Below are 250,752 nucleotides of genomic sequence, written 5' to 3'. Positions count from 1 at the left end.
ACATCAGCAACATCCTGGTCACCCATTTAGGTATAAGACAACTAAATTACTAATAAAATGTCAAGGGCTTAGCTGCCCAATTTAATTAAGAACACACACAACCAAATATGCATTTATTATATGAAAAAATGTTAAAAAGTGAAATGCTTTATCGTATTTAATCATAGCAACTTTTGATTTTTAGGTTGATCAAACTTTCATGAATGCTTAGGCAACCCATGAATAGAATGTTAATGAGTGAATAAATATATGTAATATTTACGAATATTCCAGCAGTCATAAATATATATTTCTTAATAAAAGCATAAAAAACAACAAACAAAAAAACTAATGAGTTGAAAATACCTCGAATGAAGTATCATAATATACATAGTTACATTTAAATTCCGAAGAATTCCTTAACTGAATTGCTCCTTGAACCATCACATTATGGAACTCTTACTGATAAAAGATGTAGCGTTTGTTTGTACATATTTGACAGTGACAAACGTCAGTAATGGTACTAAAAATAATTTGAATATGAGAGGAACTTAAGTGTTAAGTAACCGTTTCTTTAAGTATAACTGATGGCATGGACATTTTGAATGACTGAAGTTTTATTCACTCAATATTTTTGGGAAATATTTGAAGAGTACCTATATTGTATCTCATTGATTTATCTTGATATCCATTTCAAGCATGACTGCATTAGAAAGGGTTTCCAATTTGTTTTACTTATTCACTATTATTAATATTATTACTATTATTATTGCAAACATGACTAGATATACACAATGTATGCAAAAATATAGCTGTGAATGTATATTAATAAGTAATTGATAAGATTTTTTATATCTTTTAATAGTCCAAAGATGTAGATAACATCTATATTATAGATCTATGTCTCTACTTAAACTTGTAAATTTATCTTTCTGCATACTGCTGATCGTTTACTTTAACCATGAAATGAAAATGAAAGGTGCATGGAACCTGTGGTCTGTGAGTTAAGTTAAAGGTACCGTACAGAATGGTTTAGCAAAATTGTAAGTTCATATTTTTTAGCAAATGTTCTGCTTGTCTTCTCAATAAACATAAGATGTACCCAAAACATAGATTAAAATGTTATACAGGACGAGACGTAATGGGGGCGAATCGTTCTGTTATTGCAGCATGAATATGAAAAAAAAACTAAAATAAAACAACAACAAAAAATCGTTCACACCTTTTTGCTTATCTTTTATAACGTTTACAGATACGGCCTTTAAATCTGCAGTTTATAATTTAAAAATTCAGCTACTTTCAGAGCATGTGAATAAAAAAAATTGCTGTGAACGTCCGGGAAATAAACAAAGTGGTGAAATGTACAATAGCCTACCATTGAATCGTAACCTTTGTACGTTTTTGCTTAAACAAAACCTTCTGCACCTTCTCCCGACGAAAATTTAATGATTTTCATTAAGTAAAATGTCCTCTTTGGGAAAATAAAAAGACACACTTACATGACAATCGTGATCCAAAATGGCGGCTTGTTGGTGAAAATATTAACCAATCAGGTGATTGCTGGTGAAAATATTAACCAATCAGGTGACTCCTAACATAGGTCATTGAAAAATAACGCGGTAAACGTTACTCTATCACAGATTGGGTAAAATTTTTACAACACTCATCACGTGGTAGTAGTAAATTGTGTATATGGTGCGTACGAAGTCCTATAAGACCTATCAAAACGAGGACTCCCAAATTTTTAAAGGAACAACAGAAATCGTGTTTTCGAAGCTAAATCGAAGAAAACAATCTGAGGACCCGTGTGTAAGTCCTCTAAATCGAAACCGTCCTCAGACGGTAGGTCGTTTTTCTCGCACAGGTCCTGTCATTGATATCTGAACAAACACACACACACACACACACACACACACACTTTTATGATATAAACCTTTTGCATGACTACATATACTCATCATCTATTATCACGGTACTTATTGGCAAGAATGCCAAAACAAATGCCTGTGTTTTTTAATATTTCATCATTTTGCATGTGATAAAGTGAAGAGCCTGCAAATTTTTATTGAGCAAACCAAACCCCAAAATGATTTTTCTTTTGAAACATTCTAGAAGAAAATATTGTCTGGTCCGTTATTAGTTTTATAAATTCTGTAAATGTCGTTCAGAATGTACCGGTAATGCTTAATTCTAAAAAAGAGCGGGCAGTCTTTTAATAATTTAGATTGGTTTGATATTATATTACACCAATTTTCCATTATCATTTTTTACAGTTAATAACTGTACGATTCAGGCAATTTCAATCGTAGGAATTTTGAAAAAAGATCTTACCTAATAGTTAAGTAAAATTTATGTTTCAAATAACTAAGTGTATTTTATTAAATGCTTTTAGCAGTCAGATAATCATTACTTATATAGACATCGTTGATCTGATTAAAGTGATATATGACTATGCAAAATATTTTCAGTGCTAGTGTCTGAAATGTGGAGATTATTTCAACGCAAACTTTACACTTTAATAAGTAATCTGTTAATCTCAACTTTTAATGTAGTCCATATGCCGTGTTCTATCAACACAACATAGGTCATATGGCACCGGAAAACGAAAATTTTAATATGATTTCGCAAACCTCGAGTGTTACCCCAGGGGATACACACAATGTATCATATAAATCAGGGTGGTATTTATATAAATTGGATGATGTAATTGTTTTCTTTATGTCATCAGGTAAGAAAAAGAAAAACATACAAAAGACGAAACAAGAAAAGCATTGATGCAAAGCATCAAAGGGCGTCCAAGCAAGAAATGCAGCAAGTGAAGATGAACTAGTAGACATATGATGACAATATATTCTTATAAACTACCAGAAATGTAGATCACTTCTGAATGAGCGGACGAAAAACATTGTTCATTATGAACTTTGATTGGCATGCTAGAGATAAGAATATTACTTGTTATTACTTTATGATCATGGTTATTAATAGCAACGAATATACATGTATACAATCAATTATAATCCATATGTGTAACGCATGACCAACACGTACAACACGTTTGTAATTGTCCCTTATTATGTTATCGCTATTAGCGAAGACCCCCTCTTAAGGTATCTGTTCATATGACACTGGTTATATTACCATGTTGATCATGTTGAGCATAATTGTTAATTATACAATAATTGTAATATCTATTAATTTTAATAAAAAAAAATACAAATTTTATGAATATTGTTTTCTTTTCTTTTTTGTGTTTTATGTGCTATTTTAATATTGAGTTTTTACTACTCTTTTTTTATTAAAATTGTAAAATAAATTTTAAGAATTCAATTGACATATTGACAGACGATTATAAGTCAAAACTTAACTGGAAAAAGTCAGTAAATTATGGTTTATCTTTTAATATATAATATTGTTTATTCTTAAACCATGTACATGTACATTTGCATTTTTCTTTTTAATTTTTTTAAATTATCAATCAAATGAATAATTCATAAATCTAATTTGTAACTTTGAATAATTCCTCGGCATCTTTACTAAACATGGATAACAAATTAAATAAAATGTTTTAAAGTTGATAATGTCATATTAATACCATAAAAATGTACCTTTTTCTCAATTATTGTACATATTTATTGTTAGATAAAATGAAACATGCTATTGTTGTTGTTTTTTGCTTTTTAATTGTAACGATATCAAACATCTAATCCAAAACCGGGAGAGACCGGACAATAAACGTGTGGTACTATTCGCCGGTCACTAGTAAATCCCGGTCAAAATAGACCGGGAGAGACCGAGAATTACCGACAGGAGTGATAAATAGATATATCTATAAATAGATTTTCTGACTATTGAGGTCATCAACTGACATGTACAACAATAACATACCATGATAACCCACTGTGCACTACAAAATGATAAATAAAAAACCCCGAAGAGCGCGATTTATTGACGGAAAAGCTTATTTAATTTGAAAATGTTTGCATTGCGAAATTCACCAGTTCGCTATTCATTGTAACATATCGCGACATTTCATTCTTAATTAATAATCAAGCACCCTAATACTGATCGGAATGATCAGCTTTTATTATGACCGACTAAAAGGCTCGAGAAGTTGCTGTCGCCCTTTCACAAAATCTGATTTCATTTCATAAGGGCGCCGCGCTTCGGCGCGGACGCCAACAATAAACTTTACTATGGAAATCATTTTTTCTTCTTGTAAGAAAAAAGAACTATGTTTGTTGAAAAGCTCCGAGACGTGATGATGATAAACTTCATCTAGAAGACCAAAGCATTCAGAATGTAAGAATCGCGCCAGTTTTATTTTATGGGCTGCCGCATTTGGATGTCAGAAAGTTTTATTTTGAGTTAAAAGGTAAACAAAGGACCTAGTAGCAGACGACTGAAAACAGTATATTTGTAATCATTCAACAAACCAAGAAAAAAATCCGTTTAAAAAAACAATGTGTTATTCTTTATCATACATTGTATGCATTGTACAACTAAAATGTAAATGTTTTAATAATTTCTTCAACGTCGTGCTGCCTCTATTAATCGGATAAACCCATGTTTTATGAGTCATTAAAGAATCGTATGGTCTTGTTCAAGGTTAAATTGTTCAGCCTGTTATTACATGTTTCAAAGTCAAAGTAAACATCGTAGCGTTGTTAATTGAGCGACCATGGGCTTTTCTGTCATTGTTAGAGAGCGACCATGGGCTTTTCTGTCATTGTTGTATAGTTTTGACAAAGCATTTTACTCGCATCTACAATCAATCTCTCGCAAGTCGGCATCGTGTTTTTACAGGTCTTTCAATTTATAATCTCTGAGGGATATTAGAAATAATGATGATTTGACATCAGCAACATGTATGCCTACGACTTTGTTTTTATTAACTCAACTAAGCTATTACCAATAATTTATTTCAAATATAAATCTGCTTTAACACTTCAAAAGGTATCAGGCGAGGTATAAAAAGTACCGGATGGACTCGCAAAATTTCTGCAAGGAGTCCAAAGTGAGGTTGACATTTTACTAGTTTTCATAAGAGAGTCATAAGTCAAGATTTTGTTGGTTTTCGCTACTTTTGTGTGATTTTCGAAATAACACCAACCATACAAAAGATGCAAATTGATATCGGTTCCACATGACCACCTGTTGCTCCGCGCACATGTTCATGTGGTCTGAAAAGACGAAACCTTTGTGCATTAATTATGGCTGATGCTGCCTAATGATTTTAAAGGTGTAATGGTCAGTTTGGAGGAATATAATGCATAAAAAATTGATACTTTCAGTTTTAACTTTTTGAATGGCTGAAGAAACTGTTCTTTAATATAGTGTTTTTTGCAGTCCTTTATAAATGTGTATAATTTTATTGTAAAATGTTACTACGGGCAACTGTTTTGTCTGAAGATTCTGCTTAGAGCGATCGCGTGTATTGCAAATGAAGATTTTTAGGTATGTTTGAAATATACTTATTATGGCTGGTCACCGTGATTTCATTCTTGTTGCCAGGAATTCACTATACTAGGTAAAAGTATATTTAACAAGTAATGTCTTGATAAACAACTATATATGATTTAGCTACATTTCGCACACTTTTCAAGTTTCAGAAACAGAGTAATAAATTTTACCTTTTGGCGGATCTTACATTATTTCGAGGGAAAGAAAAACACACGCTATTGATACATTAACAACATCAGATCAATGATTTATAGCATTTACAAAGAACATATTAAATAAATTGCTATTTCGAAATGTTTAAACTTTTGTTTATCGCTTTCACTCCAACAGTCGATATAAAATCCATTATGGCCCTGGCAGCTTTTAAGTCAGGTTAAAAACATGTACATTTCTAAAGTACCTCTTAAATTTGATCTTCCTTTAAAAATTTTCATGAGAAGGACGCATCAATCTGATTAAAATCAGCTCCAAATAACGTTCCGCTTTTAGATCTGACCGTGACCAAATACGAAATCATTTCTGTTTACCTTTCAGAGAGCTTTCATAACTTTGAAAGCGGTGTGATTCTTTTTTAACCCTGGGAAAACAATACTGAGTAAGTAATTTTCACGATTTCAAGCAAACATGGCGTGGCCTATATAGACGACAGGTACACTGGCGAAACAATCTTGCCCATTAAAACTTGACTCTATTATTTCAAGTTAAGTTGTTACAAACTACTTCAAACATTATTTTCTAACAAAAATCAACAAGTTGTTTAACTCCACGGATAACGGAATTTTGATACTTCGTATTGCATGGCTAAAAATTGCTTTCTCGGGAAATACGAATTATAAAGAAGGCGAAACACATACGGTCGTCATCAGATCTACATAAAAGAAATAAGTAGATCTAAACTTTAGTCAGATTGAAGGACGCATATACATGTTTAGCCGAGCAGCTCTGACAACTAGATTCATCTAAAGCACATACTCGCCCCAGTAGCTTAGAGAACATATTGGTCCCCATTTTTCGTTCGAAGAAATTTGATAATAATTTATTTTACACATTCTGAGAATACGTTTAAAACTATTATTTACCAGATCGTTAATAATATACAAAGATGAAAATACCACGCTTGTCTGAACATCTCAAAGAATATAGTGTACACTATTTACTGAAGCATACCGTTATAAAGATATCTAAATTTTAGAATATATCATACATTTATACAACGTCAGTTAATATTAAATATACATTTTTGTATGTATCTGATTTGTATTCGACTTTTGTTGTTGTTGTTGTTGTTGTTGCTGGTGGTGTTTTTTTAAATGATACATTTTGTTCAAAATATTTTATTGATCATTGACAGCTAACAAAACTAATTTCATAATATCAATTCAATTCAATTCAATCTTTATTTAGCAATCGGCATAAATATGCCTTTGGCCATTTACAAGTTAATAATTATAGAATATGGCCAAGACAAGATAACATATCAATGTACAATAATAATTCAAATGCATATGATTAATCAAACACATAACATATAAACATTACAATACAATGAAAATAAATTTACAATTAAGGACTGTTTGTCTGTAAAAATTCATATTAACATAAAAGAAAAATTCAAAATTGTCTGTATATTTTCACGTGTTCCAATTTTTAATAAGATATTGGTCATTTAGGTAAACTTTTGTTAAATTTTCATCCAATGAAGTTTTTGTCCACTCATGAATTCACTTAAAAGATATTAGCACAAATATCCATTGCACCAGTTGTTTAAAGTATGTTTGTAAGATCTTGTCTAAAAGCAAGATCTACCATTCCTCGGCCTGCCAAAACAGCAAACCTGGGAAGTAGGGTTGAACGCTGTTCTCCCACAACATGCCCAATTCAATCCTTTATAATTTAACATGCCATTGCAACAAATCGTGTTAATATGATTGTACGGAAATGCCCCACAACATGACGTATTTATTCCTCTAGTCCACTGCACGCCATTACAACAAATTATGAATAAAGGGTTGTAAGTTCTTCCGCCGCATACAGCTACATAAAAAACAAAAATTATGAAATGTACAGTCTTTTACATAAACCATCAATATAAGTAATTTCTTCAAATTTATGTAGAAAAATTAAATAAACTGTTAAAAGAATGAAACTCAGTCATCAAAATCCACCTTGTTTAATTAGGATCTGTTTTATTTAAAAAGTTGCAAATATTAATTACAAATGATTGGTTAAATTATATTAAATCTTTTATGTCTAGGACCTCATTTAGCATCGAGGCATATGGAAAAGGATACAAATGCTACCAATTTACTTTTTGTTAACATGCACACTATGTGCCAAATACAAATATCTCATTACTCAACAAGACAGCGTCTGAAATTCCACCCAGAATCCTTATCAACCCAAAATCCAGTTACAGTTACAAATATGTAAGCTATCGACATAACAACTGGCTTAACCCGTACATAAAGTAATGTATTACCTCCATCTGTAGTCCCAGAACAACAGAAAAGAAAGGCCAAAAATGCAAATAGCACTACTTTCATCTTGTATTCTTCTCGTCTTTGTTTTTGTTTTTATCTACAATAAATCGTGGTAATAAATAGAATATATGACGCCAGAAACATTTCGTATCTGAATAAACATGGAATTGATAAATAAAAATAATCCTACCAAAACTTATAGAAAATTGTTTGCTGATGGATGTCTATGATACTAGTAGTTAACTTTTACTATAAATACTTAAATAGTTATTATTTTTGGAGTGGATATGAGTTTTTATACAAAAATATTGGAATTCATTTTTTTATTATTGCAAATAATGATAATTATTATTAAAATTTTAATCATCAATTATAGTTGTAATCGTCGAATCATGGTGATGGATAATGCTTATTCTAGTAATGAGAATTATCAAATTTATAATTACAGTGATGATAATGCTTATTCTAGTAATGAGAATTATCAAATTTATAATTACAGTGATGATAATGCTTATTCTAGTAATGAGATTTATCAAATTTATAATTACAGTGATGATAATGTTTATTCTAGTAATGAGATTTATCAAATTTATAATTACAGTGATGATAATGCTCATTCTAGTAATGAGAATTATCAAATTTATAATAACAGTGAAGATAATTCTTATTCTTGTAATGAGAATTATCAAATTTATAATAACAGTGAAGATAATTCTTATTCTAGTAATGAGAATTATCAAATTCATAATTAAGTGATGATAATTCTTATTCTAGTAATGAGAATTATCAAATTTATAATAACAGTGAAGATAATGCTTATTCTAGAAATGAGAATTATCAAATTTATAATTACAGTGATGATAATTCTTATTCTAGTAATGAGAATTATTACTTTTATGATTAAAGTGATAATAATGCTTATTCTAGTAATGATCATTATCAAATGTATAATTACAGTGGCGATAATTCTTATTTTAGTGATGAGAATTATCAAATTTAATTACAGTGATGATAATTCTTATTCTAGCATTAATCAAATTTTCAAATTGATATTTAAAGTGATGATAGTTGTAATTCTAGTAGTAATCATGACAATCAAAATTATAATTATTGTATTGATAATTCTAATTTTTATTAACATCATTATTATCATAATCATTGTCTTTATGTTATTTATGTTGTTAATTATATCATCAAATTTATAACTGTAGTACATGTACTGCAGAAATAAAAATAATGCTTGTTTTGTTAATATTTCAACATCAAAATTAAAATGTTCGTCATATTTATGCATATTTTAATAATTCAAATCATATTAACGAAAGTAATGCAGTTTTTAATATATCAGCTAAGTTTAAAACATACATACCTAAACTCTCCTTGTAAGATATTGTTATTCAGGAGCTCAATACTTTGCTTAAATACTATCTGTATATCCTGAATTATACAAAAACTGTTACTCATAATTTTATGGAAGAAAAGCAACCGATGATGATGAACAAATTCATTATAAGTTTTTTATTGTTTATTTTGTGTCGCCAGCCAGTCTGAAGTTAATCGACATTTTGCTTTTTCAATAAGAAAATCCGGGTTGCGAATCAGAATCAGATATTTTAATGACAGGATAAATGCTTATTAGAGATAGAGATGTGAAGCATAACAATTTGAACGATTCCATGAAATGTTGGGGTTTTTTTTGTCGTTTTAAATATGATGTTTTCAATTTAAGATAAATGCATTACTCACTTACTAAATCAATTAAAGATAGATTTCAAATAAATATATGTTGCATATTGATATGCAAAAAAGAAAAGTTAAAACTGTTCTTATTGAAGTCTTATTTAATTTGCAAAACCAATTTCCCTTTTTCATCTTTGCTTTTCAAAGAATCTTCATTTACATTTGTCAATAAAAAAGATAATTAATAAAAAACAAGATTAAAGATGTAAAATTGTAAAACCAGTTTTAAGTTAAAGTGTATTTCAGGGATCGCAATTCTAGATTACATAATTCATAATTCTAAATACTTTATTTTCCCTTATTTTGCAATAGTTAAAAGCACAAAAAACATCAACCACTTTAAACCTTAACATATATTTGCTTTGAAGTCACTGTAGTTTACTCAGTGATTATACCGGAGGTGAATAAAACATGTTTGTTTGTTTTTTTGTTTTGTTTCTTGCAAAATGCCCCAATCGCAATCGGACTGTTTTGTTGTTGTTTTTTTGTTGTTGTTTTTTTTTTGTGTGTGTTTTAAACATCCCGTGGCATCGAATGTAAACTCTTTTTTTATTCTATAAAACCGTTAGAATATCAAAAATAATGTAGCACACCAAAGATTGGCTTTAGTTATTGATATGATTTAAAAGCATTTAAAGTTTTACTGCCTAGTTTAGTACTGAAAATGGGATAAAGTTTGTTTCCCCTAAGTGCTCTCACTCGGACTTCCAAACAAAATTTATCCCGTTTTCAGGCTTAAATCAGATTATAATACTTGACGGTTTTCTTTTTAAATTAAATCAAGTACTAAAGCCAATCTTTTGTGCACTACATTATTTTTTGACATTCTACTGATGTCTTAGAAAAAGAAAAATCTATCTTCGAGTCGACAGAAAGAAACTGCCCGATTGGGATCACATTGCAGGTGCGCAATGACCTAGTATCCTACCATCGATGTTAACATACTTTAAGTACTGTTATGTCATAAGTACACTTGTCCTGAAAAACACTGATAATATTACTTGTCAGGATAATGGTCTACTGCTAAGTTAGGATAATTTATAGAGTGAACGCCAGGTCGGGGTGTTTAAGGGCCTTGTATGAGGTCCACTATTTATCGGTGTTTGGTTAAGGCCAAGTTGTAGTGAAATTGAAACGTTCTAGGATGTACATTTTTCGCAAAATTGACATTAATTCTAATTTCATGCCTTTATTACATGATGAAGGATTTTATAGCATTTCTTCGTAATCCTGGTAATTTGTTTCGCTGTAAAATGTCAATTTATTTTAAATCATATCTAGCAAGTGTGTTCGACTATATAATTACTAAATGAAATACATATATGTACACACATTGCAGAAACTTTAAGATCAATTGGCAGTTTTGCATTGATGTACGCATGACAGTAATTCATTATTACCGGTTTACTTTTATTGACAATATAACAAACCTACTTATGTATAATAATAATAATAATAATAATAATAATAATAATAATAATAATAATAATAATAATAATAATAATAATAATAATAATAATAATAATAAAATCTTTATTTAAAGAATATAATTAACAAAGTTTACACAATAAGAAAACATGTATACTTATTTTCAGTACGGCCTTCTGATTTAACAACAACAAAGGACAAAACAAAACAAACAAAAATCAATAGATCAGTAGATCTATACAAAATTTGAAATCCTTTTGTTCAAACAAAGAAAAAACCAAACAAATATATTCTTTTATAAATTCATTCATTCATTCGACTGACGCACATTTTAATCATCGTAATTATAGATAAACTCATAATAATAAATAATGATTATATCAACAATTACAACAACTACAATTATAAAAATCTGGAAACAAAGTGATCACTCGGAAGCATAAATCACAACAAAATTACAAGAAAATTGCAGACTCGGTTTGATTGAGTCTGTACATGAGGGATAATGAATACTTGAAACATCCCTCACGCCCCTAGCACCGGCTTGAGTGGTACTCAATTCTCAACACTTAATAGTGCTGGCATCAATGATCCCGAAGGACCAGAAAAATTTAACAACACTGAAGTGAAGTACGGGGCAACTTTTTACAGCTGCCACACAGCACTTGACACCTGCTGTTGTGAAGTATAAAAATCTGGAAACAAAGTGATCCCTCGGAAGCATAAATCACAAGTTGTCAATTTTAATCATTTTCATCAAGCATCTAATTGTAAAATAAGAAAAAAAATACAGCTATTTTTGAAAGATTGAAAAGTCTAACATTGTTTGATACTAATAGGTAATTTGTTAGAAATTAGTAAGAAAAAAATCATTTAGATAATTAGTATGAGGTATAGTTTTTAGAACCGATTAAGAGAGAAAAATAAAAATTCACTCATATACAACGGTGCCAGATTATTAAAAAAATTATACACCATAATTGTTGTGTGGTATTTCAATATAAAACTAAGAACACAATATTTGAACCGAATAAATGGCACACACACACGCGCGCGCGCGCTCGCGCATACACACCAACACACACACGCACGCACGCACGCACACACACACACACACACACACACACACGCATAACAAACACTCTCATAATGACACACACACGCATGCACGTACACTAAACAACTAACTAACTAATAATCATAATCATACTTTAAATCAATTGATATGCTGTAAAATAAAGCATTTTATATGGCGGAAAAATAAAATTATTGAAGTGTAGATGGATTTCATTAGCATGAGGTCCATTAGAAAGTACCATTAATTAATGAACGGTTGACGACGTTACTCAATTTTTGAAGCCATTCAAACTTCAATACCCTGTATCTTTAAAAGAAAAGTATTTTGAAAGGTATTTTTAAAGGTATGATTTGGAATATCTAAAGACAAAATGTTGACATTTACGAATCGTATCTTAAAATGATTTATAATCATGAGAAAACGTAAGTTTTTGTGACTTAAAAATGCCGCATGTCATCGGAAATTGTTGTTATTTTCAATCATAATTCACACAAGAAAAGCATTGATGCATAGCATCAAAGGGCGTCCAAGCAAGAAGTGCAGCAAGTGAAGATGGACTAGTAGACATCTGATGACCAGATATTCTTATAAACTTTTCAATGGTTAATTGGTTTTTACCAGAATTGTATATCATTTATGAACTGGCAGACAAAAGACATTGTTCATCATGAACTTTGGTAGGCATGCTTGAGATTAGAATATTGAATGTTTTTCCTTGAACTTCTATCAATATTAACGATAATATCCAAAATATACAGGTCTATAATATCCAAAATATACCCTCCCTTTATGGTAAAAGTTTATTTATATTATAAAGAGGGTAATTTTGGATATTATCATTAATATTCGTTATTTGTTAGAATTTCAAGTTAAAGTGGTATTTTCTTTGGAACATAAAAAATAGTTGTCAAAATAGACAAAGTCTGTTAATTGATTTATTGGGAGGTCAATCTACTATTTTAATGAATTACTTCAAAAACCTCGTCTGACCCACCTGAGTGTTTACATTCCTGTCAATAAACCCATAACAACTCATGTTAAAATTACAGACGAAAGTTTCTGTTGTTAAAATGTCACAATATTCGGCAAATGAATTCATACTACCCTTCACAGTTGAACAGCGAATATGTTTTATAGTATACTACTGCCAAAATAAAAGCGACATTTAAAGTTATGAACTAGGTCTATTTAAATATTCACGGTGCAATCAGGGCCGTAAAAAAAGAAAACTGGAGAGACCTACGGTAAGACAATTTCTATGATACAACAATTCGTAAAAATGGCCTACTTAATTTTTTACTATAGATTTATAAAGAGTGCAATTAATTGTTTAAATCTGTTTCTGCAAAATTCTCCTGTCATAGTGCAACACGAATGACCGTTTCGTTAAACTAGAACTACTTCTTTAAATAGATTTTCGGACTTTAACAATGTCAAGGTCATCATTCTATTTATAGGTACAGCAGTAACACACATAATACCGGTAACCCACATGATTAATAAACACAAACCGAAGAGTGCGATTAATTGACGGATAAGATAATATCATTTGAATGTGTTTGCATTGCGAAATTCTCAAGTTTGCTTTTCATTATACATATCCCTACATCTCATTTTTCCTCATATCAATCGGAACGATCGGCTATTATGATAGACGAAAACGCCCGAGAAGTTGCAATTGCCCTTTCACAAAAAAAACTGATTTCATTCCATAAGGGGCGCCAATAAAGCTTGCACAAGGCCAGAAATTTGTTAGCAGGCTCCTTCAGATGTTAACTATGAATACATAACATTGATTTACTCAAACACATTCGGGATATGTTAAAAATAGATAAATACTTACCGTCCGCCATTGATGTATTTTATACCGACATGTATATGTATATGAGACTGTCGACGCGTTAAACGGTTGTCTACCCATTTGATACTATTTGAATCAAATACGCTCGTATGCGCGTCATTTTAGAGGCATAAATGTTTTGTTTGTTTGTTTGATTTGGGTTTAACGTCACACCGACACAGTATAGGTTATTTTGCGACGTTCAAGCTTTACTGGTGAAGGAAAACCTCAGGTGCCCCTCCGGGCAATTTTTTCAGGCACGAACGGGCACCTGAGTAGAACCAACGACGTTCCGTAGCAAGCTGGATAGCTTTATCACATGAAAGAATCCAAAGTCTTTGTCGGGATTCGAAAGCGGTGAGGGGAAAGCGGTTTGAAGTCAACGACCACAGGCATAAATGTAATAAATACAAATGTATTAATTAGATAAAAACGTATTGTCAAAACATTGAAAAGTTTGTTTACTGATCATGTTTATAAATATAAACTTTCGTCATTGTCCATGGTAACCCATTATCATTTTTATTATTAATGATAAATGCAAATCAAAATTGAAATTCATTTTGCTGTCCTATGCATAAATAAAGTGTTTTTTTAATTACTCAAATACTTATATCCCCATATTAAACTTAGATATCTATTAGTTCAAAACTCATAACCTGCCCTTTTGTAACTCCTCGCTTCAAAACTTAAACCTTCCCCTAAATTTTTGATTTACGAAATACCAACAAATAAACAAAAATCGATCATATATTGGATGTTTTAAACTCGCTTTTCGTGTAATTTTAGGTATGTATTTATAGAAAGCAGTTTTTGTCTATTCTAAGTATTAAGATTTAAATATTTCAATCTAAACATCTTGTAGTTTTTTGTACTTAGCCATATCCTGTTTTGTACTTTGTACCCTTAAGATAGTGATCATTCCTTTTAAATTAAAATGTGAAAATTGCTAAAACCGCATACTTTGTGAAAGTTACTGGAATAGGCTTAGGAAACGTTGTAAAAAATTAAACACTTTGAACAATCGCATGAATGCTCTCTTGAACACTATTAAAACACCTTATACATAACTGATATATTAATTACTACCCAAGTAGAACATTTAATACAGTAATGTAATGAGCGATATTAAAGAAAACTTACAGACGCAATAATTAGATTTTAACAAAACATGTTCGACTAAGCATTTTGAGATATGAGAGACCTGTAATCGTATGCGTTAAGTTTTACAAAAGTTTAAGAGAGTCACTTAAATAGATAAAAAGTACACGTAAAAACGAACACCTATAACTATTCTTAAAACACTTCGCTTGTATTTCTAGAATTAAAAGTAACTAGTGTGCATATAAGTGGGAAAAAATCTGAAATTTGAATTATTGGAAGCTAGAAGAATGCCTTTGGTACCAATTTGAAAGAGTTTACAATCTTACATGTATCTTTAGAACAGGTTATCTTATTCGCATCTTCTCGTTACTTTCCGTCAAACTTCGGATAAGAACCATGAACTCAGTAGTAAGAATAAACAGAATGGATACGTATTGCGGTCTTACCTACGCTAAGAAACTTAACATGTAAACAAATAGTAATTTAATTTATATCAATATATCGAGTAAAAGTCCACCTAAATTAAGTACTCTTACAAATATCACAGTAAACAGTGCATTATTTTATGGTTGTAGAAGCCAAAAGTACAGAATGTCACCCTGTTTTTTTTTGTTTGTTTTTTTTTTGGGGGGGGGGGGTTGTTATAATATTACATAAATGAACATTTTAAATTGATTATGATTGACACATGTTTAATCATAACTTTATTGAAATTGACTTTATTTTCCTTTGGCTTTCAAATATATACATTCGTTATGCATTATCAAAAATAACACCTATTCTGTTGAACTAATTTCAATTCTAATTAAGTCAGAGGTTAATATTGATAAAAGACGAGATATTCCGATTCTAGGTTTATGTAAACTTTGCGCACTGATAAATTATAGCCAACATTTTGATTGCAACACAAATGTCTTGCTCTTGCTTGATATTTTGGAGAGAGAGAAAAAACTTGTTAACAACTAACTATTTGTTTATATGTTAATATGTTTAGTTTCTTAGCGTAGACTGGACCGAAATACCGTATCCGTTCTGTGTATTCTTACTATTGTGTTCGAGGTCCTTATTCGAAGACTGACGGAAAGGGCCGAAAAGATTGTTATATGTCTATTAACGGAATAATTTTAATGAACACGAAATTAGTTAACACCTTTATGTGTATTGATAACGTGATGTTTAAGCCAATGAAAACACATCAATATTATTACAATCAGGCAGAGAAAATGTTTGCAAAGAGTAAATCGATAATCTTTATGTAGCAAAAAAACTAAGTATTTTTTCATATCTTTTCGGCAGGATAAACTGTCCGAGGAGGGCCAGGCATTTTCGTATCGTAAAATGGCTGCCATTTACAGTATCAAGTGATTATCTCAAGCACCACCGCGACTTAGCGCGGGAATTATAAATATAGCTAACCTCGGCGCGTTGCATAGGATGGAAAATACCTTTTTCATATTTTATTGTAATAAATATTTACAAACTGTGTCTTTCGGGTTTTTTTTTCAATATATAACCAATAATGATGTTAATATGAATAAATAATCATATCTCAAATCTGTGACTATGACTTACAATGAAATTCTACCTTTAGTGTATTAAAAAGGTTTTTAATTTCCTGTAATTTTATTCTGTGATTATGCTTCAAAGCAGTCAATTGACTGTGCATTTTCTTTTCATATTTTGATTTCCTTGAAATCATTTTTCTCATCTGAAGGCATGCAACTTAATATGATGATACATTAATTACATTCCATGAAAATGTTTAAAGATATAAAATATCTCATGACATGTTTGTTCATTTTACATTACACCTTTAATGCAGCAAATATAAAAAATCTTCACAAAAAGTAGTATGCAATCGTACCTATATTGCATACGAATGTATGTAATATTTATCTTGTAATATATATTTTCAATGCCCACTTGTTGCCGTGCATCATTTATCAGACAAGAAGAACTATTAATCCAATATCAAGTTCTAAATTTATTTATTTTAATTCTAACACAAAATCACAAGTTTAAAGAAAACCATTTTCGCGAACATCAGGCAAGGCATATTTGAGCCGCGTCACGACAAAACCAACATAATGGGTTTGCGACCATCATTGATCCAGACCAGCCTGCGCATCCGCGCAGTCTGATCAGGATCCATGCTGTTCGCTGACAAACCCTATAACAAGTAGAGAAACTGATAGCGAACAGTATGGATCCTGATCAGACTGCGCGAAAAAACATTGTCAAACTAAATCAATAAATCACCATGTTATAAAAAAATAACATTTTGGACTTGAAAAATTAAAAGTCATGTGAACACATGTGCTTAAACAGTTCATTGATGTTCATATTCACATATTCTTGAGAACGGGAAGATTCGACAATGTCAATGCAGAGGAAGTATATATGTGTAAGTCGAACTAAGTCATATCATTTTGTTAGTACACAGAAGAATTCCGAGCATCTCAAGAGGATATGTAACTGACACGGGAATCAGACATTGTTTTGACACAGACCAAATGAGATTACTAACGCTGTGATGGTTGATCAGCACAAAATTACATTTTCCAACAGGTCGCCGCAACCATTTTTTTATTTATTTATTTTTTTTTTTGTTGACTTTTCAGTTCAAACAAAACCGGTCGTCTTTTTAGAAAATGCCTGTATTTGTTAATATTTAAAAAAAAAATTGTAGTATGACATGTATAGATCTTGTTGGTTAGCTTGTTCATATATGAGCCGCGTCACGACAAAACCAACATAATGGGTTTGCGACCAGCATGGATCCAGACCAGCCTGCGCATCCACGAAGTCTGATCAGGATCCATGCTGTTCGCTATCAGTTTCTCTACTTGTTAGAGGGTTTGTAAGCGAACAGCATGGATCCTGATCAGACTGCGCGGATGCGCAGGCTGGTCTGGTTCCATGCTGGTCGCAAACCCATTATGTCGGTTTTGTCATGACGCGGCTCATATAATGAAGTAATAGGCATGTGACAATGCTTGTGACTAGTGACTGTTGAGTCCATTTTAGTCAACCTTTTCAAGTTTTCTTTACCAACCTGCACTTTGAATTTCGCTGTTTATTGCTTGGCGTATTATTTGTTGTCCTCTTTTAAAAAAATGGTTTCTCTGTAATATTACGGACCTTATTTTCTTGCGCCAGAATTAATTATGTTCGCAGAAATGTTTAAACAGTGCAACTTTAACGGCTACGAAAATTGATGAAAGCTATTGAATTTCAGCCATTGTGAATTAGATATTGTTGACAATTGAAGTTATATGCATGTTACGTTTTTTGTTTTCTTACTTTTTATTATATATTTTGCCATACGCTGTTTATACACCACAAAATGTGAATAAAACATTATCTCACGTTATTTAAAATTTGTTTACGCAACGTTGTGTACTGCTTACTTTGTATAAGGCTGAAAGTAGTCAATATTTTCTGTTTACAAGAAACCAATGCGTATCAAGTAGATTTGAAAACAACGCGGATAAATTAAAATCATTAATCCCTTATCCAACCCCATCATTACAAAATGAACACCTAGATTTTTTTTCAAACAATTTACATTTCCACACTAATTATATCAAAATTTTCTGATTCAAGTCATAACCGTAGTTCATAATAAAAAATAAAGAAAATAAACATAATCATTAAAAAATATTAAATCTGTTAATTAAAATTAAATAATATCGATGACAAAATCATGTAAAATTTAAAATTCAGAATTATATATAAATACTGCCTTTTTCTTCCAAGTATGTGTTGTGTTGTAGAGAAACTGACAGCGAACAGCATGGATCCTGATCAGACTGTTCGTATGCGCAGGCTGGTCTGGATCCATGCTGGTCGCAAACGCACTATGTTGGTTTTGTCATGGCGCGGCTCATTTCTATTGTTAAGGAAGCTCAAAAGAATGTTTAGATGAGGCAGATGGACAAATATTACAGTTTGAACATGCTGTGCTTAATATTGTTTCAGATGGAAAATACACAAAGGTATAATGATCTTACTTATGTACAGCCATTGTAGAGAATTTGTTGTATTTCCAATAAGATTATCCCCCTTAATTCACTGATGCAAACGATAGCGTTTCATTATTTCGCTGATATTTTTAGGTAAAAACAAAAAAGTATAAATATTAAAGTGCGTATGTCTGGGCGTGTGTGTGCGTGCGCGGATAAACAAATACTCTATTTGTCGTTAATTTGTTTTATTTTATTTAAAAACGATACACATGTATTCGATTTTTGTTGTTGTTGTTGCTGGTGGTGGTTTTTTTTAATGCACATTTTGCTAAATTTTTTTAAAATCATTGACAGCTGAAAAACAATTTAATTTTCAAATAAAAAAAAAAATCAAATTGTCTGTTATTTTACGTTTTCCCAATTTTAAATAGATTTTGGTCTTTAGGAAAAACTTTTTTTTAAAATTTTACCAATGAATTTTTTTGCCCATCTGATTTATTTAAAAAATATTGAAAAATACCCCTTGAACCGTTTTTTAAAAAGTTGTTGTGATTTGTCATTTGCATATCTACATACCTCAGCCTGCCAAAAAGGACCTGGGTTGTGGGTTTTAAAACGCTGTTTTTCCCACAACATTCCCATTCAATTCTTAAAGTATAATCGAAAAAAATCATGTTAGGGTTTGTAAGATTTTTCCCCGCCCCAACCTCCCCCTAAAAAAAAAAAAGTTAAGTGTACAGTCTTTTCACATATCTAAATATAAATTATTTATTTTTTTATGTGGAAAAAATAAATATAATTTTTAAAGAATAAAACTAGTCAAAAAATCCACCTTGTTTATTTGGGCCTTTTTTTTTAAAAGTTGCAATTTAATGTGAAGGGGTCCAAAACCTCAATTAGATCGAGACTATGGAAAAGGTTTAATCTTGTTGTTTTTTTGGGGGACTTTAAAATTAAAAATGTGTCGAGTGAAATCGTCACTTACTGAGAGTGCTTAACTGGGCGTTTGGTATTATTACCCCATCCGGTGCCATTAATTGGCTTTTTTTCTAGGTTTACTTTTTGTAAAAGTCGGATGGGAAAGCGTAAAAATATATATTCTTGTTATTTTTTCGGGGGTTCATTTGTGAAAAAAGGAGGTGTTTTTTTTGTGTGACTTGATTAAACGAGAAGAAGATCACATCGGCAATCTGTAAAACTGGGGGGTAGCCCCTTTACAACTCGATAAATCGTGTTTCGATTCTTTCTTTATTCATCCCTTGTGCTATTATTCATTCCCCCAACAAGAAGCGTCAAAATTAAACCCAAAACCCCTTCCAACCCTCCATTACGTTAAATTTAGCTTCAAAAATTAAAATTGGTTTAAACCATCAAAAAATAATGTTTACCCCCGTTGAGTCCATAAAAACAAAAAAAGGCAAAATGCAAAAAACACTATTTTCTCTTGTTTTTTGTCTTTTTTTTAAATTAAAAAAATCGGGAAATAATGAATATTGGCCAAAATTTTCTTTATCTTAAAAAACTGACATTGTAAAAAAATAACCCCGAAAAAATTTTTAAAAAATTGTTTGTGATGGTGTCTTGATACTGTATTTTAATTTTATTTTTAAATACTTAATGTTATTTTTTTTGGAGTGGTAGGGTTTTTTATAAAAAAATTTTGGAATTCTTTTTTTTATTGAAAATTTTAATTAATTTTGATTGCTTTAAATACAGACCCAAACGCGGGGGAAAGTAAAAAGGTCATAAAAAAACCCAAGTTTTGGGTTTGTCCGGGCCCAAAACGCCTCCGTTAAAAATGTATAAGTGTGCCCATTCTACGAGGGGTTATAGGGGCTTTAGGGGGTTTTTGGAGGTTTTAAAAGTGATCAATCCCGGGAAAAAGGGCAGGGGAATTTTTTCCCCCAAAGGGAAAGGAATCCAGAATGTCAACCTTTTCTGGACCCTTCTTTCTCAATGTTGAAGGGGTTCCGTTGTTCTTTGCAAAAAAGATAAATTTTTCCTCAACCCAAAGTACTCAACCCCCCACCCAGAATGGAGGAGTGCGGGTTTGGGTTGTGAAGACAAATCGCTTTTTCCAGTCTAAAAAGGGGAAAAGGCAGGAAAAGAAAAACCACAGTATTTTGGCTTGATCTATAATGCTATGGTTCCCCCCAACCCCAGCTGATTCACAGCCCCCCGACATACCATGCCCCTCATGTGCAAAAAAATACCCAAAGTATTGGAGGGCATAAAAATCCGGTTCTTTTTTGGTGCCAGCTGCGGGGAGAGGTTGGAGGGAATTGAAACCCGGATGTACGTTCCGTGGTCTTTCATCAGGGGGAATATCCCCTTAAAACCTGCTTTAAGAGACTATGGAAAAAGACGATTCGGTTTTACTTCCCACCGTCAGGGTTTCAGGGTGACCCCTTCCCCCAAAACCCAAAAAGTAAGGGGGAATGGTTTTAAACAGCCCTGAAGATCCCGCTTGGGTAAAATTTTAAATTCAAGCCACAAAGTCCATTATCTTCTTATCAGATGGCAAAACCCCAGTGGTTTTATTCTTCGAGTACGAAAAGGGAAAGCACTCAAACCTAAGATCAAAACAAGTCAAAAGGGAAAATGGGTTTGATGCGCCTGAAGGGTGGTGCTGTCAAGAAGCTAGAAAAAAAAAATGGAGGCGGTTATGAAAAAGACAAAAGCAATTCCGGAGTTCGAGCCTGGTTACCCATCTTACTTCCTTAATTGGCCCATGTGCTGTATGAGTTCCAAGTAAAAATTAACCTTAGAAATTTTCAAACCAAAACCCCCGCAAAATGGTTAGGTACACAGTTTCTTGGTGTAGGACTGTACGGAAAGAGCAAACGCCAACCCCATTTTCTTCATGGTGGGATTAAAAAAGCGGAAAAGTTGGTGCTCATCCTAAATTCCCCAGTGAGCAAAACGGAAACAGGGTTGTTACCCCACAGGAGGAAAAGGGACAGCATCAGAGACCCTTTACCCGGGGAAAGCTCCTGAAACTCAAGGAAATTGTGGGGTGATGCTGTGGGGAAGGGAAATTGGGGCTAAAAGAACCCGTGAACCCCGGAGCCCGGAAGGGGAACTGCCTGATTCAGTCAGTTCGGGGGGGCAGAGGGGTGCAATACAGGTAGGCGTAAAATGGGGAAGGGACATGGGCTACATGAAAACCCAAAAGGAAGGACTTGGGGGAAAAAAAATTAAATATAACCCTTGGTTATCCCTTTTTTCGGCCCGTTCATGATCTTTCCCCGCCCGCAAAACTCTACGGGGGTGGTTCAACGGTCCAGATGGAATGTGGTCTCCCCGGACTTGGGGTTCTTTCTTCCTGTTTTACTGCCGAAAGGGAAAATAAATAGCGTATGAAACTCCTCAGGGGGGTGATGGGTTTAAGGTGAACGGAAAAAAAAAGAAATTAACCTCGCTTTGTCCATCATTTGTGAAACCGGGGGAAAAAAGCCAAGGCAGTCGCCCCACCCAAACCCTAAAATTTAGGGGGAACGTTGGCATGGAGGTGGATCTTTGCAAAAAGCTTTTTTCCCGTTTGTCCGCCAACTTAAAAAGTATTGTAATGTATTGAAAAAGGAAAAAACTCGTCATGATTGAGTTAAAGTACCCTTGGGAGATAAATTGAGAGGCCTCGAGGGGCAGGTTTAACCAAAGTGAAGGGGTGGATACTGGCTGTTTCCCATTTAAAATGTGGCGGGGGTTTTGTTCGCATCTGTGGCGACTGATGACGCGATAGGAATCTAGAAGATAGGTAAGACTCCAAAATGGCCCAAGTCCCCGGGTGCGTTGTGGCTGTGATTTAGAGAAAAGGGGAAAGGGGGAAACAAACATCTCCCACCTAAAAAGGGGGGGGCCCCTGCGGGGTATACTGGATAAAGGTCAAAAATCAAAAGCGGCGAGACCCCTGATTTCTTTTGACCCGGTGATCAGCAAACAGAACGCCCAAAAAGGGGTTACAGAAAATCACTTTGGTGCGTTCCCGATTTTTATCTTATCATTAAAATTTAAAATTTAAATTTTAGTTGTAACGTGAAAATGGTGAGGATATCTTTTTCTAGTAAGGGTTATCAAAATTTTTAAAATTTCAGTATGTTGTTATTTTGCATTAATAAATTATAATTTTTTTAAAAGTGATGTTGTAATTTTTTAATAATATAAAAACAAAATTTTTAAATTTTGGTTTTCATTCTTTTTTTATAAAAGAACGCAAAGTAATAATAAGTTTTTTTATAATTTAAATTAAAAATTTATTTTTTTAATTTGATTATTTTTTAAAACCCAAAACATAGAACGTTTGTTTTTTATATCAATAAATTTAAAAAAATACACCCTAAACTCCCTTTTAAGTTTTTTGTAGGAGCTCAATCTTTTTCTTTTACTTCTGTATTCCTGAATTATAAAAAAACTGTTACTCATTTTTTACGGATGATAAAAAAAATTTTTTATACTTTTTTATTGTTTCGTCGCCGCCGTCTCGGGTTAAAACGCTTTTTTTCTTCAAAAGAAAATCGGGTTTAATCGAATGGAATTTTTTGTGAAAGGAAAAAAAATTTTAAAAAATCGAAAAAGAGGTATTGATTTTTTTTGAGGGGGGGGGTTCCCCAGTATTTTCAGATTGCCCAGTGTTTTTTATGTTCGATATTTTTTCAGATTTTCGAGTGTTTTGATGTACTTTTTTTTTTTATCGTAAAATAAAAAAACCCCTCCCTTTGTTCCAATATGAAAACCCCAGAAAAGTACCAAGAACGGGTTGAAAATTTAAAATTTTGTCGTTTCCCTTCTTAGTCACAAAAAGAACCCAAAAAAATTACCATCTTTTTTCCTTTTATAAAAATGTTTTTTTACTTATTGAAAATTTTTGCCCCTTTATTCGAGGAATTTTTTAGCTTTGTGTAATTGGGAAAATTTTTTTCGTTGCAATTTCAATTTATTTTGTTAGTTTGTGCGCTTATGATTACTAAAGTCTATAGACAACTTGCAGTAACTTTAAAATTTAAAATTTACATGAAACGTTTTGCATTAGTTTTTAAAAAATAAAACTTTTTAAAAATATAAAAAATGTATTTTATTTTCGTACGGGCCCTTTTGGGCTTAACAAAAAAGGACAAAAAAAAAACAAAAAACAAGACGTAGTCTATACAAATTTTAAAACCTTTTTTTTAAAAAAAAAAACCCAAAAATAATTTTTTATAAATTCTTATTCTTTGCTGCGCAATTTTATATCGTAAATTTAAAAAAATCTAAATTTAAAAATGATTTTCAACTTCCAAAACCAAAAGTAAGTTGTTTTTTCATCTTTTTTACAATTAAATTTTAAAATTAAAAAAAAAAAAAAACTTTTTGAAAAAATTTTAAAATAAAAAGTTTTTTGTCTGATAGGTTTTTTCGAAAAAACAAAAACTGAAGTAAAAAAAAGATCCTTAAAAAAAAAAATATGAGGGGTTGGTTTTTAAAAAAGACTTAGGGGGCGATTGAGCTAATTATGTAATTCATTGTGAGAGAAAGTAAAGATTTCACTCATATACAACGGTGCCAGATGGTTTAAAGTTTTATACACCATAATTGCTGTGTGGAATTTCAATATAAAAAGGTAGCACGATCTATAAAAATTTTCTCTGAAATATTTAATTGATTCTTTTAAATTCAGAGTAGGTAAACACAAAATTTGAAGGCATCCATCCAGTGAAATTCTAAATAATAGCATATAATGTACATGTCCCATGCAGTAAATGACTGTGTCACTTGATATAGCACCTATATGTAGCCATTGCTGTATCTTTCTCACCCTTGTAATGTGTCATAATTGTAGTAATTACCTTTATAATTATAATATCATTGAATGAAATAAAAATGAATTCAGTGACGATGCGACCATGCCTATGAAGTCAGGCCTGCACACGCACACACAAACACACGCGCGCGCACAACAAACACTGTCAAAAAGACACACGCACGCACGCACGCACGTACACTAAACAACTAACTAACTAATAATCATAGATTGATATGCTATAAATTAAATCATTTTATATGGCGGAAAGTTAAAAATTATTGAAGTGTAGATGGATTTCGTAAGCATGGGGTCTATTAGAAAGTACCATGAATTAATAAACGGTTGATGACGTTACTCTATTATTGTTGAAGACATTCAAACTTAAATACCCCGTATCTTTAAAAGAAAAGTATTTTGAAAGGTATTTTTTTAAAGGTGTGGTTTGGAATATCTTATGACAAAATGATGACATTTACGAATTGTATCTTAAAATGATTTATATTTATGAAAAACGTAGGTTTATGTGACTTAAACATGCCGCATCTCATCGGAAAGTGTAGTTATTTTCAATCAAAATTCACGTAAAGCTTGCACAAGGCCAGAAATTTGTTAATGTTAACTATGAATCCATAACATTGATTTACTCAAACACATTCGGGATATGTTAAAAATAGATAAATACTTACCGTCCGCCATTAATGTATTTTATACCGACATGTATATGTATATGAGACTGTCGACGCGTTAAACGGTTGTCTACCCATTTGATACTATATGAATCAAATATGCATATGTCGTAATATAATGAATACAAATGCTTAAATTAAATAAAAACGTATTGTCAAAACATTAATTAAAAGTTTGTCTGCTGATCATGTTTATAAATATAAACTGTCATCTATTTGCCATGATCAGCTTTTATCATTTTAATTATTAATGATAAATGCAAAACAAAATTAAAATTCATTTTGCTGTCCTGTGCATTGAATCAAGTCTTTTAAAATTACTTAAATACTTTTATCCCCATATTAAACTTAGATATTTATTAGTTCAAAATTCATAATCTGTCCTGTTGTAACTCCCCGCTTCAAAACATAAACCTTCCCCTATAATTTTAATTGACGAAATACCAGCCAATGAAAATATAAATCGATCGTTTATTGGATGCTTTTAACTCGCTTTTTGTGTAATTTTAGGTAGTAATTTTTGTCTATTCTAAGTATTCAGATTAAACTGTTTCAATAAAATCAAAACATCTTGTAGCTTTTTTTGTACTTAGCCAAAAGTGATCATTCCTTTTAAATTAAAATGTGAGAATTGCTTAAACCGGATCCTTAGTGAAAGTTACTGGAATAAAAAACTTGGGAAAAGTTGTAAACAAATGACACATTTAATTGAACCATCGCATGAATGCTTTCTTGTTGAATATATGAGAACAATATTAAAACACCTAATAAATAACTGATATATTAATAACTACCCAAGTAGAACATTTCATACAGTAATGTTACGATCGATATTAAAGAAAACTTACAGGCGCAATAATTCGATTTTTGTAAAACATGTTCGACTAAGTATTTTAGAAATGTTAGACCTGTAATCGTAAAACAAAAGTTTAAGAGAATCACTTAAATAAATAAAAAAAAAACACACGTAAAAATAAATCCGACTTAATGTCAACAGTTTGGCATTTTGAACTTTCGGTTTATACAACCATGGTAATAAGAATATAATGTACTGTCTATGAATTTACTTATTTTAGGTGGACTCTTACTTGATATATTGGTTTTAAAAAACTTGTCAACAACTCACAGCATTAAATTGCTATTTGTTTATATGTTTATATGGTAGGTTAGACCGAAATACCGTATCCGTTCTGTGCATTCTTTCTATTGTGTTCGAGGTCCTTATTCGAAGACTGACGGAAAGGGCTGAAAAGTTGCGATTGTCATCTAGCCATTAGTAAGTACATTACAGTAATTATCAAAATTTTCTGATTCAAGTCATAACCGTAATTTATAATGAAAAATAAACAAAATAAACAAAATCATTAATAAATATTAAATCTGTTAATTAAAATTAAATACTATCGATGACAAAATCATTTAAAATTTAAAATTTAGAATTATATATAAATACTGACATTTAATTCGGATGTATTGTGTTGTAGTGTTGTATTCTCCCAATATAAACTGGTGCTTTATCTTTTGGAAATATATTTAAATTTAAAATCACCTTAATCTCAAATTAATACTGTAGCAGTATGTCAAACATGGGACTTTTCTCTAAGTGACATTTTGGTGTTGAATTACCGTTACAAACCATTTTTATTAGACAATATGTTCAATGAAGTACATCATGAAAACAAAGTGTTTTAATTCATTGTTAACCTTTGATTACCAAACAGAATGGTTGAAATTTATGATATCAATATATCTTGAGAGAAAAAAATCAGAGATGACCGAACAAATTTCTGGAAAACTGGAACTACTTTTTGCTCATCTTTCTATTAACAATGTGAGAGACATAAAACCTTTACTAATGGATGCAATTGATGAGTACCAAAGTATGAGATCAAATCTAACGTATGATCAGAAACAAACGGTAAATTTAATAAAGTCACTACTTTACCATGCTGAAAGAGAGGAATGGCATCAGGCCAGAAATCAGCTAAATGGTGCACAGAAAGCATACCAGGAATATATGAATAACAGGACGAAATTACAAGGACATAGTCAGGTATGCATATGAATAAATCAATGAATAATAATGTATGTTTACTGCAATAATATTTTCATATATTTCTTATTTGCATTCAGAAAAAGCTATGATTCTTTGTTTGAAAGGAGGCACAAAAAACTGTGTAACGTCTTTTTTATATCTTGACAGAAATTAGGATATGCACAAATACATGGGAAACAAAAAGAAGTAATTGAAAGTAGTCAACTTGCGCTGCCATGGAGTGAAGGTTCTCCAGATAGGTACCTTTTTCAAGACCAGGATATCCAAGCAGGAAAAACAGAGACAGGCTCTTCAAAAGTATCAATATTGAAAGAGAACGTAATGTCAAACACTTTACAATCGCCCATTTCAATGCGACATGTGGGAAGGAGATCAGACACAACTGGTGACGACGAGCAAGGCCCGGACAAAAAGACAACTTTTCTCAATAAATCACTTACCAATCGGCATCCTAGTGCATATCCAGGCAGCTATTCAAGTCAGATTCATGAAAAACCTAAAACTCTACAGGAAGCTCTTGAATCAGCAACCGAACGGTAAAAACATAAGGTTGTTTTAACTTTTTATTTGCAAAACTTATAAGCGTATAATCTAACTCCTTTTCCCGGAGTATTTATACTATACATGCGTCCGATATTTAGATCGGAAATCTATCACATTATTATCACATATGAAAACGATATGTAGTATTCAAATATGTAGTACATGAGTATATGAGTAGGCATAATTTATACTTAACATTGAATTTTAAAGGCGGTTAAAAAAAGATTCTTAATCCAAATTGCAGTATATTTGTTAGATGCTCATTTTTATATTTTATATTGTCTAATTCTCTTTTTAGATTTATTTTCTTATTCAATTATTTTAAAGGAAATATGATAGTGATGAGAACAACGCTAATTCATACAGATTTGATCCGAATCGACCTTCACGAATTGTTGAGGCATATCAGTCTTTGTACGATAATGAATGGCAGCAAGCCTTAACGGCAATAAAACGTGCAGCTGTGATAGAAGAAACGGCTATTGAATGTTTACTTTACATTCTAGTGGTATAGTAATTTATAATAATTTCATTTCTCTTTTTTTTATTTTTATCATGCAGTTATATAAACATCGGTATCGCTATGTCTAATAATTTCATTTCTCTTTAATATTTTATGATACAGTTATATAAACATCGGTATCGTTATGTCTAATAATTTCATTTCTCTTTTTTATTTTTACCATACATTTATATAAACATCGTTATCGTTATGTCTAATAATTTCATTTCTCTTTAAATTTTCACCATATAGTTATATAAAAATCGGTATCGTTACGTCTAATAATTTCATTTCTCTTTAATATTTTATGATACAGTTATGTGGGTTTTGTCATGGCGTGGCTCATTTCTATTGTTTAGGAAGCCTATAAAGAATGTTTAGATGAGGCAGAAGGACAAATATTACAGTTTGAACATGCTGTGCTCAACATAGTTTCAGATGGGAAATACACAAAGGTTTAATTGACTTACTCATAATTTATACAGCCATTGTAGAATTTTTGCTGTCTTTCCAATTAGATTATCCCCCTTTATTCACTGAGGCAAACGATAGCAATTCTTTATTTCGTTGATATTTTAAGGTAGAACCAAAAAGGATAAATATTTAAGTGTGTATTTCTAGGCGAGCGTGTGCATGCGGATAAAAATCTTTGTCTTTTATTGTTTTTATTTTATTTAAAAACGATATACATGTAAATATTGTTTCATTGTTTTCTTAAAAGTAATGTATAAAAATTTTATACCGATATTAAAAAAAAAGATTAATGTCTTTCATTGATGAAAGTTACGAAAAATCATGATGATCATGATTATCATGTAGAAGATTATCCGTTAATAATTAATTTACAGTTTGATAAAGATGTTTTCAACAAAACTGGAAACAGAAAACACATGTTGCAGTATCGAAAAGAAATATCTGACCTGTCAGTAAAACGGTTACAAGATGTGAGTACTAAAATATCGTTATCAAACCACATATTTCAACCAACAACATTACAGACATCTATCAATCACTGTTCGCTATAACTCCATTTGGTAAAACAATATTGAAATGCGATAATAAAGTTGGTCCATGTTTAAAAGTTTCATGTAATAACTTATCATATTACAATCATTCATTGTGGTTTGTGTTTAAAATACATGAGAGATATAAAAGATTAAAAGCCTGTTTGTATGTGTGGTCATTTTATCTTTATCCTTTTTCAGACCTTCCTATTAAAGACGTTACCAGTGATACACAGGCGGTACGGCGTGAGAAAGGATGACAACGTAGACAACTACAGTCGCCAGTGTGTTGTTTTCACGTGGAGAATGGCGATACAAGATCCACCTTTACATTTTGACAATTTTGACCCTACCACTAATATTGACTTTGACCATAGTTTATATAAACCTTTCTCCAAATCTGGACGTTTCATTAGGTACTTAATATGGCCAGTGTTGAGACTTTACAAGGATGGACCTGTTTTATGCAAAGGAATCGCTCAAGGCGAATAAGGATATATGTCACGAGAATGTCGAGTGTATTATAACATTTAATGAAAATGTGATATTTTATTAATCGTATATTTTTGTAACTTAATTGAAAATGCTTAGTAACAGTCTGAAAAAGAATTTGTTTTATACTTTATGGAAAAATACATATATAATTTACCCATTCTATCTTGACAAATTGTACCTTTGTAACATTACGACTATTATTGCATGGCGAATATTTCTAAGTGTTCGTCACTAAGTACAATTGTGCAAAAAACGTCGATTTTCAAGACGCATATGTTATACCACTTTATCAATCTTTTCGTTCTAAACAAGCATTCTTCATAATTAATTTGTTGTATTTATACATGCGTAATCGAAATAAAAGTTATAGATATGTTCAGATCATCGGTATTTTCTGTACCTACATATCAGAAGTCAGTGTCATACATCATCTTCACACCTTTAAATGTTTGTAATAGGTAGATACTTAATTTACTCGATTAAAGTCAAAAGAAGCAATACTTAAAGTCTGTCATTGAGTTATTGTTAAGGCTGCCACAGTTGGGTCATTTCTAAGTTATCAAAAGGTGGCATAACCAGTGTTTGAGACACAGAGAAAGGCTGATAATTGGCAATGGAAAGAGAAAAAAATATATATAACCCGGCCCTGATTAACCCAAAACAAAATAGCACTTCAGCTGGTTATACAGTCACTTGGTGGTTTTATAAGAACACTGTATCCGACAGTGGCACAGTTTTATAAACAAGAAATCGACAGGGTCCATCTTATAAAAGAGAGAGTCACCTCTTTGAGTTCACGAGCACGAGTTGTAGAAAAGATACAATATATTCTTATACAATGTGCCTTAAACATCTTACCTGAGTCGATGTGACATTTGTTAAACGACGATGACCTTGGTTATATAGAGTTTCTTATTATAAATCAACTGTCTGAAAATCAATCAAATCTACTTTGACTTAACTTGACAAAACGAGTACGCATAATACTCGTATTTTTAAAAACGTAACTTGACTCCACTAAAGACTAGAATGCAGTCTAAGGCATTGTCTTTTAGCAATAACTGTGAAGTAAGTCTGTTATTAAACCATTTAAAAGGTCAGAGTATATCAAAATAAGCTATCTAATTACCTGATTAAATTGCAAGTAAGCAAAAAGTCTACATAACTTTAGTTGAATCAAACGCATGCAATCTAGGTCGTTTGGTAAAATCAAGAGTTCTTTATGAAATGTAGATTGAATAATAGATTTTTTCATAAAAAATTTAGACTGAAATTATTGCTGTAGTCATGGAGAATGAAACGTGCATGGAATATTTATTTCATAGTATAGAAAGCAATCATGCAAATAATATCAACCAAGATATATTATTCAATGCGTCAAATGAGTTTCGCAATGTATGGAATCTCGTAAAAAAGTTGCGGGATCTAGCACGTGTGGATGTAAAGAAAATTACGAATTTCCTAGATGCAGTTCAGGACGGTTTAGAAAATGGTACTTGGAGTGCGGCGATCAGAATCTGTTTGCAGGCTGATAATGAATACAGACACATTAGGCGCTATATCCGACCATCATTTCTTGATGACTTTAAAGTAAGTTATTAGCTATAAACTGTATACATCTAACCCATGTATAAAAATAACTAATGTTAGATGAAGGCATTTTGGATTTAAATGAGAAAATTCATTTGCTGAAAGAATATAAAATAGAAATGAAACTCAAAAACAAAATAATTCTCAGAGTAATATATAGATTGCAAATCTTGTAAAGAGGTAAAAAGTATCACATATAAATCATTTGCAGGTTTCACTATTCATAGAAGATGCACACCATGGCAAATGCTCGGCAACAAAACGAGAAAAAAAACATGCTACTGCTTCCACCACTAATGGTATTCGTAAACAAAACTTTCGAAACAAACAGATAAATAAACAAAATCCTTTGACTAATCATGCAGGAGGGCATGTTGAAAATGAGCACAGTGAAAAGAAAACGGCTTTAAAGAAAGAGAAGGCAGAAGAATTAAAGGATAAGCCAACCGCAAATAAAATTAAAAGCAATGAGACGGAATCGGCAAATATGAATTCAAAACCTGGCGATGGAAAAACTATCGAGGCTAAAAAAGACAAAGGGAACGTTAAAAATAACAAAAGTAAAAGAGATGATTCAGACGAAACTTCCAGTCGATGCGGACCTAAGTCTGTGAATCATAAATCAGACTCATCAGAAACAGATTGTCCTAAAAGTTTAGAAAATGATGATAACACTGAGCATAGTCAAGCAAAAGACAAAGAAAATATAGTTTTGAATAAATCAGATAGAAATATTTTTAACAGAGAAGATGGCGATGGTAGCGACAGTAAATTCCAAAAAGAAAATAAAAATAAAGGTGCGTCAGACAATAATGATATTTTTAAAGAGATAAATCAAGAAGATAAGACTGCAGATACAGCTAGTCATACTGACGAATCTGGCTTTAAATTGGCAGAACCAGACAAAGAAACAAATGAAAGTAAAGATACTAAAGGACAGAAAGATGAAAATGATTTCGTCGCGAACGAAATTTCAGAGAAACACAGTGGTAGTACCAATGCGCAAGAACTTAATGCATCAACAGGAGTGAAATTGGAAAATGATAGTAAAAGCAAAGAGAAAACTGACAATAGAGAAGACGACATGCCTTACACAATAGAATCTACAAAGATGTAAGTATCGTTCACATTTTCCATGACATTGTTAACTCGTCAATATTATTTCAGCAGCTTTTAGTTATAAACCTTTAATAGCTGTCAATCATATTTATGCATTTGAAGTTCTGATGAAACATGTAGGTCCTTATTCATTTTTCACATTTAGCTATGTACAACACGTAAGATCTTGTAATCCGCAGACACATGTTATCCAGAATTGATCAACATAACAGAATTTTGCGTAGAATTGAAATATAAAAATAAAATCTATTTCAGAGTAAGGGAGCAGATGACTCGTATAAGCTTCAAATGCAAACAAGATGAAATAATAACAGAGCTAAATCATGTATATGACACAGACTGGAATCATGCTTACACGGCACTGACTGGATGCAAACCTTCTAATGGCATTAAAAACACCATTGACTTCCTCGGTGAAATTCTGAAGGTAGACTTATTTATTAATAATATTGAGCATTAAAGTATGAATATAGATGGAAATGTTTATTACTCTGCACAATTCATGAAGATCATTAGTTTTACTTAGTATTCAATAATGATAAACTGGCAGAATTGTATCATTCTTCTAACATGTTATATCAAATAACTTTCTATAGAAAAGTTATATTAACAATAATTTCATTTACAAATTAAATTGCCAGTTTGTGATAAAAAAGACATATCTTCAATCAGTCGTCATCATGGTTGGTTTGTCTATAATACTTATCTCACTTTATTTCTCTAACACAGGCAGATGTATCATAATATATATCATAATTCGTTGTTTCTTGTATCTCTGAAATAGAAATGTTTAAAATAGTATGAATATTGTGATTAATGCTCTAAAAATAATTATGCCTATACATGTATGTAAAACAGATATCAGCAAGTGATGTGAGAAAAGCTATTGAGACGACGGTAGCTTTAACAGATGATACAGTATCAATTCAGGAGAAATTACAGAAATTAAAGACGGTAAAATATTATTATGATTTCTAGTACACGTTCCTGAAGAAAATCTTCACCCAAACTTAGTACTTTATGAATAATTTACACAACAGAAAAAGTGTTTTACTTTTTTCTTTTACAGTAAATTGATGTGAATGGCTCGTAAACTACTTCTATAGTGTTAATTTCTTGTTCTTCTATAGTGTTAATTTCTTGTTCTAACATGAAACTATATGCCATTATTTCTTTATACTCATTTTATACATATCGAACTTTGAAAAACAGAATCGTCTGGACCTTGACAAACGATTCTCATTTTAGAGTAATGATTATTTTCGAAACTGAATAAATGATAACAGAAAATTCATGTATGCTGTATATGTTTTAGGAATTTTTGTCACGACATCTAAAGGAGCTACAGAAGGAACACAGCATTGTGTACCATAATGGAATGGACGATGAAAATGTCGTCAATCTATACTCGGCCAAGTGTGTGGAACTGTCGTGGTTCATGCTCACGCGAAGTCCACCGATGGTGTTTGACTATGATTCAAGACCTATGTTGCTTGAAGATCTTTTAGAAATATTTAAGCCATACAAGAATGAAGGCCATTGTATACACTATATTGTGTGGCCTGCAATAAGGCGTTCTAAACATGATGCAGTTGTTGCACAGGGTATAGCCGAATTCAGATAGTGACCATAGAAGTAACTCTTATAATCACAGTTTTTACTAAATTGATAACAAATTTGAAGTAAGATAACAATTTATATATAGTTGATTCCAAGTGGAATTGACAAACATCAATATAACATTTTACTAAAATTGAACGGACAACCATCTATATAACATTTTACTGAAATAGAACAGATATAACATTTTTGAGAACGGCGGAGGAGAATGATATTTAAATATTTGTGCTTTTTGCTGATAGTGTATTCTGGTCGCTTGTTGTTGTTGTTGTTGTTGTTGTTGTTGTTGTTTTATATAACGTCTGCTTTTGTTTTCAGAAAGTTTTAATCTTATGTTCTTGTAGAACACTTTATGTAATGTTTCTGTTCTCGCCAGTGTGAGTTATAAACCATTGTTATAATACTAAAATATCTAAAAAGGCACATGACTATCTTATCACATTTTAAATTGTATTTTATAAGTCAAGAAGTGGAAATGGCTCCTGACATCACATATTAGTTGTATATTCATTAGATGACGTTATGCCCTTTCTGTGTTTCATGTCACCATTTGAATTGTCAAATTGCCGGAAATCATAGTTAACAAAATTTAATTGTTATGTCTAATAATAGTGTAATATGCAGTTATATCTTGAACGCTGTACAATGCTCTAAAGTGTGCAGGAGCGGAGAAAAATAGCGTCTCATATGTCATGTAAATAGATGTTTTAGCACTATTTCAACGTTATCGTTTATATTAAAGGAAATCATTTAGCTTATACAAATTGATGGTTAACTTTTAGACATACACAAAGACATGTTTAGCCACTAGTTATATTTGATTAAATCGGCATTTGAGTTATATAGAACGTTGAGCAAAGTAATAATCTACCATTTTTTCAAGTAACCTACACATCTATTATTACTGCTTTGATTCATATGAAATACGAGCGTTCTCACAGAAATTTGAAGACTGAATTCATACTTTTCTATGAACTATTCGTTTATATAGTCAACAAGTGCAATAACATCTTAATATAATTCAAAAATTAGAACATTAAAAGAGTAAACGGTTACAAAATCCTGCTCATTTTGCTATCACTACAAATCAACACATTCACTAGTGGCCTCCACGTCAGCATATAATTTAAACGAATTGCATAATAGCGACAAATTAATCAAGTATCTTCATGCCTTGTTACCAATTAGTGCATTATATCATACCAAATTTCACTCATTTTGTGATTATACGAGTACTGTTTGCCGCCTCTTAAAACTTTTAATCTCGTCATTCATGAGATTTTGCGGAACTTTCTAAGCGAAGACCTGATATACGAAACAAATTATTCAATTACATTATTGCATTTTTGAAACACTAAAACCAAATGTGTATTTTAGTAAGCAGTTTTTACTTATAAGATATAAGTTTACAAAAAGATCGTTTTATGCGGATGGTCTACTTTAATTTAAAAATATTGTCGTCTAAATAGTTTTGTTATAATTCTAATGTGACCATCAGTACTTTTCCTTCAGTTTCTCTCCCTTCTCCCCTTTTGCTTTGCTTTGTTTGGTTATTTTAGCGTTTCTGTTGATGATTTTTCTAAGGCATTACAAAACTTGATATTCACATGGTTTGTTCCCGTAAATGAAGTCCCGTTTGCGGGGGACATTCAACTCAGCAGTGTGGGGGGGGAGTTGATGTCGGAAACAAAGAAGATCGTGTCTACATTTGGTAAAGACTTTTATATTGAGACATGTAACAAATGAGTCGCACGCCACTTTAACAGAAAGTGTGTTCGCACTGGCCGATACTACGCATAGTAGGTGCGTAGGCGACGTCATTTATAAATGACGTAAGTTCAGTTTTTGTGCACCGGGTTTCAGACAGTGATGTTAGTACTTTGTATGCAGATCTATAAATGTTAAATGTATTTCTACGAAAATCAACGATAAGCCGTGTTAAACGTAGATATATGCACGTTTTTGTTTTTATTGTGAACGGGTTGGAAACGTGTTGCTATGATTATGTTAACGCTTATTTTCTGATAACCGGATCATATTGTATGACATTTATCACAATATTATCAAAACTAATTGATTATAAATATATCTTTAAAGAGATGATAGCAATTTCAAAAAGCAGACTCTCTCCGAAAATCTCGGACAAACCTCGTAATATTATGTAATATCATATTATATTATAATACATGTATGTCACAAAGCAAGCCTGCAAGTCCATTTAAATTAATTGACCATTTTCTGTACTGCTGCTAATCTGTAACAAGAGGCGTTTTAAAAATTAACAATTGTCAATAACCAGAACAATGACTTAAACATTATATCAATAAGAAAATGGTTGAGAAATATCTTAATACAATGTACAATGTTAAATGAGCCTTGTCGAAAGTATTTCTTTCGTTTGTATTAAGTGTATGTCGCCCGATCTATTTTCACTCTTATCAAGTCTTACATGTTAAAATTAAAGTAATGAACAAATCGATTGATTTTTAAAAATTGATTGATTTTACTTTTGTTTACTAATAATTGTCGTAAGTAAACGAGTAATTATTTTGATAAATTCAAAATGGCGGAAAAGACTGCGTTGGATATGGTATTTCTGTATGTTTTCACCGAGAGATACCATCTTATTACTGTGGATCTGGTTTATCTAGCTTCTGGTGAATGGCAGCATGTTTGGAAGTACGTTAAACCATTAAAACACGAAACATACGTTGATGAGAGTAAAATAACTAAGTTTTTAGAAGCAACTGCAGATTCTTTGCAATCTAAAAGTTGGTACTATACAAAGCGTGTCGGTATAGAAGCAGAGGCACAATACAACAAACTGAGAAAATTGGTTTCTATAGCAATTATCAAGCCTTTTTTGGTAAGCAATATTTCATCAAAATATGTTTTCATATTTTGTATTGGGTATTTTATGTTCTTATTAACGATTGTGTATGCATGTAGAAAATGGTAGATAAGATAATGTAGATTTATATATGTTGCTGATTTTCATTAGTTAGCGTACTACACATATATTGTTAGTCCTACAAAAATATATAGTTCATCATAGAAAGATGTAAATGCATTTTAAAAAAATGCCTTGGCTGGGAACATGGGCTTACAAACGATATAAAAGCGTTCTACACCTAGACCTCTGAGTAAATATCCCCGGACGCAGTGGACTCAGACATCACACCGTTAATAAAGAAGGTGGGTGTATACTCATCCGTTACACAACACCTCTTCAGATGATAGCATTACTTATTTCCAAGCGATAAACCATTCATTTCGGTTATAAATCAGAAACCATTTCATTTTATAAACAAATTCCAGAGCCAGACACCTCGGACTAGCCCCATATTACCAGATATAGACCTAAGAAAGATGCAGATGCATCCCGCATTGGCACAGATATGCTCCCAGTGGACAACATTAATTGTTGTCACATTTTTATTTTAGTTCAAGAATAATCAAGATACAAAACCAGAGACAAAGATTCCAAAACTAAATTTCCACCAGTCTCAGCAGCTTGGTGTGAAATTATTGGAGCCCCAGAAGTTTAAAGACGCTGGTCATAGTACGTCACGCAAACCAAATGACGTCAGAGGAACTTCGAAATATAGCAGTAGAACATCGATGGACAATATGTCAGCCTATACTGACCGGAACACTATGTTAGTATTGTAGAAATAAGATAAAAATAAATGCAATACTAAACAATAAACAATACGATTATTCTTATGTCATTTAGCGAAATATCCCACTTTCCTTGTAACGTTTTGCGAATTCGTTGATTCATTATTATTTCCATACGATGACATATCTTTTAATTTTAATTTCTAAAACTTGATTAACATGTTATCATAATGCCAAAACAATAAAATCACTTGGCATAAGTCAGCACTTTGTAGTAAAAATGGTAATTAAAATTTCAGATTAAACGAGAAAATGACAAGGCTTCGTGAGTTTTGCAGTCCAAAAGAGATTGTCGAAGAGTTAGCAAGTGTTTTTAAAACAGACTGGCGGGCAGCATTTGAGCATTGTCGAATTTCTAATGATAAAGGCGACACCATCAGCTTCCTCAGACGTATCTTACAAGTATGTGCAATCATGATTTCTATCTAATGAATTTGATTATCAATAAAAATTGTGTAGAAAATGATGTAACATGTAATGAGACTATTTATTCAATCAGTTTATTGTTATGTTGTCGTTAACATTTTTAATGCTGTAAAGCATATTTCATGTAAATCACGTGCATCTCAATATAAATATTATATTTCTGTTAGGACATTTGTCAATTAAATATTTTGTACATTTTAAGGTATCATATGAGCAGGTTTGCTGGCCAATTGCCGAGTCACAATTAGTTCTAATGCAACGAGAAGCTTTGAAGATTGTGAGTGGATCAAATGTAAGTATATAAATCATTATGTTGAGTGGATTAGATATAAGTGCACAAATCAATATTTCGAGTTGATCAAAAATAATGTAGGTGCATAAATCAATACATTGAGTGGCATAAATCGATCATTTGTTGGTATATGAATCATTATATTGACCGGACCAAATGTAAGTGCATAAATTAATACGTTTTCCATGATATTAACCTCAACCTGACACAATGACACAATTTCTGCATAACCTGACTGACCTACATGACATAATTAATGGGTTTACACGGTGTGTAAATCAATCGACCAATCAAATAACCTGATTAAAATATCTACAGACCGGGTCGCGCATTATTAAAATCCATGAGTATGACTAGAATGGACTGGTATCAATATCATTAATTACGGAATAGATTTTTTTTTCACTTTCGTATAAATTCCTTCAAGATCTTAAATAAAAGTTGTCCTCTGTGATTACGTGTATTATTAGAAATTGTTCTCATGTCTATGTATATTACATACTGAGATATATTTAATAAAACTTGAAACTTGAAACTTGAATACATTCTGTGTATCAAATATAGGTGCATGAATAAAAACATTGAGTGGATCAAATATAGGTGCAAAAATCAATACATTGATTGGATCATATGTAAGTGCATAAATCCATATTTCCAGTGGATCAAGCATACATAAATTTGTGGATCAATATATGAATTTTGCAGGAAAAAATGTATATCAAACTCGAAGAGAAGAATTAAACGTACATAAGCAACTTTATTTCTTGATGTAAACAAATGCAAATACTTTTACATTATGAGATTGACACAATACCTAAAGTTAGTATTTAAGATGTACTTAGTTTTATTGACAAATGAGCCGTGTCATGACAAAACCAACATAATGGGTTTGCGACCAGCATGGATCCAGACCAGCCTGCGCATGCGCGCAGTCTGATCAGGATCCATGCTGTTCGCTATCAGTTTCTCACTTGTTATAGGGTTTGTAAGCGAACAGCATGGATCCTGATCAGACTGCGCGGATGCGCAGGCTGGTCTGGATCCATGCTGGTCGCAAAACCATTATGTTGGTTTTGTCGTGACACGGCTCAAATGTATGTGCATATTTTTTATATTTCAGAAAGTAAACGCTGAGTTTCCAGACAGTGAAATTCTGCAAGAATTCAGAAGACAGTATGCAAGTATATCTCTTAAATATTTGAAACAGGTATAGTTTGTTTTGTTTTTATCATTTTTATTTTATTCTTTTGTATTATTGCTAACGTAATAATCCGAGTTAAATTATTTTGATAGGTTGTTTTTACTGTAAAACTTCCTTATATAAATGAAAAGATTAAGTGAAGTGCTGTAGAGCAATTAGGACGATTTCCTATTAGTGTTCAAAGTTATATACTACAAATACCTAGCCACGTTAGACAAAACTTAATCTTATTAGTTGCTCTATTTTTAATTTGGAACAATCCATTTTCATTTTAATGCATTTCAATATCAAAATACTAAATATGAACTGTCAACCGTATAGAGCCTAATCAGACTGTACAATTGTGTAGGATGGCCTGGTGAAAAGGTTAATAACCTCTGGTTCAATTTATTTTTTCTTATTTATACATGTATGACCTATTTATGTCCGATCTGTGGTAATCTTTGACCTTGCGGTCAGCGAACCTTTAATTAGTAAGTTAATCATTTGAACTACTTCAGGAATTCTTTTTTTTTTTCAGAATTTTTTCGAGAAACATATGAAGACCCTGTTGAAAAGACATAACATAATTTATAAAAATGTCCCAATCGATGAAGAAAATGTTGACGTTTATACCGCAAAGTGCATAGAGATCTCGTGGTTCATGTGTGTACAAAATCCACCAATGGTGTTCCAGTTTGAAGTGAATAACGAGGAAGAACTAAGATACCTCTTCCGGAACTTTCAGGAACACGGTCATCAGCACGAGTATATTGTTTGGCCCGCCGTTAGACTTTTTAAACATGGTAAAGTCTTGGAGAAAGGTTATGCTATGTTTTACTGAACAGTTATGGAACAAGGATTATAATTCTTTATTAAGTAAAACCCTCTAATTTGAATTATTTCGAAACTGTATGAGGAAAAAGTTAATCAACATGATTGTGTGATAAATACACGTGCTAAATGGGAATCGAACCAAGGTCATTCGGAAAAGAAACACACTTCTATGTTTTGGTTTTTTCCGATAAAATTTTGATAAGATTAGAAAAGGTCTTTTAAGAACTACTATATTATCATAATTTTTATTTGGGTCTCATCCATACATAACAACACACAAACTACCAAGTAAATATAAAAAAGAAAGTAGAACAACACGTCAAAACCCCGGAGTATGTTTAAAGATCCTGTAACACAATTTTTTATGGTTTTATATCATAAATACGATGCTCAAATTAAGATTTATCAATTTTGTAGGTTCCAAATAGCATTATTTATGAAGATATTACCGAATTTAACATTTCATGTAAAGAAATGGAGGTAACAAAAAAAATTGTTTTGTATTAAGTCCAAGTCAATTTTTTCCATAAGAAATGAATGCATATATCTTTAAATGATTACGTATAATATGTACAAATATTCGCAGTGCATATTTTACATATTATTCGATGTTTGAAAATTGATTATAAGCATAATTATATACATACATGTATAATATAAATTCACTAAAGTGTGGTATACAACCTCAATTAAAACATACAGGATCTTTAAGACACTTTATTTATCGACCGGTTTCTGTCAAACAATGGCCTTCATCAGGATAGTACAATTTCAATATAAAAATTCACCCTAAGGTATGAAATAATTCAATTACATAGATTTACAAAATAAAAGTTGTTTGTATACGGCCATTCTGAACTACAAAAGACAGTGGAAGGGAGGCAACTCCAAGTCCATAATGCAAGGATTTTCAATATGCAGTGCAGAGTAACCTCTCTTCCCATACCATAATTATTGACATATTACAATTAGATTAAGAAACTATTGCTAATTTTGTTTTGAAGAAACTTCTAGTAATATTGCTTTGTAATGGACACCTGACCAATATTCTCTAATTTTAAACAAGTATCATGAAAAATACTTGAATAGTAAAGCCACAGATTCTTCATCTGTAAAATCATTTACTAGATAAAATTATTATACATCACTGAAAAGAAAAAAAAGAAACTTGCGAATCGACACCAATAATGTGTTTATCAAAGAAAGGTTTCCATCCCATATCAATTACCATTACATTACACTCAATCTGCCTCTATTTTCTAATCCCATGAGGGAAAAAACACATTACTGTGAAATGTCATAAAATGCCTTCTTTTATACTACTAGTACAGAAAACATATAAAAACTTATATATGTTAATGCATGAGCAAATTTTTGCACAGTAAACTTTGTCAGCAGTCCCTGTCAGTTTATTAAGTTTCGCTAAATATTCGTATGTTGACATGTATTTTAAATCACAAAAAAACTCTTTGTTTAATTATTTAATTAGTATCTGATTTACTTAATTAATAAGAAGAAAAATGTTTATGTTTGTTATATCTATATTATTATTTCTATAAATAAATTTGTGTTAAATGTGCTCAACCAAATTCTTTCAATCCGGCACATGACGTTACAATGATACCAAAATATACTCAAATATTCAAATATATGACATTGCAACTTCTTGATATAAAACTTACATTGCCATAAAATGTAAAAAAAAACCTTCTGTCAAAATTTCGAAAAAAACAACACTAAAAACGAATGTTCAATTGTAAGTTTTAAACATGGCATGGTGAAAGTACTATGTGCTGTTGTTAGCCATTTATTTTGATCAATATTACACTTACTGTAATCAAATTTCACCCCTTAATTAATGAAAAGTGTATTATATTCTCAGACTCATTTTCTTTTTTATGATATATTAAGAAATCGAAAAAGCAAAAAAGTCGTTTGACGCTGCAGCAAACGAATCTCTTTTAATGCCATAGATTGATTGTAAGTTTCACTTTTCACTGATAATAAACCTTTCATGAATGTTTACAGTTTTTCTAGAAAAAAAATGAAAATAATCATGGGACAATTTTAATATAATAACTAAAGTGACACAACTGCAGAAGTGACTCTTATTTAGCATTTAAGTAGTTTCACTATTGATGCAATAATCAGTGTTTCTTATAATACGCCTTTACAAATTCTTATGTGCAAATATTTCTGAGAAATAGTAAAAATAAGAAATCGTGAATAAGAAAGATTAGTAGTTAGATGATTTATATTTGGCCTGCTCAACGCACACCTTTAGCATTATTGGTCAGATGTGCTACTTCCGGTGATAAAGCTTATAAAAAATCCAATGTAGGTTGTTCTATTTTCTGATAATTTAGATCATTAGATCATTTGATTATTAAATATTTTCAAAACTGAAAACCTTGCTACTAGAATACGTGTATGTTTTGATCCTTAACTCATTAGAACATATTTTGAGAGAGTAAGAATTCAAAATAATTCGCAATCCCTCGTTATTCAGAGAATCATTCTTTGTATCTGCTTATGTATATCTAATATAATAATCATGGACGGTAGGTTTTATTGGATGCCAGACATTTCGACACTTCGATCATGGATTATGTCATATGAATAATTTAAGTTTTAAGAAATTGTAAAACATGCATTCGATAAATATGATGTTTTAATTTGAAATCTATATCAGTCCTTTGTCAGCTGTATTTCCTGCGTCTTATCTGTTGGTAACCGTATAGGTGAATAAAAAATAAAACGCTCGTAAGTTATTTTCATAGACTCCTTTAGAATTAGGGATAGTATGAGCACATTAAATCAGCAGGAAAATTACGTTAAAATTGTTAGTACTTACATGTGCTTTATTACTTTATTGTACTATATATATATGGTTAAACGGAGTTTGTTATTTATTTACTAGATCATTTTAATAGGGAAGTAAAAAAAGTAATGGTTTTCTTTGGAACAAAAGATAAATTTACCAAAAATATTATTTTTCATTTTTTCCAAAAAGTAATATGGGTTTTTTACACACACAAACAATCTTACAAAACCGCCCCATTTGCAGCATCAGAAAAAAAAATTCTATTTCCCGTTATTTTATTTTTTTGACACTGATGTTTAATCTCAGCAAAAAAATTTGCTGGGGTGTGCTTTGGGAGCGGGTTTTTACAATTTAAGATAAAAAAGTTTTAAAACCCTCAATGAAACAAATAAGTTATTCCCCTTTTTTCCCCTTTTGGACGTTCTTTTGGGAGAAAAGATGGGCTTTAGCAGAAGATTTGAAGAAATTTGGGAGACGGCTAAAATAAAAGACCTAGGGGGGGCCCTTCTGATGCCCCGATTAACCCCGGGGAGAGGAAAGCTCTTTTTGTGCCTTCACGTTTTACGGGCGGATGGAACCCCATCATGCAATGTTTTAAAAAAAAACTGATTAGATTTTGGCAAAATTATTTTTTTTTTGCTAAAATTATATATGTCTTTTTTTATAAAAATTCCCGTGTTTGGTAATGTTAAATCCCTTTTCAGCCCCCTTAGAAAAAACTTTAAAGGAAAACATGGATACCCTTTAAAGGGCAATCGAGTTCAGAAAAATCAACTAAATAAAAAATTATTTTGTGCATTGGGTGGGACCCCCAAATTGAGGGTAGAAACTCTGGGGATGGATAAAGGTTTAGTTAATGCAAGAGATAATTATTGTAAAGATGGCATGTGCTACTGCTGCTGCTGATTATAATGATGGCGATGGAGCTGCTGCTGGTGGTGGTGGTTGTGGTTATGACGACAGTGATGATGATGATGATGATGATGATGCCAGTAGTGGTGGTTATGAAGACAGTGGTGGTGATGATGATGATGATGCCAGTAGTGGTGGTTATGAAGACAGTGGTGGTGGTGATGATGATGATGATGCCAGTAGTGGTGGTTTATGAAGACAGTGATGATGATGATGATTGATGCCAGTAGTGGTGGTTATTGAAGACAGTGGGTGATGATGATGATTGATGGTGATGATGATGATGATGATTGATGAAAGAAGAAGAAAGAAGGAAGAAGAGGGGGAAGATTAGGACGACGATATTAATGATGGAGGCGGCAGGGTGATGATGATGACTATTATGATGATGATGAATGGTGGTGATGGTGATTGATGATAATGATGATGATGCTAGGTGATGATGATGATAATGATGAATGTGGTGATGCTGGGGGTGGTTATGACGAAGTGATGATGATGATGATGATGATGATGTGTGATGTTGATGATGATATTGATGATGATAATAATAATGATGATATTGACCTATAATTGGGACGATTTGTGAATAATACGATTGACTATAATGGTGGGGGGGATTGGTTATATTACTGATTATATTGATATGTACTTATGTTGGGTTGTGATGCATAATACTGATGGTGACGGTTAATGATGATATTGATAATAATGGAAATGATTGTAATGGTGATAGGTAATGTTATCCCTTGTTGAATATAGTAATGTATTTATTGGTTAAGTGTAATGATGGTAGTAACTGTGATGAGTGTGGCAGTTACTGTGATGTGTATTGCAGATATTGTGACGGTAATTACTTTGGTGATTGTGGTAGTTATGTTGACGGTAGTCACTTTGGTAAGTGTGGTAGTTATGATGACGGAAGTTACTTTGGTAATTGTGGTAGTTATGATGACGGTAGTCACTTTGGTGAATGTGGCAGATATGATGACGGAAGTTACTTTGATGATTGTGGTAGTTATGATGATAAGAGTCACTTTGGTGAATGTGGTAGTTATCATGACGGTAGTCACTATTGTGATTAGGGCAGAAATGATGACGGAAGTCACTTTGGTCATTGTGGCAGTTATGATGACGGTAGTTACTTTGGTGATTGTGGCAGTTAAAATGACAGTAGTTACTTTGGTGATTGGGGCAGAAATGATGACGGAAGTCACTTTAGTAATTGTGGTAGTTATCATGACGGTAGTCACTTTGGTGAATGTGGAAGTTATCATGACGGTAGTCACTAAAGTGATTGGGGCAGAAATGATGACGGAAGTCACTTTGGTCATTGTGGCAGTTATGATGACTTAAGTCACTTTGGTGATTGTTGCAGTTATGATGAGTCACTTAGGTTGATTGTGGTAGTTATGATGACAGTAGTTACTTTGGTGATATGGCAGTTATCATGAAGGTAGTACTTTGGTGACTGGGGTAGTTTTGATGACGGTAGTTACTTTGTTGATTGTGCTAGTTATGATGACGGTAGTTACTTTGGTGATTGTGGTAGTTATGATGACGGTAGTTACTTTGGTGATTGTGGCAGTTATGATGACAGTAATTACTGTGGTGAATGTGGTAGTTATGATAACGGTAGTTACTTTTGTGATTGTAGCAGTTATAATGACGACTGTATTTACTTTGGTAATTGTTGTAGTTATGATAACGGTAGTTACTTTGGTGATTATGGTAGTTATGATGACGGTAGTTACTTTGGTAATTGAGGCAGAAATGATGACAGTAATTACTTTGGTAATTGCGAAAGTTATGATGACGGTTGTTATTTTGGTGAGTGTGGCAGTTATGAAGACAATCGTTACTTTGGTGATTGTGGCAGTTATGATGATAAGAGTCACTTAGGTTGATTGTGGTAGTTATGTTGACAGTAGTTACTTTGGTGATTATGGCAGTTATCATGACTGAAGTACTTTGGTGACTGGTGTAGTTATAATGACGAAAGTCACTTTGGTAATTGTTGTTATTATGATGACGGTAGTTACTTTGGTGAATGTGCCAGTGATAATGACGGTAGTCACTTTGGTGAATGTGGTAATTATGAAAACAATAGTTACTTTGATGATTGTGGCAGTTATGATGACGGTAGTCACTTTGATTGATTGTGGTAGTTATGATGACGGTAGTCACTTTGGTTGATTGTGGTAGTTATGATGACGGTAGTCACTTTGGTAATTGAGGCAGTAATCATGACGGTAGTCACTTTGGTGATTGCGGTAGTTATGATGACAGTAGTTACTCTGGTGATTGTGACAGTTATCATGAAAATAGTAGTTTGGTGACTGAGGTAGTTATGGTGACGGTAGTCACTTTGGTGAATTGTGGCAGTTATGATGACGGTAGTCACTTTGGTGATTGTACTAGTTATGAAGACGATAGTTACTTTGGTGATTGTGGCAGTTATCATGAAGGTAGTACTTTGGTGAATGGTGATGGTAGTTGCTTTGTAGAATGTGCAGAATTGATGACAGTAATTACTTTGGTAATTGCGAAAGTTATGATGACGGTAGTTACTTTGGTGATTATGGTAGTTATGATGACGGTAGCTACTTTGGTAATTGAGGCAGAAATGATGACAGTACAGTAATTACTTTGGTAATTGCGAAAGTTATGATGACGGTAGTTACTTTGATGATTGTGGTAGTAATGATGACAGCAATTACTTTGGTAATTGTGTAAGTTATGATGACGGCAGTTACTTTGGTGATTGTGGCAGTAATGATGACGGTAGTCACTTTGGTGAATAAGGCAGTAATGATTACGGAAGTTACGTTGGTGATTGTGGTAGTTATGATGACGGCAATCACTTTGGTGATTGTGGTAGAAATGATGACGGTAATTACCTTGGTGATTTTGGCAGTTATGATGACGGCAGTCACTTAGGTGATTTGGGCATAATCATGACGGTAGATACTTTGATGAATTTGGTAGTTATGATGACGGTGGTCACTTTGGTGAATGTGAAAGTTAAGAAAACAATAGTTACTTTGGACATTGTTGCAGTTTTGATGGCGGTAGTTACTTTGGTGATTGTGGTAGAAATGATGACTGTCATTACTTTGGTGATTATTGCAGTATGATGACGGTAGTTACTTTGATGATTGTGGTAGAAATGATGACGGTAGACACTTTGTTGATTTTGGCAGTTATGATGACGGTAGTCACTTTGGTGAATAAGGAAGTAATGATTACGGAAGTTTCTTTGGTGATTGTGGTAGAAATGATGACGGTAATTACTTTGGTGATTATTGCAGTATGATGACGGTAGTTACTTTGGTGATTGTGGTAGTTATGATGACGGTAGACACTTTGGTGAATAAGGCAGTAATGATTACGGAAGTTAATTTTGGTGATTGTGGTAGTAATGATGACGGTAATTACCTTGGTGATTTTGGCAGTTATGATGACGGCACTCACTTAGGTGATTTGGGCATTATCATGACGGTAGGTACTTTGGTAAATGTGGTAGTTATGATGACGGTAATTACTTTGTTGATTTTTGTAGTTATGATGTCGGTAGTCACTTTGGTTATTGTGGTAGTTATGATGACAGTAGTTATGATGACGGTAGTCACTTTGGTAAATGTGGTAGTTAAGAAAGCAATAGTAACTTTGGTAATTGTGACAGTTTTGATGGCGGTAGTTACTTTGGTGAATGTGGCAGTATGATGACGGTAGTCACTTTGTTGATTGTGGTAGTTATGATGACGGTAGTTACTTTGGTGAATGTGGCAGTTATGATAACGGTAGTCACTTTGGTGATTGCGGTAGTTTTGATGACGGTAGTTACTTTGGTGAATGTGGCAGTTATGATGACGGTAGTCACTTTGTTGATTGTGGTAGTTATGATGACGGTAGTCACTTTGGTGAATCGGGCAGTTATAATGACGTAGTCACTTTGTTGATTGTGCTTGTTATGACGACGGTAGTTACTTTGGTGAATGTGGCAGTTATGATGACAGTAATTACCTTTGGTAATTGCTAAAGTTATGATGACGGTAGTCACTTTGGTAATTGTGGTAGTTATGATGACGGTAGTTACTTATTTGATTGTGGTAGTTATCATGACGTTAGTATTTTTGATAGTGTGATAGTAATGATGACGGTAGTTACTTTGGTTATTGTGAATGTTATGATGACGGTAGTTACTTTGATGATTCTGGCAGTTATGATGACGGTAGTTACTTTGGTGATTGAGATGGTTATGATGACGGTAGTTACTTTTTTGATTGTGGTAGTAATGATGACAGTAATTACTTTGGTAATTGTGAAAGTCATGATGACGAAAGTTACTTTGGTGATTGTGATAGTTATGATGACGGTAGGTACTTTGATGATTCTGGCAGTTATGATGACGGTAGTTACTTTGGTGATTGTGGTAAAATTGATGACGGTAGTTATTTTGGTGATTTTGGCAGTTATGATGACGGCAGTCACTTTAGTGATTTTGGGCATTATCATAAGGTAGGTACTTTGGTGTATGAGGTACTTATGATGACGGTAGTCACTTTGGTGAATGTGGTAGTTATGATGACGGTAGTCACTTTGGTGAATGTGGTAGTTATGATGACGGTAGTCACTTTGGTGAATGTGGCAGTTAAGAAAACAATAGTTACTTTGGTAATTGTGGCAGTTTTGATGGCGGGAGTTACTTTTGTTATTGTGGTAGAAAAGATGACAGTAATTACTTTGGGGATTTTGGCAGTTATGATGACGGTAGTCACTTTGGTGAATGAGGTAGTTATGATGACGGTAGTCACTTTGGTGAATGTGGTAGTTATGATGACGGTAGTCACTTTGGTGAATGTGGCAGTTAAGAAAACAATAGTTACTTTGGTAATTGTGGCAGTTTTGATGGCGGGAGTTACTTTTGTTATTGTTGTAGAAAAGATGAAAGTAATTACTTTGGGGATTTTTGGCAGTTATGATGACGGTAGTCACTTTGGTGAATGTGGTAGTTATGATGACGGTAGTCACTTTGGTGATTGTGGCAGTTAAGAAAACAATAGTTACTTTGGTAATTGTGGCAGTTTTGATGGCGGGAGTTACTTTTGTTATTGTGGTAGAAAAGATGACAGTAATTACTTTGGGGATTGTGGCAGTTATGATGACGGTAGTTACTTTTGTGATTGTGTTAGTTATGATGACGGTTATAATTTAGTGAATGTGGTATTTATGATGACGGTAGTTTCTCTGGTGAATGTGGTTATTATGTAAACAATAGTTACTTTGGTGAATGTGGTAGTTATGATGACGGCAGTTATTTTGGTGAATGTGGTAGTTATGATGACGGCAGTTACTTTGGTGAATGTGGTAGTTATGATGAAGGTTGTTACTTGGGGGAATGTGGCAGTTATGATGACGGACTTTGGTGAATGTGGTAGTTAAGAAAATAATAGTTACTTTGGTAATTTTGGCGGTTATGATGACTGTAGTTACTTTGGTGAATGTGGTTATTATGTAAGCAATAGTTACTTTGGTGAATGTGGTAGTTATGATGACGGTAGTTACTTTGATGATTGTGCTAGTTATGATCGCGGTAGTCACTTTGGTGAATGCGATTATTATGAAAACAATAGTTCCTTTGGTGATTGTGGCAGTTATGATAACGGTAGTCACTTTGGTTGATTGTGGTAGTTATGATGACAGTAGTCACTTTGGTGAATGTCGCAGATATGATGACGGTTGTCACTTTGGTGAGTGCGGTAGTTATGATAACGGTAGTTACTTTATTGAATGTTGCAGTTATGATGACGGTAGTCACTTTGGTAATTGTGGCAGTAATCATGTCGGTAGTCACTTTGGTGATTGCGGTAGTTATGATGGCGGTAGTTACTTTGGTGAATGTGGCAGTTATGATGATGGTAGTCACTTTGGTGATTGCGGTAGTTATGATGACGGTAGTTACTTTGGTGAATGTGGCAGATATGATGACGGTAGTCACTTTGGCGATTGTGGTAGTTATGATGACGGTAGTTACTTTGGTGATTGTGGTAGTTATGATGACGGTAGTTACTTTGGTAATTGTGGTAGTTATGATGACGGTAATTGCTTTGGTGAATGTGGCGGTTATGATGACGGCAGTCACTTTGTTGATTGTGGCATTATAATGCCAGTAGTCACTTTGGTAATTGTTGCAGTAATCATGTCGGTAGTCACTTTGGTGATTGTGGTAGTTATGTCGACAGTAGTTACTTTGGTGATTGTGGCAGTTATAATGACGGAAGTCACTTTGGTAATTGTGGTGGTTATGATGACGGTAGTTACTTTGGTGAATGTGCCAGTGATGATGACGGTAGTCACTTTGGTGAATGTGGTAATTATGAGAACAATAGTTACTTTGATGATTGTGGCAGTTATGATGACGGTAGTCACTTTGGTTGATTGTGGTAGTTATGATGACGGTAGTCACTTTGGTAATTGTGGCAGTAATCATGACGGTAGTGACTTTGGTGATTGTGGTAGTTATGATGACGGTAGTTACTTTGGTGACTGTGGTAGAAATGATGACGGTAGTCACTTTGGTGAATGTGCCAGTTATGAAGACAATCGCTACTTTGGTGATTGTGGCAGTTATTATGACGATAGTTATTTTGGGTAATTGGGGCAGATTATGATGACCTTTGGTGAACTTTTCTTAGTTACTCGGGTGTTTTGGCATTTTATCAAAAAAATGTAGGGTCTTTTTTGATGACGGAGTCACTTTGTTGATTGGGGATTATGATGAGCTAATTTCTTTGGTGAGTATGGTAGTTATGATGACGGGTGGTTTTTTGGGGGTTGGGGCAGTTATCTGACGGTATCACCTTTGTTATTGTGGTAGTTATGATAGGTTATTACTCTGGTGTTTATGTAGTTATATGCTTTTATTATTTGGTTTTTGGTATTTGTACGGTAGTTTAATTAGTTACATAATACGAGAAACGGTACATTGTCCTATATTATTGATCAAATAATTAAAATGATTTGAGATACATTTATATAAATGATTTATATTAATAACATAACTTCATCTGCAATCTGTAACGCATCCCTAGCACCGTTTTAAACATTAGCAAAATTAAAGTAATTCGATCAAAATATAGACGGACACGTACGGGTAAAACGACATGTAATTCAGTAAACTGTTTGATACCGTAACATATGACTGTAATTAACAAATATAGAACAAGAATCCATTAATTAAATTGCTCTTGCATAATTATAATTTCTACATGAGTCGATCTGTGGTCCAATGGTTTTGCGCTGGCCTATCATAATTCAGCGCTCGCATGTTCGATCTCGGCTAATCCACCTATTAGCAATAGATGAAACTCTTTAAGGGAATTGTTTTTATTGTGAAGAGGCAAATGCCATTTTAACATTATTTGATAACGGTTTAATAATGTATTAAACAAATGAGATCGCTGCTTATATATCACGAACGTAATTAATATAAGTGATATACGGTGATTTTAAATTATCAGAAAAGATATAGAAAAATATAATGACAGTGGTATTTTGACTTCCATAAAAAAAATCGCTAGAACTATATTAGTTGCCAAACAGCAGAATCTTGGGGCATTGCATGTTGATAAAAGGAGAGAAAAAAACACATTTATATTGGGTTAGGCACATTTGGATCCCGATGTACAGTATACTTAGTCGTCTATAGATATGCCTATAACTTTAAAAAGTTTTCAGAAATAACAAGTTATCGTGTTTTAAATAGAATAAGGATACCAACTTCTATCAAGGGACTTTCCTGTTGTTGTGCGCGTACAAGAGTTCAGACTTAATAAAACCTATATGATAGTAAAAATATTGATATATATCACCGTTGTTGATTTCGATTTAACAGAGACAAAGAGTACACAAGAAAAATAACAACTGTTAAAACTCATTGATGTTTTCTGCCTAAATATATGTAAAATAGATAGAAATTCTCATGCGGCCAATTTGCGAAGTTTCGCGTAAAAAGTCGATTGACTTCCGCTTTACATCGATAATGTCCGTAAAACACCGTGAATCTGATTTTTGCGGCCATTCAACCAATAGAATATCTTTTTGGTGTCACATGGTATGACGTTTAACTGAATAATTAATTTCCGTTAAAAGTATTGCTATTCGGTAATTTCCGGACCTTTTTGTGACAAGCGTAAAAGTTTTCATCAACAGCCGCCATCTTGGAAGGATTTGGTCGTGAAATTCTAATTTTTAAAGCTGAAAATACGAATTAATTTGGAAGGGAGTTCATTTTTGAGGCACTCAGTGGTTCGATGAAACTTTAATCAACAGTATAATTTGAAGAAAGTCGATCTTGGACGGATATTTATCGAGATGTGAGGATAATTCCAACCGAGAACCCCGGCTTTGTATCGTGAAGAGGAGTGCGATTATTTTGGAAATCCCGAACTCACTTTTTTGGATATTATGTCGTTTGAAATCTTAAGATCGATTCAAAATGGTTAAACACTAAATTAAATCTGTGCATTTCTAAAGATGGATTGAATAAAGTGTTTTTAAAAAGGATTAAACCACCAAAAAAAAAAAAATCCGACCTGGAGATGGGCCTCCGAACAAGAAAAAAAACTCGCCCCCACCAAAAAGGGAAATGAATAGGTTTTTATGATCAATCTTCATAATTATATTTTTTTTGTATTTCGCAATAATTTTTTTGTTGTCGCTGGAGCGCAATTTATGGGGTTTTTTTTGATTTTTTTTAACCCTGCAGAAACAAACCTCATTTTCATTTTTTATCCCTTTATTTAGAATATTTGATACTTACATTAAAATTAAATTAGGGGCATTTAAAAGAAAATTTTTTTCAGTTTTTTTTTCATTTTTCAGCAAAAATATCAAGGGATATGCAATAAACATTATTTTATTCCAGTTTCACTTTTGACATAAATTATGTTTGATTTTTTTAATGTGTAAAATGTCAGTAATCATTTTGTCTATAGCAATTTTTTACAACTGTAAGAAGAAAGTCAAGGCATTGTTCATTTAAATGAATGTGATTTCTTTTAATGTGTAACCTCTTATTACTTAAAACGTGAACAGAAATTGTGGCACGTCAAAAAATCATTGGTTTTAACGGGATTCGGTTTAAATTTCTGCCCTTTCCCCTCTTTTTTCAATCAGCATTCAATAACCCTTTTGTTTTGAGAATCATTTTTTTATGTGTTACATGTTAAAAATTTGGTTTTTATCTCTCCCTCGATTTTTAAAGTTCTGGGAATTTTCTTGGGGAAAAAAATAAAACTTTTAAGGGACAGATAAAACAATCAGATAGGTGGTTTCATGTTGGTATGACATTGTGCTAAAATTGTACAAGAAAATATATTACAAAATTTGCATCATGTTAAGACCATGTAAATATGAATGGGACTTTTAAAATCTTACTGCTTGTTCACTCACATAACTTTGTTATTAACACCAATATTTATGGAAAAAATCTTTCACAACGGCTGACAAGACGCATGCATGTTTTTGGAAAAGAAATTAATGCGACACTAATCTCAATTTGCTTGAACCATTACTCTGTCCCATTGTGACTGGCGGCATATTGGTGGCATATTTTTTGTTTGTGATACTAATTTGTTTCTTCTCAATAATTTTGAGATTTGAATTGTGAATTTCAATGCGCTTTTTGTTTAGAACAAGACTATTTGCGATATGATATAATTAATATCATAACCTTTCTAAGTGATTGATAATGGTTTGATTGTTGCATGTAGTAATGTTCTTATGAGTGAATAGTCGGACACAGAAATCTGAGACATTGTCCAATCAATTTTATCTTGTCTGTAAGATTACAAAATCATCAGAAAGCATATAGGGAAGATTCATACACTTATAAAGATTCTAATTGTGCTTTAAGAGGAGCGGTGGCTTATGGGTTAAAGGCTCTTCCTCTCAACCCAGGGATCATTGGTTTGAGCCCTAATTGGGTCACGACCATGTTTATTCATACTGGTCAGTTCCAGGAAGCAGAATCGAAAGTGATTATTATAAGTTGCAAGAACTTGTTTCGCTCTCAAGCTTGAATAAATATGTTTAAATCTAAACTGAAACCTAATTTTGCTTATTTCTGTTGTGTGCAGGAGATGATTTTTCTCTTAGTATGAAGTAAAGTATAACCCAATTCACTGCCTCCATTAGTATAGCTAGGATACGACTTTAAACTGGACCAGTAAAGCTAGAATATCAGTGAAAGCTCCACAACAGAGCTTTTATTTTTATTAAAAATAGAACTGAAGCAAAATAATGATTTATAATTTTGTACTTTGTAGAATTTAACTTCCTGCTGGACATGGCTACTGACCTGCCAGATGAGCTGATGACAACCAGTGACAATTCATCTGCAGTTTCTACACAGAATGGAACTGATCCAACACAGCATGTTGGAAATCAGGAAAGTGCAAGTCAAAGACATCAACATATTACACAGCTCTTGTCTAATGTGTCAACACCAGCAAGTAGTGCAAATAGCAGTATTGCTAATAGTGCAAACATAGGAATGAACAATGCTTTAAACAATGCAGTGAAAAGCCCCTTGTCAAATAGTTTACAATCACCTCCACATGGACTTGTGCAAAACAAGCCAGGACCACCCGCATCATCTCATTATCCATCAGACAGTAATACATTTGTGTCAAGTAGTGCATCATTCTCATTAGCCAACTCAACATCATCATCCATGTCAATGCCTAGTTCAATGTCTAATATGCCGGGAAATATGAATATGAACACAATCTCGCAATTAAGTGTTAACAATATTCCCCATCCACCAAATCAAATGATAAATGGACCCCAATATGCCATGAATGGTGCAGGTGGGGGTGTACGGCAGCCACAAGTGAGGGGAATGATGATGCAGAATCAAGGCATGCAGCCACAAAGCATGAACAATATGGGCATGTCTCAGCAGAATATGATCGGGGCTTTAAGCAATACCCAGATGTCACGGCAACCTATGGATCACGCTGGCATGATCCAAAGTTCACAACAACAAATGATGAAGGTAAACATTCTAAAAGGATAAAAACAAGCCTTTCTGTTCAATATAATTATCACCCATTTGACTTGTATTTTGGGTTGGTTTTTATCTAGGTCTTATATTCATTTGTATACTATATAGTACCTAGACTTTCTGTGAAAGTTAATATTTGATTCTCATAATCATTGCTGCATGATTGTTACTTTTAGAGGTAGAGATTACAATCCATTCTATGTTGTCTTTTTATTTTAAAGTTACTCTTGCAAATTGAATACCACAGCAATGCTGCTCTTAGATGTTTGAGCCTATGCCAGTTTTTATAAATATTAAAAGATATTTCTAGACAAAGAGGGGGGGGTATAAAATCAAATATTTCCAAATTTTTTAAGTTATTAATATTTATGACAACATATTTTATATTTAAGTGTATTTATCTTCTTTATTCTTTTAATTTTAAAATTATTTTAAGCTAACTTAATTTAGATCCTTGCCTTTAGAAAATGTAGATAAATTTTGATTCTTGTAATATAGTTGTTAACAAGAAAGATTTCTTGAATACCTGATCATTTGACAGAGTAAAGACTAATGAAGGGCATTTAATTTATTTATTACTCTCTACTCAGATATTCAGGAAATCTTTCAGCACTTTTATTTGTAGACCTATAATTGTGTTAGGTAGCTTGCTCAACTTAATCTTTGAAAGATCATATTTTAAAGTTTAAAACTTTAATATATTCTGAATAAGGGTGCAACTTATTGTGATGCTTATTTTATAAACTTAAATAATTAAACATGATTCTGTTATTTCGTGAAACCTGAATTATTAAGACAGGAATTATCCAAATATAATATTTATCATAAAGACTTGCAAACAACAATTTTTGTAGATTTTTTTTTGTAAGCAGTGAAAGTTATTAACTGTAAGGATTTATATATAGGGTGATATTAAGTTTAGCAAGCTGAAGTTTTAGCCTTTAATTGTAGTAGTTTTTGTTTTCCATCTATATCCATGGTGTCTTATTTCAGCCTAATGGACCACTGGGTGGAGGTGGCGGGTTCCCCAGCTATAATCAGGTACAGGGTACAGGGCATCAGCTACCAGTGCCCACGTCTAACTACAATACAAACACAAACAACAACAATCCCTCTACCGTACTCTCGTCTATGTCCTCTCCACCACCGCACAGCATGCCTGCCCATAACCCTAACACTGTAAGTACTAGCTTGCCTCACCCTCACCTTGCACTGCTTTATCTTTAAGTGTTTGCGAACTGTTAATTATGCTTTTTATAAGCTCTTCTTTAATTGTATGTTCTTCTCTCAAGTAGATGAAGGTTAAATGTATACTGGAAACAAAACTTCTTAGAATAAAGATAAATTTATGAATAAAAATTTTGATGAATAATTTAGGAAAAATAATGAATTTTTTTCAGTTTTTTCAGACTGATAATTAGTTGCCACAGCATCATAATTTGTACTGCCTGTCACTTATTAAATTATTTTTGTTTTGCATGCAGTAGATAATTTATTTATACATATTTTTTTGTTCATTTGTATTCCTAAATTTTCTTTCGAGATGTAATTTTATCACATTTGCTATTCTTTTTTCTTGCTTTGTTGACTTCATGTTTAAACACATTTTGAACTAACTGTATTGTTTTTGCTATAAAACTAACTGTATTCATAAACATACATATTAAATCCATATATGCTATAGTATAATTAATTGTCCGCTGAACATAATGAAGTATAAGAGTCTGTGTACTCTTCTAAGTTCTACATAAAGCCGCATTCAGATTTCTGATTAAAGTTTAAATGTATTAAAATGTTTTTTTCTTAACCTAGATTATTTTCTATGAATTTAATGTCAAACCTTATGTCAAGAATTATTTCCCCATTTGAACAGCTTTTGTTTACTTTTACTAAAATGGTTTTGTTCTCATACTTCAAAATTTATATATATGTTCCTTATTTACACACACAATTGTGTATGACAACTGGACAAGGATCTGAATTCTAAATCACCTATATTTCAAGTATTGTCTTCACTTTGGACTGAGACAACATATGAGCCGCGTCACAACAAAACCAACTTAATGGGTTTGCGACCAGCATGGATCCAGACCAGCCTGCGCATTCGCGCAGTCTGATCAGGATCTATGCTGTTCGCTTACAGACCCTATAACAAGTAGACAAACTGATAGCGAACAGCATGGATCCTGATCAGACTGCGCGGACGCGCAGGCTGGTCTAAATCCATGCTGGTCGCAAACCCATTATGTTGGTTTTGTCATGACGCGGCTCATATTTAGCTATGTAAGTTTGATGGAAAAGCAGAGCTATTGTCATGACCATCTCATGAAATTTTTATGGTCAATTTTTCCATCAGCATTTGTTAAAATTCGAGCCCTCATAGGAAACATGTATGACATGATTCAAAACTCTAGTAACAGCTGTATTTCAAGAGTTGTCTTCTCTTCAAATGTAGAATTTTGTTTAAAAAGTGTTACCTTTTGTCATTATTTTGTTCCTTTAGGGACATAACCTCAAACTTAAGGTTATTGTCTTTCAATAACAACACAGAAATTGATGTTAATTTTTTATTTATCACTTACTCTGATACTTAAATGTGGTATAAAAATTAAACATTTGAAAAGTTTGTGGTATAAAAATTAAACATTTGAAAAGTTTTATTTTCAAGAAATATATGTCATGATTGATTTTTTTTTCCATTTTTTTTCCGTGTCCAAAATTAGTTGAGCCTGCTGTCCTCTCTGGCAGCTCTTATTTCAAGATGCATTATGGTGTAGTTGAAATTGAGAAAACGATTATTACAACACGTTTTTACACTTTATAACATGGTGTGGCAAGCACAGACAAATAAGCTATAACTAAAATCAAATGACATTTTAATAATAAGTAGAGATATGAGAGCAAGAATCTGCATTATTCGATGATATATGTACATGGATTTCTCTTTAAAGTCTTCCCTTTAAAGCATTAGATTAAAATCTAATCTAATTATACATGCATGCATTTCAAAAATGTGCATCACTGTAGGAAAATGGCAGAAATTAAAAAAAGAATTACATTTCTAGTCAATTCCAAATAATCCAAAACCTGAGCATTGTTCTTAGCTAGATGCATAAATTATACAAATAAGTGTATGTTTTAATATTTTGTTAAGTTTTGTCATGACTGTACTTTTCATCATATGAAAAAATTGCAATGCGGTTTCAAATGTCAGAATTAGATAGGAATCTTGAAGTGAAATAATCTTATACTAATATTCAATCCTATTTGAGCAGACAAATTCATTGTTCCCATTGTGTCTAATTAATAAAGATGTGTATTTCACTTCTTTTGCAATACTTGATTGCACAACAATTTGTATTAAAGAAAGAGATCCGCTAATACTTACCAATATTTAAGAATATTTTACTTAGACTAAAGTTGGACATTATTTTTTTTCTTTTATAGCAACAGGTTCCACAAACTCAACCAGTGCCCCATACTGGTGTACCGGGTGCTCCAGGCGCTCCGGCTGCTGCCACTCAACCGCAGTCTGCAGACCCAGAGAAACGCAAATTGATACAACAGCAACTGGTGTTGTTGCTGCACGCCCATAAGTGTCAGCGTCGAGAACAGAATAATGGGGAAGCTTGCTCTCTGCCACATTGTAGAACGATGAAGAATGTTTTAAATCACATGACCACTTGTAATGCTGGAAAATCTTGTCAAGGTATGAGTTCTCTTCTAAATTAAAATACTATACAGAACAGATTCAGTAACTGCAGTTATGTTCCTGTGTAACTTCCTGATTGGTAGACAAATATACATTATTAGTTATAAAGATTTTGTCAGGTTATATGGCCCTATATAAACAGTTGTTTGTAAATATAACCTGAGCGGCTAACCTGTAGTTATATTGCAAACAACTGTTCATATGCAGCCATATAACCGGTCAGGAATATTTATAATGAATTTGATACTGCAAACTTTCTTATTTTAGAGAAAAAGGTGAGATTTCTTCATGAATTGACAGCTGCTGCGTATATAAAACTGTATAAATGTCATGATAATGTAATGAAAAGCAACATTACAAATATGCAGTATTATAAATTGATTTGAGTTAGTTTCTTACTTGTTGAAAGTTATTTTTAATGCAAATCCTTAACACTTCATACTAACAGAAAGAAAACATAATGTGGTAAAAGGTTAAAAGCTTAAAAAATTTATGAATGCTAAGTGAATCTAGAAAGATGCTTATTAATAAAAATATGGCACCGCACTCATAAAAAGTTAATTGATTCAAACATATTATAATGAAGTATGTTATTTTGCTTCTTCAGTTGCACATTGTGCATCATCTAGACAGATCATTACACATTGGAAGAATTGTACACGGCAGGATTGTCCTGTATGTCTACCATTGAAACATGCATCTGATAGGCAGAAACAGCCAGGCGGTAAGCTGAATATTGCGTTTCCAAATGAAGGTATAAACAATTCATAATAGTTCCCTGTTGAATGTTTATGAGGATATTGGCTAAAGTTAGATAAGTGGATCATGGTAGCAAAAAATTACAGGGGCATCAAGGGCATTAACTTGTAGAACTTTTGTTCATCATCACACTGAATTTCAAGTGTCACTGGCTTAAAAAACCTACACTTAAATGATTTAGGTCATTCAGTGTCAAGAACAGATAAGGATGGCTGTTGTACTTGTTATTACTTTGTGTTGTTCAATTTTTGGTATATTTTTTGCTCACCTGTCACTTTGTGGCAGGGTGAGCTTTTGTGATCGCTTTTCGTCCGGCTTCCGTCCATCATCCGTAAACTTTTACCTTAAATGACATCTCCTCATAAACCACTAAGCCAATTTAATCCAAACTTCACAGGAATGTTCCTTTGGTGGTCACCTTTGAAAATTGTTCAAAGAATTTAATTCCATGCCGAACTCTGGTTGCCATGGCAACCAAAAGAAAAAAACTTTAAATATCTTTTTCTAAAAAACCCAAAGAGCTAGAGCTTAGATATTTGGCATGAAACATCTTCCAAGTTTGTTCAAATAAAAGCTCTGGGGTAAAAATTGGCCCCGCCCCAGCGGGTCATTGATTTTACCTATATGCATATAGTAAAAACTTAAAAAGTCTTATTTTAAAGAACCCAAAGAGCTAGAGCTAAGATATTTAGCATGAAACATCTTATGGGTGTCTATTAAGTTTGTTCAAATAAAAGCCCTGGGGTCAAAATTGGCCCCGCCCCAGGGGGTCATTGATTTTCTCTATGTGCATAATGTGAAAACTTAAAAATCTTCTGTTAAAAAACCCAAAGAGCTAGAGCTAAGATATTTAGCATGAAACATGTTCTAATGGATGTCTACTAAGTTTGTTCAAATAAGATCCCTGGGGGTCAAAATTGGCCCCGCCCGGGGGTCATTGATTTTCCTTGTATGTGTATAGCAAAAACTTAAAAAATCTTTTTTGAAAAAACTCAAATAGCTAGAGTTTAGATATTAAGCATGAAGCATCTTCTAGTGAGTGTCTACAAAGTTTGTTCAAATAAAAGCCCTGGGGTCAAAATTGGCCCCGCCCCGGGGGACATTGATTTTAACTATATGTGTTTAGAAAAAAACTTAAAAAATCTTCTTTTAAAAAACCCAACGACCTAGACCTTAGATGTTTAGCATGAAACATCTTCTAATGGGTGTCTACCAAGTTTGTTCAAATAAAAGCCCTGGGGTTCAAACTGGCCCCGCTTCGGGGGCCTATATACAGGTGAGCGACTTCAGGGCCATCGTGGCCCTCTTGTTTGCATTTGAAATTGTTTTTTAAAATATATATATAATTTCATTATGTTAATTGAGAAATCTTTTAGAATGCCTAAAATAATATAGTTGTAAGGTTGGAAAAGTCCACTTTTTTGTTTCTAATAGTTGAAGCAAATACAAAAAGTTGACATAACACTGTTTTTGCAATATAACTTTGAAAATTTTATTTATATTTCAAATTCATGAATTGAAACATCATATCTTTTATTGATAATTCATGCATATGGGATGGGATATTTTAGGCAAAGAGTGACAAATTTAATATATTTTGGACTGTATTCACATTTTCATTAGATTCAAATAATCTTCAATATTATTAAATAATCCAAAGTAGCAAAACTTAACAATTTCACATGGCTGCTTTTTCAGTTGTAAATATTTTAGTCTTACTTACAGCAGGTCCTCAACAGACAAATGCTACACCCAACACAGGGCCTCCAAGTGCTGTCAACTCTGTAGGACCCCCAGCAGTTCCTCCAGGAATGAATGATGCCCAGCTTCAGAAAGCTTATGCTGCCCTTGGGCTCCCGTATAATGGGAAACAGGCCTCTAGTCTTCAAGCCAATACCAACAGAGCTCCAGTTAACAGTCAAGGTAACCATATAATCTTAAAGCATTAAGACATCCCAACTTCATTGTGGATTATGTGCAGTTATGTTTAAAAATATTAACAAAAATTGAAAAATGCTTAATTATTTAAAACATAATTTAAAATATTGTTATTTCATTTATTTAAAATTTTTATAATGTTCACATTCTTCTATTTTCTTTTATTAGAAAACTGTATTTATCATGCATATGACAATTTTTTTCATGTATATACTTATAGTGAGTTTAGGACTTAACACTACTGGCCAAAGCCCAGCAAGTCAGTTACTGGGCAATCAGAACAACCCCATGAATTCTATATTAAACACAAGCAGTGCTCTGTCTGGTAATGATGGCTTACAAATAATAGCACAGACCAATAGAGGAACTAAAGAATGGCACCAGAGTGTAACACAAGATTTGAGAAACCATCTTGTTTATAAACTGTAAGTATAATAAATAACTGAAAGATTTCTATACTGATATTTTAAGTTATGTATAGACTAAGTATCTTTTGTTACCTCCCTTGATGTTTTATTAACATGCATGAAAATTGACAATATTATGACACTTCAAAAGAAAATATTGCAGACTTAAGTAAACAATCAAAAAAAGAAATAATCTTAGTTAGGAATTTACATAATCCTTTTGAAATTTTGTACATATAAAGCATACTCCACTGAGGTCCCAACAGCCTAAAAATTTAAAATGTAAATTTCTTGCGAAGAACAACTTGGCAACATAACGCAGAAAAATATGCAAAAGATAATTAAGACATCTACTCAGAAATAAATTGGAAATCGATTTTTATACTATTGATAGCCCAATTTGAGTGAAAAGCTTTGCAACACTTTTCAATTTTGGGTCAATTTTCACATTAAAAATAGTTATTCTGGAAAAACAGAGTGAGTGAATGACCTGAATTTTTGCACAAAAGTCTTAGTTGCATTAAATGAAACATTCAACTTTGAAAACATTCAACTTTGAAAAAAAAAATTCAGTCCGCTCATGTCAAAAAACCTAAGTGGAGTTTTAACCAACAGTATTTAATAGATAATAAAAGACAGTCATATTGATTAAAGTTGATTGTCAGTTACGAGGGTTTCTTCTTGTATTAACAGGACATTGAATTGGTGCTGATTTTAGAATATATTCTGCTTTAAATGTGTATAAAAATGTTCTCACAAAAATAGAATTTATTTTTATGTATTGAATATATTGATTTTCAATAAATATAGTTACAAAATGTAAAGAAAATAAATAAAAAACAACTTAAGAAAGCTCATTTTTTTAGACTTGCTGGTTTTAAGGAAGTTTTGTTTAACCAGTTATTGCCATCTTTGGCCTACACAAGTGTCCTGTTGCTTGTAAAGTGAAATTAGAATAAATAACTACAGTATCACATTGGTGTGAAATGTTACGTGAAAAATAAGACATGTAATTAACATACCTTCATACATGTAATTGCATATCTGATGAAATTGTTTATTGTACTTGTAGAGTTCAAGCCATTTTTCCTACTCCTGATCCAGCTGCTCTAAAAGATAGAAGGATGAATAATCTAGTAGCATATGCAAGAAAAGTAGAAGGGGATATGTATGAAACAGCTAATAGCAGGGTAAGTTATTAACATTAATCTTAAAGAGATGGGTGTTTTAATTCAAATCCAATATTTCTTACATCGTATTCAATACAGAAATAATTTTATAAACAATAGCAATACAGATAAAGGAAGACTTAAATATGTATTTAATCTAGTTAATGTTGTACATACAGTTTGTAAAAGGTTGTAGTTTTCAAGTGCATTAAAAGAAAAACAGTCTCTTAATTATATGCAACCTTACATCTCAAATAATATTCCTACTAACTTAAGCATATCAGTTCTCATTATACATTTTAAATATCTTTTTTGCAGGAGGAATACTACCACTTTTTAGCAGAAAAAATTTACAAAATCCAAAAAGAGCTTGAAGAAAAAAGAATTCAACGTCGAGAACAACAGAAACAACAGTTACCTGGCGACGCAACTGGTGCTGGCATCAGACCACAAACCAGTAAGTGTAATACTTTGATGCTGTCCTATATTGTTCATCTTTCATAACGCATCTGTTACTGATTTGTTTGACTACAGAACAGTTTGACAGTTAATTATATATAGTTGTTCGCTGTGGATTAACAGTATTTTCAAATATGAATTATGTAGAGTTTTACTGATTAACTCTGATCTTTCATAGCTCTATGAATTTTAAGGAAAGGCATATGTACTGTTGATATGTGCCTTTTATTTTCTCTTGCCTAGCACTGTTAAAACACACATAAACAGTTTTATTATTAAATCATTAAAAAATACTTTGTCTAACTTTGTGGTTAACATGCATTTGTAATAAGTATTACTTACTCTTAATTGTTGTATTTTACAGATGGTCCTATGTCAAATATTCTATCTACTATTGGTGTACAAGGGTCTGGCAATGACCCATTTGGAAATCAGCCAAATTTGGTGACTCCGAATGTAGGCCCAAGACTGCCAGGGATGGCTGCACCACATCCAAGGTCCACACCTCCTTTGGTATGTGTAATTCTTCTATAATATTACTATTAATTGACATATGACTAAAACAATCATGCTAAGGCATTACTATTTAAATGATGAATGCTTCATGTATGGTGTAGATCAAATGTAGTAATTTAACAGACTTTTTAACTCGAAATAAATCTTGAAAAAGAAAACAATAAAAAATGTTGTCACATCTTTGAGGACGCTTGTGCTTTATTATATCACGTCTGTTTTGTCATATTTGATATATTGATTCTAATTTGAAATTAACCACTGATTTAATAACAATTAGAAATTATCTAAGTATTAAGCAGACAAGTAACAATACAGTGTTGATTGTATATGATGATGTGTATAATTTTATAAGACATGTCCTGCAACAATTTCTTGTTTTTCATAGATGAATATGCCTGGAAATCCAAACCAAATGAATATGGGTTTGAACACTAATCAGTTTGACCAGCTTAATACACGTATGCCTGGTCATGTAATGAACCAGCAACAGTCACAACAACAGTTACAGCCTCATCTTCAGCAGCAACATCAGGCCACTAACCCAAACCTTATGGCCAACAAAGGACCACGTGGTATGTCATCGCCTCAGGTTCATCAACAAGGGGTGTTGGGATCTAGTCAGTCCCAGATTCAGCAGTCCCTTCCAGCCAGCAGTAACCTGGCATCAATGGCTAATCGTTCATCTACGGACACTCTTGTCTCATCAGTTCAGTCATCAATGGCAACATCTTCATCTATACAAACCAGTATTGGCATGGTGAGTTTTCTCTCTTCAGTATGATTGATATGCTGTACAAATGTTAAAATTGATGTAGTTGAACAAAGATGTGTGATTTATGTGAATAAAGCAAGTATGTTTTAGAATAAATAGGAAATATTACACAAGTGTGCTGTTTTGGGAAATCATGTATGTATATATATTAATATGGAATATTGTTGAAAATAACCATATTTTCATTAGTATAGTGACTGAATTTTCATTGGAAAACTTTAATGATTCTACAAATTCGTATGTAATGAATTTTATTGATTCAGAAAAGTAATGTTTTGTTTTATTAGGATCCATTGGCATCATTAAGTGGTCAGGATAAGAAGATCAAGTTAGAAGGCACAATGGATGTAACCACCCAGCCAAACACCTTATCTGAGGTGTTATCATCGCCTAACCCAGTTTCTTCGGAACAGGGACCTACCATGTCAACAACATCTGTAGTCACTTCATTATCATCTTCTGGTGCCATTACAAGCACAGCATCAAATGCCATGGACATCAAAACGGAAATAAAATCTGAAATAAAAACAGAGGTAAGGGCTTTGCCTCTTTTTGGAAGATTATAAACAAAAAAGCTTGACTTGGGGATTTTTTGTCTTTGTTGAAAAATGCTTTTAATAATGTCCAAAAGTATCTCTAGAGATATTGACTCCATATCCTTAAGCTTTGATTTATTTAGACTTCCATATTTTGTTTGTTACAATATGAAGGAAGTTTTACCTTTAATGTTAAAAGATTTCACAGGATGACCTGCAAACAGATTCAGTCGTTGTTTTTGCTGTTCTGGAAAAACAGTATGTTGTCACAATTCTCCGGGGAAAAAAAATCTAAGTTCAAGTAGCATTAGCAATTTTAAGGCAAGAGAAGTGGACACAAATAGCAATAGCTATGACGTAAGTCAGTCAGCCTGTTTCTACCATATCCTCTCTATAACACTTAAATCTTGGCTCAAATGTTCACATTAGTGAGGCGACATGTAGAACCTATGCCAAAGCTGTGCTGTCACAAGGTCAGTGTCACAGTTGGTCAGATGTTCATCTTGAGTAATATCACAAATATTTTTTAATGGACCTGTATATTGTGTGTGAAAGAGATATTAGAGGCTATTATTTCCTCTGTAAAATTTCTATTTTTTTAGATGGTGAACAAATATGGAATCCATTGGTTTCTTGCTATATTTTGAACATTTTAAACAAAGTGTTATTATATTGTCTGGTGTGTTGTAGGTAAAACAGGAGCCTGGAATGATGGATATCAAACAAGAGATTCCCAGTGTTGATTCAGGAGCTGTCACAACGCCTAAAGCAGAGCCAACAGATGGGAACGATGATGTCAAACCAAGTCCGATGGACACAAGTCAGACTAGCACAACACCAGTCCAGTCTCCTGCGCCTCAAAAACCTAGAGCAAGAAAAAGTATGATAGTTTTATGTCAGTTTGATTCTTTCCAGACGAGCATATCATTCTTCATTGAATTGAAAATTAAATATGCTTAGTTTAAAGAACTATAGTATATCTAAGCATATTTTATAATGAATTTAATCTTTATAAAGTTAAGTGTCCTGTTTTTGACTGAACTAACTCATTTAACTTCATTCAACTATGATATAATAAATAGAGGATATTGAATGAGTGTATGTTTAATACTTTATTTATTGAACGAGTTGAATAAAATCATATTATGCGAGCATAATAGTTTTATTCAAAAGTTCAATAAATTTAGTATTGAATCTACACGAATATAATATTCTATTTATCAGATATATAAAAAAAAGAACAGTAAACTGTTAAAAATAGCCATTTTAACTGATGGGCCTATAGTGTAACGCTAACATTAGCGCGCTTTAAGGCTATGTTTATATATAGTGCAAATGACATCTCATCAAAGTGTTATTACACTAGTGTTATATTGTTTTTATTAAATGGCTTTATTATACTCCTTCGCCGCGATTTATGTGATAAGATGTTTTATAAATTGTTTTATTTCTACAGTATTTAAACCTGATGAGTTGAGGCAGGCTTTGATGCCAACATTAGAGAAGTTATACAAACAAGATCCAGAGTCATTGCCATTCCGTCAACCAGTAGATCCTGTTGCCTTACATATACCTGTAAGTCACGTACATAAGTACATAGTTTTATATTTTGTTGCTTGTATATCATGTAGAGATTAACCAGGCTTTAACAATTTTGCCACAGCTTATAGTTGTTCTAGTTTTAATTTCTTAGTTTTCACTCACCTTAGCATTGTGATTGTGAAATGTCTGTCGTTTGTTGTTGTTTACAATCTCTTTAAACAACATTTACTCCCAAATCATGAGATTTTGAATAAACTTCACTGGCATGATCTGTAGGTGGTCTCCTTAGAATTTGATAAATAGTAAGTCTGATGCATGAATAGGTGCAAAAACTAGGCAAAAAATCTTATTTCAAGTATAAGACTATAAGTATTTGGTATGTTGATTTGTTCATTGGGTCTTTACAAAACTTATCAGTTATACCCTTAAAGACCTGAAATATTTAGCATGAAATAGCATAAAGGTCACTGCTAAAGTATATACATGTAGTTCCTTGTGTAAAATGGCCTACCTCAGGGTCACTTTTGCTTAGGCTTAGAATTACTTTTAACCAATTTTCTCTGCAGGTTCTAGATCAAGAGCTAAATATGTATTAACATGTCATTATCGACTGAGTTTCTAAAATTGTATAATAATGGGTCAGAAATTGTTCAGACTGCTGTAACATTTATCTCCTTTCATTTTTTCTCAGAGATAGTAATATTGAGCCTGTTGTTTAAAAGTCCTTTCTTTACCTTAGTGTTGTATTCTCTTAATACAAATTAACATCAGTGGGGATAAAAAAAGAAGACCAAATAAGGTTCATCAAACAGTTGCTTTGGTTATTTTGCTGGTAGCCAAGTTCCATTATTCACCTATTGTTACCATGATTATGTCCATTTGCGAAAAAAACAGATTTATTTTTTTGGCATTTATTTGTTATTATTGATGTAAATATAAATTTGAATGTAAGGTCTCCACTGTCCATTTAACAAGTCTGTGGTGGCTAATCCTATGTACTCAATAAAAATAAGTTTTATAATGTCTTATTGATTACAGAAGAAGGGAAAATTGATTTCGAGTGTCATTCAGGTGAGCGTCCACGGACCTTTTTTTTATATGTCATGAATGTATTGTCATAACTTTCAAGGTGTCCTATATGTCATATATAAGCACCTTCGTAACGGAGTTTAAGGACTCGGGGTACAAAATATTTTGAAGAGATGGGGATGTTTCTAATGTTGATGTTTTGTTGTTATTATTATGCCCCCATTTCGAAGAAAAGGGGGTATATTGCTTTGCACTTGTCGGTCCGTCGGTCCGTAGACCAAATGGTTTCCGAGTGATAACTAAAGAACCCTTAGGCCTAGGAACTTCAAACTTGGTATGGTGATTGGTCATGACAAGTAGATGACCCCTATTGATTTTGGGGTCAAGGGGTCAAAGGTCAAGGTCACATTGACCTTGTAAGGAAAAACGGTTTCCGATCAATAACTAAAGAACCTTAAGGCCTGAGGACTTCAAACTTGGTATGGTGATTGGTCATGGATCAGTAGATGACCCCTATTGATTTTGGGGTCAAGGGGTCAAAGGTCAAGGTCAACATTGACCTTGTAAGGTAAAACGGTTTCCGATCAATAACTAAAGAACCTGAAGGCCTAGGAACTTCAAACTTGGTATGGTGATTGGTCATGATTAGTAGATGACCCCTATTGATTTTGGGGTCAAGGGGTCAAAGGTCAATGTCACATTGACCTTGTAAGGAAAAACGGTTTCCGATCAATAACTAAAGAACCTTTAGGCCTAGGAGCTTCAACTTGGTATGGTGATTGGTCATGATCAGTAGATGACCCCTATTGATTTTGGGGTCAAGGGGTCAAAGGTCAAGGTCACATTGACCTTGTAAGGAAAAAACGGTTTCCGATCAATAACTAAAGAACTTTAAAGGCCTAGGAACTTCAAACTTGGTATGGTGATTGGTCATGATCAGTAGATGACCCCTATTGATTTTGGGGTCAAGGGGGTCGAAGGTCAAGGTCACATTGACCTTGTAAGCGAAAAACGGTTTCCGATCAATAACTAAAGAACTTTTAGGCCTAGGAACTTCAAAGTTGGTATGGAGATTGGTTATGACCAGCAGATGACCCCTATTGATTTTGGGGTTAAGGGGTCAAAGGTCAAGGTCACATTGACCTCTTGGGTAAAAACGGTTTCCGATCAATAACAAAAGAACCCTTAGGCCTAGGGACTTCAAACTTGATATGGTGATAGGTCATGATCAGTAGATGACCCCTATTGATTTTGGGGTCAAAGGTCAAGGTCACATTGACCTCTTAGGTAAAAACGGTTTCCTATCAATAACTAAAGAACCCTAAGGCCTAGGAACTTCAAACTTGGTATGGTGATTGGTCATGACCAGCAGATGACCCCTATTGATATTGGGGTTAAGGGGTCAAAGGTCAAGGTCACATTGACCTTGTAAGCGAAAACGGTTTCCGATCAATAACTAAAGAACTTTTAGGCCTAGTAACTTCAAAGTTGGTATGGTGATTGGTCATGACCTGCAGATGACCTTTTGATTTTGGGGTCAAGGGGTCAAAGGTCAAGGTCACATTGACCTTGTAGGTAAAAACGGTTTCCGATCAATTAACTAAAAACGCTTAGGCCTAGGAACTTCAACTTTAGTATAATGATTGTTCGTGACCAGCAGATGACCCCTATTGAGTTTTGGGTCAAGGGTCAAAGATCAAGGTCACATTGACCTTGTAAGTAAAAACGGTTTCTGATCAATAACTTAAGAACGCTTAGGGCCTAGAACTTCAAACTTGGCATGGTGATTTGTCATGACCAGCAGATTACCCCTATTGGATTTTTGAGATCAAGGGGTCAAAGGTCAAGGTCACATTGACATTGTAAGTAAAAACTATTTCTGATCAATAATTAAAGAACGCTTCGGCCTAGGAACTTCAAACTTGGTATGGTGATTGGTCATGAGCAGCAGATGACCCCTATTGATTTTAGGGTCAAAGGTCCTCAAGGTCACATTGACGATGTATGTTAAAAACGGTTTCCAATCAATAACTAAAGAACCCTTAGGCCTAGGAACTTCAAAACTTGGTATGGTGATTGGTTCATGACCAGCAGATGACCTATTGATTTTGGGGGTCAAGTGGTCAAAGGTCAAGGTCACATTGACCTTGTAGGTAAAAACGGTTTCTGATCAATTAACTAAAAACGCTTAGGCCTAGGAACTTCAAACTTTGTATGATGATTGGTCGTGACCAGCAGATGACCCCTATTGAGTTTTGGGTCAAGGGTCAAAGGTTAAGGTCATGACCAGTAGATACTTGATAACCCTTATTAATTGTTTGATCACTGGGTCAGAAGTCATGCATAATAACCTTATAACATGACTTATTGGCTGCTGATAGGGGGCATACATGTTTTACAAACATATCTTGTTTTGAAAGTAGTACCTATCCATAAAATCCTAACATGCCATGCACCAATACAGACTATTTCCTCTTGCACTTTCATCTGTTTAACTAACATACCTTTTCCATTTCTAAATATTGCCCTTTGCCTTTGAAAATAAGTTATGTATGGTCTTTCCTCACCATATATGATCTGTCAAAGTGTATTTTTCAAAAGAAATGATGGGTGCTGAAATTGTTTTTAATAATGGAGAGTATATGTTAAAAGATAAGAGTTAAGGGAAAATGCTAGTGTCATTATTATAGTACAATGCATGTTTGTTTCCAGTAAAAGTTTCAAGCTAGTTATGTATTTCACTCTCCTCATGTATAATTGTTTATCTTTAAATAATATGTAGTTACTGCAGCAACATATGCCATACATATTTAAACATTTTTTTTATCAGCAATCTAATTATTTCCAAATTTGAACATACATGTAGTTGTAGTCTTCTGTCAGATTTCTTGTATTTTTCGTTATAATCTGAAATATTTTCTGATTTCTCTTTGCTTTCCTATTTAGGAAGGTTTTTTTTTCCGGATAATGATAACATTTGGTGTTTGTACAGTTCTACATTTTATCAATTGAAATGCATATTAAGAATTTGAGAATTTATACCTTCAAATATCTAGTATAAAGTATGACCTTATTTGAAATTAATTGGTCATAATACCTTATGATCACAAGATTTTATGGCATTCCAAATTGTTGTGTATTTCAGGATTACTATGAAATAGTTAGAAAGCCAATGGATCTATCTACAATTAAACGTAAGCTGGATACGGGACAGTACAAGGATCCATGGGAGTACGTAGATGATGTCTGGCTAATGTTTGACAATGCATGGGTATACAACAAAAAGTCATCACGAGTTTATAAATATTGCACTAAGGTTTGTAACATTTTTCTTATTGGAAAAAACTTTCCTTTTGTGACAAGTTCTAAATTAATCTAATTAAATAATAAAAAAAACCTAAAAATAAATGGCCCATACCAGAGTAGTATTTTAATTTTTATTTTGCTCTACTGATTACTGTCTAACAAAGACCTTCAATATAATTGAAAATATAAGATTACATCATTGACATCATAATCACATGTACAAAATATGGTAGATGATGGTCACATGAATAAGGTTGTTGACCTTGAAGCCAGTTGCCCTAAACAGCTGTGGGTTTGAATCCTGTCAGGGACTTTTGATTTTTACATTTAAGCAAACTATCCTGCAAGCTTGCAGAATGTTGGTGGTTCTACTTTTGTGCCTGAAAAAAGGCACAGAAAGGCACCTGAGTACTTCCTCCACCTCTTTACTCTTTACTTGAAAGTCCCCATATGACCTCTACTGTGTTGTTGTAACATATAACTCGGGGGAAAAAATCAATCTAACTCCTTGGATAAACCAGGATATTTTTAAACAAAGGCAAATGCAAGAAACAATTAAGTTTGCATGTATTGTTAATTGACCTTCAAATGTTTCATGTTCCTAGATATAATCAATGATTTACTGTTGTGGTCATCTTATTATTGATGCTTTAAATGAATTTATAGCTGAAAACATACCAATGTTTATCCAATTAATATTTGTCACAATTTGTAAGCCCCCTTTGTTTCTTATTTTCATGTTATACATAAGATAAAAGAGCAAAGTATATCAATAGTTATAACATTTGATTTGACAGTTATCAGAAGTATTTGAGCAGGAGATCAACAGTGTAATGGTGTCACTGGGCTACTGTTGTGGTATTAAGCTGTCATTTAGTCCGCAGGTGCTCTGTTGCTATGGTAAACAACTGTGCACTATTGCAAGAGAAGCAGTATATTACAGTTATCAAAACAAGTAAGATTTCATCAAATTTAGTATTGTGTATTTGTCACTAATTTTAGATGATATTTGATCGTTTTAGAGTGAGTAACTTTATATTTTAAGCTTTTGTAAACCAAGGATGGGAATAAACAATTTCTTCCATGAGTTTCTTTTCCCTTTCAAGCAAATTTCACAGCTAATTGTAACAGCGCCGAGGCACATGCATTCAGCCATTGTCTGGATTTTGTGATTTGATTGTTCTTAACAGAATTATGACATGTTTATTTTTTTCTCACATGATTATGTAGTATTGGCAGAAATGCTGTGACAACTATATTATCTTAAAATTGTTTGAAATATGTTAACTTTCAAATGGTTCTTTTTTTAGAGGTATGTGTTATATTATTTTTCTGAACAAATCTTAATTTAACTTGTTTAAATTAGCATATGAATGAAAACCATACTTTAAAAATTTAACCATAAGCATTTGTATGTCAAACTATTATTTTAACTGGTTTGTCAGTATTATTAGAAAAGTTACTGTTCAGAGATTGAAAGCTATGTTCACATTATCTCATGACTTTACAGGAAAAAGGAACTTTTGTCTGATAAATACACGTACTGCGAGAAGTGCTTTCTAGAGATACAGGGTGATCAAGTTGAACTTGTTGATGACCCAACTCAGCCTACTGTGTAAGTGTAGTTTTTATCCTTCTATAAAAATGTATCATTTGGGGAAACATTGGGATAGGTACAGGTAAATTGTACAGAATATTTTCTGTAAAGCAGACTCTGTTAATTACAAGAAGGGTACACATTGCAGATACTAAGCATAATTTAAAAAATATGGATATTACCATTAGAAGGGTAAACATGCTTGTGTGCACGCACATTTGAGTGCGGCAAAACATGAGTGTGTGTGATGATGTTTTGAATGTAGTGATAAACAGCATCCACTAGCTGGCATTTAGTGAAGAAAATCTAATTTCAGTCAGTATGGAAAGTTAATAAAAAAATCCAAGTATTGAACATTATTGATTTATCTTGTAAATTGTTTTGAAAAAAATTAAATACAAGTACATAAATTACATGTTTTGTTGTAATTTTATTCATAAGCATTAGCTACCTTATTTCAGTAATATTTAATAAAACATTTTATACTCCTGTAACTTTACATAGATTATATAAGATATGAAAGAATTTTGTTGAGTATAGAGGAAAGAAGTTAAATATTTTGTTATGCCTGTAATTAACAGATGATATATATGTAACAGAAATGTATTCATGTTTTTAGGAAAGTACCAAAAGATCAGTTCACAAAACTTAAAAATGATGTGCTAGAAATGGAACCGTAAGTAGATTTTTAGCTCGACTTTTCTATGAAAAGGGGAGCTATCCTACTCGCCCCGGCGTCGGCGTTGGCGTCACACCTTGGTTAAGTTTTTCGTACCACCCCACTTTATTTCAGAAGTATTACAAGTATGGCTTTGAAACTTACCATACTTGTTCACCATCATAACCTCCATCTACAGACAAGAGTACATAACTCTGTCAAGGTTTTTGACAGAATTATGGCCCTTTTTGACTTAGAAAGTGTATTGAGCTTGGTTAAGTTTTTTGTACCACCTCACTTTATTTCAAAACCATTGGAGGTATTGCTTTGAAACTGGACCATACTTGTTTACCATCACGACCTTCATCAACAGACAAGAGGACATAACTCTGTTCAGGTTTTTGACAGAATAATGCCCTTTTTGACTTAGAAAATACATTGAATATGGGTAAAATCCACTTATTGCCTTAACCCTTTGAGATATTGCTTTGAAACTTTTAATGCTATTTCACATCATTACCCCCATCTGTACGCAAGAGAAGGTAACTCTGTCAAGGATTTGTTTTAAAAATTAAGGCCTTTTATCGACTTAGAATCTTGGTTAAGTTTTTAGTACCAGTCCACTATTAATACTATTAAATTTATTTAAGGCTCAACTCAGTTTTTTTTTCTTTCTTACCAGCCCTCTTTTGACTTAAACATTTCAAACTTTGCTGCAGTGTTCAAGGGTATCACACAATTCAGTAAAATAATTCTTTACTAAATATCTTAATGCTCATGGCCATTGTTCACTTTAAAAATACAGAGATTCTTGTATTGCCTTTTACTGCAAAAACTTTTTTTATTGGCAAGCAATAAAAAAGTCGAGCGCGCTGTCTTACGGACAGCTCTTGTTTTGGATGTTGTTTTGTTTCAATTATTTAGAAGTCAGGAATAGATAGAATAGATAAAATACTATTTATATTAAGTTACATGGTACTCGAGGGTAATTTATTGATACATTTGGATGAGAGCTCTTGATTTGTCAGTCTTTTGTCTGTACATGTATTTATCTTAACAAAACTTGCACTGTATTGTTCAGCATATGAGATTGATGCCCCCCACATGCTGAAGGGTCAAATAGATTTGCCTATGTTTTGCTGTCTGCTTTCTGTCTGATCACTGATAAAGCATTGGAAAATGGAGGGCCGGCATTCATGACCTATTACCCTGTCTAATTTTTGGTATTTGAACAAGTAACTAAATTTACTGTCCTGTCTCTTAGTGGTATAAAAAAAGAGATACAGAAAATACAAACTTAGGTTGCTTGTAATACTGTATTCCAATAATTTAATTTTGTAAATGAAAAAAACAAAAAAAAAAACAACTAACAAATGTTGTTCACAGTGTATATGTATTATATTTTGTAGGTTTGTTGATTGTGATGATTGTGGAAGAAAACTTCATAAAATTTGTGTGCTACATTTTGAACCTATCTGTAATAATGGGTAAGTGAAAAGAAGCATAATTGAATTTGAAATAATTGTCAGTCATCTATAAGTTTATATGTAATGGTAAATTTGCTTCTGTTTGTACATCTAAATAAATGAATTAGATATCGCCTAAGAATTTAAACCCAATGCCTTGGACTGTTACTATATGATTGAACTTGTATAAATGTTATAGCAAATTTGATTTCATTGTTTTTGTATCTTATAAGAGATATTGTATTGTGCAGTAATTAATACTTTATTGTATTTTTCTAGGTTTACATGTGAGAATTGTTTAAAATCTAAAGGAATGAAAAGAAAAGAGAACAATAAGTATTGTGCAAAAAGTAAGTAAAACATATTTTACTTTGAAAATTGAATATTTTAGTTTCTTGAAAGTTTTGCTTTCAATTTGAGTAAATGATTTGACTGATAAGCTGTAAAAGGATTTTAATGTAGCTATATTTTCAGTTGTATTTATAAGTCTTCAAATTTTGTATTTGAAGTATCCTTTAAATAAACTGATACATCATGTAAAGGAGTTACTGCTTACATGTAATGTAATTACACTTTTTTTCATGATTAAAGCATTAATATCTTAAATGGAAGGTTTTTTCACCCAGTGTTTGCAGATTTATTCTGTATTCCTCAAAACCTTCACTGTTAGTTTTCACAGCATTATGTATAAATATATCTGCTATCGATTGTTCATATACTTGTTTATGCTTACTAATGTGCCTTTTCTTGAAAATGAAGTTTTTGAATATGAAAGAATAGGGAAAAGTAAATATTCTTACAAACATGAGAACTGAAATTTGTTAGTAAAGTTGGTATATTGATTATTCCAGGATTACCCGGTTCAAAGTTAGGCAATTATTTAGAGAATCGCATCAACACATTCTTAAGAATGAAGGATGCAGGTGCTGGTGAGGTGTCTATAAAAGTGCTATCTAGTTCAGACAAATTAGTTGAAGTCAGACCTGGCATGAAAACTAAGTAAGTTACCAAAATATTTTCATATTATTTTTTTACTTGCATGTACAAGTTATCATAACATGTTAAGTCTGCATGTTCACATTTCATTCCGGCCAAGAGTCATTTCTGAATAAAGGATAAATTCAGGGTGATTGTAAAAAGTTATTTCCTTTTGTGCAGGATCTTGTTCTGTTTTTGCTAGATTTCATCTGAAAATATTTAAAAAGTGTTGCAGAATAAAAGAAGTAAAAAAAAATTAAAAAACTAATAACATCTGCATAGAATTTTAAATAATCTGATTATTATATAATAGTACTATGATGATCAACAAAATATTGATGAAAAGTGATGAGTTGTGTAACAGTGGACAATAATAAAAAAAAAAACATGTTTAATTGGGTATGAATTGACCAAAAGTAGAAACAGTTGTAAACATTTTTTTTCTCACAAAGTTTCTGGTTTTCAAGCAGTTTTGTTAGGTTTTATAATCAGACTTGTGTATGTTAGATGCTTTCTTAATGTGAATGTTAGGAGATGCTGTTGTAATGTTTTGAAAATTCTTGAATCCATTTGCTTCAAGGGTCCTCCATCAGGGGTAAAATAAAACCCCTGGATCCAAATTTTGTACTTTTGCAGCCCCTAATCCCCTTAGATAAAACTAAACATTTTCTTCTGAATTACAGATTTGTTGACAATGGAGCTTTCCCTGAACAATTTCAATACAAAGCAAAGTCAATGTTTGTATTTGAAGAGATAGATGGGACTGATGTGTGCTTCTTTGGTATGCATGTCCAGGAATATGGCTCAGAATGCCCTTTTCCAAATACCAGGTATGCTTCACATTTGTTAAAACTTTATTTTCTAGGGATATGACAAAGAATTATTCTGTAAATGGCTTTTTTTATGGGGAATAAAAAGCTTTATTTTTGTGATTATTCTAGTAAAGAAGAGTTCAAAAGGATAATGTATGATTTTGTCTTTAACAAATAATTGTACGGTTTATATGTTTTAAAAATGTTATATTTCAGACGAGTGTACATCTCTTACCTAGACAGTGTACATTTCTTTCAACCTCGGCAGCTTCGTACAGCAGTTTATCATGAGATTCTTATCGGCTACTTAGAATATGTTAAATCCCTTGGTTATGTTTGGGCTCATATCTGGGCGTGTCCTCCAAGCGAAGGGGATGATTATATATTTCATTGCCATCCCCCAGAACAGAAAATTCCAAAACCCAAACGACTTCAAGAGTGGTATAAGAAAATGTTAGATAAAGCACTCATTGAAAGAATAGTAATAGATTATAAGGTATGTGCTTTTTCTACTTTGTTAGATTTTCAGTTGTAAATTTTTTGAATAATTTTTTATAGCAAATATATGCATTAGTTATTTTATACATAAAGATTTTTTTTGTTACAATTGACCTTTAGGATATTCATATGAATAATTAACCTTCAGTTATTTTGAGCCTTTTGCTGCAATGGTGTCCAAATTTTGTTTTTAACTACTGTATATTTGCTTGGCTTTTTGTTATAAATCAACTTCATTTCAGCTTTGTTTCAAGTTACAATCCATTTATTTTAAGATTTTACTTATTCCTCAGAAATATGTTATTAATAGTCTATCACTGAAGGGATATTGGTGATTACTGCTATCCAGGGACACCGGTTAGAAAGTATGCAGAGATGTAACTTAAAATGTATTGAAATTTATGTAAAAACCAGACAAAAAAAAACAAATGAAATTTTGGGCGAGATAAAGATGTAAAAAAAGGGAATTATTTTAGTAAGCACTTCATTACATTGTTAGCATAACAAATGCATCATGCTAATTGTTGTTCTTTAAAGGATATATATAAAGACTCATCAGAAAATGGTGTACGTGAAGTGACTGACCTGCCATACTTTGAGGGTGATTTCTGGCCGAATGTTCTTGAGGATATCATTAAAGAACAGGAGGAAGAAGAAAAGAAAAAACGAGAAGAAGAAGAAGCTGCTGCGGCTGAAGCGGAAGGGTCAGTTGGTGCTGATGAAATTGAAGAATCAACTGCAGTGGTAAATTAGAAATATTTGCTTTCTTATATTTCTTATTGAGTTTTTGTAATGTTAGTGATGAAAAAAGTGAGTGGACCGTTACAATTTTTTTTTTACCTTAAATGGAAAAATTATATTCATAATTTAATTACATCAAAAAAGTTTAGATTGTAACATCTTATATTTAAATGGACTGCTAAAACACTCTTCTGGAACACTGAGAAAGGTAATATATGTTTCAAGATGAAAATCATGTATGTGCAAATTCAATTGACAGATATATGTTCAGCTGTATGTAAATATTGTAGAATTCTTCGCAGGATGCCCAAGGCAAGAAGAAAGGCAAAAGTCAGAAAAAGAAAAATAACAAAAATAAGAACAATAATCGTAAGGCTAACGGCAAGAAGCCTGCTCACGGTGGAAATGATCTCACAGCCAAATTATACTCTACCATGGAGAAACATAAAGAGGTATTGTATCACTGATTTTTCTGATATAAACTGGAAGTTTGAAAATTGAAGAATAATCATTTCTTTGATTAGAGGAATCAATTGCTTTAATTTTACCTTTTTCTAATGATTAACTGCATCAGTAAACTTATGAAAATTTATATATTTTTGAACCTTTTCCTAAGTATTCTGTTGTTTTGTTCAACAGGTTTTCTTTGTTATTCGTCTTCACACTCAACAAAGTGCTAACCATCTGCCCCCAATCAATGATCCTGATCCTCACATGAGCTGTGAATTAATGGACGGTCGTGATGCACTGCTTACACTTGCTAGAGACAAACATTATGAATTCTCATCTTTACGGCGAGCCAAATATTCCTCTATAGCTTTGCTGTACGAGCTGCATAATCAGGGAAAAGAGAGTTTTGTGTACACATGTAACACTTGCGAGGCCCAGGTGGAAACTAGGTGGCATTGTACTGTATGCCAGGTATGTCTTCATTTCAATTTTCTTTCTCTTTAATCAGATACATTTAAATTATTAGTGCTTGTATCCATTTACCTAGCCTTTAAAATACAATTATTTTATTGCTGGTTATTATCTTAAAATTAATTGATTACCAAGAAAGGAGACTTCTAAAATAGGTTGCCTATTCATAGTGATATATTACTCTTGATCAGCCAATACTTAGATAAGAGGCTTTGCTATTCTTTCTAAGAACCATCTACAAATTACTTGTACACAAAGATTTAACAATATTCTTGTCATTTTCTATGTTATGAGACTTTATGTAGTTTTTACACTGTCTGCAAACCATTTGTTTCATTTTTTAGTTTAATTAAACTTTTGATTTGATACAGAATTTCTGTCTTAGAGTCGTAAATATAACAGTGAGGAAAATCAATATTTGTTGGAATAAAAGGGAGAATGTTTGTGCTAATAAATGTACATGTAAATACATCTTGATAGAAGGATGCCTTTTAATAAACAATATTATTCTTTTGACATACAATGTATAATAAATCTTTTCTATTTTTAGCGTACTTTCGGGATTATTATAAATAAATCTTACTAGTATTGTTTCTTTAAGACATCAGATCAAGATAATTTTTAATAGCAAAGTCAGTTTTGTCATTAAAGAATTAGTATTTTTCTAGAATTGCTCATTTTAGACTGTGAATATAAATTGTGTATTCTTGAGGCAATAAAAAAATGCAAATGAAATGACCATAATTATTCTTTTCACATTACAGGACTTTGACTTGTGCAACACATGTTACCACAAAGATGGTCATCATCACAAAATGGACCGTCTCGGTTTTGATCTCGATGATGGGACATCATCCGGAGATAAACAAGATCCTCAGGAAAATCGCCGTCAATCTATTCAGCGGTGCATTCAATCATTGGTTCATGCATGTGGTTGTAGGGACGCTAACTGTCGCCTGCCTAGTTGTCATAAGATGAAACGTGTTGTGGCACATACTAAAGTATGTCGCAAAAAGACTAACTCGGGTTGTCAGATTTGTAAACAACTTATTGCTCTGTGCTGTTATCATGCCAAACATTGTAATGAACAAAAGTGTCAAGTGCCATTCTGTCTTCAAATAAAGCAAAAGTTGCGACAACAACAGTTGCAAAATAGGTTTCATCAGGCACAGCTTATGCGAAGACGTATGGCTACCATGCAGATGGGTCAGAATTCTACACCAGCCATCTCTCAGGCAAGTGCTGCACCAACACCACCCATGTCTGGAGGTGGAGGTAAATCAGCTGGCGGTCCTCCACCTGCAGCTATGGCTGCAGCTTTAGAAGCACAGGAGGCAGCTCAGAGGCAAGCAGGAAGCATGGGTAAACCTGGAATTGGTGCAATGCCTCCTCCTAAAGCCAAACCACAAGTCACAAGTGTAGGTGTTATGCCACAACCAAGTATGACTCAACAGTGGTCACAACCAGGTCAACAGATGGCTCCACAAAAGCCTCAACCTCCTCCAATACCACAGACCATGGCACAATCTACTTTACCCCAAAATTTCCAGCAGAATCAACCGGGTATGGCTCAGATGAGACCCATGCAACAGATACAGCGCATGCCACAGAATCCAGGTATGGTGAACATGAATCCTGGTGTAGATATGAATCCAGCAATGAATGTCAATAGACAAATGCTACAAAGACCACAAGGCCAAGGTCAAGGAGCACCTAACGAGGCCCTTGAGCAACTTCTTCGTACATTAAAGTCTCCAACATCACCTCAACAACAACAGCAGGTGATTTCTATTCTCAAGGCGTATCCACAGTTGATGGCAGCTTTTCTGAAACAGAGGAATCCACAAGCTGGAGGGATCAGTAATCAAATGCCAACTCGGCCACCAAGTCAACAAATTGGTATGCCAAACATGCCCCAAAACCAATCAATAACTCCACAGCAGCAGGAATTACTGTGGCAGCAACGTATGAGGCAACAACAGCAACAGCAGCAGCAACAACAACAACAACAACAGATGGGTCAGCATCAACAAATGGGTGGCAACCAATTTAATGCTCCATTTAACCAAGTGCAACAACGAAGTCAAATGCAGCCATATGGGCAGCCGAGATTCCAAAACGACACAATGCAGCAGTATCAGAACTCAAACCACCAAATGATGCAACAGGTTCAACAACAACAGGCACAATTAAAACAACAAATGGTGGGTGTGGCAGGGGGCAAGCCTGTTAGTCCCCAGCAGATGCTGTCCCAGCAAAACGTTAACTCTAATTTAATGCAACAGGTCCGATCACCCCCATCATCAACATTACATCAGACTGTTCGTTCGCCACAGCCCACCCCATCACCACGCCAGCAGCTCAATCCGTCGCCACGTCAACCCCAAATGTCACCCCATCACATACCTCCGAACCAGTCACCACACCCTAATATGCAGGGTGCTGGTGCACCCACAGACTATAATCAAATAAACTCGGATCAGGTGATGTTACCCCAGTTACAATCTCATAATAGTGTGCCTCAAGTGCAAAATACAGGACTTGATATAGGACGTAGTTTACCCCAGGACACTGAAGTGAATCAGCTGGCTCCACAAGACCAGTTATCAATGTTTGTGGATACGTTGTAGCAGGAGTGATACTAGAGTGTGCATAAATTAATTCTATATATATAACTGTGTTAACTTAATTAGTTGTTCAAGGATTAACAGACATAGAGTCTGTTGAAATGTGTGTGATTTTTTTTTTGTGGAATAATTTAAGACTGATAGATATTTCTTGTTTGTCTAATGTAAAAAGTAAGATATATAGAGATTGTTTCCATTGATTTTTTTCAGTTTTCATTTTGTGTTCCCAGACTTGAACAAAAAAATGTGTATATGTCTTTAATAAGAGTGTATGTATGTATAGGTTCATTACAACAAAGTCTGTGAGAAATGTATAAAAGAAAATTATATTTTAGTTACTAAAGTGTACAGAAAATTTTCATTTAAAAGAAAGTCCATTTTTATAAATATGTCATATCATAAATGTATGATTATTAATGCTGTATTCGTACATTCTCAGATCAACCATTTCCAGCATCCATCACTGCAAGCCATCAGTTGTTTGTTCCCCCGACATTCATTCATTTATCTATTTCCACATTGCTCATTATTACTTCAGTGTAGATAGATTAATATACTTTGTTTATTTGTATGGTTTTATTAAAATAAAACAAATACTGCTTTAACTAAAACAGGATTATGACTAAAACTATGTATGTCCATAAATTGTTTTTTTTCCCATTCTGAAAACTTACTATTTTTCGATATATTTTTTGTTCTGAATCTAAATTTTTCATTGGTTACATATAATTGTACAGAAATTCCATATTATATCTCTTGAGTTGATGGGAATAAAGTTACTGTGTCTCTTATTATATACTGTTGAAAAACTAAACAGTATTTCCTGCATTAAAGATTTCTCTACAGGTTTTATCTTTGTTCGTAGTAAGGGTCGAGGATGCTAAATGATACTTAAGTTTTTTTTATATGCTGTAATGTGGATTAGTTTTGAGATAAGAAAGGTTTTTATAGCAGCCAAGTCTGTGATTGTTGCAGTCCTGATTAATTTATAAACTAACATTTTATTCCAGCATTTCGATGCAAGATTGGTTTATTTTTTTTTTGTAAATGTTATATCTATGTAATGTTTGTAAAAGAAAAGAACTATAGATATATACCTATATGAATGTGTTTAACACGGTGATTTACTATGACACGAGAAACAGGGTCTTTTTAAAGCTACAATTTAATTTTTATATGCATTTTTTCTTTTCATAAAAAGCTAAAAGAAGTAGAAAAAATAGTTTGGTGCAATATGAGTTTAAGTATCCATATTACAAATAATACTTATTAGAAAAAAAAAATATTTCTTGAACTACCCCAAGTTGATCTTGGTTACTGTACTTAGAAGAAAAAATTGAATCTGTGATTGAATTCTCTTTAGTTGCCCCGTATCTAAAGCTAAGTCTGTTTTTTTCCTGTCATACTTTGTAAGTAAATTGAAGGGAAGAGAAAAAAACACTGGTTCCTTTATTTCTAAATTATTTATATTTCCAACATTTTTATCGTTAGAAATAACGGAACCAGTTCTTTTTTTTTTGTTTTGTTTTTTTCATTGTAGCCCTGTTGACCTGTTAACCAAAGGACCCATATAGGGGTTTTGATTGTTTGTAAAGCTTTTGTATTTTTGTCAAGATTTCACATTACGTCGGGAGTGCTGATGGTCACTTGCAAATAATGTAAAAAAATAAACATTACATATTATAAAAAAAATCATTTTGTTTTATTATTTTGCTCAATTGCTAATTGAATGCTAGTTAATGTAAAGTATCTGTATAAAATACACTTGAAAGAAAAATTACCAAGTCTTGATTTTACTATACAAAGTCTTCATTGGACTATATGTTTGTTTTGGCGTGATAACCCTGTGTAGTAACTTGATTATAAGCTTTACATGATGATTTTCTATGCCTAGATTTGAACTGTTTAAGGAGATTTTCAGCTGGTGGTCCATGAAGCCGGTAATAGTTTTAATATGCTGGTGCTATTATAGGCTTGTAATTTTCACACCTAGCATTCATTATTGATAGGAATCTCTTTGTCTATTTGAACAAGTTGGTTATATATAAAGTTACACCCATGTATATGTTTTAAAGTGAAATTATGATTTTTTTCCCACTGTTTGGTTGAACAAGTATTTTATTTCAAGAGATTGACTTTAATGATGGTGATTGACCAATATAACCAATATAAAATATAACTAAATCATAAAAAGACTGCCCCACTCTTTAAAAAAAAACTAACTAAATCGTAAAAAGACTGCCCCACACTTTTCAAAAAATGAATGTTGCCAATATTTATAGATTTTGCATATTGAACACAATTATGGCAAAATGTTATTTGATACTGACCTGTGCTTTCAACATTTATACTTGGATGGACATAATTATTTACATATCCATGTTAATGGCATTTTATATAGTGGCATTCATTTTTCCAGCCATTGAAAATATGAATGGTTCAATATTTTTGGTATTAGTGCCATGGCTGCTGCTTATTTAATACAAGGGGCACAATCCTTGCAGGTTACAAATGCAGGCATCAAGTTATAAGTTATTCCCCTTTATACATAAAGGTACTTGATGTATTTATTAAAAGTATTTTCTGTTTCTGCACACAGTGAAAAAGAAAAGAAAGTAAAAGGTATTGTCCATTTTTGGGCCTTTCCATGCATACCCTAGTAGCGAAGCAAAATTGTGCCAGATGTACATAATTAAATAGATATTCATGGACTTGGTAACAATAAGAAACTAAGGTATATATGCCAACGTGAATAATAGAGATAATGATAAACAAACCTTCATGTGATCTGAACTAAACACGAAACAAATATTTGACCACCAATGATTATGGCAAGAAACAACTTCAGTACCATCTTTGCTCCGCTTTCGGAAGAACAGGTGAGTTACTCTCCTGACCCACTTGGTGTTGGTAAATATTTTATCAAGTTTACGTTTATGTTCATTTACTGTTATTTACAGCAATGCTTGTGAAGTTGTAGCTCTATGTGAGTCGCGACGAGTTTCATTATCTCAGAAATTGTCAAAAGATATTCACTCAAACCTTTTGGTATTCTCCATGATCATCAAAATGTGACGCTATATCACAAGTGCAGATAATTCGAAAATTATGTTGAAGAGTTATGTCCCCTATTTGACTTATCTTTTTGCCCTGGCCAACCGCTGGCATTTTATATTTTCCTTAGTTTCTTATAGAACACGAATGATTATTCACTTTAACTATCAAGGGCAGGTCATTCTTGCAAGCATATTTGAAGAATTATGCCCCAATTTCTACTTTTTATCCTGAGAAAAGTGGGGCGCGCTGCTACCCGGACAGCTCTTTGTTAACATCATTTTCCGCTGATTCACTTAAAAAAGGTAAACTAAGCCTGGTTAAGGTCGTTGACTTTACAACACTTGCCCCTATCCACTGTGGGTTTTGAATCTCGGCAGGGACATGTGAAGAGGCTATCCAGCTAGCTTATGAAACATCGGTGATTCTAATAGCTGCCTTTTCGTGTCTGAAATAAATTCAAGTAAAGCATGGAAGGGCGTGTGTTGTTGCGACGTAAAACTCAACCCCAAAAACTGGTAAACTGGACGTATCGAACTTACAACCTTCATTTTGAAACTGAAAGTCTTAACACGTCACTGAGGTTAGTAAGGCAAGTTTACAAGTTAAATACATATACCGTCGTACCATTCTCTAGAATGCGCATGATTTACCTCGAGATCCGACAATTACCGACAAAAGGTCATTGAACATTTAAATGTATCCGATAAATGTTGCCAAACATAATACCAGTGGCGTTTTTGGACAAAAATAAGAGGTTTAAAGTGAGAAACTACATATACTGGTTAACATCTTTTTCTTAAGTGACCGGAAAACTACTTACTAACATAAATCAATGACGATGACGGGCTTGTACTCATAAAGTTTGTGTATCAAATCTCAACCGTTACGTCATACGTTTAAGTTTTGTGCATAGAAATGTAAAGTTCAAAATCCAAAACGTTCCAAGGATTTCAATTTTACTTTTAATCCTTGTTGGTGAACTTAAGGCTCACATGTCGCTAGAGACAAAAATGGGACGCAAACGGCGTGTGTTGGTAGCAAGTGCACTTAAAATATTTAAAAAATGTTGCCATGGTAACACAAAGTAAAATATGTATTTGAAAAGACAGTACAAACTGGGATAAAGCTGCCAGGCGTGATATTCAGTGCTGCATCAATATTTTATTGACAAGTCCCACTACTCTTGCATAATCTAGTTCTAAGACTTATTTTTTAGGAAGAGCGAGGAGACGTATCTTGGGATGACATTTGCCATGAACAAATGGATAGAAATCATCAAAATAGTCAATAATAATAACAACAACGATAAAAACTGAAGGTCCTCAAGTACGATGTGACAGGCTCGGTTTGATTGTACTGTTATGCGTTGGTTATAGTTAAAGCTTCTTTAAGAATTGTGTAGCATCCGCAAAGGTAGTCGTAGGTAGTTCAGTACTGTAGTTGTCGTGGTATGTCAATGTAACACCTTCGTGTTATTCCATAAAATAGTGGGGTCTGTCACCATGTATCTTTAACAAAAAGAAAAAGAAAAACAGTCGCCGGTTCCTATAATACTGTGTCTTGTAACGAATTAAATATTTGCTGAAAAAAAGATTTGGTTAGTTTATCTCTTGGCCTATATTCGAAAAAAAAATATTTTCACATTTTCTTGTCATGAACCCAAAGAATGGATTAATAGCGGCGTTGGATAGACTAAAAAAAACAACAAAAAAACATTTTATTGTTTATGTAAATGAATATACAAATATAATAATCAAGCTCGCACTGTTGTATCCTTGTATGTTTTTTTCCTATTTTCACAAATTTGTAGGCTTTCTGCTTTACCTTGAACTTCTACTTCTCAAATTGTTACTTATTGTTCATCATAACTGTGAGTTCAATGCCGCCACACAAAGGAACTCAGCAGACATCCAAAAGCCTTATATCATAAAAAATTATTTTTCACATACATCAACTGGGACATTCATAACAAGTAAGAAAGACTATCATCAAAACTCAGAATGAATGAAATTGAACTTCTACTTTTCATCACAAAAAATACTACATGAACATCACAAAGTCGCGATCAAACAAAATCTGTAACAACCTTAGATACATTCATAGTTTCTGTTTAGTTTGATCAAATAGATTTTGATGACATCTTATAAAAGGCTACTTGAGTGGCGGCATGGCCGAGTGGTTAACGCGTCGGACTAGTAATCTCATGATTGCTAGGCGCATGGGTTCAAACCCCGTCAGGGACAAGTCGTTGTTTCCTTGAGCAAGAAACTTTACACTCAGTACTGGTTGGTTCCAGGAACGGATTCGAAAGTGTGTCTATAAGCTTATAGCTTCCTACACAATCGAACTAAAATAAATTCTGTATAAACCAAAAGGCTACTTGCTTGAACTAAAGATGAATAGAAATGCTTAAAATGACTTTTTGGAGTATTTTTATGGATCCACATCTCACTTGTTCTGTAACAGAGAATGAAAATGCACCAAATCTAATGTTGATCTTTAGCATCTTTATTCTTCTGTGAAGTTTGCACATATAAATATGGTTAGTCCCTTTAAGGGAACAAAAAGGGTTAAAAAAATATTCCCATTAACCTTTCTTACTTGGTTTTATTAAACAGCCATTGATCCCTTTAGAAGCTAAGCTAAAATAGATACCTTGTAATGATTCTATAAATTTATATGCCTTGGCTGATCTGTAGGTCCAATACCACCGCATAAAATAAGAATCCCTAAAGAAAGCCCAAAACTGAAAATGTTGCAGACTAAGTTTGATTGAGCTTGTTCATTGACGGTACTGACAAATGCAATCTACCGTACACGCCCCCATAGCACCGGCTTAAGCAGATTTCAACATTTAAACATGAAATGGAAAACTTTTGAATTTAGAAACATCTGCAGTTGTGTACATACGGCGGTAAAGATGTATCTTTCTACAGCTCACTAAAATAAAAAAAAAGTTTGACATTGGCCAGCGAGGCAAATTTTAATGAAACTTCACCCGCTTTCGCACGTAAGTATAGATTATGTATCTTGGTTTATGACTCCTATATCCTTTCACTATACATCGAATAAAATGATAATTGTAAATAAATATAGCCAATAGATCAAACTACCGCGTTTTAAACCAATAAAGGCCACTCTAGCCTAGTGAAAGCTAGATAGCTTCCAACTCTCGCGTATGGATTTTCTTACCGGGAGTTAAATAATAAAACATAATAAGGTGATTTGCGATCAGGATTAATTTACGTTTATACCATACACAGTACTAAACAAAACATTCTGAATTGAAGGAAACATTAAAAAAAAATTTGGATTTATTTGCAACGGAAAATGTCGGTTCCACGTTTAAATTTGGATGCGAAGTAAGTTCATAAATATTTTCTCTTGTTTTTATAATCTATTTGCATTAACTGTCAATTACTATTTTTTATCTCGTGTGACATGCTCGTAAAAGACAAAGAAATCATATTAATACAATTAAATTGAAAAAAGAGAAGATAATTGAATGCACATTTTTGTATATATATAAAATTAATAACTCGGACAGAAAAAATAAATACTGTTTCGGATCTGACCACAAATATTTTTTTTCAACCGAAACGTTATTTAAACGACCAACGCCATTCTGTGACAGTATCGTTTCTAACATTTTATTTCTTCAAGTAATTGCCAACTTCTTCACATCTAGATAGACGTGAAGAACGAATGTCATTAAAACTGTTGTCATACAAATTATTACCCACCGAAGTATTGACTAGTTAACAGACAGTATTACTCAAAGCGTTGCTGCTTTGGAATTTAGAAACCAAACGTGAACGGTTACTTGGTTGTTAAGGCGTCTGTCTCCGTTTCAACCAGGGGACGGTTGAGCTGTACAAAATGGGCTTAAACTAAAGGTTTGAGCCGTGTTGTGAACACGATTTTACTAAAAAAGTTAACCTAATGTTTTAATATTCAATGCCCGGATTTCAATGTTAAGTGCCAACATAATAATGTTTTAAAATCTCATACAACAAAAGAACTATTGAAAATCGATTGTGGTAACCGCAATTTTTAATAGAATATTATTAAACCCATTAAATATATTAAGCTTTCAAATATGATACTGCGATACCGGTAATGCTATTCTTTGACAGAAAAACTTAACCTTGTGTTAGCAATACATTAAACAAGTTGTCAGTGTAAAATAAAATTCAACGTTAATTACGTGTCTGAACTACCAAGGTTATAGATTCTAGGTATTAGCATAAAAGCTTTTAGTAAAGTAAGTTTTAAAAGTAATTAAGGTATTAAAATGCTTATAGATTGAATCTACGATAATTTGTTCTATGATAAGTTCTGCAATACCCCTAAACTTGCTAACAATCTTACGATACAGAGGACAGAATTTTTTTATCAGAGGTAATAATTTGAAAATAATTAGTTGTCTTCTAGTGTTCCAAAAGAAATTTCGGCGCTTATATTTCAGAATTTTACAGTTTAGTTTGTTTTCCATATCGGTTAGTCATATGATTTTTAAGTTCACATGATTGACTTCTCTTATTCATGTTACAGTCTTCCGTCTTTAAATTCGGGACTGTTTTGTTTTTATCATAAGGAATTTCAGTATGAGAATACTAGATTTTATAGACACCAGTATACCCACAATAAGGGTTATTAATGTAACGACCATGTAACCTGTAATTAAGTTGCGTTTAATATGCATTTGCTTATCTACTGAAGAAAAAATCCAACTTGCTACCATGTAATAAATGAAAGCTGTAATACTTGAAAATCACCACAAAAACCTTTTATTGATTCAAACTAAGGCAGTTGAGAGTGCTTTCTCGTTGAACATGTCACTTTCTAAAATAATTTATGACTTCAAAGTATATTATCATTTTCCTTCAAAAAGATATAACTCGTTTGTCTCCCGTCTATATCAACAGATATATAAAATTATACGCCAGCTAATTGCTGGTTTATTTTCGACATTTGACATGGCAAGGGAATATATGATTAATTTTCCATTTAAATAATTTGATTAAGTAAACATATCTGACGGTATATATTGTCCGGGATATTGAACATTTTAATTCTATTGATTTCTGTTTTAACTACCGACAAAGGTGCGAAATACCGGAGTAGATATGCACCACTGTATGTACGTAGACTGTTAGTTCACTGTTTGACGTCTGCCAACTTATATGTATACAACATTTTTCTTTTTTTATGTGACAAGAACAAATATAAATTTAAAGAGTCAATATTTGTAACTGAAACAGATATTAAAGTAAAACACCCATTATTCAATAACAATAAAAGAAGTAGAGACGGTGATTAGGAGCCCGCCAAAGGTAAATCTCCAATCGATTTGATTCGCTGAACATTTTCTCGTTCCCACGAGGAGTAAAATAACGCTTGTGAATACCTTCATTATTTTAATTTCCTTCTCTCTGTCATCAAACCAGTGTGAACTATTGTTGAGAAAGCTACATTCAAGTCTCTATGTTTGATCACTAATGTGTCTATTTTCTATAGCCTTCTGTATTCAGGTGAGGTTTACATTGAAATCAAGCGTTCGTTTGATACTGTAATTTTGTTATTCTTGTGCAAATTCATTACAATCGACTGCCATCGTTACTTTTCGTTGTTTGTTTTCTCCCTCGAGAAATCGTTATCAATATTTATTTAAGGTAAATCAGGGTCCAGCCGCCCTATCTGGCAGAGTATAAAGCATAAAGCTTAGTGATTAGCACGGACAATGCCACCAAATATCTCCTTAAAGGGTTAATTTTGAAGCATAAAGTGGTAAGAAAATATCTCTACAATTATCAGATAATAAGCCAAAGAAAAACTGTTCTTTGAGTCTAAAATATACAGTAGGTTATACGAGACAATACAAGAATGTCATGAGCTATGTACAGCTGCTATTGAGATGTCGCAGTCCATTCTGCCATTTTAATTTTCATAGATTTAATTTTTTGCCTTACCACCTTACGTACCTCAATACTCACATATAACTCTTTTAGGTTCACTTCCCTCGGACTGTAGCTGTCCATGTACTGAATTTCTTCTGTCGGTGCCCTGTGATTTCTTTGCGATTGAACACCAATTTTACACGGAACAAAATATCAAGCATTATAAGTTTGGCGTTATTTGGCATCCAAAATATAATTTCGAAATTTAACTTTTTAGCTTTTTTTGTTTGTTCTTTTAAGGTTGTTGCGTGTATCTTGATATAACTTAAGAAATGTATTCGTATTATTTCAATTTATTTGCGACGAACGTATTTTATAAACAGACATTGTAATTTTTTGGGATTTTATTCTACACATAGCTTATGGTAGATGTTGATTTTTGTTTCGGTTTTGTGCAGTTAGTCATTTATATGTTTTTATTTATATTTATATATACAGCAACACCAACAACAAAAAATGGAGATAGGTTTTGTTTGACAATACTGAACTTTTAATATAAATTAATCTTATTCGTAAAGTAAAGAATTTTGTCAGAAAATATAACACTTGCAAATGATCTCATCAAATTTACATTTAGACCTTATATTAGGAATATACACGAGTTATATAATCCCCGTGCATGGATACATTTCTAATATTGCATTTGTAACGGTTAAATCATTGGACGCGGGAATGAGTAACTTTGTTGTTCAACAAATTCTAATAATGCAACCATGCAGATAAACATACAAATGTTATTAATTTTGTATTTAAATTAATTCATTTTGGTCTCAGTTGCCGCTCAAATTAGCTATTAAATGACACTCGTTTCTTGTTTTGGCTTTGTTACGACTTTAGATGCACTTTTGGTAGATGCAAAATCTAGAAGCAAAAGAATGCTCAAATACTAATTATTAACATTTTATATTATATGGTATAATGCTATTCTGTCAAAATGGCCAGACGCCTATACGCTCAATGATGTATCTTTTTTTTATTTCGTGCAATCCTTCCAATCCGTGCGTCATTGTCGGTGTCCGAGTCAGCGTCAGTTATTTTTTGTACCCTGAATTAATTGCGTTATCATTCTGAAACTTAGACTTCTTTATGGGCTTCACGCAGTAGTACGGGCGTTACTTTTTATGGACTTTGGCCCTAATTTAGATTTTCGCCCCTTTAAGTTTACGCGCCATAATGTTATGAGCTTTAACATTGAATACTTGATAAAGATCATCACCTGAACTTTCAGGCAACATACTTGTAACACATCTTTTCCTTAGAGATTGAAAAATTTCCTCCTTGCCAATTTAATTACTTGTTCTTTACATCCTATAATCTCTGTAATAACGCATGCGATTCATCAGATTCTTTTATGCAAGAACACATAACTCTATCGTGGGTCTTATAACGCTAGTTGAGCATCATGTCTTGAAAACCTGCAGCTCCTGTTTCAATGATGTCCTTATTGAATATCACTTTTTACCAACCTGAACAAAAGATATGCTCAGAGTTGAACTTATGTGATGGCAGTGTGAAATGACAAACCTAATGCGACTTCATTACTGACTTTACCCTTTTCTATCATGAATCTCATATGAGCAATCCAGGGCCACCATGGCCCTCTTGTTATAAGATAACTTAATTTCATTGTTTTATTTCTGGGCTATTTCCCACTTATCGCTCAATTTTTCAAGTACCAGTAATCTATTGCTCGATAGCCGCATGTGGGTTCAAGCCCCGACAGGGGCAAAGCGTTCTTTCCTCGAGTAAGAAACTTTACACTCATTGCTCAGTACTGGTTGGTTCCAAGAACGGATTTGAAAGTGTGTTTATAAGCTTATAGTTTCCTACACAATCGAACTAAAATAAATTCTGTATAAACTAAAGTACATGGTAATAAACTGCCGTCATATCTTCATGATTTCCAGACCGATTTCCTGAATGTATGCTATTAGGTCGACGCAAAACGCCATAACTTGGGCACATTAATCGAAATAGCTACATTTAGCGTTTAATCTCGTTTAATCCTCGACCACTTTAAAGGACATGCGTATTAACTGATATTTAATGATTTATTTCTGACCACTCTTTACAAACTGACATTATGTACACACCTAAAAACAAACGAGCAATTCTGTTTTCAATTTTGCCTTTGTACAAATAAAACGATCACAATAAGTATTGACGTTCGATCAAATACCCTGGTGAAGTTTTAGTAAGAATTCTTCTTCAAACATTTTATACAAAGGCAAAGAAATTCACTTTACCGTTTTAAAGAGTCGGTGTAAGGTTTATTACGACCTTGTTAAACGTGTTAATTTTATTATCATTCGATCAATCAAGCAATTAAAGTGTATGAAAATAAGACGAGCTAGTTTCCATTATAAAAACGTTTTGTGAGGTTTAATGGCTAGATAGACGTGTATATTTACTTTTCATAAGTAAAACGAGAGATAAAATCACCGACAGTTCGATTGGTAATAACGTTTTCGGTATGAATTTAAATTTATACTTTATGACAGGGAAGCCCATGCTACCAGTGTATCAGACCAAATTTCATAAACATTTTAAATGTATTCGCCGCAAATCTCTGCTACACAATAGTCTTTAAGAGTTCATTGTGTTTTGTGTTGTGAAAATATCTTTATTAAAATGAATTAAACTTATTTCATTAATTGTTGATAAATGATATCGTTCACCAAACTTTGTAAAATGATTTTACTGGTGCTTGCCCTGTAAATGATCGTGTTTGTCCAACGTTGTAAAATGTATATAGATGATATTGAATGGGTGTAAGTTCAATACTGAATTTATTGAACGAGTTGAATAAAATTTATTTATTTATTATTTTATTCAACGAGTTCAATAAATTCAGTAATGAACTTACACGAATTTAATATTCTATTTATCACATACCCAAAATAAAGACCACATAGTCATTTATCATTGACGCGCCTATAGTATAACGCTAACAATTAGCGCGTCTTAAATAACGCTAACGACGTCAAGTCAAAATATATGCATCATCATGGCCGTGCAATACCATTTGTACGGAGTCGCAAAATCGGCACGGGTGTGTGATAAAACAAAGTTGTAAATACCGGGGGTTTACCCGACGTTCACGGTGTCTGTATTATACTGTTAACTATTTCTAGATTACTAAACGTATAAATGACGGTACTTTGTCCAACGTTGTAAAACGTAAATGTCTTTATTTCCCGGACGCTGTAAGTAAATACTGTTTGAAATCACATGACTATTAAAATCATGTTAATATAGGACACGTCTTACTTTTTCACTTTTTCACGTATTAGTTTTTAAAATGTAGTTAAAAACCCGTTTAACTATACTCTGAGACATGAAAAGAATTGAAATATTGATGTAACATTTTTAAAGTGTTCTTTATAGAAGCTTATCAATATTTTAAATCTTCTTCATATGACGAGGATTAACTCGTAATCTCTGCAGGATAAAAAGACGTCACGATGCTCATTACACATTGAATACGGAACTTTTACGAAGGCTTCCGAATTTACGTTAATGGCAATGCTGATTGTAATGTGTATTATTTAATTTCGAGTCCCCATGAGTTCCTACCTTGAAATATTGACTGATCAAATAATGCCGTTGATAATTATATTGACAAACAGTACACGTTACAAATATAAAATCGAAAGCTGATTAAGGCAAAACCAGGGTACAGATTAAAGTAGTTTAAATAGTTTAAAGCCACTGGCTTTTCAGTAGCTTTTTACTTTAAAAGATTTGAAATAGTCGTTTTTCGGGACTCTTGGATACCGTGCAAAATGGATCTGAGGTTTGTTCTACTATGAAAATATTTTTCAATGAGTGTTTTGATAAAGATTTTGTGCCAGGTTTATAGTCATTCATTTGAACTTAGTTAATTGAAGTATGGGAAGTGTTTGGCATTAAATTGCAATTTGTCTTGTGAAATTTTTAATTCTGTTATGATTGTATATTGATAACATTCATGGTTTATTTGTTGACTAAAGTATACCAAATTAAGCTTTATTTTGGTAATTACTTTGTACAGCGCTTGTTGGCATGTTATATCATACACAATAGACGGTGACATGGACAGCGAAAAAAAATCGTGTCACATTTCCAGAAGTCGTACATTTGTTTTCATTTGAATGAATAATTACACACCTGCGTTTCTATATATTGCATCATTATCATCATCATCCTTTTATTATAACAAAATTATAAATATTTAATATATAAATTTTTTTGCAATTATTAAATCAAACATACTTTTGTTATAGAACAAATGATTATTTTCAAGAATTTATTTATTCTATTTATTTTTATGTTTAATTTGAAACAGAAATTTTACATTTATGTTAGATATTCCATTATTGTTACATTTAACTTTTTAAAATCAAATACTGGCTTAGAATATCTCGTAAATGATATTGAAAATAAAGTTTGTTTCACTAACAAATTATAATATTCTGCATTTTAACAAGTTAACAACACATACTACTTTACATATACATTGTACTAGTTAATCATTTTTAAGAACTATTGCCGGCTCGCCACGGCGAGCCGGTATTACGGTAGGATTTTACTGAGAAACAACCTAAAACTCCGCAGCTATCCAAAAATTTAATCGAAGCTTGGCTTCCAGCTTTCTACAAAATTTATCTATCAGGGCTAGGATCCAAAATTATTTAGCCAATCAAATTTAATCTTACATAGCGTCAAAAAACCTTCAATTTTCACGCCATTTTTAAAAATCAGCAAGTATTGTTTTGAGCGCAAAGATATAATGATGATTAAAATGTTTGTTTGTATGAATTCTTTTCAATAAATCATATTAACACTGACTTCTGATTTAGCGATTTCACCTGTTTTCTCTGTAGTAAGTTTTCGTTTGGTTAATTAACATAAGTGTACATCTGGTTCTGTGCATTTTTTATTTTTCCTTTTTTTCCGGTCATTTTATCCTTTCCGGTATTTAGTGTATGTATTTACTGGCCGGGATCCGGGACGCCCGGGATCCGGGATCGTATAAGATATGGAGGAAAATCCTAATGAACTATATTTGTGTTGATTGTTGTCGTAATGAAAGGCCATTAAACGTTAATTTTTTTTATTGTATATAATGAACGTTAAATTAATTTAACTTAGAATATAGATATATTTAGAGCTATTTATTAACAAACTTAAAATGCGGAAATCACAATAGTTATAATTATATGCCTAATTAATTGGAAAAATCAAAGACTATTTTCTTGAATTGGTCAAATCCCGGGATCCCTGTATGTTTTAAAACGATCCCAGCTTTTCTGAAAACTATATACTTGAACTGGCCAATCCGTGAGATCTATTTACATTTTAATACGATCCCGGCTTTTCTGAAAACTATATTCTTGAACTGGTCAATTCCCGGGATCCCTATATGTTTTAATAGGATCCCGGCTTATCTTAAAACCATCTTCTTAGACTGGTCAATTTCTGGGATCCCTATATTTTTTAATAGGATCCCGGCTTTTCTGGCTGAATTGATTGACAACTTGTGTTTACTTTAGGACTTGTGCCTCTCATTCCAATACTAAATGACATACATGTATTACAACTTAATTTTGTATTAAGAGACATCTTTATGAAATCTACCTATCTAACATTTTGTGGTCAAGGTCAACAGGCCATATAGTAAATGTGCATAGACATAGGTTCTTCAATCTGTTTACATGCACCTTCATATATACTCATACTCATACTCATCTTGGTTAAACTGAGAGAACTTTATATGTCACTTTCAGTCAATGAGTTTAAGATTTTGAATTTACTGGCCCGAATTCCAGTTTTGAATTTATTCTACTAAATAATTAAAATTTTCTTAAATTTACACTGGCCTGAACTTATATACACTGGCCATCGGGCACCGGGCCAGTGTTGACTTCACTTTTATTTTGTTGTTCGCTGAAGTCTCTTCAGCTAACAGAACTGTCATTTTTACATTTAAACACACCCCTTGAAAAAAATTACGAAGCGAGTCGCTACTAGCTTTTTTAAAAGCTAACCTTGTTATGTGTATATTTCAGGTCGCCAATTACAGGAAAGATCATGCCGGACCGAGGTCGGTATAACAGCATTAGTGAGCGTGGTCGGCTCAGTGTAGCCTCTAACTATAGTATGAGCACATCCATGGACCTTACTTACAGAGATTACTTGTAAGTTTAAACTCCGTCAATGTCATGTTAAGATATCGAGAGTGGTTAATCAAATAAAAGAAACACAGTTTCAGGATAGGTTAGAAAGATATGCAAGGCGGTTACCACTATTATACGGGAGAAATAAACCCTTAATGGATGTCTTTCCCGACTATTTGAATAATGCATAATACATGTACCTAATGTTTTGTGTCACATTAAAACACAAGGTGATACACATGTCTTAAGATCATAATTGTAAGTCACTGTCATAAGACCATTAAAGGACCTTTACTTGTTAAATCCACTCTTGACTAGTACTGAGATTAGTTGAGTTGTACAACTGGCAGCTCGTATTTCATTTCCCTATAAAGTGTTGCATTTCCCTATAAAAGTGTTGCATTTCGAACAACTGGCATCAATTGGACTTACATATACTTAGAAATCCGAAGTTTATTAAGATAAATAAGTAACTGTATATACTGATCATAGTAGATTTTTTTCGGATAGATATATACGAACGTCTGTCTGTATCTTTTAGAAAAAAATAATATACCAGAGTAATAAATTGTAGAAGACATTGGCCGTTGCATTGAATACCACCAGCGAAGTTTGATGTGGCCAGAATGAACAATTCCATGATGATCCGTCTACTTTTACATATGCATCATTATGAATGTAACAATTTAATTTATGATTTCAGTGGACCGCCAAACTACACCCCTTTTGACGAAAGTATGATTGAGCTGGACTTCATCAAAGTTAGAACGAAAACTCAAATTAAGAAACTTAATTCCTTAAAAATCCGTTACATGGAATGGTTCCAGAGAAAATTTAAATCATTTCTTGAAGGTATTAAACTTACACAAATTTTAGCGGGAAAACTTTTACCCTCTGAAATTCAAACAATGAAAGACTTCAAGAAAATTCAAGACATGTCGCGCAGGTTTCCGCGCAACGGTACACCACGTGACACAAATCCCGCCAAAATGGATGAATACTCTATGTTCTGGACGGAAATGTTAGATCTCAAAGAGGAAACAGACGATATTTACGAAGCGTTATGTAAATATTGTGAAGGTGTTACTAGACTCCGACAGCCTTTCATTAAAGATGAAATAGACAGACTCAAAGTCGTCCTTGATGAAGCCTTTTCTGAGGAGTTTGTTTTCACAGACGTCAAAAACGAAAGAGATAATCTATTTGTGTACAAAGTTGCCCCAACAGACTATAAATATCACGGAATTATGGGATATATTCCCTATCTATTGACCATTTCAAAGAAATTGATGGCTTGGATTACAAAAGTTCATTTAGAAAAGGAATAGATCATTATATCGCAGTGTTCAGTCGTCATTATGTATATTATATGCCATGACGTAATCGTCATCAAAACCAAAATGACAGGGCAAACTTTTAGAGTAACCTTTTACATGTGTCAAAGACCTCTGTTGAGCATTTAAATACACAAAAGTTGTATCTTTTAAAGATTTCTTACGTTTTCATACTTGACCTGTACTGGAGTTAAGAGGTTTCCAATGGAACAACTCTATAAAGAAAAGGACACAGCTTTTAAGTATAAAGAGATGTTTTGATTAACAGTTATTTTTAGAAAGAAAGAGCTGTGTCTTATTTCAAGAGCTTTTGTTAAGTCTATAAAATTCAGGTCATATCTTTCTAAAACATTATTCGTTTCTCAAATATTTTTCTTAAAACAATTTTATCAATCATTCAAAATCGCCTTGTTCATGTAGATGTATATACTCATCAGTCACATATTTATTTAAAGTGAATAAATCATCACTTGTCTTTATCTTAGTTCTGTATTTTGTTGAAAAGACATCAAACTCCGTGCAGCGGTTAAGCTACGGACAGACTAATCCTGTAAGAGAGATCACTGCGTGGGACCAAAGGGACCAGGCACAGTGTTGGGATAGTGTAAAAAAGTAATTCTAGAAAAAAAAATATACTTTATATACTTATATTATATATACAATATATATTTTTTTTAAAATACTTTTTTACACTATCCCAACACTGTGCTGGGTCCCTGTGCGTGGGACAGAATGAGATTCTAGCAATATCTGATCAGGCTCTTTACTGGTGACATAGTCATATCACTTATTGCCCTTTCATAATTATATACTACACAGTTTGATGAAAATTAATCACATTCTGTGATAATTCTTGTTAACAACCATAAAATAACTGTATATTTAGCATAATCTATTTATTATTACATCACTGTCTGTAAGTTAGAGTAGTTCTGTAAGTTCATTGAATGTGGATCTGTACGTTTATTGAATGAGGCTGCCAGTTTATAGTTAACAGTGTGGATATGTATATAAAGTCATAGAGTGTGGAAATATGTAAGTTCATTGAGTGAGGCTATAAGTTCATTAAATGTGAATCTATAATTCTACTGAGTGTGGCTGTAAGCCCATTGAGTGAGGCTTTAAGTTCATTAAATTTGAATCTGTAATTCTTTAAAGTGTGGCTGTAAACACTTTGAGTGAGGTTATTGTGAATTTGTAATTCTATAGTGTGTGGCTATAAGCTCATTGAGTGAGGCTATAAGTTCATCAAATGTGTATCCGTAATTCTACTGAGTGTGGCTGTAAGTACATTGAGTGAAAATCAGTAATTTCATTGCATGTGGATCTTTAAGTTTGTTGATTGTGGGTCAAAGAAGTCATTGCGGGTTGATTTGCATGTTCATAGAAAGTGTATTAAGTGTGGATCTGTAAGTAAATAGGAAGAGAATCTGTAAGCTCTGTGATTGTGAATCTGCAAATTCATTAGAATATGATAATTTCAGTAGAAGTAGATATGTAAGTTCACTGTGTGAGGACTGAAGATCTCTAAGTTTTGTTCTTTGTAATCTTTACTTTCAGAGCCGGAAAATCTCTACTCTCTTGTTTACTGTGGCTCACTCTTAGTATTTGTTCATGGAAAAGGAATCTTTTAGTCTTGTTTGTATAAATCAATGTGTAAGTTCATTGTTGTGTAGAAATCAGAATACAAAAACATGAATTTGTTATACTGATAGTGGTATGCCGGTAACACTGATTTATATTACATGTAATATAAATCTGTGGCCGGTAATTGTAACACATATTATCAGTACATGTATATGCAAATAAGGGGAAATACTATCACTTTCTGTATCTTGTAAAAAAATCAATACTGTTGTTGGTGTATTCAATCTCGTAATGGCAAATTTCGTAAGGCATATTCTTAAAGTAAAGTGTTTAAAAAATCAAGATTTCAAACATCTGATCTTCCTTCCACAATAAAACTGTTTCATAGAGAGGTTCAAAATGATTCCTGTAAGCCATCTTTATATAGAGCTAAATTATTTTGCACTGTTTTGATTGACAGTCTTATCCTCTGTCATAGACTTTAGACATTTTGTTTGGTTGGGTTTAATGTTGCACAAGCACTGTAAGGGTCATGTGTCGACTTTCAAGCTTTACTGGTAGAGGAAGACCTCAGGAGCCCCTCTGTGCATTATTTCAGGCACAAACGGGCACTTGCATAGAACCACTGACAATCCTTAAAGCTGCACACATCCAGATGAGCAAAAACATTTCAAGATAATCAAACTTGAGAAAAATGTACTAAGATTTTAAGAAAAGTAAAGAGCTTTAAGATTTATTTCATGATTTACACGTTGTGTGCGATTTATGACTGATTTTTCATTATTAATCACCATAATTCAGTAATAATGCAGTAAGGGATAATTTGCAAATTTTGACCTATTTTTGGAAATTGATGTGGATTGCAAGTGCCGTTGAAAATGTATAAATTACTTACTTTGTTCATTTCTGAATATTTAAATTTAAATACATTTCCAAAACTTTCATGAAAATTAGCATGAATCTGGAGGCTTGCTGCTTTAAGCTGGCTTGATAACTTTCTCGTATGGAAGAATCTAAAGTTCCTAGCAAAATTCAAACCCACAGTAGTGAAGGGCAAATGGTTTGAAGTCAACAATCTTATCCGCTTGACTTCAGACGTAAAGACATTATTTCAATTCATTCCCCTTTAATACAATTACATGGGTTTTATCCAGCAATATATCAATTCAGCATTGCTAATGGGAAAGTGAAGTAGTCGTAACATAGGAATCATAAGAAAGGACATTTTCTTTCAAACACACAACTGACCTATATGAATTTGATATAGTGTTGGTGTGACCTATAAAAAAAACATTCAGAAAAGAGAAATGTTAACACTTCCATTAAATAACAATACAGGATTTTTTTATATAGGCAATATGTAAGTAGAAATGCAAGCAGAAATTCATGTATAATAATTATAATACAATTTTTGGGAAGGGGATTCAGTACAATTTCATTATCAGTTTATGAATATTCATTAGATATCACATGACTTGCTGATGTGTAGACTCAAAATACATTGTAATACATTCCTAAAGTTTAAAAGGGATTAAAGTATTGGCAATCCTTCAGTGCAGAATAATCAAATCCCTGTATTATGTGTTTATAATTTAAACATAAAACTTGGAAACTTTCGTTCGTTTTTTAAATACATATATTAAAAGAGTGTACTTTTATAACTTCACAAGGTTACTATTTTAAAGTTTTATCTTATCAGAATTAGGCTTATTAGCAAACAAGAGCAATCTGCAATAACATACATATGTTGCCTGATGATAGCCAATTGCATGTTGCAGCTACTGTGTAGCAGGAGACACAAAAAAACATCAACAATCCGTATTGTTATTCAAAGGCCATAACTTAAACAGAAAAACTCATGTAATATGCGCAAGAACTGGAGATACCGATCAATCCTGTAAAGTTTCATACAAATTGTATAAGTAGTATAAGAGAAGTAGTTCAGAACAAACTAAATATCATTAAAGGGCCATAACTTGGACAAAAATCATTAATCCAAAAATTGCTGATGATATGCACAAATAGACTTTTTAAAGTATTTTATTTCTGTTGCCATGGCAACCAGTGTTCTGCATGGAATTCAACTCTTTGAACAATTTTCAAAAGTGACCACCCAAGGAACATTCCTGTAAAGTTTGGATGAAATTGACTTAGCGGTTTATAAGGAAACATTGTATAAAGCAAACGTTTACTGACTAACAGACGCTATACAGACAGACGCCGGACAAAAAGCAATCACAAAAGCTCACTATGTGACTGGTGAGCTAAAAATACAAGTACATTTGTACTGCTTTTGTATGGGAACTACTCGCAAGCCAGTATAGAAACAAGATTTTTATTTAATCAAAAAATAAAGTATAATTTATTGAACATTTTAAAACATCTAATTAATTCAGTTTAAACAATGATTCAACAACAGATATAAAACCCTCGTCAAATTCACTCTCTGAAAATCTTGTCACAGTTTTAAAACATTTCACGAATTTTTTAAAACTCTCTTTTGAACAGATTGAAGTTTTTTTCTCCATAAACAGCATAAGATTCGTGTCTGAGCAAGGTAACCATCGTTACCATCGTAGGCAAAAAAAATATCAAATTTTGGTCCGGCGGATCTGAGCCAGAGTAACCAGACCCGCCATAAATCTCGCCCAAACCCCTAAACGGGAAGCAATATCATCATAAAACATAAAAATAAATATTATTGGTACGGGCTTTTAAATAATTACAAAAAGGGGATGTCAAAATTTACAATCAATTTAAACTTGGAAATGGCATTCCCATCTAATTTCAGGGAACAAAAAAAACTTTTACCGTTAAAACCTTCATGACCAGCACAACTTTTTAAAAAGTTTTTGCTTGTTTAACGGGGTTTTATCAAAACGACACACCCTAGGTATTGGCAACGTTCAAGTTTTTACTGGGGGAGGAAGCCCTAGGTCCCCTTTTCCATGCTTTTTTAGAAACGAATGACACCTGAGTAGAACCCCCAAACGTTCGTAAGTAGTGGAATTCCCTCACATGAAAGTTTCCATAGCCCCCTGTCGGGTTTGAACTAAAGGGGTGAGGGGCCATTTTTAAGTCAACTACCTTAACCACTCGGCCACGGACGCCCCTTCAAAATAGTGAATGATTAACATGTTGCACTTATTATAAATAAATCAATCAAGTTGTAAACTGTCAAAGTTTGTACCCCAGAATTACATGAGAGGAACTTCATTTGCCAAGTTCCTAAGAACAATGTTTCTTACTTGTAATGAAACTAATCAGGAAAAATAGTAAACTTCTTTAATAAACTTGCCTATTCCAAAGTGTTCATCTCTCATTGTATGTAATCCAATCGTACTCTCCGTCATCATTTGTTTCAGATCTTCAAATGGCACGTTCAATTTAAACTCAACATAATCTTTGATACTCATTTCCTCTGCTAATTTCCTTAATTCCTCTACACGCTGGCTATCTTTTAGGTCTCTACAACCTCCAACGAGAATTAATTTGTATTTGCATTTTTCTTTATCAGAATATTTTTCCAAAAATTTACTAAATGATTCCAATTGTAGCCTATGATTTTTCTCTGGACGAAACTGAGCGATGGATAAAATAGATTGCACATCATTTTTAAGTTTGTCCGTGAGTTCAATTTTCATGAATTCTGATATATCACAAGGAGGATAAACAATTACTGCTTTATCTCCTACACCCCATAGGGACTTAATATGTCCGTATGTCCAAGTGGAGTTGACCATAACAGCATCACTACGGCTTCCAGCCAGACCATAACAATATGCAAACATTCTATAATACAGTACTTTAATACTGGTTAGAAATGAACTTCTAGTTACGATGGAGGCGTTATTAAAACCTGCCTCCCTCTCAGAAACTCTCTGAAGCATGTCCGTGCTTATGGTCGGATAATGAACATAGCAACCAACGGCACTTCCTCCAAGATATTTAAATAAAGGCAACGTAAAAGCATATCCCATACTGTCAATATAAATATCTGGGACATACGCCATCAAAGCTTCCCAACCAAGAACTACAGAACCTATGCTTTGACCAAGGAGTGTGAAAATTGGATATTTTCTGGCCTCAACCCAGTTCCGACTCCTCAAGAAAACAAATTCCACTGGTTTTGGAAGAGTTATGTTAAATCTTTGTCTTGCTTTTTGTAAAATTTCAGCACCACTTGCATCATAGTCCCCAGTGTAGACCAAACATCGTACATTTGGGTATCTGAAAATGCAATAAATAGATGTAATAAATTTTTCTTATAGATAAATAAGATGATACTATGAATGATGAAAACAAACAATGAAATATGACAACAAGGATTCTGTTGGAAACAATGGATGCTCCAGAAAGAAGCACACAACAGAATGGAGAATTTGTAAAGCTTAAGACAAGAGGGCCATGATGGCCCTGAAGTCGCTCACCTGTATATAGGCCCCCAGAGCGGGGCCAGTTTAAACCCCAGGGCTTTTATTTGAACAAACTTGGTAGACACCCATTAGAAGATATTTCATGCTTAACATCTAAGATCTAGCTGGTCAAGTTTTTTTCTTTACATATATAATAAGTTAAAAACAATGACACACCTGGGGCAGGGCCAGTTTTGACCCAAGGGCTTTTATTTGAACGATCTTTGTAGACACTTACTAGACAATGTTTCATGCTTAATATCTAAACTCTAGCTATTCGGTTTTTTTCATAGAAGACTTTTAAGTTTTTTCTATACACATATAAGGAAAATCAATGTCAGCCGGGGCGGGGCCAATTTTGACCCCAGGGCTTTTATTTAAACAAACTTTGTAGACACTCACTAGAAGATGCTTCTTGCTAAATATCTAAACTCTAGCTATTTGAGTTTTTTCAAAGAAGATTTTTTAAGTTTTTGCTATACACATATAAGGAAAATCAATGATCCCCGGGGCGGGGCCAATTTTGACCCCAGGGCTTTTATTTGAACAAAGTTGGTAGACACCCATTAGAAGATGTTTCATGCTAAATATCTTAGCTCTAGCTCTTTGGGTTCTTTAAAAGAAGATTTTTTTAAGTTTTTACTATATGCATATAGGGAAAATCAATGACCCCCTGGGGCGGGGCCAATTTTGACCCCAGGGCTTTTATTTGAACAAACTTGGTAGACACTCACTAGAAGATGTTTCATGCCAAATATCTAAGCTCTAGCTCTTTAAGGTTTTTAGAAGAAGATGTTTAAAGTTTTTTCTTTTGGTTGCCATGGCAACCAGAGTTCTGCATGGAATGGAATTCTTTGAACAACTTTGTTAAGGCTTCACACAAGGAACTTCCCTGTGAAGTTTCATTATGATCTGCCTTATGGTTTCAGAGGAGATGTCGTTTGAAAAGTGTGAACGGACAACGGACGACGGATGACAGACGAAGAGTGATCCTAATAGCTCACCCTGAGCATATGCTCAGGTGAGCTAAAAATAGCAGTTAAGACACCATATTAAAGTGATCTCTATCAGAAGGTACCCTGACAAATTTCTTACACAATTCAAATCCTCTCAATGTATTCTATCACCCTGAATTTTTTCAAAAAATCCCTTGTATACATGTAGCTTTGAAGTTATTTTATGGACAGTTGATAGTAAAGCTTCCTGTAAAGTTTAAATGAATTCCTGTCAGAAATTGCTGAATAGTCCAAAAATAACTAGACCTATCACTGAAGGTGATTAATACCCCCACCAGCAACTTTTTGAAAAATAAGTAGTCTGAAGAAAAAATTCAACACAAACTATCAACTGTGTACAAAGAAATATTTCAATTAATTGTAATCCCAACTGGGGTCTCCAAATAAGCTTGCTTTTCACAAAGTTTGATTACAATATCTCATTCCTAACTCTAGTTATTGTCCGGAAACCATTTTTCTATTTTAAGGAATGATGAACTTGACCTTGACCCCAGGGGGTCCAAATGCAATACCAACCCAGGTCTTCATATAAGCTTGTTATACACCAAGTTTAATAACAATATCTCATTCCTAACTCTAGTTATTGTCCGGAAACCATTTTTCTATTTTTAGTAACGGTGACCTTGACCCCAGGGGGTCCAAAAACAATACCAACCCAGGTCTTCATATAAGCTTGCTATACACCAAGTTTGATTACAATATCTCATTCCTAACTCAAGTTATTGTCCAGAAACCATTTTTCTATTTTTAGTAACGGTGACCTTGACCTTGACCCCAGGGGGTCCAAATGCAATACCAACCCAGGTCTTCATATAAGCTTTGCTATACACCAAGTTTGATAACAATATCTCATTCCTAACTCTAGTTATTGTCCGAAAAACCATTTTTCTATTTTTAGTAACGGTGACTTGACCTTGACTTCCTGGGGATCCAAATACAATACCCAACCCAGGTCTTCATATAAGCTTGCTATACACCAAGTTTGATTACAATATCTCATTCCTAACTCAAGTTATTGTCCGAAACCATTTTTCTATTTTTAGTAACCATGACCTTGACCTTGACCCCAGGGGGCCTAAATGCAATACCAACCCAGGTCTTCATATAAGCTTGCTATACACCATGTTTGATAACAATATCTCATTCCTAACTCTAGTTATTGTCCGGAAACCATTTTTCTATTTTTAGTAACGGTGACCTTGACCTTGACCCCAGGGGGTCCAAATGCAATACCAACCGGAGTTTCCACATAAGGTTGCTATATACCAAGTTTGATTACAATACCTCATTCCAAACTCTAGTTATCGTCCGGAAACCATGATGTGGACCGACCGACGGACGGACGGACCGACCGACCAACCGACCGACCGACAAGCTGACTCCTATATACCCCCCCTAAACTTCGTTTGTGGGGGTATAATTACCACTGAACAGGCATAAAAGGGGCACAACTTGTTGAAAAATCATGGATGTTGCAATAAATTCAAATGGTTGCTGGTAATAGTCCACATATAATTTTATATTAGTGCCAGATGGATGGACAACGCATCAACTATATACATCCCAGTTGGAGTACATAATAAAATCATTTTCCAAATATTTAAAATGGCTAACAAACCGCTTAAAAATACATAATAATTAAAATGCAGTTAAAAACAATAGATACATAAACCCTGTATCAATAAAATAAATGGCCAAGGGAGATAATACTGAAGTTTTAACAAAGATATTGCAAAGAGTAGTCCCTTTCAGTTGGTACTTATTTTGTTAAAATTTGTCCTTAAAATGATAAATGCTTTTGTCCAAATTGACAATTCCATTCACAATATCTAGCATGGTAAAATTTAAGGCAATTTGTGTAAATTTAAATCAGAGATAATCCTTCAATCATCTTAAATACCAAGTTTGCTGAAAGCCCATTATAGCTTAAATGTATTTCACATTAATTTAACTATGACAGGGGCATACAAATCAGTCAATTAATACAGTCTAATAATAGAAATTTTCCATGAATGCTACAGAAAAAAATCTGGAGAGGATACTAAAATCTTTGGTTTATAAGAAGGTGCATATCTACATTGTTTATTTAGCTCTACTTATCTAACAAACAATGATTTCAACAAAATTGATGGAGGTTAATTGTAAAAGGATGTTAGATTAAAGAAATTCTGAACAAGACTCACACAGAGATATTTTCTTAGTGATTTTTTTTTCAGTAGCATCAGCCTTTCCAGTAAGCTCATCATGAAGCTTTGGTTCTGATAACACTAGAAGCTTTCATTGGCAAAAGCAAGAAATGTTTACCTATTCTGCAGGGACCTAATGGCAACCCAAAGTACCCTCTCTCCTCCCCCTCCGGCATTACAATATGGATGGAAGAATCCCACAACAACAGTTTTCTCCCCTGATCCAAAACTCTCTCTCAGATGAGGTAGTAAAGTTTTCGCCCTCTTTCTTATCCAATACTTGATGAATGTAAACAGCACAAATGACACAAAGATGAAAAATATGCAAATCAATATGAGCAGCCAAAACATCTCAGACAGGAAACTGAAAAAGACAATACACAATTTGTTATTGAAAAAATTAAATGCTTGAAAACTACATAAAAGGCTATTATATTAATCATTATCTTCAGTGAAAGTAAATGTACATACATGTATCAACATCAAGTCCTTGTGAAATCTAGCATAGTATTTTTATTGCATATCAGGACTGGCATTTCTGTTAGTTTTACCCATGCTGGAAATTTCATTTGGCATGGGGAAGTGACAGATGACTCGTGTGCTGACTGTACAATGGCACGCTTTTGATGACGTTATTTTTACCGTTATGAATTATGTTATAATTTCATACACTGTTGTAAGGAAATAGTAACAGGTGTAATGACATAAATTTCCATGGGAAATTGTTTTACTAAGGTAAAGAGTATAAAATATAATGGAATATGGTAGAATATGCAAGAAAGAAGATTGCATTTTGAAAAATGCTATGTCACCGCATTAATACAACACTAAATAGTAGTCACTACTAGTGTAGGAACAGATTTTTTTTGTTTCTATACAAATGAAAATTTTCATAATGCATAGATCCCTGACCTATCTAATTCTTATTATCAGATTAGTGGTTAAATCTATTGTTTTTCAAAAAAAAGATCAGAGTAGGAATATATCAATGCAGTTGAGTCAAGTGAATTTGGTGGTGAAGGTCATATTTCACACAGCCTGAATTTCATGACTACATCAAAGGACAAGAAAGTAGGTCACATCATCAAAATCTTGGTCACCTGATATCAAAGTTCAATTTTACAACTAAAACTGTGCACATGGTCGAAATTTCATTGCTGTACATAAAAGGACATGAAAGTAGGTCACTGTGCAAAAATTTGACCAAAAGTTTTCATTCAAAACAAACTTGATACAGGTCCACCAAACAACATTTCATGTCAAATATCTAAGCTATAGCTTTCTCCAATTCAGAAAACATTTGTTTTAGTTTCTGTTTTTACTACATTTAAGAGTACATAATGAGAATCAATGCTCCACTGGCAGGGATAATTTTGACACCAGGGGCAAAATTTGACCAACTTTGGTAGAGGACTAGAGGATAGATGAAATTATATAGCAAACATCAAAGCTCTTGTTCCTTCAGACAAAAAGATTTTTTAACTATATGAACATAATGAAAATCAATGACTGCCGGGGCGGGACCAATTTTGACCCCAGGGCTATAATTTGAACAATCTTGGTAGAGGTTCACTTCGTAAAGTTTCATGCCAAATATTTAACCTCTAGCCTTTGTCAATTCAGAGAAGAAGATTTTTCAAGTTTTTACTTTATACATTTAAGGAAAACTATCGCCTCTGGGGCAGGGCAATTTAAACACTAGGGGCATAATTAAAACAACTTTAGTAGAGGACCCATAGATGATATTACCAAATATCAAAGCTCTAAGCCTTGTACGTTCAGACAAGAAGATTTTTTAATTTTTTACTATACTTACATAGTGAAAATCAATGACCCCCGGGGGTGGGGCCAACTTTGACCCCAGGGCTATAATTTGTACATCTTGCTAGAGGCTCACTACACAATGTTTCATGCAAAATATCTAACCTCTAGTCTTTGTTAATTTAGAGAAGACATTTTTTAAAGTTTTTACTATATACATATAAGGAAAATCTATGACCCCGGGGCGGGGCTAATTTTGACACTAGAGGCAAAATTTGAACAGCTTTGGTAAAGTACCTATAGATGATATCATATAACAAATATCAAACCTCTAAGCCATGTACCTACAGGCAATAAGGTTTTTTTTATTTTTTTACTATATGTACATAGTGAAAATCAATTACCCCCGGGGCAGGGCCAATTTTGACCCCAGGGCTATAATTTGAACAATCTTGCTAGAGGTTCACTACACAATGATTCATGCAAAATATGTAACCTCTAGCATTTGTCAATTGCTAGAAGAAATCTTTTTAAAGTTTTACAATATAAATATAAGGAAAACCTATGACCCCCGGGGCGGGGCTGATTTTGACACTAGAGGCAAAATTTGAACAACTTTGGTAGAGTTCCTATAGATAATATCACATACCAAATATCAAACCTCTAAGCCTTGTACATTTAGGCCTAAAAAAAAAATTGATGTGTTTCTGGTGGCGAGGCGAAAAAAAGTAGGGTCGGTAGGTCGGACTTTTTTTTTTTTTTTTTTGTCAATCAACGATTGTAGATATGTCAGATACGGATTATATGGACTTTAAATTATATTCTATAGCATATAAAAGTACTTAAAAATGTTAGACTACCAAACCTAGTCTTCAATCTTATATTTTGAAATAAATTTTAGCCTACCAATGGCATGACTCGACTTTCGTTTTCATTTTTTTTTATTCTTACCGAACAACTGGCTTCAATTTTAATATTATCACTCTTAACATGACCATGCACGTCCGAAAAATGTTTTGAGCTGTTTTGCTGTGGTCTATTAATTTGATTTCCTGTTTTGCCAAACTATGATCGTATTTTTAAAGAAAATCGCCAGCAGTGACACTTCGGCTGCTTGTTGTGCCGCCATATTAGCCGGTGCGCGTTAATACGTAATTGGAACACGAATCGTCTGTGCCTCACATCGCTGTCGACTCGCAATACTAAAACCCGTCTTCGGTACAGTCGGTACGGGCGCCATTTTTTTTTTTGTACATCGATAAAAAAATTTGGGTCGGCGCTAAAAAAATAGGGTCGGTCGGGCCACCGGAAACACAACATTTTTTTTTTTAGGCCTTAGACAAGAAGCCTGAAGGTATTTTAAGTTTTTACTATATGTACATAAAGTGAAAAATCAATGACCCCCGGGCGGGGCTGATTTTGACCCAAGGGCTATTATTTGAACAATCTTGGTTGAGGTCTACCAGAAAATGCCTTATCCAAAACATCAAAGCTCTAGGCCTTTTCGGTCTTTACAAGAAGATTTTTTAAATTTAATCTTATAATTCCTTTTGCTTGCCATGGCAACCAGATTTCTGCATGGAATAGAATTCTTTGAACAACTTTGGAGGCCCTTCACCCAAGGATCAATCCTGCCAAGTTTGGTTGAAACTGGACTAGTGGTTTTTAATTTCACAAGAAGATTTTTAAAGTTCACTATATAATCTTTAGAACACACATACACAGGTGTATCGCTATATGCCACCGCATCACAGATGCTGCGGTGGCATAAAAATATCTTACAAATGTTTGCAGTTCAGATCAGAAAATACCCGTCCCTCAGGAACATGCCCATGGGCTGGTCCCCTCAGGTCAAATATTCCGATCCAAACCGCAACATATGACAGATATTATCAATCCTATCTCAAATTGACAATCATATACCTGTAGTAAAATTTCACAAGTGGTGACGACACAATTATGTTATAATATACTGACGAATATATCATCAGAGTTATACAGTGTTTTCCAAAAAAACCATGGCTGATAAATGTTAATTAATGGTTCGGCCTTGGGTATATATATATACCGGTATCCCACAATTAGTTCTAACCAAATTACTAACGATTCACCACAATAACATTTTGCCAGATTACGATTCACCGGTGAAATAACGATTTGCCACAGTTTAATAATGATTAGTCACAGTAGGATTATATCAAAAAGACCAAAAGTGTCCGAAAACCGTTTAACCGAACCAGGTAACACTAAATAACACATGGGTTTTTCATGCTCATGAATGGATGCGTTTGACTACTTGCGCACCATGTGAAATACATATTACACATACAATAATTCAATTAATTTGTAATTTTAAAACAACGGATCAGTAAATATACCTAAAATATCCGTTTATTATCTCTGCCAACACCATCCCGGAAGTGTCAAAATTGTCCTATTTCCGTGTGTACGAAAGTGATTTCGGAAATAAGTACTCCATATCTATCTTTAACTATTTTCCAATGCTACTTAATTTGGTGTCAGTCAGATTAATTTGAATTATCAATAAGCTTTAATTAAGAGAAATTGATATCGCTGATACCTGTCATCGTTTTACTTGAAAATATAATTACCGTGAATTCCCTTCGATCAAACGTTTCACACTATTGAATTAGAAAAAACAACAACAAAATTATTATCAATAAATTAACTACTGTAAGTATTTCAGTTTAAGTCTAGTAAATTATGAACTTTGTTATTGTTGTTATCAGTTTCAATTTACTGTCTCGCTGTTAAACTTCGTTTTTTTTTTCTCACTTTTATCTAGAAGAAATAATTAAAAAAATGAATAGTGCTCGGATATGCATGTTTCTCTGAAAAATAAACAGGAAGGTTATGTAGAAATGCGTTTTCCTACGGAAACCGAAAGTATACGAATTTTCTTAATTCAAACCTGCAATATACTACTTGAAGTTAAGTTATTTATCAAATCTTTTCACTTCGAACTGATGAAAATGGAAGTGGTTCATGTCAAATTCTTTATAATTCTTTTATTAACCCCCCTTAAAATTTTAGTAAAAAACCAAATTGGTTTTTGTGTTTTCCTCTTGGTGTCCGGGAAACCCCAAAATGTGCTAATACCCCGCTCCCTGAAACAGGGGAAAAATTGACCTTTAATTTTATAAACTTTGTTTTTTTTTTTAAAAAATTTAAAATAAAGATGCTGCACAGTCAATACCAAAATATAATTGATGCGCCAAAGCCAGATTCTGAGATATTTTTGTTCTGGGTCAGAACCTTGCTTTTTTACGCTGAAACATGTTTTTGTCAAAATAGTTTTATGTGGCAAACATTTCACTCCAAAGACAGTTTACATTAGGATGATTAGTACTTAAATGTTTCTGATTCCATACCAAATAATAACAAATGTGCTTTCTATAGGTTATAAACTAATGTTATCTTCCATTCAGTTAGACTTATTTTTAAGAATAGATCATGAATCAACAAATAAGAGTGAAGCGGCTGGGGTTTATTTCAGTTTGGGATTATCTAATCAACAACAGAGCCTGGTCTTCCAAGTTTCCACCCAGCCATCCTGAGACCATAAATTTACTAATTTTCATTAAAGAAAGAAATAAATCTAGACAGTTTTATTGATGTTATTTATTTATTAATAAAAAATTATTAATTATTCCTATTGTTGTTAAACACAGTTTTCAAATTGAAATTTACCTTTGAAAAATCAAATATTCCTCGATTTCATTATTTTTAGAATTTTTCTTTATATTCTTTTTCAATAATGTTGAAATGATGGTAAAAAATCTTTATCATTCCTCGAAAGTAATCATTTTTTTTCAAGATAGATAATTTTCTTGGTATAAGACAATATATAATGTAACCATGCTAGCTAAAAATTGAAATGAAAGTAAATTTGTCAAGTCTTGGTTGGTGGTATTTTTAAATAAAAAAATAATAAATTTTTACCTTTTCAAGAATATACAAAAATATAAAGTTTAAAATGATAAGTTAATGAAAATATATTTTAAAGTAACGGTAGGTCTGTCAGATAACAAATGATTATGATGACAGTATTAAACTATCAAAGATAATAACAAACCACAGATTACAATTATAATTATATACAGATGACTTGTGTAAGAAATAGATCTCTGATAATTAAGTATTTTATATAGGCAAAGGTATTAACATGTTCTTTTGAACAAAATATTATTATACATGTATAATTGTTCAAACTTTATCCCTTAAAAAGCTTTTTCATCCATTTTTTTTCCAAAGGCAGTATGAGTATTCATTTTGTATGAATATTCCAAATGGATAACAATTTCCTATTGTTTTGTTTTTTTTTATCAAATATTTGAAATACTTTTTAAATATGTTGCTCTTTTGCAGTCCAAATGTTTTTGACTGTCCATTTTTCCAATGTTTCTGTCAATTAAGGAAACGTAATAAGCGACCACCCCTATATGTTAGTTAAAACAGAATTTTTGACAATTTATTTATTACATATTATATAAACTAACCAATTTTTACAAACTTACTTGATCTGAAAATATGTATCTAGTAATATCTACCGCCTCTGAATGTTAGTAAAACAGAATTTTAAGAGACAATTTATTTAACACATGATATCTATTTGACCAATATTTTAATTGTTATTTGATATTGAATATATATGTTCTACTCAATCTGCTGTTAATATTTCTGGATTTAAAATTTATGTGAGTTTTTTCTGTTCATTTATAAATGTATTATATATATATTTGAGGTGGTTTTATTATAATATAACATATTTTACAGTTTATATTTGATAATGAGGACAGAAAAAATCCCACGCAATATATAAAGGAAGCAATTAAATCAAGTTATAGTGTAAATCATATATAATACGTATTTTTTCGTATCTATCGTACGTTTTTTATCTTATAATGCAGGATAAACTGCTTTTTACTTTCTGACAAAATGAAAAAATAATACACTTACATCTTTTTAAATATGTATTTCTTTCCTCAAATCATATTTACATATAACAAACATACTATAAAACTATAAAAAATGTCATTTGATATATATCATATAAGGGTGGTCGCTATACGTTTCCGTAGTCAATACTGGGCATTATCACTAGCTGAATTTAGTAAAGTTCAACAATTACTGTGTCTCACTCTCTGTGGACCTGTTAAAAAGGATAGTTTTTTTTTTGCATTGGAAAGTTATTCCATTTCAGGAAGTTTCCACAAGTTTCAAAATTAAAATTTGACAAACATTCATGTGTTAATACAACATTGATGACTAACTCATTTGTTGTTTTTCCTTTTAAAGTGTAAAAAGGTCTTGTGATAATAAGTTATGTAATTATTTGACATATTTAATCAGTATACATATAACTGATTAGATAACATACTATGTAACACTTTCTGATCATTTTTGTTTAAATTGAATCATAATTAAAGAGTTAATCAAAATTATTATAAAGAAGTGAGCTAGTATACTAAAAATCTTCAATCAAGTGAGTTATATCTTATATGACAGGGCTTGTGTTAATTCTATTTCGGTAGTAGCGAAAGGATTATATTTTTATTACAACACTTGAGTTTATCTATTTGAGATGAGGGATTCATTGTCATATGACTGTATGTCAGAGTACAAGTAGGGTTGTACATATGGGTCATATCCCAAGCTCAGTTGAACACAGTGTTACAAGCATCTTATAGATATAAAGTTACCTTGCAGTGTTATATTGAACATTTGATATAATTATTATATTTTTATGTTAAACTGTTGTAACATACTTGAAATGTGTATATGATACATTGATAATAATCTATTTACTTTTTAGAATTTTTAAAAAAAAAAAAAAGCACCTTACTTTTGGGGTTTTATTCCCCCAAAAAAAAGGGAAAAGAATAAAAAAAAAAACCCAAAACAAACCACAAAAACCAAAATTTCCAAAACAAAATATAAAAAAAAAAAATTTTTTTACACCCAAAAAAAAAAAATTAAAAAATTAAACCCCAAAAAAGGGAAAAAGTTTACTCCCCCCCCCTATACTACTGGCGGATTGTGAAGGGTGGGCTAGATGATTTTGTTTGACAAATTAGTGTGTTAGTCTCTCTGCAGAGAACCTTAACATAAAACTGTAAAGTTAGTAGAAATAAATTTAGAACCAGGAAGTTGAAATTCAACACTATAAGTTATATGATACCCTTGAATGCATTCATTACTTTGATGTAAAGAATTTGAGAAATATACCTTTTATAATCATTATGGCTCATTTTTCAAAATTCACTTTAAGATAATTAACAGTCACATTGACTTACAATGTTAATGTACTTTTATATAAATAGATTTTATGTGTAAAACATTTTGTTCTTTAGGGCATACAATTGTATGTTTTACATTGATCTGATTATTTTTTTTTACTGAGGATGACACAAGGAGGGTTTTTGTTACTTGATATTTTAACACATTTCAATATTCATTCCACAGTTTAGCTGTAATGACAATCATCTAAATTTTGTTGATTAAACATTTAAACCTTGGATTGTATTTTTACCAGGAAAAATGGCTGATGATGAAACATTAAGATTATTGAAGGTAAATCATACCTCATTTTGAGAGCCAGGGCACATTATATTATTTTACCTTCATATTTTAGTTATAGCCTTTGGGAAATGGGGCTGTTTTTGCTTTTTGTTAACTTTACTTTGATATTTTATACCTAGATTATTTTTTATTATCTGCAAATTTCTTATTTTTCATATATTTTTTCAACACATGTATAACTACTGTTTTCCAAGGGCTAAGGTAAATAGATGATTAACCATATTTAGCTGTTACATGTTTCTTTTGACTACTTTGAGCAGTTTTATTAGCTCAACTATTCGAAGAATATGAGAGCTATTGTAGTCGCGTTGGCGTCAGCGTCGGCGTCTGCGTTGGTTAAAGTTTTTTGTAAAGTCTAATATCTCAATTATTACTTTAGATATTCAATTGAAACTTACAATACTTATTTATAGTAACAAGGTACATCAGATTGACAAGTTGGATAACTCTGCCAACAATATTGACAGAATTATGCCCCTTTTTAACTTAGAAATTTTGGTTAAAGTTTTAAGTAAAGTCAAATATCTCAATTATTGCTTGAGATATTCAATTGAAACTTACAATTCTTATTTTTAGTAACAAGGTACATCAGATTGACAAGTTGGATAACTCTGCCTACATTATTGACAGAATTATGCCCCTTTTTAACTTAGAACTTTTGGTAAAGTTTTTTGTAAAGTCAAATATCTCAATTATTGCTTGAGATATTCAATTGAAACTTACAATACTTATTTATAGTAACAATGTACATCAGATTGACAAGTTGGATAACTTTGCCTACAATATTGACAGAATTATGCCCCTTTGGAACTAAGAATTTTTGGTTAAAGTTTTTTTGTAAAGTCAAATATCTCAATTATTGCTTGAGATATTCAATTGAAATTTAAAATACTTTTTTATAGTAACAAAGTACATCAGTTTGCAAAATTGCATAACTCTGCCTGCAATATTTGCATAATTATTTGCCCCTTTGAAACTTAGAAATTTTGGTTAAAGGTTAAAGTCTTCAAAGATAATTACTTGAAACTTTACACATGCACTTAGGGTCATAATTGGAGGGTCATACTATCAAGCACTTAGAATAGTCGAGCGTGCTGTCCTACCGACAGCTCTTGTTAAAAATATAATTTAAACTAAAAAAGAAGAAAATTTACTTTTAAAATCAGGGGTTGGGGAATGAAAAAAATGTGGATGTGGATAATAATGTCCATTTAGCTGAATATTCTGGCAAAATTTCTAATGACAAAAAAACAACAACAAAAAACAACCAACAACAACAACAGAACAAGGAAAAAAAATGCTTACCTTTAATAGAGTTTTAGTCTTGTGTAGCATAATAAATAGCAATTTATGTTGAATCATTAATCTAGCTTTAAGTACAACAGTTGCATAATATTTGAACATAAAATGTAAAAATATTATTCAATTGTATTGAAAAGAACCAGGTATAATAGTATATTTTTTGGTCACAAAAGAGAACATCTGGAAAGGCCTTGGAAAACAGTTTTTTTTTTCAAATGTTTTACTATGTTAAGCTTATAACACTGGTGTGTCTGTTTATTTGATATGTATAGTATTTTTGTTACAATTTAAATTTCTCAATATACCTGTATAGACTTTGGGGTGCATCTTAAACAGTGAGATATGAAGGGGCATGCCAACATGGTAAGTTTTCAAATTCATGTACTTTATGTCAAAGGAGCAAAATTATAGTAAATCATTGTATATGTAGTTGGGTAAAGGAGCATGGAAATAGAAATGGTGGGGCTATATATTTAATCATAATAAATATAAATGCACTTAAAATTATAAGTTTTTTAAAATTAAAAGAATTATTTTTCATGGGCTTCATGCCAACTGTTAGTATATCAGGAGTGATTTTCCGTCTTATACATGTATAACAAGAGGCCTATAAAAGGCCTCTTGACTTCTCAAAGTAAATTTTCATTAAAATCATGCAGTTTTCCCGTTCAGTAATCAAATTCCTGAAAAAAAGGTAATGCTGGTTAAAGTATAATAGAGTAGCAGCTGTATGCCCCAATTCATTTCTTTAAATTTGATTTAGAATAAAATATTTTGGTTCGTTTACTTACTGTGTTATGTGTTTTAGCAATAGCATTGCACAGATTCAGTGTTACTTTTCGGATAATTGCACATTCTTGCATTACTGGATACGCACAGTGTTATAGGCTTGTGTGTAATTGGTTTGTCTCCATTGGCCTGAAATGATTTTTTGCTGTGAAACCTTTCATTGCATTTTTCTAAGGAATTTCAATATCAAAAAACACTTATATAACTTTAAGCCAGTTATAGAAATAATAAAATTACAAATGTAGATAGATCTTGAGCCTCAGGTTGGCCTATAAGTACATGTACAGGGTAGCCTGGCTCTAGATCTTGAGCCTCAGGTTGGACTACATGTATAAGTACATGTACAGGCTAGCCTGGCTCTAGATCTTGAGCCTCAGGTTGGACTTCATGTATAAGTACATGTACAGGCTAGCTAGGCTCTAGATCTTGAGCCTCAGGTTGGCCTGTAAGTACATGTACGGGCTAGCCTGGCTCTATATCTTGAGCATCAGATTGGACTATAAGTACATGTACAGGCTAGCCTGGCTCTAGATCTTGAGCCTCAGGTTGGACTACATGTATAAGTAGCTTTTGACTATCATAGGCAAGGCTTACATAGATACATTTATATATAGTTATATTCATCTTATATAGAATTGAAGATTATGATTTCAAACATACACATTTGTTTGAAATTCAACCTATATAAGTTTGCCTTACATGATTTATACGGTTCAATTCTTTATGTTGCCTGATTTGCATGAATGGTAAAGCATTTTAAATGATATGGCTATGGGATATAAGTTTTTACTCTGCATACAAAATGGTACAAATCAGTTTGGTGATATGGAAGTTTTTTTTATCGAAAAAGCTTAATGTATTTGTCTGTTATGATGTTAGCATGCTTTATGTAGATAGGAATCAGTGAGGGTATAGACAGAGCTTAGAATAAATTCTTATCAAAGTCGGTGTATACAGCTTCCATTTTACAGTGATGTTTTTTATTTTTTAAATTTTTATTAAACAGCAGATGCTTTAAAATTTGCATTTTTGACTGATTATAAATTGCATTATAATTATGTTTAATTAAGACAGAACTGTAAAGTAAGTTGAAAAAAAATCAGACAGTCATACTTCAAACCAAACAAAAAAGATTCATCATTGCTAAACAACAATTGAAACCATTTAAATTACTATATTCTATTTTATTTCAGTAGTTGAGATGCATACCAGTGTAATAACATTGTGTTGTCTTTATTTCAGGTGTAGAAATATGTTAATTAATATTATGAACATTTATGAACTATAAAAATAGCACATATGTATTTTAACTCGCCTGAACACATTTTCCAAAAATGACCTTTAAATTTAAATAATATCTTTAGAAAGTCATGTGTGTGGAATAACTTTTTACATTCAATTGAAATAACTTTACCTATTATGGACCATAGTTTCGAAACTTTGACCAACAATGGTCACATTGATGACCTCAGCACAGTAATGGGATAACTTATATCAAATTTAATATGAGTTAATCTGTTACTAAGGTGACGAATTTTGACCCTTTTTGACACATTTTTTACTTCAATCTTCAAAGCTTGACCTTTTGTACAAACAAAATATGACCTTAAATGACCTTAAATATGACCCAGAGACCTACTTCTGTAGTGAAGATATTATTACCTTAGCTGCTGCTCTCAGGTGAGCTATCTAGGGCCATTATGACCTTCTATAATTTTATTTCCTTGTTCAGTTTAAAGGATAGGCAATTCAATGACGTTATTGTGTTGGCTTGAATAACCATTAACATATGCATGATAGGCAAGTTATGCATATATTTGATTATATAGTTAGAAGTGTAGTGTCCTATTTACATATTTAGTTAAAGGTGTGATGGCAGTTGTTGTATAACCTGACATGTTCATTTGATTTTCTTTATAAATTTAAGGTTGACAGAAACCATTAAATTTTTCTTTCCTTGTTTAAGATATTTTTGAATAACAAAATAGTGAGTAAAATAGATGTTTTTGCATCCCCACCCCTGCTAATGTTGTCTGATCTACATGTATTACTGGATTTCTCCTTGGTAAATTGCAATGATTTCAAGATCAAAGACAGTTGACAGAATCAGAATGAGGTAAAATTGCAAAAAAGTGCTTGGTGTGTGTTATATTTTTTTATAATCATCTCCGAAAACCCATACAGGTGACTGATGGGGAAAAGTGGAAATCTAGAAATTTGTAGTTTATTTTTGTTTGTTTTTTTTTTTCAGAAAAGAGAGAAAAATATAAATTATACACATGTACTTGTTGGAGAGCGGAATTGGCCAAATTTTGGTCCTAAATTGACCTAAAAAAGGCACTGCAATTGAAATCTAAAACATGCAATGATATAACACAATATTACATAATATTTCAGTTTAAAAATCTCGTTCATTTATCATGTACAACATGGAAAACCTCGTAGTTCATAACAACTTCATTTCATATCTATTGCCTAAATAGATAACTAACTTAACTGTCTATTTGTTTACACTTGGTAATATTGTCCAAAGGGAAACAACTTCCTTAAAAATAATTTTTTATAAAGTTTAAGCTCAGATACATGTGTTTGTTAAATTATATTAAAAGCTCAATTTCATATACATGGGATTTTATTTGAAATTTTAAACATTAAACCAAAATATGGATTTAAAGGTACATAGAATTTAATTAGTATCTTTAAACAATTATGAATGTAACCTGTATTTAATGTTTTTGTAAAACGAAAGTTGATAAATCTATTACCTGTAAATAACAGATTTGAAACAAAAAATATAAGTAATATTATAATGTAGATTATCTTTATCTGTTTATCATTTATGTCATGAACAAGTTTTTTGTAGGTGATTCTTGTTCTAACAAAAAAACAACACTTTTATACCTTTTTTGTTTTAGCTCACTTGAGCCCATTGTGGTCAGATGTCCATTTTTTTGGTGGTCATGTGTCCATCGCTTGTCATTTGCTATGATTTCTTTACTTAAACACAAGTTTGATTTTGCCCTTTACAAGAGTTTATATAACTTAATTGAGTCTGATGCATAAGTAGGTCACAAGAGCTAAAATCTAGACTTAAATCTTTAATAATCCTGATCTAAGTAACAACAATTCAACAAGCATCACCGTATGGTCCCCTGGGAAAGTTATCCACAAAAGTCAAAATGGCCACAATTTGGTCCCTGTGAGTCACTTACGTTGTTTAGACTTATAAATGAATGCACATTTAATTCATCAGGACTGTGTGAAAAAAACACTGCATAGAACTTAAATATTTAGCATGCAGCATCTCTACAAATGCTATATAATATAAATCATGCCCCCTCGGTCAAAAAAGGCCCTGCTTTGGGGGTCACACACTTTACATGAACTGAAGTAATAATAAATACCTTAAAACCCTCTCCTAAACTTAAATGCCCTGAGCATAGATCTTTAGCGTGTAATTGTTACATCATTCTTTGGTCCTCAACAAAAGTTATCATGCGTCTGATGTTAAAGTTTGCCTTGCCCCTTCGGATACTTTAATTATATAGACCTATATAATTTAAGTATCCCAAGGGGCAAGGCAAAATTTAACTTTAAATGGAAATAATTTTTAAAAAATTCTTTTGTGGATTCCTGTTAGATTAGACGTTTGGTTTTTACAGTTTATGGGGGCTGATTTTTACACTTTTTGATCACGTTGGGGTAGGGCAACAAGACAAACGCCAAAAAGGGGCAGTCAGGTCCCAAAAGGGACGCCAAAGGATGTTCATGTGGGGTGTTGTCGCAATGTTACATTGTTGCTTGGCAAGACAACGCACCATTATGCGTGACCCGCTAGAGACAGGACAACAAGACAACAACACGCTGATTAGCGCTTTGTCGTGTTGTCGCTTGCGACAGGACAATGAGATGAAGGTCAGACAACGCACCTTTTGGCGCTTTGTTGTGTTGTGGCTAGAGCCAACTAGACGCACAAAAGCGTACCAAATCAGCCACCATACGTAGTAGACTTCTACAAAAGTCACATAAGTCATCCCCAGTCAGTCTGAAATAAAGGTTCTAGTAACTAAAAGGTTACGGCTATTCTCTAAATAAAACAAAAGTGATTTCATTATGATTTCAGGAAGAAGTAGAAGAGATGGAGAGACAAACTGTTATCAGTGTGGAGGGTATGACGTGTCAGTCATGTGTCCAAAGTATTGAGTCAACTATTTCCAAAATGAAGGGAATCATCAATATCAAGGTAAGTTCATCAGTACATCGACTTCCAGTGGCAAGAATGTCACAAAAAAAATATAGTGCCAGACCAGTCCAACTGGTTGATAGATACAATCAGTTTAGAATTTGTTGTGTTTTTGTTCAACTCTAATCCAAATTGGGTCACATTTCATTAGTTTCAAAACAATTTGACTGATTTTGTGCTGACTTGCCTAGCTTTGAATTTGTAGTTTCAGAGTTTTATGAATGAAGTTAATTCAAGTAATATATTATGGAGTTGAAATGTAGTAAAATGATTTATAGTCAGTTCTTGTCATAGGAAGAATAAAAGATGAGACAATTCAAATAGAAATTGAACATTTTTGCAGAAATTTATCCGGCATAAAAGAAATAAATTTAAATAATGCCACCATGATAGAACAAGTCCAGCATGCACATCTGTGCATTTTGCTTGGACTAAAATTCTAAATTGCCTGCACAATTTTATCATTTTGTTACTGAAATCATATTAATAAATCAAATTCAAAAACTAGTCCATTATACAAAGTCAACTAGGTAAGAGTTCAAATTAAGTTTATATTATGCATTAATTGCAGTTTCCATCAAAATATAAAAAAAATATATAATCTGAGAAATTCATCAAAATACAGTGAATCTTTAAATAAACTATTGCCTTTCATCATTACAACACCTAACCATCATTGACTCATATCAGCTGCAATTTATTTTATTTATTATATATAAAAACTGAACAAGTTTTAATCAGATGGTAAAATGCAGAAATAAGCAAAATTTTAGCAAATGATTAAAAACAGATAATTTACCTTTCATTGTGATATATCCATTTGGTACATTTAACAAAATTTACATTGCTTGACTACATATGATATGTATGCCTGGTAACTTTATAACATAGGTTAGTGTATCAAATGAGTCTAAATGTGACTATATATAAAATACAGGATATACAAGTATGTACAAATTTTTAACTGATCTGATTGCTTGTTGTCCACTTACAATGTTTACTTGTATCTGTTGACCTTCTCTCAACAAGATAACCTATTGCTAAACCTTTGACCTCCAATGATAACATTTAAAGATTCCCTCTTATATATGGTCCAGAAACCTTTCTCTAAACCCTTATTATGCTGAATTTCTAAAATGGACTTGCCTAGCTACCATTTTAGGAACTGCCCATTTAATCACATAAGGGGATATCAAGATGAACTAGATGTAAGTTTGAAGTTGGTTAAGCCAACAGTATTGAGCCTGGTTGGACTGCATGGATATGCAGACTGGAGAAGCTCTGTACTGATGGTGAACACTAAGCCCTTCCAGCGGAGCAAGGGTTATGACTTCTATATGTATTGGAGTTATAATGATAATAACAATAATATTATTATAATAAAATAAGACATATTTCTTACACAAATTTAATATTATATTTATCACATAGCCAAAATAAAGACTGTTAAAGAGAAAAAGAATTGTACATCATGATTACATAAATTGTAAAAATCTAGAACAAGGGTATCCCTAACAATGAAAACAACAATATTGCATGAAAATTGCTGACTCGTTAGTTTCAGTTTGATTGAGTCTGTTCAGGGGAGACAATGTGAAAATGAAACATCTCTTATGCCCCCTGGAAACTCGTACGATCAGTCTTCAACACTATTGTGCTGAACTACTAGGAACAATGTCAGTCTTAAAAAACTTTGTTTTAACAGCTTATACAATGCACCTTTACATTCCTATTGCTCTACCAATAGTTGGAAAGTGTCGTCATTATGGCCACATGCATTTAATAAACAGTCCTAGCACTATGTACATAGGTTAGTTTAGGAGAACTGGAATAAAAATCTTACTGTTTTGTGATTGTTTTGCTTACTCCACATGTGCATGTATTGCTTGTGACCTTGTGCCTACATGGCCTTAAGTTCCCTTAGCATAAACTTTATTGCAGCAATGATTACATCATTATTGTTTAGTGTTTTAGTATTCATTACATTTTAATTGTTTAGACAACATTTTATGGTTTGCTATATCTAGATAAAGTTAAGTTTACATCTAACGGTTCTGTTAATTAAAAGATCAAAGGGTTTCTCTCATAAAATTATTAAAGTAAACATCCTGTCACCAGGATGAATACTGAAAATAAATACAAAGTATTTTAGCTTCATTTAGAATGCAAGCTAAAATGACATTTTACTGAATTTCAGGAGCACATTTGAATAAAAGATGATTTTCTGAGAGGGATATGCTGATTCTGTACTGTAGAATTAAGTCTTTTATTAACATATATTTCAACAGCTTATATCACAAGTGCACCAAATTGGTCCAGATAATAGATATGCATGTTGTTTTTCTTATTACATGTACCTGTTAAAGACAGTCTTTCGTTTAAAAGTTATAGAAAGCAAAATATGCCAGACTCACTAAATACTAATATTCACCAATATGATATACTATAAGGCAAGGCCTGGGTGCAGTGTGCCTGTCCTGGTCTTCTGACATTAGGCTCAGCTGCATGATTTAAACAATTTGGTATTGAAAGTCCTAAACAATGGAAGTTCAAAATTCAAAACAGATTTAAGCAATTTGATATTGAAAGTCCTAAACAATGGCAAGTTCAAAATTCAAAACAGATTTAAACAATTTGGTATTGAAAGTCCTAAACAATGGAAAGTTCAAAATTCAAAACAGATTTATACAATTTGTTATTGAAATTCCTTAACAATGAAAGTTCAAAATTCAAAACAGACTTAAACAATTTGATATTGAAAGTCCTTAACAATGAAAGTTCAAACTTCAAATTTGATATTGAAAGTCCTAAACATGGAAAAGTTCAAAATTCAGAACAGATTTAAACTATTTGATATTGAAAGTCATAAACAATGGAAAGTTCAAAATTCAAAACAGGCAAAGTCAAGTAGTGGGACATTGGTTGGAAAACAGTACATGTATGTTAACCATATCCATTCATTTGAAGATATAAATAGAAAAAATACTGTGCAAAAGGATGTACAAATATGAACAGTTTTATTGTATTATGAAGTACATGATTTCTACTTAAAGATTTTATTATAAACAGGATGTACTTTTCAAGTCTTTATTTCCTGTTGATTGTTTAGATTATGTTTTCATAAAACCAATATACATGTACAACTATAAAACAATGAAGAAGTGATAAAATTACATAGATGTTACAGAAATTTAGACCTAAATAAAAATGGTCATTATAAAGACGCTATTTGGCTTATACTAGTAAAAGAGAGCTTCAGTTGTCTATGATAATAAGAATTATGATGGCACAAAGGACTCTTGGCCCTGTCACTTAATTCTTAAAATTGCTAAATTTATTCAGTCAAATACTACCCCAATAAATTGTGCACCAGGGCTTTTTGTTACTTAAACGATGGTCACCCTTCGCGACCCTTCTTTTCTTTGTAAAGACCAACATCTATGATATATCAGTTGTAAGATCGTTCGGTCTTGCAGACGCCATATTACACCTGAATTAAAAAATGACACAGCTTCATTTTTTTTTGTCCTAAACATAATTAAGCCCCTACAAAGCTATTATAATTATGTATTATAGCTTAAGGCCAAAGAAAAATGATCATTCAAAAAATGATGTAAGTTAATCAGGTGATATGTCACAACTAAAATAAGCCGTGTCATGACAAAACCAACATAATGGGTTTGCGACCAGCATGGATCCAGACCAGCCTGTGCATCCGCGCAGTCTGATCAGGATCCATGCTGTTCGCTTACAAATCCTATTACAAGTAGAGAAACTGATAGCGAACAGCATGGATCCTGATCGGACTACGCGGATGCGCAGGCTGGTCTGGATCCATGCTGGTCGCAAACCCATTATGTTGGTTTTGTCATGACACGGCTCAAATGTATTATTTAACCTGGTGGAAACATTTCCCGTTTGCTTCACTGAATGGGAATTGAATGAAAAAAGACCAAACTTAAAAAAAATAAACGATTATAATTTTTTTTTTTTTTTTAAAATAACCTTTTATATTTTTTTTTAAAAATATTTAACCCGATGGGAAAAAATTTTAAAAAAGGATTTTTTAAAAGATTTTTTTAAGAAGGGATTGGGCCCATGTTAATTTTTGAATTACTTTTTTTAGTAAAAGGGGAAAACTGTTACAGTTTAGAATATTGTTTTTTAATCATCAGGGCACTAATTTTTAGGATTTAGGTTAAAAGGTTAAAATTTGAAAGGATAAACCATTTTTTCATTGAAAAAATTGTCTTTTTGGGGTTTTTTTTAAGATTTAAAAAAAATTTTTTTAGAAAAAATATGGTAATTGAGTTGATCTATCCGTAGAGGGCATTTGGATGTGTATTTATAGTTTTAGATGTTTTTCTTGGAATAGAAACTTGAGTATGTCACTACATGTATGTAAAATGGACGGGGCAATGTTTATGCAAACAGTTTACTTTCAGTTTATTGTTTAATACAGTTTTGTGTTGGTGTTAAGCTTTCAGTAAAATGTGTGTATTTTTTTGTGTAAACAAAGTTGATCTAAAAACATTTTTGCTTATTTTTGCCAAATTTATAGAAATCGAAAGCCTACAAAATAATTGTGATATCCTAGGGCAATCTATGGTGTAAATTTCATTGTCTCAGCTGTCAATTTATGTCCTTAAAAATTTTTGTTAATACTATTATAAAGTAAAAGTTATTGTTTATGTTGTTATAATTTGAGTGCTTTGGAAGATGTAAGTAACACTATGTTTTGGTATGCATTCTTTACAAACACCATGTTCTGTTCATGATTATGTTTATAACTGTTTCAGAAGAACTTAGTGACACAAGTTTCTGTTGTAAATTCGAAAAGCTATTGGGGTGTATTTCGTAAACTTAAAATTAAGTTACACTAATGCCTGTCTTAAATTTGAAAACATTTGACATAGTTTAGGAGCCATGCTCCTTTAAATACTTGTGAAACTAGGGTCACTTTGATTACACCATTTATACTTTAGTCTAGTAAATTTTACAGGTTGTTTGTTTTAAAAGGAAATTTTGAAGATTTTTTACATACTGTAAAGTATGACAGTGACTGGACACCTGAATAATATCCCAACAGATTTAACAAATTGGAAAAACAGTGAAAAATTGGGGATAATTGTAGTGATATTTGATATTATAGGCATGAAAATTGAAACAAGGAGAAAAATTTTGAAATATTTTTTGAGTAAAAGTGAAACTAAAAGGTGAAAAATTGTTGACATATTGGGGAAAAAGGTTAAAAAGAAGTTTGTTTAAATTGTTGACATATTTGGATTCGTGAAAAAAAGGGAAAGGAAAAAAAGACTTCTAGAGGTGCTACCAAGTTTACCGGAAAATTTTATTATTTAAGTTAAATTTTAATTTTTTGGAATAGGTTTTTTTGTTTTTAAACAATGGAAATTTGGGCAATCTTGATTTCATGTTAGGAATTAAATCAATAGAATCTAAAAAAATTAACTGGGTTTTTCAAATTTGTACATTTTAAAAAATATACCTCCATTGTATTTTTCAAAAGGTTCATTGTAAAAAAAAAAACAAAAACCCTTTTAATTTTCCCAAATTGATTTAAAAAATGCTTTTAAAAAGGTCAAAAAAAAACAAAAGAAAATTTTCAATGAAATGTTTTTGGCCCATGGTTATGGTCATTTGATTTGCCCCTTTTATTTTGTTGTTAAAAATTTGTTCGCTCATGTCAGGAACTATTCAGACAGGTAGGATTGTAAGTTGCAACATAATATTCTGAAAGGCACCCGAGACTCTCTTCCACTTAAGTAAAACTGGAATAAGTCACCGTAAAATCACAACCATTAAGGTATGACAACCACTCTGAAAACAACAACAAAAAAATTGAAATAAAAATATTCAATTTTCATTTCTGAATGTTCTTAATTTTGTATTTAAGATATCTTTTTCATTCCATACTTTTATGTTCATTTAAAATAATAATGTTATTCTGAACATGTATGTTTTATCACATTTAATGTCATTAGGAAATTAATGTGGCAACAATAAACATAAAGCATTAATTAAGATTGAAGGGGTTTGATAAAGAATACAACTTCATAAAGAACATAATTATCTTAATAATCTTAAGATTACATATTTATACACATCACGTTCTCTTCAATTTTTTTGGTAATTTAAATTATTCTAAGATGTAGATCTAACTTAAAAAAAATTCTTGATATCTGTATTTATCAAACATATTCTGATTTTTATGGATAGCAAAACATTTTAAAGTTGTTGCTTTGAAAATAATTTCTGAAGCTTTTTAAGTTTTTCTTAGCCAAATCGGTATTAAAATGTTGACTGAAATTTGTAGATATCAAGATCCATTAAGCCAGATGATTTAATTGTAGTTGTGAATTAGCTCAGTGTCTGCATCATAGTGGTCTCTGTAGGGGTTAAGGTTGTTGATTTTTAAACACTTGCCCCTCTTAGCTGTGGGTTTAAATCTCGACAGGGACTTTGGATTCTTTGATCTTGAGGAAACTATCCCTAACTAGCTTACGAAACGTCAATGTGTTTTACAGTGTCATTGTGCCTGTTTGTGCCTGAAATAATATATGGAAGGACACCTGAGGTCTTCCTCCACGGTAAAACTGGAAAGTCCCATACTGTGTTGGTGCAATGTAAAACCCACCCCTAATATTTTGTTGGCTTGATGCCTTGTTAAGTTACAATAACTGAGCATTGTAAAAAATTACTGAAATTTATTCATATGGAAAAAATATGAATGAACTATAACAAAGTGATACTGTTGCTCAAAATTAATGTTATTTTTAGTACAGTATTCTGAGGAACAAAGCTCAGTAACATTTAAATTCTTATGATTTAAACGAGACCTTGAAACAACAATACGTATAATTGAAGATATTCAGACCATCAATTAAGTAATACATTTGTAGCCTATGGCAAATTAACAGATTATTTATGATATCTGTGACAGATGAAAGGTCAAAATAAATTTGTGAATGTCCGTAATATGTTGTCACTTTGAGCCAATATGAAAGTGAAGTAGAGGGAAGTATAACCATTGACTTAAGGTCACCAAGGTCATATACCTTGGTTTTATACTGGTGTATCAGTATGCTTAAGTTTGAATCCCATCAATTTATTCAGAAAATGATCGCGCCCAAACTTAAAGGATAGTTAAAGGGTTGTTAATGTTATGTGAGTTTAAATTTAGTAAAGTGGCATCTGTGGCCAGATGATTAAGGTTGTTGACTTCAAAGAACTTGGCCCTCATCGTTCTGGGTTTGTCAATCCTATATCATGGACTTTGAATTCTTTAATGTGAAGAATCTAGCTTAATAAAACAATGTTGGTGGTTTTACTCAAGTGCCATCGTCATGCCTGAAAAAATGGACGGAGGTCTTAGTTCTCCAGTAAAGCTAGAATGTCAACATATGACCTTTACTGTGTTGGTACAATGTCAAAACCCAGCCAAAAAAGAAATTAATTAAGTACCGGGTGTTCATGCCTATGAATAATACTGATCAAGAGTCTTCCTCTTTGTTATGCTGCCATCTCATAATTTATATTAATTTTTTTTATAAAAATAATATACCAATGCAATGATGGTCCATAATATAGGGGAAATAGTCAAGTGACTTTGCACTATATTTTTAGTGTAAATCTGAATACATGTTTAAAATTTTCTCAAAAAACTCAACACTAAGATAGATATACCAGCACTATTATATAAACCAAAATATATTCGGATGATGTCATTAAAGGTATCTATTACATATCATTAAAGTCTTATGTTTTATATGCACTTGCTTTAATGTATTGTCACATTTTTAGCAAAGGATGATGTGAAAAATATAAAGTGATCCTGTTGCTATGGTTATAGAATGTATACTTTACAAATTGTCATAGTTAATAACCTGGACAAAATGAATATACTTTGTGTTCAGTTTTGTTTAACCTTTATTCAGAGAGTCTGTTTAGGTTAGTATTTTACTATATTAAGTTTTATGGATCCTGGGTACACTGTAAGTTCAAGCTCCTAGAATTACCATAATTATATGGTCCGAATTATACAATGCAATTTGTCCTCAGATTTTGTTATGGAGAACTTGTCAGTCATTTATAAAAATTCAAAGAACACACTTTACATAAATACACCTGCTATAATGTCTTAAATTTGTGTTGCTAAAATAAATAAAGGGCTTCCATTAAATTACAAAATTTGGAAGTCAGAGACTGGAAAATGTCTGACATTGGAAGTGACATTATATAGGTAAAGAAGGAAAAGTATTATATTTTGAGTGTCACAAGCCAAAATCATGGAGTGAATGACTCCCAAACATCCATTAACGAAAGCCCTGTAATATAAGCTTTCTTCAATTAAACTGGTATAAATAGAATCATTTGTTAATGAAAGGTTAAAACAAAGTTATCTTAATGCCAGACCCTGTAAACTTAGTTCATACATGTTATGTGCATTGTTTGTGTTTTGCAAATTAAACAAATAGTTTGAAATTAAATGTTGACATTAACAATTTAAACAAATTATCAAGGTTGTTATAGATAACTTTTTATTTATTTGAATTTGTCAAAGTCACGTTTACAAATTACGCAGATAAGCAATAACGTGATACGAAACACGTTTTTTATCAGTTCACGTAGTTTTGTCAATATTCATTATTACATGCTGCAGATTACCGCAATAAAACGTGTAACATGTTTTTTTGGATCATTTAAATTCACCATCAGATTCTGCTTTGTTTTCTTATATTTACATAGATTATACATCATGAAAACGGGTTTGTCTTGAAACATGGATTTTTTTCTTCATGGAAATAAAATGTTTTCAACAAATGAAAATAGATTTAGAGAATTTTGAAAAATACAGGATATTTAAATGTTCTCTTTCTTGCCTTACACTTATCGTTCAAAAAAATTTGTTTTTACCATAATTCAAAATATATAGAAATATTGATTTATTTGATTCTGGTTTATCTTAGGATAAACTAATAAATATTTTTGGGTATCTTACTGGTTGGGAACCACCAAAACCAGACAACAAACCACCAAACAAAAATGCCTGATTTTGGTTTTTTTTCTTTGTTCAGTGGTTGTCGATCTATATATCACCTTTTTATCAACAATGAATTCATAAAATTTATTTCAACTTTTGTAAACAGTAATATTTTATTGAAAATTTGGTCGTCAATAGTGCAATACTGACCTCTTATATGGGCTATAATCATTTGCAGAGTAAACAATAGAATAACCATAACAACAGTATTTGCTGCCAAAATATTGTATATCATGTTAAAAATAGAAAATAAAAACACCCAAGATTTTATCGAAATAAATCAAGGTGATATCTGTCCAGACACATGGTGCTGTACTAATATTGTTCAATTTAGGTAATTTAAATACTCTTCTTGATGGGCCTCAGATGTAATTGTCGACATAGATAGAAATATACAAACTAGTTTGTTAGTTAGGAGAAGAACCTAGCCGTACTGTGTCAAATTTTCAGATCTCTACGTAATAAATCTGTATGGAAAAATGTTCATAAAGTGTCGAGTTGATGGTCCCCGACCAGTATAGCTCATCATTAAATAGATACATTGTTAAAACCATTTATTGCAGCCTGTGATGTCGGACTAGGATGCTTCAATCAATGTTATCTTGATATTTGTAGATAAAATCTTGTGATGTAAACAACACTCACCTTAATAAACAACCCTGTTATTTCATATACAGATACATGGAACCAATTTTATCTGACAAAGTCACAATACATCTATAGGGAAAATATTGCAGATGTTAATGAGCTCTGAATTTTTACTCTAGCTGCCTTAAGGGAAAGTGGGGGAAGTAGGAGAGTGTGGGTGGGAGGGCGATTAATAAAAGACATTGCTGATATCATGTTGAGATCATGTTGAAACCAAATTTTATTTTATTTTCATGTTTTGAATTTAAAAAATTGTTTTAACTTACATATTTGGTAACTTCTATGTATCTGTCACTAGCTTGAAATAAATTCTGTAGACTATGCAGTATGTTTGATGCTTGTATACTGTAATAGAAGCCTCTGAAACATCATCCATGTCAAATCTTAACAACATTGATAAATGAATAAATTATTCTAGTTAAAAAACAATCCGTTGAATGACTTATTTACGTTAAAGTATTCACCACCTTTAACACCAGGATGTAGCTATATTACAACAGTTACCCTTGTCCTGCTGCTGGAATGGAAAAGAGAGTGTGCCTTTGCCACCAGTATGGAGCCAGGCCAGCCTGCTCATGTGTGCAGTCTGACAGGTCTTTATAATACTATTGGCTGACCAATTTCATAATTTTCATCTTGATAAATCCAAAAAATTATAATGTATAGTTCCAAAAATTGCTGCTTGACCAGTCCATTTAAGAAAATTAAACAAGTTAAGGGATAAAAATATATATTATGGTAATAAACTGCTTTTAATTATTTTTTTTGTATGTTTTTGTCTTCATTAGGTGATCCTGGATTCTGGTGAGGCTCATGTCAGTTACAGTCCCACGGAGACGTCCCCACCGATAATAGCTGAGAGCATTGATGATATGGGGTTTCCTTCTAAGGTCAAGACGGTTTCACCAATAGCAGAAAGTGCTGGACGCATTTCACCTCTCCTAGAGGCTACCATACATGTTGATGGAATGACATGCATGTCCTGCGTCAAGAGTATTGAGGGAAATATATCAAAGGTTGATGGAATTGAAAGCATTAAAGTCAACCTTGAAGGAAAGCAGGCTTACGTTCGCTATAATGCTGTGAAGTTAACACCCGATGCTATTGCAGATAAGATAAGCGACATGGGTTTTGATGCCTATACGGCTAGGAAGTCCAATTCCTTGATAGCAAGAATCCATGTAGAAGGAATGACATGTCAGAATTGCGCCAATACGATCGAGTCTTTTGTCAAGAAGAAGGAAGGCGTAGAGGAGGTACGTGTCTCGTTACAAGATAAAGAGGCTTTCATCATCTACAAGCCGAATGTTACTACCCAAGTTGCCCTGAAAGATGTGATCAATGATATGGGATTTGAGGCGACTCTACCAAGAGAAAGCTCCCTTGACCTGGAATTTGATAAACTGGCCAAAGCATCTATTGAAGCAAAGGAAAAAGAAACCATGATCGATGTTGGAGGGATGGTCTGTATGTCTTGCGTGAAAAACATCGAAGGAACGATTTCAGAGAAGCCTGGAATTATACAAATTCGGGTGTCACTTGAAGATAACAATGCCTGGGTTCGGTACGATCCAGCTCTGACAAGTCCGGAGGCTGTAGCAGAGATGATTGATGATATGGGCTTTGAAGCAAAGGTTTCGAAAACACCAGTTCCAAGTTCTGTTGAAAATACTGAAGCAGTGACGATCAGTATAAAAGGAATGACCTGTCAGTCATGCGTGAAATCAATTGAAGGGAATATTTCCAAACTTGGGTCAGTGAAGAGTATAAAGGTGTCGCTAGAGAATGAATCGGGTCGGATTGTCTATTATCCAAACAGAACAACTCCTCAAGCATTGGCTGATGCTGTTGATGACATGGGTTTTGAAGCTTCTGTTAAAGGTATGATCACATTTTGTAATGCTAATTTTATATCTTTTCAATATAGAACGTTAGTGTATGTATCTTTTGTCGCAAGAATAGTGAAGCAAGCAGTTACACTAAAAATAGAGAAATTATTGCCTCTACTAAAAGGAATCTAAATGAAAAAGTCCATCATTGGCAAACTATTTGAAGGAGCTTGTTAGATATTTCATTGAATTCAAAAAGAAAAACTGACCTCCAGCAACTAGTTTATATTTTTTATAACTTCAGATAAACAGGACAAATCTGTGTCACAAACATTGCAAGATAAAGGTCCAGTTGTTTTTTGTTTTTTTTTAAATATTTATTAAATTTATTTCATACAATAGAAATTGTCTAAACCTTTTATTCCTATGTCTATCAAAAAATTAAGTCTAGGACTTATTTTAACAAACATCTAGAAATGGGCATATCTTTAGTCTGTTAAAGTGATCTTAAGGTTGTAAATTTCTTTAAAAGACAAAAATGTGGCAAAATGGGAGATCCATAACAAATAGTTTTATTGGGTCAGTTGACTTATCCAAGTGCAACCTCCCTCGTACCCACATCTAATCGAACCTATGTTGAAAGTCTCTAACCGATTCAGCTATGTGGGCTAGCTTTGTGTCTAAGCAGAGAATTGATCAAACAAGTGAGTGGTAGTGAAACATTGACAGATGCGCATGAGAGTAAATGTGGAGATGTTGTAGCACGTCTAATATTTAACAGTGGGTAAAATGGAAAACTGACATTTCAGATATTAAATTGAAGTATATTAAAACAAGATAAAACTTCCTTTATTGCTACTGTAACATTCACATACCTTTCACATGTTGTTTTGCTCTGTGGCAGTTGTGGCATATATGATTAATAGATAGGTCTTCATTTTTGAAGATACAAAACTCATCTTATAACTTCAAAGAGAATTGATTAATTTGAACATTTTGAAATGTTATAAATGAATAAGAGTACAAATTTCACGTAGCTATAATAAAGTTGACTTGTAACGAATTTTATTTGGCAAAATAATCTTATCATTTTATTTGAATTATTGCATACTTATAGACAAAACAATTAGCATGTGAAATATATGAAATAAATTAAAGTATGACATTTGAATAATAGGTTAAACAAAATGGGTATCATATGAAATGTGTTATATGTTGGAAGAGTAATAGGTAAAACAATAATGATATGAATTTGTTGGGAGTGGGCTGAGTAACAGGACAAATGGGATGTGACTTTGTTGTGTGTTGGATGAGTAATAGACAGAACGGTTCGGGTATTAATTTGTAGTGATTTATTGGGCTGAGTAACAGAACAAATGGGGTATCATGAGTACATCATAACTTTATGATTATTATTACTAAATTACTTATAACAATTTGTGATTGTTTTTTGGTTTTTTAAGCCCTGACCATGGTGCATAAAAATTTCCTTTGAAACTACAATATTATTTTAATAAGATGTTTTTATGTTACTTTTTTTTATCAGTAAATATTAATTTTTTAGAAAACACCAAAGCACTGTCACCAAAGCAAGTTCATGTTAAAGCCAGCACAGTGAATGGTTCCCTGATAATTGACCAGAAGACTGAAAGTGTGAGGTATACGCCAGGTACCAATGAGGAGGAAGAATATGACAAATGTTTCCTCAAGGTAACGGGTATGACCTGTGGATCTTGTGTGGCGAGTATAGAGAAAAATCTGATGAAAGTGGAAGGTAGGTGAACAGCTATAAGTCAGTGGGTATACAGAACTTCAGTTTATATGATATGGTTTTAACTGACAATAAATCAGACATGGGGCGATTACTTGACAATTGTAATCGATTAAATTATGATTATTTGTCAAAATGCTTGATTAAATTAAATTACTGATTACTCCATTTTGACATTGTAATTGATTAAATTACTGATTACTGACAGGAGTAATCAGATTACATTTATGATTACTGATTACATGTACATAAGTTATGAAATGCTGAACATTTCCTGATATATAAGAAAGTGTTCATTTAGCTCTCACATTGCCATCATCAGGAATTTTTTTTTTGGCAATATGAAGTATTTAAAAACAGTAGGCATATTTCCTGCCATGCTTGCGTATTACTTTCTTTTCGATATGATGAAAATCTTTTTGTACTTTTTGCTTCTACGTGGACTTAACAATACCAAAATGTAACAGAAAATGTAACAGAAAATATAACCATATCTCACTTTTGTCGGTAATTGCAGCTTATACATGCTCTTTACTGAACCTGTAAAGTCTTCTCAATAAGTGATAATATACCTATCCAGGCCATTGTTATAATTTCACAGCTAAATTTAAGTGGTATAATTGTGACAATCATTTATGTATTGGGTCAATCTGTCAGTGATCTTTTCATCACCTTATTAAAACACAGGTGTCATCAAATCTGACCTGGGTGGTGACTGCATTTAATTCACCTACACTACCTAAGACAATTAGTAGGCATTGACACTGGATCCTTTTTTAACCTTTATATGTATGTTTGTTCAGCAATATTTTTTTTAGCTTAACATGTATTGTAATCATACATGTAATCATTGTGATTACTGATTAATTGGTCATGTAATTGATTAAATTATGATTAAATTACAGGAAAAAAAATATGATTACTGATTACTGTGATTACTCAAAAAATTGTAATTGATTAAATTAAATTAAATTACCGATTACGATTACCCCATGTCTGCTATAAATACATTCTATTTGACATTAATGGTTATCTGGATAAATGTATTATAAATGTTATCAACTTACCAATTGTTCGGTATAAAATATTTTAATGTTACTTGTATAATAATAGGCCATATTTCCTGTTAAAACTTTGTATAGATGACATATATCTGACATTCCCATTACTGCCATTATTTACTTTATTGCTACCAATTTAGCAAGCAAAGTGGCAAAAGGTGTCATACTTTGAATTGTTTGCCCTTGTTGTTCGCATTCCATGGAAATGCTGAAACATTTCATGTGACAAAACTATCTGGTTTGCTTACAGACGGTTCTACAAATTCAGTCTTATCTGAAATTATGCTAGAAATTAATCTGCCACTTTTCCTTAACGGCCTTAGAAAATATTAAAAATGCCTTATTCTGGAATTTAAAAAAAGAAAAGAAAACTGTGTCCACATACAACCATGAATGAAATTTTCAGAAATTGTATAAAGAATAACATTTTTTCTTTGTCTGATTATGAAATATATTTATTAAAATGTTTGTTGTTGTTGTTTTCAGGTATAAAGTCTGTGATTGTGGCATTGTTGGCACAGAAAGCAGAAGTGAAGTATGATGCCTCGTACATCTTACCTTCACAGATAGCCAACAAGATATCAAGCCTTGGTTTTAACTCAACTGTGATGGAATCCGAGTCAGCTGGTCAGGGCACTGTGGAACTAAATGTAAGTACTGATTACTGTTGTCAGTATTTCATATGTATAGCAATGATTCTTGATGATGTATTGACACCTTCATTTTACGTAGTTTAAACAAATTTATTTAATCTTGTCATGAAACACGTTCTTACAAATTATATTAATCACTTTCAAGTCCTGTTTCTAGAACCATCAGACTGGAGTCGTGAAAAAACATGGTCATGACCCGCTTGGAGCTCAAACCCATGGTCCCAAGGTTAAGAGGCAGACTCTTTAACCACTAGGCCACTGTTCCCCTTTATTTTATGTCAGTCATGACATGGTAAAAGAAATATAAATGTTGTTGATCAATAAAGAATGAGAGATAAAAGTCAACTTTATGACGGTATTATTCACTTCATTGTTACTGTGTACAATAATATTTTTATTGTCCATGCTTTACTGTTGCTTTGAATATTTCATTTATCTTATAATCAATTAAGTGTAAGTAGCGGCACTGTTCGAGTGTGTATTATATAATAGAAAGAATTATTATATTGCCATTAATTCACACTTCAAAGTAACACTATCATGATGAAATATTAATAGTAAACCAATGAAGTTTGTGATGAATTGGAACATTAATTTGTTAAGAAATTTAGTTTGAATGAACCAGATTACACAGAAAATACCTACATTCTTTTTATAGTGAAATTAATTTAGATCTTTCTTTTTGTTTGCTTGTACATATATAATGTATGTAGTATTACTAGACTCTACACTTTTGGCTGATATATTCATTGATTAAATATGAAATACCTTTGAAATTTAAATAGAATCTCCCAAATTCCACGTAGGACAAATCATTAACATAAATTAAGTGGTGTGACTGTTAAACTTTTTTATAATTTTAGATTTCCGGGATGACTTGCGCGTCTTGCGTTCATCTGATTGAGTCAACTGTAAAGAAACAACATGGCGTGATTAGTGCCCAGGTTGCCCTAGCAACCAACAAGGGAAAATTTGTCTACAATACTGAATATGTTGGTCCAAGAACTATCATTCAAATAATACAGGTATTGATGTTATCAGATTAAACAATTGTGTTAGTCTTGCAGCCAGGTTTTACTGCCTGTTCTGCTATTTATTTTAAGTTTATAAGGAGAAAAAATGATTTAAAAAACAACACTCCTCCAGAAACAAATAACAATTAACTATCTATAGTACAAATATTTTATGCCTATGAAAATTCAAGTAAATGAATGTCTCTTTTTAGGCTGGATACAGTTTTGTATGCAAGTTCTATCAATACAGCAATAAAAGGTTTTCACTTAAACCTTACACAATTGTCTTCCAGGCCATGATTTTAGATGACAGACCATGAGCCATAATTGAAGAGTGGATATTTACTGAATTCTCTTTGCGAACTTACAAAAACAAGCACTCGAAATAGTTGAGAAGATGTCCCACAGTTCCTGGTTGACTTTTATGTTACTTACTCTTGAGAATAGTCGAAGGATCTGTCCTGGGACCGATCAAATTCTTAAGATCTAAAATCTTTTCCTACATTGTGAAAGAAAATATTTGCTATCTTTATGTGCATGTTTAGCATGAAATGTAGTAATATCTTAATAAGCTGTATATAAATTACTGTATATTTTCAGGGTCTTGGATTTAAAGCATCTCTGTATACAGACCATGATAACAACGCGTCCAGATATGACCACAGGGATGATATCAAAAGGTAAACTGTTTATACTTTATACAGTATTTACATATCACATCCCTCAGAAGGTTGTACTCTATACAGTATATACCTATCACATCCCTCGGATGGTTGTAATATATAATGTAGTATATAATGTAAGCCCATGAAAGATAGTGTTAAATGAGGTGGGAGTGTTAAATGAGATGGGAGCTGAAGTAAACATTATTACCTTTCAATGTCATGAAATTTTTAGTTTTTTTTATAGCATCAGAAACAAATCCTATCTTGCTTTGATTCAAACTTGCAACCACACCCTATCAAACTACTGAAAGTAAACCTTAAAAACAAAGGACCCAAAAGAATTGATTGCTTGATACAGATGTCAGAGATTTACTAAATAGTTATAAAGATAGATTGTGCACTCAACCTTAACATCTGATATTTATTTTAACGGACACAATCTAACAGTGATAATTGTGTGACACAGTTAAATTGATTCCACAGTTGTACAGTACCAGAAGTAATCTGTTTATCACCAGAAAAAATTTGCTAAGTGTCTTTGGCAAGGACCTGTGAGTTCCCCAAAATATATTTTAGATGCAGGACTTTGGTATGTCATTCTTTGATAAGAAATTTGTTAGGGTAGGAATGTAATATCACAGGGTGATATTACGAATTTGTTTCATTATTGAAACAAGCATCGATGTGAGGCAATGTCATTACTTGTGTAAGGATGAAAATAAAATAAAAAAACAAAAAAAACATTCTTGCTGTTTGTGACAGCTGGTTAAGATAATTAGTTTTAGATTCACGCCTTTCTATACAATGAACGTGAAAATGATTATTTGATTATTGACAGATAGTACATTTGGTATTGTAGCTATGAAGGTTATTTTAACATATAGGGACTTATATCTTTTATAGAACATCTGGTGCAATTGTTTCATGTAGAGAAACATCTTTCTGTATGAGGATAAGAAACATTATTTACTTAACAGGGATGATAGTTATGGTTAAGTCAACAAGACCGGGGATATAATATAGGTCTAAACCTGCATATACAAATATGTATTTATACAGTACAGCTGTTTTTGCCTTTACAATTCATATAAATGCTTGATTTCTCAGGCTACAGTACTTTAGAAATAGAAAACACCTCTCTTGCTAGACATTACATAAATGTGCAATGGATTTTACATCATAGGTTAATTTCACATTGCTATTTTTGTAATGCATTGCTCTATTATTATGTGAAAACGGATGTCTTTCAATAATCAAACAAATATTTCATGAGAAAAGAAAACTTGCTCATACTTTAAACCCTTGTCAAATTCTTGATACTTCTTAATACATTCAAATCTCTTTGTTAAGGACTCTTTATGTTACCAAATGATCCTTCAGATCGGATATACAGTAAAACCTCTGCAAAGTGACACCCTTTAGTAGACAAAAAGTTTGGTAGTTGTTGAGTTATGTGGCTCTACAGAGGCTAAATTTGGTGTGAAATCATACATTTTGTTCTTTGAGTAGCAATGATACTGTTGTTGACTTTGCATAATCTTTGAATATTGTCTTCTATAACATGGTGTTATACATGTATATCTCCTTATGGAAGACATATTAAAGCAATGGCTATGTATATTAAGCTAAAACCTTCTTGTTATGTTTCCCGTACAGATGGAGGACATCATTTCTATGGTCACTGATATTTGGAGTACCAGCTATGGCTATTATGATGTACTTTATGTTTGCACCAGCCAAGGCGGAGGAGGACCATACCAGCCATGATAACAGCTCCAACATGACGGAGACGACCACACGAAAAATGATGACTGGTGGTCATGGCAACCAGTATATGCTCATTCCTGGCCTCTCATTGGACAATTTACTAATGTTTTTGTTGGCAACACCAGTGCAGGTAGCTAGTTTATATTGCTGCATTTAATATTTTATATGAACAAATAATATGCCTATATTATAGACTCTGAAGATAACTACCATAACAATATCATACCATGTAAGAATTTTATTATATTGGCTGGTCACATCACATTGAGGGATGATAAATAACTTGATTATATGTTATGCGAAGGGGATTTTGTCCGAAGGGGATTATGTCCGTACACCATATGTTATATTTTTACTAAGTCGGAACAACTTAAATAAAAAGTTTTCAGTACATAATTGCTAATAATTTCATTTATTAAAAGTTTGTTTTTTGAAAAAATTTGAGTGTCATTGATTTAAAGTCCATATTTAGTTTGCTTGAATTATACTTACATTTGTTTAAGAACTTCTTTTAAAAAATGGTCTTTGAAAATGTCAATATCAATATTTTACATTTCACAGTTCATTGGAGGTCGTTATTTCTACATACAAGCATATAAAGCATTGAGTCACAAATCTGCCAACATGGATGTTCTGGTTGTCCTGGCAACGACTATATCATACGCATATTCTGTGAGCGTTGTACTGGCAGCCATTGGTCTACATGAACCTTTCTCACCGATGACATTTTTTGAGACCACACCCATGTTGATGGTGTTTATATCTCTTGGAAGATGGCTGGAACATATTGCTAAGGTATGGAAACATTATTTATGAAGATATTAGATTGATAAAACATTTTGCTAGGGTTAGAAAAATTCTTATTTAGTTTGTCTGTTTTGAGCTTAAAAAGTCGAACTGTTATAGTCACTGCTGCCTTACTGTCATTGTGTAAAATCTTAAATGTAGAACATTAGTCAAATGCTGCAAAATGTGCCAACATGAAACATGGAATACTTGCTTATCATCATAAGGTGCAGTTATTAGACAAGGGGCATAATTCTGAAGAAAAAAAATGAGTTGTGCCCCTTTTCAACTAACAATTTTTTACAGACAGGTGTTATTGCCGCATGTGGTGCTCTTTTTGAGAGAATTTGATGGGTTTGGTTTCAATACGGTTATACCCAATGGCAATATTTAAGTTACTGCAGCTTTCATGCTTAGCAGTAAAAGAGAACAATAGGTGCTGTTCCATGCATTATTTTAGGCACACGTGGGCACCTGAATAGAACAACAAACCTTTGGACTATATCTTTGAAATTTCCTTTCATAAAACAAAAAGAATTCAGTGTACATGTATTCCTTGTTGACTTATTAATTCAATGACAAGGCCCTCTTTTTCTGTAATTTGATGAATTAAACATATCCTTGTAAATTCTTGATATTTTGTAACTTGAAATGTAAACCGTAGAAACAAAGTATATACGGAATATACACACCCTGCAGCAGAAAAAAAAACATAAAAAGAAATAAAAAACAATGAAATTTAAGTAAAAAAGGGAGGTCAAAAGTAGATCTTATAATGTAGGTTTTATTTATATGTCCTATTGATACAGTGTTAGTTTAAGCAAGTCAGTGAATTGAGATTTGAATATTTGAAAAACCTTTAATGATCATTATCCTTTTGAGCTTTTTTTTTTTGAGACAATATATTTTATTTTTCCAGGGTAAGACATCAGAAGCACTTGCTAAGTTAATGTCCCTGCAGGCATCTGAAGCTGTATTAGTGGAGCTGGATAAAGAGTTTACCATTATCAGTGAGAAAACCATATCAGTAGATCTAGTACAGAGGGGTGATATACTGAAGGTACATTTATATACCAAAGTCTTGTCTCAATGTTCATCATTTATATCTTGTTCAAAGACTTATTTAAGTTTATATTGATATTTGTCAAATGTTATCTTATTTCCCATACCATAACAAAAACTGACAAAATGAATGTTTCATTGGTATGAAAAACTTTAATAGAAAACGTAAAGTATTTTTTAAAAAAGAATTGTGATGCTGTCAATGTAAAATGAGTGATGGAATGGCGACTTGTTAATGCGTCAGACTTATATTCTAAGGATTAGTGACCGAGTGGGTTCAAACACCATCAGGGGCAAGCCAATAGAAAAGCTTTTATATACATTAGCACAGATCTTAATTTCAAGGATCGGAAACTCCCAGTTATTCATATATAAATGCTTAGATATCTTGTTCGCGCATCTGATAAAGGTACATCAATCGATTACTTGTAATATTTGAAGCATCCATGTCATATTGATACATTGTTACTGTATGCAAGTCAGTGAATTATGATGTAAATCTTTGAAAAACCTTTTGTGTTGAATGATTGTTATACTTTTGAGCATTATTTAAGCATTTTAAAGACTTGTAATTGTTGTTGTTGTTGTTGTAGGTTGTGCCAGGTGAAAAGGTACCAGTAGATGGTAAAGTTGTACATGGTAAATCATCATGTGACGAGGCTCTTATAACTGGAGAATCTATGCCAGTTGACAAAACTGTCGGTAAGTGGCTGTGTACTATCAAACTTGAGTAATGTTCAGTAGTTTATAGATACATATGAAAGTTTTTTCAATTATATCAAAATTAAAAAAGTGCTAATTCCAATTGACATAGTTTAGAGAGAGTCTTATTTTGTATGTAATATTAAGAGCATCGAAACTTAAGGCTATCAGATTTGTAAGAATGTAAATCAGATTGCCGAGTGTTTTGAAATATAAAAAAATGCTGAGTGTTTTAAAATATAAAAAATTAAAACCCGTTCCCTGTCGTCAAAATATTAAAAAGCATCTGAATATGACTTTTCTGTTGTTATCTCTTTCCCTGTCATCACAATAAGTAAACCCCAGAAAAAAATAAGCCAATTAACGAGCATGCTTAAGACAGCCAGTGAGTGTACTACTGTAGGTAACTAATACATGCACTCCAGTTAATTCACTGTGCATATATAAATATACAATTTAACTCTGACACATTTGCAATAGTAAAGTCTCCAAACTATGATACATAGAGGATATTTGTTTGTTTTGCATGTAAGATTGAAATATAATTTCACTGAGTGAACACCAGATGCAATATTTTCACGAGTGGCATAGCCACGAGTGAAAATATAACAGCTGGTGTTCACAAATGAAATATATTTCAATCTTATATGTAAAACAAATAAATTTTCTTTTTCTTTCATGCTTTTTAAGTGATTTTAAGTATTTTTAGCTCGACTTTTCTATGAAAAGGGGAGCTATCCTACTCGCCCCGGCGTCGGCGTTAGCGTTGGCGTCACACCTTGGTTAAGTTTTTCGTACCACCCCACTTTATTTCAGAAGTATTACAAGTATGGCTTTGAAACTTACCATACTTGTTCACCATCATAACCTCCATCTACAGACAAGAGTACATAACTCTGTCAAGGTTTTTGACAGAATTATGGCCCTTTTTTGACTTAGAAAGTGTATTGAGCTTGGTTAAGTTTTTTGTACCACCTCACTTTATTTCAAAACCATTGGAGGTATTGCTTTGAAACTGACCATACTTGTTTACTATCACGACCTTCATCAACAGACAAGAGGACATAACTCTGTCAAGGTTTTTGACAGAATTATGCCCCTTTTTGACTTAGAAAATACATTGAATATGGGTAAAATCCACTTATTGCCTTAACCCTTTGAGATATTGCTATGAAACTTTTAATGCTATTTCACATCATTACCCCCATCTGTACGCAAGAGAAGGTAACTCTGTCAAGGATTTGTTTTAAAAATTAAGGCCTTTTATCGACTTAGAATCTTGGTTAAGTTTTTTGTACCACCTCACTTTATTTCAAAACCATTGGAGGTATTGCTTTGAAACTGACCATACTTGTTTACCATCACGACCTTCATCAACAGACAAGAGGACATAACTCTGTCAAGGTTTTTGACAGAATTATGCCCCTTTTTGACTTAGAAAATACATTGAATATGGGTAAAATCCACTTATTGCCTTAACCCTTTGAGATATTGCTTTGAAACTTTTAATGCTATTTCACATCATTACCCCCATCTGTACGCAAGAGAAGGTAACTCTGTCAAGGATTTGTTTTAAAAATTAAGGCCTTTTATCGACTTAGAATCTTGGTTAAGTTTTTAGTACCAGTCCACTTTTTGACTGAACTGTTTGAGATATTAATTTGAAAGTTGGAATACTTGTTTACAATCATGATTCCCAAACATGTCCAGGAGAAGGTAATTCTGTCAAAGATTTTATTTGAATTATGGCCCTTAACTGTCAATGTTTTGTATTATAGGCAAGCACTAAAAAAGTCGAGCGCGCTGTCTTACGGACAGCTCTTGTTTTACTGATTGTGCTGCGTAACGTCACGCATTCTCCTTTGTGACGTCATCACATCATGACGTCACATAATCAATTTTGAAATATAGGTCCTAAATTTCTTTAATTTTGTTACGTTTTTAACATGATGTATGATGACATCGACTTTCTTTTCCTAAATAAGCAAAATTTACGCACGACGGCATTAATTTCTGCCTGTTATTCCATTTAGTTATGATTTTCTTTTCATCCGCATTCAGATATAGTCTGGCTACAGTGAAAATTATATTTTATAAATTTCACTAGTGGTTTATCAGAATATAATCATCTGATATATTACAATAAAACACTGGAAAGCATGAAATAAAGATGAATAATATAATATATGAACGTTTGATAGAGAGCTTTTTTGGCTACATGTGCATGAAATAGGTGTAATGATTTTGTTCTTTAATGTTGAAAGCAACTATTGACTGGTATATTGTTATATTGTAGGATCATCTATGATAGGAGGCTCTATCAACCAGCATGGTTTACTACTTATTGAAGCTACACATGTTGGGTCTGACACAACACTCGCACAGATTGTTAAACTTGTTGAGGAGGCTCAAACATCTAAGGTACGTAGAAGTCACAGTTGGTATATATATGATATCATATAAACCTATACCCGTTCAAAAGCCTCAGGGCAATGCTTGTTATGAAAAGTCAAATTTGAATAATGTTTTGTAGTTTTTATGCTCCCCGAAAAATTTCGGGGAGCATATAGTCGCCTTGAATTATCCCCCTTTGTTTATTTTACACTTTGAACTTTGTCCAGGACATAACTCTAAAACTATAATAGGGATCAACATGAAACATGGTAGGTAGCTAGATATAATTGGATAGAGCTGCAATGCTTAAAGAAGCTAAACAAGCCTGGTCTAATTTTGGAGTTATTGCCCTTTGTTCATTTTTACACTTTGAATTTTACCCGGGACATAACTCTGATATCATCAGGAAACTTTTTAGATAGATAGATCTCATTAAATAGAAGTGCAGTGCATAAAAACATAACTCCGCTTTGCCTAATTTTGGAGTTTTTTGCCCTTTGTTCATTTTTTTTATACTTTCCTGTGTCCAGAACCTTCTCAGGGAGCATCACCCGGTTCAACCGGTTCTTGTTCTTTTTTAAATGCCCTCTGTTCTGAAATTTAAACACTCGATATGACAGCTGAATTTCTTAAATCTGAAGTTAGTTAGCCAATAGAAAGAAGCCATGTCAGACTGTATGGATGTGCAGGCTTGCCTGGCTCTATACTTGTGACAAAGGTTTTGCTTTTTGAATTCTATCAAAGTGAGGGTTAAACATGCTCATTTCAGCTTTGATTGTGAAGAAAAACTTAAAGCTTGTCTTATTTTTATCTCTCATGTCATGTAGATAACCAGTGCTTGTGCCATAAGAGGCAGTATGGTTGTGACTGGAGCAGGACTGAAGTCTTCAAGTTCTATACAGAAATTTAACTTTTGAAGAAAAAAAAACCCACAAAATTGTATTCTTTGAGTAAAAGTAAATATGGTGGATGTTTTTTGTAGTCCAGCAGTTATGCAATCATTTAGCATTTATATGCCATACAAGAATATGATAGAATTATTAAATTTGATTGAAACATGAATATAAAATTTCATTTCTTTTTCAGGCACCAATTCAAGCTGTAGCAGATAAGATAGCTGGATATTTTGTACCTGTAGTCTGCTCCCTATCATTCCTGACAGCATTGGCCTGGATCATTGTAGGATATGTTGATGTCAAACTTATAGAACCAAACTTTGAGGTAAGTCAGTATATTTGGTATGATAGTCTTTATTTTAGAACCATATATGGTTATGTCTGTTTATGTCAGAACCATATATAGTTATGTATGTTTATTTCAGAACCATATATGGTTGTCTGTTTATTTCAGAACCATATATGGTTATGTCTGTTTATTTCAGACCCATATATGGTTATGTCTGTTTATTTCAGAACCATATATGGTTATGTCTGTTTATTTCAAAACCATATATGGTTATGTCTGTTTATTTCAAAACCATATATGGTTATGTCTGTTTATTTCAGAACCATATATGGTTATGTCTGTTTATTTCAAAACCATATATGGTTATGTCTGTTTATTTCAGAACCATATATGGTTATGTCTGTTTATTTCAGAACCATATATGGTTATGTCTGTTTATTTCAGAACCATATATGGTTATGTCTGTTTATTTCAGAACCATATATGGTTATGTCTGTTTATTTCAGAACCATATATGGTTATGTCTGTTTATTTCAGAACCATATATGGTTATGTCTGTTTATTTCAGAACCATATATGGTTATGTCTGTTTATTTCAGAACCATAAATGGTTATGTCTGTTTATTTTAGAACCATATATGGTTATGTCTGTTTATTTCAGAACTATAAATAGTTATGTCTGATGACTTTAAATGACTTTCTACTTACATCTTTATGTTCAAATCTTGCCAGGATTTAATTTATTCATGTGAGGATACTATCTGACTTTACCTGTGAAAGATTGTTGTTTTATCTCATGTGCCTGTTAGTTCCACAAATACTGCACAAAGAGGCATCTTTGGTTTATTTCCACCAGTAAATACAAAGGAAATATTGTAGAAGTTGATATGAATATCTTATCTAGTCCTCTATAACTTCTGAAATTGTGAGAATTCAAAATGAGAGATTTGATATAAGAATATTTCCTGTTTCTTTGGAATGCACTAAGAAAATTGGTTATTTTCCTTACAATGTTTTGTAAATTTTTGTTTGATGAAAAGATATCTACTTTCATATATATATATATATATACAGGAAGGATCGGACTATACCAGGGAGGAGATAATATTCCAGAAAGCTTTCCAGTACGCTATTACTGTACTCAGTATTGCTTGTCCATGTGCCCTAGGTTTGGCCACACCCACGGCTGTTATGGTAGGGACTGGTGTTGGGGCTACTAACGGCATCCTGATTAAAGGAGGAGAACCACTGGAAACTACTCATAAGGTATGTTGTTACATGTATATCAAAATATTTAATATTAATTGAATTTAGTTGTTGTACTTAAAGCAGCCCATCTTTAAAGCATACTAAATTCAGAGTTTTATGAAGTATATACTAGTAAATGGTAGAGAAGGTAAAAATGTTCTTGTGTAAAAAAGAAAAGTGATTTGCACTTGTGAAAGGCATTTACTCCTATTAAATGTCAAAATATGCAGAAATTGTTGTCATGCAGATATCAGCAAGGTAGGAATAATAAAGTGTTAGAATAGTACTTCTGTCTCATAATACAACATATTAGTGTTGCTAATTGTGAATATTTATACATTTTCGAAACACTTTTATTATTTGACTTTATGTTATGTTCAGTATAACAGAAATGACAAAATAATTTTAATCATAAAAATTAAAATCATAAAAGAGTTTCCATGTAAGAAAAAAAATGGCTCAAAAGTTAAAACAAATGTCTGATCATGAGTGTTTAAAAAAACAAAAAACATTTACATGTAAATAAATGAATGTTGATGGAAAATTTATGTATAATAGTCTCTGTAATAAAACAGTGTTTTCTGACATTATAATATTGATTCTTACATTAGAATATTGATAAAAACAATACTCACGGCATATTACAGATCAAAGCTATAGTGTTTGACAAGACAGGAACTGTGACCCATGGTGTACCAAGAGTTGCGCGTGTGGCAATGTTTGTGGAGGATAAAGTCTGTACGTTTGTGCAACTTCTCGCTGTAGCTGGAACAGCTGAGGCCAGCTCCGAGCACCCGATTGCTTCAGCCATTGTTAAATATGCAAAAGACGTAAGTGTTCCACCATATCAAATACAGTATACTCCGCTTATAACAAACTCAATGGGACATTTAAAAATTGTCTGTAATATCCGAAATTTGCTAAAAGCAAAGTATTAACAACTTTTGCTGACTTGGTTGGGGTGTGCAAATTTGCCGTGAAAAAGCCATACCTGTGATCCGTGACCGGTGTAATGGGTTTTTTATGACAGCGGTTATTTTATGCAAGGCATTTTATGTGCAATCACTCGATTGAATAATTATTGTATGGCGATATTTATGTATTGACCATTAATTGAGCTCAATGAAATATTTCAATTATAACAGTTTGTTTTAACCGAGGAAATATACGTGTTGTTTTGCCATTTGGGACTTGAAAAAATGGTTCGCTATAGCCAAAATTCGTTTTAAGCGAGTATGTATTTAGCAATATGACTTAATATAAAATAAAGAAGGAATCAGGCGGGGATTTCAGATTCAATTAGCTATTAACGATAATTCGTTAGAAGCGAGTACGTTATAAGTGGAGTCGACTGATCAATGTCATAGGGTGTAATATTATTAGGAAAGTCAGAAGCAAAACCACAGTCTGTTGCCATGTTGTGTCACACATACCTCTAGAATTGCTTGAGCTAGTGTCAACAAACTGTACAGAAATGTTGATCAGCATGTGAAGTTCTGCACCTTGAGATTCAAATTAAGATGAATCTCGTTCAACTTGAACTAAACCTATCACAACTTATTTGAATTTTAAGTGAAGCAATGTCAAGACCTTTTACATTACAAAAAAGGCAGTAAGGGAAATGTTGTTTATTTATTATTTTGTTTGTGCAGCACTTTTGCTTCAATGATATGATATGACAGGATGTTTGTGCAGTCACAGTTGTAATGAACATTTCATTGTTTTTACAGACATTGCAGTCGGAATGTCTCGGAAAAGTGACCGACTTTCAAGCAGTACCAGGATGTGGTCTCAAATGTATTGTAAGCAACCTGGAATCCATTCTTCAGTCACTAGACATGATTAGTGTTAACAACAGGAAGAACCTGATAGGAAGTTTGAGGGTGAAGATAGATAACGTCATGCATAATACGGCAATTGAAGAAGTGTTCCTAATTGAGGGTAAATTATAGTGATTTTAAATATGTTCCATATTATGATCGTCTTTTTACATGTATTCATTCTTTTGTGGGTGGTACTGGCCTTTAAAAATGTATTTCCCATAAGAATATATATCATAAGAAAAAAACATGATCAGTCAGTAAGGGTGAAAAGTAGCCATAACTTGCCTTTGCCTCTCTGGTAATAAAGATGACATCACAAATATAATGATAAAAGAACTTACAGATACAGCAAGAAAAAGTTAGGGACCATGTTGAAGTAATCCTGAGACCTTAGGTCAGATTCCTGACTGTGCTTTGCTGATTTTTCTTGAGACTTTTCCATATGATGTCATTTATATAACATAATAAATATAGATTAGATAACTGATTTAAAGGGGCAACATTTGCTGCCGCGGCAGCGAGTATTTGTGGGTGTGACTAATCAGTGATGTAAAACTGTCTGTTATAAACCCTGAACTATAAATAGCATGCAGTGTTAACCTGCAGAGAGAATGTAAACAAAAACAGCAGATTTTACACAGGAGAGGTTTAATGAATGTTTTATATAACTCAAAGATTAATTAAAGACATTATCAAGTCATCTTGTCCAGAGTCAGTTGTTTTTCTTTTTTTTTTTCACTGGAATGCTGTATGTGTCCTTCATCAAGTCAGACAATTATATCAAAATCCAAAAGATGTGCCTTACATGGGGCATTTCTTTTAAGAACAACCTGCTAAAAATGTTCTTGACAGGAATTTAAAATATTTTTAAACTGTTAATGTATAAAATTTTTATGGATATGCAACATTTAGTTTTATTAACATTTGTGAAATGTAATTGACTACAAGATATTTACAACAAAATATAGTGTACTGGAAGTTACTTTTACTGTTTTCATAAAGTTTAAACCATTCAAATACAAGTTAAATCAGTACTTTGAAATTTAAAAAAAAATCATAGATTAATAGATTATTGTAAATTTGTTGGATTTGATAAAGCAAGTCAGTAAAAGTTATTGTTTTATTCAGCATTCCAATGTGTCGTCTGCTGAAAATCTCCCTCCCTGAAATATACATCGTCTGCTACAAATCTCTCTTCCTGAAATAAACACTGCCACGTGCTTCTGTTTACTACTGAAAGTTCATGACCTGTAATGATCACATGGCTCCTCCCAGGGAAATTCAAATTTCAAATTTGACAGCCAGTATTTTTTTCCAGAAATACAAAATGTACACTTAACAAAGTTATATTTTGAATAATTTTGGTTAATCTTTATCAAAAATATCTATGCCTACAAACATGCCAAGTGTTACTTTAATGCATTTGGTTATTAATCTTAAATCTTTGAAAAAGGGTCCCTGAAGTGAAGAATGCATAAAATTAATAAGAAACCTGCCATAGCGCCATCTGCTGGCTTTTATAGTCCAGTTGGGCCTTTAAGGAATTCCTTTAGTTATGTTGCTAAACCTTTTGTTCTAGAACAATTTATTATCTGCTATAAAGATTTATCACATAAACAGTGGTGCAGGAGTGTAATAAAGCCATGTAATAAAAACGATATCACACTAGTGTAATAACACTTTGACGTGACGTCATTTGGTCTATATAGAAACATAGCGTTAAAGCGCGCTAATGTTAGTGTTACACTATCAGCGCGTCATTGAAAAATTACTCATTTTAACATTTGACTGTTCTTATTTTATATATGTGATAAAAAAGAATATTATACTCGTGTAGATTCAATACTAAATTTATTGAACTTTTTGAATAAAACAATATTATGCTCGCCAAAGGGTCGCATAATATGATTTTATTCAACTCGTTCAATAAATTTAGTATTAAACTACACTCATTTAATATCCTCTATTTATGCCAAAAATCACTATTTTGTCTCGATTTTTTCCATCAAAATTTATTTCAAAGTGCTGCAACTTCTCAAGGGATTGAGATAGAGTCAAAGGCTTTTCAGCGTTGGTTACACGTTACCTTATGATCGACCTGGGGTCATTTTAAGCCTCTCACAAGTCCAAAACTTTCTTGGCGATGAGGGGGACTCCACCCCCTTTCAAACCCCCCAAACAGAAGGGGGCACATCCCCCTTCTGGCAACCCCTGATGTATCTTTTGGATGGGGGGCGGCGCCGAAAAAGTGCTCACTTTTTTAAGCAACATTTCTCAAACGAAAACATGTGTTTGGGGCCTAAATAGGACATTTTTTCACTATTTCAGGCCTAAAAAAGGGGGGGGGGGGGGTCGAAAATGCATTGTTTCTCGTATATATGAGGTAAAGGGTTAAGAAAGAATTCTATTTGCCAAGAAATTACCTCCCTTTATGACAGTCACCAAACTTTCAAATAAAAGATTGTGCCATATGTATTATATGCATCTTGATAAGATGGCATCATACAATGTCTACATTATCAGTTGAAAATTTCAAGAAAATATGTATGCTCCAGTTTCATAAGTATTATTGTTAGTTATGTAGAAGGTTAGATATTAAGTATTGTAGAGACTTTTATCTCTTGACAGATATGACAATGGCAGGTGCTGCGTCCACGAGACCGTATGATGTATTGATAGGTAACAGAGAATGGATGAAGCGTAATGGTTTACATGTGACGGAGCAGATGGATCTTACAATGTCAGAACACGAGGAGCAGGGTCATACCGCTGTCCTTTGTGCTATAGATGGTAGGTTTTTCTAGGTCACTTTGATATCTGACTCATGAATGGGTAGTTATTTAAGTGTGTGCTATAGATGGTACATACATGTATTTATACGTCTTTTGATTTCTGTATCATGAACGGATAGTAATTTAAGTGTGTGCTATAGATGGTAGAATAGAGAAAAATGGAATCTCTAAAGAACACTAAAAACAACAAAATTTAAATTGTTGCAGACTCTGTTTGATTGAGAAGAATTCAACATAAGGTCTCGAAAAAAGTGAAATTTTCTGATGATGATTAAAGCTTATCATAAAACAAAATACAAAGTGAATTTGTAATGAATTATTTCAGGAGTGATCGTGTCCATGTTGGCTGTAGCTGACACTGTAAAGTCAGAGGCTCACTTGGCTATCAACACACTGAAAGAGATGGGGCTACAGGTCATCTTGCTGACTGGTGATAACCAGAAAACTGCCAAGGCTATTGCCCAACAGGTATATTTATTGTATAATGAATGTTTGGATTAAGAACCAGAAAAGCCTGTCATTTAATGATTGCTTGGTTTAATTTGATTCCAAGGCAATGATTAGATGTTAAAATTTATCTGTAATTAGACATGATTGTATGTCTGACTTGATCTGTCAATTTTAATTTAAATTTCCTTGTTCACATATGTTGAACTAATTTCATGTGGGAACAATACATTACAGGTAACCTTTCTAGTTTTATTGCATTATCTGTTCGAGATACAGAAAAACATGGTATTTTAAACCATTTTTTTTCACCAACTGTCTGTACAACCAATTTTTCTAAGCATGAAATTGTTTAATTAGATATCAAAGCTTATTGGATTTTTTAATTGACTATTTTCCTCAGAAGTAATGTTAATTTTATCATAAGGGAGGAGAAAAGTTCCTAGGATTAACGTAACTAATCTCCCTAAAATAGTCTTTATAAATGTGAAAAAATATATTTAAATGAAATGAAATAAAAACTAGTGAAATGAATATTTATAACAAATATTGAACCTTAAGTCTTTCATTGACTGCTCTTAAATGATGCTTATATCTTTATTTAAAGATTGGAATACAGAAAGTTTTTGCGGAGGTTTTACCATCACACAAAGTGAAGAAGATCAAAATGCTACAGAAGAAGGGAATGAAGGTTGCTATGGTAGGAGATGGTGTCAATGATTCGCCTGCCCTCGCCCAGGCTGATGTTGGTATAGCTATTGGTACAGGCACCGATGTAGCTGTCGAGGCTGCAGATATTGTTCTCATCAATGTAAAGTTTTATAGAATACTTTTTTAATTGTTTACCAGTAACCTATAAAAAAGGGTTTAAAGACTCAATTAACTGGAAGTCTGTTTTGATAGTTTTTGACACTGGTTATACTTTTGTCCATTCATTATAGAATTTTCTTTAAAAAATGTTTGAGCGTACTTAAATATTTTTTATCACCCTACATCCATGACATTTACTTGTACATTATATAAGGAGAACTTGAAGCCAGTATCTAGTAACACCATAATAATAAGGCCATCATTACTCCTCTTGTGTGCTGTAGTTGTCAAGGTTAACCAATAGTATCAATGTTCTAATACAGACGTAGAAGAACTCCATAGTTTTGCTTTGCTCTTTTTCCCAACATTTCAAATGTTGTTCTTTTTTCAGGTATTAATAAATTTTGTGTTGCTTTTTGTATGTTTTTATCACTTTAAATAATTTCCTCACTAACTTTGTGCTGTACAATGAATAATTTCTTTTGTCATAGTTGTGTTTGTTATATATACATATGAATTTTAGCTACCCTGTTTTAAACGTACAATAATAGCACTTTGATAAAAAATGATAAGTTGATTGTAACATAAACTCGACAAATTGTGCATAAAGATTGTTCCAGGAATGAATTTGAGTGTGTGTCTATAAGCTTATAGCTTCCTTCACAATTTGAAGTAAAATAAATTTTGTATAAACTAATGAAAAAAGTAGAATTGTATGCGTTGATATTCGTTTTAGAACAATCTACTGGATGTGACAGCAGCTATTCAGCTCTCTAAGAAAACTGTAAGCAGGATTCGTCTGAACTTCTTTGCTGCCTCTGTGTACAACATAATTGGGATTCCTATAGCTGCTGGTAAATATTGTTATCTTTTAGAATCTATAGGGAATTTGGTAATGCCACATGTAGAGTAGTAGGCCAGTTGCTTATCCATGTTATTTGACCTGGTTGTATCATTAAGAAATAATATATCCCAAACAGTGATTTTAAATCACTGTTTGGAGTGTAAGGATATGATGAATTATATCACGATGGTGTTAATAGTCGAGGTCAAAATATTGATTTTGCTAAATTTGTCATAACTTTGTTATTTGTGGACTAAGACTAATTTGATTCATAGTTGTACAAAACAACACTAATGAAAAAGCTGATGTTGAATAAGTATAACCTTGAATATCAAGGTCAGATACCTTGATTGTCAGGGTCAGATATGATATATTAATTAAATTCTCTACAAAAGAAAAATGATGTTGTCTTTGAAAATTCTTTGTAACTATGTTCTTCCTCCAATCTGTTTGCCTTTGGAAATAAGAAACAGTGAAGTGTGGTCCCGCACCTGGTGGCTCTAATATGACTTGTTTATTTTAACATTAAAAAGACTGGCGAAAGTAGATGTTATTGTAATAGTATTTATATTTTTTTCACTATATAAAACTCAAGATTTTTACACATTAAGAGTAAGATTGGAATTTGATTGGAATAATTTCCCTATTAAATTTAAGTGATTGTGTAAATATTTTATTTTTATTAGATTTCTGTGCATTTTACATTTGTTGTGTATCACATTAAAATTAAGACAGTTTTGTTATTTATTTTACAGGTATCTTTACACCATTTGGTGTATCACTGAAACCATGGATGGCGTCTGCTGCAATGGCCGCTTCTAGTGTGTCTGTCGTCTGCTCATCCCTGATGCTGAAATTGTAAGTTTACATTTGGAAAGAAAAATGAAGTGAACACTATATCTTAATTGCCAAGGGCAGTTTATTGGTTTATATATTTTTTTTTTGTGATTGATTTTAGTTTAGAGTGAAATTTTTTATATTTCTTTTTCATTGATTAGTACATAGTGCAACTAGTTGGAGAGAGAGGGAGCTGGACGGGAAATCAAACTTTTTTATTTTAGTTTTTTATGCCCTATTAGTCAGTGATATTGTCTGTTCAATTAGGGATACTGTCTACACTCCAGACTGCTCCTGAATGTTCACAATGTCATTTCAATTCACTATTCTGATATCTTCCCTCAAACTTTCACGAGGAAGGAGTACAAATAACAGAATATCTCATTAAACTAGAAGATGTTGTGATGGTAATTTTAAAGTTATATAGATCTACATGAACTTTCATAGTATAAATTTCTTTATTATAGGTACAGAAAGCCGAGAAAAGAGAGCCTATTGACGACTGGTTACTGGGAAAGATTTTATGCTGATCAGCAGAGTGACAACATATCTTTACATCGTGGTGTCGAGGACGAACCTACCAGTAGAGAGGGTAGTCAGAAAGGCAGTATTCTGTCCAAGCTGAGCGCGCTGAGTGGCAAGAAGAAAACACCGACCCAGGATCAAACCAGTCTCCTCGAAGTGCAAGATGCTTCAGACGAGGAACTTTCTCCATGGAAGAATCAGTTAAACGCTACACTGAGTTAAATGCTTCACTGAGTTAAACATATAACATTGATGAACCTGTTTGATATTGTTTTGTGATAGTTTGTGCCCTGGAGTTATAATTTTTTAGTATCATATAAGACTTGATTCTTCTTTAAAATATTATTTTTTGTTTTCTAGTAAATTTGGAATATAAAGCGTATTTGTGAAAGCATACTATATTTTTTTAAAGACTACATATGATTGTTTAGTTAATTAGTGATTATCAAAAATGGTCACTCTTGTGAAATGTTAGCAGGACTTTTGATGAAATTTTTAGAAGATTATTTTATGCTTTTTGAGGTATATTAACAACACAGATACATTGTATGATCTATTTCTTTATATGAGAAAACTTCTGTGATTATTGAAAGCTTTACATGTATCAGCCAAATATTATTTCAATATTTATAACATGTCTTGTAAGAAACAGAACATTTCTAAAATTGAAAAGCTTTAATAACGTAACTAGTATAAGTAAGCCTTTGAAATATCTTGAATCTGAAAAGTATCTTTTTTACAGCACATATCAGTTAAGTATAATCAGGTATTTTAAAGACTGCAGATAATCAAAATGTAAATGTTGGGAATTTTTTAGCATTGTTTGTGCCAATATTTGAAATTGGTCTTTATTATGGCAATTTGTCACAATATTTTGAGAGTTAAAAATAGTGGGCCCTTTTTTAGATGGTCTTTTATTTAAAGGTTCATTAAAGCCCAAAATGCCTTTTTTAAAAATACACAATGTATGTACAACTATTTTGTGTGTTTTATTAAAGTTTCTGAAACTGTTCTTATTGGGACATATAGCTGAAGCAGGAGTTTTTCCTCTTGAGCAATTAGTAAAGTTTTTGTGTCGCCTTGAAAAGGTGACATATAGGGGTTACTTTTGTCGGCGGCGGCGGCGTCGGCATCGTTGTCGGCGTCGGCGTCCGGTTAAGCTTGTCCTGAGCATAACTCAGTCACTATAAGTCTGATTGACTTCAAACTTGGTATGCATGCTTCTTTCAATAACCCGAAGTGCAGTGCACAATGACCAGTACTCTGCAGTTCTTATTTTTTGAGTTATTGCCCTTTGTTAATTTTCATACTTTAATTTTGTCCGGACCATTTCTCTTCAACTAAAAAAGCTATGGACTTGAAACTTCATAGGATGATCGATCTCTTTAAGAAGAAATGCAGTGCACAAGAACCAGTACTCTGCACTTCCTAATTTTTGAGTTATTGCCCTTTGTTAATTTTCATAGTTTATTTTTGTCCGGGCCATTTCTCCTAATGTATAAAAGCCATGGACTTGAAACTTCATAGGATGATAGGTCTCATTAAGAAGAAGTGCAGTGCACAAGAACTGGTACTCTGCATTTCTTATTTTTTGAGTTATTGCCCTTTGTTTATTTTCATACTTAATTTTTGTCCAGGCCATTTCTCTGAAAGTATAAAAATTATGGTTTGAAACTTCATAGGATGATAGATTTCATTAAAAAGAAGTGCAGTGCATAAGAACTGATACTCAGCATTTTTTATTTTTGAGTTATTGCCCTTTGTTGCTTTTCTTACTTTATTTTTGTCCTGGTCATTTTTCCTCAAGTATGAAAGCTATGGACTTGAAACATCATAGAATGATAGATCTTATTGATAAGAAGTGCAGTGTACAGAAACTGCTGCTCTGCACTTATTATTTTTTTAGTTATTGCCCTTTGTTATTTTTCATATTTCATTTTTGTCCTGGCCATTTCTCCAAAACTACATTGTTCACAAGGCGACACATCCGACTCGCGGAGTTCTAGTTTGTGATTTAGTATTTTGTATGGATGGCAAGATATCACTTTGATTACGTTTTGCACTTCTGTGATGACGGATTATTTCACATTCAACATTGGTGTCTTTACAGATAAGCATTTCACATACTCTCAATCTATTATTAAAATTATTTTCAATTACTTTACAGGAAAATTATATTTATTTCTGATCAATGCTTACTGTGTCTTTAAATTTGTTAAATTGGTGATTTTAAACTTATGAGTCACTTTTTTACTTGCATGGCTGTGCAAATTTTACTAGGTGTATTTTTATGTAAAAATATATGTATAAAGTGATTGATTACCCATGAAATATCAGCAAACCCTTTATTTATTATTTATTTGTAAGAATATTTTTTTTTGCAATTAGGCTAATGATATTACCATCTATTTTGATATTCTTTTTTAAAAATTAATTGACATGTTCAAGTTAAAGATATTTAAGAGTATTACGTTTTTATTTTGAAGTTAATCATGTTTTTTGATTTATACTTTTTCCCATATACACACACCGGCTCTCACACACACTTGAACATACACATTATTTATAAGTGAAACTGTACTGTATTTAAGCAGTTAAGATAAATTATTTATTTAGAGTTCAGTGCAACGCAATCATATGAATAAACTTTAAGAACAACTTTCAAAAGTGCTACTCTTTGGTCTTCAGTATGTATTTTCTTATTTACTTACATTTTGCAAAATTTGCTTTTGTTTCAATATTTATGTTAAATTAATTGACAACTAAACATGAGGATTTTAATGGAGAGCTTTAATAGTTTTTGATAATTTCTTTTATAACTGATTTTACTAATCCTGACTAATCATGACAATCTAATTTTATATCTATATTCACTAACCACCAATATTGACTGGCCAGTGGTAGCAGAGTGGAACAAGTTCAACTCCCACATTATGCAGTCAAGAGATGACAAAATATCATTGTAACGTATAGATGTAGAATTAACCTTTTAACAGTGAATAGTTATAATTTAACACACGATATGTTTGTTATACTAATTAAGAAGGGAAGGGGTTTTATGGTAGATAATAGGCAGTCTGGTACAACCTTCTAAAGACTTGTTTTATTCAACAATGATTTCTTAATTGAGTGATTTTTGTATAAGTACTGTAAATTTTTAACTGTTTATTACAGTTCATATTGGATTGTTTATCTCTGTGATATGTTTTGGGAACAACGCTAAATTTACTTCAATCAATATACTAGTGGAATATTTTTATTATTGATATTGACATGAACGAGGAGAGGTAGTTTAAATTAAATTTCTACAAATCTTTACTTGTTTTTTGTTGCATTTTCAACAATAATTTGACAACATGCCGAGTGGTAACATGAGTTGTCATGGTAACAGTGAATTCAGTGTGATTTCTACATGGAAGACCTATAGTTGCGGTAGGAACAATGTGGCTGACATGTTGTCCATATTATATATACACACACGTACATATGTATATACATTTGTATTTGGATTTAATTGTGACAACATGTCTGCCGAATCAACAAGTTTTCGTTTGAATTTTTGTTAACATATCCCAAATAACTAGGTACATGTATATTTTGACAAAACAGATTCTCTGTTAAACTTACACACAGTTTGACTGCAAGATAGTAGGATCTAACTATTTTTATGAACTAAACTGGCATAAATCTTTATCATTGGTAAATCTCGGTTTCTTAAAAAACAGCCTTACATAACTATGGATGGTAAAGTTTTGTCCTTAAAAGGGCTATAAGGGGTATGTTGTGTATGTCTTATCCGATTAATTTCTGATTTGAACAAAATTTACTCCCGACTTGGAAGAGATCTATAATCTGAAAATCTCTTAATGTTGGAAACCATATGACCAGAAATCATTCTCAGGTGAGCGAATTAGGGTAATCAAAGCCCTCTACAAATGTGTATAATGACCATTTGGGTCAAAATGGCCACGCCCGTGAAATCTTTTCTGTTTAGGTTCCATATATTCAGGTGAGCAACAAAGGTCCATCAGGAACTCTTGATAATACATGTCAGCTTTTTACAAATAAACTTCATTCACAAAATAAATGTACTTATCTCAAGTGACAATTTGGTTTTGCAAACGTTCATTTTCAAAGGGAATGTTATTAACTCTGTGAAAGAGAAGACATTAATACTGCCTCAGAATAAATTAAATAATTCATCTGGTAAAAAGCAGTGAACACAGATTAGATATAATTAATTCAATTTTACGACTTAAAAAATACTAAAATGATATGATTCATACATCAATATATTTTCAAATGAATGTAAAATACCACAGAATAACAGAAAACATCCCTGGGTATGACGTTAGTAGATGAACTTGATTTCCTGAAAAATAATAAAACCGTAATGAATTTACAAAATGAATATGATATAGTTAACTGTACAGGAGACCAGTCGTGTGTATTTTTTGACTAGAACTTGTCCGAAAAGCTAAATTTTCAAGCAACTTCAGGGTTTTGATTTATTTTGTGTGTGGGGGATGCTTTTGCATCGCACCAATTACCACTGTTGAAGTCATATGGCGACTTTCCAACCGTGTCGATAGATACCTCTCCCTTTATTATTTCAGTCACGAACGGGCACCTGAGGTAGAACCCATTGACGTTCCGTAAACTACGAGGAAAACGATGATTTATATTGACGGTATTTGTCACAACAAATCTTTAATGAACAACGGGGGAAAATACATTTCGCCAAATTCAAATGTAACAAATCTGTACATAAAGTTTATCAAAGGCAGTAATTAGTCAAAAGCACTTATATCTGATAAGGTCAGTCAACTAAAATTTCTAAACTTGTTATTTTTACATTTTTATGGCTAAAGCTGGCAATGGAATAAGAATATTAACGATGCACGTTTAAAGTAAGTGTCCAGTGATAATACAAAGTTTAATCATCCAATTATTTTCCTATATCAAATGTCCTATGGCAAAAAGGTGGACATTAACGTGTAAACAACGCTCACTTTACTCGCATGAATAGGAGATGTTACGATATCAATGTTAAACAATGATGACCAAACGTCTGGTATATATGTAATGCCGATTTTTTTCTTAAATTAAAGTAACTACAATGTATAACCTATATATCGTTAGACTAAGACCAGAAAGAACATCATTTAAAATTCGTTCTGTTCCATTTGATATATTCAAATATCCTAAGTACGAAGAGGGAAAAAAGGGACTTGTGTTATTCGAATAAAAAAAAATGTTAGCGAACATAAGACTAGATTACATGGCACATGGCAGGTGTCAGAGATCAAACATCCTACAAAAAGTAGATGGGTCGGGCAACTACAATATTTTATTATCCCCTGCCGAAAATGCGGTGGGGGTATAGAAATACCTATGTATTTGCTTCACTTATATTGATAAAGTCGCGTTTGTGTTCACTTGGGGTACGCTTTAAAACCTTAATACAAATGTAAGTTGTATATTTCTCAGTCCTAGCACATAAACTTATCATATATGTATATACCATTTTAACCTTATATGCCCTGATTTGAGGGGAAAAAACAACATTAACGTCCATAATTAGGCCGGAAAACTATAGTAATTCAACTGGAAAATATAATTTTAACATTTTGACCATATTACAGACTTTTTGAGAGAAAAAAAAGAAAAACATGTCTAGAGATATTGACGTCAGCGTTAACATGACATTAATTTGAATGATGTTCCTATTATATTTAATATAAAATGGAATATTTAAATTTGGTGGGACAGACTATAATTCCGTTGATAAAATGACATTGAACAGTACGATGTAAATGAAATACTTACTCTAGATAAAGAAGCAGCAGCGAATACAGCATACACAACACGCTATGATAATCATCAAGATGATAAAACCAATTATGATTGGTGCCCATCTGAAAAATAAAATAATCAGGGAATTGATAACAATCATACAAAGACTTTCTTCTTAAGCATTGCCTAAACTCTTAAAAATCTAATTTGACTGTTCAAAGTAAATTAATTCAGAATTCAGAGGATTGAATGTAAGACGTTGGCTCAAAATTTTCACAATTATCTTCTCCGCTTTAATTAAGTACGATTTTATGCAACACACATTGTATATTAAATATCGTCTCAGACGGGGTTTTTCGTTAGTTCCCGTAATTTGTTACGATTTACGCATTGGTTTTAATGATAGTAGTCGTAAGCACGACGGGACAGCATATTGCATAGTTCTCTACAATGAGTGATTCTCGTGCAGTATAAAATAGGAGAAAATGTTACGTATAAAAATAATTCTCATCATGATTTGAACTTGCAACCTTCAATTTGAAACTGAAAGAAACAACACCTTATCACTGAGGCAAGTAAGGTCATTATTTTAAGTTACACATGTACTGATGTGGCAAGTATTTAAAGCTATACATATATCCGATGTGGCATACTGGCTTACTTATGACCGACCAAATGTCATTGAATATTCCAATGTCTCAGGTCAATATTGCCAAACAATAATATTTTTCGAGCATAGGTTAAACATAGCCTTCTATTTTCTATACTGATACTTAGTGATAGCTCAAGTCAGTCTTAATAAGAAACATTTCATCTGAAGAAACTACCAACAAGTTACTTCGACTTTTATCAATACAAATGCTGAGTTGATACCTAATTAGAAATAAATAATATCTTACACATTTGCTGAATAAGTAAACCATGAAGCACAAAATCCATCTCTATTCCCTTCAAATGCTCGCAGTCTTGGGTTAGAACAACATTCTAACTTTCCAAGTGTGGCGTATCCACAACAAAACACGGGACACCATTGTTGGTAATGGTATATACCTGTATTATCTACATAAGATCGACAACATTCCCCACCCTCTGTCAGTTTTACTGGAAATATACAACATAGAAAATGTATCATTTCATGTGACTCAATATTATCCACCATGACACAGTTTGTGTTTTCCAAGAAAATGCCTGATACTTATTCTTTGTTTTGTGCTCGTCGAACATACTGTTACATCTGAATAAAAGACAATTTAAATTTCATAAACTCTTGAAGCAGATTTTGAGTACTGTAATTGTTACATACACTGTGTACTATTTGAGCATTGTACATAATACTGAAGCTTTCAAGTTGAATTAAAATACATAATTTTGATGACGCATTGAATGTATTGTAAATAGAAATGTTTTTCGAACATCTTTTCCGCATTCCTTGTAGTTTTATCACATGTCTTTTTTCTCTCTTTTTTATTAACACGTACGTTATTACAGTTTCTTGTTTTCACTCTAAAATTCAAGGGAGATGTTCCCACGGAGTGTGTTTAAAAATAATTAAGGCGTCAAAAAAATAAACATCATTTATAGAAAGTATTCGGTTCATTTCTTTTGAAATAAAACTGTTACAAAATAAAAATTATTTCTTTTTAATCTTATAAGCCTAACGTAATATAGACTACCTCGCTCCGAATTCATATCTTTTTTATTGCTGACAAATATGTTAGTCATTAAAATAAAGCTTTTCCAAAATCAAGCACTTAAATTAACTTTGATTCAATTATGTTTTCGTGTTTTAAAATGTCATAATACGTTTGGTTTATGTAAAAAGAGTACTAAAATTGACATGTTTACAGATATAAAATGTTCACATTACACCTGAACAATGATATAATGTTTTAATGAACTTCTTTGATGACACAAACGAACAGACATTGTTATTTTAATAACATTCTACAGCTGGATATGGCCACTTATTGTGTTGTCTTTGGTTATTTCTGACTTTTTTTTAGCGAATCTGGCAAGAAAAGTGTCGAAGCAAAGCATAAAATGGTGCCATGAAGAACAACTGCGGCATAAGTGTTGCAAGCGATTCATAGACCATTAACAGTTTAAAGGGAATATAAGAACATGAGCTGCATGTACTTTCTACAGAATAGAGCTTAGGTCTTGGCCGTTTTCTAAAGGAGACTATCCTTTACTAAGCACCGTTATTCCACTGATTCAGTATAATACGAACAACATCACATTATTTATTGTAAAAAAATCTGAGTACAAAGTAATAACTTATAAATGCTCCTAGAGGTTAAATAAAATAAAAATAGAAATAAATAAATAATAACAAACAAGCAAAATAACAAAACAACAACAACAACAACAACGGAATGTGTGTTTGTCTAGTTTCTTACGCCGATATTAACGCACTTTTATGTAAAATTTCCGCGGTCTGTTCATCTAGCCATCTTTTTACTGGATACCAGTAATTACCGTTTTTTTCCGCATGTGACATGCTGCAATTTTCATCAATGATAGACAAATGACTATTAGTCTCATTTGGTTGGTATCAATTGTCACGAAAAAAAAAAACTTGCCTCGTCCAAGAATCGAACCTTTGATTACAAAAATGATTACTGTTATCTCTATTGACCTTAGACAGAACGTAAACAAAGCGCAAAATGACGTCACATAGAGGAAAGATAATATTCTTACTATTATTAACACTTTCATCATGGTCTTGCACTTTGATATTAATGATGAACCTGTATATACAGCAAGATACTAAATTTAGTATAGAACTTATCGACGAGTTTCACACAACAGTATTATTTAAAGCTTCACTAATCACAAGTTTCATTGACAAAACGAATGTCTTAAGACAACAGCCACACTACTTCATTGTTAAAACATAAAAAAATAGTCTCAAGAAAAAATGCAGTGCATGTTTTAATGGCGTCACTACTTACCATTAGAACAAATATAAAATATCACTGTGAGAAACGTTCCTACTGTAATCCTGCTCATAACTAATGCACGAAGTTTTATAACAAGTTTTTAAATAAAATATTTACATTCCTACAAATTACCAACTTCATCACACCATGCTACTTAAACTTATGTTCCGTCACAACAAATTTGACACGTAGTTCTTTAATAAAATGACTCAAGGGTTGATGTTTACACCTTAATGTAACAACATCTAAAACGCATGCTGCTAGCTGTTGTTGTGTACTCAGGTTGTTTGGCCTACAGCGGGCCTTGCATGTCTCGTCATTTAAAACAAATAGGCCGTGTTAATAATAGTGTACGTTTTTGGGATGGTGTTCCAAGATAAAATTAGCGAAACGAAAAAATTTAAGAAATGAAATAAATAAGAATTAAATTTTCTAATTTATTTTCTTGAAACAAAATTAAATATATACATAAACAACAAATCACCCCCACTACAAACCTAAAAAAAACAACACATACACACACACACACATACGCGCGCTCGCACGCACGCACACTATAAATACAAAACACAACGTTTTGTAGCTTTCTGTATATAAATCTAATTAACTTGTGCATATTGGTTTACTTGAGCACTGGGCAGGTTTTTTTTTTATAAAAAAGCAATATTAATATCCTCCTATTTCCTTAAGTCCTGTCTTAATTTCATCGACTGCCATCTTTATCAAACGCAGCAAAAAGGTCGAGCAGACGAAATTCCATCAGTTTATCGAACTCCGTGATGACAAGGATAGAAAGTAAGTTCATCATCAGCAGCACTTTTATCACGACCTTGGCTTGGGTTGGTCGGGGACTGCGTCCTGTGAACGTTGCCTTTGCCCTGTTGATCTTCATTTTCATTTTCTATGTACATTTTTGTATTTACAAACAAAACTTCGTAAATCAGTCTTACGCATCAATGTCAAATTTCAAAATGAAAGAAAAATCTATCAAAGACAAGGGATCAACTACTTGGCTTGTTTGAGTCTGTTTTCAAAACTGTCATAGCAAGTGTATTCAGAATACTCAATATAATGCTTAAAAAGGTTAATAAAAGAGTAAACCGCTCGGTTTTTAGACAGACGGTAAAATATTTCTACATATTTATGAAATGCAGTCTTAAAATAAATATCAATAGAATATCTTTATATAAAAAATGAAAATAAATGATAAAAATCTTTTTGGGGCAAAACTCTACATATTTCAAATTTCGAGAATGACTATCGGGGTAAGAAACAGTTAGGTTGAGGAACTGATCACGGTGAGGAATACTCAGTTTTTATTCTTGGAATCTCACAGGAAGTCAATGTGATTCTAACGTTAGGTAGGAAGAAAAAAAATATTATGACAATTATGATTACTAGCTGTAGAAAAACGTGTTGGAGCGCAGCACGAAATACCGTATTCAAGTACATACCGGACACGAAAACAAGGAATTAATATCCCGTTTTCACCCGCCAAAATGCACTTTAAGACATCTTTTGCATCTCTTCGCACCAATTTATATAAGAACTTGAATGAAAGATATAAAAATAAACGAAAATAAATAAAAAGATACTGCTCCAACACTGTAGTGAGTAAAATCCAAAATTACATTTCGGTATCGTTATTTGTTGTTTTAATTTTTCATGTTCTGTGTTTTTGGTCAGATGTTGAGATTAAGCATTTTTCTATTCTAAATCATGTATATGTGGCCGTTAACAGGATTTAAAAAGCTTTCCATTAGTCTTATATATAATTCTGAATGATTTTTAATGATGATTCGTTAAAAACGATAATCGGAAGAGATAAAACTGCTTTTATTATTATAGGTTATTTTGAGGTTATTTTAAGTGGGTTTTTTGTTGTTGTTGTTGTTGTTTTTTTACGTTTCGGAAACACTGCAAAAACTATTTCCAAATGGAACTGTAGTGTTTCCGTAACCGCCGTTCTTGTAAAAAAGTATATCCGTCAGGAATACTTTATGCAAATTTTTATTTATTATTCATTCGTATTCGTTCTAGTACCGACAGTTGTTTGCTTCTCATTCTCTTGAAAGAAACGATTTGTTAAGCTATTAAAAATTTTCTATGGTCATTTCCAAAAAATTCTGTATTCAGATTTGGAGATTTAAATTTGTGTCCTTCACAAAATGAAGATTCTAGAACATTTTTACCTGTCTTTCAATTTCTTTCACATTTCTGTTGGATTAACAAAATCCTTTGTTTATGAAATGTACGCCAGCAATGAAAGTAATGGGAATCCCATATCTAGCTTTAATGATAGTTCCATCAACAAATGTGTTGCTCTTTGTGATAGTATGTTCGGATGTCTGTCTGTGAATTTTCATGAATTAAATAAGCAGTGCAAGCTTACAGATTATTATCCGTTAGATAATACAATGTCAGGAATACCTAACAACGGATGGAAAATTTATTTTCGGAGAAACTTTGGTAAGAGTTTTATTTTCTCATTCTTATTTATCCGCTGTCTATACCTTAATATAATTTTTTAAATGTTATGAAACTATGAAGATTCCGTTTCGTTTTCATTCGCTATTCGTTATCATAATCATCATCATCATCATCATCATCATCATCATATCATCATTATTATTATTATTATTATTATAATTATTATTATTATTATTATTATTATTATTATTATTATTATTATTATTATTATTATTATTCCAACTTGTTTGTATAACGAACATGTAATAAAATATTCTTTGTCATTATTTCCATTAAAATTTTTGATTTCTTTTTTTATAGCAACATTTCCTGATTTAAGGACATTAAAATTATCAGCAAGAATAACGAAAATAGTAATAGTAGTTTAATAGCATAGTAATAATGAATGTATGGAATATTTTCTTTTATGATTTTATATTCGTCAAATGTCAACCTAAATGCAAATGGCCGCTCTACATGAAATACAACATTTTCGAACTTTGAAAACTTCTTTTTTGAGAAAGTGTGTTAACGAGACAATAACATAGATCTATATTCATTTTGAAAAAAAAAAAATGAATAAAATATGATATAATCATGATAAAAATTATATATATTTTGTTTTGTTTTGAAAGCATGCAGGTCATATTTTATTATTAAACTTTACTGCATACTTTTTAGAGTACATATTTTGTATAATAAAATCATGATGTTTTCAATTTAATGTTTTTTGTGTGTATTGTCATTCAAGAAATGAAAAATAAAAATAAAATAAAATATCACTCAATCGTACAATGGGAGAATTCGAAAAACGTTTAGCCCTACGACATTGTATGTAAATAACAGTTGATGGTATTACGAACAATTTCCTGTAAGGAACATCTATAATAAGTGACATATTCATATGTAATCTTATAACTCATTTTATATTGACCTTGGTGATTTATGATGATACTGGCCAGCAACCATGATAGATAAAAGTGTGTTTCTATTAAAGATTCTCTTTCCCGTCGGTACATGCACGTCGTTGAGAAAGGGCAGAGCATTGGTCAACTTCAACGTGTAAGCTGGAAAGTTCGCGTGCTTTTTTAAGCTCGGGATTACGTTCAAGGCGGCACGATAAAATGTGTATAAAGTAAGCTGCCGATGTCCTGACTGAAGCCAAGTGAGTGACCCTAAAATGTGTCACAGACGAAAATGAACACTTTTAGGGTGCTCGAGCCGCTAGTAAAAGGCGATGATTTCAGCGGCGGCACCCTTTGCTGGAACAAACAACGCTTTGCAGTCCGTATCTTCTAAATTTATTTGGCTGCAAAGTTGCCTAGTTTTATTAAACATGCATGCATAACTTTATTTGAGCCGTGTCATGACAAAACCAACGTAGTGCGTTTGCGACCAGCATGGATCCAGACCAGCCTGCGCATCGGTTTCTCTACTTGTGATAGATTGGAAAGCGAACAGCATGGATCCTGATCAGACTGCGCGGATGTGCAGGCTGCTCTGAATCAATGCTGGTCGCAAACCCATTATGTTGGTTTTGTCGTGACGCGGCTCAATTGTAGTCGAATTCTCTTGATCAATTTTATTGAACTATTTACGAAAACCAGTAGATTTCATCTTTTTTACGTTCTGAAACAGTAACTTTAAATATAGTATTATAGGCACATTGTAAAATGTTTGTTTTGTGCGACATTTCAGAAGTTTTAAAAAGTTTTGAATAAGTTTTAAGCCAATACAATGAGAAGTGACAGATGTGAAATTGTCCCCTACGACCGACGAACAGAATAAAAAACATTCTTTTTAAAAAAAATTCCAGAAACCTTAAAACAGGAATTTTACTTGCAAATGAACTAAGACAATACGTTATTTCAGATAAGTTCTCAATTAACGGGTTCATTTCTTAAAAAGTAGTATGAAATATAACGTATAAAAATTTACTACAAAGATCAACAAAAAGAATTATGGCAATTAGTTAACATAAGTTTGTTTACTTCGTGCGAAGTAAAAAGCAAGAGGATTAAGTCCGACATTTGCAACCAAATTTGTCGAAAATCTGACAGTAAAACCTTCTTTCCACGAATTTATTTTAACCAAACATTCCTCTTAATTTTCTTTAATAAACTATCACAAAAAATAATGGCGATTCGTGAATATGAACATGAGGTATACTTAATAAATAATATTCCATAGAATCTTTCTAAAAATCTAAAAGTGTTGCTTTTCTTGTTGTTTTCACAGGAATAAATCTTTTACAAGGAGCTGAAGCATGGCAGTCCTCTACATATGGTATTCATTTGATGGCAGAAATGGCTATAGACGGAAACATAGAAAGCTGTGCCCACACTGATACTGGTTTCTCTTTCTGGGCTGTTGAGTTTGGAACTGCGGGTCCTGTAAAGTCAGTCAAAATAAAGTCACGGACAGACTGTTGTTGTATGATATCAAAATTCATTTTTCAAGATTTATTGGTTTAATTCCATCTCTCTTTATTCACAGTAGACGTCGGATCCCTGAGGCAATTTCTGGGAATTTTGTAACATAATATTATAACATCACATTAAATTCATTTGAATTTACAATATGAATGAATTACGTAATTTGATAAAGTCATTTCACCGCTATGAAAGAAGTTATAAATTCATACGCTACTATTAGAAAAAAGTTCTTAACGAAAATATCAAGTTTCGTTATCTCTTATCAAAACACCATTAATTTGTATGATTCAAACACCGGCTGTCGTTACACGCAGGAATATTTTGCCCTCGGGTAGTTTAGGGCACAGCTTCAATACCGCCGTAATTAAACAGTTACGTATATTCTCGAGCTAGAAATTCTTGCATGTACAGGCAGCTGGCGTAACATACTTATATTCTATAACTATTAAAATGTTTGTACAATGATTTAATTTCAAAGTAACACGTTCACAGTCTTTAGAAAACAAAAGAAAGTCAACAGCAAGGATAAAAAATTGTAAGAATCTTTAGGATACGATCAAACCCGATGATTATTTTATACTTTGAAAAAAAAATTACCTTTAAGTTAACTTAAAAGTTAAAATAAAAAATAAAGGTGATTTTGTATTTATTTTAATATATTGTTAAAAAGAATGATTTAAATCATACACGTAAAATATTAAAAATATGAATATCTTTCAGTTGAAAGACAGACAAATTTCACAGTGACCGTTGCTAACAATCGTGATGATGTCATGAATGATGCCGGAACAGACTGTGGATCTTACTTTGGTCTTGCTATTGCAAACGAACCCTTTAGCATAACAATCAATTGTACAAATACAATCTTCGGAAAGTTTCTAAAAGTCAAGCATGAATCTACAGAAATGATGACGTTATGTGTACACCTTAATTTAAATGTTAATGTGAAGTCTAAAACATTCTGTGCACAACTTCACGAACTTCAATAAAGTTTTACTATATAAGATAGAGAAAAACGGAATTCCTTAAAATGCACAAAAACGAGCCATTGATCTTGTTCGGTAATGGTAAATGCAAGCTTAAAACCTTCTCATAAATCAATCATATAATCAATATTTTCATAGAATTAACAATATGACAAACGTTGCCCTATTTAACATCCTAGTACAGAAAATCTTGCGTTTAAAACGAAGACTCATTAATGCCCAATAAAGTTTTTTTTATTTAATATTTGTAATATTTTCCAACGTTTTTTTATATATTATTATTGTTATAATTATCATTATATCATTCTTGATGTTCTTTTACTGTTTCCGACTTTCTTAAGATTTTTTGCTTAAATGTTTAACGTTTTGCTTCTTAAATGACAAAATTATTTCTTATCTAACACTTTTTTCTTCACCTGATTTAATCTCTTATTAATCCATAATCAAGACATTATTAAACACAAGTTTGCCTTTTTATAGAGGAAAAATATTCTTATTTCTGAGGCCAAATGTACCTTTTTTACATTTTTCCGGGTAAAAACAAGATGCTATATTTTGATGTTATTATATATTGTAGAGTTTAATACTGCTTTTTATTGCACGAGTATATAGATGTCAAAAATATATTGGAGGAGTTTCTAGCCTCTGATATGGATTTTGCAGCTATGTACAGGTCCAGTAGAATTTGTATTGTTGTCAGATATGTATAATCTCTTTATTTGACACCATCTTTTTTACATTTTATAGAACTTTATTACTTCAAGTACAATAAGAATTTATATGATTTTTGGACCCTGTGTGAGATGGTCTTTGCATTTGATGCAGATATTTTAGACACTGTAAATAAACAAAGATAAGATTGGACTCAGCAATGATTTAATCACGTGGTTCAATTGCGGAAAGCTTATTGGTTATATTTTGTAACGTGTGAAATACATGTCTATATTTTTGTGGATTCCTGTGTTTTCCTTACGCAGCACGCCTCCAGATTCCTGATAATTTTCATGAAAATTTTGAAAATGTAATTGAATTTGTAATATTGTGAAGTAACCAAAAGGAAGCAATTTACACATTATCAATGGCACTAACAAACCACGTAAATTACCAAAAAGTGGTCAAAATATGCATAAATAGCCTTTACTGCGTTAGTAACGCAGTAGACATATAGTTGTAAATACTGAAAAATCAGTCATTAATCGCATATAATATGTAAAATATTACTTGAATCTTGAAACTTATTACTTTTCCTTACATCTTAGTACACTTTTGATTTTGATTTTTTTTTTTTTAATATTTTGACTCATCTGGAGGCATGTATCTTTATGTCGTAATTCTTGACCTTACGTGACATTTTAAGTACTTAAATTGAGTACCTCTTAGACGTTAGTCCATTTAATTTCCAGAAAAAAATATTATATATATGACGAACTTGGAAAAACTTCACTACATAAATATCATTGTCAAATGTGATAAAGTTTCTACAGAAGCAACCTCTACAGAAGAAACCTGAACTTTGTTTAATCATGCCGCCAAACTTATTCTATTTTGTTTTATCAGCCCTTAAATTAATGTCATTATAATATTACTTGCAGTGATAGATGTCATTTCTTGATATCAACACTTTTCAGTTCATCTCACGTAATGTGATAGCAAATTAAGTTCATCAATGAAGTCATAATATCAATTATTATTCTATAATAACATTTAAATGTATGATATAAACTAGTGTGTTGTCATTCATATCATCTCATATTCATATATTCTATCTTTGTATTCCTCAGATGCTTTAATATTAAAATATTGTAATGTTGTTTTTCTTTCATTGCATGGTTCTTGTAAAGATAAAAAAATAAAGCACTCGTGATGTTTATTGACCTTTCTTGGTAATGTCGAACTATACACATCTAGCCTCTTTCATATGACTTAAAACTGAACGTTTGTATCAGCAAAGCAATACATTCCCATGATAAACAGTCTTTTAGTGAAATTGTAAGATGCAAAAATAAGTACCATGTTCAACGACAAAGTGAATTTTATCAGTTTTATGTCGTCATCGTGCGATAGCCTTCGGTTTTTAAAGGTTAAAATTTATTTTGTTTGTAGCCCTTGTGTAAAATTATACATGATTAGTGTAACTTATTACAAGAATTGTTTCGTTACTTATTTTCAGAGCGTTGCATTTTAGTGGTTGGTTTATTACTTTTGTCATCTTTTTGACTTCGCGTTTGAATGCAGGATTTTCCGACATTTTCTTTGCCATAAGTCAAGAAAGTTTTATTCTTATGCGCCCTACGTCCGTGTCTTTAACATCCATGTCGCTCTCTTCGGCCATTAGAAATTTGCTCATTTTTTGCCTGTGTTCTGCTTGTGCTGCCATTTATTCTCTATAAAATATATAAAAAAATCAAATCGGTATCCATACCATATACACTGACAATCCGACATTTGGCAAAAACTATTTATAAACGCTGCTTGTACCCCCACCCCCTCCCTTCAAACTAACTAAACGGGTTAGGTTTTTGTTGTTGAACTTGGCACTTATTAGAAAAAGTCTCAAACATCAACATTCTCCTCTGTTGACCTTTGTTGAAACGTTTAACAGCGTATACTATTTATTTTACGTTCAAGTTTAAATATTTCCTTTACCACTTACCCGAAGTCTATCTCACCATCAGCGTCCACATCAAACTTATGTATAAGGATATCTATACATTCGTCACTCAGTGGAATAATTACCATCTGCAACAGCAACAATAACAGTAAAACGTGTTAATTGTTAAATAATTTACTCATGACATGGACTTGATATGTTTCCTTGTCTGATAGAGTACTCTATATGAAACAAATACTAAAACCTTAACATAAGATCAACAATTCAGAGTGACGTTTACAGAACACAGTCGTCAACAAAATCCAACCACACTCAAGGTCCAAAACAAAGGTACCCAGCAGGGCTTCGACTCAACAGTAGAAGAAGGTACAAAGAGCGGAGCATGGAAGAAGACATACCAATTTATGATTAATTTTCATTACCAAATATTGTTTACTAAGTGTAAATTAAACAAAGGCCAATAACTCCAGAATTAGGCAATGTAGAGTTACGGTTCTTTTTCACTGCTCTTTTACTCAATGTGATCTATCTACCTACATAGTTTCTTGTTTATACCCCTTGTCGTTTTAGAGTTATTTCCCGGACAAAGTTCAAAATGTAAAATAAACAAATGGCAATAAACCACTCTCGTACATGTTACACTTAGGAAATAGATATCAATTCTGAGTGCATTGTTGTAGAATAATGCACGGTTTGAGTTCAAATGCGTAGTAATATAATCACGAAGGCCGATAGGCCTGAGTGATTAATTACAAAGCATTTGAACGAAAAACGTGCATTATTATACAATAATGCACGAAGAATTAATATCTATTTCCATTCTAACAGGTCAAGAAAAAACATACTTATTATTATAAAGTTGGACTTTATGTTTGGCGATTAAATTTGTTTTCGCCTCAGAGTTTCCAATAGAAACGTTCTTTAAAGGCCGTTCCAGTGGGTTGAAAAAAAACTGTCGTTAAATCTACCGTGTGTAGAAACATTTTGAGAATAACGAATTTTGAAAACGTTGATAAAACTTTGTTTGTTTATTTTATTTCAGTCTATAATTTTCCAAGCGAAATACAAATAATTAAAAGTTAAATAAATGTAAAACTTAACTCGTCTGCGACGTTAAAAGAGCGTACTTGATTTTGATTGTTTTGCACGTGCTGTTTGGCGCTACATTGTGACGTCACGTAAACAACACTTAAACGTCTGTACAGCGTTAACGACTGAATTAAAGATATTGGTGTTCGGATTTATTTTCTTAGTTAGACCATTTTCTATCATTCTAGATAGTTTTCACAACAAAATTCGACAAAAAAATGTTTTTATTTATCAGATTTTTCAAACAAAATGGCGCCCTCAATGTGAAAATACACAGGGAGATAATAAGAACGGCGAGTGCATTGTTGCAGAATAATGCACGCTTCGGGCCTTCTTTGTTTATATAGAAAAATTTCCGATAGTGTTAGAATATGAAGTAATGTTCATCTATTCTATACTTTGCATTTATCGTTGTTAATATATATGTAATATGATAAAAAAGAGGGGAGATCCCTCGGGAGCAACAAAGTTTGATAGTAGCAGAATTGGTTTCATTGATTCTGTTCACGAAAGACAATGGGAAGTATATCATCTTTCAAAGTGAACGGTGACTACCATTAGATAAGTGAAAATTGCGAACTCTGATTTAGTGTTGACCCAAATCTTTCATTCTGTCATAAAAGTTAGGTGAAATATATATGTTCTTGTGGACACAGAAAAGAATTATGAAATAATATACGTGTCCATAAATAACTCTAACGAACCTGGGCAAGGACATCAACAAATGACGGTTTCACTAATGTATCCTATTTAGATTACTTTACAAGTTTTGATCATTTGCGAGATCTGCTGTATTCCATTGTGAAATAAAGATTAAAAATTTATACAGTTAACATGAAAAGGCAAACATAACACTTAAATAAACTCGAGCTTGAAAATCGTTATACAGTCAAAACGATCATATAAATGACATTAACTTGGTGCCGTCTAATCAAGATGTTAACCACGGTTCGCTTTTCAGTGAGTATAATGTTTTAAATTTTCCCTGAAAATATTCTCTTTTTTTTCTGCCCAGATTGAAAATTTTAAATATTTAACGTGGTAAGGGTTAACATTTACAGTTATCTTGACTGTTAGCAGTAAGCAGAAAAATAAGATCATGCATCTTTAAATGGAAACAATTTTACTCAAATAACTTGCTTTAACAATCACTTACGTTAATTATATCTTACTCTCTTATCCCGGTTGTTTTGTTATCTTGATCAACAAAGCGCCTTCAGGAGCTTTAGGGTTTCTCCCTATCTGAAAATATTAATTAGAACAATACTTATATTTTCATTCAATGAAATCGCAGGATATTTAAAAAAAATACATTTTATCACGAAGACAGTTTTACGCGTTTTAATCTCCGTCTTCTATTGTGACCATGTTTGTGCACAGCTGGTACAAACATTGTATCTTTCAATTAGTTGCAATAGATTTCAACTAGCGTCCGGTGGTGTTTTTTTTCTTGGGCGGGGGTGCTGAAAAATAAAAGTGAAAACGTAGTTAATATTTTAGATTTTTTTCAAGTTTGGTTTTTTTAGAATAATTATGTTAGGCTAGCTAGAATAACCGTAATCAAGGCTACTTAAGATGAAAAAACGGCGACAGATTTAACAAAATGTGTGTTGTGCATGGGGTGTCCGTATGTCAGCTGGTATACGTGTGTCCGTCACCCAACTATAAATGACTATTTCAGCTAATATCTCGCCTGATCCGGCTAGCCCCTGTGAGTCCCAGCGTCATTTTCTCAGAACCCCATATGGTGGGATGGTTCGGGGCTCTAAATGTGTGTCCGCTTTTATCTATAGGTGTGTCCGCCGGGAATACTCTGGTATTTTGCCGACGTTTTGCCAAAAATCATACTATATAATTATGATAATTTCAACTCATATCTTGCACACAGGTGCTCGTCCAGTCTTGGTGCCCATATAAAAAAATTGAAGTTAAAATCAGTAATATAAAACTGGTAATTTCACTGTTTGAAACAGTGAAATTACCACTTTGATAATTTCACTGTTTTGAATTTAAGCCCCTTACGTTGTTTCAGTGAAATACCAGCGTGCACAGTACTGGGTACCAACTTAATGACGTGACGGCGTAAATGACGTCACGTTGTATTATCATTTGGCGCGTTTTTCATTCAGTATAAGGTTTAATGTCTTTTTAAAACGTTTCTTTGCATATAATAAAAAGAAAATTTGTTTAATTTAGTGTAAGATCGAAATATATTTCACCTTGTGAACACCAAAAGTTCATATTTCACTCGTGGCTGCGCCACTCGTGAAATATACCTTTTGGTGCTCACTCGGTGAAATATATTCCGATCTTACACTGAACTAAACAAATATCCTCTATATACCATTACTACGAAAAGGTCACCTAGCTAGTCGCCGTAACGCTATTGACCATAAACCTGTTTGCTGAAGACTCTTTATAGCTATTACACTTCCATCTCTGTGCCCATTGGTTAAAGGAAACTTTACATTTCATAGTAGGCCTATGTTTATTGTTAATAGTTCTTTTTTTCCATATCGACTTTTGAAACGCTAAGAGTAGTTACATTTAGTACTGTTTAACCTCACACATATTCCGGAAATTCTGGTACGGTTACCATATTATAGTCTAACGAAGATATAAACTCCGTACCAAGATTAGTTTGGATTTAGCTCAGGGGGCAATACACAGTTTTCAAGGCTTCTCGGCAAACAACTGACTGCGCCACAATCAAAACCTCACACACAAGTCTGTAATCACACACCTGAAATAAATGCATTTCATATTTAACATATATATATGTATCTCACAGCAAACAATTAAAAATACATGTCCACCTTCTAGTTTTCTGGCACACAGCCCTGTGTTTTTCATTGTTTTGGTCGCGAAAATCAACGACAAAATAAGCGGATTATCCCTATTCGCAAAATACAACAATATATTAACGTCAAAAAATTAAATCACAAGCTATAGTGTTTCTTCCTTCTTAAACAATGCACAATCTGAAAATAACATCCAAACGGGGTGCCATCCACCTACTTTTTTCACTATTCTAAGTCTTCTGCATACCCTTTAAATTGAAGAGCTGATTCACCGGCTAGCTCCAGAAACCACACGTTCGCATCCGACAGGTACTCTCTCATAAAAACAAGGGTCAACGCCACTAAATTCAATTTTACTAAATAACTAAAACATAATACTAGTCATTGAAACTTGAAATATAGTAACTATAAACATTTAGAACCTCAAATATCCACTTTAATTTCAAAACTGTCTCTTATTTGTAAATTCCACCCTGGCCAATTCGAAACTAAACAGCCGAAACTGTGTACTGCCTCCTCAATACAGGATTGGAGCAGTACCTTTAGACGCTTGCAGAAATCATGATCACAAAATAGACAAATATCGTTTTTTTCGCCGAATTTTACATTTTTCCTTGATTATCGTACTTGATTCGGTGTGAAAAGATGAATTAGACCTGTTAAAGTTCATTCCGTTGGGTAAAAAGACAAGATTTTAGCATTTTATCATTCAAGCGCCTTGTCCGGTATATACCGGAATACGGTATTTAGTGTGGTGCTCCAATTCTTTTTTTAGTCACAGCCGATTAGTTTTACGGTACACAATAAGAAAGAGAGTAAAAGATGGATAACCCGAAATTACAACGGTTTATTCAAGTGGAACAACAGAAAGTTCAGTCACGGGCTCATATAGAGATGCTAACAGAAAGGTTACTAATAATTAAGCACCTATAGTAAATAACCTCATGTTGATTCGTACTCAAAATGCTCGTACCCAATACAAAATTGTTTTTAATGAGAACATTATGGCTAATTTTAATGAATTTGAAAAAAAAATCATGGAACACATTGAACATGTTGCAGTCAGTTTCATCTTACCATGATTGCTAACATGGTGACTATTATTGGTCAAGTATTATAATTACATGAATTAAACGATATTGTGCTGTTTTGTGTATCCACATACTGCCAGTTTTCAATCACAACCACTTTTCAATCATCCCTAGAATTTTTTTATTTTTGACATTATTTGTCATGTAACCAAACTGTAAGCACATCTTGTATTCACCTTGACTAAATTTATCAGCAGCAATGTCAATTATGGTGATAAAAAAAGAAAATGCTAGCATTTTAGTTCAAAATATGTAAAATGTGTGTTTTCCACTAATCCTTTATTTTCCAAGTTACAAATCGCAATAATTTTCTAAAAATAATTGATATACAGACTCAGTTTTTGATATACAGACTCAGGGTCTGCAGAAATGGATATTAAGTTGGACAGCTGTTTCAATATCATGAATTCATTGTGACAGCTTTACCACTGCAAATAGATACATGTATCTAGATTGAAAAATGGCATTATAATTAGGTTAAAATTGTTTATTACCATTTATCTGAAGTTGAGTTTGTCAAAATTTCTCCAAAATACAGAACTAATAATATTTTAACATTGTATGACAATTTTTATGAGATACAGTTTATATTTTGTTAACTGATTGAAAAGTGGTTGTGAAATTTTGAAGAACAGGAAAATGGGTCAGTAATGATTTGTCCTTGATTCATAGTAATATATTCAAGTAAAATTTTAAAATGTTGGTGCATTTATTAGCTGAAATGATAATATTCACAGAATCGAAAGAGAATTTTTTTTATATATAATTTTACTGTCAGTTATTGTTGAAAAATCTGTTAGCTGATTGGAAAGAGGCAGTACGGGGATATATATCCTTCCTATAGAAGCAAGATAGTCTGACCCAGAACAAACATACATTATCTCGAATTAGTGTCCAGCTTTATTTGTCATCCGATGAAAATGCTGTATTTCTTAAAAATCATGTGTTAATTTTCATAGACATGATAGAAGAAAAAATGTTGATGCGAGAATCTATATTGAAATCTGTTCATAGTTGCCCTTCTATTTTTCATAACCTCAGTGTTTCATAAAACCGCATAGTGACATAATCAAGGGCCAAATAAAGTTTGACACTAAATATGTTAAGGTTCATCCGTAGTTATTCTACAGAAATTAGAAACGTTCTTCTGTCGCTATCGCTCCCGTCGAGGTTTCTAATTTCTGTAGAACAGCACGGATGAACACTAACATGTACATCTAGCTTTGGAGCGTCAATATATTTTGACTACAATACATAATTTCCATGGACACCATAATATTCCTAATGAGTGTATCAAAAAATAGTATTTACTGTCTAAATTTATGTGATGATGTACATCTTTATAATGTAAACATTTTGTTTATGTTGTTTTTGTTATTGATTTTCATTGTCATATTTTTACATTGATTAATGTAAGGTTAGGTATATTTCATCATCTTTTACTTATTTCATACACCGCAGCTCCAGACTTGATGTTGTGTTGAAGCATGGAGCCCTAATACAAATTCTTTTCTTGTTTTTATAATCAGATGCTGGGACAAATGTGTCGGCTATCCAAGCAACAAACTAGACTCAAAAACAGAGAATTGTGTTAGAGACTGTGTGTTCAGATACATAGATTCATCAAATTATGTAGCCAACAGACTTCGACTTACAGCAGAAAGAGTATCACAAACACCTCAACCATTCTCTTGATAAATGACAATTTACATGTACTATCATACACTGCCAATGAGAAACTATTCAGTAGTTTGACACATCTATTGAGTTTAGTGGATTGAGTACAAATTTAGTTAACAACTATATAAAGCTGGACTTGAAGTTTTGTACTCTTTGTTGCACAGCATATTTTGTTAATATCATTTCATACATCAAGTGTATGTATAATTTGAATAAATACTTTAATTACATCTGATCATTTTTCTTTCAATCCAAATATCAAATATCTTTTTTATTTCATGGTCTGTTTTTTAAATACTATTCTACACTCACAAAAGTGAACATAAAACAATAATACATGTATATTCCCATTTTTTATTGTTTCAAAATTGTTAACAGTTATCTTGTAACAAAATCATGCAATTTAATACATGAAACATACAATAATGAAACCTCCAGTTCTGTTTTATCTTGTCAATTCCATTACATACTACAAGTTATAAAGTCAGTTAAATCGATGGACCATACCCATATCATTAGGAATCATAAATGTTAAATTAATACACTTCACACACAAAGAAAGATTTAAAAAATAAAGAAAAATGATAATTGTTAAATTACTACACATCCCACTGAAGGAAGATTTAAAAATAAAATAAAAAGAAGCCCTAAAGGTTTATTCTTGTGTCTACAGACACTAAGAAGGCCAGATTGATGGACATCCTCATACAAGCATACCCACCCACCCAAAATTTCAATGCAAGGAAAGTAGAGAAAATATGAATGATAAAGACTGCAGCACACTGTTGCAGTGATGAATTATCTCCCCTATCTGCATCAAACCACATTGACTAGATAAAGCTCTGTTTAAATAAATAAAACATAATTTTGTTCTTGTTTAAACTTAAATGTTTAAACATCACTGCTCAGATGACTGTACCACGCAAAATGTACTTGTTTCATAGAAACAATTTTACCATACAAAACAGATTGGAAAGCATCACTTAGCAAAATAGTGTGGTAAATGATTATTTAAAACACAGCTTGAATCATAATAGCTACATCTACAGTCATCTTTAATTAACAGAGTATTCTCCTTTTCCCCTAAAGAATACAAAAAATATAAATATCAAGAAAGCAATATTTTATTTTCAATGCATAGCTCTGTTTGAAGCTCTGATGTGGCTGGTGACTTTAATAATGTATTCTATACATGTGTTGATAGAAAAATCTATAAATAAAGAATGATAGAAAATCTATAAACAAGAAACATTGCAATGCCATGAAATCAAATCTGGTTTTTAACAATAGCCATTGCAGGTGGACCTGGACTCTTTAGCTAATTATACCCTATTTATACCCTTTATACAGCTTGCTTTATGTTATTTTGATAAAAATATATTGTTTGCAACTAGTTGTTGACCAGAAATAATTTTTTATTGATCTTGACTCAATGGCCTTCTTGGTATATAATAATTAAGAAATAATAATACTTATATCCCCAACAGTGATTTTATTGCCAAAAAAGAACTGTCGGAGGACAGTAACGCTCGACTATACGAAAATTAATGTAATTAAGATGTTTTATCGAGTTAATCACTGCTTTATTATTATAAAATGCATAAAACTGTTCCAAAAAAGCCACAAACCCTTCAGTAGTTATGGAGATATTTGCTTTACCAAGAATTTTAAGTCGAAAAAGGGGCATAATTATGTAAAAAAGCAAATCAGAGTTATGGGACTTGTGCCAATCATGTTAGATAATCACAGAGAACAAGTGTGTGAAGTTTCAATCCATTCCCTTCTGTAGTTATGGAGATACCAGCTTGCACGCAGAAACTTAACCAAGAATTTCTAAGTCGAAAAAGGGGCATAATTATGCAAAAAAGCAAATCAGAGTTATGGAACTTATTGCAATCATGTAAGTTAATCACAGAAAACAAGCGTGTGAAGTTTCAATCCATTCCCTTCAGTAGTGATTGAGATACCAGCTTGCACGCAAAAACTTAACCACAGGGACGCCGACGCAGACAAATGGGTGACTGCATTAGCTCGATTATTTTGCGAACAGTCGAGCTAATAAAATCACTTTTTTGAGTTCAGATGCAGGGAATTATTTCAATCATATTTCTATCATAAGCATACAACATTATTTCTGTGTTGAAATCTAAAATTATAATCTTTCTCAAGTCAGCAGTAACAGCCATACATGTCTTTGCTATGCTATAAGTAAATGCACTTAAACAGCCTTAAAAGGACCCCAGTTATAACAAAAATTAGCTCCCATGACAAAAGTGGGACATTATTCAACATATACTATATGATATATATGATATGATGATATCATAATAGGCAAAAAGATTAAAATTCTTTTACATTTGTGAAGAAAAATAATTATTATAACCCTTGTATAAAATAAAAAAGATTTTCATCAACTACTTATGTGAAGATGAAAGAACTGTGACAGATATCTAATAGTGTTTCTATGAATTCAACATGGAAAAGTTTAGCACTATAATGAAAGAAAATTTTGTTTGTGTTGCTGAATTGATGTGTGTAAGTGAATTGCCGATACTTTGTGGACATTTTTTTTCCTCTCCAGATAAATGGTCATAATTATGTCACAATGGGTAATTGAATAGCACATTTAAACATTCATGAATGACATACAACATCCTCGTAAATATACACAAATATTGTGCATGAGGAAATAACCTCTCTATAAACATTTTAGGAGATTGTAAAATAAATTACTTTATGCAACTAGCAAAGAATATCTCTCAACACTGTAAGTGCTAGAACATAAAACGAAACAATGTGTAAATGATTAACTAATTAGTTTATCAGGTGAGCAACTAATTTAATAAAGAGTTGCTAAATTTAACAATATCTAATACATGATAGGAAATAAATAAAATTCAATAAACAATTGTAAAGTATTCTTGAGCACATAAAGTCTAAAATATGCCATGTCACGACAAAACCAACATAGTGCGTTTGCGACCAGCATGGATCCAGACCAGCCTGCGCAACCACACAATCTGATCAGGATTCATGCTATTACAAGTAGAGAAACTGATAGCGAACAACATGGATCCTGATCAGACTGCGTGGATGGTCTGGATCCGTGCTGGTCGCAAACGCACTATGATGGTTTTGTCGTGACGCGGCTAGTATATTTTAGAATAACTATGAACTTAATCATAAGCACCATAGCAACTTTACATAAATAATTACAATCAATGTCTTATTGACTTGAATTACATCACAAATTTCTGTTACATCACAAATTTCTGTGACTTGAATCACTGACATTCTTTACAAGAATGTTTAAAGGTAAAATAATAAATATCACAATGGTATAAATATGGAGAAAAATAATAAAATACAATCTAGACTTGTGTTATATTACAAGTCGCACCATTTACATTGGTCAAAAATAATATCTACAATTCTTTACATTGTACAATTACTGAATTGACAGAAAATAGTGATTGCAACAAGGTACCTACAGTGTATATTAATAGAAATTTAAATCATCATGATCAATAGAATTAGAATTCCAAGTGACTGTAAATGTCACAAAACTAGGTTTTTTGCCAATTATAATTAAAGGTTACATGTAATCTCTTTAGAAATGTCAGAAACATTGTGCATAGAAGAGTATCCAAAATTAAATGCACATTAAAAAAAACAACAATTTCTGTGAAAGTTCGATATATAGACATAGAAAACCTGACTAACTAGGAAAAGTAGAATTCATAATGTTTATCATTAGTCTAAATATAAATTGTACTCGGTAATAATAGATCAACTATATTCCACTTGTCAAATAATCTACTTAATTACCCTAGTAATGAATATATCAAATGACAGAGGTAAATTTTTTATTTCTTGTACGATTATCAAGCTTAGCAACATATAGACTAGTTATAGATGGCCGCGTGGGTTCAAACCCAGACAGGAGCAAGCCGCTGTTTCCATGAGCAAGAAGCTTAACACTCATTGTTTAGTACTGATTAGAGAGTGTTTCAACAAGCATATATTGTTCAACACAATGGAAGTAAAATAAATTTGTATAAACTATCAACTAACATAGGCTATCACCACTATAATACTGGTTTTCCTATACCATTATAGTTCTCTTCACTCCCATATAACAAAAATTCAAAATAGAACAATATACAAACATATGTTAAAGCAATGACCTAATATTTTTCAAACTGTTTATTAAATTGTAAACAACCATATACAATCTGTCATCGTAAAAGACTAATATCTCATTAAAGATAACAATCTAAAAACATGTTGTAAGTATAACATTAACCACATGTTCTGATTTAAATCAATAAAATGAATTATTTTTTGCTAACCGGTGCAATACTTGGTTTTATATGTGATAAAATAAAAAAATAAAATCACATGACTTTGTGTAGATCTATATTCTATGTATATTATATAGTATATTGTATTGTTCACTGCTGTATTCATGTAGCAATGTTTTAATTGAAAGATTATCTTTAAATTTGACAAAGTTTTTATTTTCTCGTTATTCCTTTTAAAGTTAAACAGAACTTGTGTCATTTGTGTATTATAAACATTTTTTTTTTCTGAAGAAGACAAAATGCAGAAAGCTAAAGAAAATTGTTTGTTTTTATTGAATTGATTATATAAATGATAAAATCCAAATCACCCATATTAGTTTTTTTGGCATATGTTTTATTTTTAATGATATTAAATTAAATAAAAGTTAATTTTTTGCTTTTTTGTTCTAAATGGCATATTTCTTGAATCAAGTATCATTATTTCCATAAAATCGTTTAGTTATTACACTCTAATGACTACAAGCTGAAAATACTTTTGTTTGTGACATATTCATATAGCCATTAAACATTTGATGTCATCTTTTTTATGTGTGCTTTTTTTTACCTTGCTTCTTTTAAAACAGTCTGCAGTCCTCAGAGTATCCTTATCAACAGAGCTTACTGTACAATTTTTAACAAAAATTACAACAGGACGTATGAAGTTTAAAACATCTCTATCATAATAAAACAATATATAAGCATGTCAGTTTGAAGCATGTGCTTTATTTATTTATATATTTGTTGCCCGACTGCAAACAAACCTTTAATATTTCCTACATGAAATTAAAAAGAGAGAAACTAAATTTTATTATTCCGGCAATTTTTAAATACAATTTAATATGTATAATTCAAACAATTACTAAAGTTTCAAGCCTTTTTTTAAAGTGCAATTTTAAGTTGACGCTAACTAATGCCAGTCATCCTCCCAGTCATCTCCGTCTATGTCAACACCCTCAAACAATTTGTTAAAACATGGAGACCCGTTACTATTGTAGTGAGAATATGGGTTGGCACGTGACAATGAACTGTTACATATCCAACAGAAATATGCTCGGCATTTCATACAGGTCATCTTGTTGCAGCCATCAATTTTCTGAAAATGAAATACAATTTATTACATGCTTTTAGGTGGTTTACATGCTTTTAGGTGTTTATAACAGTGAAAATATCAATTTGATATTTTTCACTGTTTTTAATTTGATTTCGAGACGTTTCGACCCCAAGACATATCGGCCCCAAACTACCCAAGACGTTTCGGCCCCGGACATTTCGGCCCTTTACCAAATCGGCCCCAGAATAAGTACTGTATTTTAAACCGATATATTAATATATTTAGCATTTCAATAAATAAATGAATCAATTAATATAAATATTTAATCATTTTGTATAAAAACTAGATTATAATAGTAGTAGGGGGAAAGTAATCGATACAAACAGAACAGAACATAAACTTTATTTGAAAAAATATCATACACAAACAAACAATTATTTACAACATATATAGATAATATTTTATTAATACAAACAGAACAGAACATAAACTTTATTTGAAAAAATATAATACACAAATAAACAGTTATTTACAACATATAGAGATAATATTTTATTTGAAAGATTAAGAAGCAAGACACAAAACAATACACGAGACAAACATTAAATTATCATCAACAACTATTTAACAGTGACGAGTTTGATGGATACGAAAATACAAGTACAGAACAGTTAAACAATTTTACTTGAAACAAAACAAATGTGAACAGACACTTTTTATAAATAACATTTTTACAATTTTACAATTTTTAAATCTTTTGAAGTTTTCTCTGATATTACTTGCCGCCAATTAGCATAAAGCTATAAACAGTTAATTAGTTACACCTTGAAAAAAAAAAATACGTGTAGTTTAAAATTTAGATCAAAAGATAATGTTTTCTAAGGAATAATTGTAAGTAACTTTCTTAATCCAGAAGTTTTAGTGGCTTGTTTTATAAATTAAGTAACCTGCCTTTATTGTTTGTTACACCTTTAAAAACATTAACATATAGCTAAATGGTTCAAGAGATCAAAAGATAATAAATAATTATTTAAAGAATTAAAGTGCCATAATTGTAGTTAAATTAATTGTTGTTAATCAATCAAGCAATATACTATAGTGGGGCCGAAACGTCTCGCGGAAAAGGGCCGAAACGTCCAGGGGCCGATTTTTTGACTGGGGCCGATTTGTTTTGGCGCCGAAACGTCCTGTTTGCTTTTAATTTAAGCCTGTTACGTTGTTTCAGAGATATATCAGCTTGCACTGTAGTACTGGAAACCAACTTAATGACATGACCTTATAAATGACGTCACTTTGTTTTATTATTTGGCACGTTTTTCATTTCGTATTAGGTTAAAATGTCCTTTTAATCGCTCCTTTGCATAACATAAGAAGAAAATTTGTTTAATTTAGTGTAAGGTAGAAATATTTTTCACATCGTGAACACCAAAAGTTCATATTTCAATATACCTCATTGTGCTCATTTGGTGAAATATATTTCTATCTTACACTGAACTAAACAAATATCATCTATGTATTTGTACTTATCAGATAATCTGTGAGGCTGTCAATTTCTATTCAGACTGGTAAGTTATGATTGGGCCTAAAAATATGTGGCTGAGCTTTCCTGAAATAACATTTTAAATAATTATTAATCTTTTAAGTTCATTACCAGGTCATTTATCAAGTATTCCAGGAACTGATTTTAGTGATATTTTGAGTCAAGAGAACAAGATCTGTTCCTAAGACAGTGCACTTGACTTTTCTCAGTGTTTGAAAAGGGGTTTAACTCTTGTAAAAAGGCTTACTAAAAGATATAGTATGTGTGACCAACATATTAGATAATCACAAAGAACAAGTGTGTGAAATTTCAACCCATTCCAATAGGTAGTTTTGGAGATACAAATTTGCATGCAAAAACTTCTCTAAAATTTTGGTTAATTCTTTAGACTTTTTACCCAAACTAAATTGTGTAAGTGTACTGAATGTTAATTGCATTATATTATAAGTTCAACAGTCCAGAAGTAACAGCATTTTATTGCAAGCCAAGCAACCTAGTTTAAGTTGAACTGCAGATTAAGGCATTTTATATTTTCCATTGCTTTAATATTCCATAACAAACAAAAGTTCATTAGAAAGTTAATTAAATTTTACAGTCATTCTGTGAGACCTGTAATAAATTGCAAAAATAACTGCTTCCTGGCCGTCAGGTTATAAACCTTTTCCTGAGTTCTGTCTCAAATCTCAGGAATTTCATTGGTCCATGTCAGTCTACAGCAGTTTCTGACCAATCAAATACCTGAGACCTAAGTATGAACTTGGAGATTTTCTTTATTACCTTTGAAGCTGATTTATTAAATCTTAACCCTTAAGTATGCCTAATTGCCTATCTTACCTGAATAAATGCTCCACAGCCTGGGCACTGTTTAGAGTGTTCTTTGAGCCATTCATTAGTAAAGCTTTCTTCCAGAGCTTGCTGTATGGTGACCTTCCCATATCGTTTCTCCAGTAACTTCTTCGTGGCACTGTCAGCTGACAAGTATTCCTCACGTAACTTTAGTAAACCATCTGCTGGACAACAAAATAAATCAAGTTACATAACTTGTGTATCTTATGTTATTGTAGTATTTTCCTTTTTGAAATTTCTTAAAATGATTCATCTTTAAATAAATGCTTTTAAAAGCATGTAAGAGAAGAGAAGTTCAGCAATTCCCTGTAACAGGAACAAAATGTGGTTTTAACAATCCTAATAATGCTTGCCAGTTAGTGACTATTTTTAGATTGAATATACAGGTCCTTCTACACTAGTAGTACTCTAGCCTATTTCAGAGTCAGAATTGTTATTAATACAATCAAAACCAGCAAATTGTTATTAGCGCTTTATGATTGTGTTTCAAAATTACACAAATTTCATTATCAAAGGTAATGTGCATCAACAAGATATGTTTTATTTGTGCTCAGAAATATACATGTAGCAACAATAAACTTCACTCAATAGCATTATTTTGCACAGACTAAAGGTCATGACATTGGAATAAACAGACTGTGAAAATTAAACCATTCTGTTATGAGGTTAGACCCAGATGGAGACTTTATTCATTCTTTATATATTCCAGCACAAAACCGTTACCTGATTTTAATTTACAGGGAGACAATCCATGATAAACTAGTCTGCATAGGGTACAGAATGTAAAATGACAGACTGCGCACATTGCAAGAGTTGTCTCCCTCTCCATTAGCACAGGTGATTGACAATGTGGGCGGGGACAAAAAGTCACATCTGACATGGTATCTAGACTCGTCTGGTATAACAACTGTTCATACTTGCTGAACAGATCTGCTTCCACTAACTTCTTTACCTATAAGTAAACAGTGGCCGCAATTATAAACTTGCAGCAATGCTAATAAAGCAGCATGCCAAATTCATTTTGCATCTTTTATTAAACTTAGCATAATTGAAAATAGCATAATGTCATAATTTTATCCCTCATTTAAAAGCATATACAAATACATGTTATACATGTATATGCAAATATATCTTCTCAGACAGAATAATCAAAACCAAAAGGTGTATCAAATGGAAGAACTTTGTTTATGTACATTTTGTACAAAAATGCAATTACGGTATGTTTTGACTAACAAAAAGTTCGAAATATATGTCAAAGAAATATATTTCAAATTTGTCTAAACTTTTATTAAATTTGGCCTTTTTTTTGATAATTATATAGGGTTTCATGCAATTGTCAACTACAAAAAAACTCTCTCCTCACCATTTGCAATACTCAAGAATTAAAGTTTTCGCGTAAAGTTAGGGCAGTCAAATGGTACGGTTCTAACTAAATGCTCCAGCACTGAGTGTTGGAGGTATTTCTTTTTATCTTGTACCAAAACAAAAACGCAGCAATGACCTATAAGTGTGGAAAAGGTAAAAGTAAAACATTTGCTTTTTTTGCCTAGGGTTACTGTAACGGTTTAGAACTGTTCACTATTTAGGGAGATAGTGTGAAAGCGACCAGATAGCTCAGTCGGTACAGCCTAGGTACAGTATTTCCTAGGGTCCCAAGTTTGAGTCCCAGTCAGGCCTCACATTTTTCTCACCCTGTCAACATTACAATTGACTGCTCCATAAAAAAGAATACTAACCTGGGCTGGGTGTGCCTGTGACTCACATTTATCCTCCGGGCATTCCAAACCTTTAACATTACCATCTCTAATCTGTACACTAAAATATTCCCTCATGCATTCATTACAGTACACATGATCACAGTCACTGAAGATTGTACAGTTCACACCTGCTTTTTCACTAAAACATACTTTACACGTGAAACTCGTTTTCTCAAATTGTCGGTACTTCTCCTGTTTGTTAAACTCTAATATCACAGGTATAAGTTCACTTTGTGAGGAGATTTCTTGAATTGCACGATTGTCAAGGTCCGAGTCTTTTCTCGGGTTGTTTACATGGGCTAGCTCCAATGGTGAACTGAGGTCCAAATAGTCAAACAACTCGTCCTGCAGAAATGTGTTCCACATAAATAACACAACACACCCCTTGTTCTCCTCCCAGATTGAATCCAACTTCTCACAAAGTTTGCCAAGCTAAAAATAAAATCATAGTAAGAAACATTTACATCTACAGTAAATGTTCAATAGACTGCAACTTTGAAATCTTGCATAGCACTAAGAAAAAATTGTACCAAAATGCACCAATTGTTGCTTGCCATAATAATGCTTATAAGTACTCAATATTATTCAATGTGTCTGGCACACTTCAGTATTTTTTTCAAAATACTAGTATTCAAAACTATTTAAGAAGAAAGTCTAGATTCTGTGAAAGTTGAACTTTTGAAGATAGAACAATACAGAATATATCTGTATCATATGCTATTTGTTTCAAACAATAAATCAATGATATGGCGAAAAAAACATTCATCCCAATATATTTTAAGTACGAATGTTTTGACAATTTGACAAACATGTTAGGATCATCAGCTGGAACAAAATATTTTAATGAGCTATGGTATTATTATAGGGTATATGTCATTGTGGAAGCCATCATTGAGACTCAAATATTTTTTATCTTCAGACTTTTAAATGGCAAACATATGCATGGCATGGTATTAAATTTGATTGTTGGAAACCCTTTTACACAAAAACTTTAAAAGGTGGATATAATTTATAAAATATATTCATAAGGTGGCCACATGTCTTTACATGTCTGTATCAATAACAAATTGATAGTACTGTTCCATAAAGTACAGTTTTGTGACCAAAAAAAACCCAAATACAAATGTATATTAAATAGTCAATTACCTGTTGTCTATTGAGCCATTTACACGAGAGAGTAAACTGTGGTGGATTACATGAGGGATAGTCCTTTGGCAAGATAAAATTGAGCAATACAGGAGGTAGATAGGAAATACGATGTAACTCAGTCTCACTCTTCTCTCCCGTACTTTCTGAAATCAGAAAATCACAAATTTTATAATATGATATTTGTTATTTCATTAAAAGAAGTTAAAACAAGAGCTGTCCCTATGGCAGCATGCATGAATATTGTCGCTCAACTATGGTACTTGATGGTGGAATGAGAAAAAGTTCTAAAAATTCAACTTGATAGGGTTAAAGGGAAAGGTCTGTTAAAACTTAACTTGAAAGTGAAAATAGGAAAGATCTACGGTATTTAAAAAGTCAAGTGGAGTAATGTAAGAACTTAGTATGGAGTGAGTGTAAAGTTTCCTGCTCAAGGGAACAACATACTGCCCCTGGAGGGATTTGAACCTTTGTGACAAGCAATATTCAGTCTACTAGTCTGACACATAAACAACTCTCGGCCATGCCACCACTCATTGTGATTTGTCATGTAACTATTCTCTTTGAACAGAGCTTGGTGAGTTGTACCTGCATTTAGTAATATCTTTACATGAATTTTACACAAAGCACACTAATCATGTACATACAATGTACTGCATTTATATCATTTCACAAGGCATATGAGCTCAATGAATTTAGAACTATCTGAAACTGTCTTGGCATAATAAATAATAACAATTTGTTCAATGTAAATGAATGACAAAAATCTTAAGATAAAGTTAAGTTGCCTAAAACAATACATATAATCACAGTATATAAACAAGTCTACTTCCTATTAACGCAAGTAATGTACAAGTTAAAATACATTTGTATATAAGGTCCCAAGTAAGGTACAATGATCGGAAGTAATATGTGCACTAATGCACTTATGACATTGTTTGTTGTAGTTAGAATTACGACCAACAAACACAGTTTAGGTAATGTGGCAAATTTCCAGATTTACTGGTGGAGGAAGACCTCAGGTGCCCCTCTGTACATTATTTCAGGCACAAACAGTCATCTAAGTAGAACCACTGACGTTCCATAAGCTAGCTGGACAGCTTTCTCACATAAAGAATCCAAAGACGCTAGTACATCTTGAACCAACAGAGGTGAGATGCAAGTGCTTCGAAGTCAATGACCTTAAATACTCTGCCATGGACAACCCCTTATGACATTCATCCTCTGGTAAAAATATGATAAAACCAGTTGTAATTACCTTTCTGATTCTTTACAATTTTAACAAAAAAGTTTACAGGCAGTACTGGACTTGCAGACAACTCTCCGCCATTAAGGTCACCCTCCTTGATGACCTTTAGAATGTTGTCATAGATACTTGTCAATGCTAATAACTCATCATCTTGTTCCTCTTGATCAGTCATTCTAGACTAGGATGTTTGTATCACAGTCTAAATAAATAAATTAAAAAGAATCATGTTGTGAACATAATATGTCCCCTGTAGAACAGCCTGTAAGAGTTACATTTGAGCTTTGCATGAAACACTCAAGCTCAATGTATCAAATATTTATGTATGTGTAAGTATTTTAAAAATCCCTCCATGAATGACAAAGTCATCGACTGTACATGTCTACTGTAATTTTTTCTATTCACAATCATATAATAACTTTGTAGAATTTTACCTTGACCTTAGTCCCATAAATATGATTAAGTTTTAGGACAACCTTGACCTTAATTAGAGCTGGACACCAAATGCTTCTGTGTCACAGATGATCATCATGCCAACATTTATGCAAAAATATTTTAAAGTTCATTCAGGAATAAAAGATTTGTTGACCAGGCATTACCCTGACTAAAACAACAACTGAAGACATAAGGCTTTATTTATATATTTATCATGGCGTAAACAGAAATATTCTTTGTACATAATAAATATTCAGGGCAATTAACTCAGTGTTAAATAGTAACATCTGGACATGGTAATGAGATGTAAATTTGCCTTTTTGTATCTATGGTTCCTATAAAGTTTTGTTGAAACCAATATAGCAGTTGCAAAGAAATAGCAATATTGCTCTATATGCAAACTATATAACTAATGAAGGGCCATAACTCTGTAATGAAGGGTCTGGTCTGAACAAGACAACAAATTATGCACATCTCATCCTGGTATTAATGGTTCCCATAAAGCTTAACTGAATTCCAGCCAGTAGTTGCAGAGAAGTAGCGTGGAAACAATTATTGCTCTACTGCATAATCAAGGGCCATAACTCTGAGTTAAAGTGTCTGACCGGAACAAGGCGATGATATGCACATCTCCTCTTGGTATTGAAGGTTCCCATAAAGTTTAGTTGAATTCCAGCCAGTAGTTGCTGAGAAGTAGCATGGAAACGATTATTGCGCTATATGCATACTGCATAACTAATCAAGGACCATAACTCTGAGTTGAAGTGTCTGACCAGAACAAGGCAACGATATGCGCATCTCCTCTTGGTCTTGAAGGTTCCCATAAAGTTTAATTGAAGTCCAGCTGGTAGTTGCAGAGAAGTAGCGCAGAAACGCAAATTGTTCTATATGCATACTGCATAACTAATCAAGGGCCATAACTCTGAGTTAAAGTGTCTGACCGGAACAAGGCATCGATATGTGCATCTCCTCTTGGTAAAGTTTAATTGAAGTCCAGCCAGTAGTTGCAGAGAAGTAGCGCGGAAACGATTTTTGTTCTATATGCATAATGCATAACTAATCAAGGGCCATAACTCTGAGTGGAACAAGCCAACGATATAATCACTGTTTGCACAGACAGATAATTTATATGGAATAATTTCAGCCTATTTCTTTAGCTGTATTCTTTTGTCTTATAGAGGGCTATGGTGTATTCTTTTGTCTAATAGATGGCCATGGTCTTTTTCTGGTTTTGCTGAATGAAGTCTGCTGTATTTTTTGTCTTGTTTACAGTCAGATGGCACCCTATTTCGTACAGATCTCGAAATAGTGGATTGAAGGACAATTCAGAAACTATATGCCACAAATCTCAAAACTAAACTGTCAAGTCAAATTGCAGCATCTTTTTTTTCACAATAAAGATATCGGCTGTCCAGGCTTTTCATAATTATTGTCAGCCCTTTCTCAAAATATGGTTCGCCCTGGTACTGTCCACCCTGTCCGTAATTTGTGCACACAATTTAATTATCTTGTGCGAACCACTAATTAAACTTGTAGCCACCAATCTTGTGCACACCACTTAGTAACTTAAGGCCACGACATAGTATCTTGTGTGTACGAGATAAGTAAAAACACATTTTGTGCCAACGTAGTACACCATGTTGCATGGTCACACTGCGTTGAGGATCCTAGTCCAACTAATTGTACTGCGCCACAAGATATATTGCCCTATTTTGTGTCTATAGAATCAAGATTCTTACCCAGAACGAAAAATTTATATAAAATCTAACTTTGACATGTTAATATATTTCGACTATGAGGATCCTAGTCCTTGGAGACTCCATATTTTTTTTCATATCTTGTTTTTGTCATTTGTAATGGCATTGCAAGTCAACAAATATTTTTTATAAGAATATTTTAACTGTCACCAGTTTACAGATAAAACATATGTTGATGTCACGGTTCAGAACTGTTCACTATTTCGGGGAGAAGATGAACTGTTCACTATTTCGGGGAGAAGATGTGTAAGTCGCCGGATAGCTCAGTCGGTAGAGCCGCGGTATGGTATTCCGAGGGTCCCGGGTTCGAGTCCCGGTCAGGCTGCACATTTTTATCACCCTGTGACATTTGGCGCCCAACATGGGACCGTGATGGTTTAAGCTCAGAGATCAATTTCAAATTGTTCTCTTTACGCGTTAGAAATTCGAGGACGAATTTCAGTATAGCGGGGGGAGTATGTCACAGTTTCGAACTGTTCACTATTTAAGGGAGAAGATGTGTAAGCAGCCGGATAGCTCAGTCGGTAGTACGGTATTACGAGGGTCCCGGGTTCGAGTCCAGGTCATGCTGCACATTTTTCTCATCTTGTGACATTGATATGATAGAATTTTCGTAGTGGACCGAGTTGGATTAGGGCCGAGAGTTAACCTGTCGAACTAAACTTGGGACGACTTTGACAAATTTCATATGAACTATTTTAATGCATTTTGAATAATCTTACATGTAAATAAAAAATATTATACCTTGACACCACTTTGATTGAAAAAGATACAGAATCCTTCAGTACAAATAAGTTTATGAAATATTTCTTCAGTTTTGTGAAATTTATGCAAGGGGAACAACTTGTATGATATTGTAATTATTTCAATGTTTAAGCGGTCAATATCCCACAATTCTGCTGAGCATGCGTACTTGGATCTAAACTTTACTTGTTTTGAAAATAAAGTGTTTAACAAAGCAAATCAATTTGAGATTTACTCACGAGAACCGCTTTGATTTAATATAACATACATGAGACAATAAACAGTGGTATCGTTTTAACATGTCAAGTGCGGTTCCTGGTGGAAAAAAGGCCGCACTCTGCAGATATTTTGTCAGCACTGGCACTTGCACTTACGGAGACGAGTGCCAGTTTCTTCATCAAAATCCGCACACTTTTCAGCAGCAGCCGCAGCAACCGAGCATACCAAATTCATTTTTAAATGGGCCCACTCTTCAAAACGGACCAACTAATACAACTGATAATTTAGGTAATGTATTATTTGGAAATATCTGCTGAGTAAAGAAAGGAGATAAGTGGGTCAAGTCTCTTGCAACATTGAAAAAATAATTTATTTGCCTTTTTAATTGAAAATTTTATTGTGATCTCCGCGAAAAAAAACCAAACAAACAGCAAAAACCCCAACTAGTAAAGAAGAAAATTGAACTTTATAGCATATATTTAGTTCTTGTTATTTTGACTTAATGGTCTATGTTTAAAACTGCTGACAACTGCTGTGTATCATCACAGGGACCCAGCATAGTTCTGGCTTCCAAAACTTTATAAGCCGTTATTTAACAGTTTTGTTTTTCATCTGATGCAGCATTAAAGTTTTGGATTAGACCCGTTACCAAACCTTACCAGAATAACATAAGTTGATTTAACCTTATTTTTCACTTGCAAATACACTTGACCCAATCAATTCTTGTGCATTTTACGATAAAACAATTATTTTAACATTGTTCTATACCAATTAAAGTATCAAAATATTAATACCATCATTAAAATTGCCTATTTAACTCAATAACTGTAAAACATCAATTACACCGACTACAGTCGGCCATCATGACATTTAGGTGCCACGCAAGAACTCGTATGATGTCATTCGCAGGAACCGATTAGGATAGAGTCATGTACTATATTTAGAACATCTTTGTTGACATGATTTCAATATTTTTATTCAAGATCAAGTTTTTTATTTTCATTATTTTTTTAATACTTAAATATGATTTTATTGAATACAAAAGTCAGTAAATCACCTTTTTTCAATACAATGTATCTTTAAAAAAAGTAATTTTTAAAAATATTGGAAGCACATGGGTTCATAAAGGTCAATCTCGTAATCACGTGGTCAAAAATGTTGGCAATATGGCGGCCAAGTGTCGGAATTTTTACCTGTCGGAAACTATTAGGTAGTTTATGTTGGTAATAAGATTTTAATTTGTCCATCCTTGGCTTATCAACAGATTATATATAGTTTTATCAAGGTATGCTTCACTTTACTTCACGGCATGTTCGATGAATGAATACTAGCGTGTCAGATTCCTGGCACAATTATTGGTGGACTTTCCCTACAGGGTTGTCTTCAGCGTTCACGTCATGTCATAGCATATAAACGGGTACGCTGAAGACCTTAAGCTAGGACCCAGCACAGTGTTGGGATAGTATAAAAAAGTAATTCTAGAAAAAGATTATATTATATGTTATTTTGGTTTTGGAGTGATATATGTCGATATATTACCTGTCAAGATTTTATAACGGCTCGGGTGATACTTTATCTTGGCAGGTAATATATCCACATATATAACTCCAAAACAAAAATGATAATTTTATTACCCTTCCCCTGCCGAGTTAAGACGATTTTAAAATAAATAATTGCTACTTCAAATGAACCGTCGAAATAAGATTCCTTAAAGGTACCCATTCACCCCAACATGACGTCACATAAATACATGAGGTAGTTTCTTTCGAACCTAACAAATGTAAGCAAGAGAAAAGGAGTAGTCTGTTGAACTAGGGGTGCAACGATACAGCCAAACCCGTATTGCGATATAGACAGCCTGTATTGCGATACGTATTGTGGTACAGTGTATACTAAAATAATTAAAGAAAACAGTAAAACGTAAGCTATTTTTCAACTCTTCTTATTATTCTTTTAGAACACATACATGTATCTATAGAATGAATAAGTACCCTGTGTCCTTGAGGCTTTTTAAATGTTTTTCTTAAGAAATATCAACATACCCCACACGTTCATTGTACATGTTCGGTATAACAGTTTCAGAAAAGTATGTACGTGACAGTAGGTCGTATCTAGGGTCTAAAACACGAATCATATCCTTAAATACATCATTTGAGACAACACTAAACGGTCGAAGATCATTAACAATGAATTTTCCGACGGCTTGCGTTATGTCCTTATACCGCTGACTTGTAGGCTTGTATTTGGAAGTCTGCCCAAAAGAACTCATAATTGTAGGCTGCTTTACGGTTGACGCTGTTGCCGCGATCAAACTAGTACCAGAATTGCATGCACCTTGTTGCAGATTGATTTTGTGGTGTCGAGTCAAATGTGTATTTAGATTTGTGGTCCCTCCGCTGTAGCGAATATCCATCTTACATTTTTTACAAACGGCTATGCCGTCCTCAATTTTTCCTGTAGATTTTCTTTTTTTTTAAGTTGAAGTCCACCCATATTTTACTTTTAGCTTTCTCATTTTCAATTAGTTCAAAATCTTCTTTTTCCATTTTTTTTATTTCAGTTAATCAACAATTTTAATCAGTCCTAACTTAAATTGCGTAACTGTAAACTGTGTGTAATTTAATAAAGCGTGATCAAAGCCGCACTCTGAAAATGACGTCACACGATTCTGCTACTCACGCGGTAAGATCAAAGAGCTTCGTCAGGAAAAGTTCGCGGCGGCGTTTCTTTATACATCACAGGGATCGACTAGTGTCGGCAATCTTTTCATGTTTCATTGATGTTTTGTTTTTGATGTCGTAAATCGTTGCTTACTGATTCAAAATTGAAGTTTCTACATTCATGTTATTTCGGCATAAATATTAAAGAAAAAACCGCAATACAGGGCAGCTGCACCGCGGTACATATCGACCCGAGACTGTATTGCAATATACCGGTATATCGTTGCACCACTATGTTGAACGCACTTTTTATACGCCTGTTTGAAAAACGGGACGTATTATGGGAACGCCCCTGGCGGGCTGGCGGGCGGCGTCCAATTTTGTCCGGAGCATATCTCCTACATGTATGGAGGGATTTTAATGAAACTTCATAGAAATGTTCACCACTATGAGGAGCAGTGTCGCGCATATGAACCAGGTCTCTAGGTCAAAGGTCAAGGTAACACTTAGAGCTCATTGAAAAATGCTTGTCCGGAGCAAAACTTCCACATGTATAGAGGGATTTCAATATTACTTGGCACAAATGTTCACCATTGTGAGGCGGAGTGTCGCACGCAAGATTCAGGTCCTTGCGGCCAAGGTCAAGGTCACACATAGAGGTCAAAGTTCAGATAAAAATATGAAGATGTGTATATGGACCATTTAGTCATCATTTATTGAGGGATTGTAACACAAATGGTCATTATCAAGACTATGGCTGTGATACATATAATTTAGGTCAATATATACAAGGTCAAGGTCACTAAAGATGAAATATCCAGATTTTGTCCGGAGCATATCTCCTACATGTATGGAGGGATTTTAATGAAACTTCATAGAAATGTTCACCACTATGAGGAGAAGTGTCGCGCACATGAACCAGGTCTCTAGGTCAAAGGTCAAGGTCACACTTAGAGCTCATTGAAAAATGCTTGTCCGGAGTAAAACTTCCACATGTATAGAGGGATTTCAATATTACTTGAAACAAATGTTCACCATTGTGAGGCGGAGTGTCGCGCGCAAGATTCAGGTCCTTTCGGCCAAGGTCAAGGTCACACATAGAGGTCAAAGTTCAGATAAAAATATGGTGATGTGTATATGGGCCATTTAGTCATCATTTATTGAGGGATTGTAACACAAATGGTCATTATCAAGACTATGGCTGTGATACATATAATTTAGGTCAATATATACAAGGTCAAGGTCACTAAAGATGATGAAATAACCAGATTTTGTCCGGAGCATATCTCCTACACGCATGGAGGGATTTTAATGAAATTTCATAGAAATGTTCACCATTATGAGAAGCCATGTCACGGAGCATATCTCCTACATGTATGGAAGAATTTTTATAATACTTTATGGAAATGTTCACCACCATGATATGTATTGCTCCATGCATGATCCAGGTCAAAGGTCAAGGTCACACTTAGAGCTCATTGAAAAACGCTTGTCCGGAGCAAAACTTCTACATTCATAGGGGGATTTCAATATAACTTGGCACAAATGTTCACCATTGTGAGGCTGAGTGTTACACGCAAAATTCAGATCCCTGTGACCAAAGTCAAGGTTACACATAGAGGTCAAAGTTCAGATAAAAATTTGAAGATGTGCATAGGGACCATTTAGTCATCATTTATGGATGGATTGTAGCACAAATGGTAACTATCATGACTACAGGTGTGACACATTTAATTTAGGTTAATATTTGCAAGGTCAAGGTCACTGGAGATGATTAAATATCCAGATGTTGTCCGGAGCATATTTTCTACATGCATGGAGGAATTTTAATGTTACTTTATAAAATTGTTCACCACCATGAGAGGAGTGCCCTGCACATGAACCAAGTCTCTAGGTCAAAGGTGAAGGTCACAGTTAGAGCTCATAGAAAAACGCTTGTCTGGAGCAAAACTTCTACATGCATAGAGAGATTTCAATATAATTTGGCACAAATGTTCATCATTGTGAGGCTGAGTGCCGTGCATTATTCAGGTCCCTGCGACCAAGGTCAAGGTCACACATCCTGTGCATATCTTCCCTACTGATTTGTTTTAAGGTTCATTTAACAACACAGTGCCAAGGATAAAAACTTGCTTGCTAGATAACACTTATCCATAATGCCCCCATCTCAATCTAAAGCTTTCGTAAACGGGCGTATTTTGTGACTATGGCACCCTTGTTTTGAATAATTATCAAGCTTTCACAAGGTCATATTTGTTTTCAATACTAATGAGAATATGTATCATTACTCTATTTTGGTAAATATTTATCATTTGACAGTTAAATAGTGCTTGTAAATCGGAATTTACATTGCGTAAAATCAAACCGTACGCGCATCGCCACAGCGCATGTTGCTTACAACGTGGGGTACCCAACGGGGAAATTTAGTGTGTATATTACCCATCTGGCTCGGTAATATCAATTTCTTTCAAGTGATCAATATCCAATCAAAAAGGCGGAAAAAATCTCGAAGGGTAATAAATACTTAAATAAATATTTCGGATATAATATCGTATTTTTGCTAGGTCGAGTTATTGCCAAGCTGGGAAAACCTGGGTTTTCCCGGTCGGTCAATACTTTGCCAACCATGTCAACGTCTAGTGATGTCATTTAGCTGCCAATTGATATATAGTTTTATATGATTTACATATAAATGACTTTACAATTTTGACTTATACTGGACTAGTGGTATTCGGCTGATTTGGCGAGTTCAACCCCTTGTCTATATATTATAATTATATACATTATATTTTTTTTTCTAGAATTACTTTTTACACTATCCCAACACTGTGCTGGGTCCCTGTGGTGTCGATTAGGAGTTCTGGTATTATAAGGGCAAGCTTAAAACTTTAAACATTTTTATGATTTAGTATATTTTCTATTACCACATTTTTACTAACCTTGGTTATATGATTGTTTGCAATCATATAAATGTATTTAACTGTCATTGATAAAAGCATTATCAATGTATCTTCAACATTTTTTGTTGATCAGTAATCTTTACATGTTTGAAAAACTTGTTATTTTTACTAATTTATTAAATGTATAGAAATAATTAATTATGAAAATTTACCCCCAAAACATATCAAGGGCAGTTGTCCAACTCCAGTTTAAAACTAATAATGGACATATTTCATAGCAGTGATGAGAAAAAAATCATGCCATTGGCATTTATATAAACAAGATATATCATAATTGTATAAACAGAATAATTATGTTTTTAATGAAATGAGGTATGGAACTAAATTTAAGACAAGTTATTACAAGTAACTATTCATCTATAGATATATTGTTTTTATTTGTCAGCTTATAAAGTTATATGTCACCAATATACTTTGCACTAAATCAATGACAGCTGTAGATTTAATGAACATGTTCTATTGTAGAAATGTTTTTAGTGAGTTTTGAATTTATAGTAATGTTTTATAATTATTGAAGCTTTATAATTACTATTATTTCTTATTAGTATTATTAAGAAATAAAATATGTTAAAACTTTTCTTCCTTATGCAGGTATGCCAGTCCAGGATAGCACAGGAAGCAATGGTGACCAGTTCTTTAATGCCACTTTTTCTGGAGCTGACAATGCTCCAGAATTTCAGCCATTTTCTGTAAGTAGATTTAGTTGTTGAATTCTATAGCCTTTGTATTGCCTTTTTTACTCTTCTGTTCTTGACAAAGAATGAAAGACATGTAGAGTGAACCTAATTTGTTTTATATGGTCAATTTCTCATAATCTGTAGGCATTGATTGTACTGCATAACATTTAAAAGGAATATAAGGCCTCTTTCTAGTTGTGCAAAAATTTGATTGATCTGAAAAATCCCCAAAATGTGAAGATTTACCCACTACTAACTCAACTTCTTATTGAACTAAGATTTGGAAAGTTTGAAAACTGTCATTAAAAACAAGTTACGCTTCTTTTCTAAAATCAGGTTTTGCTGTAGACAAAGAGGTGAAAAATGGAGCACAGCACAGTGTCTTAATAAGTTAACAATATCTTGTTTATGGTAATTTTTTTAAATAAAAGCAATGTTTTTCTATTGGAAGTTTTAAATGATAAAATCAGTATTGATTTGAATGGTTTAAGATTTGTTTATGACTTCAGCAAAGACCAGGACCAATATCACGTCAGAATAGGAGCAGTGTTGGTATGGTTGGTAATGGAAGCATGATGTCAAACAGTCCCATGTCTCAAGCTAACAATACCATACCCCAGCAGCCTCAGCAAATAGCTAGCCCATTCAACAACTCAAGTATGACCCCAAACAAGGCACCGATCTCACAGAGTACTCCTCTCTCCCAACAACAGGTACCAAAGTTGATGTGATTGATTTTGTGTATCTCCTTCACAATAGATTGGATTATTCTTAATGTTTGTTTCATTTTACGCCTTTTCCCAACAGTAGTTCAGTTATTTAGGCGGGTAGTTTCCTATCCATCGTTCCTGGAGAGTACACCAGTACTAGACTACATTCCTCCGTGCTAAACTACCAAAGCTTCTCCCGGTGATCAAACCCACGCCAGAGAGGTAACTGGATTAGAAGTCATCAACTCTAACCCCTCGACCACAGAGGCGGTTGGATTATTCTTAATGTAAAATGTTTAAATAAGTTATTAAATGATATATCAACACTGAACTAATACATTGCACACTTAAGATACTACTATATTTTTGTGTTTTTATAGAAAGTATTTTTGTATTAGGCTGTCTTACCACCACCACAGAATGGTCCTGTTTCTAGTCTGATGAATAATGGGCAGCTTCCACCAAATATGAAACCATTTATGGGTAATAGCAGTGGGTATGATTCAAGCATGACAAGTGAATTTTCTGCCCTGAATCTCTCTATCCCATCAACTACTAAGGTAAGTGACAAATTGGCCAATAATTGTTTATAATTAATATAAAATTCCTTAGCAGTACCAAAATTATTTTTAATATGAAGATGGTTCAACTGAAAGCTAATTATTTTTGCAAAATTTGCATTCTGCATAGCTAAAGTAATCATATTTCATGCTAAATAAATGTGCAGATTTTACAGACATGCTATTTGATTGCCTGAGGAAGCTATCCAAGTAGCTTATGGAACGTTGGTGGTTCTACTCAGGAGCGCGTTCATTTTTGCCTGAAATAATACATAGAAGAGCACCTGAGGTCATTCTCCACCAGTATGGTTGGAAAGTCGCCGTATAACCTTTACTGTGTTGGTAAGCGATGCAAAACCAAACCCCCCCTAAAAAGATTTTTTACCTTATATACAAGTATTAAGTTTTTATTTTAACCACACTTGTACTCTTCTACTATTTGCTTGCAGGGAGGTAATCCTATGGTTTCTGAGTTCATACCAAAGCTTTCACACAGTTCCAGTTCCCCAAATTTCTCGAGTTTTAACAACATGCCTCCTCCAGGACATCAACCACCTAACACAAGTGCTACTAACCATCTTGGAGGTAATTTTTTTACTTGCTCATTTTGAAAGCCTTTGTTTTAAAGGGCTCAATGCAATATTCTTTCTAGTATTTATACTCAATCTGCCATATTAGTACCAAGTTTTCCTATATAGCTTTTAAGATAGAATGAATTGTTACTTTGTTCATTATATAGGGAGAAAAGATTTTGTTTTGGATTTAAGTCAGATTTTTGATATCATATTTCATTCTGCCTGTGGTATTCAATTAAAAACTATGTTTTCACTTTGTTTTAGGGTTGAATATCACATCTAGTTCAAGTCCCAATCATAGCCCGAGATTATCTCCCAATAATTCACCACTTATGATGAGAAGAACCGGATCACCAGTGGCACCCCTGAGACAGCCTAAACCCGCAGCAGGCAATATGGTACAAGAAAATGTTGGTGGCACTACATACTTCTACAATGCTGAGGATTTTACTCCACAAAGAGAGGGTATTGTAAGTGTCTGACTCTCACATTAAACCAACATTGCTTATTTTCTAACAATAGCAAAAACTGCCATGGATATCATATTCATTTTGTCATTGAAAATATGGCCAAGGTCCAATATTTTTCTTGATGTTTAGATATTTAACCAGGTTTTCCGAAGGAAAAAACTGGTTATTAGATTGAGGTATGTCGGCGGGCGGGCGGACGGGCGGGCGTGCGGACGGGCGGGCGGGCGGGCGTAAACAATTTCTTCTGTGCGCAACTCCTCCTACATTTCTCAACGGATTTTGACCAAACTTTCACAGAAGCTTTGTCATCAAGTGCCCTGGCGCATTATTGTCGGGGTTTTGCGATTAGATAATATTTGACCTAATTATGGCCCTTTGTTTTTTTTCCTTATATAAAATATATAGTGAACAATTTCTTCTGTGCGCAACTCCTCCTACATTTCTCAACGGATTTTGACCAAACTTTCTCAGAAGCTTTGTCATCAAGTGCCCTGACACATATTGCCAGGGTTTTGCAATTGGTATATATTTGACCTAATTATGGCCCTTTGTTTTTTTTCCTTATATAGAATATATAGTGAACAATTTCTTCTGTGCGCAACTCCTCCTACATTTCTCAACGGATTTTGACCAAACTTTCACAGAAGCTTTGTCATCAAGTGCCCTGGCGCTCACTAAATTCCCATGTTTCTTCCAAGACATCATTCAAGTATTTTTTTAAAATTGTGAACATACTTTTCTTGATATCGCACAAAACACCACACGCCAATATTGTTGACAAAAGAAAATGACAAGAGACGCAAAAATGCAAAAATTAAGCAAAAATAAAGTACTGTTTACCTTTCTAAAACATTTGGGAAAAAAAGGCGAATAGACAACATAGAATTTCTCAATCATTTTTGTTTGAGGAATATTAAAAAAGCCATAATTCCTCCTAAAAGTTCAATTGAAAACAAATGCCCCTTCATGACAAAGCTTCTGTGAAATATTTTGCTGAAAACCTGGTTGCATCGCATTGCGATGTTCCTTGTTTGGTCTTATTTTAGTGGCTATAAATTTGCTTTTATTGCATGTATAGAATTGAAGGATTTTCAGATATATGTTTAATCAATAAATAATTGTATATTAACTTTCCAGTATCAAGTTTAATCCCAGCATTGCAATAATAACTTTTATTGATATACTATATTGATATTTAATTGATTGATTGATTTATTGATTGATTTAAACATATTTATTCAATATAACATTAAACATGTGAAAAATTAATTGATCAATTTCAGCAACTGCCAAACTTCACTATGTTCCATGGTCCCCCACCACATATTGCCCACATGAAAGTGAAGTCAAACATGCCACAATTCTTCATGCCCGATGAACTTAAGGTGGAGATCTTGAACAAGAGTGCAGTCACCATGGCACAAATAGACCTGGGACAGAATATTGGTTAGTTCTTCATGCTTATTTTTAACCCGATTTTTTTCTACAAAAAATTCTTGTTTAGAATATTGGTTAGTTCTTCATGCTTATTTTTAACCCGATTTTTTTCTACAAAAAATTCTTGTTTTTAGGTTGCTCAATGTTGGTCACTGAATGTTGACAAACAAGCTGTGTTTAAACAATGCCTTCTGAATACATACCCTACATTTCCCAAGGGATTTCATCTCAGTTTTAACTAAATGATTTTCATCAAGAACTCTGTCACATGTTTTTCAGCTCTTTGTGATGTGGTCATTTTTATACTGCCTGAAGTTAGATCATATAGTTGCAGCCTTTTCCTACTGTCTGTCTGTCACACTCTAGTCCACAGGATACCTTGATAAATATGTCATAAATTTGATTGTAATATCTTTCATGTGTTGCAGCTCAGACTGGAATATAATGAAAATATGTATACAAAGGCTATCAATAGAAACTATGTGTATTGCTTATGATGTGTTCAGAAGTTTCTATCAGTTTTTCTGAAATTCCAAATTTGAACTTTTTTTCCCCCTCTCAGTTCAAGTGGAGTTGGTGGCATTCCCAATATGAATTAATGACAGACAAAAGGCATGCTTATAAGAGATAAAAACTTATATTAAAATTTACCAACTAGGTAAATAAATGATACTAAAATTTACCAATTTTATATTTTAGATATTCCAGCTGAAGTGGATACATACAGGAACTTGTTCCCATTGGAGCCTCCCCCTGATAATCCGCATCATAAATCCAAAACATTTGGGTACCCTACCACTTGTTACAAGGCCCTCAATACAAAAGATGGTCAGACATACTGCTTGAGGAGAATTCATGGTAAAGTAATACATATATACATTGTAACTTACTGTTTATTGGTCTTTTTGTTTTGTGAGTAAGTTAAGTTTTACACCTTTTATTATTCTTGCATAGCAGACTGGCGTTTCCGTGTGTTTTACCCATGCCGGAAATTTCATCTGGCATGGGGGGTGCCAGATGAGTCGCGTGCTGTACAATGGCACGCTTAGGATGACGTCATTTTACCGTTATGAATGAAGTTGCAATTTCATACGCTGTTGTAAGAAAATAGTTACGACTGTAATGTTATAAATTTCCGTTGAAAATAAAGATAAAGAATTTAAATTATAATGGAATATTGTAGAATATGCAAGAAAAAATATCTGACATATGTTTGCGGTTCGGATCGGAATATCCGTCCCTCGGTAACCCGCCCATGGGCAGGTCACCTCGGGACGGATATTCCGGTCCGAACCGTAACATATGACAGATATTATTATTCAAAGAAATTTGGTACTAAAATTCACAACAATAATGTGAGGTTATGTGAATAACATAAACACTGATTTGGTGGAAAAGCAAGGTTTTGCGCCAAATCTACAACAAATACAGTTGCAGATTTCCTCTCATTATGTAGAATATGTTCCATGATTATCGCACTTTGTTATATATTTAACAATATCTATGGGGCGTCCGTGGCAGAGTGGTTAAGGTCGTTCACTTCAAACCACTTGCCCCTCACTGCTGTGGGTTCGATTCCCGACAGGGACTTTGGATTCTTTCATGTGAGGAAGCTATCCAGCTAGCTAACGGAACGTTGATGGTTCTACTCAGGTACCAATTCGTGCCTGAAATAATGCCTGAGGTCTTCTTCCACCAGTAAAGCTGGAACGTCACGATATGACCTATACTGTGTCGATGTGACTTTAAATCCAAAACAAAAAAAAACAAAACAATATCTATTCATACCATGCACATTACTACCGTTTTCAAATCTGTTAGAGTGTACATCTTTTTTAACAATGGCTAATTTGTTCATAAAAAAAGTTATATTCATAAAATTTCTCTGCAGGATTCCGCTTGGTTCATACTAAATGTATGACGTTAGTTGACATGTGGAAGAAAATGTTTCATCCTAATATTGTACAGCTGAGAGAGGTGTTCACTACGAAGGCATTTGGTGATCATTGTAAGTAATACATGTAAACACAACAAAATTATTTCACATTATTGAAAGGGAAAACAATATTTAAATACAAACTTAAACTGGTTTTCGTGTAATTTGTAATGAGTTTTTATAGAAAGGTTTTGCTGCACTCTAGTGATGTAGTGATGTATGCATAATGTAAATATCTTTAAAGAAAACTCATAATTATATTATACTTACAGAAAATTGATCTTTTGATATTAATATTTAAGTCATTGCAGCTTGTTGCAAATGATTTAACGCTAAAATCTGGCCTTTTCACTGCTGAAATACACTTTAGCCAGGACGGCTAATTCATCTCCTTACATCAATTTATATATATACAATTTTGAAACAAAAACGTCAGAATCGTTAGAAAAGTGATATTTTTCTACTTGTGATCATGATTTCTGTCAAGTGTGTGGAAGTATTACTCCAACACTGTATGAGTTAAATCCAGTAGCTTCTAAGATAGCTTTTTTATGTTAACTTTTATAATTATGTGATTGATATCTGTTATAATCAAGTGAAGAAGTAAGTGCTAACCTAAGACTGAATGTTTTAATTCAAATGTCAATTGGAATTTAATATGAAGATAAAAGATCTATTTACCAATGTTTTATTTCTATTCCAGCGATTGTGTTTGTATACGATTTTTATCCATTAGCGGAGACATTATTATTGAAGCACTTCAGTCATGCCCACCACAATAGTCATCATAATCCATTTATGGATTCATCTGCCCGACCTTTCAGTGCAGGGAAAGGTAACTCTAGTAGAGGTAGGTCTTCTACTGATCAAAATATATAGCAAAAAATATCTACCGATTTTAAACAACTATAATATTTATTATAGAATTTTATTGATAATTCTTGAACTGTAGTAAAGAAAAGTATACCTCCCTTATTTATCCTGTTAGTAAAAACAGGTTATAAAAGAAGAATGTCCATGAAATATTAAAATGAAAATAAATTCTATAGTTTGATTTAAAAACATCCTTTTTAGCAGACTTCCCGAAAGTTGAAAAAAACTGTCAGACATTCGGTCTGACAAACCATGAAAATCTGTCGGACCGAAACAAAATCTGTCGGACCAAATAAAATTGTTCAAAATCAAAGAAAAACTTGTGTTTGTATTTCTAAGACACTTTTTGTTTTTTATTTTTTCGCCGTAAAAATCGGCACAATCCGTACAGCGCATTTTCATCTCCTCCCTGTCATACAGCAATGATTCATGGTTCTGCTTTTATTTTTCATTAAATTTTGTCTCAGGTCTAGTATTTTCATCCTTTTATTGCTGTTCTGTGCACTCTTCTGACGTAGATTTTCGGTTTTTCCAAGGTTTGGCACCTTTAGCGACGCCATTTTGTATACATGCGGCTTGGATAAAAGCCGGACAGTCGGACCGATCCGGAATAAAAAATTGTCGGACCTGATCAAAATTTATCGGACATGTCCGTCGGACCGACGTATTTCGGGAAGTCTGTTTTAGACAATCATAAGTCATAGTTAAATCATGATTACTTTAGTGTGCTAGATTATTTGCACAGGTTCATCTTGATAGTTGGTTCTTTTAAAATACTGTATAGAAGGGTCCTTTGTGTTTTGTTACATTAGTAAAGAGTAAAATTTACCATTTCATATAAACAGTGTTTATGATATGAAAACTCAACCAAAGACATAATTACTATTATGCTTATACAGGTGGTACCTCTGGGCCTCGGCAGCATGCAGGATTACTCCCTGAGAGCCTTATATGGTCATATGTTGTACAGTTATCATCATCACTGCGGGCAATACATGCAGCTGGACTCTCCTGTAGAACTCTTGACCCATCGAAAATCATCATTTACAACAAATCAAGGTAATGTGAAGTTTTTATATTGTTTTTTGGTTTTTTTTAAGCTCACCTAAGCGAAAAGTGCTCAGAGGGGCAAGTTGTCTTATCAGTTGTCCTTGACCTCAATTTCTTTAAACTAAATCTCCTACACTACACTGTGGATTTTGACCAGACTTTACAGGAATGATTCATAGGTGATTCTCTGTAAAAGTTATATTTATAGCAACTGTTCCATTCTGGTGCAGATGTAGGTCACAAGAGCTAAAATATGGCCAGTAGCATTACATACAAAAGTTATATAAACTGTGTTAGTTGGTCAAAAGTGTCCTTTTGTAAAACTGCTATGCCCAGAGCTTAGAATAACATGTAATTAGAGAATCTTATGTAAGTTGTCATTTTATACAGATTACATACTCTTTCTCGAAAAGTTGTAAAAAAATGCTGTCCATCGTCTAAAGAAAACGCATGTTAAATCATAGAGAGATTGAACTGTAACATTTTAACGAGGTTTATAAGCAAAGCATGTTTGATGTAGATATAAAATTATTATTAATTATAAAAACCACTAACATGAAAGTAAACAAAACTGATATTGTATTTTTGTGTGTTGCAGATTACGATTAAACTGTTGTGGAATATTTGATGTGTTGACATTTGACAATAATCAGAGCAACCCTATGGCTTTAACTCCACACTATCAGGTTTGTAGCAGTCAATATAACACATTTAAATCATAGTCATTTGGTATGAATAATATGGCCAAGTGCCTGTGTGGGTAAAATTTGAAAGGGAAATAATCATTTTTTTGATCACCAAACTTTGTTATACACAGTAGTCTTTCTTCTCAAGTCTTTGACAGGAACTGTCCAAGATTGTCTCCCTTTCACTACCATAGCTCTTTTCAGATGTAAAGAAAATAATAAGATTTTCTGACATGTAAGAAAATAGAAACAAAAAATCAAGCCATTTTTCTCATGAATCAATGAATGGATTTTCTTAATCTTTTACTGTAACATACTTGGATGAACATGTATGGAGATTGGAATATATCTCCTTTAAATAATAACTGTGAAAGCAATTTAAATCCATCTTGGCTCTGATAACGCTATTTTATTTTATTACCAAGACACCTGCAAAATCCTTTGTTGAATAAGGTATAAATTAAGAGTGATTCACATTTTCCTATTTTTGCAGCAGGAAGATTTGATATCTCTGGGTAAAGTTGTTTTGGCTCTGGCATGTAATAGTGTGATGGCCATACAGCGAGATAATCTCCAGACATCAATGGAACTGGTTGCCAGGAATTACTCCGCTGATCTCAAAAATCTCATACTGTATGTATATTACTGTTCTTTAATTATGTAACAATTAGGTCATGTTATTAGCTTGTCTGTGTCAAAGAATTAGTCAAGCTATAATGATCGCTGCAGTGTCATCGTCATGCAAAAACTTTAATGTAGGCCATTATTTAAAAAATTTAAAAGGTATCAGTTTGAACTAATAATGACAAGAGTATATTTTCAATTAAGGGGTTTACTTCTGAAAGCTATGTTTTTGGAGTTATGCCCCTTTTGTAACCAAACATTTCTATCAAAAGTTGTTATTTTAACAGACAAGCTTTAACACTGCATGTGGTGCTTTTGTATGTGTTTTCTTTCCAGTTTTGTGTTTCTCTTCACTTATGTGTACAAATCTTTCTGGCTAAATGGTTCAATTCTATAGCCTCAAATACATAGAAATTGCTATATTTCATTTGGTACTGTTGCTTGGAAGTGGTTTTATAAATGCACTTGTCTATAAAAGGCATCCTTATAATTTGAATGGTTGCAAAAATTTAGTTGACACTTGTACAAAATACAGTTATATTCCGGAAGGAATATTTTGAATTTTAATTTGCTTACTTTCTTCAATTGTTTATGACATTATAAATTTCTTTTTCTCCCTGTTATTTAGGTACTTGCTTGGTAACCAAAACCGTCCTCGTAGCATCAATGATATTATGCCAATGATTGGGGCAAGATTCTACACACAGTTGGACTCTGCGCAGCTTCGCAGTGATGTTATTGAGACAGAATTGGCTAAAGTAAGAAACAAGATTACATTACATAATTATAGCTGTTATAGAGATATTAGAGTGTTTTTATTGTCAAACATGTGCCACATTATGATGAGATAATTATTGTACAGTAGTCAATTTTATTAAGACCAATGTATTCTTATTTCATGTTTAAGAATAAGTTTCGGTAAAAGGATTTTGTTGTTTTGAAGAAAATCATTTAATTTCTTCTTGGGGAATTGAATGAGGGTATTGAAGATGGTACTGTCAAATATTTTTAGTTAACATTTATATCATGTTAATTTTATTGTATATTTCTTTTACTTTACAAATATAGGTATATTTTAAATTTCAAGTGTATTTATTTCAGGAGGTAGAGAACGGCCGTTTGTTCAGATTATTGTGTAAACTTGGAGTAATCAATGAGAGACCAGAGTAAGTATATTTCATCACATGTTTGAAAAATTATGAAAAAGCAACAGCAACGGAATGAACACATTGAATTACATTTTCATTTTATAATTGCTTTCCTTTAATTTAATTTTAAAGTTAAATTATTTTTTTGTCAAAGTTAATAAAACATAATAAATTGATTGATGTTTCTTCAAGGTTCAATTTAGACGATTGTATAATTGCTTTTCTTTATTCTAATTTTAAAGTTAAAGAATTGTTTGTGAATTTAATGAAACCTACTTAAATTGATTGATGTTTCTTCAAGGTTTAATTTGGACAATTTTATAATTGCTTTTATTTATTCTGATTTTAAAGTTAAAATAATTTTGATAAAATTGATAAAACATTCTATAATTTATCGATGTTTATTCAAGGTTTAATTTGGACCCACAATGGTCAGAGACTGGAGATCGGTACATGCTGAAGTTGTTCCGAGACTACGTGTTTCATCAGGTGGACGAAAATGGGGCACCTTGGGTCGATATGTCACATATTGTTATGTGCTTGAATAAGGTTTGATATTTTTTCTGTGATATAAAATATGGTTGCCCATGACATACACTGTGAAAGAATTTTATGGTTATCAGGTCCCGAATTGCATTTATTTATTATTTTATATTGACTGAATCTGAAATTGCAATTCTCGTTTTTGTGTATTGAAAATTTATTGGGAAGTTGCTACAAAAATTGAACTAAGAGAAAACATGCTGATATTTATCAACCAATTTTTTAAGTTTTAAAATATTCAGTTGTTTCTACTTCTGTATTTTAGATTGATTTCCAAGATTTGTCTCCCTTGCATACATTTTCTAAGCAAATGTAAATTGTAAACAGTTTTGACTTGTACTATCTCTTATATGTGACCAATTATGTGTATGAAATTATATGTTGGTAGTTAGATTATCTCCCTTATATTTTAGTTGGATGCTGGTTCTCCCGAGAAAATTAGTCTGATGTCGAGGGACGAACAAAATATCCTAGTGGTGAGCTACGCAGAGCTTAAACAGTGCTTTGAGAATTCATTCGGAGATATTCTTAATAGTGCACACACCAGCGGAATTTCCTAATTATGTGATGACACATTCTGCCAGTGAAACAGGAAAGATATTGAAATAATCTGGTTACGTTACGAAGCGTACTATGATACTAATATGACATATATAACTCTTTACCTAGTATGCTTTAAATGACTGTGGGCATTTTGTTATTTTAATTTGCCTGTATTGTTGACTATTAAGTATAAAACTGTTAAACATTGTCAGTTTTACACCTGACTATATAAAGTATAGTATTTGTAAGTGTAACAGTTGTAAGAAATGTTGTTATAATAACACAGTGAGATTTGTGATTATGTGAAAGGCAGCTCCACTTATCCACAAGATACAAGGATTTGTTGGGTTTTTTTCCGTGGCTTCAAAGGATATTCTGCCTTGCAACGCTACTGGAGTACAAGGTGTAAACAACAAAAAATCAAAAGTCTTTTCTGTTGTATTTGAACTTGCAGTATAAACTTGTTTAAGAGGTCTTCAGAGTACAATGTTAAAGGTATGAAATATTTTGAAAAAAAAAGCATTTAAATGATGACCTAATTACAAACTTGGCTTAAAGAAGGGAAGGCCAGAGGAACAAGTGTTCTTGCTGGATGTTAACACCAGTTTTGTTATGTCATTTTTCTGCTCAATGAATTTGAACGTTTCATTTCATTTTCGGGTAATGATTTTGACTGCCCGCTGATACCCACATCATGATTTATTTTCATACGTCACATTATTTTTAACTTTGTAAATTACTAGTTAATTTATTTTTGTGGTATAAAATTGTACATTATATGTACATACGTGCATGCTGAATCTATGTATATAGTATTAAAAGTTATTTTTCTCTTTATTTTTATTTTTTTGTTGACAATAACAAATGAAATGAAATTTATTTTGAAACCAAAACTGTTTTTTAAGTTGAAACCTTATTGACTTGCATTTCTGAAATATGTGTTGAATATTCTGTCAGTTTTCATAACACAAACATGAATTAAGCCATCGTTAAATGAAGGGATTTCAATATCAAGATTACAAAGTGAAGCATTGATCAGAATAGGGTGGTCAATCTGCACTAAAATTAATGACAGTCTGTCTGTATGCTGATGTTATAGGTAAGCCATATTTGTTGCTATTGGTGGTCAGGTTAGTAGATGACGGTGATGAAATGATCAAGACAATGTATTCAGCACATATATTAGGCATGTGAGTGTAAAATCAGGGTGTTGTTTTCATGATCTGATCCTACAAGCTGCCTAATGTTATAATATATGTGCATATATTTTAATATTTGAATGAATGTTTGTGAATATGTTAACACATGGTTGTGAAACCTTTTTTCATTGTATGAGTGAAAATCCTTCATGTATTTTTTATAGTACAAGTAACAGAAGACTTACAGGAATGTTTGTTTTTGTTTTTCAAATACGTTTTTAAAATGTGAAAAATTATGAGATAATTGAAAGGTGAAATGCTTTATTTCTTTCATGACACAATAGTCAGCTGTGAAATATAACTATAGGTATTGATTTAATATTCTGAAAGTCAATTACCGTGGTGATGTTGTTGCATAATTGGGAGAGTTGAGACGGTTAGAAATAGGATACTGCTGTAACATTCCAATAAATCATGCTCATGTATACATATTGTAATCATTATTTTTATTAGTTAATGGACACATTTTATAATAAAAATAATTGAGCTGTGTCATGACAAAACCAACATAGTGCGTTTGCAACCAACATGGATCCAGACCAGCCTGCGCCTCTGTGCAGTCTTTTAGGATCCATAATGTTCGCTATCAGTTTCTATGCTTGTAATAGGGTTTGTAAGCGAACAGCATAGATCCTGATCAGATTTCGCAAATGTGCAGGCTGGTCTGGATCCATGCTGGTCGCAAACGCATTATGTTGATTTTGTCATGACACAGCTAATTATTCGTTATTTCAACAGTCAACATACAGCCAAGGTTTATCCATCATTAAGTACTCTTTTAAAAGTGAAGAGACTTATAAAATTTAACTTTATATTATGTTGTATTATTTAATACATAGATGACACTACATTTTGTGTTTTAAGTCAGTAATATACTTAAGTTAGCCAAAAGTTAACACGACAAAGTGTGGAGTTATCATATTTTAACAAAATTATTACGGTAGATACTAGCCAAAATGTTGTGAGGGTTTTGTTTTCATACGTTTTCTTAGGTACTTTCTTTCATATTCAAAAACAAGATTGCCAAAAAAAGTAAGAAGCAAAACTTAAAGGATTTGGCATGATGAATAATATTAGTTAATACATGTTGTTATTTTATTGTTATATTCAGGTTATATTCAGTCTTTTTTTGCTCATAGAAGTCAGACAGTTTTATTGGTTTTCATGAGGGTTGTTGAAATATCTTTAAAAAAAGAACATTTAACATTTCACTCTATAGTTTTAAAATATGTTTCCATGTCTGTGAAAATCAAAATAAAAAAGACTGCTATTTCATTTTATGCCCATGAATGAAAAATATAAAGATATTTTAATTAATGAATGTCAGTGAAAGATATATTTCATATCTCACTGATTTAATAGTCTTTCAATAAGAAGCACAGATATCATGTTGAATATAGGATTTTTACACCAGGTGAGGCTATATCGTTTTAATGTCGTGATTAGACTGATGACCAGAGTTCTTTAATAGGCTGACCGTTTCAATGAAATAACTCACCTGAAAGTAAATGAAAAAAAAAATGTTACTGTGTTGTGAATTCAACATAAGCTATGAATTGTTTTAGATATGTGCTAGTCTGTTATGTTTTTGCATAATCATATAATTGTTTGTTCTACTTAACCGTGAGTGTTTATTACTTTTTGTTTTATGGGTTTTTTTACAGACAAAATTAAAATGTGAACACTTTTATATGTGTTCCAAGTATTTTTTTTTTATTTTTATAAGAATAAAAAAATTGTGATAACAAAAAAAATAAAGGAAAAGTATTTCATAGTATATAGATTTTTTGAAACAAAACAATAACACTTGTTACTTTTTTACACATGTAGAAAATTGTAAGAATTCAGAAACATATTATTTTGTCACAGTCATTGAATTCTACCTTAAAGTACCGTACAGGAAAACAGAAATATTCAGTTTTGATTGAGGATTTTTGCTTTATTTATACAACACTGTCAATTTCAAGTTTTTTTTTTGTTTTGCACTAATAATATGCCATTGTTAAGTGTTACTTGTTGAAAAAAAGTTTGAAGTGCAATAATACGTACCAAATTTGTTATCTTGAAAGTGTGAAAGAGAAAGAAAGGCTGGACTTATTATGTAAACAAAGGTAGAATATTTTGTGATCATGTTTTGATCAGGAGACTGCATGTTATGATGTGATCATTGTTGATATGTTGTGATCATAAGATATTTTGTGATCATTATTGATCATAAGATATTTTGTGATCATTTTATTGATGGGTGTTATGATATGATCATTTTAAAAATAATATGGTGTTATGTTTTGATAATGAGGGAGCATGTTGTGATCATTTTTGATCAGGAGATATGTTAAGATCATTTAATTAATGGCTGGGTAACATGTTGTGATCATTTTTGATTAGAAGATATGTCAAGATCATGTAACTAGTGGCTGTGTGGTATGTTGTGATCATTTTGATCAGTAGAAATCATGTTTTGATCATATCTACAAGGGAATTATATGTTGTAATCTAAAGATATTATTTTGTGATTATAAGATGGCATTTTTAGAAAGCATACAAGGCTGAGAAAATGCTTAAGTCTTCTATTAATAAGTTGTATGGGAATTTCATGTTCTGATTTAAATGAATTTTCTGTGAACAATCTTGAGGAAATCAATTTGATCAGAGGCATTTAGATATTCAATAGATATTTGAGCCGCGTCACGACAAAACCCAACATAGTGCGTTTGCGACCAGCATGGATCCAGACTAGCCTGTGCATCCGTGCCGTCTGATCAGGATCCATGCTATTCGCTTACAAATGCTATAACAAGTAGAGAAGCTGATACCGAACAGCGTGGATCCTGATCAGACTGCGCGGATGCGCAGGCTGATCTTGATCCATGCTGGTCGCAAATGCACTACGTTGGTTTTGTCGTGACGCGGCTCATTTATACGTGATTTTTTGGATCAATATGGTGAACAGACATAAACCTGAAGGTTGTAATGTGAAAGGGTAATATTACAGGTAATTATATAGTGCTGATGTTGTAACAGTGGTCAAAACTGATCATGATTGGAAACTTTTTCCTTCCTTTTTTTGTCTTAAGATAATCTGGACAAATTGTTATTTTGATCATGGTATTTGTAGATTGTTGAAATAATGGTACTGTTGTGTCAATGGTAGTCTTCCAGTAATATGTGGAAAACTGCCGCTGTATTTTTACTGTGATTTTTCAAATTTTAACACCCCATTCATTTTTTTCATGGAAAACATTTTTTAAGAAACTTTATGTAAAAACGTCAGATTCAAATTTTAAAGAACGATTTTTTGTTAGTTAACATATCATTTTAAGTAATATTCAATTATGTCATCTGTTAGTGTTACAATCACCAATATATAAATTATGTTAAGAATTGGAATGAATTATGGATAAATATTATAATGAAATTGTTTACATGTTGATTGGATTGATCCAGTGTTAAATCATGTTATTATTCATAACTGTTCACAGCATCTGTTTAAACTCAGGAAGAAAAGAGAGCGTATAACAACATAATTGTATCATAACTGTTGCATTGAGATAAATTTGAGCCGCGCCATGACAAAACCAACATAATGGGTTGCGACCAGCATGGATCCAGACCAGCCTGCGGCGCAGTCTGATCAGGATCCATGCTGTTTTTGCTATCAGTTTCTCTATTTGTTATAGGGTTTGTAAGCGAACAGCATGGATCCTGATCAGGCTGGTCTGGATCCATGCTGGTGGCAAACCCATTATGTTGGTTTTGTCATGGCGCGGTTCAAATGTCTTTCATCCTTATTTTTTAAACAAGCACTTTTCACTTTCCTTAAAACTTTTTTTCTTAATTTTTAGAGCCGTCTTTTATTTTTGAAGATATTTTTTTTCTGTCAAGTTATACAAGAAGCTGAATCTACACTCTGTAAGTTTTTATCTTCATCATTTTGTTTAGGAATGTCACGTTTAAAAGAGTATAGTTGATTTTTAGCTAAAAACGGGTTAGGAAACACAATAACCTGCAAGTATCAGACAAAGTGCCGATTAAGAAAAATATTCTTAGCGTTCAATAACAAGGCAAGACATTCTATTCGTATTTAAGATGTTAGAACTCATATATTTTCTCTTTACTTGTATGTTCCTCTCTTATAGATTAATTAGGAAATTGAAATATTTAAATAACATGTATGTGAATAATAAGAAAGTTACAAAAAGGTAATTCACCGATTTGCACAAAATGCCTCGAGTACAAAATGAATAAATTTAGAGAGGAGCTTAACATAACAGCATTATTGTGTATTTTGAATCTTTTTCAAAAAGTTAAAGTTTTTATTTACTGATAACTTAATTGTTTACAAGGTTTGATAGTCACTGTAAAATACTTGCTGTAACTAGGTACATTAACTAGGTACATTAACTAGGTACATTAACTAGGTACATGTTATTGTAAGACATTTAAATCTCTTAAATATCTACTTTAGCATTATGATTCATACTAACAAAACAGGATTGTTCAAGAAAATGATTTTGTTACGTTGTCTTTTTTTTTTTAATAAACAAGTTTCTTTAATAACAGTATCATAGCAACAGATATTGCTCATAAGGAATGTACCTACGTATGTGTTGACCTATAAGCGTGAATGAATTGTCTATCCTTTGTGTACATGCAATATTTTTAATAACGTCATGCTGATTTGTGTTAATGTATTTCTGTTTACGTTCTTACTATTATAAAAAAAGGAAAGGTTATTTGGTTTGAAAGGATCGTTTCATGTCTGAAAAAAGTATAAAAGTTAGAAGATATTTGTCCTATGAATAAACATATTAATTTTTGTTTTTATTGACCCCTCTTTATGTATGTGTGATTTTGTAAAACACAAATTTGAAGTGGTCACTTAAAACTATGTTTAATTATGTTTTTATTCGAACAGGTAATTTTTGACTGTGCAAGAATCTTTTTTATTTCCCACATTAAGTGATGATTTGTAATTTATTAAAGTACACATTATTTTATTAAATATCTAGATCACGAAAGAGAAATATATTAATACATACAGCATTTTGGTAAAATGTACATTTGAAAGATTATTTTTATGATGATAAAAGTAAAAATCCCGAAATAAAAATAAATAAAACTCTTTGAAAATGATTGTGTGTTCGAGTTGTTAATTAGACAAATTTTATGTAATTATACCCCCGAAACAAAGTTAAGGGGGGTATATAGGAATCACCCGGTGATCGGTCGGTTGGTCCAGAGGTCCATTGCATTTTCCTTGACCGGAACATAACTTGGAAACTAATGGTTGGAATTCAATACAACCTCATACAATGGCCAAGGACATTGAGAGGAAGTGCAGTGCACAAGAACCATAACTCTATCTTGACTTATTACAGAGTTATTGCCCTTTGATACTTTTCTTTGTCCGTAGCATAAAGAAAAAAAACTGGTTGGAATTCAAAACAACTTCATACAATGGTCAAGCACAATAAGAGGAAGTGCAGAGTACAAGAACCATAACTCTTATCTAAAGTAATTATTGTATAGGCTCTTGTTTGTTTCAATAATCACCAAACTTGGTCACAATGATTTCCAAGGAATTGCCTTGTGTAAGTTCAAACATGGGTCATCTCTGATGAAAAACTAGATCAGGGAAGCCATGTATAGAAAAATCTTGTTAACAATCTAGTGGCTTACTGTTCTAGTCCAAATATCCTGGAAATTTTTAGAAAGTTTTTTTTAATGATTTCTAGCCAGGTCCTCTGAAGTCCCCTGTTATGAAATGTTGATGTATTATGACAGTATCGGATACAAAAATTGTGTGACTGATGTACGATTAAACCTGTGTAAAAATTGATTTGGATTCGTATGGGAGGGACAGGTTGAAGCCAATCGTAAATTATTTATAGTGCAATATGAACAGTGTCTTAAAGACCAGTTTATGCAAATTTGGTAATTAAAGTGTCTAGACAATGTAAAATTAAATCATAATATTATGTTTAAAATATATTTCTGTTATAGATATTGACATGTATAGAAAGTGCTTTGCTAGTTTTAGAAGCTCATCACATTGTTTAATCAGGTTGAAAAGGGTAGACATTTTAATATTGATAGAGAACATCGTGATTGTAGGTATTGTGAATCAATGTTAGAGGACGAATATCACTTTCTTATCGTGTGTTCTTTATATGCAGATCTACGTTCAGTTTATATACCATTGTATTTTTATCAATATCCGAATGCTGAAAAGTTCTACTTTTTGATGGCAACTCAAGACGAGTCTTTGATACATAATGCCAAAATATAGAACAACCTTGTTTTGGCACTTATAATAGCCTACCATTTTCGTCAAAATATTCTTGAAATTGGTCAGAAAGGTTGTTTTGATGATTTCTAGCGCAAGTTTGAATATGGGTCATCTAGGGATCAAAAACCATGTCACACACACCAAATATGAAATAACCTTGTAAACATTCTAGAGGTTTCATTATTTACGCCTAATTATTCTAAAAACATGTATGTTTTGTTGATGCTTTAAATGGGATGGTAGAGTTTAATGAAAGCTAAGATCTGTTGCCAAGTATTGTCAGAAAAGTTGTTTGGATGATTTCTAGCTTAAGTGCTAATGTCAGTCATATGAGATCAAAAACTAGATCCTAAAGCCCAAATATGGAAAAACCTTGTGAACACTACATTGGTTACATATTCAGCTCAAATATCTTGGAAACACGTGTGTTATTATATGTCATCTGGGATGAAGATGAGATGTTAAAAACTAAGCTCCCTTGCATAAGTGCTCTATTATTTGTCATCTGGGATGAAGATGAAATGTTGAAAAACTAAGCTCCCTTGCATAAGTGTTCCACATGTATACATACATGTGATATCCTGGTGGAATTTTAAAAATTACTGACCCATGTTCGATCTCATCCGAGCTATTACCTAGACAAGCATCCTGACAAAGTTTGATGATGATTGAGACAATCCATTCAAAAATAACAAAGTTACAGCCAATAATAGCAAGAACAAGCAAAATTTGGACGTTTGACCTTAAAGGTCAAGGTCATTTATGGATGAAGATCAAGGTTAGTGTGGTCTACTGAAAGGTCTTGCCCAAAGGGTTGTTGTGGCCAAGTATGAGACAATACACCAAGAACTAAAAAAGTTATGATCCACATACAAGTTTGCGGATGGCAACGGTTGATTTTCCTTAAATGTGTATAGCAAAAACTTAAAAAATCTTATTTGAAAAAACCCAAATAGCTAGAGTTTAGTTATTAAGCATAAAACATCTTCTAGTGAGAGTCTACAAAGTTTGTTCAAATAAAAGCCCTGGGGTCAAATTGGCCCCGCCCCGGGGGTCATTGATTTTCCTTATATGAGTATAGCAAAAAACTTTAAAAATCTTCTTTGAAAAAACCCAAATAGCTAGAGTTTAGATATTAAGCATAAAACATCTTCTAGTGAGTGTCTACAAAGTTTGTTCAAATAAAAGCCCTGGGGTCAAAATTGGCCCCGCCCCGGGGGTCATTGATTTTCCTGATTTGTGTATAGCAAAAATTTAAAAATCTTCTTTGAAAAAACCCAAAGTGCTAGAGTTTATATATTAAGCATGAAACATCTTCTAGTAAGTGTCTACAAAGTTTGTTCAAAAAAAGCCCTGGGGTCAAAACTGGCCCCGCCCGAGGGGTGTCATTGTTTTTAACTATATGTGTATAGTAAAAACTTAAAAAATCTTCCAATGAGTTAGAGCATAGATGTTTAGCATGAAACATCTTCTTATGAGTGTCTACCAAGCTTGTTCAAATAAAAGCCCTTGGGTTAAAATTGGCCCTTGTTTTGTCATTGTTTTTCATTATATGTGTGTAGTAAAAACTTAACATCATGAAACATCTTCTAATGGGTGTCTTCCAAGCTTGTTCAAATAAAAGCCCTGGGGTTTAAACTGGCCCCGCTCTGAGGGCCTATATACAAGTGAGTGACCTCAGGGCCATCATGGCCCTCTTGTTTACTGTTACTTCTTTATTTCGTAAGGGATCAACCTCATACTTCAAATATATGTACTTTATCATCATCCCCATCTTTTGTGACAAGGTTCATAACTCTAGCACCAAAATTTTCAGATTTATTTCCACTTGAACTTAGAATTTTCCTTAAAAAATATTTTTTTTTTACTGTTACTTATTTATTTCTAAAGGGATCAACTTCATACTTCAAATATATGTACCTTATCATCATCCACATCTTATGTGACAAAGTTCTTAACTCTGGCACCAATATTGCAAGAATTATTTCCCCGTAAACTTAGATTTTTTTACTAGAAAAATGTTATTTTTTACTATAACTTTTTTAGCTTTAAAAGTATCTACCTCAAACTTCAAATACTTATTCCTTATCATCAATTACATTTTATGTGACAATGTTCATAACTCTTGAAGCAATATTTGCAGATTTATCTCTCTTTGAACTTAGGATTTTCTTTAAGAAATATTATAACTAAATCTTTACTTTTTAAGGTATCTACTTCAAACTTCAAATACATATTTCTTATCATTACACACATGTTGTGTGACAAGGTTCATATATAACTCTAGCGTGACTATTTCTAGAATTATTCCCCTTGTTCTTGGAATTTATGTTAACAAATGTTATTTTTTTACTATAACTTAATACATAATTATACATAATTGATTTTTCTTTCATAGTTTGTCCTCCTTACTGCGTCCAGTATTTAATTAGTCGAGCTTCGCTGTCTCCTGTGACAGCTCTTGTTGCTTCAATTGTCACCAAACTTGGTCACAATGTTTGCCCTAGGAATTCTTCGGGTCAAGTTCAAACATGGGGCATCTCGAATCCTGTCACAAAGTGGTATATTGCTTTTCATCCGGCTGGCCGGCCATCATCCAAATAAGCAAATTTTATCGAAACTTCACAGGAATGTTCCTTTGGTAGTCAACTTTAAAAATTGTTCAAAGAATTTAATTCCAAGTAGAACTCTGGTTGCCATGGCAACCAAAAGAAAAAAATATCTTCTTTTAGAAAACCGAAAGAGCTAGAGCTTAAATATTTGGCATGAAGCATCATCTAGTCAGTGTCTACCAAATTTTTTCAAAAAAATGCCCTGGGGTCAAACTTGTCCCCGACCCGGAGGGGTCATTGATTTTCCTAATTTTTATAAAGTAAAGACTTAAAAAATCTTCTTTTAAAAAACCCAAATAGCTAGAGCTTAGATATTAAGCATGAAACATCATCTAGTGGGTGTCTACCAAATTTGTACAAATTAAAGCCCTGGGGTCAAAATAGCCAAGTATTGTCAGAAAAGTTGTTTGGATGTGATTTCTAGCTCAAGTGCCAATGTGACAGTCATCTGGGATCAAAAACTAGATCCTAAAGCCCAAATATGGAAAAACCTTGTGAACACTCTTGAGGTTACATTTTCAACTCAAATATCTTGGAAATATACATGTGTGTTAATATATGTCATCTGGGAAGAAAATGAAAAGTTACAAACATGTAAACAGACATGTAATATCCTGGTGGGATTTTAACCAAGAGGGCCATGATTGCCCTGGATCGCTCCCCTGACCCATCAACCGCATCCAAGCAATGTCTTACACAAGCAATCTGGCCAAGTTTGATGACAACTGAGTCAAACATGTGACCTCTAGTGTGTTAAAAAGGTTTTTCCATATTTGGGCAATGTGACTTCATTCTTGACCAGAGACGACCTATATTCAAACTTGACCTAGAAATCATCAAAACAACCTTCCTGACCAATTTCCAGGCAATTTGGATTAAAACTGCAGCCACTAGAGTGTTAAAAAGATTTTTCTATTTTTTGCTCCTGTAACCTAGTTTTTGACCGGACATGACCAATCTTTAAACTTGACCTAGAAATCATCAAAACAACCTTCCTGACAAATTTCCAGAATATTTTAATCAAAACTGCAGACGCTAGAATGTTAACAAGCTTTTTCTATTTTTAGCTCCTGTGACCTAGTTTTTGACCGGAGATGACAGGACATCTTCGAAATACACCTAGAAATTATCAAAACAACCTTTCTGACAAATTTCCAGAATATTTGGATGAAAACTGCAGCCACTAGATTGTTAACAATGTTTTTCTATTTTTAGCTCCTGTGACCTAGTTTTTCATCGGAGGTCACCCATGATTGAACTCATCCGAGATATTATTGAGACAGATATTCTGACAAAGTTTCATGATGATTGAGGAATAAATGTGACTGCTAGAGTGTTAACAAACTAAATCATCGATCCTGAAAGCTCACCCTGAGCATGCTCAGGTGAGCTAAAAAAACACAATAACAACAATAAAATATAGATGCCAAGTCTCTATGTATTCTATTTTGTTACTTATTTTCAACAAAATCTGAATTACAACTACTAAGAAAACTGAAAAATCTACACCATTCATTTTTGGATACTGATGGTTGATTATAAGTGTAACTGATATAATTTATAATCTCATTTTTAGCATAAATAGCAACCAACATTGTTCATTGAGAGCATGGAAATTGTCCAACGTTAATGTAAATGAAGAGAATGAACATTGTCTATGGAGAGCATGGAAATTGTCTATGGAGATAAACAGTTTGCCGATTTTGTACGATTCATTTGAAAAACAACAATTACTGCAATCCTATTGGACAAAAAATAATTTCAAACACTAAACAGAATTAATTGAATCAATGACAAAAACCGCACATGTTCAACAGTCCAATGTCACATTATTTCATAAAAGTTCCTTTCCCTTCCCATAATCTACCATGTGCATTCTTATGGAACGCCATAGCTGCCTTATATTCACTCTTATCAAGTTGTGATGTCCTTTGGATAAATGGTGATGTCGTTTTATAGATGGTGCTATGGTTTTGATAGATGGTGATGTTATTTTCATATATGGTGATGTCGTTCAGATAGATGGTGATGTAATTTAGATATATGGTGCAGTCATGTTATAAACGGTGCAGTGGTTTTGATATATGGTGATGTCATTTTAATAAATGGTGCTGTGATTTCAATACTTGGTTGAGTCTATTTGAAATATTGTGCTGAAGCACTGATCGATGGTGTTATAGTTTTTACATATGGTGATTTCGTTTTGATAAATGGCGAAGTCGAATTGATAGATGATGCTGTAGTTTTGTTAAACGGTGTTGTGAGTTTTAAAGATGTTGCTGTAATTTTGATACCTGGTGATGTCGTTTCAATAGACGGTGCTGTGAATTGGATAAATGGTTATCTCGTTTTGTTAGATGGTGCTGTGGTTTTTATAGATGGTGCTGTTATTTTGATAAATGGTTATGTCGTTTTGTTAGATGGTGCTGTGGTTTTTATTTGTTTGGGTCGTCAGACCAAACAAATAATGGTAGCGAAATTTCAGAGTCTAATGCTGTGAATTGCAAATGCCGAAAGTAGTCCACTTTTTTGAAGCCGTTACTTCCCTTTATATGTACACTAAAGCCGAAAAATTCAGGGGAGATCACTGCGTAAAGATGGTCAAAGACAGGCACATTAATTTTCAAGCAAAATAATTCCCGAATGGTCGAATATTTCTAATATTGTTTTATTGTATTTTCTGATCGAAAATAAGTAAATACAAAGCGGACGTTCAATCTCTGACACAGAAGTTTACGACAAACCTAACAACAAGTAGTTCTCAAAACAGCTTAAAACTAGCGATTTAAAAAGAAAGAAATATTTTTATTTTGTTACAAGTATCCAACAAATTACAACGCAGTCAAAGTTTAAAAATAGCGTTGGCTTATAGAATTGTCAATAAATGCACAATCACAAATAACGCGGATGAATATGATTTTATCAATGAAAATACTATTTTTAGCGATGTCGATTACCGAATACTACACAAACCGAGTAGCGGAATATATAGATTCTACATGTCGGACTGTTTGGGCGAGAAGATTTTCGCCAAATTATTCACTTCAATTTTAAACAACAGGTTTATCCTCAACAAAATACCTTGAAATTAATAAGTTTACAAACCTGAAATGCAATGGTAGTTCTAAATTAAGAATGACCTGATGTTATTCAGACATTGTTTGTATAACTTCTCCGTGGTGCAGGGGTAACGCGCTCGCTTAGTGAGTGAGAGGTCTGGAGTTCAAATCCCAGTCGAGGAAACTTTTTTTTTTAATTCTTTTTTAAGTGTCTTTGTTAAGGAAGTAGCCATGATATGCAAGGATAATGTGTAGCTGTCGTAAAAAATGAACATAAATGATATTTTGATGCAACTCTAGTTATGCAGAATTCCTTATGTATCAAACTCTGATGCCTTGCAAAATGAATTATAATACATAAAAATAAACTTATACAGGAAAATACATACAGATATACAGTAAGATTTTAATAGATTGCAAAGATCAGAAAATACCACAGAACTTGCAGTCCTTTGATTCTTTATAAATATACATGCTTATAGTAAGCTCCAGGATTATTTACATCTGTGTTAAACAACAGTTAAAGTCGTTACAAACCCTGATTTAGAATAATATGGTTTTCTTCAGGCTGTTCACATATAAATTCACTGTGGCTGAAGGGTTTTCGCGCTCGCTTAGGAAGCGAGAGGTCTGGTGTTCAAATCCCAGTAAAGGCAACTAATTTTTTCAAATTGTTTAAGTCAAATAAACATTGGATTGAATATCAGTGCTGCAATTAGTCTTATAGCCAATTTACTACAATTAAAACGCTGGAAGCATTGGTGGCACTATATATATAATCTGACAACCTGTACCTTTCTTAAATTCTGAGACCCAAACAAATTCAGCGCCTTCTGTGCTTTGATTATAGATGGTTCTGTTATTTTGATAAATGGTTATGTCGTTTTGTTAGATGGTGCTGTGATTTTTATAGATGGTGCTGTTATTTTGATAAATGGGCAAAAATGAAGTATGAAAATTAACAAAGGGAAATAACTCAAAAAATAAGAAGTGCAGAGTAACGATTACTGTGCACTGAATGAATCATGCATACCAAGTTTGGTGTTAATCCAACCTATAGTGAGTAAGATATGCTCCAGACAAGCGTAACGGGATTCCACCGACAAAAGTAACCCCTGTATGTTGACTTGACCTGTTACTTAAAAAAAATATAATTATGTAATTTATTGAAACTTTCTCACTTTATTATGCCATGACATCAACACACACTGCAACATTTTCCATTGAACCATCCCCATCTACAGAAGAATTGGTTAACATATTTTAGATGCATAAACATGTTTATTGACCAGTTGGAGAATAATACGAGTACAAATGGCATAAATTAGACAAATTATCAAAATTACAAGATCTGTCATCAAACAGCACACTCTTATTTTACTCAGTGCTGAGTAGTATGATAAATGCAAAGTAAAAAGGGGGCATAATTCTGCAAGTGCTTGGCAGAATTACATGCCCTTGATTGTGTTTGTTTGTTTCTTTGATGGGTTTTACGTCACACCAACACAGTTTAGGTCATATGGCGACTTTCCAGCTTTACTGGTGGATACCTCACATCAAAAGATTTCCTGTAAGGATTCGAACCTACAGCGTTGAGAGGCAAGTGGTTTGAAGTCAACAACCTTCACCACACAGTCATAAACACACCTACATGCCCTTTCTTCAAGTTTGTAGTGAATATGTATAATGCTTTTTTATGAAAATAAGGAAAATGTCTTTATTTAAAAGGGAGATAATTAAGAAAACAATTCTGTCAAGGTTATATGCCCATTAGAAATGCATGCCAATTGGATACTGAACTAGCATGTTCTAAGGTTAAAGTGAATATATAATAGCTTCTTTAGAAGAAATGGGCATAACTGAGCAAAAAATGAAAAAAACAGGTTAATGAAAGAACTAATGAAATCGAGCTGTATCTTATTATTTTAGGGAAAATTTCAAAATATGTACTGACTGAATTGTGAACAATGATCAGACAATTTTTGTTGACATCACTATGAAATCTATTAATTTCATATCTTCCCCTCTGCTTTTATCATGGCTTGGGACATGCTAGTTATTAAAACTAGGCAGCATTGGAAGAATGAAACCTTACCATGCTGAGTATGTTAAATAGACTTATATCCATATTTCATTTCTATACTTTATTTTTAGGAAAATTTCAAACTATGATCAGACAATTTTTGTTGATTTCACTATAAAATCTATTAACTTCATTTCTTCCCCTCTGCTTTTATCATGGCTTGGGACATGCTAGTTTTATTAAAACTAGGCAGCATTGGAAGAAGTGTAGTCATAGTATACGTCGAACGGTTTATACGCGCGACTGAATGGACGTTTTATTATTATTATTATTTTTATTATTATTATTATTATTATTATTATAACGCGCTACACTCCTCCCACCATTCAGTTAACGAATCTTGTTACGTTGTTGGTATGTGATTTATTTTTTTTTATTATTATTATTACTTTTATAAAAAAATATTATTACAAAACGTATTACTTTTTTTTCATACTTTTATGTTATTAATATTATTATATTTTGTTAATTATTATAATTATTATTATTACTTTTAGGTTATCATTTTTATTATAATTATAGTTTTTATGTTTTTGATAAGTTTTGTTTTTATTGTTACTTTTGATAGATATAGCATCTATTATTATTTTTCATGAACACGACAACATGATAATTTATATCATTTTTTATTACTGTTTTACGTTGCATCTGAGAGACCAGTTTTTTATACCTTTTTATGATACCCGCTTTATACATGTTTTTACGTTGAGAGTACGGACCCCCAGAAATGTTTTTACGTTGAGAGTACGGACCCACAGCCAACCTATGGCTGACAGACCAGATTTTTATACCTTTTAATGATACCCGTTTTTTATACATGTTTTTATGTTGAGAGTACGGACCCCCGGCCAATCTGCGGCTGAGAGACCAGATTTTATACCTTTTTATGATACCAGTTTTTTATACATGTTTTTACGTTGAGAGTACGGACCCCCGGCCAATCTGCGGCTGAGAGACCAGATTTTTATACCTTTTTATGATACCCGTTTTTTATACATGTTATTACGTTGAGAGTACGGACCCCCGGCCAATCTGCGGCTGAGAGACCAGATTTTATACCTTTTTATGATACCAGTTTTTTATACATGTTATTACGTTGAGAGTACGGACCCCCGGCCAATCTGCGGCTGAGAGACCAGATTTTTATACCTTTTTATGATACCCTTTTTATACATGTTATTACGTTGAGAGTACGGACCCCCGGCCAATCTGCGGCTGAGAGACCAGATTTTTATACTTTTTTATGATACCCGGTTTTTATACATGTTTTACGTTGAGAGTACGGACCCCCAGCCAAACTGCGGCTGAAAAACCAGATTTTTATACCTTTTTATGATACCCGTTTTTTATACATGTTTTTACGTTGAGAGTACGGACCCCCCAGCCAAACTGCGGCTGAGAGACCAGATTTTTATACCTTTTTTGATACCCGTTTTTTATGTTTTTACGTTGAGAGTACGGACCCCCCAGCCAAACTGCGGCTGAGAGACCAGATTTTTATACCTTTTTATGATACCCGTTCTTTATACATGTTTTACGTTGAGAGTACGGACCCCCCAGCCAAACTGCGGCTGAGAGACCAGATTTTTATACCTTTTTATGATACCCGTTTTTTATACATGTTTTACGTTGAGAGTACGGACCCACGGCCAATCTGCGGCTGAGAGACCAGATTTGTTTATACCTTTTATGATACCCTTTTCATACATGTTTTACGTTGAAGAGTACAGACCCCCGGCCAATCTGCGGCTGAGAGACCAGATTTATACCTTTTTATATACATGTTTTTACGTTGAGAGTACGGACCCCCGGCCAATCTGCTGCTGAGAGACCAGATTTTATACCTTTTTATGATACCAGTTTTTTTTATACATGTTATTACGTAGAGAGTACGGACCCCTGGCCAAACTGCGGCTGAGAGACCAGATTTTTATACCTTTTTATGATACCCGTTTTTTATACATGTTTTACGTTGAGAGTACGGACCCCCCAGCCAAACTGCGGCTGAGAGACCAGATTTTTATACCTTTTTATGATACCCGTTTTTTATACATGTTTTACGTTGAGAGTACGGACCCCGGCCAATCTGCGGCTGAGAGACCAGATTTTTTATACCTTTTTATGAACCCTTTTTATACATGTTTTTACGTTGAGGTACGGACCCCAGCCAATCTGTGGCTGAGAGACCAGATTTTATACCTTTTTTATGATACCCATTTTTTTATACATGTTTTTACGTTGAGAGTACGGACCCCCGGCCAATCTGCGGCTGAGAGACCAGATTTTATACCTTTTTATGATACCCGTTTTTTTATACATGTTATTACGTTGAGAGTACGGACCCTCGGCCAATCTGCGGCTGAGAGAACAGATTTTTATACCTTTTATGATACCAGTTTTTATACATGTTTTTTACGTTGAGAGTAAGACCCCGGCCAATCTGCGGCTGAGAGACCAGATTTTTATACCTTTTTTATGATACCAGTTTTTTATACATGTTTTTACGTTGAGAGTACTGACCCACGGCCAATCTGTGGCTGAGAGACCAGATTGTTATACCTTTTTATGATACCCTTTTCATACATGTTTTTATGTTGAGAGTACGGACCCCCGGCCAATCTGCGGCTGAGAGACCAGATTTTATACCTTTTTATGATACCCGTTTTTTATACATGTTTTTACGTTGAGAGTACGGACCCCCGGCCAATCTGCGGCTGAGAGACCAGATTTTATACCTTTTTATGATACCAGTTTTTTTATACATGTTATTACGTAGAGAGTACGGACCCTGGCCAATTTGCGCTGAGAGACCAGATTTTTATACCTTTTTATGATACCAGTTTTTTATACATGTTTTTACGTTGAGAGTACTGACCCACGGCCAATCTGTGGCTGAGAGACCAGATTGTTATACCTTTTTATGATACCCTTTTTCATACATGTTTTTATGTTGAGAGTACGGACCCCCGGCCAATTCTGCGGCTGAGAGACCAGATTTTATACCTTTTTATGATACCTGTTTTTTATACATGTTTTTACGTTGAGAGTACGGACCCCCGGCCAATCTGCGGCTGAGAGACCAGATTGTTTATACCTTTTTATGATACCCTTTTCATACATGTTTTTATGTTGAGAGTACGGACCCCAGCCAATCTGCGGCTGAGAGACCAGATTGTTATACCTTTTTATGATACCCTTTTTATACATGTTATTACGTTGAGAGTACGGACCCCCGGCCAATCTGCGGCTGAGAGACCAGATTTTTATACCTTTTTATGATACCCGTTTTTTATACATGTTTTTACGTTGAGAGTACGGACCCCCGGCCAATCTGCGGCTGAGAGACCAGATTTTATACCTTTTTATGATACCCGTTTTTTATACATGTTATTACGTTGAGAGTACGGACCCTCGGCCAATCTGCGGCTGAGAGAACAGATTTTTATACCTTTTTATGATACCAGTTTTTTTATACATGTTTTTACATTGAGAGTACGGACCCCCGGCCAATCTGTGGCCGAGAGACCAGATTTTATACCTTTTTATGATACCCGTTTTTTATACATGTTTTTATGTTGAGAGTTCGGACCCCCAGCCAATCTGCGGCAGAGAGACCAGATTTTTATACCTTTCTATGATACCTGTTATTTATACATGTTTTAAAGTTGAGAGTACGGACCCCCAGCCAATCTGCCAATCTGCGGCTGAGAGACCAGATTTTATACCTTTTTATGATACCAGTTTTTTATACATGTTTTTACGTTGAGAGTACGGACCCCCGGCCAATCTGTGGCTGAAAGACCAGATTTTTATACCTTTTTATGATACCAATTTTTTATACATGTTTTTACATTGAGAGTACCCCTGTGGCATATCTATAAATGAAAACCTTCGACACTTACGTTTAATAGGATTTTTATAGCCATTTTGATACACAATTTTTATACCCATTTTTATTCACAATTTTTATACCCATTTTTTATACACAATTTTTACACCCATTCTTTATTCCATTTTTAATACACATTTTCATACACAGTTATACCCATAGTAAAATATCACCGAGCCGACCAGAAACATTTTTATAACCATTTTTTACCATTTTTTATACACATTTTTTTTAAATATACATCCTTTTACATATTCATAAATAAACCTGTTTGACATGCACAAAATACATGTATTAATTAGCAGAACGCGGCGGGAACGTGTGTCAATAAACGAAAAATAAACAAAAAACGCCGAAGTATGTCATGTCGCTCAAAGTATGTTATGTCGCGCGGCTTGTCAGATTGGCCAATTCACCATCAACGATATTTCATCAACACAATAATTAGCAAGTCATGTGGGGCGGGGTAATAAAACGACCAGGCGTCTCAATTATCAGGAGCAATTATGTAAACAAATCATCAAAATAAAAATAAACAGGCATATAATACAATAGGCTAATGAAAAAATCAAATGACACAATAAAGTTGTAAAATATCAACACACCTGCACGTCATGTCTTCAATCTTCGCCGTGCGACTCTCCTCCTAAACGCAGGGTTCTCGGGGACGCTTATTTCGGCGTCCCGGTACGCATGTTTATTGCAGCTGGACGCAAATATTTCAGAGCAAGGATTCCACGTACGCTTAATTTTGCCCGGGGACGCATAAACATTCCCGATTGTTTACAACCACAAATACACAAATGCGTCAGCGCGTGTCAGTCTATAGGTAGGCGGTCCTATGCACATCGACCCGTGAAGAATTAGCCAATCAGCGATAACGCTTCCGATCATTATTACGCAATAGTGATCAGACTAATGTATACACGCGCTGTACAGTACATGTAATTACCAGATATATCACGAGGTGATAATTTTATATCTTTGATCAACAGTTGATTGGAAATTAGCAAATTTTACCGACAAAAGGATAAAATTATCGACTATTTACGCCGCAAGTTTAAAGACTGTTTTCTCAAATTACAATTGAGTGTAATTTTGAATGATTGTCGAATATTTTCGGCATTATAATGATTGTCGAATATTTTCGGCATTTTCTAGGCACAATTTTGCTTTAGTTTCATTCTTGCAAAAACTTTCTATAAGAGTATTAAGAATTTAAGATATTGTGCCGAAATGCCAGGTACACATACGCTTTTCTCTATCCGAAAATTGATCCCGAACATCGATTAAATGTCGATCTTTAATTTGCCCCCTTTTGAAGATATTTGCTAAAATAATCGTCGATCGGATGAATCTCTTACACACTGTGTGAATCTGTACACGATTTTCCTATTCATTCCGCTAAACGCTGCCTATATACATTTACGTTTTTTTTTTACAAATACAAACTTTTTGTCTTAAGAAAGGACTTATTTAACCAGAGAAAAATTTGATTTGGTATAAAAGTGAAAAAAAAGAAAAGATTTCCATGGGTTGATGCATTATAATGAAATAATTTCATAATAAATATTAACAACAAAACAATAATTATACTATGTAGTTCAGAGTTTCTTTTGAATAACTATTTACTTTGGAAGTCTCTTGAACATTCAAAATATCAGCAATGCTATTGTGAACATTGAATGACTAATTAATCTGTAAACATATTAATTGTGACGCGCTTTTGGACTCCAACTTTTTCAGGGTTGGGAGTCCATGGACTCCATGTTTTAAAGTCCTAGTGAGAACCCTGAAACGGGATCTTCTTCTTTTCTTCTTCTTCTTCTTCTTCTTCCAGTACTGTACATTCCTGAAAAAATCAAATGACAAAATAAAGTTGTGAAATATTAACACAGAGAGAACGCCATTTTCCATCTTCACCCTGCGACGTTCCCTCCTAAACTGTTTTTTCGGTGCTCAAATGATCACGTGACCTGTGATGTGTAAAGCGGGAAAATTGTCCGGCTTTTTTCGCCGTTCTTCGGTCAACTCTGACCTAACAACAATAGATTAACTAAGAATGAATATGTTGGGGTCGCAACTTTTCGCCCCTTTCCGTCAGTCTTCGGACACAATAGTATGAACACAGAACGGATACGGTATTTCGGTCAACCTACGCTAAGAAATTAAACATGTAAACAAATAGTAATTTAATACTGTGAGTTGTTGGCAAGTTTTCCCAATATATAAACTAAAAGTCCACATAAAAGATAAAAAAAGAAAACAATACATTTCACTCTTCACAGTCTGAACATAGTTACGGTGGCTAATTCCCGCAAATTGACTGAAAATTTAAAGGAAACGAATATTTTTGGCAAAATGAGAGTCGCATCATACTGTTATTTCATAACAATTTCACATGTCCACCCGGCCAACCTCGAGTTATGCTCTAATATTGATGCGCAATGTGTGTGCGTTTTTTTTTATTATTATTTCGCTTAACTTTAATTTCAAATCACAACAACGCATAATTTAATTAAAACAAACCAATGTTAATATGATTCATTAGTTAATATCAAAATCATCTTAAGCAGGCAATCCTTAAGTATAGGTTAAAGTTTAGTAGTACATATTTACAAAATGACATTGGCCAGGTGCGGCGCAGCAACGCGACCAATTTAATTTTGCAAATACGTACTAATAAATTTTAACCAGCTTAGTGTTTTAATTTTTTTTATCTTTATAAACAGTCGATGTACACTGATAAACAGTTTGCCGATTTTGTACGATTCATTTGAAATGCAATCCTATTGGACGAAAAATAATTCCAAACACTAAACAGTATTGAATCAATGACAAAAACCGGCACATGTTCAACAGTCCAATGTCACAGTATTTCATAAAAGTTCCTTTCCCTTCCAATAATCTACCATGTGCATTATCTTCTCCACACTGGTACGACCTGTACAATACAATGCGAAGTCCTTCGAGCGGCGTATCTATCCAATACACTACGTGTTCAATGAGCACGAAATAATCGTGCTAGACTATAACACAACTGATTAAACCGAACTCCTATATCTAAATACATTTCTGTTTACATCTGAAACCTACGGAATACCGTTAGGGCCATCGTGGCTATTCCATTAGTACGTGATCCGTGACCCGCGTCCGTGATCCGTGTCCGGTGCATGTCCGTGAGTATTATTCCATAGGTACGTTATTTTCTATATACTTTTAATTGTAGAATACAGTTGCGAACGGTGGATAATTATTTGTAGAATATGATATAATAATTATCATTCTAATACCAAAACCAGTTGTAACATCAAAGAATTATGTAAAAAGAAAAAGGAAAAACATTGGATACCAGTTAGGTTTTTGAATAACATCTCTTAAGCAACCGAAGACCATATGGTTTTTTTTTAATCTGTCATTGGTGCATCATAAACTTATGGGTTCTCCAACACTATTTTGGTGAGCTTTAAAGTATTTTCTTTCGGAATCGATAAAGTATTTAATTTCGTTCGAGGCATTTTGTCGTGACGAGACATGTCCGTCCGTGACTGTCCGCGTCCTTAAAAGCGAAACGTTGCAGATGCAATCGCAGAAGCGGGTTGTAAACGGACAAAAGGATATATTCAACGTATTCTTTGATAAGCGAATCGGTAGCGGACGCGGATGACGGACGCGGACCACTGATCACGTATAAATGGAATAGCTGCCTAATGACTAGCCACATTGAATTGGGGAAATGCGTTCCTGACATTGCTTTAAAAAGACTTTCTTTCTCTCATTTTAATCATAGTATATTATAATAGTTGACCTGTTATAAGAGACGGTGCTTTTTATAAACGTCTCGGCCCTTTTAACCGTAAGTGATTTAAATATGCTGTTCATTTCTTAAATACACGTCATTTTAACTTAGTATGGGAGCAATCCCATCTTATTCCTATCATGGGTTACGTACTTTTATACGAACTTGTGGTAGGAATTATGGCACACACGTAAACACATGTACCGATATAACTATAGATAAATTAAATTAGTTCCCATATAAATAAAGCAAGTTTTAAATGAAGTATGTGCTCGCCCATATGGTTCATTCCGGCGGCGAGGGTAAACAAACCAAACACACACACAATGCAGAGGGCGACAATGCAATAGTGCAATGACGGCAATGCGACAGTGCGATGGCGACAATGCGACAGTGCGATGGCGACAATGCGACAGAGCGATGGCGACAATGCACTATCGCACTGTCGCATTGTCGCCCTCTGCATTACATAGTGTTTTACATGATTGAATATGGAGAAATAATTTTACTTTTGTCAATAGATTTCTTTATTTCTTCTTTTTTGTTTTGTTCCGTTTGTTTGTATTGCTCTTTTTATACTGAAAACGTCTAAATAAAATTATAAATTAATAAAAAGTTCAGATGAATATGATGGTATGTTGAAATTTAAAAGATGCAAAAATGTAAAAATATTTGTTTATTACTTATATAAAAAGACAAACAATTTATATTCATATATCGTTTTACAAAACTATGTACAAAAATAAAATTTTGTAATGGATATGATAAAGATGTTTTATGAAAATTTTACTAATCTTTGTAAAATACAAAATGAAAAGATTCCTTACATTTGACTGGTCTGTAGTACATATAAGTTTTTCTCCACAAATACAAAGATAGTTTATTAATACATCTAACTGGTCAGCACTGGTCACTATAAAAATACTGCTAAACTCACTCAAGTCATACACACCAGTATAAGATTGTAAGTGGTCATCGGTGGTTTTATGGTTTTGTAAGATATAGAATTTGTGATATTACTTACATTGCTGAAAATAAGATATTTGCTTCAAAACATAATTTTTCTCTAAATCTGTTTATCATAAATATCTAGTATAAGTGGTCAGCAATTTTCACTGTAAGTTTAAACACTTGGATATGCTCCACCAAGTTGCAGACGACAATTGCCGCAATATTTCAACTGCTGTCAATGCATTGACATATTCAGATCCGAAACCATTTGAATCTGTCAAATTCAAGCCTGAAATTTCTTCCGCGAATTGTGACATGGTATAATAGACATGTCAATGATCATAAAAGAGAGACATCTGCCTGTAAGATATTCAAGGGGCCACTATGCACGTGCATTCACGAACGCCAACCTTGTCATCCTGCCATTTAGAGGAATACACCATTTCCTGCACTGGATAGACTGTATAGATTTTATATGTGCGTGCCTGTCAAATGTTTAAATGATAATGTTAACTTACCTGCAGAAAAGTTTTCAAACTGCACAAATTCATCATGGAGAAATATAAAAGGATTTCCAGCAGACGACAATTGTTATAAAATTGAATACCGTTTACTTCCGGTATACTGTCAGTTGACTTGGCATTATTCCACATTCAACCTTTGTATACCAGTTAATGCTTTCAGCATAGGCAGACGTATCACTTTTGGATACTTAAAACCTAAGCAAAAACATTTGCTCACTAAAAACGAGAAACCATCAAGCAGATGCCGAATCTTGATAGTGAGCACCCAGTTGGTGAACTTTCCCAGTTCTTAAAACCAAGCCTCAAAGTTGATAGTGAACACCCAGTTGGTGAATTTTCCCGGCCTTGAAGACGAGCACAGGACAACCTATATGCCAGCAGTAACAGACGATCAAAATAATTGAAGACGACAAGCAAACAACGGGATATGAAAGAATCATTGACGGATCGGAAGATGCAGGTCCTTTTGGATTTATGTCTGTTTACTGTAACATCGAGATTCATTCTAGGTTGTTCTTTGTTTTTTTGTTGTTGTTGTTTTTTTAATTTCTATAACATACTGTGTAATTTATTCACGGAGCTAGACTATTTTTAAACACAGATATAATATACATGTAGTATTTAATACTTACTTATTTTTATATGTTGTATACAGACACTAAAAGTGTTACATAACTCATTCTAGAGACCATTTATGTGTTTTTTATTACGGCGACACTGTATTTTCTCGCCGACATGTACATGTAACATTTTTTACAGATATGACATCTCTCTAGCAGACGACACGTAAAATTGGAAACAATATGGCATTTTTTCATAGCTTATTGTAATAGTTATTTAAATGATATTTGAAGATTCTAAAAAATATTATTTAAATAGATAATGAGAAAAATTAAGCTATAAATTGTGTCTTGTTTTACATTTTCCTTGGCCTTCAGGCTGCAACTACGTACGTGACCAGGGTACACACCAGGTGCCGTCTGTTCGTGGTCTGCCTTTTTTCGCTATTAAAGTGGATTGGTTTACAATGGATAAGTATTTCAAATATTGATGAAAACACCATCATTTGGATTTTCTTTTTAAATATTTCTTGAGTGATTTAGTATGAACATTTATATGATGATTTTTTTTCTAGAACAACATGTATCTCACGATTGCCAACAACATTCATATATAATGCTTTAGTGATTTGTTGTTATGTACCATACTAAATACATTCATAGGGAGTGAACCACACATGGATCTCAAAATTGAGCATCAGTGAAAAAAAATATGTGCATTTCCGCTACTCTAAACGTACTAAAACAGAGTTTTTACGCAGTCTTACCACCGAACAATGCTAAACATTCAAACAAATCCTTATTGAAACCTTTATTGAGATTTGGCTCAAAATAAAGGAATTGCTGGTCACAATCCATTTGAGCTTCATATGTGCTGAAGATATCCATAAGGGATATAGAAAACCATCTAAAAAGAACTAGGATCACTTTCACTTAAACATTAAATAGCCAGGAACAATTTAGGTTTCGTAGCTTTTACTGAAAGTCCATTAGTCCATGTGTTGGTAAATAAATATCACTACATCAATAGGCTAACTATCTGATGCTTGCTATAGAAATACTTAAATATCGAGTATATAAAAATTTGGACATAGTGTAAATACTACTCGTATAATAAATAGTTTCCCTCAGATGAAACGTAACTTGGATAAGCCAATTTTTAATTAAACAGGTGACAGATGAAAGTGACCAAACCTTTGTAAAGCTATCATATAAATCCATAAATTATTTAAATTCATATAGATAAACATCACTGGATTTAATCGCTTTTTGCATTTTTTTTCCGCAACATTATTGCGACGTAAATTAAATATACACAGTACATGTATTTTAAATACATACTTTCAGCACTATATTTTATTACAACAGTAAAATTATTATATTAGCTTTATATAATTTTTAACAATTAAGTATTTTCTTTCGAAATATTTTGTGCTTATGTGATAAATATCACAGATTTTTGCCTCGAGTATGATAAAAATATTTAAGCAAAATTTTAGATAATTCGCTCACTCCTTTTTTCCAGAATACTTTATAATTTAGTTATAATTGTTAAAAAGAGCCAAAATTGTCATGTTTTAGCCAAATTGGGCTAAGCACAAAAATACAATTTTCAATTTATTTCAAAATGTATTTCTTAAATACCTTTGCGTATCTTTCTGTTTAAGTGCTCCAGCTCATTTATGTAATAAATTTAAATTTTATGTTTTTAGGCTTTTAGACCTTGGTGGAGTCCGTTTAACATCCAGTTCTGTTGCAACAGTCACACAATAAGTACTGAATTATTACAATATCTTTGTCTACAAAATATCTTAAAAGCACTTGTCCATCTATCAAAATGGACAAAACCATTTATCATATTTAAGAAAAAGTATGCACTGACTAGTAAGCAGTGTTCTAGGTTTGCAATGGTCACGTCGTAGGAATCTATTGCCATAACAAGCAGGGCAAGTGTTAAAACTAGACCTCCGCGCCTTGTGAACAATATAGTTTAGTAGAAATGGCCAGGACACAAATGAAATATGAAACTTAACAAAGGGCAATAACTCAAAAAATAAGAAATGCAGAGCAGCAGTTTCTGTGCACTGCACTTCTTATCAATAACATCTATCATCCTATGAAGTTTCAAGTCTATAGCTTTTATAATTTATGGGAAATGGCCTGGAAATAATAAAGTATGAAAATTAATAAAGGGTAATAACTCAAAAATAAGAAGTGCAGAGCACCTTGTATACTGCACTTTTTCCTAATGAGATCTATCATCCTATGAAGTTTCATAGCTTTTATACTTTAGGAGAAATGGCCTGGACAAAAATAAAGTATGAAAATTAACAAAGGGCAGTAACTCAAAAAATAAGAAATGCAGAGTACCAGTTCTTGTGCACTGCATCTCTCCTTAATGAGATCTATCATCCTATGAAGTTTCATGTCCATAGCTTCTATACTTTAGGAGAAATGGCCTGGACAAAAATAAGGTATGAAAATTAACAAAGGGCAATAACTCAAAAATTCAGAAGTGCAGAGTACCGGTTCTTGTGCACTGCACTTCGGGTCATTATAAGAAGCATGCATACCAAGTTTGAAGTCAATCCAACTTATAATGACTGAGTTATGCTCCGTACAAGCTTAAGGGGACGCCGACTCTGCCGACAAAAGTAACCCCTTTATGTCACATTTTTCAAAGCGACACAAAAAGGGATGTTTAAAATTGCCCCTTCCTTTTTTAGGCCCATTATGCCACAGAAATGCTTTAACTTCTTAATGACTTTATTTTCAATGTACTTATATAGTTTGAAAACAGATACTCATTAGCCAAATACTTAATCCATCTTTTTCTTCTGATGATTTTTGGCAACAAGTACAATTACAGTACTTGTGTATTTTGTAGGGAAGTCAAAGTACTGCTTTGTTTACATTTTGTTACTTTTGTGATAAATTATTTCACATTTAGTACTACATGTACTTTTATTTTAGGAAACAAGCATCAAACATGCTGTAATACTGTTATCTAAATGTTACAAAACTAATGTTTGCCCTCTCTAAGGAAGTAAAAATTTATTAGTTTCGCAGGCATAATGTGCCTTTAAGCACCTTACTACTTTGTTTTCAAGCTATTGTAACTGTATTTCTTTCGTAATTTTCCAAATTTTTCAGCTATTGAATTTGATTTCAGTACAATCTGTAGTATGACAAAATTGTATGACAAATCTTCCAATTCATGGAGTTTTATATGCTTCAGAACACTTTATATTTAAACTACTGATTATCACTTTAAAACAGTAGAATGGCAATGTTGCCTACAGTGAAGAATCTTTAACTCCATATAAGAACTCAAAATATAAAACAAAGAAAATGAACAACAAAAGATTGTGTACTTACATATATAATATTTTAATCATAATTATTCCATTTCATAAAAAAAACACACACAACATACAATATCATCTTTAAACAGATCCTCATAAAACTCATTTAAAATTAAACAAACAAAAATATCAAAAAAACTTATCTCATTACAAAAAATCTGTCACAAAAACATACATATTGGAACAAGAGGGCCATGATGGCCCTGGATTGCTCCCCTGACCCATCAACCGTATCCAAGCAATGTCGTAGACAAGCATCCTGGCCAAGTTTGATGACAACTGAGTCAAACATGTGACCTCTAGTGTGTTGAAAAGGTTTTTCCATATTTGGGCAATATGACGTAATTTTTGACCGGAGACAACCCATACTCAAACATGACCTAGAAATCATCAAAACAACCTTCCTGACAAATTTCCAGAATATTTGGTTCAATACTGCAGCCACTAGAGTGTTAAAAAGATTTTCTACTTTAGCTCCTGTGGCCTAGTTTTTGACCGAAGACACGGATTTATTGTAATATAAATCCGTGCCGAAGGTGACCCATCTTCGAACTTGACCGAGAAATCATCAAAACAACCTTCCTGACAATTTCCAGAATATTTGAATCAAAACTGCAGGCACTAGAGTGTTAACAAGCTTTTTCTATTTTTAGCTCCTGTGACCTACATGTAGTTTTTGACCGGACATGACCCATCTTCGAACTTGACTTAGAAACCATCAAAACAACCTTCCTGACAAATTTCCAGAATATTTGGATGAAAACTGCAGCCACTAGAGTGTTAACAAGCTTTTTCTATTTTTAGCTCATGTGACCTAGTTTTTGACCGGAGATGACCCATCTTCGAACTTGACCTAGAAATCATCAAGAAAACCTTCCTGACAAATTTCCAGAATATTTGGATGAGAACTGCAGCCACTTAAGTGTTAACAAGCTTTTTCTATTTTTAAAATCTGTGACCTAGTTTTTGACCGGATGTGACCCGTCTTCGAACTTGACCTAGAAATCATCAAAACAACCTTCCTGACAAATTTCCAGAATATTTGGATGAAAACTGCAGCCACTAGAGTGTTAACAAGCTTTTTCTATTTTTAGCTCCTGTGACCTAGTTTTTGACCGGAGATGACCCATCTTCGAACTTGACCTAGAAATCATCAAAACAACCTTTCTGACAAATTTCCAGAATATTTGGATGAAAACTGCAGCCACTAAAGTGTTAACAAGCTTTTTCTATTTTTAGCTCCTGTGACCTAGTTTTTGACCGAACATGACCCATCTTTGAACTTGACCTAGAAATCATCAAAACAACCTTCCTGACAAATTTCCAAAATATTTGGATGAAAACTGCAGCCACTAGAGTGTTAACAAGCTTTTTCTATTTTTTGCTCCTGTGACCTAGTTTTTGACCGGAGATTACCCATCTTCGAAACTGACCTAGAAATCATCAAAACAACCTTCCTGACAAATTTCCAGAATGTTTTGATCAAAACTGCAGCCGCTAGAGTGTTAACAAGCTTTTTCTATTTTTAGCTCCTGTGACCTTGTTTTTCATCGGAGGTCACCCATGATCGAACTCAGAGACAGATATTATGACAAAGTGTCATGATGATTGAGGAATAAATTTGACTGCTAGAGTGTTAATGACTAAATGTGGACAGACGACGGATGACCCTAAAAGCTCACCCTGAGCATGCTCAGGTGAGCTAAAAATCACTGATCCTGATTCCCAGTTGTAATACCTTTAATTCCCAATATTAGTCACTCGGTGAAATAATAAAAATTGATGTAAAAAACTTCAAAGACTAAATGTTAACATGGTTACAGCATAATACAGTATAATGGACAATGTAAAAGAACCACTGTTGCCTCATGAAAACTGCCACTGCTGTAACAATGTACTACCTCCATTACACAAGAAATCAAAGCACAGAAGGCGCTGAATTTGTTTGGGTCTCAGAATGTCAGAAAGGTGAAGGTTGTGAGATTATAAACGTATAGTGCCACCAATGCTTTCCAGCGTTTTAATTGTACATGTAGTAAATTGGCTATAAGACTTATTGCAATACTGATATTCAATTCAATGTTTATTTAACTTAAACAATTTGAAAAAAAATGAGTTGCCTGAACTGGGATTCGAACACCAGACCTCTCGCTTCCTAAGCCAGCGCGCAAACCTCTCGGCCACGGTGAAGTTACATGTTAACCGCCTGAAGAACACCATATTGTTCTAAATTAGGGTTTGTAACCCTTATTATTTCGACTAACACAGATGTAAATAATCATGGAGCTTACTATAAGCATGTTTATCTACAAAGAATAAAACAATATTAGAAATCTTCGACCATTCGGGAACTATTTTGCTTGAAAATTAATGCGCCTGCCATTTGACCATCTTTACGCAGTGATCTCCCCTGAATTTTTCGGCGTTAGTGTCAAGGGAAGAAACCGCTTCAAAAAGCGAACTACTTTCGGCATTTGCAATTAACAGCATCAGAGTCTGGAATTTCGCTACCATTATTTGTTTGGTCTGGCGACCCAAACAAATAACAAGAGGGCCATGATGGCCCTAGATCGCTCACCTGACTTATCAAACTCATCCAAACAATTACCTAGACAAGCATTCTGACCAAGTCTCATGACAGGTGAGTCAAAAATGTGACCACTACAGTGTTAACAAGGATTATCCATATTTGAGCAGTGCGACCTAGTTTTTTACCCAGGTGACACATATTCAAACTTGACCTAGAAATCATCAAAACACACTTTCTGACCAATTTCCAGGATACTTGGATCAAAACAGTAGCAACTAGAATGTTAACAAGATTTTTCTATTTTTAGCTCTGGTGACCTAGTTTCACATGCGATTTCGAACTCATCCAAGCAATTACCTAGACAAGCATCCTGACCAAGTTTGATGATAATTGAGTTGAAAATGTGACCACTAGAATGTTAACAAGGTTTTTCCATATTTGGGCGGTGTGACCTAGTTTTTCATCCAAGATGACCCATGTTCGATCTTGACTTAGAAATCATCAAAACAAACTTTCAGACCAATTAACAGAATATTTGGATCACAACAGTAGCCACTAGAGTGTTAATAAGATTTTTCTATTTTTAGCTCCTGTGACCTAGTTTTTCATCCGAGATGTCCCATGTTCGATTTATTCCCAGCAATGACCTAGACAAGTTTCCTGACCAAGTTTGATGACAATTGAGTCAAAATTGTGACCACTAGAGTGTTAACAAGGTTTTTCTATTTTTAGCTCCTGTGACCTACTTTTTCATCAGAGATGACCCATTTTCGAACTCATCCGAGCTAACACCTAGACAAACATCCTGACCAAGTTTGATGATGATTGAGGCAAAATTGTGACCTCTAGAGTGTTAACATGGTTTTTCTAATTTTAGCTCCAGTGACCTAGTTTTTCATCCGAGATGACCCATGTTCGAACTCATTCGAGCTATCACCTAGACAAATATCTTGACCAAGTTTGATGATGATTGATGCAAAAATGTGACCGCTAGACTGTTAACAAGGTTTTTCTATTTTAGCTCCAGTGACCTACTTTTTCATCCGAGATGACCCATGTTCGAACTCATTCGAGCAATCACCTAGACAAGCATCTTGATCAAGTTTGATGATGATTGATGCAAAAATGTGACCGCTAGAGTGTTAACAAGGTTTTTCTATTTTTAGCTCCGGTGACCTACTTTTTCATTCGAGATGACCCATGTTCGAACTCATCTGAGCTATCAACTAGATAAGCATCCTGACCAAGTTTGATGATGATTGATGCAAAAATGTGACCGCTAGAGTGTAAACAAGGTTTTTCTATTTTTAGCTCTGGTGACCTACTTTTTCATCCGAGATGACCCATGTTCGAACTCATCCGAGCTATCAACTAGATAAGCATCCTGACCAAGTTTGATGATGATTGATGCAAAAATGTGACCGCTAGAGTGTTAACAAGGTTTTTCTATTTTTAGCTCCGGTGACCTACTTTTTCATCCGAGGTGACCCATGTTCGAACTCATTCGAGCAATCACCTAGACAAGCATCTTGACCAAGTTTGATGATGATTGATGCAAAAATGTGACCGCTAGAGTGTTAACAAGGTTTTTCTATTTTTAGCTCCGGTGACCTACTTTTTCATTCGAGATGACCCATGTTTGAACTCATCCGAGCTATCAACTAGATAAGCATCCTGACCAAGTTTGATGATGATTGATGCAAAAATGTGACCGCTAGAGTGTAAACAAGGTTTTTCTATTTTTAGCTCTGGTGACCTACTTTTTCATCCGAGATGACCCATGTTCGAACTCATACGAGCTATCAACTAGATAAGCATCCTGACCAAGTTTGATGATGATTGATGCAAAAATGTGACCGCTAGAGTGTTAACAAGGTTTTTCTATTTTTAGCTCTGGTGACCTACTTTTTCATCCGAGATGACCCATGTTCGAACTCATCCGAGCTATCACCTAGACAAACATCCTGACCAAGTTTGATGATCATTGAGGCAAAAATGTTACCTCTAGAGTGTTAACAAGGTTTTTCTATTTTTAGCTCTGGTGACCCAGTTTCTCCTCCGAGATGACCCATGTTTGAACTCATCCGAGCTATCAACTAGATAAGCATCCTGACCAAGTTTGATGATGATTGAGGCAAAAATGCGACCGCTAGAGTGTTAACAACTAAATGTGAACGGACGCCAGACGGACGGACGACGGACGGACGACGGACAATCATCGATCCTAAAAGCTCACCCTGAGCATGCTCAGGTGAGCTAAAAACTTAGTTCTTCATGGCATCCAAGATATGGTCAACCAATATCTACAGTAAATTAGGCAACGGATATGCATCAGTAAATAAACAGAAATATCCACATAAAAACATTATATACAGGAACTGATAATGAACAGGACTCAAATTTATTGACAATAATTGCTGACAGATCTTAGCCATAATTATACTTTTTTTACACAAAATATACACTTGTTGCTCTTTGTCACGGTTGTAAAATGAAGGCACAGTGGAAATCAACAAACCAAGAGCATTGTATAGACGGGGCAATATAAGGTAAGCCCAAATGCAAATTTATTTTAAGTAATCAAAATTGTTAAATAATAAAATTAATCTTTAAACAAAGAGAAGAGACCCATTCCTTATACTTGTCCAGAACATGTTTTATTTCAATTATCAATATACATGTAATAGTTATAGTGACCCCCTGACAGACAGATTTATAAAAAAAAACAACACAAGAATAAAGATCAACAAGGCAAAGGCAATCTTCACAAGACTCAGCCCCACTCCCCACCAGACACATCCAAGCTACCACAGCTTCATGACTCTATGTCATATACTTTTTGAGTTACATGCGGCATAATTTTACTAAGTCAAGGGCAATAACTCTAAAAATACTAAATAAATCCAGAGGAAAATACCCAGGTGCACAACTACACATGCTGATCAACATTCCTGTAAAGTTTCATGACTCTAGGTCAAATACTTTTTGAGTTACATGCGACACAAGTTGAAAGTTGCAAAATTTAACTAAGTCAAGGGCAATAACTCTAAAAATACTAAAAATACCCAGAGGAAAATACCCAGGTGCACAACTACACATGCTGATCAACATTCCTGTAAAGTCTCATGACTGTAGGTCAAATACTTTTTGAGTTACATGCGACACAAGTTAAAAATTGCAAAATTTTACTAAGTCAAGGGCAATTACTCTAAAAATTCTAAAAATACCCAGAGGAAAATACCCAGGTGCACAACTACACATACTGATCAACATTCCTGTAAAGTTTCATGGCTCTAGGTCAAATACTTTTTGAGTAACATGCGACACAAGTTAAAAATTGCAAAATTTTACTAAGTCAAGGGCATTAACTCTAAAAATATCCAAAGGAAAATATCCAGGTGCACAACTACACATGCTGATCAACATTCCTGTAAAGTTTCATGACTCTTGGTCAAATACTTCTTGAGTTACGTGCGACACTAAAGATAACGGACGGACAGACGGATGGAAGTATAGACGGACGGACAAGGGTAAATCTAAATGCCCGCCACAAAAGTGGGGGCACAAAAATGAATGCATAGATTTAAAAATTATTTATAATGCAAATAAACAATAGCAGTACATATTTAACATATGAATAATTATATACATAGACAATGTATAATATTTCAATTAAGTTTTGTTATATCCTTAATTACATCATACAGGATCCTTAAATAATAAAAATTATAAAAAAAACATAGAATCTTCCAGAAATTAACAAGAGCCACCGCCGGGCGGGGCCAATGCTCGACTTTTTACTTTCTCTAAAAGCAAACAAAGAAATGTTTGAACAAAATCTTAACGTTTCCTTTTTATAAAATTAATCGGTCTGTCTTGTCACATTAGTTTTGTCTATATATTTTAAATAGAAACACGCAATTCTATAAATAGAAAATTCTATAAATAGAAACACCCAATTCTATAAATAGAAACACGCAATTATATAAATAGAAAATTCTATAAATAGATACACGTGTTGGAGTCACGTGGTGTCACGTGGTGGTGTCACATGGTTGAAACATGGTGTCTCGTGGTGGTGTCACATGGTGAAGTCACGTGGTGAAGTCACGTGATAGAGTCACGTGGTGGAGTCACGTGGTGAAGTCACGTGGTAGAGTCACATGGTGGAGTCACGTGGTGGAGTCACGTGGTGGTGTCATGTGGTGGTATCATGTGGTGGAGTCACATGGTAGAGTCATGTGGTAGAGTCACGTGGTGGAGTCACATGGTGGAGTCACGTGGTGGTGTCACATGGTGAAGTCACATAGTGGAGTCATGTGGTGGAGTCACATGGTGGAGTCACATGGTGTCACGTGTGGTGTCACGTGGCGACACATGTTGTTGTTGATGATGATATATATATATACACAGACACACACATACACCAATAAATATATATGGTCATCAAATCTGAGAAAATTCAGTAATTAAAACTTCAAGGTCAAGGTCATCAAAGAGCCCAAGTGTTTGATTAACTACAAGGTCTTGTCCTTAAGTATGTTCTGTTATAATATGAAGTTGATCCCTTCAATAATAGCAAAGTTACAGCCAGTTACAGCCAAAACAATGAAATTTCAATAATTTGAACTTCAAAGTCAAGGTCATTAATGGGTGAAGGTCAAGGTCTGTCTGGTTATTTTTAAGGGTTATCCTTGAACATTATTACAATCCATTCAAAAATAACAAAGTTACAGCCAATAACAGCATTAACAAGCAAAATTTTTACTTTTAACCATGAAGGTCAAGGTCATTTATGGATGAAGGTCAAAGTTAGTGTGGTCTACTGAAAGGTCTTGTCCCAAGGGTTGTTGTGGCCAAGTATGAAAACAATACACCAAGAAATAAAAAAGTTATGATCCAGGTACAAGTTTGCGGACGTGAACGGGAACGGCAATGCCGCCGTGACTATAGCAGTACCTCTACTTTTTTTTTTCAAAAAAAAAAAAGTCGAGCTAAAAAGGACAAAATATTACTAAAATATTTAATTAATTTCTTCGCTTAATTACCTCCCATTACATCGATTCCCACACCAACATTCACTATATGTTCATGATTTGTACAAATAAATAATAGAGCATCGAAACACAAGTCAAACTGATTTGTATGAGGGGGCGTAGCCCCCGAGTATGAATCAGTTTACTGAGCGTTTTGATGTTCTTTCTCTTTTGTATCATAGTCAAACATAAAAACACGTTCATTGTTGTCACAATATGAAACCCCGGAGAAAAGTTACCAATGAACCAGCATCTAAATATGACATTTCTGTTGTTTTCCTTTCTCTGCCGTCACAATAAGTAAACCCCAGCAAGAATAAACCAATCAATGGGTATGCTCTGGAGTACAGGTAACTAATACCTGCACTCCATTTAACGCACTGTACATGTATATGTATAGGATTTAACTCTGACACATTTTCAACAGAAAGGTCCCCAAACTATGATACAAAGTGATAATTATACTTTATTAAGCTAACAAAGTAATATAACATGATTTTTCAGAATTATTCTTATCATCTGGAAGTGTGTGGTTTTAATGTAACTCAGCATTAGTTTTGATGATTTCTAATTAAATTTTAGATACAAGACTAGTTAATGTCCTGAGTTTTATCTCCACTTTTTTTTTTTAAAATAGAGGTTCATGTATTGTTATTGTCATGGCGACGTTCCCGTTGCCATCCTCAAACTTTAATCTTGATTGTAACTGTTTAAGTTCTTAGTGTATGTCTTCATACTTGGCCACATCAATCATTGGAACAAGATCTTCAAGTAGACCAGACCAAACTTGACCTTTATTTATAAATGACCTTGATCTTAAAAGTTGAATGTCTAAATTTTACATTAGTGGCTATATTTTTAGCCCTTTTGACCCAGATGTTCAATGGAGCAGACTCATTTGAAAAATTTAAGAAGAGCTATAGGAACATCTCAGGCAACACAAAAATCATTAACAGACCTAAACACCTTTTTTATTCAAAGAACATAACTCCTCAAAAATGATTCAACCAATTCCAGGCATTATGCGCAGACTCCTTGAGCTACCAATCAATCCTGTAAAGTTTCATTGAAATTGCATTAGTGGTATAATAGGAGTAGTCCAGACAAACTTTAAAAATAAAAATCATTAAAAGGCCATAACTGAAAAAGGTATTGAACCTGAAAATGCTGACGATATGCACAACTAGACTTAACAATGATCATTCCTGTTAATTTTGGATGAAATTGCACAAACAGTTTTTGAGGAGTAGTCCATGCTAGTATTGTGACGAACGGACATGCAACCAAAATAGGGATAAAGGGCCATTTCTGTATAATTGTTATTTTCGTTTGTTAAGTAGAATACCAATGGCCCCTTCTACCCTTCTAAGAAGACAGTACTTACGAGGCTACTCTATTGTTCTCTTTATTGTTCCTTTTAGTTAAATAAAGGAAAAAAGTCTCATAAAAGAGCCTTATGGAATGAATGACGTAGAAGAGAGGGTACAGTTACCTATTGTTCCTGCAGCCACAAAGCTGGTATTCAAATGTAAGCTTGGACAGACATGCGACCAATTAGAGATAAAGAGCCATTTTCTATTGTTATTTTCTTTTGTTTAATAGACAGCCATTGGCCCTTTCTTCTATTGTTATGGAATGAACTTTATTGTTCTCTTTTGTTCTGTTTACAGTTAGAAAGCCCCCTATCCCTATTTGGTAGTGCGAAAGACAGATAACGGACAAGTGATCCCCATATGTTGCCGCTTCTTTGCAGCAGACGACACAAAAAGATGCTGTATGAACACAGAATGATAAGTTTAACTGTTTATTTGAAAATAGATATATACATGTATAATCCTGCAAAACCATTTAAAAGAAGAAAAGTTATAATAAATTTATCAAATACATTAAGTACATTGTATTAAAGTCATTTTGAGATTTTGGGTACAATGAGATTTAGAAAATTC

General features: G+C 32.9%; 14 protein-coding genes and 2 long non-coding RNA genes across 27 annotated transcripts; 12 read left to right on the top strand and 4 right to left on the bottom strand.

Moving 5' to 3' along the window:
- Positions 1-6,817: 6,817 nt before the first annotated feature.
- On the bottom strand, positions 6,818-25,557 carry LOC132717210 (uncharacterized). 2 transcript variants are annotated; one of them, XR_009623927.1, is made up of 4 exons: positions 25,543-25,557; positions 9,289-9,356; positions 7,919-8,016; positions 6,818-7,473 (listed from the first exon to the last, which is right to left on the bottom strand). It is a non-coding gene; the product is annotated as an uncharacterized LOC132717210 (long non-coding RNA). The 2 variants fall into 2 exon arrangements; XR_009623926.1 differs by lacking the exon at positions 25,543-25,557 and having other exon boundaries at positions 9,289-9,440.
- Positions 25,558-27,079: 1,522 nt separating this feature from the next.
- Positions 27,080-30,515, top strand: LOC132717209 (uncharacterized). Its single transcript, XM_060700637.1, has 6 exons — positions 27,080-27,595; positions 27,746-28,134; positions 28,469-28,649; positions 29,003-29,098; positions 29,492-29,587; positions 29,849-30,515. The coding sequence occupies exons 1-6, from the start codon at positions 27,203-27,205 to the stop codon at positions 30,137-30,139; spliced, it is 1,446 nt and encodes a 481-aa protein (XP_060556620.1). The 5' UTR covers positions 27,080-27,202; the 3' UTR covers positions 30,140-30,515.
- Positions 30,516-31,346: 831 nt separating this feature from the next.
- On the top strand, positions 31,347-34,741 carry LOC132717189 (uncharacterized). Its single transcript, XM_060700611.1, has 5 exons — positions 31,347-31,732; positions 31,944-32,845; positions 33,107-33,278; positions 33,710-33,805; positions 34,167-34,741. Exons 1-5 carry the CDS (start codon positions 31,430-31,432, stop codon positions 34,473-34,475), a joined length of 1,782 nt encoding a protein of 593 aa, XP_060556594.1. The 5' UTR covers positions 31,347-31,429; the 3' UTR covers positions 34,476-34,741.
- Positions 34,742-36,924: 2,183 nt separating this feature from the next.
- LOC132717188 (uncharacterized) lies at positions 36,925-42,377 on the top strand. Its single transcript, XM_060700610.1, has 6 exons — positions 36,925-37,337; positions 37,916-38,130; positions 38,392-38,554; positions 38,781-38,870; positions 39,991-40,077; positions 40,592-42,377. Exons 1-6 carry the CDS (start codon positions 37,035-37,037, stop codon positions 40,892-40,894), a joined length of 1,161 nt encoding a protein of 386 aa, XP_060556593.1. The 5' UTR covers positions 36,925-37,034; the 3' UTR covers positions 40,895-42,377.
- A 2,214-nt stretch (positions 42,378-44,591) lies between these two features.
- On the top strand, positions 44,592-45,708 carry LOC132717195 (protein PFC0760c-like). Its single transcript, XM_060700615.1, has 2 exons — positions 44,592-44,811; positions 45,386-45,708. The coding sequence occupies exons 1-2, from the start codon at positions 44,592-44,594 to the stop codon at positions 45,706-45,708; spliced, it is 543 nt and encodes a 180-aa protein (XP_060556598.1).
- A 10-nt stretch (positions 45,709-45,718) lies between these two features.
- On the top strand, positions 45,719-47,857 carry LOC132717192 (uncharacterized). Its single transcript, XM_060700614.1, has 4 exons — positions 45,719-45,760; positions 46,084-46,381; positions 46,861-47,150; positions 47,756-47,857. Exons 1-4 carry the CDS (start codon positions 45,719-45,721, stop codon positions 47,855-47,857), a joined length of 732 nt encoding a protein of 243 aa, XP_060556597.1.
- A 117-nt stretch (positions 47,858-47,974) lies between these two features.
- Positions 47,975-50,055, top strand: LOC132717191 (repetin-like). The gene is made up of 4 exons (XM_060700613.1): positions 47,975-48,124; positions 48,345-48,580; positions 48,919-49,158; positions 49,842-50,055. The coding sequence occupies exons 1-4, from the start codon at positions 47,975-47,977 to the stop codon at positions 50,053-50,055; spliced, it is 840 nt and encodes a 279-aa protein (XP_060556596.1).
- Positions 50,056-54,933: 4,878 nt separating this feature from the next.
- Positions 54,934-83,913, top strand: LOC132717207 (CREB-binding protein-like). Of its 6 annotated transcripts, none has more exons than XM_060700636.1 (26): positions 54,934-55,685; positions 56,688-56,735; positions 59,142-59,403; positions 60,014-60,160; positions 61,891-62,088; positions 62,324-62,528; positions 63,583-63,700; positions 63,998-64,136; positions 64,503-64,651; positions 65,040-65,411; positions 65,714-65,959; positions 66,653-66,842; positions 67,419-67,537; positions 71,679-71,849; positions 72,637-72,794; positions 73,350-73,454; positions 74,056-74,112; positions 75,504-75,581; positions 75,840-75,910; positions 76,412-76,559; positions 77,222-77,368; positions 77,567-77,846; positions 78,386-78,592; positions 78,880-79,041; positions 79,229-79,510; positions 80,275-83,913. In XM_060700636.1, the coding sequence occupies exons 1-26, from the start codon at positions 54,975-54,977 to the stop codon at positions 82,138-82,140; spliced, it is 6,636 nt and encodes a 2,211-aa protein (XP_060556619.1). In that variant the 5' UTR covers positions 54,934-54,974; the 3' UTR covers positions 82,141-83,913. The 6 variants fall into 6 exon arrangements, with proteins under 6 accessions (XP_060556619.1, XP_060556618.1, XP_060556617.1 ...); XM_060700635.1 differs by having other exon boundaries at positions 56,688-56,873; positions 60,014-60,130; positions 61,894-62,088; XM_060700634.1 differs by having other exon boundaries at positions 56,688-56,873; positions 60,014-60,130.
- A 4,603-nt stretch (positions 83,914-88,516) lies between these two features.
- Positions 88,517-99,123, top strand: LOC132717206 (uncharacterized). 2 transcript variants are annotated; one of them, XM_060700629.1, is made up of 3 exons: positions 88,517-88,556; positions 97,205-97,333; positions 98,016-99,123. In XM_060700629.1, the coding sequence occupies exons 1-3, from the start codon at positions 88,525-88,527 to the stop codon at positions 98,638-98,640; spliced, it is 786 nt and encodes a 261-aa protein (XP_060556612.1). In that variant the 5' UTR covers positions 88,517-88,524; the 3' UTR covers positions 98,641-99,123. The 2 variants fall into 2 exon arrangements, with proteins under 2 accessions (XP_060556612.1, XP_060556613.1); XM_060700630.1 differs by lacking the exon at positions 88,517-88,556 and adding an exon at positions 94,800-94,950.
- A 3,431-nt stretch (positions 99,124-102,554) lies between these two features.
- Positions 102,555-112,139, bottom strand: LOC132717190 (GDP-Man:Man(3)GlcNAc(2)-PP-Dol alpha-1,2-mannosyltransferase-like). Its single transcript, XM_060700612.1, has 4 exons — positions 111,990-112,139; positions 107,969-108,214; positions 103,515-104,463; positions 102,555-102,728 (listed from the first exon to the last, which is right to left on the bottom strand). The coding sequence occupies exons 1-4, from the start codon at positions 112,022-112,024 to the stop codon at positions 102,621-102,623; spliced, it is 1,338 nt and encodes a 445-aa protein (XP_060556595.1). The 5' UTR covers positions 112,025-112,139; the 3' UTR covers positions 102,555-102,620.
- A 55-nt stretch (positions 112,140-112,194) lies between these two features.
- On the top strand, positions 112,195-159,789 carry LOC132717205 (copper-transporting ATPase 1-like). 4 transcript variants are annotated; one of them, XM_060700628.1, is made up of 22 exons: positions 112,195-112,305; positions 122,429-122,548; positions 133,046-134,138; positions 135,651-135,860; positions 137,405-137,568; positions 138,435-138,596; positions 139,185-139,264; positions 140,906-141,146; positions 141,578-141,811; positions 142,722-142,862; positions 143,458-143,566; positions 145,863-145,987; positions 147,047-147,181; positions 148,220-148,411; positions 149,041-149,223; positions 150,124-150,334; positions 152,845-153,006; positions 153,334-153,476; positions 154,063-154,266; positions 155,002-155,119; positions 155,865-155,967; positions 156,414-159,789. In XM_060700628.1, the coding sequence occupies exons 2-22, from the start codon at positions 122,444-122,446 to the stop codon at positions 156,691-156,693; spliced, it is 4,395 nt and encodes a 1,464-aa protein (XP_060556611.1). In that variant the 5' UTR covers positions 112,195-112,305; positions 122,429-122,443; the 3' UTR covers positions 156,694-159,789. The 4 variants fall into 4 exon arrangements, with proteins under 4 accessions (XP_060556611.1, XP_060556608.1, XP_060556609.1 ...); XM_060700625.1 differs by lacking the exon at positions 112,195-112,305 and adding an exon at positions 116,092-116,205; XM_060700626.1 differs by lacking the exon at positions 112,195-112,305 and adding an exon at positions 117,844-117,879.
- Positions 159,790-160,688: 899 nt separating this feature from the next.
- Positions 160,689-165,461, bottom strand: LOC132717187 (uncharacterized). Its single transcript, XR_009623919.1, has 4 exons — positions 165,222-165,461; positions 163,167-163,368; positions 162,301-162,389; positions 160,689-160,843 (listed from the first exon to the last, which is right to left on the bottom strand). It is a non-coding gene; the product is annotated as an uncharacterized LOC132717187 (long non-coding RNA).
- A 4,391-nt stretch (positions 165,462-169,852) lies between these two features.
- Positions 169,853-171,102, top strand: LOC132717186 (fucolectin-3-like). The gene is made up of 2 exons (XM_060700609.1): positions 169,853-170,111; positions 170,834-171,102. Exons 1-2 carry the CDS (start codon positions 169,976-169,978, stop codon positions 171,100-171,102), a joined length of 405 nt encoding a protein of 134 aa, XP_060556592.1. The 5' UTR covers positions 169,853-169,975.
- A 7,281-nt stretch (positions 171,103-178,383) lies between these two features.
- On the top strand, positions 178,384-180,601 carry LOC132717204 (mitochondrial import inner membrane translocase subunit Tim8 B-like). Its single transcript, XM_060700623.1, has 2 exons — positions 178,384-178,508; positions 180,221-180,601. The coding sequence occupies exons 1-2, from the start codon at positions 178,423-178,425 to the stop codon at positions 180,384-180,386; spliced, it is 252 nt and encodes an 83-aa protein (XP_060556606.1). The 5' UTR covers positions 178,384-178,422; the 3' UTR covers positions 180,387-180,601.
- A 2,143-nt stretch (positions 180,602-182,744) lies between these two features.
- Positions 182,745-195,371, bottom strand: LOC132717203 (E3 ubiquitin-protein ligase RNF14-like). The gene is made up of 7 exons (XM_060700622.1): positions 195,237-195,371; positions 192,313-192,502; positions 191,055-191,200; positions 189,888-190,340; positions 188,875-189,103; positions 188,140-188,312; positions 182,745-185,807 (listed from the first exon to the last, which is right to left on the bottom strand). The coding sequence occupies exons 2-7, from the start codon at positions 192,473-192,475 to the stop codon at positions 185,622-185,624; spliced, it is 1,350 nt and encodes a 449-aa protein (XP_060556605.1). The 5' UTR covers positions 192,476-192,502; positions 195,237-195,371; the 3' UTR covers positions 182,745-185,621.
- Positions 195,372-195,386: 15 nt separating this feature from the next.
- LOC132717201 (PAN2-PAN3 deadenylation complex subunit pan3-like) lies at positions 195,387-219,242 on the top strand. Of its 2 annotated transcripts, none has more exons than XM_060700621.1 (17): positions 195,387-195,743; positions 201,667-201,764; positions 202,262-202,465; positions 202,861-203,022; positions 203,472-203,607; positions 203,862-204,067; positions 205,351-205,513; positions 206,204-206,362; positions 207,396-207,512; positions 208,144-208,290; positions 209,213-209,372; positions 209,962-210,049; positions 210,546-210,682; positions 211,302-211,431; positions 211,775-211,839; positions 212,232-212,370; positions 212,778-219,242. In XM_060700621.1, the coding sequence occupies exons 1-17, from the start codon at positions 195,536-195,538 to the stop codon at positions 212,922-212,924; spliced, it is 2,466 nt and encodes an 821-aa protein (XP_060556604.1). In that variant the 5' UTR covers positions 195,387-195,535; the 3' UTR covers positions 212,925-219,242. The 2 variants fall into 2 exon arrangements, with proteins under 2 accessions (XP_060556604.1, XP_060556603.1); XM_060700620.1 differs by having other exon boundaries at positions 210,543-210,682.
- Positions 219,243-250,752: the final 31,510 nt, after the last annotated feature.

Source organism: Ruditapes philippinarum, unplaced genomic scaffold, assembly GCF_026571515.1.
Source record: "Ruditapes philippinarum isolate M1 unplaced genomic scaffold, ASM2657151v2 ctg136_1_1_1_1, whole genome shotgun sequence".
NCBI classification, from domain to species: domain Eukaryota; kingdom Metazoa; phylum Mollusca; class Bivalvia; order Venerida; family Veneridae; genus Ruditapes; species Ruditapes philippinarum.
The sequence above is the reverse complement of the archived record's forward strand: the minus strand, read 5'-3'. Positions and strand labels throughout refer to the sequence as shown.

What these genes read in the sequence shown, in the direction of transcription:
- LOC132717209 (XM_060700637.1), top strand. Translation starts at nt 27,203, where the DNA reads ATGAAGTACATCATGAAAACAAAGTGTTTTAATTCATTGTTAACCTTT. An exon ending in AATTACAAGGACATAGTCAG is followed by an intron (nt 27,596 to 27,745) that starts GTATGCATATGA and finishes ATATCTTGACAG; the next exon opens with AAATTAGGATATGCACAAAT. An exon ending in GTTTACTTTACATTCTAGTG is followed by an intron (nt 28,650 to 29,002) that starts GTATAGTAATTT and finishes TCTATTGTTTAG; the next exon opens with GAAGCCTATAAAGAATGTTT.
- LOC132717189 (XM_060700611.1), top strand. Translation starts at nt 31,430, where the DNA reads ATGGAGAATGAAACGTGCATGGAATATTTATTTCATAGTATAGAAAGC. An exon ending in TCCTCGGTGAAATTCTGAAG is followed by an intron (nt 33,279 to 33,709) that starts GTAGACTTATTT and finishes TATGTAAAACAG; the next exon opens with ATATCAGCAAGTGATGTGAG. An exon ending in AATTACAGAAATTAAAGACG is followed by an intron (nt 33,806 to 34,166) that starts GTAAAATATTAT and finishes TATATGTTTTAG; the next exon opens with GAATTTTTGTCACGACATCT.
- LOC132717188 (XM_060700610.1), top strand. Translation starts at nt 37,035, where the DNA reads ATGGCGGAAAAGACTGCGTTGGATATGGTATTTCTGTATGTTTTCACC. An exon ending in AGATTGTGAGTGGATCAAAT is followed by an intron (nt 38,871 to 39,990) that starts GTAAGTATATAA and finishes TTTATATTTCAG; the next exon opens with AAAGTAAACGCTGAGTTTCC. An exon ending in CTCTTAAATATTTGAAACAG is followed by an intron (nt 40,078 to 40,591) that starts GTATAGTTTGTT and finishes TTTTTTTTTCAG; the next exon opens with AATTTTTTCGAGAAACATAT.
- LOC132717195 (XM_060700615.1), top strand. Translation starts at nt 44,592, where the DNA reads ATGGCATGTGCTACTGCTGCTGCTGATTATAATGATGGCGATGGAGCT. An exon ending in TGATGATGCCAGTAGTGGTG is followed by an intron (nt 44,812 to 45,385) that starts GTTTATGAAGAC and finishes TGTTGAATATAG; the next exon opens with TAATGTATTTATTGGTTAAG.
- LOC132717192 (XM_060700614.1), top strand. Translation starts at nt 45,719, where the DNA reads ATGACGGAAGTCACTTTGGTCATTGTGGCAGTTATGATGACG. An exon ending in TTGTGGCAGTTATGATGACG is followed by an intron (nt 45,761 to 46,083) that starts GTAGTTACTTTG and finishes TCATGAAGGTAG; the next exon opens with TACTTTGGTGACTGGGGTAG. An exon ending in AATGTGCAGAATTGATGACA is followed by an intron (nt 47,151 to 47,755) that starts GTAATTACTTTG and finishes TGATTATTGCAG; the next exon opens with TATGATGACGGTAGTTACTT.
- LOC132717191 (XM_060700613.1), top strand. Translation starts at nt 47,975, where the DNA reads ATGACGGTAGACACTTTGGTGAATAAGGCAGTAATGATTACGGAAGTT. An exon ending in ATTTGGGCATTATCATGACG is followed by an intron (nt 48,125 to 48,344) that starts GTAGGTACTTTG and finishes TGAATGTGGCAG; the next exon opens with TATGATGACGGTAGTCACTT. An exon ending in CATAAGGTAGGTACTTTGGT is followed by an intron (nt 49,159 to 49,841) that starts GTATGAGGTACT and finishes GTTATAATTTAG; the next exon opens with TGAATGTGGTATTTATGATG.
- LOC132717207 (XM_060700631.1), top strand. Translation starts at nt 54,975, where the DNA reads ATGGCTACTGACCTGCCAGATGAGCTGATGACAACCAGTGACAATTCA. An exon ending in GAATAGTAATAGATTATAAG is followed by an intron (nt 77,847 to 78,385) that starts GTATGTGCTTTT and finishes TGTTCTTTAAAG; the next exon opens with GATATATATAAAGACTCATC. An exon ending in TTGAAGAATCAACTGCAGTG is followed by an intron (nt 78,593 to 78,879) that starts GTAAATTAGAAA and finishes TAAATATTGTAG; the next exon opens with AATTCTTCGCAGGATGCCCA.
- LOC132717206 (XM_060700629.1), top strand. Translation starts at nt 88,525, where the DNA reads ATGTCGGTTCCACGTTTAAATTTGGATGCGAA. An exon ending in CGTTTAAATTTGGATGCGAA is followed by an intron (nt 88,557 to 97,204) that starts GTAAGTTCATAA and finishes TGTATATTTCAG; the next exon opens with GTCGCCAATTACAGGAAAGA. An exon ending in CTTACTTACAGAGATTACTT is followed by an intron (nt 97,334 to 98,015) that starts GTAAGTTTAAAC and finishes TTATGATTTCAG; the next exon opens with TGGACCGCCAAACTACACCC.
- LOC132717190 (XM_060700612.1), bottom strand. Translation starts at nt 112,024, where the DNA reads ATGGTGTTGGCAGAGATAATAAACGGATATTTTAG. An exon ending in ATTAGGTCCCTGCAGAATAG is followed by an intron (nt 104,464 to 107,968) that starts GTAAACATTTCT and finishes TTGCATTTTCAG; the next exon opens with ATACCCAAATGTACGATGTT. An exon ending in TAGGCAAGTTTATTAAAGAA is followed by an intron (nt 102,729 to 103,514) that starts GTTTACTATTTT and finishes TGTTCAAAAGAG; the next exon opens with AGTTTTAAAAAATTCGTGAA.
- LOC132717205 (XM_060700625.1), top strand. Translation starts at nt 116,173, where the DNA reads ATGGCTGATGATGAAACATTAAGATTATTGAAG. An exon ending in AGGGCACTGTGGAACTAAAT is followed by an intron (nt 137,569 to 138,434) that starts GTAAGTACTGAT and finishes TTATAATTTTAG; the next exon opens with ATTTCCGGGATGACTTGCGC. An exon ending in AGGAGGCTCAAACATCTAAG is followed by an intron (nt 145,988 to 147,046) that starts GTACGTAGAAGT and finishes TTTCTTTTTCAG; the next exon opens with GCACCAATTCAAGCTGTAGC.
- LOC132717186 (XM_060700609.1), top strand. Translation starts at nt 169,976, where the DNA reads ATGGCAGAAATGGCTATAGACGGAAACATAGAAAGCTGTGCCCACACT. An exon ending in GTCACGGACAGACTGTTGTT is followed by an intron (nt 170,112 to 170,833) that starts GTATGATATCAA and finishes AATATCTTTCAG; the next exon opens with TTGAAAGACAGACAAATTTC.
- LOC132717204 (XM_060700623.1), top strand. Translation starts at nt 178,423, where the DNA reads ATGGATAACCCGAAATTACAACGGTTTATTCAAGTGGAACAACAGAAA. An exon ending in ATAGAGATGCTAACAGAAAG is followed by an intron (nt 178,509 to 180,220) that starts GTTACTAATAAT and finishes TTTTATAATCAG; the next exon opens with ATGCTGGGACAAATGTGTCG.
- LOC132717203 (XM_060700622.1), bottom strand. Translation starts at nt 192,475, where the DNA reads ATGACTGATCAAGAGGAACAAGATGATGAGTTATTAGCATTGACAAGT. An exon ending in AATGGCTCAATAGACAACAG is followed by an intron (nt 190,341 to 191,054) that starts GTAATTGACTAT and finishes TTTTATTTTTAG; the next exon opens with CTTGGCAAACTTTGTGAGAA. An exon ending in GCTGTGGAGCATTTATTCAG is followed by an intron (nt 185,808 to 188,139) that starts GTAAGATAGGCA and finishes TTTCATTTTCAG; the next exon opens with AAAATTGATGGCTGCAACAA.
- LOC132717201 (XM_060700620.1), top strand. Translation starts at nt 195,536, where the DNA reads ATGTCAAGTGCGGTTCCTGGTGGAAAAAAGGCCGCACTCTGCAGATAT. An exon ending in GAAGGCATTTGGTGATCATT is followed by an intron (nt 207,513 to 208,143) that starts GTAAGTAATACA and finishes TTTCTATTCCAG; the next exon opens with CGATTGTGTTTGTATACGAT. An exon ending in TTGAGACAGAATTGGCTAAA is followed by an intron (nt 211,432 to 211,774) that starts GTAAGAAACAAG and finishes TATTTATTTCAG; the next exon opens with GAGGTAGAGAACGGCCGTTT.